This window comes from Sturnus vulgaris, chromosome 1 (genome assembly GCF_052056855.1).
Source record: "Sturnus vulgaris isolate bStuVul1 chromosome 1, bStuVul1.hap1, whole genome shotgun sequence".
NCBI lineage: Eukaryota > Metazoa > Chordata > Aves > Passeriformes > Sturnidae > Sturnus > Sturnus vulgaris.
In genome coordinates this window covers 86,401,756-86,690,113 of record NC_142243.1, presented here as the reverse complement: position 1 = coordinate 86,690,113, position 288,358 = coordinate 86,401,756, and the positions used below count along the sequence as shown (strand labels likewise).

General features: G+C 37.9%; 1 protein-coding gene across 2 annotated transcripts; it reads left to right on the top strand.

Moving 5' to 3' along the window:
* The first annotated feature begins 81,812 nt into the window (after nucleotides 1-81,812).
* On the top strand, nucleotides 81,813-283,170 carry ADCY2 (adenylate cyclase 2). Of its 2 annotated transcripts, none has more exons than XM_088171170.1 (25): nucleotides 81,813-81,887; nucleotides 102,127-102,324; nucleotides 146,728-146,889; nucleotides 181,751-181,900; nucleotides 215,009-215,157; nucleotides 216,172-216,283; nucleotides 217,329-217,456; nucleotides 222,316-222,474; nucleotides 222,855-222,987; nucleotides 223,317-223,493; nucleotides 224,806-224,849; nucleotides 226,673-226,753; nucleotides 230,842-230,911; nucleotides 233,193-233,290; nucleotides 238,912-238,996; nucleotides 249,785-249,922; nucleotides 258,646-258,765; nucleotides 262,323-262,507; nucleotides 264,067-264,151; nucleotides 269,826-269,984; nucleotides 274,285-274,431; nucleotides 275,513-275,620; nucleotides 277,667-277,781; nucleotides 281,727-281,851; nucleotides 282,378-283,170. In XM_088171170.1, the coding sequence occupies exons 1-25, from the start codon at nucleotides 81,828-81,830 to the stop codon at nucleotides 282,528-282,530; spliced, it is 3,141 nt and encodes a 1,046-aa protein (XP_088027296.1). In that variant the 5' UTR covers nucleotides 81,813-81,827; the 3' UTR covers nucleotides 282,531-283,170. The 2 variants fall into 2 exon arrangements, with proteins under 2 accessions (XP_088027296.1, XP_014727798.1); XM_014872312.2 differs by lacking the exon at nucleotides 81,813-81,887 and adding an exon at nucleotides 82,517-82,922.
* Nucleotides 283,171-288,358: the final 5,188 nt, after the last annotated feature.

The window sequence follows — 288,358 nt, the reverse complement described above, 5'->3', positions numbered from 1 at the left end:
GGTGCATGGCAGGAGATGAGCACAGGAGCTTCAACAGTGGCTGACCCATTACTGGATGCTGATTTCCTGCTGTGATGATCTTGCAAACGAGATCACTTTCAAAATGAGGCTGTAAAGACACAGGTCTTTCATTTCCACCAGCTGTGGACATGTGAGTCTCTTCATGGACATTTCCAGACCTGCAGGCCTGCTGTGGTGATCCAAGCCCCACATGTAATGCAGCTGTCCAGCATTGCTCAGGAGCAGCAGCAGCAGAACTCTGCAATATACAGTGCCCCTTATGTATTTCCTTCACCACTACAATAGTGTGCTTTGATAGTGTGATAGTGGTTGAGAATATATCCTGTATACTTGATGCTTGATTACAATTCCTGTAACTGGACACTGATTTCCATATGTGTTGATTTAAAATCTCAGTATAATTCTTTGGGCAAGGAAGTGACAAATCTTCAGCTCCTTGAAAATTTCTGTCCTCTGCACTCTTGCCTTGTGAGGAGAAATACTGACTCCTTGGAGGGAGAAGTTCTGTGCTTGTACAGGAGTCATCCCAGGGGCAACTGATTAGAGATCCCCACTCCTTGTGGGTGGCATACAGCCCAGAAACTGAAACGCAGAACTTAATCTAAACACACCCACAGCCTCTTTGCCTGCTTCTTCCTCCTCAGAGAAAGGTTTAAGGGAAAGGTAATAAATTACAAAAAGCTATAACAAATGGGGACAAGATAACCTTTTTTAAGGTGATGCTTTTCTCAGCACATCTGTTTTGATACCCTGGTTCAGGAGCAACACTCAGCACATCTCTTTGCTGCCCGCTGCATTTTTTCACAATTACAGCATTCTGCTGAAGAACTGCTGATGCATGTTTAGTTTTTCCCATTACTTCACTTCTATAAGGACAAAGTTGAAATACTCATTTGAAAGTTAGGAGGTTAAAAAAAGAGTGAATTTGCTATTTATCAATAAGCAGGATTGAAGGAAGCAGTGCCATAGCTTTTCATTCATCTTCTTCAACTGTCAGTTGTGATTCAAGATGTCATACTTAGCAACTGAAAAAAACCACTTACTTTAGAGTATAAACAATCAGAGGTTCAAAAATATGAAATAATGTGTCATACTGTAGGGGATGAAAAAGTGGATATATCTGGAAACCTAATGTTTTAAACTGCTTGACAAAATAGTGAAGAAATATTTAAAACTGAATCACGAAACTTGACACTTGAGTGCCAAATTAATTTAGTTTCTGTTTCTTCTGTTTCATGGTTTTGGATCCTTTCTTGTTTCATAAGAGATTTTTCTAATGCCTGTTCAATGGTCTGTATTACTGTGAAAGATGCTGGAACAGTCCCACTGGTTTGCTCATTGTTTAATTTATGCACACTCTGTGGTGTGTCCTACGCAACAAAAAATGTGTTTCTGTTTCAAGGCAGGAGGGTCTCTCTTTGCTGCCTTGCTCCAGGTTGAGCAGAGGCTTCCAGAGAGGAGGAGCACATGAAGCACAGGGAGGTTCCCAGCTTATTGGAAAAGGCAGGACCTTCGACACCACAGAGGTGTTGGGAGAATGGAGAAGGGAAGAGGGGAAAATTCTCTTCTCTGAAGCATAAGGTGGGCTCGGGCCAAGCTTAAGAGCTGACTGCAAAGAAGAGGTGATCTTAGAAATGCAGAAGTGGGGTGTGCTCAACTCACTAAGCTACTGGAGAGGAGCTGGGTGGCAAAACACAACAAGAAGGGCTTCCCCAGCACACAGAGTGCCAGAGGAGGAGTTGGGTTCTGCGTCAGGCAACCAAGTAGAGCGATACTTAATATTTTTGTCCTCTAATGAAATCTGACTTAAAAGTTTAGAGGAATTTGACTTGTAGGTAATATCTTTATGGGAATACTTTTGCTTCAAATTGATGCTCCATCATGGCTAATTTACTTTCTGCTCCTGGCGTGCACACTCATGAAACTGCATCTACATTATCGAGAGTACGATAATAGGAACATTTACTTGTCAGCTGAACAAAGTCAAAGGATTCAATGGATGTGAAAACTGAGCATGCTGTAAATGTAAATAAGGGCTGCAGAGGTTTGATGCACTGCTGGCATTTTGTGCCTAGCCAGATGTAGCCATAATGGGAATATTTGGGCAGAAGCACTACATTCACAATACAAAATTAAATCTGAATGCATTTGTCCTAAAAAATTAAATAGACTCCTCTTATTTTCATTGCCAGAGAATCATGAGGGACAATTCTGCCTCTGAGAAGCTGAGCTCCCTGAATGGCAGGAAGGGAAGGCAGGCTAAATGAGCTCAGAAAGTGTAAACTATTTTATCAATTGAGAGGATGGAGGGAAGGTAGCAGTTTGTAGGCAGCAGGGAAACATGGTGCTGTGAAAGAAAGGACAGATCTGATGCATGTAAACACTCACAGATAGGAAGAGGTTAGTATACATGCTCACTGTAGAGTGTCCCTCACTGGACATATTCAAGAACTCTCTGGACACTATCCTGTGCCATGTGTGTGCAATTAATTGCTCATTGCCATTGGTGATTGTTTCAATTAAGCTTTCCTTTGAGGTCAGGATAATTTAAAATAGACCCCCACAATTATGAAGTTCAGCACAAAGGATCCTGAAATGGGTTGCTCCTAGACACTGTATGAAAGAAAATCACTGCACTAGTTCATCAAAACAGAAACAGTGTAATGGAAGATCATACCTTTGCAAGTATTTCTCCAGTAGAGTACAGCCAAATATGCATTTTGCGATGTCTTCTGACAGCACTACTCTCTCTGTCACAGAATTACTAGGGGACAATGAAGTAAGGAACAAGGAACTAAGATGAAAGGCTGTGTATGACAGTACCTCCTCCTTTAAGAGTATGGAATAAATTTTGATTTGACAGGACATTAGAAAATCATCTACGGAATCTTCAGAAAGCACTAATATCTGTATTGCTGCCTAAAAGGACTCAGGGCTTAAATTCTTTGTGCTACAATATTATTTTCTTTGCTTTAACTAATTATTTCTCCCTAAGGTCAAGAACATATTTTTTCTGTTAGTCTGTACTAACGCTAAGGATACCAACAAGGCAGCTGCATATTCCAGGTTCTTCTCATTTTCTTTACAAAGATAGCAAAGGACTGAAACATGTTATTAAATATTTGGCATTAGACAACTTGTTAAGGGAAACAGGGAACTTTTGACAGATAAAACTCCATTGCTTCACAGGGACAATGAATTTTTGTTCAGAAGTGCATAGTTTTCTCATTTCTTTCTTTCTCTTCTTATTCAAAAATAGAGTTTCAGAGCCATAGAAGAATTTCATTTGAAAGGGTCTCTGGAAATGTCTAGACCCATTCTACCTTTGAGCAGAACTAAATGAAAAGCTGTGTGAGGTTGCTTAAAGCCTTGCTCAGGTGGCTTTTGAAACAGTCTAAGGATGGTGACTGCAAAACCCTTCTAGATTACCTGACAGTTACAAAGATACAGAAATTCAGTAGAATAAATACAGAAAAAGATTCCTTATTTGTATGAAATGGAATAAATAATTGCACACTAATATCACCACCAGCACCATTTTATTATTTTTCTGATTCTTATTACTTAGGTAAGCATATTACTATTATGATATCTGAAAAAAATTGCAGATTAAAACTGAAGCAATGTTTTTTCCTCTTTTAAACCAAATGAGATCTATCTGTGCCTTAGTTTTTACAAGTCTTCAGCTCTGCTTGAAAGAGAATTTTCCTCATAGCAGCATGGGTCCCAGTGAGAGAGGGGCACTTTTTGAGCAATCCCAGTTTTTCTAGATTTTTTACCCAAATAGACAGCTTCTTTTCTTGCTGATGGTCCTGACAGGCCATCATTTGTTCTTGCATGTGGTCTTAATGTTCATTTTTTTCTGAACAAAGGCCAAAGTCTTCAGTCAGTTCCTTCCACCCTAGCCTATGAATAGAACACTTGTCCAGTTACCTGGAAATCTCTGCCATTGTAACTTATTTCATTTCAATAACATATGTTACACTTTTTCTGTTTTCACTGCACCCATTTTATAGGTGTGATATTTGTCAATACAAACAGATGAAAGTATACCATACACCCATGATAGATGCCTTCACTCCTGTTTATTTGTAGACATTCAAATACAACTCTTGAAGAGAGCTTCCATTTTATGGATGATCAAGACAGGTTTTTCTCCAGTCATAAAATCCTTTGCAGCTCGAGCTCTCAGACAGCTGAAATTCTCCTTCCTGACAGAAAGACTGGTGTCTAGGATGAGAAACGCTCCTTCAGAGCCTGTCTGAGATCCCAAGGGAAGATTTCCAGGTGTATGCTGACCTGGATGATTTGAGCAGGAAGAGTTTGCATGATGTATGACTACTTTCCCAACTTAAAAAAAAGCCAATCAAGCCTCAGCTGGGCATACTCTGCTGAGTTATAAATAAACAACCTCATTTTCGTTGTGGACAGAATTACCACACAGTTATCTGTGATTTTTTTTTTTTTTTCAAGTAGGTCATTTTGAAAGTACTTAATGATCCTGACACAAAGATTGAACTGTAAATTGACACGAAATGTTACCAGACATAATTGGATACAAGATGGCTTCTGAGACCAGAAGCCTGCAGGTCATTAGGCTGCGAATTTCAGACACTTTTTGTGACATCCATCATGTGCTAAATAATGTGTTCAGCCTGGGCTGCATATGATCTGTTGAGAGGTGTTAAAAGGGCCTGAGAGCTGGCAGCTGCAGGCACCTTAGGTAACAGGGAAAATTAAGCCAATAAAGCTGACAAGGTTTTATTCCTATAAAAATTAGGTTACTAATGAAAAAAGCTTTGTGAAAATGCATGTTGTTGAAGTTAATGTTTTTTGTTGTGCTAATCTGACTCCAAAACAGATTGCTAAATCACTGAAGATTGTAGGAGTTTATAATCTGCTATCTACACACCATGTAAAAACATATTTATTCATGAAGGTCACTATGTTCTCTTTTCTCAGAATTAAGAACAAATTATTCTGTTTACGCTTGTTTGCTCCTCCTTTAGTAAAGAATGAATGCTACTGATGAATATTCTTTCTCTTCAGACAATTGATCTTCATGTGGTGTCTCTGTCTCATACATTTATCACTTTGTTCTCCATTCTTGTGAGAGATGAGTTTCCTTCCTCAGACCTTGTCAACATTTAGATTGAGAATATGCAGATTCTGTTAGTGCATCAGGTTAGAAAACTTTATTTTGACAGAACAATCAAGTTGTATAATTTTAGAAGAAGACATGAGTGCTGTCCCAACCACCTACGTTTTGGCAGAAATCCTGATGTCAAACAGGCACTCTGATTTGTGTCAAGACTGTGGTTTGCTTTGTACCATATGGAGAAAATTAAAATAATTTCACTTTGTAGTCGTTTGATAGTTCCTGCATATCTTGCAATACTTATTCAGTGCTGAAACAAATGTCCAATTTAAATTTTAAGGGGGGAAAAACGTACATAATTATTTGAGTTCCATTATTTGTTATTAACTTAGTCCCATTTTTCTTTCCTCTTTTTGAATGCTATTTAAAATATTCTATATTTATAAATCAGAATAATCTTTTTTTTTTTTGTTCTGTAAGTTAGTAGAAAGACTATGAAAAACCATTGATCAGATCTGTGGCAATTTTATTTTCAATGATATATTTTACAGATATGCACTGTAATAATTAACATCAGTTTTCAACTAGATTAAGAGAACCAAATAAAAAAGGACTGGTTCTGCAGTACTCTGTTTCACAGAATTTTAATGAGAATTTTCAATTCATGCTTTATTATACTGTTTCTAACATCCTAATCCTTCAAAAGGAAATAAAGATGCATAAGCTAGAAATACCATTGATAGAGATAGGGTTCTTTTTTCCTTAAAAACAAATATTATTTCACAATAAAATCAAGCAAGCTCTGAATGATGAAATGAATCTTCGGGCCTAAAATCAATTTCTTGGATGGTGCACAACCAAAAAGATGCATGTGTTTCTACGTACAGAATTGTAGAACTCACAGGTCCGGTGATTGGATATCTTTTTGATATCTTTCTTGAGATAACTTGATATCTCAAGTTTCAGTGTTTGAATTTTCTTATTTTAATCACCTATGAAAATCTTCCTTCTGTAATATAAATTATTTCAGAGAAGGGGTCTTCAGAATCAGGACAAATGGCCAGTTATGAGACACAAGCAGCTCGATTTTGTTCAGACCCTCTTTTGTGCTTTCTTGTTGGGAGAGTCAGGCTCAGGTCTGACACAATAAATATGTGCTTGAAGAAACCAGTCTTTGAGCTCTTCTGTTTTCCTGTGGCAAAAGTGGTTCACAGGGACTGTTCTGGCTGACAGGACCACAGTGCATGTCAGTCATCATGTATTCCCACCCCACCTTATCTGGGGAGTTCATTGAGCAAAATGAGGTCAAAAGCAGATGATACAGAGCCAACAGCCTCCTTATATGCAGCACCTGGAGGTGTTGCTTCTATAGAGGAGTCTGTTGTTGATACTTCAGGACAATTTCAATTTTTATATGCCGTTGAGCAAACAAGGTACAACTGAGGAAGAAGAGAGCCAGGTAGAAGGTTGGTTGTTAATTTAACTATTTGAAAGATTCATGCTTTGCATTACACAATGCATCTACAAAGCAGGCCTTGAGAAAATATATTCCATAAAAAGGCTTTTACTAGTACAAGCTGAAGGATGGTAAAAATAACAAAGCTGTTCCTCCAGTAAGCAAACAGCTAAATATGAACCCTTCATTCCCTGGCTTTTGTATTGCCCATTCCCCCTTATACCTCTCTCCTTGTTTCTGCTGTAGTATCCAGTGCAGTGCTATATAGCATGTCCAGCACCTTTTATCATGGCTCTCCATAAATGGAATCTTCCCAAATCAGATTTCTCAGCTCTTCCAACAGATGTCTAAATTGTTGTAGATCTAATTGTCTTAAATTTAGAGAAAGTTCTGCAGTTTAGATGACATAAATATTATTGCTAGTGTTATTAATGTCAGACAGCTGAATGACATCACACTACCTAGAAAGTCATGAAATTATCTTTATTCCCTTACCAGGAATCATAGAATATCCTTAGCTGGAAGGGAACCAAAAGGATCATCAAAGTCCAGTTCTGGCCCCGCACAGGACAGCCTCAAGAATCACATCATATCCCTGAGAGTGTTGTCCAAATGCTTCTTGAACTCTGTCAGGGTTAGTGCTGTGATCACTCCTCTGGGGAGCCTGCTCCAGTGTTTAGCTTCCGGGTGAAAAAGCTCTTCCTGATATCCAGCCTAAACTTCTCCTGACTCAGCTTCAGCCCATTCCCTGGAGTCCTGTCCCTGGTCAGCACAGAGCAGAGATCAGTGCCTGCCCCTCCTCTTCCCCTCATGAGGAAGCTGTGACTGCAGTGAGGTCTCCCCTCAGTCTCCTCCAGGCTGAACAGACCAAGTGACCTCAGCTGCTCCTCACACAGCTTCCCCTCAATGCCCTTCACCATCTTCATAGCCTTCTTTGGATAATAATGTGGTTTTTATATTGTGGCACCCAAAGCTGCCCCCAGCACTGGAGGTGAGGCTGCCCCAGCTCAGAGCAGAGCAGGACAATCCCCTCCCTTGCCTGGCTGGTGATGCTGCGCCTGATGCCCCCAGTCCTGAGTAACTGGTATGAAGCTGGTCCAGTTTAGAGTATATTTAGACTAGAAGACCTCCAGAGGTCCTTTTCTACATGAATTTTTCTGTAATTCCTTCCATACAACCTTAACATGGAAGACAGACACCGTCTCTATGTGACATTAACAACATCATGCAAAACAGCAGTGTGGAGGGGGAGGACTGTTAAAGGGCTTTGACAACTGCAGAGGAATTGTACCAGCTGTGCAGGCCTCTCTTTTTAAGGGTGTTCAGATACTATTCAGCTAATTTTGTTAATGTTATTGTGTTCCTGGTAAAGACATAACTATATTAAGGCTTGCAGTTAGGAAACTGCAAGAGACTAATGCAAATCTTTGCAGCTACAGCATTCAGAATCATTTACTGGTTTACAATTGCCAAAGTAAGCAATATGCTTTTTTTCAAATATTTTCAGTAACAATGAAAAGCGCATAAGCAAAAGGAAGGAGCTGAAGCTTTGAAGTCAGACAACTCCTATGTACAGCACTTGTTTAATGCAAAGAAACATATTGCTTCTCTAAAACAGATGCTATGGGGAAAAAAAAGAATAAAAATATTCTCAGATGAGCAATAGGAGAGCACTAGAATTGTGTGTTTGAGACAAAAATTAACCCTAAAAATACAGCAATATTCCCTTAACATTGTGATCTTGTATAATTAATTGTAAATGTGGTTGAACCCTTTTTTTTTCTTTTATATATACATAGGAACAACTAAGACAGGTTCAACCTTAGTGTCACTAATTATTGGTATTATTATTATTAGTGTCACTAATAATTAATAGGCAATCTTTTTTATATTTGAAGGCTAATTGCAGAGCACTTACTGGGCTGTAACTCTTTACCTGGAGTTTACCGGTGCTCTACGTTATCTTCCCTTAAAAGGGTGCTGGGAGGACAGTAGGGAGAAGAGTGGTTTCTTTCTTTGGATTTTCATGGAGGAGGGGGGGAGTTGGGAGTCTGCAGCACAGTGTACACTAAGAAACTGCTGGAAAATATAGGGCTGTTTCTTACAGGCCAAGAAGGTCAACAGTGTTGTCTATAACTGGGAATCCAATTAAATCTGTCTGAGCAGGACTGGAAAGGTCAGTGAAAGGAGACAGTATGTAAAGGGGAGGCAGCTTTGTAAAACTTTTTGTTTAAAAGTTATTTTGCTCTAATTGCCCTTGTAGTAGCCTAGCATCTATCTATAAGTGCTATAGGTGTTCAGAGGAAGAAAATGGTGAATGTTAGAAATCTGACCAGTTCACATGCAGGTAAGAAACAGTGTCCACTGTGTTCCACTGGATATCTCTGGAGTCCTGTATAGTGCCTTACTAGCAGGGAAATCCCATTTGTATTGCAGTCCACCATATCCATGGGAATATTTCAACATGTTGCTTTTGTGACAAGCAAGAAGGTAACAAAATGCAGGAGCAGGAATTCAGTATTTGTGTGACCTTGCCCACGTCTTCCAAGAAGCATGTTCAACCCAGCCTGCAGAATTTATCACTTTTTCTTATGTAGTAAACTTTACCTTTGAATCTGCCTCTCATATACTTGTTAGTGAAATTAATGGTGTTCGAAATATTACTTGATAAATAATATATTTCTCCATGCAACTAAGTGGAAAGAACAAAGAATCAGATTGGATCAGAGTTCCATTAGAAAGACACATCATTAAACCTAAAGCTTCTGTCCTCCCTTGTTCCTCAAAAGCAGGATAAACCTCCAAAGGACCTCACTAATATATGAGCTACATATATTGAGTATATAGTGAGCAAAGACTTCATTCTCTGAGAAACAATTTGAGCATGGAATATATAGCAAGAGATCATCTGGGTGTCCCTCCTCTGGACGCAGTCCAACAGATCTGTGCCCTTCCTGTGATGAAGACCCCAAAGAAGGATGCAGTGTTCCAGAAGGGTCTCACTGGATTGAGGAGAGGGATCTGTTGTGTGTTGATGTGCTGCAGCAAAAGAGTTACAAATGTAAATAGGAACCTTCAATTTTGTATGAAAAGTACCAAATGTGTCTGTGGCTTGATATGCTAGGAAAAAAAATTCCTAAAGAGAAAGACATTTTAAAGAATGAAATACCAATGCTTCTTATCTCAATTGGTTTACTGATACAGAAAAGAAGGATTATTGGGCAGAAATCATCTGAAATTGAAAGCAAACTGAGTTAAGATATTTTCATTCTCTGCTAGGATTGTATTTTCTCCTACAGCCTTGGGAGCAGCTATGTTTTTTATATCTATATATATCTTGCAGATGTAAATTTGTGGTGGGTTAGTTTTAGTTAGCATCCAAATTCTCACCCAGCTGCTCACTTATTCAAGCACTATGCTCCCAGTGGAGGGAGAGAGAAAATAAGAAAAAATTTAAAAATCAGGAATAAGAAAACTCATGGGTGGCGAGAAACACAGGGACATTGCTTTCCAATTATTGGCACAGGCAAAACACCTGACTTGCCAATAATTAATTTATTGCCAATCTATTTTTCTGATTGGGGAGGTAAAAATCCAAACCCCAAACACTGAAACAACCTTTCCTCTCGTCTCCTCTCTCTCAAGAAGATCTTAATTCCTTTAGACCCCTTCATTCCTTTACACTCGTCTACCCCACCCAGAGGCACAGAGGGATGTGAAGGATGCACAGGGAGATGCTATGTACAGTCAGTAAATTGCAGTACGTCTACCCTCTCCTTCCTCTTCACATTTTTCCCCTGCTCCCCTGCAGTCCTCCACAGGCTGACATGCTGATTTCTGTTCTGCTCTAGAGCTTCTCTTTCTCACCCCTGCCATGCCTGGAACTCCCCACTACCAATACCTCAACATCTACGTACAGTACAAAACATCAAGGACATGGAGAATGCTTTTCTTTTTTTTTTTTAAAGAAACCAAGACATAATAGAGGGTAATTGTGAGTTGAGCAGAAGGCGAACTTCGTGATGAACAGAAGTTGCCTGGAAATTGTTCTGGAAATTTGTATTTCAGCCCTCTGACTGTCTCCAGCAAAGAGCAATACCTTGCCAGTAAGTTCTGCATTTCTCAGAAGCTGACTGCATTTCCCATCGCTTTGCTTCAAGTTTTCAGGGGGAAAAAAAGGAGGTTTGGGGATATTTGGCACATATTTGGCCATATTAATCAGGCAAAATCTTACTACTAGGAGAGGGCTCTGTGTCCATCACTGCTGTAATTGCTGCTGCAAACACAATGACAAGTCACCGTGTCAGTGGTGATGCCATACCTGGCAGTGCTGAGCTGTGGGGCTCTGAAATGATGAAAGCATGCACCTCCACTCTATTTGGGAAATCATACCACTGCTTACAGCAATTGCCTTCCCTTCTACTGTTCTTCTGCTGAAAAACTGCATAAGATGGGATGTGCTGTGGATCAATGGCTGCAGATCTTGGCATCATCACAGGGTCCTGGGACAAGGGATTACTTCAATGTCACACAGCTGGGTGTTACTTTTACCTGTCTTGTTCTTGGAGTGGGAGCTACAGGCCTGGTTCAGTTGCCTGACACCAAGTCAGAGGCCATAAATAAGAGATTCACAAATTTAGCATGTCAGGGGATCAGTCACGTTCTCTGGGATAGGCACAGGCTGTCTCTTCAAATTTCTTCTGTAAGACTGAAAACAAGATGAAAGAGAAATAATTTATAGGTTATGACAGAGAATAAATGAGATGCAGTGACTGAGCTGCTCAGTAGTCGATAGTCCATGGGTTCTGTTAGACCCTGGAGGATTTTCCTGGTGACAATTTAGTTATTGGTGGACTTGAATTTGCAAGCAGTGGGAACAAATAAAGGGAATTCTTAAAAAGCCTTAGCATTAAAAGGTTTTTCCTAGCAAGGCAGTCAGCTGCCCAGTATCTTTCAATAATACAAAACAAATTCTGACTCCTCTCCATAGTGGGAAAAGTTAGTTCTATACTTCATAACAGTGATGTAGAGGTGTACCTTATTGTGTTTAGCATGGCCTCAAATAGTCACCGTTGGCTACTACAGTATTATGTTCAATAAGAAGCATATAATTTCTGTTTTAGAATGAAAACTGTAAGGGCTAAATGCATAGACTTACCTATTGCCCTGCTAAAACAATGTTGTGCACAGTCAACATATAAGTAGTTAAATAATGGTCTGCAAAAATAAATGTAAATTAGTAACAGCCACTTGGCAACAATGGTTCTAGTGAAATCTTGCAGAGGTATGTTTAGTAGGGCTTCTTGAGTCCTGGCCTTGCCTTATATAACCACAAAATCTGATAATCCACCTCCCAAGCACTTGAAATTATATTTGTAAAAGGAATAAATCTTGGGAACAGACAGATCTTCTTTTGGAAAAGTGGCTCAGGATTTCAGTGTCTGATAATTGCTATAGACCGTTTTCATTCAGGTACAGTTGCATATAGACTCCTTTTAGCCATTTTCTTTTATGATAGTTTTGTCATTTCGATTTTCTCTCCTTCTTGTATTAAATACTCTCCTCTATTTATAGAAGGAAATTGTTTCAGCTAAGTCTTAATTTTGCAACATTAGGAAGAAACCAGCTCTTTTAGTATCCTTTAAAGGGGTCTTTTTCCAGGTTCACTTGTGTTACTCAGTAGGATTTTATTCGATCTTCGGGTGAAATCTGGATGTACACGTGTCTGTAATCCCCCATTTCCTGAAACGAAAAAGTTCTTGACTTAGGGTAAACACTAGTCAGCAACAACCAAAGCATCATTGTGTTATCTACATTATTCTCATCCTCAATCCTAAACACAACACTGTACCAGATATTGGGAAGAAAATTAACTCTACCCCAGCTGACACCAGGACACTAGGTGAAGAAAATCAAGGCACAAAAGTGAAACAGAGCATCAATAGCCTGCAGCTGATTACTCTTTCAGTGTAGGGAGAAAATACTGTGGGGTGCCCATATCCACAGCTTAGACATGGTTTTGTTTCTCTATACATGCTTTGCATTAATGTTTTTCAGCACAGATAGTTAGGAGTTTATCTTGTCTTCCTGATGGAGATGACCACTATTTGTTATAAGACTTTAATATTTCCCACTCTTTCTTTGAAATACTTTCCTCATACATAATAGAATTGCATTTGCCTTCCTTGGTGCTTAATCTTGATAGCTTGTAATAAACCTGTAGCTAATTAGTCAAGATTATAGGTCTCACATCTTATCAGTTATTTCCAAGCAGGAACTCCCAATTTACACTGAGATCTACAGTATTTTTTCAAGTGCATTGCCTTGCATATAGCAATACTGATTTTATTCTCATTTTCATTATTTATTACTATATTCATTATCATTCAGTTATTGCAGTTCTCTTTTACGTGGACTCTCTCGTGCAGTCCTCTTTTATGCATCCCAGCCTAGCACATTCCATAGGCTTTATAGGGCATGCAATTTTGCTTTATGACGGCATCATTAATTAAAATATTGGAAAAGATTCGTTTCAGAGGAAGTACTTTAAAAACTCCACCAATCGCCATCTGCTGGCATGGTATTTATTCTTTCAGCAGTACCTGTTGTAGTCACCCCTCTAGCAGGCACCTTGCCTGCCCTGCAGCTCCTGTCCTAACTCTCTAACTCTGTTACTCGTTCAGATATTTTTGAAACAGAGTGCCTCAAATGAGACACATATCCATCTTAAATTTGTTACTTCTGGGAAAAAGAGAGGGGGAAGCATGCCATTGAACATGGAAGATAGACAGATGTCTGCCAACCATTAAGTTGAAATCAGTTGTATAAATGATTAATCTTTGAAATCCTGTTAAATTTTATCTAAATTACATTTTTTTTCTTGACAATGAATTAATTCCATAGCTTCAATTCTCTGTTATATTTAAAGATACTACTCCTTTTTAATGTTAACTGCACTATCTTTTAATATAAAATTTCATATTCAGTATATCACGAGCACATTTCTCTACATCATCGTTCATAAAACAGATTGTTTATGTACTATATAAAGTGACATCCACTTTTGCAAAATTTTCAGTCCAGAGAATCATAGATAATCCTAGGAGTCTTTCACAAATAAGGGACATACAGAAGAGAGAGATGGTAACAGCCACTATTGTCAATGTTTTTTTCAAAATATAGTCTGGAATTAGTTTTTTGATTTTTCAGAATTCTGATCTTAATGCGCATGTAAATTGATGGAAGAAAATATGTCAAAACACAGTTCATAATAAATCTGTGCAACCTGCTGCTAAAAATAAAATAAATCCTTTACTGAGATGAAGAGCTTTGTTGAATTCAAGGCTGGCACATATCTGTGAATTCATGTGTCTCCCCTCTAATTGTCACTTCATGAAGTCAAAAGTTCTTACTCCACTAATGTTTGACAGCAATCTAAGCTGCTCAGCTAAATAGAAATAATCCCCTAAGGGTTTTTCTGACTGCCCTCTCTATCTCTCAGCCATCTCTGACAGACTTGTTAGAGGGCTTTAAATTTTAAAATTGCCTCTTAAACAATGAATGAAGCAGGGATTTGGATTGTCAGCTATCTCACACTTCTTTCTCTAGTGGGTAGTCTACTTCTAAAGCAATTAACATCACACACAATAGATAGAGCATCTCGAAATAATTTCAGGACTTGTAAAAATGTTTGGGAAAAGTGAGTGCACAGAGAAATAGGCATATATTTCTTAACATGTCATGAGGCAGCACATCTCAGAATTGTAGTATATCCAGTTTGCCTTAAGGAATAGAGGAGAGCTCAGAAAAGATCATAATGTTATGCAAATGGACCTGGAAATGCTTTCTAACTGGTTTCAGTAAGTACAATTTTTTTAGCATACAGCCAAGCCACTAAACAACTTAATCTTCTACTGAAGTTATTTTACCTACCCTCAATAGTGGTTGGATTAGTAAAAACTCTATTTGTAACTGACAGATGTTCATGCCCAAAGTCATCACAGAGGTGTCCTGGGGTCCTGCCTGCCAAAGAAAAATGTGTGTTTGGTAGTATCGACTAAATACATTTCATTTAAATGGACTGGAATGCATTTAACTTCTAAGTATTGGCCTTATTTGTTCTAGTAGCATGGCTAAAGCCAATTTGAGATAATGTTCCTTCCAAAACGTAACCATTACATCCAGCATACTAAAGTTAATCTATTGTCATTGATTTTGGTTCTGTGCCACGCTGGGGAACACATTAGTCACCAGTTCAAAAAGTATGACACAATTCTTTGGGATGATTTAAAGAGCTTTTTTCAATCAAAATTTTTAACATGGTATATATCCATGTTATTTTTCTTTCCTTAACTCTCCACTGCTATTCTTGAGATTCAGTTAATTATATAAGGAAAACACATACGAATTTATTTTAGACTCATATAAATAAGGGTACAAGAAGCTGTTTCTTAAGAAAGCAAGGAAGAAGAGGAGATAGTTTATTTTCTTGCAATTGCATGCCAATACAAAATAAAACATTAATTTAACAGGTATTGAAGTAGCTCAATTTTCGTGTAGTCCTGACACAATGCCAGTTGCTTTTGTCTTCTCATTCTATCTCATGTTGATCTCAGCTGCAGTATTTTGGCTGTGTAAATCAGATACCAAAAAAAACAGAGAGTAAGATTTTTGTTCTAAGAAACCCTGAGCTGCTGCAGCAGGTAGAGCTTTAGAAATTGGTTAGAGCTTACAATATATTAGCAATCATGTACTAAGCCTACAGTGCCTTCCTTATTCTGCTAACAAACAGCACTTCAGAGTTTGGGGGGGAAAAAAAAGGAAAATGGATAGTGCTTTTCCTGCTGTGCTTTAGAAGCCTGTATTACTAAGTCTTTTACATGTTCGTGAACAGGGAAGAAGCCTGGCAGCAGAGCTGAGCATAGAGGAGAAAACTGTTGCTACTTAAAACCCAAACTAGAATTCTTGGTATTGCATGTAGCTTACTTGACGAACAGGCAGTTTCTCCTGCTTCAGAAAGACAGGTGGAATGTTTATTTTTTTGGGGGAATCAAAAAAGTCATCTCACACTGATTTTTTGACCATTCTTGTGAAATGTGTTGGAAAAAATAATTGTGTTCTGTGCTTACTAAAAATGACATTCATTCATTACCACACCCAGCAGCAGGAAAAATCCAGCCAATGAGCCCTGCACTGCAGGTGGCTCCAGGATGGCTATCAGTAGTCTGGGTTCCTTTGCCCACTTCAGCTTCTCTGTATGTCCTTCTTCATGAGCTAATACGAAGAAGAGACGACCACAGGTATGTTATTACTATAATTCCTTTGTCAGTATATTCCTGAGATGAAGAAAAAAACATTTGTAAGTGGAGGGCAAGAAATCTCAGAAGCTGTGTTCAGAACCAAGTGATGACGCTCACATGGTAGATTCCTTCCTGAGTAGAGAATTAATTTACAGGCTTGGGATTCTGAATACCTGGAGACATCTTACCAGATGAAGAACTTCGTCTTCTTCAAGTTATGGGAGAGAACCGCATCTTATTCAAGGGCTGATATCAGTAATTCAGAGCAATAAAAACACGTCTGTATTCCAAAAAGATACACTGAGAGGAACAAGAGGTTGCCAAGTGGGGCTATGAAGCATGAGAGACAAAGTTCTATCTGTATCTCTACATGAGGTGTGCCAAGAGTGGGGCAATGACTGTTATACTACCCAACTAGAAGAATTGAATTGAATGCTGTTACTTACATCAGATACAGGTTTTACCTCTGTTCATTTATATATTTGTGTAGAAATTCTTTAACCTCTTCCAGAGTGCAGCTAGGGTGCCAGCTACCTCCCAAAAATCCCCTCCTTAAGCAGACTGACTGACCAGGTGGGCAATGTGGTCCTCTGCCCTAGAAAACAGGCTGCTTCTTGCCTGGATCTTGCTTGGATGTGCAAGTGGCCTATGGAGTGTTGGTGCATTGACTGCATGGCCAGCTCATGGCAGACATCTAGATATGTGTTCAGGAGTCCAGTGACATTGACTGTCAGCACTATGGGTTTTTGTAGCAGCACCTTCTGTCCTGTCCCCAGCCTGTGCCTACCCTGGGTGTGGTTGTGTATCCTTCCAGTGATGTACAAACACTGCACAACACACTGCTCAGCAGAGCATGCTTATCTTGCTTAGTGTTGGAGTGTCAGTGGTGGTGCTGACTTGTCTCCTGTAATGCCAGCTCTGAAATTATTATCTTCCAGGTATCAGGGCTTGGTTGGGCCTTCAGCAGGATAGGAAGTTTTCAGCACTGTTGGATAAGGGAAATCCCTTAATGACTGAACTGGCTGCATTTGCAGTTTGATGGAGTTCGTGGTCATGACATCTTCAGAAGTAGGGAGTGGGAATGCTTGCAATATATTTTGCAAACTCCAAAACATGAAAGAGAATGCCAGAATAGAGAGTGTCATGATGCAATGAATCATGCATGGCCTCAAACTGTAGCACAGATGCCTAAGTATTCAACTGAGATTAAGGTTTTTTTCACATGGAATGAGGCACTGGTTGTTTAGGTTAGAGTTTGTTGGACATTTGGGGAACTTGCCACCTCTCTCAGTGCATCTTCCCTTCATCTTGCTGCAAGAAACCCTTTGCTCTTTGTGCAACACTGGAGAATGAAAGCCATAAGAATTTTGGGAGCTATGTGGGTCACCATGAAGACCCCTGTACTGCTCTTATTTTACTATTAAAATTAATATTGTGCTTTAAGCAGCAAAAGGAAGATATTTCTATGTGGAAATACTAAATATGTAGCATATATTGCTACCATCTGTCTCAGGAATCTCTCCTAGACTTTAATCTTTTATGTTTTACCTAGCTTTTAGAAAATAAGAAATCAGTGGTAACTGCAAAATTAATAAACAGGTGAATTGAGAAAGAAAAAATCCTGTTTGCTTCTACTAATAAAGATTCACTTTGATAATTTTTTAGACATTCAGAACTTCAAAGTGAAAATATAAGGGCATCTGAAGTTCTAGTGTAAGAATTCAGGTCCCATCGATACCATTATAGAGGAGATATTAACTTTTTTGAACACACCTTCAAAAATCTAAGAACAGATTTGATCAAAAGGGCCCACATATGCTCATTTCAAGACAAAACAATAAAGATGGTGAAAATTGTGCAGTGTAAATATCAGCAGGAAAATAATTTGGGGCTTTTTTGAAAATAAATAATGCTCCCCTAATGACTACTTTCTGACTTTAAATTTTCCTTTGCTCCTATAGTTGTGTCTGGTATATGAAAGATCTAGTTATTCCCAATTTACATTCAGTTCACCCCTCTTTGAATTTTAAACCCATTAAATTATGAGATTATTTCCTTGGATTTCCTACAGTGTAGTTCCTCAGCTGACTTTTAAGGAAATAGAGTTCTACATTTCTAAAGGAAGATGTCCATATTAAATTTTGATTTTCACAGTCATGAAAGGGTGTGAGGTCTTCTTCTAGACAAAATTAATAGTCTGCATTTCCAAGTCTTTACTCAGAGATAGATAGATACCTGTGAGTAGAAGATAGATGTCTGTGAATCTCTGTTCAAGCTGAGGATATGCTCTAGGTTCCTAAAAATGCCATTGGAAGTTAGCACACTTCAGATTCCCAAGGCCCTTCTTCTTCAGATCAGGGAAGCTTTTTGTCTCAAGTCATTAACCTGTGCTGCCAGAAAATTTCAGTTCACCTTTCCCTCTGTGGTTCTCCTTCTCCTCTTATTCACATATTTTGATGCACCCTGTGGATGTATTTTGGAGTGTATCAACCTTTTGCATGCAGAGCGAAACCCAGCTATGATCCTCTTACACATCTCAGCCTGCAGTAAGGATGAGCAGTGTCAAGTCTTGCAGCCACATGCAACACCTCAGCCTTATCTGTTATAAGCAATACATCAGCCTTATCTCAGAAGAGTTTGGGTCTCAGCTGCAGGATGTGTCTCCACTTTCACATTAGAAAATAACAGTTCTGGTGGGCTGCAGCACAGACTTTGCTTTGTTACTGCCAAGGTCAAAATGCAATGGGACAGCAGGCAGGCCAAGAGAGACAAGTTCCACAGAGGTCAGACACAGTCAGAGCCCTCTAGAAGGAGATCAGAATTATGGGCCCGCTTGGACAAGTGGAACTGAACCCACTGGAACTGGTGCATTTAGCACTGAGAACAGGATGGAGGCCTGTATCCTGTAGCTCTGGAGTAATCCCATCACCTGCGTCACTCCAACCTATAAATTTCTTGACGTTCATCCTTTAGGAATGGCTAAGACTTCAAGCTTCCAAGCTGTTTGCCCTCAGAAATATTAGCACTGAAACCTGAAAGAGCGACAAGGTCTCTGGTTGAATCACCTCACATACTCATTAGAGCTCACAAACTATGGATCCTGGATTCAAGAAAACATATGGGTCTTTACTCCTTTAACAGAAATAGTATTTCAGGAAAAAAGCTCTGAGGCTCTTGATATTCAATGTTACTGCAAGAATTATAAAGCTATGCTTGGACCTGAGTTCAGAAAATACTTCTGACTTACAAAAATTAACATCTAAAATATTCCCGAATATTTGTATGTGTCATGAAGGTTCCATTATATAAGTTACAGTTCTCATTGTTATAGATGGGTTAGGCTGGGCTCAGGGAGATAGGAGGTGAGTAATTGTTAAATAGATAACTCTAAGATATGTGTGCAATAACCATATTTTAATGAACATTTCACCTTGTCAATTAATAAATAAGTTATTATGTTGCTCTTGCTGATGTATCTTTGCCTTACACATATCCTTGATATCAAAGGCCACATTATGATGTTTGAAAGCAAAAAATTTAAAAGATTAGTCAGTAAATTATATTTGGCCAAGTGTTTTCATCGGAGTACCCTTGAAACGCTTTTTTTGCCTAATAACATTTCCTCTTTGTTTATTCTATTTCATCATGCATAAGTTGCTCAAGCATTGCTCACTGCATCTTTGACAAATGCCTTTTGTTTTAGAAAGGATTCTTTGAAAGTTAGGAAAAAAAATTCTGAATAGTTTCACAATTTCTTTTCATTATTTCTCGGCTTGGTTTCATAATAATTTTCATAGATGCAGCAAGAAAGGATAATGCTTATTTTACTGATAAGGGAAGGATAAAAAGTTTACATATATGTGTGATATATATGCATTAATATATACACCATGTAAAGCTACAATATTCAAGCTTTAATAACAAAAGCCAGGTATTTAAAAATCAAGTGATCTTATTTTTCAAGACACTAAACACTCACAGTTTTCTGGACTTCAGTAATACCTACTTTAATTAAAAGGAGATCTCACAAAGCAACTTTGGTCACCCCTCTCTAATATGTTCAGATAATTTCATTTGCACAAGTTTTAGCAGAGTCAATGGCAGAGAAACTTCATAACTAATGAAGCTCCTAAATCCAGTTTCAGGCACTTATTTTAGCAGTCACAGTGAAAGCTGTTAAAGATTCAGCACTTCTGAAAATCAAGTCAGGTATATATCTAATTCTTGCATGCAGCAGTGATTTTCTTGTCAGGGTAGATCCACTGGCTTAAGTGAAGTTACACTACCAGGAAATGTGTTTGCTACAAATCAAATTGTCTCAGTTGATAGTGCTGTTCCCACACACTGTTGTCATGTCACTAAACCTCAACCTGTATTTCCCAGAAGAAAAGCTTTAGTATTGATGGGGCTGTCTTGTCAAAGCAGCATTTCTCATCAATACCAGGACTTTTACATAGAAATTGCAACACTGCATAAACAAGTAATCCAGACCTAACTTCACTTCTGATTTCTTTACCTCCTCCACCTGAGTGGCACAGGGGAATAGGAATGGGGGTTGTGGTCAGTTCCTCATACATTGTCCCTTCTGGTCCTTCCTCTTCACACTCTCCCCATTCCAGCGTGGGGTCCATCCCAGCTTGGGTTCGCCCTCTTTCAGGAACAGTATGCTCCACCATGGGATCACAAGCCTGTGGGGACACAAGCCTGTAGGGTCACAGGCTCTGCCAGCAAATCTGCTCCAAGCTGGTCCTCCATGGGCTGCATAGACAGCCTTTCTCACCATGGTCTTCACCACAGGCTGCAGGGGTCTCTTTCTGCTGCAGCTCCTGGAACACCTCCTCCCTCTCCTTCTCCACTGACCCTGGTTTCTGCAGGGCTGCTTCTCTCGTGTATTCTCACTCCTTTCTCTGGATAAAGTTGTGCAGCTTTCTTTTCCCATCTTCTAAAATACATTATCTCAGAGGTGCTACCTCTGTTACTTTTGGGCTCAGCCTCAGCCAGCAGTGGGTCCACCTTGTAGTCATCTGTCATTGGCTCTGTTTGATATGGAGGAAGCTTCTGGCAGCTTCTTACATAATAATGGAGTTATTTGGAAGGAAAAAGACCCTGAAGATAATCGAGTCCAGCCTTTAACCCAGCATCATCAAGTCCACCACTAAACTATGTCCCCAGGTGCCACATTTGGACATCTTTTAATAACCTCTAGGGATGATGACTCAAGCATTCCCCAGGGCAGCCTGTTCCAGTGCTTGACATCCATTTTGGTGACGGATCTTATCCTAATATCCAATCTAAACCTCCCCTGGTGCAATTTGAGGTCATTTTTTTCTTGTCCTATTGCTTGTTACTTGAGAGAAGAGACCCCTGCCTGCCTGGCTACATCCTCCTTTCAGGTACCTGTTGAGAGCAACAAGGTCTCCCCTGAGCGTCCTCTTCTCCAATCTAAACCACCTCTCAGCCCCTGCACTACCAAAACCTTTCCACATAAACATGATATAGTCAAGAATAAGTCAGATGTGCTGTACATATTAATTGCACAGATTTACTACTGCTGAAAATCATCTTTGCCATGCTGTTTTAATTTTACTGGTTCTACTTGAACATTTAAAATCAGATTGAAAAATTACTTCCGTGCTCAAAAGCTATATCAAACCTTGTTGATACATGTTAGGAATCATAGTTTCATCTATCTTTCCAGAAATGCCAATTTGTTGACTCAAGTGTTAGTATAACATATGCTGTACTTCCAGAGGGATGAATTCTATCATCTTGGGATTTTTGCATTTCTATGTCAGAATGTTCTGTACATCCTTACTAGATGCAGAACAGTGGCAGATGCATTTTGAAAAATCAAGGGTTTCTGTGATACTTCCTGCATATTTATTCTGTACATAATTACTTAAAATTAAATAAGATTTGCTTGTGGCCTTTTTCTGTATATTAGTGATGTATGTGATTCAGCACTCCAAAATTACCATATAACTTGTGAAATTTAACATGAGTTCACATCTTTTGAAAAATACCTGTCACTGTCAAAATCCTTTTATTTGAAAACTCTAAAGGTTATAAAACTGTGTTAACTTCTTGTATTAGGGTTATTCTCTGAATTAAGGTTATTCTCTGATGCATACTAATTGTGCTTAGGAACTAGATGTATGTCAAACTAGCAAAAACTAAAATTTGTGAAATTTTACAGCTTTAGAGGCAGAGGCTAGGAAATCATTATAAGGATGAAAAGCACAGGACTGCTCTTTTTTTTCTAAAAAATCAAAGGGAGAAAGGAAGACACATAAATGACGACTGATCCTGAAAATGTGGCTGATGCTTTTATTTCAACTATAGTCAAATATTGACCAACACACAAAGGTTTCAGATGTAGACATTCTTTCATAGTTTCAGATTCTGATTTTGTCTGTCCAAATCTGACAGAAGACTTCAGGATATATAGGCAAGTATACTGCATTAAGTTGTTAGACATGAGGGAATCAAAGAGCAATTTTAGATTCTATAGGTAAAGAGAGGAAAAGTAGGTTTATTTGATACCATTTGCTCAAACCATGTGGTGAAAAAAATGTTGAGGTGGTCCAAATCCCAGGCAGTGTAAATGGGAGCAAGGGTGCAGGTAGGAAAGAAAAGTTATCAAGGATCTTTCATTCTTCCCCCTGGATTCTACAGGGCATGATGTCTTTTTGAAGGAGACATTAGCAATTTCCTTAAGAGCCTTATCTGCTGAAATAGGTTGTGTTTACTCCTTATAAGGTCTATTTTGTTTAGTTTGAGTTGCCCTCATAACTAGCAATTCAAATTATAAAAAGGAAGAGTGTCTTTCATCAACAGGTGTGGATACATACTGTCTCTTTATCACAGAGATCAAGAAGGTCTAAACACTACAGTGCATATTTTTAGCACTAAGACATGTATTTTTCCTTCAAAAATGTCTGAATTAACTCATTTTTTGTCCTTGTCTTTTTGCTAGAAAAATCTGTGGAGTTTTTTCACACCATTTATTTAAACTCTATGTAATCCACCATGTTTTATCCAGCATTGCATAAACAGACGTCCTTATTAGCAATTCTACAATGGGAGGAAAAATAAAAAGAATGCTTGGACTAGATGTCCATTTTTGTTTCATAGTTGCACAAAGAAGTTATTAAATGACCATCCAATTCAGAGACGCTTCAGGCATATTCATGTGAACAATTGTTCATTTTTTGAGATTGTTCCTGGGTTCATAGTGTCCCTGAAAATGTATTTCTTGAGAGGAAACGAGTCTTTTAAATAATACTTTTGGAGCGATCTTATCTCCCTCTTCTCTTGTTTTTAGTGGTTGTTGTTTTTCTTGGCCTGTGAAAATATCTGTCATTTCCTGATGAGCGTGGGATTCAAAGTGACAGAATAGAGCTATACAAGTCAGGTAGCAGTAAAAACCCAGAATTTTACCATATCTCTCCTAGATGTTTCTAAAGTTGGGGAAAAAGTTGTTAAAAGGAAAATCAAGTTCCTGCAACTTTGTTCTTGTGTGAACTGGGTTTATCTGCAATATTTCTCTGTAATAAGAATGTGCTTCAATGCTTACCATTTTTTAGGTTTAATTGATTTGAACTATTATAATTTTTTAATAACTCTTTGTTCACTGTGTATATTGTCTTCTAACATTTTATGAGCTTTCAAAACTTTAATCACTAAAATACAGGAGGAAAGAACCATGCTGGCATCACCTCAGATAAGGTCTGGTGATCTGTGGGTCCAGGCAAGATCAGTTCTGGCTTCAGTTGCTTTCCTGCAGGTTTCACACCCAGGGCTGCACTTAGAGACCCTCCCACCTCTTGCTCAGGGACAATTTTCACCAGCTCAGTGGCTAGCCTGACCTGACCTCTGCTAGCCACCTCTCCCACACACCCACACCCACACACCTGCATTGCCAAGCTCCATGGGCACACCCATTCTGACCCTGGCTGTGCTCACACGCCCTGCCAGACACACACACACACACACTCAGATGCTCACAGCATGCACACCTCTCACCCAGGACAGAGCTGGAGAGCTCTGCATTTAATAGCAGGACAATGAATGTTCCTCTTTTTCTCAAGAAAAGCCGTAGCCTTAATTTATATCTGAAAGAAAGTACACAGGTCAAATTAAAATGGGCCATTTGCAAAATGAGGCAATATGTGGTGTTTCAATACAGCAAGAACCATCTAAACGCTCTGCTGGATTTTATAATAATACTTCTGATATTTGAAAAATGGAGGAAAAGGGCAAAAAGCCTTTAAGCTGTGAAGTTCATTAAGTTTCATTTAAAATAACACACACCTCCAACCCTACTGCCTTTTTTTCTTGGCTCTACCATCCAATTTGTATTTTTCTAAGTGAGTGCAAATCACAGTTTGAAAAAAACAAACAGCTCATTGTTTTTAAGCTGCTCTCTCTCTTTATTTACATTATGTTTTTAACCCTGTTCCTGTTTTAAAGTGAATTATGTGATCCAAAAACCCCAGGCATGCACATAGACATCTGAGTTTCCAGAGAACAGGAGGCTGAGGTGTGGCATGGGAGACAGGAAGGGAATGCAAAAAAGAGTGGGTATCTTTATCTAAACCATACCTTATCTAAATCAGACCTTATTGGATTGGAATATGAGCCTAAACAAGAAAAAGATGAAGACATTTTTGAAGAGTGATGTTATTATTTCTATTCTTCCTGCTTTGTAGGTTAGGTCTGTTTTCCATCTTTTTGGTTTTGTACCTGTTTTTTTTTCCACAAACTTGAGTTGCATTGTAGTTTGAGCTGCATGAATGAGAGGCTCCACAACTTTACTGCTCATTCACATCTTGGAAATGAAAAATGGCTACAGACTGTATGAACAATAACAATTAAAAACCTATTATTTTATGTGCTGTGTTTATACAGTATAATGATTGTGGCACAACTATGACATAATGACTAATTTAATCAACAACATGTTCAAAGCTAATAATTTTTTGAGTCGAGAAAGTACTGGAATCATCACCTACAGAAATGACTGTGCCCCTTCACCAAGCTGCTCCAATCAGAACCCCAAAGCATTGTAAGTAATTAAAGAAACACCTTGTATACAAGAAGTGACATCAGAGTACTGTTAAGAGCCATAAGCAAAGCTTTGCCTCTCATGTTTTCCAGACTTGATATCATGACCTTCCACTGAAAGCTTTCAAAGGCTCAGAGCAGATTAGATTTGGTGGTGCCTTATGAAAAAATCTTGGAAGAGAGAGTGAATGTGCCAAATTTATGTTTGTAAAAATAACAGGCATTGACATTGTTTGACTGGTACAGTAGAGGAATGGTTTTTATCCTGAACAGCAGTTGAACAAAATGAAAATGTAACTGAAACATTTTAAAATGTAGTTGCAAGTCAAAAATACCCCTTTTCTCCTATATTTTATCTCAGTTTCTGTTTAAAACTCATTGATGTCTATGAAGGTAAATGACACATGGAAATGTCATCTTAGTGGACTAGAATAACCTACATCATTATCTGAAAAAATATAGAAGCAATTTCATCATCTGAAACATCAGTTTTTCTCCAAATATAGTTGGAAATTTAAACAGTGAATCTTCTGCAATTCTATTGATTCAGACTTAAATTTTAAAAGGTTTTAATACTCATCCTGCCTTTTATAGGGTAAGTAGAAGGCCATTGGAGGGATTTCAGTAGCAACTAAAGTTCTTTTTTTCTTTTCTTTTAGTTTTGTAAGAATTTTTTTCACTCCCTTTCAAATTTTCATTCATTTCAAGCTTTTCTAGGGACTTTATCATCATATTAAGTAACTTATTCTACATCCATTCTATCCAATCTATCTCAAATCTGAAATCCAAAGAGAATTTTTTTCTGACTGAATTGGATCATCTTGGCAGGCCTGCCAAAGCATGCAGAGCATCCAGGGGTAATGCAAAACTTGCACGAAGATGAGCTGTAGACACTCTGGTTTGACAGTCCAGCTGACACAAATTAAGAACAGGTAACATGGTACAGTGACTATTTTCCCTCTTAGAACGTGACACATACTTAGTCCTGGTACTGGCAGTGAAAGCAGACCAGTATGTCACTGGATGTGTCCTTGAAAAAGTTTTTAATGTGCAAGAAAACTCAAGTTCCAGCCTACAAAGATATGTTTTGGCACAGGAAGAATAAAAGGTGGATTTGGTTAAAGAACTGAGCAATCAGAGCCTTCTTACTCAATTTGTTACAAACCAAAATATACATCTGACCAGGCCACAATATTGTCCAAAGTATTATGTGTAGAAACAAAGAAAATAATACAATTTTGGAAGAATTGTTATACAATTTGATTATTTGTGCAAATATGTTCCCTAATACCTGAAGACCAGCGTGACAAACACTAGGGCAATTCTGAGCACGTTTTTCTTTGGAAATCGTAGTTTTCCCAAGGAATTGAGTGGCTCAGGCCATGCAGTGCTCCACTACACACAGCACAGTTTCACAAGTTACACGGCCACAGAGGTGTGTGTTTCACCCTCCTCGCAGCAGAATGACACAATGCAAACACCAAAAGCATCCCAGGGGCTCGCTTTCCCTCCTCCTGGCTGTGTTGTCAGTCAGCAGTGCTGAGCTCAGAATCCATCTCATATACTTTTAAGGAGAGGTAGTAAACACCTTTTAGTGTGAAGTTTGCTTCTTTATCATGGCTCCTGGACCAAGTCTAAAACTCTGGTAGAACCAGTTAATATTTTCATCCACATCAGTAAGAGCTTGAAGGGCTGCACAAAGAGGCTAAAAATTTTTTTACAAGGATGAAGATAGGCAGTTAATATATTGCGTTTGATATCAACTAGATACCTCTATATTGACATAATTTCATTTATTGGTGGAAATTTTTCTTCACGTACAAAAAAACCCACTCCCAACCTTTGAACCCACGGAAGAAGGAGGACTAAAAGGAGATGTATCTTGTTACCATAAAACAAAAGCGTTGATAGAGAAGAAAAGTTTCACACCATGCATTCACATTGTGCTTATACGAGCTGTAATTCTTCTGAGATCGTCCTCCATATTCTCCAGAGGAGATGCCTGAGTGCAGCTGCAATTCGTCTCCTCTGAGACAGTATCTTCTTCCCTTGTTTATACCATAAGAGGCTTTAAAGGCTTCTGAGCTTATTGAGAGAGTGATTAATCTCGCTGGCTTCCTGCAAGGCATAGAGGTCACCATACCCAAAGTAAATTCACCACACTCCTTTTGTGCCTCTGTAACTGGCACTTGTAACACTCCAAAAAAGCCCCCACACTTGTTATGAGAAGGTGATGAATTAAGCAAAACCCCAGTGACAAAAGGACTCCTGGAACAATAGGTTCACAGCTTTCCATATTAAAGAAGAGTCTGCTGAGGACAGTAGGCACAACACACTGCTTTTCTCCCCAGCACAATCCAAGAGGGTAGCAAATAAAAGAAGTCATTATCTTGGCACAGAGTCTTTACCTAGTCAGAGCACCAAGAATCTCATCCCGTTTAGTGTACTTCAGGTGAATCACAGCCTGGTATTACTATCTTATGCACTTAGTCAGATGAATAATTCCTGAAAATTTATCAACCCCAAATGAAGTTGAATTATCCCTTTTACTTATTTAGACGTTGTTCATTAAATTAATTTTAGAAAAAAGAAGTTTGTATTGCCCATTAATCTAAAATATTCTGCTCCAAGTAATTGGGATCATCTGTAGTTTTTTCTCATTTTTTTCTACAGACAAGCCTCAGTACAGACTCAGTAAGAACCTTGTGAATAAAGTACATAATGCATTTAACATTGGCTTTTGATATAAAGCAACATGGTACAATATTTTCCTCTCCCATTTTCTTTCTTTTAAGCTAACTTTTTACTAATTTTTGAACAGCATGAAACAGGTACAGTCTTTATATGGATTGTCCTGAAGATGATGTTCACATAAACAAGCAAAGATTACCCTCCTTGGGTAGAGGCTTCAGGATAATCCATATAAAAGTGACAACCAAAATTGACACATCAGATGTAAAATGGAAATTATACTCCTTCCTGGGGTTTTGCTCGTCTAAAAATCTTTCCATTCCAGGTTTCTTAAACTATGGTACACAGAGTATTTGTCATGCATTTCATTATTTCCTAACTTTTTCACTCGTTTCTTCCTGCTTTGATTATGTAAGGAAGTAAGTAGTATGTGTGGTGTCACACATCAAGGACAGAATTAAAAGCACTTCTCCTCTGGTTTTAACAAGAGGATCCTCTTTAACCAAAATGCTTGTGGCTATTGCAGTGTCTGCTTTCATCTCAGTTCTAATACAAGGCTGACGTGAATCATATTATACAAGAGGAATAAAATAAATTATTTGAGTTAAAATATGGGACTTTTACCAGAAGTATAGCTTGAAGTAAAACAATGTTCACAAGGTCTTGGAATGCACTAAATCCAAAAGAGACAAAGAAGGCAAGAAGAAAAATAACAGTGTCATCCAAATGAATACCTTTGGGGACAACAGGAGAAGTGTATGTGTGTATCCTCCAGTTTCTGAATGTATTGGAGCATGTGGACCAGTAGCATGAGCTGTCATGAGACGAGAGAGTCAAATTGCAGCTATGTCAAGCTGGTCTTCATCTCTGCTGGTAAAACAGTATTGTTACGAAGAGACCTGGAGGTATCTTAGCAGGTTCTCATCAGTATTCAGTGATGTTAAAGATTATCTGGCCCTTTGATACCAAACTGTGCACATTGTATTTCAGTGGCATTATTTTTGTAGTGTGAAGTAGTTCTGGTCAGCCAAAGGACAGATGCAGGTTTACATGCAGCCAAAACAACAATTAGGCAGATTATATCTCTAGGCCAGCCCAGCTGTGAAGCAGGAACCTGCCCTGCTCCTTCACAGCATCCCCAATGACTCTGACATAAACAGGAATTGTGCTTTTGCATGAAGAATGCATTTAATAATTACCCGTCTGTGTGCTGTGGCCACCACAGTTGCTGTTCTGGTTGGAGTGGAAGAAGAAAGCTATAAAGAAAGATATTTCCTATTCCCTTCATCTCAAGCAAAATCTGTACACAGCAAATGTTGGCCACAAGCCTCAATCTGCTTGCATGACATGCAACTTTTATACAGCTATTGTTGGTTACTTAAAATGTCAGATAATTTGATCTCCATGTGTGCTACTCTGCAGTACATGGGATACAGCTTTTCTCAGGGATATAGAGAACAGCTGGAAAAAATGTTTACTAAGGCTTACGTGTGTAAACAGAACAGGTTATGCTTAGAAAATGATTAGACTTCATATTTCTAGTTTCTCCTCCATGAAGCACAGATTTGCTGACTTCTACAGCTGTTTATTACTTAGCTGAAAATCAGACCCAAATAAAACCCCAAGATTTGAGTGCACATTTTAAAACTTTTTAGCTACACTCCCCATCTTTCTCCTTCAAAATACCACAAGTTCTGTAATGTCTAAAATACGGTCAGGAAACTCACGTGGTCACAGCCTGGGTGGGTATCACTGCTATTGTTTTATTTTGTGAAAGGTGAAGGAATTTGAGTCCTTGGGCCACTCTTACAAAAAATGCGTGCTTTCAGTTCTGGTAACTGGTGATGTATTCAGCAGCCCAGAAAGGGGAAACAGCCCAATGAACTGAACTATATTTAACTTTATTAAGTCTCCTTTCCTGTTAAGTACTGAATCACAATGCAGAAAAACATGTGGCACTTTGTGCTGTTGGTTTGCATTAAATGTTTTTTTGTACAGAGAAGTCTAGTCCCTAATTTTTTCAAGTTGTCATTGATGTAAACAATAAATCTGACACACACCAACAGAACTTATAAAATTATACCATTGTTTTTAAACAGACTGATATCTAGGTAAAATACTTTGAGAGCAAAGCCAATATGAAGATGCTGTAAAAGTGGGTTACTAAATTACATTGGTTCTATATAGAAAAAAAGTGTATTTTCTTTTAGCCTTTTCCACTACAGTAAAAAATAATCATTAGTCTTGTGTGGTATGAACTATTGCAATGCTAATGATTCAGAAGATTGTTTTTCTTATCTGTAAAGCCATTTTAGGGGCTGCTGTCTTTCCTCTGTCCTTCCACATTGCTTCTCATTTTTGCTTTCTATCTCAGTTTATGTTCCTGCAGCTCAGGGCCAATGGTGTGTTTTCATTATCGTCCTTCATGAAATGTTCATTGCATTATTGCCTTAACAAAACAGTAAAACAAGCAGCAGAACTAACCAGGGTTCTTATGATTGCAACAAAGAGAAAAAAGTAATTGGTAAGCAAGGATGTTATAAGATTAGCATGACACTGTATAAGCTCTTAAACTAAACACCATTTTATTTCAAGGTGATCTTGTTTCTTAAACACGTAAAAATTTTGACAATTCTGAAATTAGTTGTTCTATAAAGCTATAGGGTTCTTTGTAGCTAAAATTAGAGTAGAACCCTGAAGACATAAACAGCAAGCATTTTAAGAAACAGGTAAGAGATGGAGACTTTCACGTAAGTGCATCAAGCTGCCCTGCAGGGAGGCAGGGTAATGAGATTGTACTGATTTTCTGTAGCAGTGAAGAATGTCACTGTATGTTACTGCTCTGACCAAGATAGTCCCTGTAATGCTTTTCTGCAGTAATTTGCTTTGGAAGAGACAGAACTTTGATTTTTATCTTGGGATGGTGTGGCACATGCAGTTCTAATCTTTTTTGCATTGTTTAATTTTTTGCCGCACACCACACTGCCATGACAGTCTAATAAAAACTACATGTAATTAATTGTTTGTGTATGTACAACTATCTAGCATTTTATTAAACTCTTTTACATTTGTCTTCCAAATATCAAGTTCTATCTAAAATGTGTCATCTGAGATACAAAATATTGCCCTTAGCTTTTGTAGCGTTTGTCCACTCACGGTACATATCTTTGTGCAAGGAAAATACTATTTTCCTTGCACAAAGGAAGCAAAGGAAAATACTAGTTTCACTCAATTTTTAAATTAAGCGAATAAAGCAAAAGTTTTCTCCTAAGTGCTTTAGATTTCCTCAGCCATGAACTGAAGGTGCTACCAACAAGAGATTTCTAAATCATAACTGCTGATTGCAAAAGACTTCTAAAACAATTTGAACAAACGAGCTGTAGAAATATTATCATTGTTATGCATGTTAAATTCTATCAAGTGCATATTTTATATATGTAAGCCATTTTCAAATGAGCACAAGGCCCTTTCTTGTTAATTTGACAAGGTTCCTTTGTTAAATGTGTGTCTGGACATGATAAATAACCTGTTAGGTTCGGCACAGACAGAGGTTCAGGACTCTTCACAAACATTTGTAGATCAATTTGTGTTTCCAGGAAGCTCGTGACACTTTCTAGCTCTGCTGCATCCTCAGCTGTATGCCCTGTTAGCTCAGCATGCCTGCTCCCCGGAGGGTGGGGAAGAGATTTGGGGGAGTCAAGGAAAAGAAAGTGAAACACTCCCTTGGCATACAGAAGACACTGGATGGATCAGGAGAGGAATGGGAGCATCCCAAACTTCCCTGGCGTGGAGGACAAGAGCAGAGTGAAGAGCAAGAGGTCACTGGAGCTAGTGAACAAGGGAACTTATGAGGGAAGTTAATGGTGTGGAAAAAAGTCCAGGACTCTGGTGGGCTAAGCAATCTCTTCCCCAAGCTGGCCCAGTCCCAGAGCTGGGTGGAGCATCCACGTGAGTCTGCAAGTGTGCAAAATCACTGCCACCAGCTGCATCCCTCTGCCTTCAGAAGGGGATTTTCAAATGAACATGGGCAGCAAATTAATTCTAGTGCTGAGACACTCTCAGCATTTTCTCTAATAATAATCAAATTCCCAAATTGTAAGAAAGACCAAACTTTGGCCAAGGATGAAAACCTAGTTTCACAGGCACAGTCCATTCACAATTAATGGCTGACAAATCTGTCAAGCACAGTGAACAGTTTCAGTCCTAGGTCTAAGGTTCCCACTGAAGCTCATTGGATTTTAATGCTAAACTGAAGCTAGAATATGAAGCTAATTACTTGCATCCACTTAGATATGAATTCCCACACAGGATTGAAAATTCTTATTAGCAGAGGACTTGTAAGAACCTAATTTTTTAGTAAAATAATATAATATTATGCTTATTAATACAGCTCCAAGTAAAAAGAGGCAGCACTCTAATTACAGATTTTTATACTATATGTTGGTATGTGTTTGTACTAAATGCTTTAGAAATTAGTATATTAGTATATTATCTCATGTACAGGGAGGAGCAAGAAGCTTGCTCACTGTATGAATAGCACTGTATGAATAAGAACAATATTGGAGCATCGGGTCTTCCATTAATGACCATAGGATTTTGCCTTAATAATTCCCAAACTAAGACATAAAAAGAAGTTGCTAACTGAATAATATAGAATTTAAGGAGAAAAAACCTAAGATTATTAGGAGAGAGAGAAGCATTGAAGGAAATGTAACGAAACAATTTTTTAGTGAATAGTTTTAGCAGTTGCTGTGAGAAATTAATTAGATATATGAATTATGTTTTCACCTTACAAACAAGGGCTAAAATTTAAAGGCATGAAAATAGACATAGTGATATTGTTGACACTGTGGGTTGCTAGGCAAAAAAAAGAAAAAAAAAAAAGAAACTCAGTGATTTCAACTTAACATTTGTGCAAATTTCTCCAAAACCTATTAAAGGAATATTTTAAATCCTGTTACTAAATGAGATTTTCAACATGTACTGTGTATTAGAATAATCCCCATTTTATCTGTACTGAATTCTCCACTCTTCAAGACCTGCACAAAGAATTGAGGAATAACATTTCCTTAAATGTTCATGATTATCACCGTTAATAACTTCTTTTACACAACAGTAAGCCCAAGAAATCCAAATTGAGACTGTCACCAATGTGTTGGTTTTGCATGAAATATAAAATCCTAGGCTTGTTTGCCTTTGAAGAAAACTCACTGCCCAAATAGTCACACCTCTCATCACTGTTCTGTCTACTTTGTGTCTCTTATGTGGACCTCCACATTAGCTTTTAAGGGCTGTTTTGCTGTTTTTTCAGAAACAGACAATTTAAGAGACATTTTTAAAATGCCTGAGAAATGCTGAGGTTTTCCTGTACTTACTTTTGTTTGGTTTGGTTTTCTGAACTGAAATACTGGAGGCAAAAAGTCTGCATTTGGCATTGCTCTGTAGCAAAGTTAAAACCAGTTAATACCCCCAGCCATGCCTCTCCATAGTACCCTCCAGCATAAAAGATCTAGGTTTCATATGGTAACAAATTTTTTTTCCTTAAAATTAAGCCTAAGCATGCAAAAAAAGCATCACACTAAAACAAACCCAAGCATTTGTAAGAAAACAAAGAAACAATTGAGAAAAGCCAGATGCATGTTAAGAAAACCTCCATTTTTGTACAGTGTGTGAAACAAGTGTGAGTAGCCAAATGAGCTTAAGGTAATATGTCCTGATTTTTATGTCCCTTTAAAATATATTCTGCTTGAACACCAGCAGTAAGAAATGTGCTGTATCTATTTCATGATTTTTGGATGCTGCTGTGATTGATACTGCTGACACAGCCTAAAAAAGGCTCATTTTTCATTTTTGGCTATTTACCATCAGCGATTGACAGCACTTTGAGCCAGCTCCAAAATCGGTCAGAGCCATGAATAATCCATCTCCTTTCTCAGTTAATAGCTTATTCCCTTTCTCGTCTCTTGCACCAATTCATATGCAAGCCAAAGTAGTGGGGTAACTTCAGAAGCAGCAGCAACAGCTGCTGCTTTGAGGTCTAGTCACCTCCAGACAACACTTGGAAAGGTCATCCTCTAAGCCCACTCTACAGTTTGTAAGGTCACAAAGCATCTCTAAACATCAGAGCAGCTGGAAGCAGACACAATGTAAGGAAATATTCAGCTTCTTTCTATCCAAGCTGTTAATAGAAGCTGAAGAAAAGCCAAAGGGCAAGGAGAAGCAAAAATATAAAGTTCTCTCAGCAGACCAACCTGGCCAAGAAAAACAGAGAGAAGAAATGCTCCCTGATAGTCCCAGGAAGAGCTGTGAGCAGAACTTCAGATATCTGATCTGGCAAAGGGTTGTTTTATGGCTGAAAACCTGAGGATGCTTTTCAACAATTTGTTCGAAATCCTAGCCTACAGCATTTGTAGCAACTGAAATCCTGTTCCTGTGTCGGGAGCTTTTCTTTAAGATCCTTTGGAATGCACTCTTACCATCTGTTTTCTGTTGTTAACAGATCTACCAAGTTCTGTGTGGCTCCACATGGGACAGTTTCTCAAACTCATTGAAGCATGTTGCAGATTGATGTGTGCCAAGTGTTAGCCTTTAATTAACTCAACCTGCAAGTGCAGTGTTAGGGTAGGATTCAGAGCACGCCCATATGTGTGGAACAGGAAAGCTGGTAGCTGCTTTCCTTGCAGAAATGGGCAGACATATGGGGAGTAGACCAGTAGGAGGTTGGTAGCATGAGTTGCTACAGGTGTGGGATGTATCTGGCTGTGGGAGGCAATCCTTGCTAGGCTTGCATGGTAGCTGTAGGATGAAGATAACTTGGAGTAACTGGATGCTCTGGGAATGGGAAAAATCTCCTGAAGGGACTGGGTACAGCATTTGTTTGGCTTCTGGAGAACTTGGAGGTGGTGATAGGAAATGTTAGTTTTGCAGCTCAGGTAATCCTGCAACCACTACCACAAAGACTGCTCCTGCTTCATGCTGCCCCTTTGCAACTGGGAACCACAGGAAAAACATCACTTTTGAAAAAAGCAGCAGCTAGAAAGCAATTCTGCAGCCCAGCACATGAGTTAAGATGTATGGCAGGCCGTGTCTGTCACCTGAACATCACAGCAGGAACAGAGCACTGCTGCCAGTTCCTGAGCTGCAAAAAGCAAAGAGATTGAGAGTCTTGCTGGCACTGGTTCCTCTCCACAGTTATAAGAGGTTGCTTCTCTTGCTGCACAGAGACAAATGCATGCAGTGCCAGATCAAAAATTTTGGCCCTTTTCCTGAATATTTATAAAACATATCTGAATGTTAGTTTTTATTTTGTTTCAGAAAAAGTGTAGCAATTTCTCATTTTGAAACCAGTACACAATTTCCCTATTTTGTGCCAGGGTTTGTTCCTGGATAAATCAGGAACATAGTTTGATATATTACACAATTCTTTTATTTTCTTTTTTTTTTTCCCCATCCTTGAGAGCTCCAAACCAGTCAAAAACTTGAGGGACAATTTTTGCACCCACTTAGCTCCATCAAGAGTCTGCCTAACTTGTGCAGCTTGCAAGTTTAAGTCCAGCCTTTGAGTTTTTGACAGGAGTAAGGTGGAAAGTAGCATTGAATGGCATGGACACTGTGTGTCTTTAGCCCGAAATTAGTATTTGGCATAGAAAGAACTCTTACCAGTGCAAATCTCTCCAGAGTCCCTCCAGTGCTGCAGAGGTTTTTTCCAGCCAGAAGTTTCCTCTGCCAAGATCCCTATGTAGTGCTGGAAGGACTTTAAGAAAATTATTCCAAAGCCCTGAAATATGACCTGTAATGACAGTGGTAGATCTACAGATACACTATCTTTAAAGTAACAGTGATGTTTTGTTTACATGTATTTTTCTTTTGGATAGACTAATACGGAAGTTTCTGCACATTTTGGAAAGAGAAAGAAATTAACTTCAAAAAACTTCTTCTATTATCCTCCCCTAGTGGCAATGGCTTTATTAAACAAGGGGTAGAAAAGATTATTTTAAATTTATATACTTGAGACAATTTTAATGATCAGGCAAATTTTCAGAATTTAAACAAGTCACTGATATTTGAGCAAAATGAGACTGTAGTCAGTACTGCTGCAAGTGGGCACTGACTATAATAATACAGTCTTGATTTCTCTCTCATATCTCTCCAACTGGGTAGAAATGTTCTTATAGGAAAGTATTTCTTAGAACTTTAAATACTTAATGCAGACATTGTTGCTCATTATGAATGACTGTTCTGCAATTGTTTTTTTTTCTTGATGTTTCACACAGTGTAAAAGTTAGCATGTGAGTAAGGTCTCATACTGTTTTTCAGGTCTCAATTGGCTTGGTGTATTCTGATTTTAGATCAATATATTACTCTACTCACTTTAGGAAATGCCTGTTTAAATCTGCTTTTCTGGCAGAATAAGTGGCTATATTGCATAATTTTCCACTACGTTTTCTGTTGGGCTGATTTAGCAATGATTTATCTGTAGGTGTTATGTCCAGATGGGATGGCTCAGCCCAACAGATCAGGTGTAAAATGTAAAAACATAAGTTAAAAAACAAACAAAAATAATTCCTCACTCAGTTCTTCAGAAATGTTAAGATTTGCCTGAAATTAGGAAAAAAATCCAACCAAAATCAAATACTTTATGGATTTGAAATCCTTTTTATGATGAGGAAAATGCTTTTCATTTGGAAGGTCTAGCTAAGTTCCTCAAGCAAGAAAAAAAATTTAATCCTGTTGGAAGAGTTCTGATAATGCATGTAGTAATTGCACTTTCCCAGTTTCCCAAATTCTGTGCAAATAATTCCCTGTTGCCTCACCTTCTGCAATCAAGGGTTAAAAGGATTAAAAACCTTCACAGGTGTTTATATGTGCCTTCCCAGCATTTGCCAAGGGTTTTCTCCCTCTATCTCCTCGCAGACCTGATCCTATAGCAGTGGATTGGATGAGTGTCATTCACAGAAATTGGTCGGCTCTGCCTTCACCTCCACTGCTCACAGATTTCTGTATTTGTGAAAAGATGACATGTACTGCTCTCTACAGTAAAGTGTTCTAGGAAGAAAAAGAAGTTTGGAAGACAACCTTTCAGATCGGATTCTCCTTCTATAAATACAAAAAATTTTTGTGAGGGAATCTAAAGAACTCGATGGAAATTTCTGGAAAGTTTAAGGCAAGAAATGTCAGCAATTTCACTTCAAAGCATTTCAAAAATCCTTGAAATTAAACTACTCCTCCTGACTTGGTAAAATGACCTGAAGTGCTTAATTTCAAGCAATTTTAATGTTAGTGTTAATTTAAATTTAATATTCATCAGTATCTTCCCTGGTTACCCTTGAGAAGGAAGAGGATTACTGGATGAAAATAGATTCCCAAAGTGTCAGATATTGTGGCCAGACAACAGTGCTCACTATGCACCAAGAATCCCACCAGTCCTGTGATGCTCTAAAAATGTTGTAGCCTAAGCCCAAGACCAGAAGTTAAAATATCGGACTCACAAGGCAACACAGAAACTATTCTGGTTAGAATCAAATCAAGCTGAAATTAAGTATTTTGCTGTGAGCTTTCTGATGGAAAATCAGGAGTTCAAAAATTTACCAGGATGAACCATATTGGGTACAAACAGCTTGTTGCATCAGTAAAACATTTCATCAGAACATCTGAGCTGGCTCTAATTGCGTCTGCTACATACATTTTCTTTGCTTTCCTCAAACACAAATTAAACTGTTTATAAGGAGATGGATTGCTAAGTATGCATAGGAATTTTGGAGGATAACTGAAAGACATTTCTGCATTAGTAATGGCTAAAATTGTTCAAAAAATGGAGATCAAGCATTGAGCCCTTTAATCTATGTTTAGGTTTTTGCTTGGTCTGTATTTAGACATGTTAGTACAGAATCCAATTTTCTGTATATGCTGGATGAACATTAAGTTGCTTTTACTACGGCCCCATATGTGGGTTTTATTAAAATGTTGTTTATAATTTTTTTGGTTTTGGTAGGTCAGAAAGAATCCCAGCTTAAAAAACACTTTGTATTTCTCATCTGAGAACAATGGTTTATTACAATCCATTCCCAATGAAATTACGTTTCCATAATTGATAAAATAATTTGTCATAACACAATACAAAATTTATTAAACAATATAAGTGCTACTTGCTTAATTGTCACAACTCTTTCTGAAAATGGAATAGAATTTCAATGCATTTTTACTAAATTGCTGGCTTTTAAAATCTCTATAATTTTAATGAAGAAAATAGATTTTTTTTAGTACAGTTAACATTTGATAGCATTGGTGATCTAACATAGCTGCTTGAGAATTGCCTGTATGTTACCAAGAGATGTCCTAAAAAGTGGAATTACCATAATTTCAGAAGCACAAATAATCGTATTGTCCAGCAGTTCAAGTGTCATAGTAGACTGTTTGGATTCACATCCAGCACAACCAAAGCCATTTGTATGAAAATTAGAGACAAAGAAACAGTTTGTAAATTTGCCGCATTTTGTGGGGGTTTTTAAGAGAAGTGTTCTCAATATAGCAAAATAAATTGTATCCAGTTTACTTCAATGTAAGTGTACTGAGATAAAACAGCTTCAGAAATAATAACTAAATGTATCAGATGTAGAATTTAAGACTCTCACAGGGCTTCTTTCATGTCTAACTGAGCCTATATTTATCATGTCTGCTCTTTTTCGAGTAAAAAATACCTCCGATTTGAACTGTGTTTTTTTCTTATTCAGCTCTAAGAGAAGCAAAGCACAGATGTGATTCTGTGCAGTCTCTCTCCAGGGCTAGGTCATTAATATTCACAAGAAGAAAATTAGTCTTTAGAAAGAGTTTGTTTCTTCTGACAAGGCAAGCTGATAAGAAACATTCCAGTAAAGGAAAGACAAAAATAAATGAAGGAGAAAAGATTAGATGGTGACATTTCATCCTTGAAAGCAGCATATTTTTACAGGGTAGCTATTATCATTAAATTACACCCAAATAGGAACGGCTATTAACAAAAGCACTGAAAGTTTAATTAAAGGCTATGGAGAGTTTAATTTAGCTAAAGTAGTATGCAGTTTTTCTCAAGCCAAAGGAGCAGTGATCTGGGAGGGATATGATGGGAGAGAAGGGGAGAGAGCTGTGCAGAAGTACCTCACATCTCCTGCACTGTAAAAATCACAATGCATTAGCTTCTAAAACAGGGCCTTGCAATGACAGAAATAGAAGTACAAAGCAGAAGAGAGAATAAGCTGAGCATTTACTGAGCAGGAATGAGGGCTTCATTTGCAGCTGGTTTGAATGTTAGAATACAGGCTAGGAAAGAGGAGACGCTTGCATTTCAGCAGACCAGAGCTTTCCAAGACATGTCTGTTTACTACATCACTTGTGCTGCCAGTAAAGTACTCAGATGCTGACAGGAACTAATGTTTCCTGAGCAAATAGGCTCTGTTGACACAGTGAATGCATCATGGACTAGTGAGACTGGTAAACACACTGGCAGTCATAAGCTTCTTTATAACAGCATATGTGTATTTATGCCTCCAAAACAAATATATATTAATATTTCATTCTGTTGTACATTTCTTTTTTTTTTTTTTTTCATTATCCACAATGTATATTTCACAATAAAACAAAAAATTCATTTATATTAATGTCCAGGTAACACCTGGTCTGTAAATATTGGTTTACACTTCAGACGTAGTTTTACTAACGTATAAAATAATCACACCTTATAATCAGAACAGCCATGATCGTTTTCAGACAGAAATTTTCTCTTTCTGGAAAAAAAGAGACATTTCAAAGAAAATAATACACAAGGATTTTTGGCCCTTGGGTATTCTGCTCCATATGTTGTTAGCTTGAAGAATAAAATATTGTAATTAATTTTTCATTTAAAAATTGTCTATTGATACCTCCTTGCTTCATCACTGAGCTGAAGGATTTTAAACTTTTTAGTGTATTAATTGTCAACTATATAATATCTGGTATTTATCTTAATGCCTGGATTATATAATTGCCTGAGAATATCAGCTTTTGCAGTTGGGGGGGAATCTTTAAATTAGAATTCTACAGGTTTTGGAGGATGAGCTTTTATATGAAATCTTTGGAAAAAAGTATTATCAGGCAAACTAAGAAGATCTTATTGTTGTAACAAATCTATAGTTTCAATTGCATTTTAAAAAAAAATTAATTAAAATTCTTACATTTCTGGAAATACCATGGGCATAGGGGCTCCAGACAGAGATAAAAGAGCAAGGCAAAATTTATTTTGGGCCAAGTTTTCTCCAGGTGACTCCCAGAGTAAGATTTCTTCAAAGGTGACTAAGAGAAAATGGAAAACTTGACTGTTTAAATTTTTTTATCTTCTGTCTGTAGTATAAATAGAAGTGGTGACTTTGCAACACCAGCTAAGAAACATTTTATCATTCTGTGAAAGATGTTCTATGGAAATTGATAATAACAGTTCAATCAACTCAAAGATTTATTTGTGTACCACAGAGATGGCACAATCTTTCAGTTGAATTTATTTTTGACGCATTCAATTCTTATGAAGGAAGAAGTTATATAAAGAGAACAAAACATATCTAGCTGTGCACCCTGACCCTGGCCATTCCTTGGAATTTTTGTTGTTCCCAGTGGTGAGTCATTTCCTGAAAACCTGTGCGTGGCTGATAGGTCACATTGTACGTTCCTTCAGTCCAGGATCGTATGAAAACCTTTTTCATTTATTCCAGCTACTGTTACCTCACAAGTGTTGTAAATGGAAAAATTGTTCTCTGTAGCTATTTCTATGACAAAACCTCTTTCATGACCTGAGGGTAAGTTTTCAAACAGTTCTTGTTTCGGTAACTAATGTGGTATGTGACATTAGCTGTGACTCACAGGCTCAGCTGAAGAGCCAGGAACCAGTGCAGGTAATTGAGGGATCTGACCTGCAGCAGCACTATTGTATAATATAATCTGTGATTTGAAGGCAAGCCTAGCTCCCTTTTAAAGATGATCTGATAGATCAAAGCAAAAGATCTAAACTGAGTTCACAAAGTCTGTGAGTATTTATACATTCACACAGAAGCAGAGACATGCAATGTCTTGGTCACCTCAAACAGCATGCAGAAGCTAACAAGGGGCTTCAGAACTGCTGTCCTGCTTGACTTGGCTAAGTGTGGTATTCTTCTGGGTTAAACTCTTAATGAAGCTAACAGGATTTTACCACTCATTTAAAGAGAAAAATAATCTAAATATCTGAAAAGATTATTCACATTTCTTCACTTGTTTATTTTTTAAGAAATCTTACATGCTTTCCCCATGATGTAATTCTAACAGGTTTTACCAAATTTGAAGCTGTTAGATGGTCAGTTACATTCTGCTGTTCCAGGTGTTATAAGCATGTCCAGGTTTTCCTTTACATGTGTAAACCAGAGTAGTGTGAATCACAGTGTAGAGTGGATGTATATTTTGATTTGGGAAACAGCAGAGAAGAAAGAAAATTCAAAACAGATCAACAAGGAAAACCATTAAATAAATGTAGTCAATTTTTTTCACTTCATTTGGAGAACATACAGAAAATTTCAAATATTTTATGAAAGAAAACAAAACTGACAAACGGCAAATAGTACATTTGTTGAAATAAAATGATAAACTGCATCTAGAATTAAAAAAAAGTGTAACATGCTGTCAACAGTAACATGAGGCTATATCCACTTCTCCACCTGAAACAACTTATTTTTCACTTCCAGCTTATCATTTCTATGCAGTGACTGTCCACATCCTACACCAGACACAGAAATTCTGCCACCTCTTCTGCTCTGGTTGGGTTTCAGCTGGAGGAGCTGATGATTTGCTCTGGAAAAGTGCTTGTGTGTGGCAGCTCAGATCTCAATGTTGAACAAGGGGCACACAAGAAGGATATGTAAGATTTTCTGGGAGTCTCCATCCATTACTTTGGGAGCTGCAGTTAGGCTCAGGCCCCAAGCTATGTTGCAGCTGCACCTGTGTACCTTTCTATCCCTGCTTTGGTGGCATGACTTCCTGGCTTGACTTGGTCCTGTCTGATTGCTAGAGCCTCGTACTGCAGTCACAGATCGGTCAGCTGAACCTTGTCACTGCTTTTGCACGTGCTTTTCAGTGTTGGATGGCATGGGACACAGTCCTGTAGGTGAGGGGACTACATATGTCCACCTTGCTGCTTGTCACCTTCGGCTCACAGCTTGCCTTCCTCTGTGGAACAGCCCACTCCTGCTGCTTCTCAAAATGAGGTTTGTCTGTTTACATTGGGAATAATACATTTATGCATTAGCCTGTGTTTCTTGGTGTTGGAAGATGAAAGTCAGTCTACCACTTCCTCATGAGGGGAGGAGGAGGGGCAGACGCTGATCTCTTCTCTCTGGTGACAGTGACAGGACCCAAAGGAACAGCCTGAAGTTGTGTCACGGGAGGTTTGGGTTGGACATTAGAGAAAGGTTTTTCACCCAGAGGGTGGTTGGGCCCTGGAACAACTCCCCAGGGACATGGCCACAGCACCAGCCTGAGAGAGTTCAAGAAGCTTTTAGACAATGCTCTTGGGCACACGGTGTGACTCTTGGAGATGGTGCTGTGCCAGGCCAGGAGTTAGACTTGATGATCCTTGTGGATCTCTTACAACTCAGCTTATTCCATGATTCTGTGATTCTGTGAAATCAATTCTGCTCCACATCTCAAAATAGTAAAGTAGAAATGGTTAAAGGTTACACAGGTGATCAAAGGTGTGGAGTAGTTTATATACAAGGAACAACTGAAAATCCTGGAAAGGGTCCTTTATCCTGGAAAGGAAATGACTAATATGAAACTTCAAGTAGTGAATGACCTAGAGACCTTCAAATAAATGTAGTGTTGATGGATTTAAAAGACATAGAAGGACATGGGTCATGACACATCGTGTCACTGGGTTGTGGAAATACTTGACAATAGGTTGTGGAGTCTGAAAGCTTATTCAAAAGAAAACAAAGTATGAAAAAAAAGAGCTGGAAAAAACTCTACCAACACTCACTTACTTACTTACTTCCAAGACACTTTTTGCAATGATAAAAATCTCTGTGCTACAAATCACCAGATGTTTGAAGCATCATTATAAACTTCTGTTCTCTTGGACTTTCCGAGGCATCCGCTGAGGCACCGCCAGACAGGATGCTGGGCTAGACGGATGTCTGCTCCGACCCGATACAATTGTTCTGATGTTCTTAGCACCCCCCACTGACACTAAGGAGTCATCTGTACCATTCAGGACTTGCCTGTGAAAAAACGACTTACTGTTTTGAATCTCTGGGGGGAAAATAGGAAGTGTCATTTCCCATAAAGAATTCTGTCCAGCTTCTTTCAGTTCTGCAGTATCTGGGGGCTGAATGCAGAGGGCTCTTTTTTAAACTTTTACCTATCAACTTGGGGGGGTTAATATATGTTTTAAGATGGATATTTTCAACACTTCAGTTTTGGAAAATTGTTCATATTTTAGAGTCATTTATGTATATCTGAAGACATTTACAAAGTTTCCCATCAATGGCCTCAAATCTATCTGGGGTTCACACTATTTGGAGTATCTGAGGTCTGGAAAAGGAGCATAGATTTTGTACTGAGAGGTAGCACTTTCCCTTGGCCATTGCCCTGGAATTCCAGCACTTCACTGGGCAGACTGGACACAGAATGAGGGCTGAACTGGTCCAGCATATTTGTCACTTGATTCTTTCAATGTGTCCCTGCCCACACGGGAAACAAAAGAGAGGGTGCCTCTAGAGAGGTGAGAATCCATTTTCTTTTCTTTGAGTGGAGTGGAATGCAAACTCCCAGCTTCCTTGTTTTCCAACTAAACCATCCATCCCTGTGGGAGAAGACACGAGCATTTATAAGGTTGGGAGAAGCTCATTTGAAGAGATTATAAGACACCAGATGCCAGAAAAGTATTTTGCAGGAGGGGGGAGTTGTAAAAACAGAGCAAGCTATCCAGGCCACTGTGACAAATACAATGTACAGAAAGAAGCAGAAGAAGAAGGCAAGAGCAGTGTGCATGAATTTGAATGAACATTTCGACCAGCTCTTGCAGCATGACATCAACAAGATGGTATCTACAATGGTACTCCAATCCAGAATAACATTCCCACATTTAACATACAACTTTCCCGTAAATTTTCTCTGTTTGCATTCTGTAGCCCTACGAGGTCAGGTTTTCTCATACAAAATTTTATAATCACCCTGAGGCTTCTATATTCTACCCTTTGCCTTTACACCATTGCTGATAAAGAGCACAAACATTCTAAAAGGAGAATTTTAAGTTGCATTGATAAGATACATGAAAATATATCACTCCTTCAGAAAACTGAAGAGAAGCCAAAAGAAAGGTCCTTATCATGATGTTAGGACATACTTAGGAGATGATAATTGATATAAACCAAGTTGTACTGCACTAGACTAACAGTGTCCAGTTCAGAATGGTTTAAATACACTGGTTTATGTGTATTCAAAGTGTAAGAGCTCAGTTAGCTGTACTTCCCATTCACAAGTGGAGATTGCCTATCTGAACATGTAAACAGCAGGTAACCTGAACTTGCAGTTGTACTCAGAGACTTGTACTCCTTTCTATAAAGACAAAAAGAAAGATAACATATATCCTTAGGTACTATACACTCACACACACATGCACACCTCCCACACACTGTTTAAATAAAAAATCTCAACCTGATATAAATTCTGTAGTCCAGCTCCACTGGGTATATTTGGAGCTGGAAATTTCATCATCCAGAGTGTCTGCCGTCTCCATGCTATGTAGTGATGTCACATTTCTGGTTAAAAACAAATGGACAATAAAAGCACCTTGCAAGCAGAAAAGTATATAAAAAATTACTAGGTACTGTGGCAAGGAGATGTTTTATAAAAGAGCTGCATGAATCTTCATTGAGTAAATAACAGTAGGAAAAACTCTAAGTAAGAAAAAGATGCAATTAAAAGAACTTGTGTTGATGAAAAATATGAGGAAAAAAGAAGCCCTAAACAGCCAAGTGCTGAGAAAATATGTATGAAAGCATCACTCTTGAAACCCCGTGGGGCACAGCATGGCAATTCTACTATGTTTGAGAGCGTCAGTTTATTACCTGAAAATTAAGTATAAACTGAGCATGAGTCAGTTCAGTACAGCTGCCTCATCCAAATGCTGCATCTCAGTCCTCAGAGGAAGACTAAGCAGGAAATTGTTTATTTTAGAGGACACTGAACAGAGACATGGGGAAGAAAGCAGGATTCAGAAAGGCCAGGCTTATGTGCTGGTTTAGAGCCCGAATGCCAGTGCAGGAGCAGAGTGCCCGGCTCAGCCCTGACTCCAGGCCAGGAGATGTGTGTCAGTGGCACTGTGGTGTGGGTAGACGCCAGCAGCCACACTGTCACCAGGCTCGACCTGTGCTGGGACAAGGAGCCACCTTCTGCAAGGATCTGAGCCTCATCAGGCATCCTTGATTTACCCTCCTGACTGCATTACTCAGTTTATCAGGTGTTTGCTTCGAGAGGATGTGTCAGCTGGCAATACTGCAAGTTCAAACTTGAATATAGAAGGCAATTCTGTGAATGACTGTGGATTTCCCTGTAGCCAGTGGAGAATGCATGCTGGAATGGGGAAATGTGTGAAGAGGAAGGAGCAGTAGAGAGGAGTTGTTATGGGCTGACCACACCCCATCACCTGTACCACTTGGGGAGAGGAGAAAGTAGAGGAGTTGAGAGTGAAGGGCTGAAGCTGACCCTGGGAAGAAGGCAAAGGGTAGGGGCAGGTGTTTTTTTGTGTTAGCTTCTTACCATTCGGATCTATTTTTAATTGGCAACAAAGTACATTTAGTTTTGTCCCAAGTCTAGTCGGTTTTGCCAGTAACAGAGATTGGTCTTTATCTCATCCCATGAGGATTTCTGTCTCATTTTCTCCCCTGTGCTGTTCAAGAGGTGGAGTGAGAAAGTGACTGGGTGGGGTCTGGCAGCCAGACAAGGTCAACTCACTCCAGTAATAGTAAATTAAACCTTTGTGTAGAATGTCTGGGTTTATCACATGCATCTCAGATTTGGAGCCTAACTCAGAATTTGTTGAAAGGAAGCACAAGGAAGCCCATTTTTCATTGAACTCTTTCTCATTGTCACCTAAGAGGCAGTAGAACAACGTTTAGAAGACTGTTAGTTAAGAGTTTCACGGGGCTAGTGGGAGCTGCTTTGCTCACGGAATACAGGCTTTAACCTTAGTAGGTGCATAACACAGTGTCACATGGCACACAGATGTGGGTTCCCTGGCAGAGCTCTAAGTGTGTATTACCAGGCAGCTTATTCATGACAAGGCAAAGTTAGCACAGCTCTACCTGCAATCAGAACAGGAAATAGTTTATTGAGGAAACATATGTTAATTTAAATAGGCTGTTCATAGTTTCCTTTTCTGGTACAATCTCGTTGCTCACTCACCAACTGAGTGAGTCATGAAAACCAGTTAGAATCAAGAGTTAATGTCAAAATGCTTTGGCATTTTCTCCTCTATATCTCATACATTTGCAAAGGGAATGATACGTTGCTTGTCCCTTTTTCTCAAGTTACTTCAAAATCTGTCTTGACTATACTGTATGAGATCAGATTGCTCACAGGCACTGGTCTGACATGCAAGAGAACAGGCTGATGGCTGATACAGAGGAAATAAATCTTAGGGAGTAGCTTAGTTGAATTTTTTTAAGTTTAATTTGCCAGAGATGATAGAGAAATTATTTCTGCTCAGGATAATGTAAAAATAATGATAATGAGGAAAGGCCTGAGGCTTTTAAACACAGCACCTCTACTTCCCTCACTGAAATTGGTGGCAATGGTAAATTTCTGGCAAGTGGTGTCTTGCAGAAATGTCATTTACTTGTTTTACAAGGGAACATTTCCGATTCTGGAGGTGTTTTATTTTATTTTTAAGGCAGATTTAAATAATTAATAAAGACTCTTTAAATAATTAATACATAATTAAATAATTACATAATATAATTATTAAAACCAGCACTTCTATGGGCATCAGGTTCTGTTTTCAGCGCTGATTCCTGCTCCTGATCAGAAACCCACATCTTCCGGGCAAAAGCATCAGCATCATCCTGCTGAGGTCCCACTGGCAAGCTCAAAGTGTCTTTGCAAGAATCACTGACTGCAGGCAGTCCTGAGCTTGCCCTGTGGGCTATCAAAAAAGTGCCCTGTGTTGGTATAGCTCTGGGCTAGGGTACTAAATCAGGCACAGGCAATCCTGTGTAGGACTGTGTGTCATCCAGACATGAGCTGTTCCACACCTGAACTGCTTCAAGATAAGATGTGAGTGTTTTATGGCCTGCTCATAAAGATTATCCTCAAGTATCTGTCTGAGGGACTTGGAAAAATGCATCTCTTTTGAAATTCAGAGGGAAAAAAAAGGAAATGGAAAGGAAAAGGGGAAGGTAAAGAAGGAAAGGAAGGGAAAGGGAACTTATATTTTTACAAGATAATACTGGAAGATATGCCATCAAGCACACAAAAATTGTAAAAGTTGTAGAAAATCTCTATAAATAATAGAAAAAGACATAATTGTGTTTCCTTTAGGAAGAGGATTGTTGTAAAGTTTAAATGCATGTCAGATGTGGAAACACATATCCCCAAGCTTCTTTAAGTCATAAAACACACTCCATTTTATAATATATTTTCTGTATTCTCTTGAATAGATTGAAAAGTTGACATTTCAGTCAACTTTGGCTTTCAATTCTTGCTGTCAGGGAAAGAAGAGCTGTTTCAAATAAGAAACATAAGATGAAAGAAGTGAATCAGGAGTGAGGTTCTTTAGATAAATAACCTTTCAGCTTATGATAGACATGATTATTATTTAATTGGCAAAACAGGTAGATTATGAATATTTAATCAATAAAACTCCAGGGGAAACCAGAGTCTGAAACAGAGACAGGTAAATCTTTGTGATGATACTGATTTTTCTCCTATTAATTAGAACTCTACTCCATGCTCTTTTGTTGTGCTTGTACTGACTCTTAGGGTAATTGTACTTTGGCTTTTTCTATGGAAATTTAATTTACACTTTGCAATGTTTCATGCTTTAGTCATTCATCTCTTGTAGATCCCAACCCACATATTTTGAATTCATCTATAACTGGGTGTTATAAGTCTGTTGGAGTGGCTATAGCTGGAGTTATATCCCTGTATGTTTGATTACACTATCAACGTTTTCTTGATAAAACTAATAATTCAGCACAAGTTTCTTTAAAACAAAGGAAGAAGAAAGGGATTGATTTGGAAGATGGAGAACTCTTATGCATGTAACATTCCTTTGTTATCTATTCTGTTATAGTAGACTAACCTCTAACTCCACATAAAGCTTCATGCTATTCCACTATCAACAACAATTAAAACGTTTCTGGAGTTGTCTCACCAACCAAAGGCAAAACAACTGGCATTGTTGTGTAGAGTCCTTTTTCATGTAAATTAGCCAGACATGTCAACAACTAAAAATGAAACACAGCACAACAAGGAACGTAAGTTAGCATTACAAGTGGCTTCGAAATTTGTTTTCAGTTCAGAATGGATGTGCTAGGCTTCAGAAAACTGACATCTTGTTCCTTGCTGATTTACCTACCCAACAACCATCTTTAAAGGTATTGGGCTGCTTCTGCTCTCTTCTGTGATGAATATCTGTCAGCTGCTTGTAATGTTTGATCAAATAAATGGTGATGCCTTCCGACTGTTTCCCTAGGATTTTTGTATAGCGGTGTGCTGCTCCAGAAATCTCACACATGGGATGGAATCACTCTACAGCAATCCAGGCTGGGCACCAGCTGGATGTTTGCAGAAAGGGGATGGGGAATCCTGGTGTACAACAAAGGCTTTAAGTAAACAGGGACGAGCTGTCTGCTTCTGCAGGGAATGCCCAAGAGCTGTGGCAGCAAGCCAAAGGAGGTTTAGATCTCCCCTCTGTTGAGCACTAGGGTTTCACTGCTGGACTGGTGCCCCTGCCTGTGGGCTTCCCAGTGCATGAAATACATCCCTGTCCTGGTGGAAGTCCAGTGGAAGGCTATCAGGAAACTCAGAGGACTGCAGCACAGTGTGTGAGGAGAAAAAATGCAGCAATTTAGGGTAATGAAATGGGCAGGGTATGGTATTAAAATCAAAATAACAGTCCACAATGGAAAGCAGAGTTTTCAGAGGAGATCCTTTCATCTTTAACATGGTTAGAAAAGCTTTATTTTATGGCACCTAAGAACATTTATCCAATTTCAGGGGTTTTTGCTGTTATTTCGCTCAAATCTCAATTATCAATATAAGCACAGATTTTAAACAAACTTGGCTGTAGAGCTATTTAAGAACTGTCTGGATGCAATCCTGTGCCATGTACTCTAGGACGACCCTGCTTGAGCAGGGAGGCTGGATCAGATAAGTCCACTGGTGGTCCCTTTCAATCTTATCCATTCTGTGTTTCTGCATTTCTGTGAGAGGTTTTGAATAGGACCTGCCCATGAAAATATCTAGAAAGCAGAATTTCTATGCCTTTAATTATGTGGAGATAGAGGTAAACAAAAAAACCCCCATGAAAAACCAAAAAAAGCAAACACCAAGATGAGGATTTGAGTACATTATTTTATGGGCAAGCTGTATTTCAAACATTGAGATAGGCTGCTGAGGGGATCACAGAATTCCAGATTAGTTCATTGCAGTATTTAAATACCGTAATAATTACATGAGTGATCTGAAGCCACACATTTTTTAGTAAAAGACAAAATTTCCCTTGATACTTGTAATTCACAGGAAGAAAGTACAAAAAAACCCCAAAGATACAATGCTTGGCATTCTGAATGTTCTGGAATTACATATCACACCACCTTGGGTGGAAGAGATGATTTAAAGAAATCTGTTTCACAGGTTATGGGCAATTACTGTCTGTCATAGGCTTGGACAAAAATTGTTGTGACATTGAGTGGAACATTTCAGAATAGGATGACATATACAGAAGGGAGGGGTCAAAATACATATGCTTAATGGCTGCAGGAACTTTAGCAGTATGTATACTAAGATATAAAACTTGGAATCAAATAATAATATTGGAGTATTGCTGCAGAAAACCCAGGAAATATAAGCAATATTGTTGTCATAAGCATTTGTTCAATGCATCACAGTTTAATTGCTTGCATAACGAATGAAGGTGATCTCTACTATTTTTTAAACTTTAATATAATTGCTATGACTTTTATTATTATTGATATGTTGCAGCTCCAATGTTCATATATTTAAAAGTTATAATATTACTAGCACCTGGTTTACATGTATCTATGCCAATAATATTTCATACACAGTTATGCTTTCAAGTGTTTTTATTAATGGTTTGAAATGCCAGACTGGGAGACAGAGATGGCTGGGATGAAGACTGAATGACCCCTGGCAAAACATGACTCGAAGCAGTCTAAGCCACAGTGGCATGAGAAACATTCAGAGCATTTTCTAAGTGATCCAGAGTCATATTGTAAAGTACAAAGTTTATGTGCCTACAGTTATGCTAAAGTCTCAGAAAAGTGCTACTGAGGCAGAATTAGTGAATGATTAGGTAGCAAAGTGGTTAAAAAGTCCTCTGGAAAAATAAAAGTTGGAGGGAGACATTGACAACTTACTGCAAACTTTTTTGGTACATTTTCCACAGAGATTTGAACGTTTCAGAGTGAAAGCCAGACTGTGAAAAGACCAATGTAAATCATGTCTGCTTTTGCCTGAATGAGGGGACACCAGCATTGGAAAGACAGCAAAACATAAGAAAAGGCAATTAAAAGTATGGAAATATTTTACTATGTCTCAGAATAAGAGGAACAAAAGCAAGATATATTTCTCGCAGAGCAGTTGTTTCAGCATTTGAAATATATAATAGAAAAATGCAGTCAGTAATGATCTTGTGCCCAGTTTATCAACTGCTGTTGCACATTTTACAAAGAAAATTCATCCCTATGGGACGTGTAAGTTTTAGCTTATGACAACAGCATCATTTCATTTGCTGGCACTTGATCTGTGCATCTTTAACAAGAGGTGCCTGGCAGAAGAGACTGCTGGAGGCTGTCCGGAGCTGGGAATGCCTTGGTCTGCTTCCCAGGGATCCCAGGGCCGCCAGGGCTGGGAGAGAGGCAGCAGCAGCTGGGAGTTTGTAACCCACACAAGCTGCAGAGCTTGGTAGAGCCTTACAGGTGTGTGGCAGGTTTATTCAGCGCTGAAGGCTGCACAATTTTCATCAACCTGCACTGCTTTCCACTTCTACCCACCCTCACTTCACAGCTCTCCTTTGGGGTAGGTAGTCAGCCTGAACACTTGTCACTTTTGCAGCTGGCCATATAGCACATGAACTGTGTCTCTGGGAGTGTGTCATCCTCAAGAGTTTCCCATGGTTCCACCGTTTTTCTGCACAATGTTAGCAACAGTTGGAAAACGGACAGAGCATGTTTCCAGAGCTTTTTGTGAAAACAAAGGGAGCCTGAATAGTTCTATAGCATGACAATATCTGAGCCCATTTGATTATTGACTTTTTCTTAGTCTCCAACGTGCCTTGGATATAACTGTGGAAAGCTTGGGGAAGGGTATGATTCTGGAAAAATAGCAGAAGGAAATGAATGAAAATAACTGTGGATGTGAAATCCCAAGGAAGTCCCAAACCAGACATCTCCTTTCTCATGATTTGCAGACAACATGCTTTTGCTGTTCTGATTCATCAAAAGTTATAGCACTTCTCCCTGCCAGAGTGTTGTTGTAGGAAAGGAAACACGTTCACTGCTCCTTATGTTACTTGAGTTCTGCACATTTCAAATTGGTTCTAGATGAGACAGAAAATAATAAAAGAACTGAAGCTTTGGGGAAGAAGAAATGGCACTTCTCATATTATTTCCTCCACTGTCTCATGTTGTTTGCTAACTGCATAACAGGGTCTGTTAAGAATCTGACAATACTATCTATATACAGAAGTCTTTATACTATGATTTATGTGATGCTAAATGTTTTCAGCTAGAAATGGGAGAAACTTTAAAAAATATGATGTTTGAACATTCTTTGATAACTCAGCCATAAATCTACATCCCCAAATGTTGAGTAACAGAAGCAGAACTCTTAGTCAGTATGCCCTGTACACAGACCACAAGCACTGCCAGCTTTAACATATGACTGAATTCTTAACTTGCATTAAGACCTTTCTTCAAAATGCATTCATTTACAAGTAAAAAGGAAAAGGTGTAAAAAACTTTCTGAAAGATTTAATATTCTGATCTAAATATTATATGATGTTCTGTAAATTACCAGAAGTAATGAATTTGACAGCTGTTTAGCATGTGACATAGGAAAAATGTTTCCCCCTATGTCCCCAAGAATAGGAAACAGTAAAAGAAAAATTAGCCTAATTTGTCAGCCATCCTGGTAGTCTTTGAAAGGTTTTTGGAGACACCACTCCTTAAAACACTCCCACCAATGAAATATGAAACTCAAAGACTATACATAAAAATTGTTATTCTACCTTCAAATAGTTGGCAAAAATCTTTCTTTTCTCCTTGAAAGTATTCCTGTGTTCATTCAACCTCTGTGTAATAGATAGTGAATCAAAGAAATAAACTCCCGAAATTTATACAGAAAGATAAATATGACTTTCCTCCCCCTACTTTATCATGCTTCAGAGATTAAATAGACAAATACAGTGCATAATGAGCATCTTTATTTTTTTATATGTGAGTTGCAGAGAGGAAAAAACTGGGAGGGAAGGAAGGGACCAAACCACAGGATTTATTTAATCTGAATTTAAAATTCTGCTAGAATAAGAGGAAAAGACTAAAACTGTGGGTTTTTCCTATCTCCTCCAAGCCTTTCTGAAATCATGACTTCTAGCTTTCACCTTTTTTTTTCTCTTTAAGCATAAAACTTAAAAAAAAAATTGTTTATCATATCTGAAAATATGGAACTACACCTGATGAAGTTGTGGCAAACAATATGTCCGTTTAGAAACTTTTAAGAGAAAATAAAGTTTATTTTGGTCTTAGTCTTACACAGATCACCTACCCAAACCATTATTAATATTCATAAATTAGTATTCAGGTGGCTGAAACAAGAATTGATGGTGTCTAATACGTGTAAATTTTCTTCTATTTTTAGACAATATCTAAAGAAAAATAAGTGCAAAGTGGTGCTGTATCACAAAGCTAGTACACTAGGAAAAATCTAGATGCAGAACAAGGATCTTTGATTAAGAATCCGTGATACCCTGCTCCCCAGAATGTACTGCAGTCACAGGTCTGTGCCCGGAAAGAAGACAGATCTTTACTTTGCCAGTAAAAATATCTTCTTAATTAAAGATTTTTCTCTGTATTTTCCTTATGCCTCTTTTTAACTTGTATTTGAGAAAACATGTGGAATTGCTCTGTACAGTATTTTGGTATTTAATATTTGTACCTTTTCTGCATTTTTTACTTTATTTTTGTTTATATGTATGTTACAACTCACTACATTTTTTAAAGAGGCAAGTATTTTCTTATTTATTCCTAATAGAATAAAGCAATAATTTTTCTAAAAATCAGGAAAATATGTGCATTACACTTTGTTTTTCCTTCCCTGATCTCAGATCTTTTTCATTCATTGCCCCTAAACAAATCTGTCCTTTCCAAATCCATGAAAATAACCCCTTCACACTGTTGCATACATTTTAGTAATTTATTAGGCTGTTCTTATTTGTTCAGTGTTATCTCATTTGTTTGTCCTATAGGTTATCAATTATGTTTAACTGTAGCCAGTGCAGAACATTGATTTAACTTCTTGAGTGTAAAGGCTTAAGATAATTTCTTTTCACAGTGAAACAAGGCTCTGCTGCTTCCAGTGTTTGATGCCTATTTCATCTGAGGCAGATGCTTGGAGCCTGTGAGTAATGCTTCCTTTTACTTGAATACATTTAATTTAACACTCTTTCACAGTAGTTTAATTCATTCCAGCTAGTTAATGAACATTCATACCACCAGTATAGACATAGTTTTCCACTAAAAATCAGTAAAATGAATATAAGAAAAATGATTTCACCAACACTTGCCGCTAAGAGTCTTCAATGGAATTTGAAAATTGGTTTGGGAGTGAGCCCATGTTCAGAACCAATATAAAAAATAAAGTACTTTATAGCAAAACATATCAGTCAGCAAAATCTGAAACAAAAGAAGAAGGTTGCAGACTAGAAGAAACTCTAAATAGTAAACTAATATTTGTTTTTTGGTATATGCTGCTCATTCTGCATGTGACAGTCTCACTTAGCTTCTCTTCCAACAGAATTTTGAAATTCCATATCCATTATTCAGTGTTCAATGTTTCTTAACTGAGCACTGATGACTGCCATATTTTTTCCAGCAATACAGCAGAGCTCAATTTAAAACTCAATTTACTGAAGTATGGGTTATGCAAACAGCCTTTTGGAAAATAGGTTTTTTGAGCAGGGATGGAGAACGTGGTGATTCTAAGGACGGGTGTTCTACCTGAAGGACATCTGTGACACAAGCTTCCCACTGGGCAAGCACAGCTTCTGCTGGAAAACACTTGCTGAATTTCAGAAAGAAGGACTTGGCAGTGCTCATATCCTTACAATCATTCGTCCACTCTGAGGAATACCCAACTATCAAATACCTAAAATTATTCTTCAGACAGATTACTGTAAGAAAAAGAAATAAAAGTAATTTGTGATCTCCAGTGCTCTGATTTCTGCATCCACCAAAGTAAACATCATAACTGGAAACATCTCACGTTATTGTTGAAGAGAGACAAAAAGAAAAGGAACCTACTTAAAGTGAGATTATATATGAGACTTTTTCTTCTTCTGTCATGTCTACCTTTCACACCTCAGGGATTTCCAGTCTGCTCTATTATATGCTAGGAAGAAATTCTCCCTGATAAGGAAAACCATACTAGCTTTTTATAGCCAATGTCAGCTCTGCTATAGCACCCAGAAGTGTAATCTTTCTTTATGAAACTAGTTGTTCTTCCTTGTCTATGACATGGCTTAGCCTTGCTAAGGCAAGATTTTTCTGATATGGCTTCTATGTTTTATAGAAGTGCTGTGAGACAGGAACTGACAATCAAAAGAGAAAGGATGAATCTGAACCATGATACATGCTTATGCTGCCATCCTGCAGCTCATTAAATATCTTTCTGGGTTAAAATATGGTCTTAGTGGAAACATCTAACCAAGGCAACTTTGTGTTCACTATCTGCAGCTAACTACAATTAAAATCATCGTCAATTATCTGTCTTAAAATTATGGTGTGATTAAAATAAAATAGAACAGGCTATTTCAGTTGGAGGGACCTACAACAATCATCTAGTCCAACTGCCTGACTAAATCAGGGCTGACAAAAGTTTTAAAGCAGGTTATTAAGGGCACAGTCCAAATTCTTCTTAAACACTGACAGGCTTTGTGTTTCAACCACCCCAGCAGGAAGCCTGTTCCAGTGTTTGACCACCCTCTCAGTAATGAAATGCTTCCTAATGCCATCCGAACCTTTTCTTGTGCAGCTCTGAAACATTGCCAGGAGTCCTATCACTGAATCCCAGGCAGGAGCTCAGCACCTCCCTCTCCCCTTCCCTCTGCAGGGAGCTGTAGGGAGCAATATCACCACTCAGACAGGCTCCTTTTCTCCAAACTACACAAGCCCAAAGTCCTCAACCGCTCCTCACAGGACATTCCTTCCCTTCAGCCCTATCACCAGCTTTATTACCCTCCTCTGGGAACATTCAAGGACCTTTACAACCTTTAATGGTGGGGCCCAGCACTGTGTCCAGAGCTTGGGCTGAGGCTGCACCAGCACTGAATACATCAAGATAATTGCTTCTCTTGGCCAGCTGCTGATGCTGTGTGTGATGCTCCGCAGGAGGGGTTTGGTCTCTGGGCTGGCACAGAATGCACTACTGACCCACACTGAGCTGCTGACCAGCACCTTCAGATCTCCCTTCCTACAGGGCTGCTCTTCAGCCTCTCCTCTCCCAATATATAGTTGTGTCTGGTGTTACTCCATCCCAGGTGCAGGACCCGGCATTTTGACTTGTTAAATTTCAACCTAGATAGATAGATAGCCCAGTGTGTCCATCTACCTGGATCCCTCTGCAAGGCATCTTGACCATTGAGACAGCCAAGGGCATCTCCCAGTTCAGTCTCATGAGCAAACTTGCTAATGGTGCATTCAGCTCCTGCTCCCAGATTGCTCATACTCATCCTGGGCAGAACTGGCCCAAGAGTGGAACCCAGAGGGAGGAGCACTGCTGGTGACTGAGTGCCACAGATGAAGCCCCATGCACTACAACTCTGGCATCCTTGCCCTTCGACCAGTTCTTCATCCATGCACTGTCATCCTGCTCATCTCACAGCTGGATAACTTGCTCAGAAGGATGCTGTGAAGGACAAAAAACTTATTAAAATCAGAAAAACTACATCCACTGCCCTCTCTTCACCCACTAAGGCTTACCACAGAAGGATATAAAATTAGTTAAATATTATTTTCCTGTTGTGAATCCATGTTGACGTTTATTGCTAGTTGCTGACTCCACTTTCTATTTCTGAATTAGCGCTGTCTTATAAAAACAGATACTTGATTATTTCAAGACAACTGAGATTTTTTTTATTTGTGCTCTTATATGGTATACTGACTAACAGCTGTCACACACCAGCTGTTTACTTCTTGATGTTGTGTAGTGGCACAGTTATTTGGAGGATTTAGAAGTTAAAGCTGTAAGATAAATTTTTAATGTTTTCTACTTATTCAAGTTACAATTCCAAGGTATTTCTTATGTCTGCTTTATTGTATTTCTTGTGCATCTTTTGTTCAGCAGACACCCCTGTGCTGCAAAGTCATTTTGCTTATTTACATTTCCTTGATGATGTTTAAAATGTCATTTATTTTACATCATTTATTTTGCTCTCCTGTTAGAGCTCCTTGTGATAGTTCTGTCTTCTCAGGTTTAGGTTAACCTCTCACATGCAAGGTAAAAGCTGTGACTACTTCTGTGAGGTTGTTCTGATCCTGCAGCTGCTTTATAAGCAGAATGTCGGTGGAGTGGGAGAAGGGAAAGAGGAGTATAACTCTGTAGTTGTTGCTGGTATATAAAACCATTTGTTCAGTTCAACAGTTTATTACCAACAGTCCTGGCACTTGCCACATCGGATCACATGCATGGCAGCACCCTGTTTGAGTGGGAAGAGTGGCTTTCAGGCACCATTTACAAACAGTATTGGCAACTGGAAAAAGCAGCATTCAAACTCGTTCAGAGTTTACCTTCAGAACTAAAACAAGTGTTCTTGGTTTTTACACTAAATTGCTCATATAAAAGTACACGTGTTTGAAATGTGTGTTATGCAACAACGTTATACCACTATCAGGAAAATGGTCTAAGGATTTACATACAGCCAGAGTAGTGCATGGAGATCTCCCATAATCTGAAGAGCAAGCAATTACAATACTGTTAGATTCCTTTTAGAAGCATGTATCCCCCTAGTGTATTCCCAGTACAGTTTTACAGTTTTTTGCAGGTTGTCTCTTCTACAGCAATGCTGCATAAAATTCTTCTGGCTGATCTCAATCATATGTTTGGGAATAAACGATTACAAAGGAAAATGAAGCAATCTTTAAAGAGAAAGCTTAAGATGTAAAGGTCTCATTTTGCACCTATTATTTCAGGTTTCAATATTGTATTTGACTTAACTTACAGTAGTTGCTAGAGAAAGCTACAATTTAAAAAACAAACATTCTTCCCCAAAGCTTTATGAATTCGCACCCAGTATTCCTTTGGTCAATGGTATACTATCTCTGCTGCAGAGCTTTGAGGGAAGAATCTCTGCACAAAAGAAGCAAAGCACAGTTAACTTTTGCATAGGTATTGTCCTGGGGTGACTTTATGTTGCTTGTACCCCCAATCGGGGGGATGCTTGTATGCCCTAAACCAGGACGGGTATTTACAATAATTTCAGTATCTTTTTAATAGTTATTATATCACGATCAAACTCCTTAAACCAGCATTTTTTTTCCTTACAGTTACTCCTATGATATTTTTTTCTTGCCATTGTACGTTTCATATAATTGCATGAACCAGCTCTGTAAAAGGATCCTTTTTGCTGGAATAACAATAAAAAGACAAGCAGCTCTCCCCTTCCACCCAACCTGCTATAGCTGCTGCATGGTACTTACCATGTGAAGCATGAAGTTTATTTTGTTCTAGTTCCCCGGAGAATATCACTATGAATACTTATTATTGTATCACCAGGTCTGGAAAATTCTGCCACTTCTGCTCAACTGCAAATTAAGATTCTGAATCTGAAAGAGAAAAAACACAAAGAGTTGTGCAATGTCTTTCTGCAGAGGTGGAAGCAGACTTTTGAGCATCATGTAAAAGATTTTAAATAATAAATTAAAAATATTCAACAGCATAACTTGTGGAAAAAAATCACCTTTAATGAAAGATAATATATGATGCCTTCTCTTTGTATAAATATGCTTAAAATAATTTCAAACAATAGATTCTGTCGACGTACATGTTATATTTTCAAGCACCTGATACCTCATATTCTTTGGAAATCCGTATGAATTACTTTCGATGACCACATGTTAAAAAATGTGATTAAAATATAGCTTTTATTCTTTTATCGAGACTTCTTTCACTGGCCTATGGTTAATTTGCTCTGCAGCCTCAAGCAACTGCAAACAATTATTGGTTTCCTCTGTGCAGAGAATCGTTGGAAGCAGCCTCATCTATTCCATTACTGGCATAAAGTACTTTTGTACTTGTACTTATGTCACTCATGACAGATGCCTGTCGATCCTGATCTGAAAGGACTTTAGCAATGAAGATTTTTACACCCACTCTATCCCACACTTCTGCTGTTCTTGGCAGTTAAATTCTTTCCTGAATATCTAATCAGAATATCCTTTACAAAGGTCCACTACTTCTTGCTCTATTTGGATAAAGGACAAGCTAAAAAATTTGCTTACTCTGACTCCTGTGAAGCTTTTGAAGAGGAAAAAAAATTGAAGAGGAAACAAAATGACTGAAAGAAAGCTATGAAATGAAGATTGGATGGGATGAGCTGAAGTGTGTCCCTAGCAATTATGCAGAAAAACATACTAGAGACTATGGAGGATGATGAGAAGACTGTGACATAACAGTGTCAGGAGAGTGTGAAAAGAGATAAACATCACTCTTGAAAGTATAAACAGACAGGCTATAAAAAAGTATAAACAAATCCTAGACTAGCTTATTCTACTACGAAAGCTTTATTTTCAAGAAAGATGTAAAGCAATTAATGGAACTTTGATGATAAAAATGGAAAGCAGCTGAAGTGTTGTATATATAATACGAAAAGGTTAAACAGGCTGGGACTTTGTAGCTTAAAGAAGAGAAAGCTTAAGAGGAAGATGACAGCCTTCATCTCATAGATGAAACAGAAGCAGAAAAATATATGATCATTTGAAGAGGTGGCAGTTGTTCTCTTATATTTTTCTAACATATTTTGCATCAGGCTGCAATCATAAAAGTGTTTTCTGGGAATTGGTCACATGTCAGGACAGAGTTTGAGGTTGTCTTGCCCATCATGGACATGCACATTGACCTGCTTTGAGGGTGTCCTCAGAGTTGTCAAGACTTGGGTGAGTCCATCTTCACTTCCCTGCATCCATCTCCTCTAGGACACACCCAAGTTTAGCCCCCCTGTGCCCCCAGGCATTTCCTGCTATGAAAATCAGTGTCCAGCATATGTGCTGATCATTGCAACACGAGAAGCTACTAAAAAATTATACAAGATAAGTTAAAATAAATGTTTGAAGTTAATATTGATAAATTCTTTGAGACTTTCTACAATGTCAGATTGTCATGAGATTTATATCATCTCCATTGTGTTCTCTCATTAAAATGGTTTCTGTGTAGGACCTGGGAAAGGATATTCTTTCACTCTTTGTACGTGGATGGCTTGTCGCGGTTTAGGAAAGGCATGAACTAATATAGAATAACCTCAGGGTCCTGACCATGCCCCTCCTGGCTACTGCCCTGGCTGGAACCAGGACTCATGTTATAGGTGAAAAATGCCCTTTATAACAGTAAGAAATACAATTTAATACTTAGATTGTTCTTTATATTATTTCATTGTATCTAGAGCAGCTGCCACTGAAATAAGGAAAAAATCTTTAGTTTAGTAGAAGAAACATCATTACGGATTAATTTCAGCAATTAATTTTTGTACTATTACCATAATTAATGATAGCTAACTACTACCATAACTAATGATGGCTTGCTAATTGAAGATACATATCATAATAACAAAACCTCCATGTTGGTCTTCCCTCATTTTAAAGCAATGATATAATTCTCAACAAGTAAGATTTGATTCCTTTATATATTTTCCAGATGAGCAAGCTGCTGAATGAGGATACTAAAAGGGCCAGAGGTTTGAAAGAAACCTTAGATAATAGAACTGGAAGGGGTTCAGAGAGCTCATACTGTTCATCCCCATATGCATGTTTATTATCATTACTTTGAGTAATTCTGAGAAATTAAGTGGAGGAGCTCACCTGAGTAAATAAAAGGCTATGTATCTATATTTTTAATTACTAAGCTGCAATTTTAAATTTTTTTTAAGTAGGTTAAGTTGCTGATTTAAGGAACTCTGAACTGGGCAACCATTTAAAAGCAAGAAGTTCCACATATTAATCAATAAAAATAACAATAGAAAAAAACCCAAAAAACCCCCAAAGCCCAAACTGTCAAATAGTGGTTTTGTGCATTTAAATAGCAAGCATTAAGACAACCATGAGTGCAAACAAATTAATTGCAGAGCATTTTTTAGGGCAAGATTTATCTGCCTGGAAATTTTCAAATACTTCCCAATTGCTCAGCTGGATAATTATTCTCATGTTTATTGCTGGATCTAGCTCTTATGGCAAAGCCAGCTCCAAACCAAGTGAGAATTGCCATTATGGATTGCTTTGATGTTATTCTTTCATCTAATAGCTCTAAATTTGAGCTATCATTAACACAAGTGTATGTAAAAAGCTATATATATATATTTTAGAATGCTTTCAGTTTTCAGTAAGACATTTGCCTTACTAAAATGCATGAAATAGAATAGATATTCATATATACTATTTCTATTATATAGCATGTTTAATATCAGGGCAGGATTGTTAATTCTTATTCTGGTCAACAATAATCTGTGAAAGAAGATCTACTAAATGTAGTAAATTTTTTGTGACACTTTCTTAGGGGTCTGGTAAATCATGTGTCAATCTGTACAAAGACAGTGTGGCACTGGATTTCCAGCACTCTAGGTTGTCTTAATATTTGAGAAAAACATCTGACAAATAGTCAGTAAAAGTGAAACAATTAACACTCCTATACCTCCAAAATTCTAAGTTCTTATGGTGACATTGACCATCACAGAAAGAAAATAATTCCTGTTTAGAATAACAGGAGACTGCTCAGAAACAGCATTTTGGGTATATTTGGGTAAGGTCAGAATCTTCTTGATGTACAAATTTCTTACCTCTTTCAAACTACATAAAACCATTTACCAGCCATTTAATTTTAACCTTGAAATTTAAGATCTTTTTCTTCTATGAGGACATTCTCTCTCTCTTCTGTCCATCAGTAGATCTTTAACTGACTCAATGTGTAATTCTTGAAAGTTTTCTGACAGCTTGCAGTACCTGATCCAGTTGTTTATTTAGCCTGCTTTGTATGTGAGAACAATTGTTGCATATATCCAAATACTTATTTTTCTACATACATATATATATGTAGAAAATCTATATCTTCTAGAAGTAAACATACAAGAGTTCAGACAAAAGGGAGATTGTAATACATGAATCACGTCCAGTCAAAAGAGTCAAATAAATCACAGAAATTACCAATTAGGAAAAAAACCCCATATCTTAACCCTTGAAGGTAAAAATCCCATCCATTTAGAAGTCCTTAGTAATACAGCTCATATAAATTTAAAAATCTGTGAAACTCATCCCTCAGCTAAAGAATCTGTATTATTTATAGATCTGTATTATTTATATCCGACTTAAGCAGTAGTATGAGAAATTAGTTTTAAACATTAGATTGTCTTCAACCACTACAGTCACGAACCAGTCGTGACCATTTAAATATGATACATTTTATTTTACTTTCTCTGTGATAAAATATACCACCAGAAAGATATAATGCCATCATATATAATACTTTGAACATAGTTAGATATAAGTAGGGTGTGAGGAGAAGTTAATCAACAAGCACATATTAATTCATATGAAGAAAATATTAAATTTGTCCTATGGCCAAATTGTAAACAGCTGGACTTACTAGAGCAATTCAGGAATTAACAAATATATTAGGTGGAGGAAGGACACAGTTACCTCTCACTTGGAGTTTTCTTTACAGTGAAACGATAACTCTGATATTATTAATACATTTAATGGCCTACCTTTTACCTTCCAGAAATTAAGAAGCTTGTCTACACTGTTTAACTTGACAAAAGCCACAAAGCCTTTACAATTTTTACCGTATTTACTGTTTTATAACGATGCCTTCCATAATATTTTTGGCTTTTAAACTCTGAAAATTTTGGTAGAGTACTGTGCTTCTTTGCCTTCTTTTTATTTAATTTCTTTTTTAATTTCTTTTTTTCCCATTTCAGAGATCAAAGATATCAGTTTGGGTTCCCATAGGGGTTTTAGCCATTGCCATATTCATCAGTGCAATGCCAGAGTCCCAGGGTGTCTGCTACCAAAGTGGGATTTCCAACCTCCAAGTAGGTTCTAAAAGTTCCCTGAATGGCATTTGGGAGCTTGGTGCTAATGTCACAGAATGCTGCAAACTGACTTGGAAATGGTAAACTTGCTGGCATAAAATGAGGACAGGCTGAGGGAATGGGGCTCAATCAGCCTGGAGGAGAGAGGGGTTTAGGGGAACCTAACTGCAGTCTGATGGTTTCCATGAGGAAGTTACTAGGAAGATGGAGCCAAGCTGCTCATAGGGATGAGATGACGACAAAACAGCAGGCATAAGTTGAATCAAGACATGTTCAGACCACATGTCTACTATGAGGACAATTGAGCAGTGGAGCTGATTACATAAAAAAAGTTGTGTAATGTTTCCAGCCTTGGAAACTTTCAGGACCAGACTGGACTGTTACTCCAGTAACATGGTCTGACCTCACAGCTCACCCCATTCTGTGGTCAGCAGCTTTGACCCTGAAGGAGGTGACTTCCTGAGGTCTTCTCCAACATGAATTATCCTATTATCCTATGAACATTTTTATTTCAAGCTTGTACAGAGAAACAGATTGAATATTTATTGATTGTATATTTGCTGTCTGTAATTTAAAGGTTAATATGTTTTTAACAAGCAATTAAGGAAAGGGAAAAAACCCGGTTTCCATCCTAGATAGAGGTTATAAGGTTGGGAAGGCTGAGTTTAAGCTTTGTCTACATTAATCATGAGAATTTGGCTTTTAAAATCCTAACAAAACTGAGCAAAACAATAGAAATATCAGAACCATGGACTTTCAGGTGTTAGAATGCAATTTGTTCAGAGATCTGTTTAGCAAAAATTCCATGGAAAATTGATTGAAGGGCAAAGGAACCCAGGACAGCTGGTAGTTCTTCAAGAGTGTTCTCCTCAAAAAACAACACATCATTCTCTGCACATGCAGAAGCTCAACAGGAGCAAAGCCCTGATCGAGCTCAGTCATCAGAAGGAGCTCCACAACAGGCAGTGATGTGCACAGACTGCACAGCAGGAGTATAAATATTTTACCTCAAAAAGCAGTGCTGGAGTTAGGAAAACCAAAGCTCAGCTGTAGTTGAAATTAAAAGCAGATGGAAAGAATAGGAATGATAACTTCTGTATGTCCATCAACATACAAGGGAACACAGAGGGTCAAGGTACCCAATGCCTTTTAACTGTCTCAGTTTTCACCAAAAATGTCTACTATCAGGCTTCCTGGGTCACTGAGCCTACTGGCAGAGTCTCTGGGAATATAGGATTATCCACTGCTCGGGAAGTAATTAGGAATCAATCAAATCCACAGCATTAGATGGACTTTACTTGAGACTGCTAAGAGAGCTGAACACAGTCATTGTAAGGCCATGCTTTATCGTCCTTGGAAGGACATTGCAAATAAAGAACAGAAAAACCAAATATTACACCCACCTTCAGGAACATCAGAAAGGCAAACCCAGACAGCAACAGACCTTCAGTCTAATGTCAGTCCACAGAACTGCAAACAACCCTCCTGGAAGCCCTTGCCAGCCAAACGTATAGCAGGAGGGTGATAGGGAAAAGCCAGCTAGATTTAGCAAGAGGAAATCCTACCCACCTATAATAATGCCATGTCAGACTCTGTGAGAAGGGAATAGCAAGTACAAGACATTTACCTTGACATTTGTATTCTTGTAGTCCATGTGGCAAGATAAGGACTAGAAAAGATGGGGATCAATACAATGGACAGGACTGCCATTAAGAGGGTGCTCAATGAGCTGGACAGGTGAGTTGAGAGGAAGCTCATGAAGTTCAACTAATATAGATTTATGGTCCTACCATTTTATGTGGAGTAACTGTACAGCAATTCAGGCTGGGCACCAAGTGGCTAGAAAGCAGCTTTGCAGGAATGGGGTGCAAAATCCTGGTGTACAAGAAGGATGTAAAATATGAGGCAGCAATGTTGATTTTAGGTGTCCCTACAGCAAGGGTGGGCAACAACATAGCAGGAGTGTAGTCAGAAGGTCAAGGGTGGTGATACTTCCTTTGCAGGCTATTTGCAGCTGGATTGCTTGTGGGCTTCCCAGGACAAGAAGGGCATTGCTACGCTGATGTGAGTCCAGTGGAGAGTCCTCAAAATGCTTATGGGACAGCAGCACATGGTGTGTAAGGGGCACTGAGGAACAATGAGTTCTTTGACTCTCAAGGGAAGAGAAGGCTGAGGAGGCATCTTATTGTTTTGAACTATCCAATAAGCACATGTAGAAAAAGCTGTGACAGATTATTTTCATAGCTAGATGAAGATGGGAGAAGCAGCAACCACAACAGCACAAATTGCATCTTAAAATGTTGGCATACCAGAGTGAGTCCAGTGGATTAGGGCTGTCATGCATGCAGGAGAAAATAAGACAATGGGGGTTTTTTAGCCTTAGGATGATGATTCAAGAAAGTTTCTTACTTCTTTTTTAAAGTCTTAATAAAATGGCATAGAGGAAATGGAGCCAAGCTCCTCTCAAAAATGCAGAATGCATTATGTAATGAGTAATGGATCTAAGTTGCAACACAAAAGAGTCTGAGTAGATTCAAGGAAAGCAATTTCATATGAAATCTGTTAAGCCCTTGAAGAAATTGCCCAGAGAGATTGTGGAATCTCCATCCATTCACCTGCAGGAGGCCCTGGGCAACCTGACCTAGTTGGGTGTGATTCCTTTGATGAGAAGCTTGTTTGGAATAGATGACCATTGAAGTTGCTTCTAGATTAGATTTATAGATTCTATGATTTTTTTTTTCATAGTTTTAGTGAAAGCTTGTATGTATCCTATGTTTTTATTAATATATAATAATGTTCTCATTTTATAAAAGAGAACAATAAGAGGACAATATAAACGTTTTCTGTATTTAGAAAGCAGAATTATACAGTCTCTCAAAACTTGCTTGGTTTTATTTAAATAAATATAAGGCTTATCTCTGTTATCCATGCAACACAGAACAATTATGTTGTTTTGCTGTATAATAAAAATAGTCCCTAACTGAATTAATTTAAATTATGCTTTTCATAATACATTCACAGAGCATGTGTTTAGGCATTACAGCTGTATATGCACCACTCGTGGATGACAGTGTTCTGCTCAGAGGCTGTATGATCCTTTTGGTTTCATATCCAGGACTTTGAGAGGTCAGTAATATATCTATACAATGTACATACACACAAACACATTTATATACACATACAGAATTCACCATATTCTTTACACAGTCCAAAATTAAGCCTGCCAAGCAGTCTTTTAGACAATTCTGCGATATCAAAGACTAAATGTAAATCTGCCTCTAGGGACACCTTTGCTCAACCCAGAGATACTTTCCCAAGGCTGCCATGTGCCCGGGTGGGGGGAGGGTAAGGCTTGGAAGGTTACGTGTAACAGCACCACCTGGTGAAATATTTTTAGAGTCTACACAACACAGAATATATTAGTAGACAGGCCAATAGGCTGTGCAAACCAAGACTATGTTGAACCAAGCTTTTTCCAAAACAGTGTTTCTATTTATCACATATCTCAGAGTTGCTTTAAAGATTCCAGGTGTTAGAACTAACCGTGTTGTACATAACCTGCAATTACCTGGATTTCATGGTGTCTTAGGGTGACTTTAGGATGCATGTATTCCCAAATGTCTGTTGTGTTTATGCTGGATATTAAGTTCTTTAAGAGTGGTTCCAAGAGTGAAGGGGGAGAGGAGACGTGTGCAGGCTGTTTCCAGAAGCTGCATTTGCTCATCTGTATTCCTGCTCATGGACTGCCTCGTCTGCACATGGACAGTGGGAGAGAGCTCTCCTTTGCTTTTAGTTAGTTTCTTTAGGTAGCTGAGGCAGGGAAGCTCCCTGGACTACAGTTTTTCTTTTTCTTGGAACTGATCAGCCCTGCTCTGGACTGAAAACCCAGAAGAATACAGGAGCTCACACCTGTGGCCCACCGGGGCCAGGATGCAGCATTTCCCAGCACAGCAGGGACTGAGAACAGACTGAGTGAGCTGAGTTACAGCCCACGACAAGGACTCTCTGAATTTGCCATCTCTTCTGAAGAGCAAGAGGTTTTATTGTTTAATATAAATAATTTTTTAAATGTTTGTGAATGCTTTGCTTGTTAAATAAACAGTTTCTTCCACTTTTCTCCAAGAAAATATTTTCCTGAACCAGTTGGGGGAGAGCCCACTTGAATCTGCTTTCTAGAGAGACCCCTTTGGAGGTTTCTTCTCAAATTTGCCCTAAACCAGAGCACATGGTCACGCCATTGCAGCACTCATCATAGGACTGGAAGAGAAGACTGAAGAGGTCATTTAGCCCATCCCATGGTCCAGAACAGGCTCATTTACCATTGTTCACGTCCTGTCAGCTGCTCTCTAACTTGTTCCAGTGATGTAAGAATCTTTCTAGACCAAAAAAACCCACAAACCAAAACCAAAAACATACAGAGTTGTTAAAATCTAGCATTAGATTAAACCTACAATCCATTACTTCTCTCCTGTTTATCACATGAACCAGCTATTCCCTCCATTTTGAGAGGTTTTTCTTTCTCTTTCTTCCAGCTGCCTTCAACATTTTCCAGTCTTTTATTCCATCTACTTTCTGTTATAGATTATCTTTTCTCTGGTCTAGCTTCTCCTGTAACAGCAGTGCCAGGCTCTAAACAGTGCTCTAGCTCTTGCCTTCCCAGTGCTGATTGGGGCACCAACAACCTTTAGATTCCTTTTTGCATGTCTGTACCAGACCAGAAGGTTTTGTTTTGTTTTGTTTTTTCTGTGCAAAGTGTATTTCTCCCACCTATTTCACGCTCCACAGCATAATTCTACCTTTTTGTATCTTATCCCTAGCAGCTTAAGATTCATTTTCACTTCAGATATAACTTGAGTCCTCTTCTTGCTTGATCTCAGCTGCAGATTTAATAAACCATTCTCTTCTCTTATCCCCAGGCTACATATGAAAATATGAAACACTTAGGACAGACTTGCACAGGATCTTTCTAGATTGCTCCAGTCATTCAGGTACTGAGTCAGAAATAGCTGCTCCCTCAGTGGAGACTTTCTGGACATTAGCAATCCTGTAACCACTCTATAATAATTTAATCTGTGGATTTTTTTTCTCTGGTTTGCATATGAGAATGCCATCTGAGATGGATTTTAAAACCTTACTCATCTATTTTTTTTCTCTGAAGTCTGTTACGCGGTCATGGACAGAAATCAGATATCATCGACCAGTGCCTAGGATGAAATTACATCAGGTCTAGGTGAATTGAAAGCATCTTTTCTACTGAGATATTCCCTCTCTATTACAAAGTGGACTCCTAATTTTTTCTCAATTATCTTTACTTTGATAGCTATCTGATTGCAACTGACTGAAAAAAATTATGCCTAATCATTGGGCCTCTCCACAGGGCCTGTCATAGCATCCCTTCGTATTCAGTAGGTCTTTGGCTTTGATTTTACAACTCAAGTAATTAAAAGAATAATTTTTCACTACAGATTTTACTGTTATATTTCATATACAAAATTTCATGCCACATTTTTTTTACTCTTCATTCTTCCACTAATCTTTTTAAACTGGTCCAGATTTTTCTTCTGTGGTTTTTGTTTTTTTTCCCAGAGGGGAAGTACATTTTCTATGAAATCATCACAGTTGATCCTCACAAAAAATATTGTTTGCCTTTTGTTGTTGGGGGTTTTTTTCCCAGTGACATGAACTCTACTGATCCCAGGAATAATTAAATTTGCTGCCTTTTCCTGTAAGTGCCTTCCCAAACACTGGGAAGATGAATATTTACATTACCTACATGTAATATGCAATTCTCAACACTTCTGGGTCTACCTTTGTTACACAATGCATTAATGCTTTCTGCCAACATTTTCACAACAAAGCATTGAAGTTGCAGGGTTTAGTCTCCCACAGCCCAGTAGACTGCATAGCACTTGATCTATAATTCACACTGCTGTGGATTTTGATATCAACTATATTATTTTCTTCACACTTTGTACAATTATATTGCACGTCTCCTTCTTATGCAGCTATTCAGCACAAGTCTACAACTTCATTTTTGCCATTCCAAATTAGAAACCCATTCACATAATAAAACTTGCTCACTTTTTTCCCCCGGAAAAAAAGCTTCAAGTATAAGATGTTTCTTTCCTAAAATTTAAACTATTCTTCCTATATCATGCTAATCTACAATTTTTCTTACACATGGCATGTTTTCTAGATCATACAAATCTATAAAGCATAGACACTAAGGAAGAATATATGCTCCATATATAGATATGTTATACTAGATAAGATATTCCACATTGTTTTATAGTATGTTATGGTTTCCTGGGGATACAAATAAATACCTGGAGTGTGGTTAAAGCTTTCAGCCTTTGCTCTGGCATTTTCTGCACTTGATTTTTCATCTTTGTGATTGCATTAATGCTATTGTCTTGCTTATAATAACAGTAACAATGTTATGATAATCATATCCCCCTGTTTAAGCAAAGTGAAACAATATTTTAAGTAATAAAAAAAAGTGAAGCAGTTATTTATAGATGAGGGATGAAGAAAAGGCTACTCTGTCAAATATGGCATGGAATATATTATATTAGGAATTCTTGTCTTGCCAGGAGAATATATTTATCCAAATGGGACTTCAGTTAGGATAAATATTTGTTCTGAGTTAAACTTTCTGGTTTCAATCCTCGCATCACTTGGAAAATCAAAATAATTTTATTATAGTGCTGAAGACTTAATATTCTTCATTTTTGTGTCTGTGCAAAGCCAGGATTTGGTGTCAAAATTCAAAGGGTCTGCAGGTCTTCAGACTCGACCATACAAGACACGGATCCTCCCTTCCCATGTCTGATTTCCTCTGACAGATCTGAGGAGGCTCGCTGTGTTACAGCAGGACATTTAGTCCTTTTCCATTGGCACTGTACCAATGGATGTACATTCATTTAGTCTTTCTCACAGCTTTTCTGCTACTGATGCTTCACCCGAGTTTGCAAGATCAGAAAGCATGCAGTGTTAATGAAAACACGTTTCCAGGCTCACTTAGCTGCTCCTTAAGCTAATAGGTATTTAGCACATTTTCTGTTGCAATGATAGCTAAAGGATGAAGTGTAATTAATATCATCAGGATGTTCTGGGGAGGGGGTGGTGAGCTGGTGCAAATCCTCTACGATCTGTCATAGCTAAATTTTTAAAGACAAAGATGCTTTTCTTAAAACATGTCTTTATCTCAGAATATGTCCTTATCAGAGAGAGAGAGTGAGTGAGGAGTGTTAAAGTGTTATCAAGGACTGTTTATACCACTCACTGTGCTTCTGATTTATAAAATGGTGATGTCTTTTCTCCCAGAAATTTCATGCATTTTAATTTAATCTGTTTAATGACTTTTGATATAAACACAAGAAAATATTTAATTACTTCTTCCACTTTAATTTCTGAGATTCTCTACTTTATATGGCATTTGCATCTCACAAATGTACTTTTTCTGCAATTTTTTTCCTACCTGTTATTCCACCTGTTAAAAAATTATCAAACTATGTCCTTGACATTGGAAATTCAGTTTTTCACTCTGTAATGAATGGCTGTGATCACCAAGAGCATATTCTCAGATATTCAATATTTTGCAGTAATTCAAATGAACAAAGCTGTTTGCCAAGGAACACTCTAGGAGTTTATAAATTGAGTGTTACTTAATATAGATGTGACACAAGTCCATTTGTAGTGTTCCTGCAGAAGGCTTTCTACTTTTTTTTGGAAATCAGTATGGCTGAAAGAAAACATAAAGCCACAGGGACGTGACTTTTCTTTTGATTAGAGGAGTTCTATAAATCACACTCCTAGGAATGCTGAACATCCCTGAAAAAGTTTGTATCCCAGAAATTATTTGTATCAAGGTGTTTGGTGCCTTTGAGGACTGAGACTTATTTCAATGGGATTTATCAGTATTTACACAGACTCAGGAATTGGCCCAACAATAATAGAAGAATGAACTTATCTTTGAATTATGGTTTCTTGCAGTAATTGTGTAACTTAAATGGTTTCACCTCTAACTAGTTCTTCATATTTAAAAGCTGCTGGCACAATGCTAAGACTAATATTTTTTGTGCTTTTTTATCATTGTTATGGATGTCTGTCTTTTTTAGAGAAGAAAGACTGTTCCTGTTGTGATGTAACTGTGCTTGTGCTATTTCTATACAGGAATCTGGGGGGAGAAGGAGTAAAGGAATATCTGACCTAAAAAATTTCTTGTACAACATAGTTCTGTCTTCACTGACCAGAAGTCATCTGCAAATGCAGGTATTTTTTTAACTTCTGGATGCATTTTGCTTCCCTAAATATGATCTGTGTTGTTTTGGTTCATCAGTTAATTAACAGGTCCTTCTCTAAGAAAAGTAGAAGAGGGGAAGGATAGGGCTTTGCTGCTCACTTTTATGTGGTGTTTATGTAGTACTGAATTTAACTCTTGGTTTTGTACAGCTGGAGCCTTGGATGAGAGTAGAGCGTGGGTGAGAACTGAAATTGCATCCCTTGATCTGTTTGTTGAAAAGATATCTGTTTTCTATTACCAGTCTTAATGACTATCCTCTACGATTTCTGAAACACTCCAGAAACTCCAATTATAATAGCAGGAACATTACAATGCATGCAGAGTGCTGCTCTCCAAGATGAGAAAACTTCAGAATGGGTCTAGGAGAATAGTTTGGGTACTTCATTAAGATAATTTTTTGCAAAGCCTCTTCTCAATAGAGGTGCTACTCCTTGGAGTGAGATCCAAGGTTCATCCATCCCAGGAACCTGTCTCCAACACTGGCCAGTGGTACATGCTTCATACTATGCACTGAAGTTCATGATCAGTAATGAGACCACAACTTATAAGAAGATCCATAACTGGACTTCACTGCTGGTCTAATGCTGTAACAATCTAATCAAATATAGCAACCACTTATTCTTAGTCCAGTTACAAGCACTTATATTCCATATTTCTTAATTCTACTAAAGATCATTAGTAATATAATAAAATCAAAGTATTTGCCTTTAGGCTCTCACCCTTCCCATGGATTGTTGTCAGTGACCTGAGTTTTTGCTAAGAGGAAAACTGTGTTGAAGGTTCCTTCCTTGGGTTTGCTCAGAGTTCTTGTTTCATGTTTCCCAGTTTCACTGGGGTTACTTATACCATGGTTACTTAGGTTTGGTACCTTGTCATGATACCTCTAGCAGCAGAAGAACTACATAGCTGAACAAAGCTATGCAATAATTAAGCTAAAACGAGCTGGACAACTTAATATAAAAAACAGGATTAAAACTACAGGACATGCAGCAGACACCTGGAAGCTGGCTAGTTTGGCTGCTGCAGCTACAACAATCTCAATGACAGTCATCTGATCAGAGAGCAAGAGAAACTTTTTGTGTATTTTTTTTTTTTTGTAGCTATGCTTAAAACCAACTTAAAGCACCAAACCAGGTGGACTATAAGACTGCAGTAGGAAGGTGTATAAAAAATTGGACAAAATGTGTAGTAGTGTCTCCTTTGACTCCCCTTTCAGACTTTGGTAACTTGTGGCTGTGAAAAACTAATTGCTCAGGAACTTTATGAAGTGGAAGTTGTTTCTGAGCCTAATGGCCGGCATCAGATTTCCTCCACCAGCATACATCTTTTTCAAGTTGCTACATGAACCCTTGCAAATATTTAGCATTCACAGCATCCTGCAACAAAGGATGCTTATGCACAGTATAAGGAAATATCTCATTTAAATCAGGAAAATTCCTCCAATCTATATTTAATATCAATTTTATAGCTGTTGATTCAGACATGAAAACTGATATAGATAAAACATATGGCCCTGAATGGTCTTCCTCTTCTTCCTACTAAACCCCATTAGTCTAAAACAAATTAAATGAGTTTAAGATCAAATAGGGTCTGTGGAAGAATAATATGTTTAGGTCTTGATTTCTATTATACTGTATCCCCTGTCTTTTTCTATAAATGAGATCATTAGCCTTATTGGAAAAAATCAGATGCAAGTCATTTTTTCCAACCAGAGCTGTGACTTTGGTAATAAAAGGGACACATGCATGACTACTTCAGGGAGATGGTAGGAAAGCAGCTCCCAAGCTTAATTAGGCATCAATAGCAGACAAAACTAGTGCTGACCTTCCTAAACCTCATAATGTATTATTGTGACTTTTCATAACCAAAATATTTGTTCAGCTTTTAGAATTTTATTTTTTTTCCCAAACAGTCAATGACTAGAATATATTTTATTTTAAAAGATGAGCTTTTCACAGATCCAGAAAACTCCTGTATTTCTCTTTTGCTTAAAACATAAAACTACACTATAATCGCAAACCCAGGATTTTTTAGCCCGTAAGATAATAATCATAGCAAAATATATATTTTTTTATTTCTATTTTTTTTTAATTGAGCAAATTATCATTCTCTGCTCCTTTGGATATTTTCAAATTTTCAGACCAATGCAATCAGTTTATGAATTAGAGACGAGTGCATGAATTTTTTTCATCTTGCTCCAAGTATATCAGCATGGCAATTATGACATTTCATGCTTTGCTCCTGGGAATTCTGATTGTCTTTTATGATTTCTACTTGCACTTAAACTTACTCTTACAAATTCGCTCTTTTCTAAATGTCTCAGCTGCATAGGTATTGGCCAACTTTTGTTTTGGAGTTGGGGTTTTGTTGGTTTGTTTTTGTTTTTGTTTTTTTTTAATAACCTTGCTTCACTATGAAGGACCTCTTTTATAACTGGATAGTTTCTGTAACTGTATTATTTTATCTTAATTTTATTCATTGTTAGCTTGCTTTCTAATTCATATCCTTTTCCTTATATGTTGATAATTTCCAAAATACTCCTATACCACTGTCACTGTTGCCTTGATTGTTTTTTACCAAGTTATTAAAGCATTCTCTTGTATTTCTTCATCAGTTTATTGCCCTCTTTTGACTTTCCCACGCCACAGGAAACTGATCCTGGACTTAGGACAAATGTTCCAAGACATGTGTCCAACCTAAGGTCACAAAGTCAATTAAGCAATTGAAGGATTTGTCTTCAGAGGAAAGCTCAGGACTGTTTAGTTTGGAGAAGGTTCAGGGGGATGTAAAAGGGTATAATTACCTGACAGGGGGTAGAGAACAGAAGAGATGGAGACACACTCTTAGTGCTGCTCAGTGGAAGCACAAGAGGCAATGGGTACAATATGCGAAAAACTAGATGCTGCTTAGAAAAAGCTTTTCTAGTGTAAGGATGATCAAACACTGGAACAGGTTGCTCAAGGGTGTTGATGAGTCTGCATTCTTGGAGGTACCCAAAACTCAACTGGACACACTCCTGAGAAACCTGCTCTAGCTGACCCTCTTTAGAGCAGGGGAGATCAGACTAAACAATCTTTGGAGGTCCCTTGCTGCCTCAGTTGTGAATTTTATTTCAGTGCTAGGGAGTGAGAAAGCTCCTGTGAAATGGATAGGTCTCTGGTACTTTGCTTTTTGAGATCTTGATCTCAAAAAATGGAACAATTTGCACATAGACTCAGTGATAAGATGGTGCTCAAACATCTGAGAGAATGCTTTAGCACCTATTTATAAGCTTCCCCTCCAAATACACATTGAGGATATGCAGTTGTGTATCCATCACCTGGTTTGAAGAAAAATTCTAAAGCTGGGATATTTTGTTGATTAATATAAATACCTTTTCTCCAAAGCTACAAGAGAAGCTTTCCCAACACGAGGTTGGTTTCACCAGCCAGGCAAAGGGCTGGACTGGGTTTGCCAATGACATTTACTCTACAGCTCCCCACTCCTTAGTGCTAAGTAGGGTTAGGCTGTGCTGCCAACCCACAATCTCTATTTAAGGTGTGATGCTGTGCCAGGACCTGACTCAGCCCACACACCCAAAGCCTCCCTTCAGAAAATCTCTCCAACCTCCCAGCCTCCAGCACCCCGGTGTATCACTCATTCAGTACCAGGGGATTTCATGGCCAGAGTGACCTCTTATCCTCAGCAGCAGCTCAGTCTCTCCTTCATCACTCTGGAAAAAAGACTTTCTCCAAAATCCTGGGATCCATTACTCTTGGCAGAACTCTGCAGACTTGGGTCCTGGAACGTTACCAATTCTTACAACTTTCTGCTGTCAGCTGGGTGCTCTTATCAAACATGCAGCTGAAACCATTACCTCACACAGCTTCACACCATTCTGGGAGCCATCTGTGGTTAAAATGTTTTTACTAAGGTCACTGAGTGGCAGAACAGAGGTCTGAAAGCAAGCAGTGCCAGCTCCATCTCCAAAGGGAGCATGCAACATTTATTTATCAGAATATGCTGAAGCTGTGAAGAAAGAGAGGAAGAGAAGCAGGACCTCTGCAGGAGTGAGAGAGAGTATAGCCTGGGCAAGAGGAAAATTTATGGATAAAATTTACCTGTGCTCCAAATCTGGAGTGATGTTCAACTTTCCTGTAGCTTTGTGCTTAAGTCCAGTCCAATTTAAATATTAACTTGTAGAAAACATTTCTTTTCTCAGTCTAAGCAAAACTTTGGCCATTAAATAAATAATACCACAATAATTATAAAAACATGAGCTGAGATTGTCTTTCTTGGAGCCAAGAAGACTATAAAATTAAAAGCAGGAAATTTTTCATCTAGGGAAAATACTTGTCATTCCATCTTACAAAAACCTATTTCACTAATTAATTCCAAGCTTTCAAAAAGTCTCACAGAAATCCCAGAATTAACATGTATAGACTTTCGTTTGCTTTTAAGTATTTTCAGAACGCGGTTCATATCTTGAATTTTGTAGGATTGTGCCATTTATTTGCACTGCCATTTGCAGCTTCTGTTGGGAGGAAGCTTCCTTTAACATAACTATGACAGCTACTGAGGGAAAAAACTGAAGCAACACAGGGATTTTGCAAAAATGCTTTTTTAAATACACATGAAGATGGTTTTCTTGGATATGAATTTACCTATGTGCCTTTCTCTATCTCAGCTGCTCATTTTATATTTAGATTTATGTGCTTCTGTTCTGTAGTATGAGTTAACCTGATTAACCTGAATCGGTCAGTTAAGTGTCTTGTGTCTGATTTAATCATTGGCATAATTTTGAAGCATTGCATGCTTATAAGATCGCTTTAGGTGCATTATTTTTTGAAATTTCAGTGGATTGTGCAGATGGAGTAAAGATCATAATAGAATGTCTAGAACCAAAATAATTTTACTGTATATATGCCTTCCTTATTGAAGGAAGAATATGAAGACTATGTTGTGTGATTCATTGGGCTTTGAATCAATGGTCTCGCCCTTTATTCAGGAAATCAACATTTCTTTTAATCAATTAAAGTCATTGGAACACCACTGACCCCAACTGAATGACAACAAAGAATAACCCATGCTAATAACCAGTCTTTGAGAATGGAAAAAAAAAAAAACTCTGCATCATTATTCAGTAGAAGGTACAAGAAACCCATTTTACATAATCTGTCTTTTGTATTTTTTTTATCTCTGCATCTATTGCCTTGCACTGACGCTAACAGTGAAACAGCAGCATTAATATTCCTTGTAATTTTTGTTATTATTGACAATTATCAAACTTTTGACAAACATATAAAACCAAATCAGTTTTGTTACCCTGAAATTCTTGTTTTAGAATCCTCTTGTGACAGAGTTCTGTTCTGACAGATTAACTACCACTGTGAAATAACATATGCCACTTACTAAATTTGTATTTCATTCCTTTAATTTTCAGTCTAAGCTTTTTCTCAAAAACAAAATAAATAAAACGAAAATTCCAAGCAGTCTTTTCTAAAGTAATATTATGTGCATTAGTATGGTTCCTCCTATGTTTTGTTTGTGTAGATAACAGTCCTATATATTTGCTAAGTCGAAGAAACTCTTCCTTGTTTTTGATTAACTGTTCTCTGAATAATCTGTTTCTTATTGTGCAATGTTTTTTTGAGGAAGGGTAAGTAGGGTAATGCAACTCAGGATGAAGGTGCATAGTTGATCAGTATAGAGGCATTATTGTATATTATAAACTATTTATTACCTTATTCTCTATGCATTCTAAAGCTGTAAAAGTGTTCTGACTGTAGTTATATATTTCCTGAGCTGCCTATGGTACTTGTCTCTACTTTGTCCAGTCAATTCACAATTTAATAAAACCACCTGAGCAGTTCCAAATTTCCAAAGTTCTATTGCTTTCCTCCCACCTTCCCTAGATCTCCCACATGAAAGCAGGTTATCTGGAAGAGTAGGTGGTTTCCTAAGTAATACTACTAAGTGCAAACTGTCCCAGTATGAAAGGTGAGGAAGTGTATAATTGAACGCTAATGCCTTGAAACAGAAAAAGTATAATATTATATAGAATTTGGAAACTAAGTCATATTATAACAGTGAGTGTAAAGAATAGCATGATCAAAATAAGAAAGGCCAAGGTATAAGCAGAGAGGAAACTGATACAAGTCTGGATAATTTTTTGTTTGTCACATGCTTTTTGCAAGAAGGAGACTTTGGAAATAGTTGGCCCACCATTCAGCTAATAATAGGTGGTCCAAAACCTTTAAAAATCTCATCTATATTTTGCTTAATCTTTAATAGAAAGGTTTCCTATGATTAGATGACCAAAGTAGTCACCATCTGTGAGGAAATAGTGCAAGAAGAGAGGTTAGAGATACTTCCAGATTAACTGAATCCTTCAATAACTTCAGAACTTTTTAGAAAACACTCTCAAAAGTTTATGGAGGCTGAGAGAGGCCCAAAGTTAGATACTGTCTTGAAAAAGGGGGAGGGAGAAAAATTACACAAGGAATTACAGAACAGTCAGACTGTTATTTAGCACCTTAAATAACAATGTTAAACATCTCAGGCAAGTCTATATCTAAAACAAAAGTGAATTTCACCTGGTTCCAGGTGTGTGAAATCCAATATCTTTCTGTAGGAAATTGTGTCTTCATTTTTTGAAGAGCAACAGGAACACATAGCTGCAGTTATAAGATTTGAAAGAGAAAGTACTGTTAACTGAACTCAGTAAAATTAATCCAGAAAAATTCAGTAAAAAATAGCAGTCTTCAGTCTTAAACAACAACAACAAAAACAACAAAAGCTATGCATCCCTAGTGGGCAAGATAATGTTGTTAAGACCCTGGTCACATCAGATGTATTCACACATTGATCTTATGGCAGGGATGGCTCTCTGGAGCAACCCTAAGCAGGTCTGGCTGACCTGGGTTTGGCCATGCTGCCACATCCAAGCTCTGGAAGTGCCATTGAGGCACTGGCTATGTGAAATCTCACTGGTACGACATCCTGACCTGCAGTCTCAGCTCAGCGTGGGGTGCCCTGGAGGAGCTGGGCTGTGGCAGTACAGGACAAGGCTGCAGAGATGGGCAACTTCAGTGGCCAGCTGCTAAGGGGGGCAACCTGACACCAGTGGGCTTGGGGGCAGTGTTTTGCTCAGGTCAATTCCTATGGCTCTTTTGTGTGCTCGCTATCTTGCAGGATGTGGTATTCAGCATCTCTCCCTGCAATTTATTCCCTGTGGCTTGGGTTGTCCTACAGCTGAATAGAGTAGATGGGAGCAAAGGATGTGTCTCTGCTGAGAGCTAGTCTGTATCCCTGACCTGAACACTCATGCAGAAGACAACAGAGAAGGGAAAGTGAAGGAAAGAGGTGATGGAGATTGAGACAGAGTGGCAAAGAGAGCAATGTAGGGAACAAGAGGTACTCCTGTATGTCCTGTTCCTATCTATCTCCTTCCTTAAGACTTATCATAGATCCCTTGACACTGGAAATAAGCTGTCATAATACAGAATCACAGAACAGCTGAGATTTGGAAGGACCAAGTTCGCTAAGTTAATCTGCTGCTGCAATGTGTTATGCTTCTGGCTCATAGTTGCTTTGACAAGCAGCTGTGGACCTCAACCTTTTGTTCTGTGTTGTTTTGCTTCTTCAGAGGGGTACAATAGATGCTTAGACACCAGCTGGCTAAGGAACAAATTCTTTCATATTGTTGGAGTCCCAAGGGTACACAGGAGATAGATTCTGACAATCTTAAGTGCTAACTTTGCTTTTTTTTTTTTCTCATTTAGAGAAATAAGGTAGAATACATGAAGAGGTTTTATTCTGAAAGTCCTTTGCTTTTCAACCACAAATTACAGAATTCACTGTACCTTCCTTTTCCCTGAGGCATAGCAAACTTTCAGGTTGAGCCAAGTAAGGATGCTTATTTTCAGCTACCTAGGGTAATTGGTCTCTAAAAACATATGGCATTTCAACTTTGGCAATGACATAATTGTCATTCAACTGCAATAATGTTCACTTAATTAAATGCATCCTGTGGGGAGAAAAAAAATGTGTTAATATGTTTAATAAAAAGTAGAGCATTCAAATTAGAAGTTGAAATTCAGATTTGGGTACTGCACAGTTTCAATTACCTTGTCCATATATAGAAAATTGCCATTGTTATTTACATGACAGTGTGGGTTTTTTTCACTGGACCACTGTGTCTATCTAGAGATCTGCTCTAAGAACTGATGAGAGTTTTAGACATTAAGGTGTGGGATGATTCTAGCTGAAGTTTTGAAGGATGAATTGAAAGATGTAGATTTCTACTTTGGAGAGGGGAAAGGGGGAGTCCATCAGCTGGACAAGAAAACAAGAGTCCAATGGAAACATCATAGAATTGTAGAATCAGAATCATAGAACATGCTGAGTTGGACACCAACCTGATGTTACCCCATTGACTCTTTGTGCCTGATCTGTGAGCCAGTTGCCCACCCATCACATAACAGGGTGATATTTTGGATCAGCTGGATATTTTGTCCAGAAGAATACTGTGAGACAAAACACATCACAGCTTTGCTGTGATACTCGCTCATCTCCTTCATGAGATACCAAAAACTTTGCTGAAGTCCAAAAAGATTTCATATAATGGCGTTTATAGTCAGCGGGGTGGGTTACCCTGTCATAAAAGGAAATTGGGTATCACAAGCAGGATTTAAGCTGTGCTGGCTGTGACTGATTAATACATTGTCCTGTAGGTGTTTTTCAGTACTTTCCAGAATAATATGTTTCATGATTTTACTGGGCATTGAAGTGAGACTGACAGACCTGTAGTTTCTGGCGTCCTCCTTCTTGCCCTTCTTGAAAATCAGGACAACGTTCACCAGCTTCCAGTCAGATGAGACTTCTCTGGATTCCCAAGACTGCTCACAAATCATCAAGATAGTTTTTGGGATGACATCAGCTAGCTCCTTGAGGATTCCTGGATGAATCCCATCAGGCCCAGTAGATTTTTAGGGATCCAGCTGGAGCAGCAGATCCCATACAATTTCAGGGCTCATTGGGAATTGATCATTCTCTCAGTCAAGGTCCTCCAGCTCAGGGCACTGAGATCCCCTTGTTCCATCATCCGTGCTGAAGACCGAGGCACAGAATGCATTAAACACTTCTGCCTTCTTCATGTCCCTGTTTGGGAGGTGACCATCCTCATCCTCTAATGGGCCAATGTTATTTCTGCTCTGCCTATTGCGATTAATATATTTGAAAAAAACTCTTTTTAAAATTTCTTCCTAAGCTTTGGCCCCACCAATTTTCTCCCTACAGTGGCAAGCAGCATCTCGGTTTTCTTCCCATGTCACCTGACCTTGCTTCCACTGGCCATACACATTCCTTTTTCATCTTACTTCTGAAAAGATCCCTGTTGAGCCAAGTTGGTCTTCTGCCTTTCCTGTTTGACTTGCAACATCTAGGAATTGCCTGCTCCTGCGCCCTTAGGAGGTGACGTTTATAAATGATCATTTTGCTTCCTCTTGTTACCATGTTACTTTCTCTCACTCTGCTGTTGAAACACCTTATGTCTGGTCTTTCAGAAGAGTTATGCTTATCCCATTGTTTTGGAAAGGCATGAGATACCACTGGGCAACCTTTGGGTTAATTAAGTTTTTGCTGTGCAATTATAATTTTATTTCCTGAGAAATTACATGAGAGTAATATAATGAGGAATTAGCTGTTACAGGCATAAGATCTTACAGAAATAACAAACAAATGACATGATCATCATGGTAAACTCCTTGGAATGGCCTTTCCTGTTCAGGTTCAGGGAGGTGGAAAGCGGTGGAAAGCTATTAAAGAAGGATCAGCTGCGAGAAGACAACCACTCCTACTATCTGTATTAATATACTGTCCAAGTTTTGAATGCTTTTGCGAGGATGGTTGTTGTACGCATGGAACAGAAAATGTTCTTCATTTGGCCTGTCTGGATCTTTTGCACTTTTTAAAGTATATTCAGCATCATGGAATTATTCTTGAAATTTAAAGAAGTGTATACGTGATACTGGTTTTTCCACCTTTGAGAGACCAAAACATGGATGCCTTCAAATATCAAATCTGCTTTTCAAAGAGGTTTTATGTTGTAATTCTGGTTTGGCTCTTGATTTTTTTTAAACTCCCTATGCTTATCTCACTATATATGTGTGTGACAGTGAGGGTGGCCAACTCCATAATTTTTGAAGTGACTGCAAGTAAAGCCTTTTCATGTTGCAAAAATTCTCACACCCACCTCTACTAACTCCTTCCCAGCAATTAATTCTGCCAGAATGTTCTCCCCACATAGATTTGTGTTCATCCTTCAATCTTATCACTGCTGCTTTAGAGAGTTTTTCACCCTCTCTCTCCCCCAAAACAGGGGGTGTGGTTGTAACTTTCCACTTCTCCCTTATGTGCTCCTCTTGCCCCAGAAAGCGCTTCAGGGGAAGGAAGAGTGAAAAACATGGAGTTTTTCTTCCATCCAGCCAGCTGAGAGGAACAGGGGGCAAGAAAGCTCAAGTCTCATCCCTTTTAAAACCCTGAGGAATCTAAAATGTGCAAATATATGGAGAGGGCTTTGGAGCTGTACGTGCCATCGGTTTCTCTGCACTTGTGGAGAACTCATCTTTTTCTGGATAGGAAAATCAGTGGCACAGAATTTAGGCGTTAAATATAATTTAGTTCACAGTCCATATAGTTTTGGTCTATATCATCCTAGTTACCTGCCTTCTCTTCCACTTGATTAATGGTCAGCCCTCTATTCTATGTCTCTCATTTATGACAATTTACGATCACTTACGTTAGCTCCAGTTTTTCACCTTTTGTAGTAGCACAGTACTCCCAAGTCCCTCTTGTTTCTAACATTATTCCAATTACCGGGAGACACCCTTGGGACATTCAGGCCCATTAGCATCTGTGCTGCTCTGGTCTCTTCCTCTCCTGGGAGCATTCTGGCAGCCTCTATGAGTTTAAGGACGTGACAAAGCAACAACAGAGGCTGTAGGGTTAGATCAGAGAGGGCAGAGACAGACTTAACCTGTGGGGAGGGCCATTCGGGGAAGCAATGGGCTGAGGATGCAGAACTGCCTGCAAATGCTGTGCATGACAGATATGCAACTTTATTGTGTTAGATGTCCAGCATCTTTCCAGTCTCTGCTTTGACAGGAATTAACCAAATCCTTCGGAACATGGTAAGCCGGAGAAAACGTATGTTATGCTTCTTTCTAACTCGGATGCTCGTTTTCACAAAAATTGAGGTATGATTTCTAAAAAGGGGATTCCGCCTCCGGAAAAGGTACCCAGTGACACAGTCCTGCAAGAGCCGTCCGCCCGTGGGAGTAATTTCAAAGCAATCTCCAGATGTCTCTCCCTCCGGCGCCGGGAGGTGCTGCCACCCGCCCTGGGGAAGGCAGCGGCGCGCCCGCGGGAGCCGCGCAGGGCCGGGGCCGCCGGAGGCGGGCGGGGAGCGGCACTCGCCGCGCTCTCCGCCTCACGGCCGCCGTCGGGAGCCGCACCTGCGGCGGCACCGCGCCCCTCCGGCCGGAGAGGGCTCCCGGCCCCGCGCAGGCGGAGGCCGGGGCAGCTGGCCCGACCCCGTGGGCATCTCCCGCCGCCGGTGCGGAGGGGGGAGAGGCAGATGCCGCTTTCACGTTGGCCCGCGAAGGCACCTCCCGCTGCCGCTGTCGCCGCCGCCGCCCCGGGGCGCTTACTCTGGGCGGGCGCCCGCTGCCCTCCCCGGCGAGGAGGAGCGCGGCTGCCGCCCCCGCCTCCGGGGGAGCCGGGCAAGGCATGTGCGTGCGGGGTGGCGCCTTCCGGAGGCGCACCAAGCCCCGGGCGGGCTGCGCGGCGGCCGCGGCATCCCGGCGCACCGTGCCCATGCCGCCGCCGCGGCTCCTCCTCTCCGCCTCCCGCGCGGGAGCGCGCCCCGCTCCACTCCCCGGCTGCCTCCTGCAGCAGCGGCGGCGCCGGCTCTGAGGGAGTTGCGCGGGCTCTGCCCGATGTGGCAAGAAGCGATGATGATGAGGAGGAGACGCCGCTACCTGCTGGAGCGGGCAGAGCAGGCGGGCGGCGGCTGCGGGGCGAGCGGAGAACAGTCCCGCTCCCGGGACTGGCTCTACGAGTCCTACTACTGCATGAGCCAGCAGCACCCGCTCATCGTCTTCCTGCTCCTCATCGTGATGGGCGCCTGCCTAGCTCTGCTCGCCGTCTTCTTCGCCTCCGGGCTGGTAAGAGACACCCTCCCGGTGCGGGACCCGCGCTTTCCCCGGGCTCCCGGGCATCCCCGCCGCCGCCGCCCGGCATCCCCTCTCCCGCAGTACCCGGCACTCTCAGCCGAGCCGAGCCGAGCCGAGGCGGACGGGGCGGGACGGGACGGGACGGGACGGCCGAGAGCCGGTGCTGCGGCTCCTGCGGCGGAAAGTTGGTGGCGAGAGGCGCCGAGGTGGCGGCGGGGCCGGGGAACCCCCGCCCGAACTTTGCTGCCCGATATTTAGAGGCGACGCTGGAGCAGCGGCAGCGCGGCTGATGGAGCGAAAACTGAGTCAACAAGCGCATCGAGTTTAATTCACTTAATTCCTTGGCTCCCCTCTCTTCCAACTGGCGGCTTGGCCGTGCTGGCCTTTATAGTGGCAGGGTTTGAATCGCCGCACAAAATTGCAGTCAGTACCTGTATCTGAAGTAATATTTTTAGTGCAAGTAAGCAGGGGCCGTGCTCCTCCTTGTGCTAGCCCCCTCTCTCCCCCATGACATCATTTTCTAGCATTTGACCCATTTTCTCATGAAAGCTTTTGGGACAGCACAGCCTTCGTTTTTAAGGAAGGTGAAGTTTGGTTGATCGGATGTCTTTTCTGCGTGCTCAGTGTGGGGTTTCCAGGCTTTGGGAAGAAAAAATGTGTCACAGCAGCAGGTGACTGTCGGTATCAGTTTATCTCCCCTGAAATGGGTGGCGTTTTGCCCTTGCGAAGGAAAAGCTGCAGAGGGCGGTAAAATTCTTGGTCCTTTACAGAGTTTTCCTGCTGATAATGATTACAGGCAGGCTGTTGGCATTACTGTATACTTCAGAAGTGAATGGGTATTTGAGTGGTCTCAGACTCTTCTCCCCCCTCCCCCCTTTATTAAAAAAAAAAAAAAAAGGAATCTTTTTATGGTCTTCTGGAAAGCTGAATGTTTAGAGCTAGTTATCTCTAAAGGCAAGGATGAGCAGGTCGGTATAATCTAATGGATTCTCCTAGAGGCACTGCAGTTAGTGTTTGCTTATACATAGAATCCTGCTTTCTTGCCTGACCAAACTTTTGTCTTAAAACCTGCAGGAGCTGCCTGCAGGATTAACTAAGCTTTGAGTCAATTGGTGGTTTATTTCCTTTTGGTGTTTGTAGTAGTTGTATTTTAATCTTTTTGTTCAACCATTCCTATTAAATAGAAAACAGTTGTGAAAGTGAGGTCAGTAATGGTGATGCTTCATAATTCATTTGTTTAATGTCCAAGGCTTTAAATTTTGAAGCTGTGTGTGCAAAATACAGGTTTGACCGCTTATCTCATTCTAGTATGTTAATGTGGGTGCTTGTCCGTCAGGGCTGAAGGGACTGTTGGAAGGTCGAATTGGAAGTCTGTCGGGCAGAGTTAACTGTGGAGATGTACACTGTACTTGCCCACAGTCAGGGTAGCAGAATTTGAGCTTGACAGTGTTTAGCACTAAATTTTGTACATTTCAGTCTTAGTATGGTCTACAACTTGTTTACGAGTTGCATGTAATTATTTTGGTAATTTCATCTCTTGGGGTGAATCATTTGTGGTTATGAAGGTGGCAAAAAAGCTGGACCCAGATGGAAAGACTGCTGAAAGTTATGGGAACAAAACTCTGAGCCGACTGAATTTTGCCAGGCGTTAGTTCTTCAAAAAGAGTGAAGTTAATGGTTCAGTCTGCATTTGGAATTCCAGACATACCGGAAGAGAAAAAAAAAAAGCTTTTAAAACCTTTTTCCTGAGCCTTTATCTTCCTGTAGCTAGCAACTGTATGGGTGAGTGGAGAAAGAGGTGGGGTTCATCCTAGTTTCCAGTCCACAGATAAAAGTAACTTCAGGCAGAGAGAAAGCTTGCCTATATGGACTTCCAGCCACAGGATGCTGGACAAAATCCTCTGGAGCCTTGCCCAGAATTTCTCCTAAAAGTTCTTTATTATAGTTTAGTTTCTGGTTGCATGTATGATTAAAATATTCCTGAAGGTTTAGACCTGTTTCTCCCGCATCTGAATAAAGGGAGATAATAATTAATATTAATAATAAATTTTATAGAGCTGTGGAATTTTTAGTCTTTTTTTTGTGCCTGATGATATAAAAGGGACATGTAGTTAGGAGTATCTGAGCCACAAAAGCTGGTATTAATATCGTTATCTTTAATTTTGCACAACTTGTACATGTGTGATTGTTTTGACAGAAGATCTAATTTTGTAGAGAGGGCCCAGTGGAAATGAAGTGGGATAGTTCTGTGCAAATCTGTGCTATACATCTGAAGTTAAGGGAAATATTTCTTAGCAGTTATTTCCTTTAGATTTTGTAGAAAACAGTTAAGATTTCACTGAAAATTACTTAAGCCTGTTGTGGAGACAAAACTCCAAAATGACTAACTATAACACTCAATTTGGATTTCTTGCTTGTGCTTCATAGAACAGCTTAGAACATGGAATGTGGGATTGGACATTGTAAGGATGGATATTCATGAAGCGTGAGCCATTTTTATGTTCTAGGCTGTCTTAAACTTGGAAACCAATGGAAGTGAGAGGAAGTTTTCCTTCTATTTTAATGTTTTATTTCCTTGTTGAAGTATATCACTGTGATATCCAAGTTGCTCTTTCTTTGTGTTTTTTCATGTGGCAAAGTATTCTTAAGTGTTCCCAAACACAGCCAGCCACACAGGGATGCATTTTACTTACTCAGCTCTTTCAACCTGTCAGAATACAAGCTATAGCTTTCCTGATTTCAGATGAAAAATTTATGAAAGCTGTTGCAAAATTACAGTAAATGAGATTACTTACAAAGTGTGCCTGGAAATCTGATTACTTTTCTTTCAGACAATGTACTGCTATTATTACTGTGAGAGGTTTCTTGGGAGATTTAGCTTTTGTTTCAGAGAACTATTGTGATTTTGACCTTTGGAATTAAGCACTCTATCTCCTCAAACGCTACATATAAAAATTCTAGAGTCAGCTTGAATGATGACCATTCACAGCTTGTAGTTTTAAATAATGTAGTGATAGTATCAACCTTTGAACTTCCTGTGTCAGAGTAGCCTCTGTATTTCTCTACCTGGCGTGAACTGCAAACTGGCAAAATGAGATCAGTCATCCATGTTTAGCTGCGTCTTTAATCAATAGAGAGTAAATTATTTTCCCAAACCTGCGAAAGCCTTTCAGGACATAAAAATGCCAGAGGTCAGCTTCATTTTCTTTCTGATTGTTGTATTGTTCTTTCAATGTAATGTGTATGAAAAACCTCATTATTCACCCATCTCTCCTTTTTCGTACTAAAAGCTTATAGCCATTTTTAGTGGTATCTAGAACAATTTTGTCTCTGGCAGGAGCATATCTCCTATAAATACAATTTGCAGGAGATTGAAAAAAAAGCCATATTTAGATTCATAGTGTAAAATATGAGTGTACCTGAAATATCTGAAATTGTGTTTAATTTCTTACACGATTTAACAAAAACCCTGAAGACAGGAGTTATGCCCAAATTGTACAATTTATTGGAAGGCCATAACTTTCCTTTATCCATGCATTTTTCTAGACTTAAAGAATGCCTAGTCCATAGATACAGGCTTCAACAAGAACCTACGCTTCAGATATATCCAAATCTTTTAGCACTTGTGTTGTAAGTGGGAGAAGATCTAAACCTCTTGGGATCTTCTTTCTGTTCATTTTCAGAAAAGTTATGGTTCGCTAGTCTGCTACCAGACTCGTGTTTTCTTTTAGTCTGTCCTGTTCCCTTGCTCCCCTGTAAGCCTGGTGTGTGGTGTTAACATTAGTTGCAGCCCTTATCTCCCGAATTCTTGCTGCCGTGTGTGACCTTGTAAAGCTCTTAAGATGTGGTTGCTGGTGTGTAGGCTCTGGTGTGTTGGTGTGTTATTCTTGAGGGTGTCCTCGGCCAACTGGAGCTTGTGTTGAGCAAAAAGTGCTTCTGCAACGTGGCATGGTGTTGCCTTCCCCCTTCCAAACCACTCTGAGATTGTGCTGGGTCAGCCATCTAAGGACTGTCTGTGGAGCAGAGGTGTTAGATGACCCCTCAACCACTTCTTTGAAGTTCCTGAAAAGCTCAGGATCATGCTGGTAGGCTTGGTTTAGATTTCTGAACCTTTTTGTGGATTTATAAGTTCAAGAAACTAAATGTTGGCTGCACATCTATTTTACTGACATACCCAAATACCTTCTGTAGCAAAAAGCAGAGTAGTCAATGGTTCTTAAAGAGGGAGTACAATTAACTAGGTAGCTGTACCTGCAGCATGGCAGATGTACATTCTGCAGCAGTTGGTTTTCTGGCATCAGACTGACTGAACTTACTGTCAGCTGATCCTGTGTGGAAGAAGTAGCTGCCTCATTCGAAGGAGTACGTGGAAACTTTCTGGCTGCCAACCTGGTTGGCAGAGAGCTGTTTCTGTGCAAGGAGAAGATCAGGAGAATCCTATAAGCCCCTTGGGGTTTGAACTGAGGTGTGCCATTTCTTCCCTCTAATTGATGCTATTCCCGAAATAAATTCTTGCTGTTTCTGGTAAAAGCTGGACATCAGCCAAACCCTTCCAGATTTCCATGATCAGAATCTCATCCTGAAATGAAGGGAGAAAAGTCTTCCAAGTCCATGTGGAAAAAGTTTTAGCAGGCATGTTTCATCATTCCTTAAAAGTATCTGATGTGTACCTCTGGTAATGTTCTCATCTCATCAGTCTGCCTCTGAAAAATTCATCCATCCACACCAAAAAGTCACCATACTGTTGACATGATTTTGTATCTGTATTCTTGAGATGCTCTGTTATAACATAATTGCATGGAATAATACAGCCATACTATAAGACCATTTGTACTCTCAGTTTTAGGATACCTTTTTGAGATCAACCCTGTGTAATTTACAGCTTTTTTTAGTTTAAGAGCACCAACTGTTTTTCCAAAGTCCAAGAATATCCAAGGTCTGAAAACGTTCCTTGGAATCCTTGCAGACTGAAAGTAAGCCAAAGCATCTGTTATAGTGTTTTCAAACTCCGATATATTCATTCCTCCAAGAAGACAGCTAAATCACAGCAAAGGTAATGAAGTAAGAAAATCTTCACTAATTGAAGGACAAGCAGGGTTTTTTTGCATGCTTGATGCTATGGTTGTTGTGCTCGGGAGGTATCCTACCTCTCCTTGAACTCTTTCTGCCATACTATTGCTACTACCAGCATGAGCAGGAATACAGAATAAACATCGGTGTATTTATTTACAATGCTTTTTCTTTCCACAATTCCAGATATAATTGACCGTACAGTTCTACTTTCAAGTCCCCTATTAAAATGTTCCATGAGGAAACCCCGTGTTTCTTAATTCTTTTTCTTGTCTCTAGACACCATATAGCAATATATTCTTCTAGCTATAGTTGCTGGTTACTTGATACGGTGTTAGGATATTGCTGTCCCTGCCAGATGTTCCTTCTCATGTTCTCTGAGAGTGACTTTTTAAAGGCAGTATTACCTCTTTAGTCAGGCAGGAAAGGTTGCTGTATCTTCCTGTCTGAAGCAGGAATTGCCTGGATTTCTGTCTGGTTTCAGTCCTCAGTTCTACATCAGTCTGTGCTACTACTTCTTTCATTTGTTAATGACACTCGCAGTACATCTGTGGTTACTTTTATTGCTGCTGAGAGCTTGTCTCATCTGCCAGTCCCTAACAAGCCTGGACGCAGAGCCATCAAGTTAATGAGGTGCTGGTGGCAACCTCACTTTGCATGCATCTGTTTCATCTTTCGTGTTGAACAACCTAAATCCTGAATAAGAATTGGATAAAATTATGGATATGGCAGTATTGGAAAAATGCTTAGCCTTTAATTGTAATCTTAATAAATTAAAGTTTTATGAATACCTTGGCAATAGAAGACTTATTTAATGCCACGAATTGTCACTCAAAATGGTGGATTTGCAACTTCTAATGATCACTGCAGCTGACAGGAATGATAAATAACAGTGACTAGAGCTGTTGTTTATTGATGTGCAATGGGACTAAGACAGATGATGGATTGGACTCCCATTGTCTGCTGTCTTTATCAGCCTCAAGCCAGGTATATGGATTCACAAATCCTGTACTGGCAACTTCATAGTGGATCTGCCATGGACCTGTGTATACCTGCCTACTTGTGTCCCTTATATTTTTATAAATTGGTTTCAAGTTCCTTGCTGTGGGCAGATATATCCAAACTGTTTGTGGGGATCTTAAAACTCCTACAAAATGATGAATATGTTTCTTTGATCCTTCAAGAGCTCTTCTAGATTAGAGACCTTAGCCAGAGATCACAGTCCCTGTATTTACACCATGATTAAGAAAACTTCTTGTTATAACAGTAGTGGTCACTGGAGTCTTCCAGGCTGCTCCATGCATGACTTCAAACTGATGGACATTTCACACAGATAGATGTGATCTGCAAATCTCTTGAGCATAGGAACAAAGTGCAGCTGAACACCTGTAGTGTTTGACTCTGTGCCTACCTCCCCAGTCACAGCTGAGCTGTGATCCCAAATAATTATGTGCTGCCATAGTAGCTTCTGCATATTTCAAAAATAATTGAATCAGATAAGGCCATATTGATCTATGATGATGAGAAAATGCCAACAGATTAAACTTCTGTTTTGGGGATCTGGATCCAAAAATAAGTGAATTGGCACATCTCTGCCTTTTCGCCCTGAGCACCAAACCTGATTAAAAAAACCCTAAAACTCAAAACAGCTCCATGCATTTTCTTCTCCATATCTTTTCTTTTTATATCTTGAATAAGCAACCTTCAGACACTGAACCTTATTCAGGTGATGCTGAAAATTGAAGGAACTAGTGCACCATCTGTATGGAGGAGTGTGTGGCTGTGTCTACACTTACTCTCCCAGTTGTCTGTTTCACCAACCTGTATAGAAAATTTTTCATTATCTCTTCTCTAAACAGAACTCTTGTTCTTAGTGGTGCATATGTAATATAAAAACCCCTTGCTGTTTCTGGTTTGACCCTATTCCAGGCTTGTGTCTGAGAGAGGCAGAGGAAATGATCACAAAATATGATAACATATTAGTCTGAGCATTCTCTTCATTCACCATCCATGATTCTAATTCTGAAGGTTTTCTTACCTGGAAGGTGTGCTCCAGGAGCAATGGCTTCTGGTTGCATACACCAGAGAGCAGCTGAGATGAGAAGTGCTCTGGCCCACCTATCTGTTTCCCAAATAGCTTCTCAGAGCTGCTCAGTAAGGTTTGCCAAAGTAGTTAGAACTTACTTTTTTCAACTTGCGTCCTCACAGCTGAGCTGTGCTATGGCTGGCATAGTGAATCTGCTCACTGACTAGATAAATGGTGAAGAGATTTTTCCTAATATGCAATCTAAACCACCCCTGGTGCAATTTGAGGCCCTTTCTTCTTTTCCTATTGCTTCTTATTGAGTGAAAGAGACCCACCTTGCTATGCCTTTCAGGTAATTGTAGGAAGTGTTAAGGTACCCACTGAACAACTTTTTATCCAGACTAGACAACCCTAGTTCCTTCAGCTGCTCCTCATAAGTCACTTCAGTTGCTTCATGTACCTTGGCAGGCGGGTGGATTCTCTTTCCTTGATGCAAGTATTGTGGTGGTCCTTTGCAGCAGCACAGTGGACTGAGAACTATCTAGTCTGGTCAGGACCTAGTCCGTGGCAGGGGAGGTTGTCCAGACCAGTAGCTTGTCCTGTAAGCCCCACTGGGGATCCCCACCCTGCCAACTCATGCCAGAAAATGGCCATAGACTCTCACTGGGGCTTGTTTTCTGTACCAGTGAGCTCTGTGAGCTTTTAAACCTGACAGAGAGATGGTGGGATTTTATAAAATTGCTTCAAGTGATGTGACATCTGTTTAACAATAAAACAATTTACCAGATTGGTTTTGCTTTCTTTGATCTTTATTATTTTCTTACCCATGCTTTAATGAAATAGGGTAACAGTACTTAGGAAAAAGTTCTCAACTAACACAAAAATGCCTGCCTTTATTTGCAGAATCTGTTTTGCTCTATTTCCTATGATTAAGTTTGAAGTTTTACTCCCGAGATGTTATTTGGCAGTTATATTTTAAATGTAAATTAACATGTTTGTAACCTTCATTTGAAATTTCATCATAAGAGAAATAATAGCCATTGCAGAATGTGGTCCTTACCATGGAGTAAAAAATGAAATTAGCAATCTCTTAGGTTTAAAGTCAGCTGAACTGAGCGACATACGAGAGTGTGGAAAGTATCCTTAGGGGAGGAAACTTTAAGAGCGTTGTTGCAATAATAATAAAGGTGTTTAGTATATAATTGCATAACCTTAGGAAACACTTGAAAAGTAATTACAAAATGACAGTAGTGCCTTTCAATATTAAATCTATTTTTCATGCTACCCTATTATGTGTGTTCATTAAATCTCAGGAATATTCTTGCAAAATGTGTTTTTAAAAGACCCATTAGAGAGAGAAGCCTAAGTGTACCTTTTTCTTCATTAAACAGACCCTTAAAATGAGCAGTTTCCTTATGTGCTGAAGCTGATATGCTCCCTGGTTCAAATTTTGTCATTCTTACTTTTAAGTGAGTTGCATCTTGACACTTTTTCTTGATTACAGCCAGATTCTCAAGTTATTATGTCAGTAGGAAAATGGTGAGGGAAAGTCACCTTTTAGCTTTGATTTAAAAGTGACAGCCAAAATATGTAACTGTCAGTATTAAATAGCTCAAAGAGTCAAATGAATAGTTCTGACTTCTACAAATCTAAACAAGTATTTCAGACTTCCATGAATCTATATGGGTACAAGAAAGGCCATAATTTCACTTTTAATGCATGTTACAGTGCAGTTAATCTGAAAAACATGTCTTGTGAAGTCTTGTGAAGTATTGTATAATCCGTAATATTTAGCTGATGGAGCTCTTTTAAGTGACATGTTTTGAATATATTTAACTACAAAATATACGTTCTTCCTAAGTGTGTTACTCAATTTATCTTCCATGTATTGTGATTTGTATAAATAATAGTTTAATTTATTGGAGAGTTTCTTTCAAAGTGCTCTTATAATATAAGGAAGGATTTTGAGAATACCTGAAAAAGAAAATAAACGGAGTTATTAACCCACCTTTGTTTGAGATGAAGTCAGAACCAATGCATGTAGAATAAAGTACTCAAGAAAGATATTTTGATCACTATATTTACATTAAAAATTAATAAATTATGTGAGTATGTTCTAATTACCTCTGGAGCCTGAAATAATTAGTTTAATCAAAGTACAGATTTTTGCTCACTTTTCTGCTTCTATCCCCCCTCTTCTGAAGGGGACACTTCAGGAGCAGAAGTAATTAACTATCCTTGTTCTCTGGGACATATTTCATCTTTCGTGGCTGCCAACTACTGCCACTGAGCAGGACAATTTTAGAAGTTCACCCAGCTGAGTGTTGTAGCCACAAGTAATTGGGTGTGACCCTCCTGTTTTTCTTATGCTGTTACATGATTCAAAGTAAAGCTTTAGATAATGGCCAGCCTAAGAGAAGGTGGAGATGCTGCTGGATGACCGAAAGGCACGGCAGTCCTGTTCGTATTCCTAGACCCTGTTCCTGGGCCCTCTGAACCCCAGCTTATGAAATACATAGTTGTATACACTGACAGATTTTATCTGACATGTGGTTATCAAGAGGAGAGGACACAAATCGATGGAAAATAAACCAAGAGAGAGAAAAATGCTGGTATGGCAAATGAGGATGTATAAAAAAAAACATTCCCTGTTCAGGTTGAGTACATGGTATTTGCACAGGGCATACTTTTGAATATAAAATATACAGGCCCAAACATCCCAGTTCTACTAATTATGTTTTTGGCAGGGATTGTTCTCTATTCCCTCTTCCAGGTTTGTTCTCTATTCCATGGCATATGATAGAGTAGGAATGGTCAGGAGCTCATGGTCAGGGTTCTGGCTGCACCTTTGCATGCAGAGAGCTCTGGTGCAGGTTGTTCCTGTTGGCCTGAGATGGACACTACCTTTAAACCTCAAAAGAGCTGGATTAAAGGACAGCTGTGCTCACTCCATGCAGAGAAGAGAAACCTTAAAACCAAGTGTTATTCCTTCAGAATCTAGCCACCGTGTTGCAGTTTTGACTGTTCTGGAAAACTATCTTTTCTTCCTTTGCATTCATTTGGAAGTGGTGATTGAACCAGAATTACGGTGTTCATCATGCATTGAGGTGGCATTGTGATGTTCTCCTTTATACTATTTTCCTGTATTCTTCATTTTGGGTTGATTTTTGACTGCTGGTGAGCACCTAAGTGATGTTTTCATGGGTCTAGCTATGATAAACACCAAATATCTCTAAGTATTAGTAGCCAGGTAAGAGATTGTCTTGTGTGTAAAGTTAGGATTGCTCTGTCTGAGGTGCATCTCTGCACACACAATCAGAAATTCATCTGCCATTTTCTTGCTCTGTAGTGACTCTTATGAGATCCTTTTTGTGTTTATTCATAGCTGACCCTCATCTTTGCTGGATTGCTGTTCAACTCTTTTCCAAACTGTTTATGGATATTTCGAACATATACCTTAGAATTCCCGAGGACTTTGATACCTTCGTTTTCAGCAGTTTTTCCTAGGGTAGGTGCCAGATGTGCTGGTACTTCCCTTGTTTGGTTGTTTTTTTTATTTTTTTTTCACATTTCATGTTTCTTCTTTTGTAATTAATGCCTTTCACTAATGCTCCGATTTGAGATAGACTTTTTGATTTATTCCCCATGCATAGATTATTTTGGAGTGAGAATTATCCCACACTGAACACAGATAAAAAAAACAACCAAAACCCTTTCTGCTACAGTCTGTTCTTCTCTAGTTGTTCTTTTTAATACCTGCATCATCTGTTTGTTTGGAAGTCCTTTAGCAGGCTGCCAATTCCTGATTATGTTTCAAAAAGAATTTATTAGTATACTCTTAAAAATAATTTCTCAAGCAAGTTCTTTTCTTGGCATGCATTATTGAGTCTTTATATTAATTGAGTCTTTATATTAAAGCCTTTTTTATTATTCCCTTTAAGGTTTTTTTGTTTGTTTGTTTTTGTTTTTACCTCTATAGAAGATAATTTTTAGAAGCTTCCTTACTTGGTATTGAGACATTCTGCTTGTGTATTTTGGTCTTCCTCAAGTTGTTTAGGGGAATTAATTAGCTTTTGCCTCTGTGCCTCTGAATTTTATAGTGTCTTCAGGCTATCTACAAAGATTTTAATCTGTAAGTTTATAGCTCCCCCTCTCAATTTTAGAATTTAGGTTTTGTTTTGCATTTGCTTGCTTGACAAGACTTGTCATTGTTATAAAGAAGCTCCTCAATAGAAATATTTTGTGGACCAGGTTCTTTCCATTCCTTGAGATCAGACTGATCTCAAGATTATTTTCTCTTTCTTGGTATGGGTGGGTGTTTTCATCTGTGTACTTGTTTGTTTTGTTTTTCAGCAGTACATGAGACACAGACTGAGGTCTCAGCTTCCATCTGCTCTTGTGATGCTTAGCAAGTCCATCTGGGAGTCACTAAAGTATCCCTTGACCTTTTGTGCTTTCTTCTTTGACACCCTTCCTTATATCTGCATGATAACCAGTCCTCTAAGTAATTTATTTTTATGAGGCTTTACTGTTCAGTCTCTTTTTTTTGGCTCATAGCCACTTCATACTATTTGTTAATTCTCTTAGACTGTTAATACAAGCTTTTCTTCAGTCCCTGGTGAACAGTATGGCTTTCAGTCTTTTTCTACTTTTTCATTATTCTATTGATGATCTTTTTTACACCAATTTTACAGTAAGACTATTTTGTAAATGATGCTTCAACAACAGGCATTTTAGTTCTTCCATCTAGATTCCTAGGCTTGCAGAGAAGTGTATCCTTTCATATGGTGTCTTATTTCTCTGCCAGAATTTAAAAAGGGAGTCTGTTCTGCCTTTCCTCTGCTGAAACCTTCTTAGCTGAGTTTAGTCAACATCTGTCCTTTCATTTGGTTGAGACTCATTAGTCTCCTTGACATTACTGCTTCTTTTAAACCATGTGCTCTTTTTCTATAACAATCAATCTATAACATTCGATTTGAATGTTTTCCTATTATCTTGGAAGTGCTAGAAAACTCATCTTTGTTAAGCTCGGTTGCCTTCTGGAGATAAAAATCCCTATTCCCCAAATATCCTGGCTTCTCTGATTTCCCTTTTGAACACTTTTTTTTTTATCTGCTTATTGAACTTTTACTTGTTAACCAGGTTTGTTTTTTTTTTTGGAAGCATTTCTGAGAATGCTGCAATGTTCTCTGCTTCCTTCACTAGCAACAAATATTTTACCTCCAGAAGTTTTCTTCCAACTTCTTATGTTGCTGTTATTTGCACAGCAGTCATGGCACCTCCAAAGAGCCCTCTGTGAGGTCTGATGTTTCTTACATTGAACAGAGAAGTCTTTGACCTCTGATATGTCAAGACTTTGTGTTCCTGATAATCATTGCTACAACATTGAAGCAGGTGAGGTTTGCTTATGGATACCAGGCAGATTTGGAAAAATCTGGATACAATGGTTTTCTACTGACTAATTAAGAAGATAAATAATATTTATATGTAACTGGACTTACTTAAAAACCAACCCAATGGCTCAAAGTGCTTGACTTGTTAGTCAGGCATGTGTGTGGTCAGGTGGGCGCTCACAAGTCCTGCAGGGTTGGTCACTATTGTCACTGTTAGTCCTGTGTGCCCACAAGGACATTGCCTGTAACACCAAAGAACAGGCCTTGTTGGATTGCAGCAGAAGTGCTACACTATTGCAAAACTGCACATTTCTCATACAGGGAACACATTTATAGCACATATGGTTCATGGCTTTCAAGCCTGGGGAAAGGCTTCAGGTGGCCAGAATGACATCTGAAGGGTTTGGATGAAATCTTGCTGTTCCAATTATATTCCCATGTACTAATGAATACAAAATGGTGTAGAATGTGGCCATGGATGCAGAACTGCTTCTTATGTTTACATAGAACTTCACACAGCATCTGGGCAGCTGGAATGCCACATGATCCATGTGATGTGCAAATGGCTGGACTGACCATCAAGTGTGGAGTCAAAGATCTCTGTGCACTAACAGCATGTGTAGACTGCACATCAGACTCAGTAATAGACAGAACTGAATTTCTCAAGACAGCAGACATCATGAAACAATTGGATTTGGGCCTGATGCTGTTATCATTGATCTGCTAAGCTAGACAGGGAATGCTGAATCAAAGAGAAGAAAAATTCAGGCATGCACTTACATAGGGCCTTAGTGAAAATTTAAAGCTTCATTGACACAAAGTTCAGGACAGTTTGATTAAAGATACAGACTGGTTAATTTTCTGCTAACGTCCTTGAATAAGCTGCACAAAACTCAATGGAAGAGTAAAAAAAAAAAAAAAAAAATTGCACACAAGAAAGCTTCTATCCAGGCAGCTAAGCAAGAATAACAAGTAAAACTTTTATGTTATGAAAGATAAATGGTGGGCACAAAAGACAGAGGAGTCTTTCTGAGTTGTGGATCCAGAAAATATCATGTGGTATTGGAAATAGCCTGGCCTTAAAGACACTGTACAATTTCTGAAGTGGAGATGGACTAATATTAATGGAATTGATGGAAAAGAAACCTGAGACTGCTGGCAAAAACTTTTCAGCTGTTGTCCTAAATGATGAAATTCTAGACAAAACTTACAGCTACTTGGCCAGGAGCAGGGCATGGCACCTCTTAATTAAATGGAGATTTTTCCAGCCATCTAGCAGATGGCACACAATGCAGTCAGCTGTAAGCAAATTCACTAAAATATAAAACCATAGGAGAGGGGTCACAAGAAGCCAGAAGACTTTTCCAGATTTTATAGTGAATTTTTTTTGAGATATTAGAGAATTTAAATGCTGTCCAGTTTTACAAAGAGAAGGATGATTATGTCTTCTGAAAATCATTGTCTCAAGTCCTGGAAAAAGTTTTACAGGAAACATGGACAGTTTTTGCTTCAGAGACAGCTCAACAGATTCTTTCAGTCAGTCCTGTTAAAGGAAGATGTTTGATTGAGAGGTCAGCAAACTAGTAATCCTTAAGCCCTGTAACATTTCTTTTAACACTCAACATTTTTGAAAATAGCTGCATGAAATTGAAGATAGTGAAAATTGAATAGATGTATGAAATAAAAAAAGTAAATCAATGTCTGAAGAACATGAATCACTTGGTTTTATATTTACATTTAGAGCATGTTTCATCGATCTCAGCAAAAAGGGATTTTAGTAGGAGTTTAATGTAGTAAATTGTTTGAGTTAATTCAAAGCATGTGATACTTCAGATCCCAGCAGGAGTCTTCTGTATATAGACTACTGCTGAATTCCATTAAACAAAAAGAATAAAAAAAAAGTGCCAAAAGAATGAGGGACCATGTTTAAAGATTTTATGTTAAAACTGGCGTTTTAACTGTTTGTTTGTTCATGTTTATGGATTATTTCATCTGACTATGTTTTTATATATAACAGTGAAGTGCTCTACAGCAGCTTTGCTGTTTAAAATTAAACTGAGGGCATGACATCTGGGAAGAACAGGATGTAGATTGAGAGAAGGTTGTGGGTATTAGAAAAATGATTGAAAGTGACTCTTCAGATTTTACTGGTGATAACAAGATTATCACACTTTGGAAGAATTTGTGGGGGTTGGAAAATTTCTAACGTAGACTTTTTAATTTCTTCAGTAATTAAAAGACAGCAAGATAGAAAACACTCAGGGAGACAGAGCTGTCAGGTAAGATCCATCTATTGCAGGCTTAGCCATTATGTTCAGAAGTGTCATGCTGATATTTTAATTCCATTACCTCTAGTGTATTTTAATTCCTGAGGCTGGCGGGGAAAAAAAAAGCAAAGTATTTAGGTTTGGTTTTTTTCTTCTTCCCCCACCTTTTTGGGAAGTGGTTAAGGTAACAGAACAGCTAACCTTCAGGATTTTGCAACACCCAACTTGCTAAACACACTGATAACTGCAAATATTGATCAGGAAGCTGCAAGTTCTAAATGTCCTGCTCTTAAAATTACAATTTCATAAAGATTCAGTTCCTCTGAAGTAATAGGAGAATATTGTTCAAAGTAGTTTCCAAAATAAACCTCTTCCTTACAGGGCCTGCTTTTCTTGAGCTGACATTAGCATGTATTATAAAGGCAGGATTGTGAAAATCCCCCTGTACACATTAAGGCTTTCTGTAAAGGATACAAATGATAATAACATTTTTCTCATCTATTTTATAAATCGTCTAATGTGTACACTATTCTGTCTTTAAAATTCAATTTTACTTCAGAATTTTACAGAGTATGGTGTGATGCAAGCAGCTTGTGACAGCAGAGGGATGTTGTCCTGTGTCAGCTGAGGGACATCACCTGTGCTCAGGAGCTGATACTGTGTGGTCTATTTTTTTTTTCCCCTTTGCATGCATTTAAATCAAAATGTAAAATTGTGTAGTAAGCAACTGCAGAAGGAGAGAAAGCAGAAGTGAATTTTAGATTTAGTGATCAAAATAGTTCAGCTAAATGTTGAGATGAGTGTACGCATAAAAAAATGAAACTGAGTAGCTGTTAATTTGGAATAAACATTTTGATGGATTGATCTAATTATAGAATACATATAGATGTATGTGGCTGCATGAGCATACATGTGCATCTAAACAGGTGTCTAAATATTGTTGATCTGCTATGAAGCCAAATCCTCGCAGAAAGTGCAGTAGTTTTATTACTTTTTTACTGATGTGGAGAAGCATGCAGTTGAAGTACATCTGGATCTTCTTGCTAGTATGTTTGTAGCATGATCCTTATCACTGAAATGCCAATTTTCCATCATTTAAATATGTGGTTTTCCACAGTCTTGGCTTACTCCAGGGGTTTGAGGTTTCCTTTGGTGCTGTGACTTGGGCTGTGTGACAGATGGTGCAAAGAAGTTGATGTTGTCCTGTCCTGTGACACCTGTCTCTTGCAACAAGAGTTTGGCAGTCGCACCTGGCTGAAGTTAAATACTTCTGGTGTTAACTGAGCTGACCTTGGTTGTGCCACTTACTAAATCAATTAACTGAAACAAGTTTCAGAGATGGGATTGATCAAAAATCACAACATTCAGATATATCAATCAGTAGTTCTTCCTACTAGTAGGTAGGTTTTATATTTTTACTCTTACTATGCAGGATGGCACTTGTCTTACTCTATGCAGTGCTGTGCTCTTGCAGGCACTTACCCCATGCCTAAATTTAAGGCCATAATTTTGTTTTCAGTGTGACTACCCAAGTGCTTGGAAGCCTTTGTGTGTGTATTTGGTATTTGAAAGCTTAGTGTTTGCATTTCAGGGTTAGCATCACCACTTAACAATTTCCTGACACTTCCTTTGCTTATACCGTGATTGTCAGTGTTGCAATTACAATTGCTTAAATGTGTGACTTCATAAATTTAATAGGGAGTTAAAAATAAGAAGAGTTGAAGATGAGCTGGCTTTTACAAGGCAGGGCAGGTTATATTGTGGTGTTTCCCTGGGTTTGAGCCTGCCAGGGTGGTGGCTGCTCCTGAGCTGGAGCTGGGAGCAGCTGGGTGTCACAGTGTGCAGTGCACATGCTGGCAGGGCTGCAAGGAAAATGAAGAAATGGGAACAGCGAAGGGGGCCAGATTTTTGCATCAAGTGTCTCTAGATATCAAGCTGTAAAACTTAATAGATCAGGGAAAAAAACCCAAACAATATTTAAAAAAACCCCTGCTGATAGCATTTGTAAATGTTTGCAAATCTACAAATTTGTAAATTTTTAGTTTTGATTTAATTGAAGAAAATCTTTTATACATAAGAAAGGAAAAAAAGTCATATTAAGATACTTTAAAGTAAAATCTTACATATTTAAATTGAAAACCCATCAATAAACAAGATTTAACAGGGCACTAAGGAAACAACTACAAATAAGGGGAAAATAAATGTTTCTTTGAGCTTAGATGACTTACAAATCATCAAATAAGTACTTTCAGATTCTCTTTAAGATTTCACCATGAAAAATGAATCTGAGGCTTTTCTGCATGAAGTCTGTGGTTACTATTGAAGCAGTAGCATTTGAGGTCTGCTTTTGGGAATCCTGGTTGCTACAAATGAGGCTGTTAGAATTCATAACAGCTGGGAATGACTAAAGATCCTGTGACTGTACTTTGATATAGTGCTGTTGTATTTCAACCAGGCATACTTTTGAGCTTGAACAGCAATAGAAAATCAAATATTTATCTTTTTTTTAATGCGCCCATCATTAACTCATTTAAAGATGTTAGTGTAGTAGCTTCCAAGTAAGTTCTGTATATAATTTTAAATATTGAATGTTCTGAATCTTACTTAATATTATATTCTAGTCCTTGCTCTGGGCATTGTTTGTACATTTCAAAGTAAGCAGTTGCTAGGAGAAAATGTATGTATGCAATCTAGAGTCTGTACTTCCAGATATATACTTTAGGCCGAATCAAAATGTGTAGAACCTTTCAACTATCACTGTCAAAAAGACATTTATAGATCTATGGACGTAGTTGATTTGTGAAGCGTTTTGACAGCTGCAGTGTTCAGGGTGATTTACAGTTTTCTCAATCTGCTTCAAATTATATTAAATCATAGAGGGCTTTGGGTTAGAAAGTCTCCTGCCATGGGCAGGCACACCTTCCACTAAAAAAGGCTGCTCAAAGCCCAGCCCAACCTGTCCTGTATCACTTGGAGAAGGGAATCATCATCAGTGCTTTCCAGGAACCGCCTGGATTGCTTGTGCCCTGCTGTGTTGTCCCTTCAACAGGTATGGGGTGGCTGAAGTTCCTCGTGAGGACCAGGAACTTGTGAACACTGGGCTGTTCCTGTCTGTCTATAGAGGTCCTCATCTCCTCAGTCTTCCTAGTTGGATGATCTGTAGTAGACCCTCACTGTAATGTTGCCTATCTCTGTTCTGTCTTTAACCCAACCTATAAGCCCTCAGCTCCTCATCCATCACCCAGCAGGGGATGCTCCATGCATTCTTACTGGTCATTGACATAGAGGGAAACACCCCCTCCTTGTGTCCCCTCTCCTCTCCTTCCTACAGAGCCAGTATCCTTCCATTCCAACACTCCCATCACAGGAGCCATCACACCACATCTGTGTGACAAGATCCTAGGTGCCCATCTCTTATGTACTGATCTTTGTCCCCAGAGCTAACGTACTGGCTAGAGTGGCTGGAATTCCTTTTCCTGCTGACTTACAATCCCCTTTCAGACTCATCTGAAAGAGCATCTCTTTCTGGTATTGGCATCAAGCTTGTAGGAGTGGAATGAATTGAGGTTCTGTTCCCCTGGGAACTTTAATTTTGTGAGGATTGGTGAAAAAACTACTTGCATTCCAGAGTGCCTTACCATCACCCTCTGCAATCCATCTAGGTATTGCTCAGACTATTCCTGGCTGTGTCATTAGTGCCTTTGTGAAACTACAGCAGTGGGCAGCAGTGGGCTCTGTGAGGCTTGGCAGTGTCTTGGTGCCATCCCTGCCATGAGCCCCGAGTAAGCAGCACAGCTCTCAGGAGTGTGTCAGAGGCACACCTCTGTGCCTCTCACAAGAGAGTCCCTACTGCTGTCACCCGTCACGTTCTCGTGGTTGTGTTGGCTGCTACAGAGCAGATGGGGCTGCCTGGCTCAGCTCCAGCACCTCTCCTGATGCCATGGGTCTTTTCAGTCTGCAGAGCAAAGAGGTTCTGCAGGGCCATGCCAAGCTTCAGGGGAATTTTCTTTCTCCTGCAGATTCATGTTCTTGCAAGCTTCTGTTCTTCTGCATTTTGCCCCTCTCTGTTCTGTGTGTGCCAGCAGTGGAGTTGTTGGATGGTTGGCCATGGGCTCTGTGTCCACTGCAGACTGAACTTGGATCCAGCTTTTCAACTCAGCTCCCCTCATGTTGCACACGCTTCTCACAGCCTGCTGCAACTCAGAGTAGTAAAAGAAGTGTTGTGCTGTTGTGGGTAATTACAGTAGTAGTTACAAGATTGATGCTCGATGTAGCAGCTTCTTACCATGAAAGAAATCCTATTTTGATTTAACTTACTTTAGATATCCAATCGTGTCTTTCTGCCATCTCCACATACAATAAGTTGAGAGTATGTTATTGATGTCTGACCTTTAAGTACATTTGTTTTTAACTTCCTTTTCATTCTCCTTTGTTTTCAGGAAGTTGAAGACCACGTGGCATTTTTAATAACTGTTCCAACAGCCCTAGCAATTTTTTTTGCTATATTTATCCTTGTCTGCGTGGAACCTGTATTTAAGAAGCTGCTTCGTATATTTTCTCTGGTGGTCTGGGTATGTCTTGTTGCCATGGGATATCTCTTTATGTGTTTTGGAGGAATCATCTGTCCCTGGGACCAGGTAAGACTGTCCTTATTACTAATTTTGCTTCCATTGGATACCTGTCCAAGAACCATTCTATATAAAAGCATTCACATTCATTTTTGTGGGATATCTCAAAATGTTTTTATGACTAAGTGTTTGCATGCTGAGATTCCCTCTGTTTTATAAATACCAGAGATGTTCATACTTAAAATACGTTAGGAAATATTAGAAGGATTTTGCTTTTATATTTGTAAGCTCCTTTAATCATGAGTACTTGATTCCAAGAACCAGCTTCTTTGTAGAGTTAGTATTTGATTCTAGTGACCATGGTAGAAATGCTAGTTTTGTTCAACACTGCTTATGCTATCCTTTCCAGTTTAAAACGTTTGAGCTCTCCATGTAGGCTTTCTGTGGTCTACAGGGTGTTCTCTAGCAACACATGAGGAAAAGGACTGGGAGTCTCCTTACTTGTCTAGAAAAATGGATGAGTATCACATTTTAAAAATTTTGTAATGAAGGAAAAGCAAAATATAATTGCAGCCTAATAGCAACACTTTTGAAACATCAATAAATGATGTGCAATATCCAACACTGTGGCTGATCGAGTTCTCTCACATTATTGACTTTTTTGCAAACCACTCTACATGGGAATATGGCTCATATAATATTTTTGTAACTCTTCAAGGTATGGAAAAAGTCTTTTAAACATATAAATACGTCTTCTGAAGATTTCAGTCTGATTCCATGAGTTTAACCTTTAAATTGTATTACTCTCTCCAGAATGCCCTCTAGGTCCTTGAGACAGACTTGAAATAAATTCTCTGACTTATTCATATCTTGCAAAGACTTGGGCAAATACTATACTTTAAGTAGTTCCTTTAAACTCTTTAATATAAATTATTTAAATTACTGGTGCATGTTGGCAATACTTTTGAAGCCCTGACATTATATTTTCATTTTCTTGGAAGGTTCTGGGATTAACTATCTAAGAAACCTCCTACCTAGTTTGGGGTTTTTTTAGGTATTATATCTTTTCAATAGTTTAAACTACCAAACTAGGTCACACTTGCATGTAATAAAAAACAATCCAAACATGAAATATTTTTCTTTAGATATGGATTTCACTCTGGGAATGCCTGTGTAATCTAGGTAATTCACAAGGTCTTACTTTTTTATTTGTTTTCTTTGGCATTTGTATCATGTCATGATAGAATATTTCAGGCTTTCAAGCTCAGATGCAAATATTTAGTTAGCCATATTACTTACTAATGATGCTAAATTTAATTTTGGTATTTGAAAGCTAGGATAATGGTTTTCAAAAGCACATGGACTGAAAAAGGGATACTGATGTCTCAGTCCCAGAGTTGTGTTTAGTTTAGCCTGTGATGATTTGTCCCGCCCTGCTTTCCTCTTAGGAAAAATGTAGGCATTCCCACAGCATTCAAGGGATGCGTCTGGCCCTGTGATGGAGGAAGGAGTGTAGAGCTCTGGGAAATGGCATTATCTTCCTGTAGGTTGCCAGGACACAACTCGTCTGATATTCAGTCTTCTCTTTGCTTTGCGTGCAAGAGCTGCTTGGAGAGAAGGATATTTGGGATGGAGCTGCCCCTCCTGCTCTGCCAGCAGCAGCTGGCTCCGGGCAGCTGCCTTGCCGAGAGCTTTGCAGGCTCCAGCTGAGAGCAGGCAGGGCTCTTCCACGGAGCCTGGACCCAGGGCACATGGCTTTGGCATCTGGCCAGAGAGGGGCTGTGCCAGAGTAGCCCCTGGCCACAGCTGAGACCCCAAGGTCGTGTGGCTTCTTGTAGTAACCTGCTTTTATTTTTCTGCTTTGGATAGCAGTGCAGTTTTGTGGGCTGCTTTTGTAGGAGTGCTTTTGCCTAGTGTCAGTTAAGAGTAAACTGTGGAAATACAGGAATTTTTCTGGGAATTTGACACCTTACACAAGAGACTAATTGAAGGTTTGATCTTTTCAAACATTTGAAAAAGAGCTGTGAGCAGTAAAATACTGCCTTGTATTCCTGTGATGCTGGTGTTTTGTTTGCTCTGCATCGAGAATAATGTGTAGGTCAATAATTGGTGTTATCTCTTATATGTGAAACCAAGTTGGAAAAATCCTTCCCTGGTGATCATTGACAGGTTCTTCGTTGAAATTTTACATTTTGTGAATCTTTAACCATTTTGCTTAGGATATTGAAGTGGTTTTGTGATTCTCTTATGCTTTTTATGAAAGAAAGGAGACACAATATAAAATTTAAATTAGTTAGGTTTCAAATATATCTCTGTCAACATTAACTAATTAGAAACTGATAAAATGAAAGAGTCAGTTCATGCACAGTTACTTACTAAACAAGTGCTTTATTTTAATTTACTTCATGTTTATATATATTTACTTTAATTTACTTTTAATTTACTTCAAATTACAGCCTAACTTCTGGTCCAGGAGAGTTTGAAATGTCATAACTTTCATGTCCCCTGAATCTTAAGCTTGTTAAGAATATAGAATTTCTTAATTGTACTAATAATTATTGAAAGATTTTCTGCATACCACAGTTACTAGAAAGAGCATTGTGCCATTTGTGGACAGCCCTTTGAGTGACAACCCTGCATCTTTTAAATTTTGTCTTAATGATTTTTCTTATGCCTTTTGGCTGTTTTCAACTGCTCAATGTGGTTTTTCTCTGTTGTCTTAAGGAACATGAGGTGTGAACATTTGTGGCTTTTGTTTGCAATAAAAATACCATTTGAGAGAGATTATTTTGGTTCGGAGCTCAATATATATTTAATGCAGAGCAGTTCGTCCTTAGCCTGCAGGTGCATAGCTCAAGTAACCCATAATCAGTAGAGGGCTGGAAATGAAGAGGTTGGTCAGGGCGATTGTTTTGATTTTTTTTATTAGAAACCTGTAGGCTGATGTGAAATAAGCACAAATAATAATTGGTTTCAGCTATCATTTTGCTGTCCCTCTGGACTGCTTTTATCAATCTCCATTTCCTTGACTCCTCTTTGGTTGTAGGTACAGCTTTGGAGAAAAGCTCTTATCAGGTGTCCATCCGGCCTCTGTTTGAGGGGGGAGGGCAGTGTGGCTGTAGACAGTTAATTTGTCCCTTGTGCCAATCTGCCAGCTCCATGCTGGCTCCGTAATTGCCTGCTGAGCCTGGTCCAAAGGCTGTTATTGTCACTGGACTGCCTGGGCATCATCCCTAACCCATCTAGGAGAGCAGCCAACATATTTACACCACCAGCTTTAATAGCTAACTTACCCTTTTAGTTAGTCCAAATTCCCTTACTCCTCTGTGTCAACAGTGAAGAACAGTGAGTACACTAAGAGGGAGATGGAGTGTGCCTTAGGGAGACAGTGGGCGGCTTAACATGAAAAAAATTGGAACACTAATGGTAAAGTCTTTGGTACCGGACAATTTTTTTTAAAGAAGTGTGTCAACCATCCTTTATTGGTGTCTGCCCAAGATGACACCAATTTTGTGGCATTGGAGCCCCTGGTTTACCAGGAGCTTGGGTCCTTTGTTAGGACCTTCATGTGCTACACTTGGCATGAGCCAGGAGGGAGACTGGGCTGCCTGGTAGGAGTCATGAGACACCTGGGTTTGTAGGAAAGAAGCAGGGCAAAGGTAGACATGCCAAAGCTCAGAGAGAGCCACTGCCTGCTGGCAACCTTCTTCCAAGTCTTAGGTGTGAGCAGTAATGTGTGAAGATGTTTTCAGTGAGGAAGGACCCAAGGGCAATGCTTACTTAGCAAGGTCCATGTGGAAATCTGTGCATGTTGGTGGAGGGCCAGTAATGCAAGGCAGGAAAGCTGAGTAAGGAGTGCTGGTAGAAAGGAGTGCTGGATTGATTTTGTTGTGTCAGAACTCTTCCTTACTACAGTATGAAGCACTTTTCCTTTCAAAATGTAAATCCAGTACCCGTCTGTAGAATTTCATGCTGGGGAATGAATTTAAATTAGTTTTCTCTTGTTTCGCTGACAGTGTAGTTACTGTACAACAGTTGCCTTTCTGTGTCACCCTCTCTGATATGTCTAATACTTCCTCAGCCTTTTATACAGGTGTATGTAAATATGGCATAGCACATTCATACCAGTGGGTAAAAAGAGCTCTTAAAGCATGCAGTGGATTACATAAAAAAAGAGTAATTATGCAGCACTATACTAGTCTAATGAATTCTATCATTGCAGGATTTTGGTATTCAATTCTATTTAATCATAAATATGTTTGCACAGTGCAGGCACCAGATGTGTTCCACCTCCTCTATATGCAGTTACAGCACAGAAATTACTTCAAGCGGAATTTGACACTTATGGTTTTAAAAAAAAAATCCAGAGTGATGTGCTTAGAATATATATTTGATTATTTTAGCCTAAATTCTACATTTTGAGATGAATTTAACGTGCTTTTTTGTTTTGTTTTAAGCTGTTGATATAGAATGGTTCTATTTGGGCCTTGGAGCACACCTGGCTTAAGAAGTGTGGGCAAAATTTTATGCCCTAGTATTTATAATTTTCTTTTTTTTTTAACTGTGTTAGTACCTGGGGATATCTGTTCTGTGTTGAGGGGTGAGGGCCTGCACAAAGTTTCCGTAGTTGTGTTAATCAGCTCCTGTATTAGGCAGTTTAGTGAAACAATGGGTCTGCAGAAAGGGAGGACTTGACTTTGTGTGAATTACATTGGGTCTGATTTCCACACCTTGCCTTATCTAAAGTCAGCCCTGTCCTAAACTATCAATAACATATTTTGTGGTTATGCAGTATAAATATATATATATTGTTATATATTTGAGGAAAGTAAGGCAGGTGTCAGAGAAGTCCCTGCAGCATAGGAATGTGAGGATGAATTGATGCTATACAACTTCAGGATCTGGAGTGTGGGGGAGACTTGACTTTTTTTAAAATTCAAGATTACTCAGACTCTCAGGAATGAGTATCTTGAACAAGGAACAAAATCTTGTAGGAGCATGGTTCAGTACCTTGTAGGTGAATATTCACCTGAAAAAGGACATGAAGAAAACCAGGAGCATTGTAGCAAAGGGAAAGTTACTGCCAAGAAGATGATACTCTGCTTTAGGAATAGATGTGACAGAAAAACAAGAACCCCCACAGTCCATCAGTATATGTCGTATTTTCAGTGATAATCTTGGAAAGTGAATAGATGATTTTTACCTTAATACTTTTATAGATATATGAAGTCACAGGCTTAACAGCAAGACATTTAAGTGGCTTTATCAAGTCCGGTATGGTTTTATCTGTATAGAAGACAGGAAAAAGATGAACTATTAGACACACCTGCCAGTTATTAAAATCAGTAGTGCAGTACATTAATATAATGCAATAACATGCAAACCCCTGAGATACTGGCTGGCATAACCAATGAGCCATTGTTAACCTTTGCTATGTCATGGCAGTGCATTATGAGAGCAGTTAGTGTAAGATGAACTGATTACTGTTTTAAATAGAGAATGTATTTTTGAAAAAAAAAATGTTTTAGTGTCAAATGGGAGACTAGAAACCTTGCTAAAGGAGATGACCATTATTAAGGTAACTGCACATGTAGGTGAGGGGAGATGGCAAGTAGTGTGACTTCAGAGGGCATCAGGCAGGAGAAAGATTTCTGGCTGGATTTCTCAGAGAGGTCTCTGGAGAATGTTTCCCTTTATTAGTGCTTTTTACTAGTGAAGGGGTGACTGAATGTCACTGCTATAATGAAATTTGTTGATGACCCAGTTCAAGGATTCCTAATACAGCAAAAGATCACAATGTTATGGGGAAGAAAATCTTGACCTTGAGAACTGCAGTAAAAGCAGCTAGCTGAAATTTAATAATAGGAAATATGAGGTGCCTGCATTTGGGGACTAACAGCAGAAGTTGCAGCTATAGGCTGAGTTCATTAGTAGAAAAAGAAGCAAGGACAAGCAGAATGAAGAGAGGAAGCATTAGCTGATCCCTGGGTCACTTGGACATGTGTCCAGAAAAGACTTGTTTATGATGGCAGAGTATCCAGCTAAAGATGAATCTTCGCCTGGATGACTATGTAAACTTCTAGTCACCTTTATTCAAAAGATCACCAAGAAAAAGGAGAGTTTTGTGAGAGGAGGTGAGAAGAGCTTGACTTGGGTATAGATCTGCAGAGGAGAAGAATGCTGAGAGTGGTATGACTGCCATCTACAGATAGTCTGTGGTTGCAGACAACAGATTTGAGGAGAAGCTACAGAAGACAAAGAATTAGTGACACATACGCCTACCCACACAAAAGTAAAAATCATCTGGCTGGTAAGGAAAATTAAACTGGAAATTAGAATTTATCCCATTGTCATTGGGGCACTTGGTTTGTGGAGGTTAGTATCCTCAGGATAATAAAGATTAAAATATTAAATTAGTTTTACAGTGGGATGCTGTCCTTAGCTGAGAGTCAGTCAATTTCTTCATTCACAGAGAATGGACTTCAGTGGTTCAGGAGCATCCTTTTAGTTCTTTATTTCTGTGGACCACTGAACATCTGGAAACTACTGGGATATTTTAAATGACAATTTGCTTTGACATATGCCTGAAGTTCATCTAAAAACTGAAGAGATGCATTTTCTGCATTTTAAAAGTTCATGGCTTTTTCTATCTAAATATCTTTCTTCCTTCCGGTGTTCTGGAGAAGTAGTCCCAAAACTTTAAACATCTGGGGATAATAATTTTGGTCTATTTCTGATCTCTTTAGGCATTCATTATAACATTTATGAGAGAGGTTTGATGTAATATAAAGTAAAAGAGACTGGATGTGTCCTGGAACTTACCGAAAGAACCTTATGAAATTCTTTTTTCCCCTGCTAGTTTATTTTCCTTGACTCTATTTCTTGCAGTGTGTTTTTCAACTTGGAGGGGACAATTAAGTACAAAGCTGAGCTGACTGTAGTTTTTATCAAGATTATTGCATAGTTTGCATGCAGTGTGATAATTGCAGTGCAAGTCATGTGAATGAACTTTGCCAAGGCAAAGGTACATATTGATGTACAATAAAAATGTAAGACTCAGATAAATATGCACAAACTGAATATTGCAAGATTTTTCTCTCTGATGGGAAATAACATTTATCAATAAGAATATTAATGTTTCAGAGTACTGAAAATAAGCAATGCTCATTTTAAATATCATCATCATCTTCTGATGTTGCTGAAGTTCAGACCAAGTGATAAATGGAAGTGAATAATTTAAGCCCTTCATATGGCTTCTTATGTGCTTAATAATTGATTTGACATTAGGAAATAAACATTTAATAATTTCATAGTACACATAGAGTTAAAAATTACTTGTTTGATAGAGCTACAGAGAACCATTAAAGCAGCTATCCAATACTTCTTGCTAGCAGGTTTAATTTAAGGGAGACATGCAAATATAATTAATTGGAATTGTCTTTTACTCAGAAATGTAAGTTTGCCTGACTTCCAGGAGGAAAGGTTTTGGCAGGTTACTGCATTAGTCTGTTGGTTTTAGCTGTTAGACTTTACATACCTGCCTGCCATGGAAAAGCTTGTACCTTTACATGGCCATTGCACTTAATACTGCATGTTTTTATTTTTGTGAATTGGGTGCTGAAAGGGCATATCATCATAGACTCTGACCTTTGGTCATTTCTTTGCCTTTTGCATCTTGCCTCAAATCTGATTAAGTTTGCAGGTTTCCAGTGCTGTAAAAATTTAGCTAGTGAGCTGTTGAGCAGAGAAATAATAAAACAGATGTTGAAAATGTTTCCTAGAAGCTGCATAAGAAGACCTCCCTTTAGTTGTTTAAGGGTATTCCCTGTTTCTATAGATTTTATTAATTGTTAGGCACAACTGTGTTGCTAAGTAAATGAATCCGAGTATTTGGATTGTCAGAGGACCCCTCTCCTTTAGTCTAGGAAGCAGCTAACAGGATTTTTCCCCATATCCCTGCAGTTTGTCATATGCTGGCTGCAAAATCCTTTCTGTTTCCCTTGTAGATGCAAATCTACTTTATGCAGGTAGTAGGAAACATTGCTTTCCTTAAATTAACTAATATTTGAAAGCAAAGGATACACTAGTTTGTTGACAAGCAAGGTGCTATGTTTATGGAGTTTTAAAAAAGTAAAAGATAAAGAGAGAAAAAAATACATTTGATGTAGTAAGGCTCACTCAATACAAGTTATAGAAGATGTGTGTTTAAGTTTTATATATTCATAGAAAAATATAATTAGTAAAATCTTCATAAAATAATTATTAAAGATATCTTAAATATACAAGTGTAATTAGGTCATAAGATGGTGGTACTGCATGATTTCAAATATGTTGAAGCTCAGAGTTTTAGGAAAAAATGTATAATAGGATGTAAGTTATATAAATAATTATACCTCATAAATTACAAGTTCATTGAGAACTAGAAGATAGATGTGCTTTCAAGAGATTGTTCATATTCATTTAGTGACTTTTTTGGTTTATTTTACTATGTGATTTTTAATTTTTTTTTGTACAGAAACAGTGTAGCTTGTTTGTTTGTTGGGAGATAGCTTTGATGTTTATGTTTGTTTAATTCAGCAATAGATAGTCTAAAAATACTGGAAGGAGAAAAAAAAATGGACCGACATAATGGTCAATTCTCAGACAACATTTCAGTGTTAATGAAAGATGATCCCAGCGGTATTTATCATTTATGATTCTGCCTCCCCTTTATGTACCATAAGAGACTTGATTTGGAGAAGGGCTGAGAACAGGAAGGGTGAGAGGACTTTCAAAAGGCAGGTTTCAAAAGGAGCCCCTTTTCAGAAGGGAGACAGTAACTACTCGGGAGATCCATATCAGGGAGAAGGACACATCTCCCAGGTTCAGTACTGCAGAAAAGTTAAGTATCCCATGCCAGTGTCACAGGAAATGCCTTTTCAGTGTATCAGGGAAAAAACCCACCCTCTGCCTCTCCACATAAATGCATTACAGGGCTTCAAAAAATCAATTGTGTTTTCATGCAGTGCAGCATCTGCTGTTGTGCCAGTTTGGGAAAAAGTACTTTTCTGTTACTACTCCAAAGCTTCATATTGAATTTATAGCTTAAGATAATCTGTAAAATAACACATTTATCAGTAATGTCAATTTTATTTAATATCTGAAATTCTTGGATTATTTTGTTTTGGCAGATTTACTTTGAACAGTTTAGAACCTGACTATGTATTAATTATATTGAATTCTAGATTGCATTTTTCCTATTTACTTCTTGTACATAGCATTTTAGCTAAGTTATATATGTATATAAATTCTGTATGTTACTTTGCAGGGCATTATCTTAAATTGGCCAATCTGAATCTCTTCTTAAATATTCTGATTTCTGTAACACTTTACTTATATTTGTGAATATCTTCATTTCCCAAGAACCAAAATGGCAGGTGAAGTGATGACTGCAGTCACTCTGCTTCACGTGTTCATGTGGCATTACACAGTAATTTGCATTTTTTACTCTGCACAGTCTCTTTACACATTAGTGCTATCTAGATTTCTTCTTTGTTGTAGTATCCCAACTTGAGATGGCCTCTGTAATTTCTCAGTTTGCACATTTGTGATAAAAATTTCCTTAACTATTTTCTGCTTCTTTTGGTTAATTCACAATTCCTTTGTCTTCTTTTTTCAACTCTTCCTTGCATACATTTCCTCCCAAGTTTGCAGCAGCTTTTCATATTTACCACAATAGTTGCTTCCTCTCTCACCTGCTAATGAAGACAGCCTTTCTTAAATCTATTATTTGTTAGCACTCTGTATTTTTTGCCTTACATCCAGCTGTAGTCTTCATAAAAATAGTTCTTGCCTCATTCAATATGGATGAGTTTTCATAGATAACAACTTTTGCATGCCATTATGACAATGATAGTGTTGCAAGTTCAGATATCTGAAGGTTCAGTTTGAGTTTGGTTATATTCTTCTTGACTACCCCCCAAAAAAAGGAAAGAAAAAACCTTAGAGGCAAGGTTTTGTTTTTTTTTTTTTTTTTTTTTTTTTTTTTTTTTTTTTTTTTTTGGTAATATAAGCAAGAAAAGTATTATAGCTTTATCTTCCAGATTCCGTAATTTTTTAATACTTTTGTAATTTTGGATTGAATTGAGCCTAAGTAAATGTGATAGTAACTACTGTATGCATTTTTCTTTATTATGCTGTGATAAGCCTTAATCATCCACTATTTTTTTTCAAATAATGTACAGTTATGAAGGAAATGTATTCAAAAACCTGTCATGTAAAGAAGGTGAACATCTAAATAAAACATATTAAACATACATATGTCTGAAAACTACTTTCCAAAAAGAACTAAAACAAAAAGGTATTTTACTGCTATTAAATGAGGCAGAGATTTGAGTAAGTCTTTTTTTTCCATGTCACACTCGGATTATCCATTATGATTGCATATGTTATCTAGTGCCAGCTCCTAACGATGTGCACATATCACACACCTGTACAAACAGATATAAATCGGTGCCTTAAATGGCTTTCACATAGAGGAGACTGTGGCCTTTGTTAGTTAGATATGGATGCCCTTTATTTTCTTTGCACTAACCTGAATTTTATCAGCAGTTAGAAACTTATTGAAGAATATCAGTTACAATTTTGGGTCTCTGTTAGGTCTGATGTAGATAAACTTCCAGGTCTTATGGATGACCCAGGGTGTTGACAAGAGAAGGAAAGTGGTCTGAATGACATTAATTTGTATATTCCAACGTTAAAATGTTGGATTGATGTGCAAAAAAAATTGAGAAAGATCATGTTTCCTTGGTCAGATGAAGACTGGAAAGAAATCTTGATTTATGACAAATTTGAGACATTTTCTCAAATGCAGAAAAGTGCAGTAAAAAATGCAGATTATAATATATTGGTCATAATTCTTTCTATTCCATGATTTCCTCTAGATTAGCCCAAGAATTCCATGCTCATTGATGATGTGGGCAGACAGGACATATTTCTCCAGAGAGGCTAGCAAGAGAATCTGTGCTTTAGAACCCCTAAATTTCTTTTCTCCTCATCTCTCCTTGTTTATTTAGTTTTAATCACATTTCAGTAAGTACTACTTTTCTCAAGCCATGTGAGTATTGGAGGAATGGTGTTTTACAAATTTACAAATTCAGGCCACTGAAGCTACAAAAGGAAAATCTTTCTGGATCCATAGAATTTGCACAGTTTTTGTGATGCATTATTCAGCTAGTGATTTTAATCACACAGTAATGATTTCATATGATTTAGAAATGCCACTACCACTGACTGGCCTCTTCCTCCTGCTGTTCCCATGGGATGAGACCTGTGCCCATGGGCTGAGCATCAGATGCAGGAGAAATGCTGGGACAAAGCCACCTAGAAATGTGATGAAAGCTGAGCACCTCTGCTTGTGCAGTGTGGAGAGCTGGGCATGTAGACAAAGGAATGGCTCCTGTGAAAGTGATGCTTATTGTTTTTTTATGTTTTTTCACGATACTCTGACATTTTCCTTCTCTCTGGGAGCTGTGAAAGTTGGTCACACAGCCCTGGAAAAGAGATGGTTCCTGGCCAGCAGCATGGATGGAGAATGGCTGCAGGGAAAGGTGAAGAAGGATTGTGTTGAAACTGAAGGAAATAGAGTCCTTAGGTAGGGATGGGTTAGTAAGCAGATGGTAAATAAAATCTCCGGCTGAGTAGGCATGGAGCAGCGTGCATTCTGTTTGTACAGAAAATAGACTTTCAACTCTTGTCATTTGTATACTCAGTGACAGTGGATAGAAATGAGATGGCAAACAACAGGAGCTATAAAAACTGGAATGATTTTGAAGTATTGAAGGCCAACAGGACTGTGTGTTTCAGGCTGCTGTATCTTACTAAATCATACAACTCTAGTAAGCTTTCTTGCTCTTATGGAAATTGCTTCTTGAATACACCACACCATGAAGAACTTTACATAGGAAAATTTATCCTACACACATTTAAATACAATTCAACACTTGACATACTAATATTAATATAGCTCCCCAGGTGTTTGAAAAAAATAACACTAGCAAGAGGGGGTGTGTTTTGAATAGATTCATTTTAATGCAGAATATGCATAAGGATGTCATTCTTTTTAGACGTGGTCTGTAGTTGAAGTCATGCAATATGAAGTAATACATTAAACTTGTCACAATTTTGGAATATATTTTGAAGCAAAGAGATTTCTGGGCAAAAAGAATTTGTCTAAAAATGTTCTTCTTATGAAATGTGTAGCTGAAAATGTTATGGCTTCAGTCTCTTACTGGTAATAAAAGTGAAGTTTTTTGCTTTTCTTCCAGTTTACTTCTCTGCATTTTGTTATACTGAGAGATCAGAAAAACAAAAGAAAGGGAGAAAAAAAGTTTACAAATCTAACATAATTGGATTTAGTGACTTTTTCAATATCCCCTTAGGTGGCAAAGTATAATAATCATTGTTGAACTACAGAGTAGCAAAATGAACTCCCAACATTTATTGTTTAAAACTGCAGCGCTCTAACCCTTCCTTCATCCTGAGCAATTTTATCCTTGAAATCCTCCAAAAGAACCCACCACCTAAACTGTAACTGCATAGTAAAATACTCATAGCTGTATCTATGCAATTAAAATATTACTCTAGTTAGGTTTCTTCTTACAACTAAATAAATTGCTACTTTCAAATTCCATTTCTCAGTTCCCATACTTGTGATATTTTGCTTATATCATTGTTTTTTTGACTGGAGGTATTGGAGAATTTTAAAGATTGAATTAATTTTACAAAACTTTAATATTTAGGCCTATAAGTTTTTCACAACTGAAGTCCTGAATTAGGGAAGAGGCTGCACACTGCAGCTGGTGGAGGGAGAAACCACGATTGCACTGGTGCCTGAGCAATCTCATAGAAACCCAGGTCCTTTTTTATCCAAAAATGTCTCTGCTCCTGAGCTCCCACCTCCTTTCCTTGAAAGCACAAATCTCTCACTCCTCCAACACACCCCAACTCCTGTATTCCAGTTATGCAATATTAAGACATAATCGCCACTGATTTGTAAGAGCTTCTTCCTGACCTGTTGCCTAGTGATATTGTGGTGGGAAGTTCTGTTTGGTTCCAGAGGTTTGGGAATCGCTGACAGTGGACTGTGTTGACACAGCACATGAACCTGGTTATAATATCACAGTTAGTACAGGAAATTTAGATGTAGCTGAAGCATCTGCCTGTTTCAATGTGCCTCACTGTGTGCCGGACTCCCCAAAATGGGCCAAGCGTGATGTGGAGCTGTGATTTTCTCCACCAATGTATCCAGAGCAGAATCACTTCTATAACAGCATCTCTGATCCAATCTCTCTATCCAGTCTCCTAGTGAAAGGCTTTGTTCTGTCCCTGTCAAAAAAATGGGCTTAAAAGCTACAAAGAAGCCTCCTGTAAGATTGTTCTTCAGGTCTTCATTGCAGTTTAAACCCCTTGCAGTGAGGAAACAATGTTGTAAGGTTGTAATTAGACTTCTATAGCTAGAAATTCCCAGACAATGTATTGCCATTGTCCACTCTGACATTTAGTAGTTTTAATATTGACAAACTACCACAGAAGAGCTCAGTTGAGAGTATTTTGCAATCCTTGATCCATTGTGCTTGGGCAAGCATTCTGTCATGATTATCAGAAGGTATTTGCATGAATATAGGCAGAGGTTACACAGTCTCTTCACACTTGGAGTTATGGCTTTCCGGCTTGCTCTAAGGGAAGGGAGAGCAGCCGAGGTACCAGCTGCAGGAATTCCAATATTTGTCAGGGCCTGCAGTCAAATAAGGAATTTTCCCTGGAGCGTCAGGTCCTTCTTCTGAACATGCAAGACTGGCAAGAGTTCAAAGCCCTTCTGTGCAGTATCTCACACTCCTGTTTTGTCATTTTTTGATTTTTTGAATCTTAGTATGTAATTTTTTATGCAATGCAGTATCGGTTTTTGCGTTCCATGTACTTATTATTTTTTTCAGATATTTGACTTTGGTTGAATTTTGGAGGCTGCATTATGTACCCATTTATTTAATAGGTCATCATGAAAGTAATGCTAAGCAGGGATCATTAAAGGGGATATTGTGTGGGACGAGTGGAAAGCTATTTTAATCACAAGACTGAAGAGGAGTCTCTTCTATCCTAGTTCCCCAAAAGACAGGAATGACTCATTTACATTTCAAATGAGACACAGATACCGTCTGTTACCAACTTCATTCAGATTTCTGATGAAGCCTTCAACAGATTGCTTTTGCATGAATAAAAAAATGACTGGTTATTAAATATATAAACAGTAATATATGTTCGCCTTTGATTACACTGGATATCCAAGAGATAATGTATGTTGAAAAATTGCATGCTGTGTTGAAATTAAAAAAAAAAGTTATTTTTATTCATATTTTTGTTTTTGCCCTTTAAGAACAGTAAGGGGACACAAAACCCCCTTGGTCTCAGAAGCCAAGAACTCTCAAATTCTGTGCTTAGTATTTCAGCTTCTCACTTGAGATGTTTTGATGTGAGAATCAATTTACCACTTGCAGACTATGAAGCTGAAGAAAGGATTTTCTTTCTTTTCTGGAATAGTGCCCTTTTCCAGGTAACATGGAATAGGGAATTACATTATCTGGCATATTTTGTATGTTTGTGTAAAAGAAGGAGTTTTATGGCTAAAAAGTATTGTTTTGTCTATATTGATAGTCAAAAGTGAAGGTTTAACAAATTCAGGTACTTATAGTAACAGCTATAATTTTAGTGGAAATACCAAAAATTCCTTGATGGACCGTATTTGTGGATTAGTGGCCATCAGAAGCGTTTTCATCCCAGATTTTTCAGGGAATTCTTGCAAAGCAGAATTGATTGCTCGTCACAGTGGCATTTTGGCAACATCCTGCTTTATTGCAGTTCAATGGCAATATCAAACCTCCAAGGATCACTTCAAAATGGATCAAGGAGGGAGTGTTCCTGCCAGGTGTTGATTTCCTGAGAGAGTATGCGAGGTGGCAAGCCTAGAGAAAGGATGAAGAGGCAAAGATCCTGTGGAGGTGGTGTGAAACAGGCTGAGGAAGGACCCTGTGGTGCTGGAGGTGTTTGGGCAGTGCTGACAAACTGGCAGTGGTGTTGTACCATTAATATTACCACTGTTTGCCTGCCAGTCCACTGGCAGCTCCTCCAGCTGGACAAGCCTTTGCAGCTGCATCAGAGATGTGCTCCTGGTACTGTCTGAAGTCGTTAAATAGTCTAGGAGACGAGACAAGGAATTGGAGCATTCGCTTTTGGATCAGGTTATCACAGGTGTGATTGCTCACCTTCAGCATAGCTCTGCCAGTAGCAGGGTATGGCAGTCGACACACTGGCTAACACAGTGGCTTGTGTGGTGCACACCCGTGCAGGTGGCTGGCTGGAGGACAGCTGTGATCCATAGGGGTGTGAGACAAAGTGGATGGGGGGAATGCCGTGGGTTGTAGGTCAGAGGAGGTTGAAACAAGGTGGAGGTCAGCCTCTTCTTCCAAGAAACAAGTGATGGGACAAGAGAGGAAATGGCCTCGAGTTGCACCGGGGGAGTTAAACTGGATATTAGGAAAAATCTCTTCAGCAATAGGATTGTCAAACACTGGAACAGGCTTTTGAGGGATGTGATGGAATCACCATGCCTGGAGGCATTTGAAAGATATATAGGTGTGGCACTCTGAGACCACTCAGGGACATGGTTTAGTGGTGGACTTTAGCATGCTGGGCTAATGGTTTGACTTGATGATCTCTGAGATCCTTTCCAACCAAAACAACTCAGTGATAATGAGCTTCTGTGCCATCACTGCAATGAGAAAAGGAAGACCAGCAATATTCAAATTACCTGGTCTAAGAAATGGAGTACCTTTGTTGAATGAGAATATGTGGAGGTGGAGTTTGGCTGCAATCACTGCAGACAGACCTGCTTTCTGCTTTGCCCCTCTGCCCAGGCTGCACCAGCCCTGAGTGGCTGTGGTGTTTGGTTTACTCAGTGCTGGCTCATTTGGGGTGCTGAGGGCTGCCAGCTGCTCTGCATGGTGACCTGGGGGCTTTTTGGGCAAGGGCCTGCAGGGCATGGCAGAGAGGTGGAGATCCTGGTGTTTGTACTTCCTAGCAGAGGAAATCTTAAAATAGCAGCAGCTGTTCAATCTAAAGACATTACAGTGGGAGAAAAACACATGTTTCTGGGACTGTTTTCTCTGTGTCTCTCACCAGCACTGATCAATTCTCACTGCTAGTGGAGAGTTGGTGAAATGCTCAGATTGTGGACACTGACGGGTAGCGACCCATAGAATGTAATTCTACCTAGTTGGGGTTGTGTTGAAGGTTTCCCTCCAGGAATCCAGTCTATGACATTGGCACCTAAAAAAAGGCACGAAAGCTCTATTATAGTGTTGGTGAATGTAAAGATAATATCAAATCCCTGCTCAGTATGGAAGCACTCTGTTTATCTGTCATCATGTGATCATGTGGCAGTGGATAAATATGATAAAAAAAGCACAGAAGTAACCATGGAATAATGCATACAGGTTTGGAGCAGAAGGCAAACCCACTGCTCCTGTCAGATGCCTCTGAGCATCTCTCTCTCTGAAGCTTCAGAGATGTAAATACTAGTTAGAGATTTTTCTCTTCTCAAGGGCAGAGAAGGGATTCAGATGGAAGCAAAATAATGAATTGCCAGTTAATGTACAGTTTTCCTGTCAGTGCCATATAAAGATAATACTTGCTCTGCTAGAGGTGATCTCTTTTTTTGAAGTAGGAAGGATGGAGGAAATTAGCATAATATTTTGCATTTATCGTTAGAGGTGTATGATTACAAGGAACAAGTTAAAGTAACAACAGAGAGAAATGTCGTCCTTAGATATGAAGAAAATGATTATGTAAATGGTATTTGGGTAATTCAGTTTCTTCCCTCATACTGACACTTCAAAGAGCTACATGAGCACTGCAGGATAAATGGGATGAAGCAAGCACATATTCAGATCTCCCTCCACCCACTGTCCCTCACTTTACTGTTTCTAAATGTTCATTTGATTACTTCTGAATTCTCATTTTCATCACTGAACCAATCTCAATCCAGTCCAGGAGCTACTATGAAGATAGCACATCAGAAATCAATCTAGAAATATCCTAGAAGTTATTCTGTTGTGAAATCAATGTAATGTAGACTAGAATAATTAATTTCACATGTTTTTCAGTTATGTCTGGTTAGTTGATTTACCCATGTAAAATAATTGATGCTTAGGAGAGAATCTTTCTGTTGTGCTGCCTTATGTAACATTGGCTGAATTGCTACAGAAGTGACAGGGTCAGAAGGTGCAGGAGGAAAGCAGTTGATGTGTCAGATGTCAATCTGAGTGGCTATTTGTAGCTTATAGAAAAGAGTTTAAAAAGCTCTGGATCAGGGTTTAATCCAAAAATTTCTGCTTGAATGCTTCACCTGGCAACAGCAGCAGCAGCTCTAGGATCCCGGAATGTTGATGTGCCATTTGCTGTTTGGAAACCCTTGTTCTGGATTTGTCAGGAGTTCACCTGATGAAAAATTAAGAGTGAACATTCATGCTTTGGTTTCATAGCTATATTCTAGGCATACACCTGGCCTTGTTCGATTCAACTTTAAAGTCTATAGTGTCCATTTTAAAAAAATAAAAATAGTATAAGAAAAAGAAATGCATCAGAGCTTTCAGTAATTCCAAAATAGCTATCAATCTGAAACACAGGGAGTACTCTGTGTGACACAGAATTTTCTTCTGCCCATAAGCTGTGTCTCATATAGTGAAGAATATTCCTTTTCCTGTATGTTGTGTTTGCTGCTCCCTCTGTAACTACAAGCATGATGGATTAGCATCACATCTTCCCATCGTTTTGTCCAATTCCTTACAGCCTCTTTCAGGTGCAATTGCATATTGTCAAATTCAAAATATCTATCTATATAGATGTATAATGTCTAGATAGTTTCTACATATCTGGAAAGTTGTCAAAAGAGTCAAATACATCCTTTGTCTAATGCCACGTATCTTTAATATTCCTAGTCTATTTTCTTTGCCTAGGGATATTCCATTCTGCATTTTTATCTTTGGAGGTTGGAAGAATTCCTGGTTCCTGCTATCATAATAACTGTTGCTTGAGGTTGTATCAAAAGTTAAGAATTTGCAATTACCCTTTAGCTACTCAATGCTATTGGAAGCCTCATGCCAGAGAGAGCTTTCTGTTTTACAGTTTTTAAGCAAAAGCTACATCACAAAATTCATCAGAATTAAATCATACATAAGTTCTAAATTCATCACAAATGAGTCAATAGCGTTTATTGTAGGAAAAAACAAACATCAACCCACAAACAATCCAGAAATTACAACACTGAATTGAGAACCAGGTTGGTTTCTTCTTTTGCTGTTTATGGGTTTGTCCTTTGTGCTGCTCCCTTGCACAGCCCCGTTATGTGAGCAGCACATACACTTTACTGTAATGTAGCATCTTTATGGGTATAACTTTTATCTGTGCATCCACTTGCTTATTGTAGCTAATGATAAGAAGTACTAAACCCAACCATTCAAAAAACATGATTTGTATTATGTGATGTAGTGAGTTTCCTATTTTCACAGGACAGGTGACATTTTCTTGCTGATAAGTTGGTCAGTAGTGAAAATCAGGACTGCCAAGGAATGATTTATTCAATATCTGAATTTTATCTTAAAAAAATGTGAGAGAAAGCAACCAAAACCTGCCACTAAGTCTAAAGGTTAAACAATTGTTCTGTCTGACATTTCTGACTGATTTTAAATGTCGGCTTTTAGAGGAAAACAGGACTGCAGATACCATTTGAAACTGATTTTAGAATGCCAGACTTAAAATAGAGTTGTTCCTAGGCACTTCTGTGAGGTTTTTGTGCATTCAGAGACTTGATTTGTTTAGAGAAATCATATGGGTCATTGATTTACCTGGATTTATGTATGTTCTTTTATAAACTGAGAGACTAAATCTCTCTTAAGATGGTAGGCTACCCTGTCTTGCAAATCCCAACCCACTGAGGACTGAATTCCTCTGTAACAAAAACCAAAAGTTTAAAATACGACTGACTTAGAAGTAAATATTTTACCTTGTATTTAAACTAATGTTGCACGGGCACTGAAGGCCAGACACCAAATATATTTAGACTGATATATTGCTGTAGCTTTGTTAAGTGAATACCATACTGGAAAGTGCTGAACTAGAAATGAAAGTCATTAGTCTTGAAAACAGGGTCAGTGAAAGAAGTTGTGCCAATGGCAAACACTTATGGGAGACAGGCATCTTTTCATTCAGCATGGGCAGCAGCAGTCCAGACAGCAAAATAAACAGAGAGAACTGTGTTAATGCTTGGTATTTGCCTGGGTAAGACTGACTGTTGCTAGTATATATTGATTTAAATCTAGACGACACTGAGGGAAGAAGGAAACAACCAGGAGTGATAAGGAAACTATTTTAGAGCTCTTTATGAATAATTCAGTATCATAATTTATTTCCATCTCAGTGATTGATAATTCCTAATTTTTCCCCAAAACTCTCATATTGTCAGTATGCAGAAGTGTTATGCATATGGTTTTCCTCTGGACAAATACTGCCATGCCTCATCTTGTTCAAGTTTATATATAATCAGCATGGCTTTAATCCCTGTATGAAGTGTAGAAAAGGGTACATATGTCTTTCCAAACTCCAAAAAATAGGCTGAGCAGAATTTAAAATTTTAAAATATGAACTCAGTGTTATTTTCCCATATGTAATTCGGTCCTGAAGTTGCTAGGGGATGTTGCACAGTTGGGGATGAATTTGGTCTCTGCAATTGCCAATAGGTGAGTAATGGCTTTGTGAGATAAACCATCCCTATAAATATATTGCCTGTAGACTAGAGATGTCTGGGAGCACTCAGCAAAGCACTAGATCTTCCTGTTCTTCTAGGAAAGCCTATAAAAGAGGCTTCTCATTTCAAAACAATTATCTTTCAAAATTTGGCTTCTAAAGAGAATATTCCCATGAAATTTTATGTATAAATTTATAGTTTTTTCATTCATATGCAGGCTAGCATCAGGAATAAGAGAAAACCTGGTGTTCCCTGCTGTTCATAGAATAATTTCAAGATGGACTACTTGACAGAAAACAGTCCTTTTTACCTGATTGCATGAATGTGAATCAGGCAAAGCATTGAGCTTTGCTTGTCTTTTACTTAGAAGAAGACTGATTTATGTGTTACAGATTTTTCTTACTTTTTGTCACTGTTGAAAAGTGTTACATGACAGCAGTTTTCCTGAGAAATGTGATCACAACTGACATCAATAATGGAAGGGAAGCAGAAACGTAGCAGGTATCAGTACCATATTGATCTTAAGGATGTAATTTCTTTAATTGTGTTGAAAATATAACTTTTAATGTTTTCAGTGGATGTGGAGTTAATTTTTTCCAGTTTTTAGTGGAATATTACTAGTCTTGATGGACTGCTGTCTTTCATAGGTAAGGGAAGAACTGGTTTGTAACTGATGTTTTTACTGCTGATGAGCACTTAAGAGGAGGTTGCATATGATTAAGGCTGAGTGAGTTGAAGTAATATCTTCTGTTTGGTCTGCAGGGTACTTAAAAGTAATATTGCTCCACATGGCTGCTCCTGGCTAGCTGGTATGGCTGGCTGCAGGTGTGTTAGCTGCTGGATCATCTGCCTCAGAGATGAGCTATCAACTTTTTCCTTCTATGTTTCCTCAAACCTTTCCACTCCTGCGCCCTCCCATGTTTGAAACATTTCATAAACTCTTTAGTTTTGGCTTTGGGAGGTCAGAGTTTCATTCTGACAACAAGTTGAGTCTATCAGCAGGTTAGCAGTGTTGCATAGTTCAGATCGTTAAAGGCTCTTTTGAGGCTGTTTTCCCTGTTTCTGACAAATGACTGGCCATTGTGATGTTGCCTACAATTTCTTAAATGTTCTTTCTCTTTCTGTTCTTGAGCTAGAAGAAAGCCTCAGAGAAAGAGATAGAGACATTGAGAGCAAACCAGCCTTTATATTGTTGAGGTCTGAGAGACTGTATCTTATTTACTCTGTGGTATGTCTTGTAGGTCTGGCACCCACGACTGAACCCTGCCAAATGGCACGTTTTGCTGAGACCTGGGTGCATATCGTTCTTCCCACATTGCCATTTCCTATGGAATTAAGCTCAGACACACGGGGAAGGGGACAATTGCAGTGTGTTCTACCAGGAGGAATGGGTTTATCTTCCTAGGTAGGGTGGGACAGCTCCAGGGGCCCATCTTTTCAACCCAGCACAGATGTATGTCATGCATGCCCACTAGCTGTTGTTCCAGATGGGTTGCTCGAGCTCTGTCTTCACAGTTCACACTATACACTGAGAAATCACTTTCAGAAGAAGGGAGATAGTGCTTTCCTTCAGTAGGAGACAGCACCAGAAAGGGAAAAAACACTCATGATTTGGAACACTCACAATGTTGGGAAGAAAGACAAAAGACAAGTGCAAAGGAGGTACATGTTTCTTCCTGGTAAATTAGTGAAGTAAAAGACAAATTTAGAAGGAGGAGAGAATGTAAGTATTTTTAATTTTTGTGTCTTTGGATTGATTTTCAGTAAAAGACTCTAGCATCAGACAATCCTAGCTATCACCTAAGAGAAATAAATTTCTGGCCTTAATGAATGCACACAGAAGAGCTACAACAATACAGAGTATAATCTTCATGTGAGTGCTAAAGGAGAAATTGGGGGAAAGGTAGTCTCTTTCTTTCTGAAGCAAAGCCAGTCTGAAAATTTTGGTTGGTTGGTCTTTGTTTTCTGTTTTTGCTTTTTGTTTGTTCATTTTTTGTTTGGTTTTGTTTTGTTGTGACTGCTTGGCAAACAGTATAGCAATAAGAGATAAAGTGTATCTTTGGTTTGGCAGCAGAAAGTTTTTTGGGAACAAAGATGAGTCTCAAGATGCAAGGACTTCAATAATGTGCTTGGGAATGGAAAGTTTGAGAAGTAATCAGGAGGTGCAAAAAAGACCCTTCCAAAACCCAGCTGAGACCATTTTCCCTTCTAAATCAAGTTTCACCCTCTTCAAGAAGTCTTTTTTTCAGAGGACAGCCTTACTAAGCATATTAGTGGAGCTGTACTGCCACAAGAAAAAGTGCTAGTTGGATGGATGAAAGGCCCTTTTGAATTCCATACCCTGCAAAAGAACATCCTCACTGTGCCATAGTATTGTTTATCTATTTCCCACCTTTCACAAAACAGTACCAAACACAGAGAATTGCATCAAAAAGAGAAGATGGTGCCATGCAGCATGTCAAACCAAACTCCACAGTAGTTAATGATTTGACTCTGAAGTAAAGTCAAAGTCAAGTAAAGCAAATCAGCAGTTTTTTTGGTTTTTTGTTTTTTTTTTAATTGCCATAAGTTGTAGGTAAGACCTTGTCTCAGAAGTGGAATAAGAGGGGAATATTTGCACTGGAATGAATTTATTCTAATTTGTTCTTGACAGAGATGAATAGGGAACTTGCTGGCAGAATGAGCATTTCTGAATGCTGCATCTTACCTCCTTATACCTGGACGATATATATGGAAGGCAGCAATCTGAAAATGGAGGAGCAATAGAATTTTGCATTAGCAATCTTCTTTTGAGGTAAATTACAGTGGCATTTCATTAACATATAGGACTACTGCAATATCTTGATACTTTTCTTAAGCAAGCATTTTACCAGACTTGTACAACTGGATTCTTCTTGCATATCAGTCGTAGTAGGCAGCTGTGTTAGTGCCAGTAAGGTCAGCATTCACAAAGTCAGGGTAAATAAGGAGAACGATTGGATTGTCCAGGGGATCCTTTTCACTCCAGTGAGTAGTGTCTTCTTTCAGCAATACAGATTCACTAGAGTACTCTTGCAGCCCTCACAAGATGACTTCCCTGAAAGGGCAGTTTTGGGAAGTTGTCCACTAGTTTTCCTTGCATACGTTAGCTTGGGGATATGCTATGGAAGAGGAGGACTGAGGGCTCAGGGAGGTGAGTTTTATTGCTGCTGAAATGTAAATACATCACTGAACTGGCAGCACTGGGATGCTGCTGCTCTTACTCGCCCTGAAGAAAGGAAATTATAGCATTCATGGAGGTGGAGTGATGACCCTCAAACTCATTTAGCTCCCCTCCTTCTGGCTTCTCTGTTAACTCTTTAAGGCTCTTTATCTCTCCAGTCTTGCATTCAGTAGGAGGTGGTCTTTTTTTGCACAGCTTCAACCCCAGGTTTTAATAGGGCTTCTGTATTATTTAGGCTTGCTGGCTTTTTTGAACAGGGAAGTATGTCAAAGAGCAGACAAAATAGACTAGAAATGCTATAGCAGTGTCTTCTTGTCACTGTTCTCATTCTTATCTGTTTATCTGGTAAATGGTGTCCTGGAGAAAGACAAGAAAAAGATCTTTGGGTTTATTTGAGCAGTACAGCTACTCAATTCAGAGCCATGTTTAACCAATTGGACTCTATAACACCTGTCTTAAACAAGCCTTTGAAGAAGTAAGTTACTATGAAACAGTTCAAATGAGAACAGGAAAGAAACCACATTATGTGCTGCTGGTGACTAATCATCCTGCAATGTGGCTTTCTCTGGAAGTATTTTTAATTATTTCAAATGACCTGGTGTTCTGAGAACAGTCCCTTTGTTTATCCTTGCTTCACAAATCCAAAAATAAAGAAATAAATAAAGGAGAAAAGTCTTGAGAAAGGGGTAACAGAGAGAATGCTGCAGATCTGAATTTACTGTTCCTAGAGAATTTCAGCTACATTCCTAGCATTACTGCCTTACATTAATTTTTCAGAGACAAAACCAACTTTCTTTAAGATTTCAAATGTTGTAAAGTGAAAATTTATGACTCAAAGGGCAGATCTTAAGTAATTTGAAAGTTCTTGTAAAAAAAGTTAGGTTTTATGGTGGAAAATTAAAAGAAGAATCCTTTGAATAAAAGCAGAATCTGTTTGCTTGACATATGTGCTAGCATTTCAAGAATGTATTTTTATGTAGTGGAGATGGGGGTCCAGATTTACAGTGGACATTTTCAATCAAAAAGCTATTTACTATCCCCATGAAAAAAATAGCAACCATTGATTTACACATTTAATAAAAGGAAAGTAACTAAGACATCAGCAGGTAGCTAAGGAAATGGGCTGAAACCTGAGACAGTTTTCTGGCAGTACATTAATTATTATTTTTCCATAACCTCCTCAGAGGATGAAATTAATGACACATCAGGAGGTGTGAAGTGTTTTATTTCTAAGGTCAGTGGACCTACTTGTTTGTCTAAAGGAAGTGCTTAAAGCAGCATATATTAGGTTTTCTAAGGAAAGCATTAAAAAGAACAATCCCATTAAAAAAAGTTTGAAAATATTTTCTTAGTTTATTACTGATGTAATCAAATGGACTTAGTTTTGTAAACAGTGGAATTTTTATTTGGAGTTTAATTTCCTTATTTACTAAGTTCAAAAGGAAATTTTAAAAATCAGTTTGGCTTTTGCTTGTTTTAATGGCTCGTTTCAGTTTCTGGACAAAGAAGGTCACACTGATAGAGTATTTCACCTTGAAAAGTTAAAACATTTTTTAAGTTTCTACAGCATTAGTGGGTAATTGTCATAATGACAGAGCTACATGGATGAGACCTGTGGCTTTGCACTTGACTTTCCACCTGTGGATTTGACCTGTGCTTAGCTTTGCTTAGTGTTTTCTTAACACTGATGCTCTTGTACTTATTTCTCTGTAAATCTGTAATATGGGTTTTCTGATATGGAATTGCTCATCTGGCAGTGAGATTAGCTCACATGATCCAGCAGGAGGAGCTTTTTGTTATGAGCCCAGGAGCCTCAGTGGAGTACAGATGAGGTGCAGACTTTAGCCTGCCCAGACATTCAGTTTTAAGCTTGTCTGCAACTCTAATCATAAAAAAGTGGGGAAGGGAAATATTCCAAAATACTGGGGTGTAATAATTTTTCTTTAATTACGTAGCATTATGAATATGTAGCAATATTTGTTAGCTTTGTTTAGTCTTGTAATTAAATTATTATCGCTCTTTGTTTTCCATTTCTGGCCTTAAAGGAAGGTTTTGTGTCCTGTTTAGATTTCATTTCACTGCACTCTGATAGTGCATGCAGAGGTATCTGTGTTGCAGCACATTTAGAAAAGAAGGCATTTTTTGTGATAAACAGTCCTGCCTAGTACTGACAGCTGTGTAATTCTAATAGGCTTTTTTGGGGAAACGCTCAAGAACTTTTAATCAGCTTCTTAGAAATAATTTCAAACATTAGCAGAGGTATAGACTCCTGTAAATATGTATTTGCATATTTAATGATTTACAAATCAGTTACATATAAATGATGTCAGAAGACTTTTTTTTCCTCCCCACAAGCAGCAGGTTAACAATAATGACAACTTCAAAGATAATATTTTGGGGAAGTGTATGAGGATACGTGGCGTGGACTTAGAGCAGAGGCTGTGGGATTCTTTGTCCTGGTCACAGTGGGGTGCAGATAGCTCTGAAACCAGGGTGATCACCCTGCTGTGTGCCAGGCACTGAAGTGGCTGCAGGTGCTGGGGGAGAGGCAGGCAGAGAGATAACCTTGGGGACATATGGGGAGGGAGAGGCTGCTGACAACACATATGGCTGGAGGTGTCCACCTGGAAAGTGACACTCCATCAAACATGGGCATCCTTCTGAATCATAGAATCATGACAGCATGGTTTAAATTGGAAGGGACCTTAAAGAACATCTAGTTCTAGTTCCATGCCCTTTGCCATTGGCAGGGACATCTTCCACTAGGCCAAGTTGCTCAGAGCTCCATCTAACCTGTCCTTGAACACTTTCAGGGATGGGACACCCTCAGCTTCTCTGGGCATCCTGTTCCAGTGTCTCACCACCCTCACAGTAAAGAATATTTCCTAATATCTATTCTAAATCTATGCTCTGCCAGTCTAAGAAGAGACTGTCTGTGAGTGATCCGTGCTGGGGCATGGATCCCTGAGGAACAGTGGCCATGGGTGGCCTGTGCCAGGGCAGTGCTGGCTTGGCACTTGGCTGTCTTGTTTTTTGTTTCTCTGATCACCAAAGCAGTGACCACAAGCTGGTATTAGCTGGCATTAGCTATCACTGAATTAAGTAAAAAGCTCACAAGTGGAGATAATTTTGCCTGCAACAGAATTTAAAAGAGAAGAGCTTAGGAACTAGGTAGCTTAGGTCCAGTATGGTGCCATAAAAAGCATATACATTATTTTTGAATTGACTGTGTCATAGTCCATTAACGTTACAGCTATCTCCCAGTTATATACTTTCTTTCATTTTCTGCAAATTATTTCACATTCTTTGCCTGAGTCCGTGGGTTTTGCCTTTGTTTTTAAAAGTTTCTAGTACCCATCTGTGCTACTGTCAGGCAATCAAAATCCCCAATTTCTCCCCCAAGCCCCAAACCAACCAGTGAGTGGAAAAGGCAAAGGCGTGATGTAGTCATAAAGGACAGACAGCGTTTGGGAAGAGGGATGTCTCTCTGCTTTGGAGGCTTACGATCTTGTCTGTCTCTGTAATTATTTTTATGACATTAGCAGGCATTGGGGAATAGAGGATAGAGCATTTGGGATTAGAGAGGGATTTTTTTTACAATGAACATTATTGTCCTTCATACTCTTACCCTGAAAATGCAGAGACATTTTCTTTATATATAGAATAAGATACCCAAACTAAAAATAGTTATTTAGCTCTCTTTGAAAAAGTCAGAGTCCTGTTTGCTTACTACCAATTAGAACCTCTGTTTGTCCATACCAGGATTGAAAGTATTGAACCTCTGAACTGTGACTGTAGATACTGATAAACCATCTTAGGCAGCTCAATAAGAGCTATAAAACCTGTCAAGTTCTTTGCCATATAAAACTTCCACTCCTGGTAGTGTATGCAGAATAAGCTGAGTATTTAAAAGATGTTTTTCTGCACAGATTGTGAAATACTACAGTCCAGATGAAACCATTTAACATTATAAAGTTACTGGAGTAATGTAGACATTGCCTTGATTTGGGGTGGATCACTGGAAGATTTACATCTCTGTGGACTGCCTGTCAGGCTTCGTGTTAGAAATGGTACTGATGCTCTTCAGTCTTCTGGCAGATCATCAGTTATTCTTTTGTTTAGGTGAAACTTGCATGTTTGGCTCAGTAACAGTTTCCAAACTGAAATGGGAGGAAGTGTGAGGAGATAGAAAATAAAGCATGCTGAAAATGTTCAGTTCTGCAGAAATCCATGTACAGTTCATTTATTCTATTGCCTAAGTGAATAGATCAGTGGGCCTATTGTAAAAGCACAGGAGAAATATAAGTGCATTTAAGGAAAAAAATACTGCACTGTATTGTAAAATAAAAGCTTTGTTGATAAAATTACACTCAGGCTAATGCATGCTGTGATTTCTCATTCATTTTAAACATATAACTTCATTTTCTCCCAACTCATAATATTTTAATTTAAAAGTTTTGGTATCTGTTCCTCTATGTATTTGCATTCAGAAGATCTGGTGGTTGTGGCTCTTCCAGCTGCAGTTTCACTGTATTTAAGATTTCTCTGAGTTTTAAGTTTTTTAAGTTATTGGCCAGCTACTGAAATTAGTTAAATGAGAATAGTGAAGTATTCGAAGTCAATAAATTTAAAAATTGTAAAAGTTTAGAAATATGTTTTACTTCCTGAATTCAAATCAGTTCCTGACTTTTCAAACTTGATTCTGCTTTCATACTCTTGTATATCAAAATTAACTCTCTTCCTATCAATTAGCATAAGTGAGAAGTAAGCTTGTACTTCTTCCTTCCCCCAAAAGATTTGCTTTCTGTATTTTGTATAAAAGTAAAATATGGAATAAAAAGCCTTATTATTTAATGAAAAGTGGCAAGTATAGTGTGCAAAATACATGACTATCTTTTTAAGATAAGTCAGACTTGTAAAAGAGCTTGATTATGAAATTTCAAACGGCATGACAGATTTGGCTTTTCATGCATGAGGATGGAAGGAGTCTTTGAAGTCTTGCATTCTCAACATTTCCTAGTCCTAGTCAAACCCATCTAGATTAAATTCTGTCTTTTCTCCCCACATTATCTAGTATGGGAACATCTGTCAGAGTGTGGAAGCAACAGAGGAATGGTGCCTTTTTTTTCCTTATGTGTGGGATGTGTGTTGTGAGAAGAGTCAAGTTGCTGTACTCTTTTATAAAGTTTGATAGAGATAAATTGACTCTGGAGGGCATAGTTTTTGGCAAACAATCCCAAACTCTAATTTGATAACACTTGATAACTGTTGATAACACTTAAGAAGAGGAAGGAAATTACTGAGAAAGAAGTACATCGTTATAATTTTGTATGATAGCAATGGAAAAATGGTGTATTCCAGTAACATTGTCAGGAGTGAAAAGAATCAGCAAATTTAACTATTTAGGTCATGAATCTCCAGGATGCAATCTGAGGGAAAATCCGTGCACACATCTGTATCACTGGACATTGTACTGCTGGGCTTTGATGCCAGGGACTGGGAGGGGCTTCCAACTTGATGAATTTATGTGTTGGGCTATAGAAGAGAATATAGTGTCTCATGTGAAGATGTAAATGAAAATGCCTTGATCTGGAAAAGAAATTTTTGCATGGCTTTTATATACACTAAAAATGTGTTAGGAATTAAAATTACAATATATGCGGTAAAAAAGAAAATTGTAATTGCAATAACAATATTTTCACCTAAAAATAGGTGAGGAGGGTACATAAATTATCTTTTTATTCAAATTCTGCACAGTGATGATAAATACTGCCTGTCTTGTAAATGTAGTTAGCTGTCTCTTTTTAGATAACCAATGATTGTGAAAGGGGCCACTGAAAGCCCCACTTTTTATAGTGGTCTGTTTTTACATTTTATTACTGTCATCTTCAATTCATGCTTCTTTCCATTTTTATCTAAAGTAAACTATTCCTTTACAGAAAAGCTTGCAGAGATGTATTGGGTGCAGAATGAGATTTGTCCATTTGTACTTCAAAGTAGAAAAATTGCATCTCTGAGCTGTGGAGTTCTGCTTCAGATTTCTCCTGTCATATTGGCGAAGTAATTACAGTGTCTGTAAGATGTGTATAATTAGATGTTGTAATGGGAGTTCAGAAGTGCATTTATGACGGTTTAGAAGTATGAATATGGGAATGCTGGAGTCTTGTGATACCTGATGTTCTGTTTCCCTTTCTTGCTAAGGACTGTCATAGCTCTTTCTGTTACTATTAGGGTGTACTGGCATAGGCTGTTTTATTTAAAGCATAATGATATTTACCTAACCTGTCTGTGACTCCTTGGAGCTTACGATTGCTAAGTCACGTTCCTGACACAGTTATGCTGCACCTTAAAAAAGTAGCATCTGTAAAACTGGGAGATTCTTATCTATCAATGGATTTAAACATCCAGTGTATTGCAAATAATTGTTCTCTGTTTCCTGCAAGGCATTTTGGTGCACCTGTGTTGCTTTCATTGATTTCCTTAGCATGAAAAAACCAAATGTTAATTATGATTCTTGATGCAAGGGAATAGATTAAATAAACTGAATTATCTTCATAGGTACTCCAAACTTGCTGAAAGATTCTTGGAGCTAAGGTTATTGCTCACGTGTTTCTGTGCTTATCATCAGAAGATATCTCTGCCACACAAACTCCAGCTGGCCTAGTTTCCAAACATTTTATTGAGCGTGACACTTCTTTTTACAGTCTCTCGAGTTGTACTGAGTACTGTGTGATTCAGTATCTCATTTTTAAGGACTACCACTTTGGCAGGGATAGTATTTGCCAGTAACCTACCAATTGCCTATAAAATAATTGTAAAATAAGCAATTCGTTTACAAAATAAGAATACAGAAAGCTATACATAGTTGCAAATGTTTTTGAGATGGGATGCGACAAGTGAAGAAAGATCACACCTAGATTGAGTTATCCTTAGATTAGCCCTGAAGCTTCTCTCCTTCTGTCTGGCTGTTTGCAGCATCCATCTAATTGTGTGGCTGGGCATCATGTTCTTATGCAGAGGAAACCTGTTCTTACGCAAGCTCTACGTTTTTATTCATGGAACAGAAATTTGATCTGGACGTCCGTGTTTCCTTTGCATCCAATCAGGCCTACGGTTCTGTTAAGATTCACATCATCATCCTTTTGTCCTTTCTTGCCTGGATAAAGCTGTTCCTACCCGAGGGCAGAGAATTATTAAGTCCCCTCTCACTGGACCGTGCAAAGACACAGTGCTGTGTTAAACTATTAACCTACAAATTGCCAGCCTAATGTGAGGTGCAACACTCTCCTTCAGTGGTCGTGACAGTGCTCATACTCCATGTACAGTCCTTTCGGTCTTTGAATCTTACATTGTATCTTGACTTGTCAATCTTTCTGTATCCTCTCATTTAAGTGAAATTAATAGTTGTGGCTCACTAGTGTGGATTAGCCAGAGTGATTGCCAGTCTCTTTGCTGACTTTTAACCTCTCCCAATAGCTGGCATGATAATGGGTAGAAGAAAAAATAAATCCCATTGCTTTCAAATAGCTTCTCCCTTTTCTTTTTTTCCATTTGAAAAAAGTACAAAGCAGAACAGAGGGAACATTTCCCTCTGACCTTTATGAAATTTTGCTTGTGCTGGTCAGATTCTTCTCTACCACTGAGCAGAGAGCTGTGTATTCATTCAGAGAGAAGAGAGCTAAATATGAATGTATGTAAGGTTTGTTGGTGATGGTAATGTATTCATCCTATGGATGTGCTGCCTGAGGAAGAAATGCAGGGTGCAGAACTTATGTTTAGTTTAGATTTTAATTTCTTTCTCTGGCTTATTTAAATGCTCAGGGCTTTGAACTAAATCAAGAATAGCTTTGTTCACTTCAAGTGTTGAGAAAGTGATGTCAAGTCCAGCAGCTTCTCAGGTGTATGGCATGGGTTTTTGAGTTTGCTTTTTTTTTTTTTTTAATTTTATTTTATAATTTACATTGTTAGCACTAAATCAGGTTAGCAGTAACTTTGATCTGGCAGACTTACCTGGAGTTGGCCAGTCTTCTCAGAAGTATATGAGAATATCATTGTATGGCTGTATTCTTATACATGCCATGCATGATTTCCATTGGTTTCTATATTATGATCCACAGGCATTGACTGGAAGGTAGCATTTATCCATTTCTGTTACTGTGGCAGCATCTGTGTTTGCATCTATTTCTGTGGATGTGAGCAATCAGACAGCAAAATAGGGCAGAGGATTTCTACTGCATTGTTGCAATAACTGCAAGGAGTGCATTTGTATTTCACAATTCTGTTGCAGTGTCTCTGTCATTGCATTCCCAACAGTATCTGCAAATTCTTGCCTTTACTTTCCTACTAATTTCTCGTGGGCAAAGCTGTGTGGTTCCATTAAGTGAGACTGTATGATTTAGGCAGAATGTAACCATGTTTTTTTTGCCATTTTGTGACACATCTAGTCTTGGCAAGTTCTTCTTGGCAGGTTCTTCTTCTTGCACACTGAGATTGGGAACTTGACTGGATTTGGGGATTTGACTTCAGCAGTGTTTGGAGATTGGGTATTTCAATAAAGAGATTAAAGGTATTCTGCTCATTTTAGGGGAATTGCCTTGTCATGTTCACCTGCAAAATTGAATGTCATTATTGATAACACAAATGCTATTTTCTACTGTAAAGGAATTAAAGAACAGCTTAGATTTTTATGTCATATTTCTCTGTTTAGTGCCTCTTTCAATTAATTCCACACTCCATAAAAACACATACAGTTTTGGGTAGATAAAAATAAATTAATTGAAATTTGTGCCCATTATATGAAGTCATTTGACCATTATCTATCTTTGAAACCAGTCAGGAGGTTGGACAGGATGGCGTCCAGAGGCTCCTTTCAACCTAAAATTACTCTAATTCTATTAAGTGAAGAAATATGCCAAATATTTCCTTGTTTAATTCAGACAATTTTTCTGGATGTGTGTAGTATAAGCTACCTAGAGAGATTTTTACTGTAAAAAGGTGCTATTCTTATTCTTTTGGAAGTTGTGAAATGCTTTCTGGGATTTTGAGTATGCTGTTTTTGTACTTTGGGGATCCAGACTTCCATACAAATTGTTCTACTGAAAACTTCTGAGGAGAAAAAGCTTTGTACTGTGAAAGGTGTAAAATGGAAGGTATGAAACAAGGAAGTCTTTTTAGCAAGCAATGGCAGAACTTTGTGCAAAATAACATATGAATTAATTGTTGACTCATTTTAATACTTGCAATGCAGTAAGACATGAAATTCTATGCTTGTTAAAACAGATTGGAATAACTTTTTCTCTGTATTCATCCTACTGGGACTAATTTAACTAATCCTACAGCAACACAATGAATTTCTTTGCAATTAGAAGACAGCAACATTTAAGAGTTACAGATGGAATCACATCAGTAGTTCATGAGTAGCTGGGATACCTTATTCATTAAATCAATGAACACTTTATAAACATAATTGCTGTATTTCCAGTATGAAGGACCCTGAATTTTAAGTCATGATTATAAAGATTAAGATTACCCAGTTTAAGGAAATACTCCACTGTTGCTCTTTATTGCAAAATTACTTTAAATTTTACATACATTGTTTTAAATACAGATATTACATTAAAGTGATATCAATCTATATTTTTTTACTTATATACTGACATGACTAGTATTACGTTTTTCATTTCCATAATAAAGTGTGTGTGTTTGAAATTCATCTGAGAATTTCTCATTTATAAGGACATTATCTATACCATAATTTTGATTTATTTCCACATTCTTATGTTCACAATTAAAAAAAAAAAATCCACAAAAATAACTGGAGAATAAGACCCAGTATGACAACAAGGTTTGGATTCACAAGGAAAAGAAGCTCATTGTGGAAAACCTGGGCTGAGGAAAGCATTTGACCTTGAACAGGACAGAGGCAGGCAATGAAAGAAGTTTGAGATGACTTATGTCAATGGTGAATCTGCCTGCCTGTCAGGTTAAATTCAAGCCTTCATATAATTTCTGTGTAACCCTTTTCCAGTTTAATCCTCTTTCTCCTTTCAGTCTTTATGTAAAACAGGGTAAACCTCTGACAGATCTCAAGTGAAGGTTTATCTTTGTTATTAAAACAGGTCAAATTTTCCAAATTACCATGAAATTATTTACCTACTTTTTTTTCCTTTAATTTCAATTGAAATTAAATCCCTATAAGAGAATAAAGAGCTTTGATCTATACCATGCATCTAGTAGAGATTACTGTTCCCAAAAAAGATAGTTTGAAAAATGTGGCAGTGGAAAATAAATGTATGAATACCTTCTCCCTCATTCTGTATTGCTTGGGACAGTGTTATAAGTATATTAATATACTCTTATAAATACATAGATATTTACATATCAAAACTAGAGAAGTGGTGATGATGATTTTTATTGCCATTTTCATTGCTAGAGGTGGTACACATATCCATTCCTACATTGATATTCAGCCTTTGCTTCCTGCTCCTCCTGTGCCTTTTGCCCTATGGAAAGGTTTGTCTGGAGCAAAAGAGAACCTGGACTGCCTCTTTCCCTACTTCCTTCCTAAGGAAGCAGCATCCAGGCTGCCAGCTATGTTGGTCCCCAAAGTTCATGTAGAGGCTGGCACCTTAGTGGCCATCAAAATCTGACTACTTTCTGACGTAGGAAAAAAACTGATTTCTGGTGTTAGAAATCACTTTGTAGACTTCAAAAGTTGAGGGGGAAGACAATGTTGAGTAAAAGATGTTGGGACAAGTTCTCATCCACAAAGATTTATGGCAGGGTTTGTAACTGATGGCATACGTTGACTGTAATGGTGAAGAAAGAGAAACAAAATAGGGAAGAGTGAGAAAAGGCAAGAGACAAGCTCTTCCCAGTGGCCATCTGAGAGGAGAAGCATCGGGGCACTGCAGATCAACATCCTTTCCTGCGTGTCCCCTCTAGCTCAGCAGGTGGCTCTCCCTGTGACACTTAACCCTGTTGTGTCCATATGGTTCTCTTCAGGAGCTGTTTAGACTCCCAGATGATGGTTCCTGCAGGGGATGCTGGCAGTGCTGACTGGAACACGCTGATGTCAGCAGCTGCTGAGATCCCTGCATGCTTGTGCTTGGCTCCCCTCATACAAATCAAACCCCACCGCTGAAGAGAGGGAGAAGGGCAGGGGGAGAAGAGGTGATACCCACACCAGTGGCAGTCTTTTTCCATGGAATCTAGCACTGCAACACTGGTTGGGCTGGTGTAGCCCATGTTATGGCCCATGAATATAACAGCCAAGGCTGCAAGTAGGAAGCTCTGGGCAATAGGCTGAAGGCACTGTGCATGAGCCAGAGTGGCAATTTCATCCTGTATTAAAGTTTTCAGGAAAGTTTTAGCAGATGATTTGAAAGTCTTTGGGAAAGGTAGATGCCATAGGAAAATAACACAGGTTTTTGAGTAAGTGCTACAAAAACTGTTTTAGCCTCATGACAACTAAATGCTGTGATATTTTTCTTTTTTTTTTTCCCTCACAATTTAGTTTCTTTGAACATTGTTTTGTCCACTTTTTTGATGTCATACACTTCTAGGCATGTTGTTTCTATGATTAATGAAGTTTTCCAAGGAGGTGTTATGTCCTATTTTGGCAGCTCTCCTAAAGAAGAAATTTATTTCCTTCCTTTCGCATTAACATTATGCCACTACCAGTCTGTACACAGTCACAGTATTTCATGACAGTCATCAAGAGGCTCCTTTTCTTGGCAATGTCTTGTTTTTCTTTTCTGTTTTGCCTAAAAATACACGATTAGAAAAAAACATAATTTTCAAAAAACCCATCTATTCAGGTTATCAGGTTTCTGTAAGAAGTATAATATAAATTTACCACATTTTTCTTTTGCAGCAGTTTCTGACTTGAGCTGCTATATCAGACTATTGATTTGTGCAAAGGAGCTCCAAGTCTCCTTTGTTCAGGCACTTAACTCATCTAAATCTTTCTACCAGATATACCCCAACCATGACCCTTTATCACTGTCTGGTTATTTCCCCCTCATTCTGACACCTGCCACAGCAAATGTCAGCTCACCAGGGAGCGTTGCCCTTTGCTGACACTTGAATATCTCCAGGACAGGAGAGCTTCTCATCTGTAAAGGAAATGGCTCCTCAGTGTTGCCATCTGTATGCTCCTGCTTCTTTATTTTCAAGCACAGCTCTTAGTGGGTTCTCTGGCAATAATGAACTCAGATTTCCAGGGCCTCTCAATGCGTTGTTCAGGCTGCTCTGATGGCTGCAGTGTTCCCATGGGTCAGTATGTCAGAGGCACAGGTCTGTCAGGGCTTACACTTCCCCAGGGTTTTGGATGGTACTGGACATGGCTGTGTGATCATGCCCCGGGCTCCATCAGGGAGAGCTATGCACTTCCTGATGGTTGAGAGAGGTGATCCTTTGTCACTACTTGGTACTGGTGACATCAAATCTGAAGTGCTGGGTCCAGTCCTGGACTCACCATGCACAAGCAATACAGTTTGAAGGGAGTGAGTCCAGTGAAGGGCCACAAAGATGACTGAGAGGCTGGAACATCTTTCATTTGAAGACAGGATGGGAGAGGTGGGGATGTTCAGCCTAGAGAAGAGAATGCTGAGGGGGGATGTTGCCAACATGGTTTCCTTTTCCTTTGATTTTTTTTTTTAAGTTGGGGAGAGAAGTGCGTGAATCATTCAAGAAATATGCACATCATGGATGCATACAATGTCATCATGATGCTTGATTCTCTATTCTTTTCCTAATAATGGCTGTCCTTTCATTTGCCCTTTCAGCTCCTGCTATCATTCATTTTTTCAAATAGCTATTCATAGTGAGTCTTGTATCTTTTTCAGAGGATGTAATAACTAAGGTAAAGCCCATTTGTGGAAGTGTTTGGTTAAAATTCTTTTCTTCATTCCTATTTTACATTTAACATGTTGGATTTCATCTGCTATGGCCCAGTCATGGCAGTGTGAATCACTTCTGCAACTTTTCCCATGTTTTGCTGATTTTGAATACCCTGAACAATATTAAAACCCCATCAATCATTGCCACATCACTGTTCCACTCCTTTTTATTAAACATTTAGGAAGACATTGAATAAATTCTTTGAGTCCTCTGAATCAGTCCTCTCAGTGTAAAAGTTGACCATTTATTTTCTGCTCTCACTTCCTAATTTTTCCTTTTACCAATCTAATTTTACCTCAGTTCTCTGGAGCTGACCTGGTATATAGGAAATATGGAAAATAAACATACATTATCACGAACTCTTATAAGATGCTGGACCATATTTTATTGGACCTGCTGTTCCAAAATGTCTCAGCATTAGTATCTGTGGCTTTATATGCTTGTGAGCTAATATTTTGGAACATAAAACTGTACCACAATTATTTTTAGCATGATGCAAACTTATCCTTTAGTTTTTCCCTCTATAGAGAACAGGCATTTTAATTTGATTGTTCTGCTTTTCTCTTGTTGGAATTAGCAGTTTTACTTTCTCTTATAATAGTTTATAAAATTCACTTTTAGGCTTCTTTTGTGTCTAACATGTAGAAAAAACTCCTTGGATCTCCTGAAATGTGGTATATTCTTCTGTCATACTAGCTCATTTGATTTTTAAATTTAAATTAATTGCTCTCATTGCACATATTTTCTGTATACGTGTGAGCATGCATATCTTAACATGGATTTTCACATCCTTTCTAACCAGATTAGGTTTTTAGGTATTTTATGTTTCTTTCACAGTTGTATATGTCTCTTCATAGAAAATTTGAAAATGTTTTCAATGTAAGTTCTTATTTGACTCCCTTCAAATTTGAGGTATGGTGTAAAATTTGGGTATGGTTGTAAAATGATCTCCCTAATAGTCCATGTGAAATTGGAATTCATTGCTTTGGACGTGAGTCTGTTTACAGATACTGTATAATTATTTTGATCTTGCCACTTTTAAAATGTGTTAATTTAATTGCAGTTAAACTTCTAAATAGGATGAAGCAGGCTCTTAGTCAGAAGTAAATACATTTGCTTTTACTTTTATGGTAGCATAGAAAGACAAGGCTTTAGTTTTAATAACACGCTATATCTTTCTCACTGTCCTTAGATTAAACAAAAAAATAAGTTATTAAGATAGCATGAAAGAGGGTATCAATTGTCCCTTCTAGAGAAAATGCTTGCTGTGATGATCTGGAATTATTACTGCAATTCAAGGTTTCTGATCTTAATATTTAACAGAGTAAAACACAGTAGGGAAAGATAACAAGGATGAACAATCAATTCACTATCTCTGATGGTTTTTACTTGTCTCATCACTGAAAAAAACCAAAGACATGGTTTATTGTCATCGGGTCCAGTTAAGAGTGAAATCACTGCAAACGGGTGCCATTGTCTATTTGATACTTTATGAAGTTGTCTTTCTGCTCACAGGGATTTAGCAGTGGTACAGCAGAAGAAATCTGTCTTCTTGAGTGCTTAGACTATAAAGTGGCTGAAACAAGGGTGGAAGGATACAGCAGAAATATGAGAATTAAGTGAGGAAGGGAATGATAATAAAAACAGGTGTGAGGAGGTAAACTAAATTTTCTTTTCTGGGTGTGTTCAAGAATAATCTCAAATCTACTAGAGACGATGGTAGCTCAGTCTCCTTCTGTAGCAGAAAGGACCAAAAATTGTTATGAATTGGTGAGTCACTGCTGATGTTCCCTGGGTCACTCCTTCAAAATCTCTTGTCTCTTACTGATCCCATGCAGTGAAAGAAAAGGTTCTGTGACACAGAAAGCAATCACACAGTAGACAGCATGCAATCAGTTTATATCTTGATTATTTCAAATATGAATTTTCCTTCCTTTCCAGGAGTCTTTCATCTTATTGTCACATTAATATGTGACTTTAGGAGCACATTTGAAGGTCTCTTGTTGTAAAATTATTTAAAATATCCATTTTAGTGCAATCAACTTGCTTTTATTCTCTCCCAATTTGCTAATGGTTGTTGTTAATTTTTTGGCAGAGGCTGTAATGACTGTTTCCTGATGACAATTAAATTCAGACCTGTGCACAAAAGAAAGGGATTATTACTTTGAGAGTTCTCTATGATAGAGAACAAGACATGATTTACAGAGTTGTTTACTACTTCTATGACAATTATTAGAAAAGAAAACTTTATATTTCCTAAAAACAGTGAAGTAGTAATTTATTTTGGGCATGATTTTGTGGAGGATATCACAAACAAATCTTCCTTGTTGACTTTATTCTTGAGGTTTATGGCATACCAGGCACTTGGGAAACATTGGTTTAATACAAATTAATATTTAGCTTCTTGTATGTTTTATCCTATTGTTGCTCAAAGTTCAAATTTCCTCTCTCAGTCCCCTTCTGACTAGGGAATGGTTCTGCAACACTTTCTATTCATAGTCTCTCTGGGCTTTCAATTCTTTTTCTGAACTGCCTTGCTTTATTTTAAAGTCAGGGAGGGTATTGTGTCATAACTGCTTTTTCTTTTCCTCTGAAGCACTTTTGGCTCTTAGTGCCAGAGCACATGAAGGTCCTGCAGGGTAAGGCCACGGTCCATCTAGCACAGTGATGTGTCTCTGAGAATTGCAGGAGAAGCTGCTACTGAAGGCAGCATGCCAAATTGATCACTTTGTGTGCTCAGTTTCCATCATACCTTGCCCAGCCTCTATACATGTGTTAGTGACATCAGAGGGTACATTTCCCTGCCCTGTTTTTTTGTTGTTGGTTTATGGATAAGGTATCCATAAATTAGTTTAACACCTTTTTGATCCTGACAGTGTAAGTTCAAGAAGGTCATTATCCACCAGGTAAGGGATAGTGACTTCCTTTTCACCCTTTTTCAACCAACCTTCTAGTTCCATTGAGAGCCCTTTCTTCTGGTGTTTCAGGATTTGGTGAACAACATTTCCACCTTCACCTATCCAATACTTTCATAATTTTGGCCTTTTTATAGATGACTAGAACAGAAGCTGATTTTCATATTCTGAATTTTTTTGTTTTATGTGGGTAGCTTGTTTTATTCTTTGAACTTTGCCCAGGTAGAAGTTTGGGGCTGGACTTCAGAATTACAATGGCAAAGAGCTTTACATATTTGTAACCTTTGTGCTGCCAACACAGAGTTTTTAATATACAGTTTATAGCTTGTATAAATACCCTTCTGATGCCTTAAAACATACATTGTACATTGTATTTGTAACTATTTTTAAGATTAGTAGGTCATACCAAATGTTATGAAACCTAGCTGTTTCTCTAGAAAAGCTAGATCATCTTCTGTGCACTTAGGTATACAGACAACTTTTGAAATCAGTGGCTGGAATGCAAGTGTTTTTCCAAGGGAAAATTCTTTAATTAGCTGATGATTTTTGCTTCTTTTACACAGCGAGGAAGAAGCTGATCTTGAAAGACCTCTGAAAGTGATCCTGTAGTGGGCTGGCCACTTAGTTTTTGTAGACTTAACAGTTTAATTGTGGTTATACAGTGAAAAGACAGCACTGCTGCAGTTGTCCAAAAGATCTACAGATATTTTATTAACTGTAGCCTCACTACTGCTGGCTGTGTCCAAAGAAGTGCTTTTCCCTAATTCATACTGAAATGGTACATTTAGATTTGCAGGGCAGCTTCAGTGCCAAGGTATCATGCTCCTCAGGGGAAAATTCTGGTCAGAGTAACATTAGCTCGAGTGAATTTTACACATGCCAAGCCTGTTTTGATTAACCGTCTTAACACAGTGTTAGAAAAAGCTGTCTAGGTGGGAAATTGTGAGTCATTGTTGGAATATAATTTGTATAAAATGAATGATCAGTATCTTTTTTGTAGTTGTTCTCAGTGCCAAAGCAACATCCCCTGTAATACCCTGTGTGCTAGGAAAGACGATTTTAATGTGTGAAATATGTTACAATTTCTACTCCACGTACTCTTTATAGTTAAGGCAACCCCACTGAGGAGTAGAGATTGGCGATACAAGGGAGACAAGGTGTCTCAGAACAGGTTGTGTCCACAGAAACCAGCATGGATTCGTGGCTTGGGTCCACTGTAATTTGTGCCATCACAGTCCAAACTAGTGACATTTTCAATAGCAACATCTGTGAAGCACCAAATATTATCAACTTCGTACCAGTTCTCCTAGCTCACAGTCATCCGAACAGATTAAAGGCTCTAGTAGCCAATGCACATCTAGAGGTGCTGGAACAAAACTGCCAACATGAAAAATGCTCTTAATGGGTTTAATTTAAAGAAGCATCTACTTCTCTATCTTGTGCAGCCTGAATCTTTCAATTTTACATGATGATGATGATGTTTACTCATAGTTTTATGTGGTGTTCTGTGACAAGAATGAGTTTTTGTAAGGGTTTATGGTCATCATATCCCACACCATGGTGTCATTTTCCAATTTGATGTCCAGCTCTCATTACTGCAGCAATCTGTATATGAATTTTTGCTGCCCTTCTGAAAGCAGCTCCACAAAATCTGCAGAAAAATCATCTGTTACATACCCATCCAGGCAGCTACACTATGGCAGTGCACTGTCCTTTAAATCGCTGTGGGAAAGAGCTGCTTGCATAGTAGATGGCAATGTGGCCCTGCTGAGGTGTGGGAGAAGAAATACAGAGAGCAGCAAACCCACTGCTGCTAAGCTCTGACAGTCAGGAGTGATGGGCCAGAGTCCTGGATACCCCTCAATCAAAGCAGGAAGGCCACATACTTGTGTGTAAGATGTCACACCAGTGTTAACCAAAAGTGGATGCTACACGCTCTGATGCACACCATCAATGCCCAAGCATTCTCATGTCCAAGGTATAGATGGCATAAACTCATGGATAAAGCATCTGAGAATCAAATTCCTGAAGCCATGTAAGTTCAGATCAGGACAAAAGTCATGTTTCAACTAGGCAGTCCTAGTGATGACCCATACAAAGACTGCTTCCAACACAATAGTGACAAGCCTTGTGATTGTGGCACAATTTGGTAGAAGACGCTGCTTTTAATAGTGTCAAAAATAGTGCATTGTAAATTAATGCTATGTTTACTGGCCTGAGCACACACCAAGTGCAGGCATGCTGTGATCATTAGCATTAGCAAGTCTTGCAGTGAGATAGTGGGGTCTTTCAGAGCTTGGCATCACTGCTTTTTGATGTTGGTATCAGCAATATTCTGCCAGTTCTTACAAAATGATAATGGAAAGGGGCACTCATGAAAAAGATCAGTGTCAAGGGCCATTGTACATTCTGCAGACTATGACTCAGACCAAGAAGTCTGTTCCTCTTTCTACCTGCTCAAAAGCCTTTATGTGTTAACTTCTACAATATTAAACTTAAATACACTGGCATTTTGAAATATGTTGGAAGGTCTCAAGTCTTACATACTGTGTATGACAGCAATCAAGATGAAGGGTAGAAGTGTCCTATTTCAGGCTACGTGGGGAAAAGTCTTGAGCCATTGTGAAATAAAAAAGCAACGTCTGATAAAAGGAGCTCTCTTGGGTCATTAGACTACTACTAGAAATAGGAGAAAAGCAGTGTGGCAAAGAATTAAAGAGCTATTGATAGGTGCCATTTCCTACTTGTATTTTGGAGGAGAGTTTCTGCCTCAGCAGGGCTGATAGATGTCCTGCTTTGCAACAGCATTCTCATACCAAATTTCAAGACTGCAAATATATGCAAATTTAAGGACTAACGGGTAAATTTTTTTAAATCAAGTGTTCTTTAACACAGTTCATCTGCAACCCAGCCTATTTGACTATGTAATGTATGAGGGGCTGAATCGCCTAAAAGTGTTCTCTAGAGCTGTTGAATGTTGAAATTATCCATTTATTTTGACCAAGGAAAGCAGTGAGGTAATTTATAGAGCAGACAGCTGTTTACAGATATACAAGGAATTTAGAGCTTATACAGTTGATATCACTAGAAGCATTGCAAAGTGTCAAAATCTTGTCTGTGTGCTTAGTAGCCTGTTTTATGTCAAAGTTGAAAAGCAAAGCATTCTGTCTTACATCCACTAATAAGTTTTGAAATGTACTTAGCATGTACCACACAAATGGAGTGGACCCTTTAGTCTGGCTATAAAGTCAGATATCAAAAAGTATGCAAGTTATATTTTTTTGAGACAAACTAAAGCAAGAAGAATATTGTCTTAATTTTTTAATAATAAAATTCTCACAAATATTTGATTGCCATATAGGCAATTAGAGAGCTAAACTTGGAAAAAACAAAACTTTGTTTACATGAAAAATCACTGAAAATGAGGGTGTTTGAAATCCTTCTTCCAGGACTTGGACCTGAGATTCTTCTTCAAACTATTTTTTAATAATAAAATCAGAGAATGGCTTGGATTGGAGGAAACAAAGGCCATCTACTTCCAACCCCTCTGAGCTAGGCGGGGCCACCTTCCACCAGACCAGGTTGCTCAAGCACCGAATCCAGGCTGGACTTCAGATGGAAACATGTTTTAGGCAGCTAGTCTTACATGCTAGTAAGCTATTTTGCCTTTGGCATCCATTCATCTTAGGCCTGTATTGGAGGACCTTTCACATCTCTTGTTGCTGCCTAACTCATTATTTGGGTTTTCCCTTATATTGATGCCTGTTTTCATGACAGAAAATGTAATTGCTTTAACATGATTTTGTTCTCAGCAAAATCACATCGGCTGTTACCTACGCGTTTCTTAACTTTCAGGACTCTTGATTATGAATTGCTGTTAATACATTATTATTGTCTGTTACTGCTATAGGAATTAAAGTGAAGCTGATGAGTTTTACCCCCTTTCCCAGCCTTTCAAAGGCACATGCTATGTTTCTCTTTTCTAGCCTGCCAGAGCTTTCTACATCTTTCCCAAGTTTTAGGACTATCAGCTGGTTCTGTCAGTATCACAGCTGATTTTTCCTCAGCCAGGACAGTTTTAAAACATCCTGCTGGCATAACCCTTCTCTTACCTAGACCAAGTACTTCCTTTTCTTTGCTGTTGGTTTTACTGACATCTGATCACTGTGAAAACTTTTAGAGAGGACTGAAAACAACCAGGTATCAAACACTTTTGTTTTCTTATGCTATCTGTTGGTAGATTGGAAGAGTAGAGAGGCAAGAAAAAGCTTTGCCTTTCTCTTGCTGTATTTTCTTATTATACCTCATTTCCTTTGTAGTTTTCTTCCATTTCATGCCTTTAAACTATTTGACTCTTGAGTATATAGGAGATCTGGTAATATTGAAAAGGGTATGAGAGATCAGGAGGGAGCTGGATTGATCTTAATGGAGGGATTGGAGAAAGATGAATGGATAACAGAAATGGACATCCCTCTCCATCTGGTTCTGTCCCCATGATGGAAAAGAATGTCTCCACTGTCCTGCCGGTGCACATACCTTAGGCTACAGTTTTGACTATGTAGTTGTCACATAGAGATGTGAAGAATACAGACTGGCACTGAGCAGCAAATTACTCTTGCTCAGACTTGCCTGGGAGCTTTCTGTGCTCTGTACTGAGTGCATGCGACTGCTAGGTGGTGAACAGGATTGCAAATCAACTCAAACTGATGGAAAGCCTTACATGGAGATATAATTATATACAACCTGGCACATTTTCAGAATCGCCTACTTACTTATGTGTGCAATACCTGAGTCCCAAATCTAGTTACATCTTCTCAAATGTGTGGTGGGGTTTGGAATGTAAACATACCATCAAATATATATTTTCTATGTATAGTGAAGGAATCCCTTTTACTTTTATGGGTTGGGCTGTGCGTTTGTTTCATAAGGTTAGTTTGGACACTAGTACCCTTTAAAAGAAGTTGACAGGAGATTCTGCATATGGACTGTGATTTTCTGAAGCTGTTTCTCATGACTAAATAAATGTATTACCTTAAAATGTAGTGATTTTGTGGAATTTGACACAGGTCATGTAGATACTCATGAAATACAATCTTGTTAAATCAAATTTCTTGGCTGAACTTGAGCTTTTTTTTTTTTCATAATATCATGTATATTATATTCTGAATTTTTTAGTTCATCAGGATGTACAAAATCTCTCTGTTTTGAGATTAAGGCTCTGTGAGAAGTTTGGCAGGTTGTTTTGTAATGCAGGTCACAATCAGAATTGACCAGTCCTGGGATCTCTTTACTTGTACCTAGAGTATTAATAAAAATAAAAACTTAAAAGTATAAATTTGAAGTAAAATTTGAAAGGTTTGGAGCATTTTGTATGTCGTAAACCATGACTTAGTAGCTTGAAGCCACACTTCTTAAGTCTAATATGATGTAAATTTTCCAATTAATTAAAAATTAATTCTTCCTAAATCAATTTTCTTTGCTGGTTAGCAATTACTTTCCTGTGAAAAACTGGTGTGTAACTTTATGCTGAAGACAGTTTCAAAATTAAATGCTATTTTAAAAATCTTATTCCAAAGTGAACTTGACATGCTTCTTTTCCGTCTTGGTGTCTTGCACAGGTATCATTTTTCTTGTTCATCATTTTTGTGGTGTACACCATGCTGCCCTTCAACATGAGGGATGCTATAGTTGCCAGCGTCTTGACCTCTGCGTCTCACACGATCGTGCTGAGCGTCTGGCTGTCAGGTACAGCTGTTGTAAAGGAGCACTTGGTTTGGCAGGTAGGTGCTTTGTGGAGTCAATCATTAACTGTGCTTTGAATAGCCTTGCAAATGAGCCAGGAGTATCTCACTGGGTGCTTGGGAGTATAAACTTATTTCTGTCTTGATTTCTGAGTCGCTAATTCACAGGTAATTCTCTTTCTAATAATGAGGGTGTCAGTAATGTTATGTCTTCCTGAATTACACAGGGAAGTGGTGGATCTACAGCACTTACCAATGTGAAAACTTAAATTGCTTGAAAACATGTGATGCAGCTGTACTGTGGTAGGTGCCCTACCCCTCTGGTTAGCAAAGCACGTTGTTCCTCTCCTCACCTCCTTAAGGCATTGCTTCCAAGACCGAGGATTTTTTCCAAGTAGCAAAAGTTATCTTTGACACTGTGCCTTTGAATATGCTCAAATCAGCTGGGTTAAAGTTCTGCTGTGAAGACATTGCCCTCTACAAGTCTGCTGTAGTCTTGTCCTCCTTCTGTAATTCTTTGCCATTTATAGGAATTTTACAGCCTTACCCTGGCTGGTCGCAATGATTGAATGAGACTGGCTGGCTCCAGACTCCATGACATTTTGGGAACCCATCTGTGTATGCAGTTGTGCCTTGGATTGTAACTCAGGTCTGATAATCTAACACATGACATATTGCAGATTAATAGTCTGTAAAAATCTAAATATTGGGAGTTGTTTTTCCTTATTCTTTTACAGAAGATCTTTTAAATGGTGAATTATTACAGTTTTAGTTGTAGTATTGTGACAATCTCAGCTGACATTGGTAGAAATCTGTATTTTTCAAGAAAGACATAAGATTTAATTCTGAAAAACAAAGACATGGGTTTGTTTTTCTAGTATAGTTATGCCATGCTAAGGAAACAGAATTATTTTAACATTTGCATCAAAATGATATTGAAGCTTTAAAGTGAAGACATTTTTATAAACATACTGAAAGAACAAGAAAGACAGACATTGTACTATTTATTGTTAATAGCAATAAGAACAAAGCAAATAATAGTTTCTACTTACCTTTAAAGATACTTATGGCTTACTTTGAAAAACACCGTGCCTCAAAATGATTTAACAAATATACTGCCTTGTAACTCGTTGTTGAGGAAAATACACTTTATTTCCAGTTAGCACTGCAGAAATGTGTTCTATGGAATATTGAAATTGAAGTCTAGTAAACAAAATATGTTCTAAGATGTAATTTTCTGTATAAATTTTAAATTATGAACAAGGTAGTTTTGCTTTTTTCTTGCTGATTGAGATTAGTTGAGTGTTTTTTTGTGGGGATTGCAAAGTTGTGCTGTATGTTAAGCAAGAACTGTGGTCATCTGCAATTAATATAGTATTTAAACAATTCAGTAATAGAGTTATTGATATTTGTAGTGGAAAGAAATTAGGGAGAATATTACTCTTTAGTTTTTTGTTAACCTATGGCTTTTTTTCTGGGCATTGATACACTGCTAAAGCAGTATTGATGTTTGCCACTCCTCTAAAATTATTTTGGGTTAATGTTCCTGTTTGCAAAAATTATTTATTTTTCTTGCCTATCTTTCTAGACCATTAACATTTGGTATATCTAAACCAATACTTTCAGAAGATGTATTTTAAGACACATCACGTCTACAGAATCAAAAGAAATGAATCACAGTCTGTGAGGCAAAATTCTTGTCTTTCATATCTTCTGTAACTTCCTGTTTGATTCAGAAGGAGTGGCAGTCTTTCCACAGTTAGGAAACTTGTTAAGAATGTTTAGTTTCTGCACTGTTACTAGTTTTCTATTCTGTCTTTGTAAAATGTGTTACGTGTTATGAATAGCTTGGCAGTTACTGGAGGTACTGAGTGCACTGCATTCTTGCAAATTTGTGGGAAGGACTGAATGATGCTCCCTGATTTCATTTCATTTGCCCTCTGTATATTTTTAGATTACTATTGTTTATACTTTGGAGCGTAAGCAAAAAATGTTTGTTTTGTACTCTTTGCTTTTGAAAATCAAGACCATAAATAAGGGCTGAGACTAGAGATACTGATGGCACTAAAAAGAGTAATAACATTTGCCAATTATAAACCTTAAGTTCATATAGGATATTATAGTATATATATCTTGTATATGCAGCAAGCATCCTTCTGTAGAGAATACCTGTATCTCATTAATAATTACTTCCTATGTTTTGAGACTTCCATTTTATCTTCTCTGAGCTTTCTCTTGGCTGAACAACCATTCTTTCAGTCTTTCTTCTTATGTCAAGTTCTTCTGCCTTATAATGCATTTGATAGGCCGTTGCTGGACCTTCTTCAATTTTTCAGCATCTTTCAGCAACTGATAGGCATCCCATAGCATTTTAAAAGTTAATCATACCTTCAGTCTGTAAGAAGAGAAAAATCGATGTTCCAAAGCATCCACTCATTTTGAAATTTGGCAGAGCCTATCTGACTGGTTTTGTCATTCCTTTGTTATCCTTCTTTTTTGATGTAAGATTTTACATCGAAAAGGTGTCTTCTTTAAAGGTGCAACGCTTAGGATCCAGGGTCTGCTGCAATTAGAGATACTGAGGTAAAGTCTCCTGCAGGGATAAAGAATCCTTCAACAGACTCTCTGCTGGTTACATGAAGTAGTCTCTGTTTGACCTACATGTCTTTCGGGGAGAGGGAATACACCTTGGTCTAAAAATTGGCAATGATGGAGATTCCACAAGCCTTCATATTTTTTCCATGGCTGTTGAATGTCGATGTTAGAATTCTGTTCATCTTTCTTATTAGGAATTTGTCTAGCCTTGTCATCCAGCTTCTGGATCTCATTTTTTTGGCCAGTAGGCTGACAGACCCAACAGGATCCAATTTCTGTTCCTCCCATGAGAGTGCTTCTAGACTATCATGAATTTGCCTCATAACCTTTTTGTCAGTAAAATAAACGAGTTGCCAGCTTTTGCACTAGCTAAGCCTTTCATCACTTTCACAGTTGTTCTTTGAGTCCTCACTTGTGCTTCATCAACATCTTTCTTGCAGCGTGGGCATTTCCTTAGAGGAGCGTGCCAGGAGCAGCTGTGGCCGTGCCAAATGCTAATAGGGGCCAGGTCCACAAAGGGGTCAGTGTGCTGCCATGCCCAGCACAGACACAGCCTCTACAGTGAAACACCTGGCTCAGCCCAGCACAGAGACACAGCCTCTACAGTGAAACACCCAGCTCAGCCTCCCGGTGAGCTCCTGCGGGCAACCTAATGCACAGCTGTGGCACCTCTGACGGGAAGGGGGGAAAAAGGGTCCTGTGTTCCAGCCTCAGTTTATGAAAAAAATAACTGTGTATGTATGCTTTGGGGCTTTTTTCTGTTGAAAATTTTAATCCTAACCTTTACGAGGCACACGTAAAGGTCTGGAATGCGGGACTCTGCCCCCTCTTTCCAGGTGAGAATCCTACTGCCAAGCAGAGAATGTTGTTCTGTCTGCTCCAGGACTGCTCTAAGACTCTAATTCTGATGTAAAGGCATTTGGCTCAGAAGACTTTCACAACTTTAACATCCCTTTCAGTCATTCCTGGAATGGAAAATATTTAACTGCCATCTCTTGCTATAAACATATAACCTGTTATTCCCAAACCAGAGGAGATTCTAATCAAATACCTGTGTTTTTTTATTCTGTTATCAACTAGTCAACCAGTCTGATCTCATAATGACTTGATACTATCATTAGAGGCAGTTTTGTTCTTAATCTGTTAAAAAAAAGAGGTAAGTAAAATAATTAAACATCCTATAAGCTTTCATTTATCTTTTCTCCTATGATTTATATGAGGAGTCTGATTTTTTTATTTTAGATCTTTTAGTTTTACTTTCTCAGCAAGCAGTATTGTTGCTCTTGCAATCATTTTTCATGACCTTGGTGTTTTCCAAACTTTGGCTAAATCATTACAAACTTCCCTTTTACAATTTTTTTTAAAAGCAGTATTCTTTATCTTAGAGGATTTTTTTGGTGGCTTCTTGCAACTCTGTAAAAGGGGTCACTTTTAAAGGCAAAAAATTATAGCTAGGCAGAATGCATGTGTGCATACATCCAACTTTATATTGGCGTTGGAATCTGTTCAGGAATGCATACACCAAAAGGAAATAATTAGTAACAACTTTTATGAAAGTCTTTGTGTGATCTCATAGCCTGGATAATTCTTAAAATAATATTCTATTATTTTAATAGAAATAATATTGGTGGGAGAAAAACAAATACTAAATGAAAAATGTATTTTCAGGAATGTTTGAAGTGGGAAATTCCAAGCTTTCATCCACAAGATCTCGTGCATTTGCCATCAGCTAAGCTGAGGTCTCCTCTTACAAAATTAAAAATCAATGACTATGGCCTATTCAGGAAAAAAAAATAAACTAAACAACTGAGAATCGAAAAAGGAAATTGGCTTTATTAAAAAAAACCCAACAATTTCTTCATCACTACACATCTTGAAAAAAAGTTACACCAAAAGCTCATAATCAGAAGTGTAGCAGGGTTTTCAAAGATAGACAACTTTGATTTTCATCTATAATATAGGTTTAGATATTCTAATCCACATGCAACATATCATGCAAAAGGCTTTTGCTTAGAACACTGATTTAAACTCATCTGTTAACTTAGTAACTTTAAGAGGTGATGATATTTGCAAAAACTGCTTTATATACTGTTGTGGCACAGCAGAAAAATAAAAATAAAAAACACCAGTATTCATTGGCTTATAAAAGGAGAAAATGTACCGCTCTAGGGTTCAGAAATAGAGTAGAAATTGGTTTATGCTGTTATCACACTGTGCAAGAAAAAAATCATGTTTATTAAAAAAGTCTGGGAAAAAAGCCTATGTCTTTAAGTACATCCAGTGCTGTACAACCCCTGAGGCAGTAAAGCTGCACAGTAAAAGTTTAAAGCACATAGGAACTTCATTCAGTCTGAATGTCAAAAAGCTGTTACCAGGGGCTGGATTTATCCTTTTTCCTTGAATGCCTTCTTCTTTGAAGGAGATGGGGAAGGGTAATTTGTGAAGGTAATGCAGCTTAAACAACTCCTGCTTTTTGCTGCTCAGTTTCACGCAGTGAATCGCTGTTGTTCCTGTGCAGGTGTGGAGGGCAGTGACTGCTGTGAAAGGAGGGAGACTGTTCCTTGTACTCCTTGGAGCAGCAGCTGCCCCTGTCCTGTTCCTTGTGCCTTTTCCCTTTGCTGTCCCCACCCCAGCAGCAGTCTGGCTCAGCACATTGTGCAGCAGCTGGGAGCCACTTTGAGGGAGGAAGGCTCTGTCCTGCATTGCACAACGCAGCAGGCATATTTTTTTATTATTGCATCTTTTCTTTACTCTTGATTTTTTGCTTTTCTAGGCAGATATTGAAATGCCATCTGCTGTGGGTTTCAAACTAATTTTCACAATCAGCAGATGTACTTTGTGTTTCACTCATTCTTTAAGGGAATCTGTACAGTTTGGATGTGCTTACAAAGAGGCCACTTACCTACAAGAGTATAGATATGTAGGCGAATGTATAATTGCATTTCAGAGTGTTTAAACATAAATATGGAGAATACGAACGTCTTCCAAAAAGTCCCTTAGGCTGTAAAGGGAAGACGAGTAATACTTAATGTGATGGAAGATTCAGCAAAGTTCTAGAATTGTCCTGTGAAATTAAATCATGTGTGCAGGTGGCCATGCGGGTTTTCAAAAGCACCATTTACCTGCAGCCCAAAATCAGCACCTAAGAAATGTGTAGAAAAAAGTCCTGGTGAGATGTTTAGGAAATCATCAAAGTACAGAGGATGTGTAATAAATGCCTCTTTTTTTCTGAAGTAATGGAAATATCTCCATGAATTATCAAATAACTCTGGTTAGCATTGATTCTTAAGCTTTGCTGAAAGAATTAGATTGACATTTGTGTTAACTTCATTAAAGTTAATATTTTTATCAGCAGCAAATATTTGTTTATCTCTTTCATACAATTTTAGCTCACATTTCTTATTCTGCAAATAACAATTTCTTTTAGCAATTTTAATTTTCCAAAATATAAATTAATTTGTTGAACAAGCCCCCAGTCCTTCAGTATGTCCATGAAATTATAAAATGTCTGTGTCAGAAGCTCAATCTTGAGGCTACATTTCCAAAACTGTCACCTATACAGCATACCTTTTGCAAGGGAGTTGTATTCCAGATGCTTTTAAGGATAACTGTAACATAAATAACTTACCAGTAAAAGGTTAAACCCATGAATTCAGAATTTTGTAATACTGTCCATGAAGATAACTTTTCTTGGGTAAAACATCTTAGTTAATTCATCTGAGTTAGTTTTGTTGATTTCCTTCAATTTTCACAGATGTTGGTCAGCCTTTTCAGTTACTTTTAGTAACTTTTAGTACTTTTAGAGATTGTTTTTTTTTTTGTCAAATTTATTGTGAATTAGTTGTTTTCCTATTGGAGCTGGAACATTAAATTCTGTGAATGATACTCATTCTAGGCATGATGCTTTGTCATTTCATGTACTCCAAGAATTACCTTCTATCTCTACATGTTATTTGTAAGAATTCTGTAGAGTAAAAATATCTTTAACACTGTCCATATCTGAATACATTTCCCCATCCTGTCAGCCACTTTTAATGCAGCATAAAATAGGATCAGGAGCACAAACACCTGTTGTTGTGAAGAGAGGACTTTGATGAGTCAGAATCCACCTTGCAGTGGTTCAAGACCCCATCTCTTTGTAGATGTCTGTAATAGGATGTGATCTTTCTATTTCTTGTCTAAGCCCCTGCCACCAATCAGTGCTAAGCTGCTGGTCAAGTAGAAATCATTCCTCTTCCAATCATCTTCCAAAATTTGCACTCCTGTGCACTCATGGCAGTGTGTGCTCATGCAAGTCCCTGGATAGCCCTTGTTTCCCTTGGCACACTCCTGCCATGTGTTTGAGTAAAATGCTGGTGCAGAACTGCCTCAGCTGCAGCCTCCAAGGGCTCATCTTGTAAGTCCTGGGATGGGATCAGCAAATGCCTCCAAATGAGCATGTGGAGGCCAGGAGCAAAGGACATAAACTTCTGCCACATGTTTTTAGCAGCTACAGCTATGCTGCTTGTAAAAGAGAGCTGTTCTCTGGCCCTGGAGCTGGTAGCACAGCACAGCTTTTGTTCACCTGCCTCAACTCCCGCCCCCTTTCCCTTCCCCAAACACGGCGGTCAGGTGTCAGCTTCTTCCAAAACATTCCTGACATATTCTGTCCTCCAAGACATGTCAAGGCTCTGGGAAAATACTGCTTTGCCCAGATCAAAATGGTGCTACTGAGCAAGGTAACAGCTATATGGAAGCAATGATCATGGAACTCAAAACTGCCTGCAACCCTGGTTTGCCAGAAGAGACAAAGCTGGAGGACATCATCTGCAAACCTTGAAGTAAACATGGATCTGGTGCTGGGTGATATGGTGATATGGTGGATTAGGGGTTACAGTGGTAGTGATGGGTGGATGATTGGACTGGATGATCTTATAGATCTCTTCCAGCCCTGATGAATCTGTGATTCTGTGCATCCATGAATTCCTAATTCTTCGCTGGGATTGCACCTTTGGAAATTGCATTGCATATTCTTTTCCCTCTCAAGGTATATGTGTTCCTACACACCCAGTGAGTGGCATCATTATTTGTTATCTGTGGGCCTGAGAAGAAATCATGTCTCTCCTGTACCTCTCTCTAGTTGTGTGTAATAAATTATGTTTATCTGCCATCAGTTTAGAACTGGTTCTGGGTATGCTAAAGACTGTACACTGCATATTTGCTGCAAAGGTCACCTGCCTGGACTCTGCTAGCTCTTGCCTGTTTCTGAGTGGGGCGTTATTAGTTACAACTTTGGTTGCAGCAGTCTGCAAACAGCAAAGGCTGCAGTTTATCAGACATAAAGTTATGTTCATGAATCTATTTCCGGTTTTATTTCCTTTGTTCCTTTGAGGATGTATTTTCTCACAGATACACGGCAATCTATCAGCTCAGAAGCCACAAGAACACAGGTCTGAAGTAATCAAGCTGTCTCTGCTCCAGGCTAGCTCAGGTCCACAGGCTTTGGGAGTTCAGGCTGTGTGAAAACACTTAAGCTGCACTGGAAATACAAAGTTGTGCAGAGATCTGTCTGCATCTGAACCTTAGGCCAGCTTCCATGTCTTTAGATATACAATAGCAGGGTTAATCCTAAGCCCTTTAGTCTTTTAACAAAGAAATTAAGATTTACCAATGTTGAAATAGCTCAGATCTGCAGAAGATTCAAATGCTTGTGGGTGCTCAGAGCTAAGGCTGATAGGCCATCATTGACTGAAGCCTCAGCAGGACAGGAAACAAACACCTGAGCAAAATCACCCTAAATTATTCCAGCAGATGTTTTGTTCTCAATGCTGAAGAAGGGAGCTGGTGCCCTTCACACCCTTATAAATTCTTATCAATCTGACCCAGAGAATATTTTCTCTCTCCTAAGCAAGAATATTTAGTTTCATCGATCCTGTAAGTAGGAAGACTTCCATGAATGCAAAATACTAACTATTTAAGATCCCAGTGCCTGTCATTCAGTTGTGCCACTGTGCACTGCTGCAGAAGAGGATGAAAAGAAGGACTTGAAAGTTCATTGGGTCAGTTTAAAACTGGGGAAAATTATTGCAAAATTAACGAATGCAAATTAATAGGTCAGATTCTGAAGCATGAGAGTCTGTGTTCTTCGACACTGGCACACTTTTGTGTTTTAGAAGCCAAAACTGAATTTTGCTCCAAAGAGGTAAATGAGGTTTTGCTGTGAAGAAATTTGTTCATTTAAAAGATTTCTAATGGCCATTTGGACATTTTTCTTTGTCTTGAGTACTCTCTCACTCTGTATGGTCCTAGATTAGTAGCCTCTGTGTCACAGTAATATTGTTAAGGTTAACCACTGCAGGTTTATCTGTCCTATTTACTAGTTTATTTGCTACACTTTGCCCCTAGACATGTAGAGATGAGATCTGCTTAAATTATTTTTAGACAGGAAAAGCTTGTGTCCTGATGGGCATTTACTCACATATGTACTTTTAGTAAAACTCTTGGGATTATTCAAGGTGGTTTGCAGCAGCTTGTGTGAGAGAGCTTCACACTCTGAATGCAAATATGACGTGTGCAATTATCCTGTTTCCTCTAGTATGTAGGTGATGAGATGGAGTTTTAGCTTCTGATGGAAGTCAGCTGGGGTTTTGCTGATGGTCTCTGAATGCTGACTGCTGCTGACCTCCATGTACACACAGATACACACACTGCTTGGCCTGTGGAGTGAGTCATTAAAATTTGGCCTGTGGAAAGAACAGCCCACAGTGACAAGGAGCAATGCTCCCAGGTGGTCTGCCTGCTCCAGCCAACTCACCCAGGCCAGCGGGCAGGAGCAGAGAGCTCTCCCTGTGTGACACACGGAGATGCTGTTGCTGGAGTGACAGTGTCCCCAGGGTCTAGCAGGGCAGTGAAGTACTGGCATTCCAAACCCAGTTCTTTTGCCCTAACAGACTATTTAGATCCACTCATTTATCATGTTTAATTTATTTCATAACATCAAATACAGTCAGGTTGGTTAAGATCTTTAGGGCTTGTCTTGCTCTCCCTTCCTCTCCCCCCTTCTTTTTGGAATAAATAAGCATTGAATAACAATTTGAGAGTCTTGAAAATGGAGAAATGAACATAATAATAAAGAAAGTAAAGCAAAAAGGAGAGGACAGAGAAGAAACATTACATTATCTGTGTGAAAATGGAGACAAAATCATAAATGCTAATAAATAGAAGTAGAATACCAAAAAGTCGAAAGGTGGCTAATGAGGCACCTTTAATAATGTTCGCTATTATTTGCTCTAAGATTTTTCTTTATTTGCTATTCTGTCATCAACAATGACATTGTTTTTTTTCCTGCTATCCAGTTATTTAGACTGTAAATGTTTCCCTTGGGTATTTGGAACTTTCTCACCTCAGTTCAGTTTATTGATGCTGCACCAATGATCTCTGGATGTAGAGAATATTGCCATTCTACTCTTATTGGTATTGACTGTGTCAGTTCAGAATCTCTTTCATTATTTCAGCTTCTGTTGAGCTGCATTTGCTAAAAAATATTCATGAGTCAAATCCAGGGGTTGCACAGAAACAGAGTTGGCCTGCCTGGGACATTGGGGGATTGAGCAGGAACCTTTTAAAACATGTATAATCCTCTGTATCCTCCCTGGACCTACCTGTGCCTTCAGTCCTGGGCTTTGTCGGTAACCTTTAAGCTCCTGCAAGGTTAGAACAGAGTACAAATAAAGATCTCACTTTGCAACCCTCTTTTCCTCAGCAGAGTCAGTGTTAAACCCAGCTCTGCATTTGAAGGAGAGGCTGATACTGGTGGGTCTTGAGTGGCAAATTAGTGCTCCTTTTCTTCCTCTGAGAGGAGAACACAGGCAGCAGAAGGAGTGCTGGAGAGCCATTTCAGTCCTGCTGGAGTTGCCCCAGCAGTGCTTCTGATCCTTCTCATATTACTACTGGGATAATCATTGCAGCTGCAACCAGCTGGTCCTTTCTGGAAAAAAATGTGTCTCTTCACACTGGATTTGGATATTTTGGAGGTTTTCCTTGTCTCAGCCTTCAGCTGATATCCATTGTCTGTGCTTTCTAGAATCCACTGACTCTTAGATTGGATCAGCTGTTAGGTCAATGTTAATTAAAAGCTAATCTGCAAAAATATGAAAGAAGAGAGAAATAGTGATAGAGGAGCCCCAATAATGTAATCAGAGCAAACGGGACACTCAATTGACCTAGAATGGGATCTTTAGGGGAGGAACCAAAGTGAGGAAAAGGAGGGATCCTAGTGGTTTGGAAAATGAGCAAATATGGGAGAATAGATGAACAAGGCAATAAAAGCAGATGACCATGTGTTAACAGGCTGTGGTCAGTACTGCTATCTGGCTGTTTGTACTGTCTTCTTCTCAAGCTCCATTCCTAACATCTATTCTGTGTGCATGTGCCTCTGTGTGTGGGGAGAGCACAGGATGGAAACCTTGTGTTGTACTGGAGCAGCTGGGGAGGATGGAGAGGTCTAAGTACTCTCTGGTACTTAGGGGGCTGTGGGTCAGAGGGGCTCGAGGGCTGAGGCAGCTGCACAAATATTTCGTGTGTGTGTATCAGCACGTGTGATCACTGGTCAGGCCACACTAGTGGTGAGTGGGAGATGAGGCCATGAGCCTAGGCTGGATACTGGAGAGGTTCGAGGCCATGTGGTTTGACTACTGGAGGAAGCAGGGAGTCCGAGCCAGACCAGAGACAGACCTGTTTGTGCAGGTGGAGGATGATCCAGAGCTGGCCATTGAAAAGACTGGCTATCTGCAGCCAGTTCCTGGAGGGATATATAATGTATCTATGTATGTATTCTGTGCTAAATTGCTTTCATCCTGTGTGGTTGGCTGTTGGTATGTGTACAAATGCACTGTATGAATGTGTGCCTCACAACTGGATGGATGGGGGGATGTGGTGCTGCAGCAGCTTTGCCTCTGTCAGGCTCCTAGAGTCAGCAACCTCTATCATAAACTAGAGCCACATATTTTCAAATAGAATTCCATATGCTCATAAACAGCATTATGAATTTTGTCTAAGAAGTGGTTTTCTTGGTGAACTTGATGAAGATTTGACTTTAATATCTTTACAGTGTATAACACAGGGACAATTTCTCCTCTTGGCATCCCTTCCCTTCATATTCACACGTGGGATGTGGTAAGCCCTGAACCCATAAGCCATGGTCATAATGAGAAAACATTAAACTTTCATATCTCCTAGGAGTTGCAGGCATGTGTATTACTGCATGACAAGGTAGTTGATTTTTCACTATATATTTGCTGGTCAGCATCAGGGTTCCACGCAACCTCAATAGTATCAGAATTAAAGCAGAGTAAGTGTGGAAATGCTGCTCCATAATTACTGAACTGATATGATACCTGGCAGTGAAGGATTGCTGCAGGCAGTTGCTCTGGGGGTGCAGAGAGAAGGGAAAGATTTTCTGATGCAAACTGCCTAAGCAGACAATGATGTCCCTAGAGAGACATTGAGCATTCAGGTAGTGGAGCATATTTTTTTCCTCTTCAATGTCACTGAAAGAAATATAAGGATACAGAGCAGAGGTGAGCTTAGAGTGTTAGAGTCAAACCAGAAAGGTTGTTATAATTTTTTGAGAAAGATTGAATATAGCTCATGAAAAGGGATTTACAGTAATAAATGCTCTTTCCATCCCTGAAATATCTGACACAATTCCTTATGTTCTTATTAGAAATTTAACTGTTATTTGCTGTGTGAAAACAGCTCAAGGAAGGTAGTGGTGGTGAGATTCTCAGTCATGCTGGGCTCAGTTTGGATTATTTGATATGAAGCATAATGGGATATCTCAGAGAGTTGAGGAGCTAAGAGGTAGGGCAAGAGTTGGACTTAAGTGCTTCAAGGTGATGCTCCTATGTGTCTGCAATGCTCTTTTGCAGTTGAGGTGTGTGAAGTTAAATTGGCTTCTTTTGCACTATGGAAAGAAAAATAAATCTTCCCTTCCTGAAAACTAGGACTATTTGCCATCATGTTGATAGCTCTGAAAGTGGCACCCTCTGGTTAGCATTGACTATAAACTAGCAAAAGTCAGAAGTCTGAAGATATTCAAGAACCATCATGGTCTCTTTCAACTATACCCTTCAGTGATTCTGTGAAGTCTGCCATTTTATTTTAGCTTTCCAAATTCAAATTTCTCCTTGTAAACTGTTGGAAGTTTTCTCCTAAGATTTATGTCTTCTTTTTACTTCCCTCACTCCTTGGTTTAAAATCCATTTTTGCTAATTTTTTACTTATTCTTTCTTACAAACCTGTTATTTGCTTCTTTTTCTGACCTAGCTGGGCCTTTTTAAAACTTTAATTTATGTGGGTTTTTTTCAATCTTTCAGTATAGTTCATCCTGCTTAACAGCTTCCTATGATAGAGAGTTCATCAGCTTTACCTGTGTTGTAAGAAAAACCATCTCTTGCTTTTATCAAACCTGTCATCTGTTTGCATCCCCCAAATTCTTACACAGGAAAAGACTGAACAGTTGAGCTCAGTTCACCCTTTCCAGATCATTTATGATCTTATAAACCTCTGTCACACCTCCTCTATAATTTCTTTCCCAGGCTGCAGAATTGAAAATTATTTGTCTTTCCTTGTTTAGAAGCCATTCCATACCTTTGATCTTCCTTATTGCTTTTCTCTGATCTGAAAGTTTTCTCTTACACAGTATGAAAGCACAGTCTATAAGACAGAAAATCCATTAATACTTCATAACATGCTTGTTTAGTAAGCAAGTAGGTCATTGTAAATTCTGATGACCCTGAATAAAGAGAAAAAAAATGACTAGCCTGATGCTCAAGGCAAGCTCAAATTAGCTGAAATGTTACTAGTGAAGGAAATGAAAAATCTGTGACCTGACCCATGCAATCTTGAGGGGAAAACTTAGAACATTTTCTTAACAAAATGCACATGATTCTGTAATTTGTGAAGGAGGTTCAGAAGAACTGTTATGCATTAATTAGGGTGAAGTAAGAGAAATATGTTCGCTTTTCATGTCGGAAGATGAAATGTTGAGGTCTGCTTGTACTAAAAATAATTCTAAAGGAGAAAATAGGGTTCTGATTATATTGTATTATGCTAAAACCTAAGCAGCTAGGTTTGTTTCTCCAGGGCTGTTACTTATTGGATTTTTATTTTTTTTTAACGATTCCAATTTAAGAGTTGTGAAGCTGAATATGAAAAAAAAAAAAAAGTATGCTTCTATACCCATATTACTAGGGATGGGGGAAACGAAAATCTGTACTTAGAAGCAAAGAATCCTTCCTAGACCAGGAGGGAAAATTTGAATTTTTTTTTAATAAGTAACTCTAGTCTTTTTTAAGAAAACATGTATTCACCAAAAGAACATACAAATAAAAATGAATTTAAAAAAAATTAAAATTGCAGTGTATCTAAATGCTAATGCAGTTACTGTCTCATTAACTGGATGCCAAAAGAAGGCAGTGGTAATTGTGTAGCTGCTGCTAAGAAAATTTTCAGAACGTATTATGGATGTTGTGCCTTATCCTGACAAAGTCAGTTCACAAAAGAACAATAAGCACTGTCTCAAAGGAGTGTTATGTTTCAGGTATTAAAATCTCCCCTTAACAAGCATCCAAGGCATAGATCAAAGTAGAACTACAGTGTCTATGGGCTTGAAATTCATAAGTATTTTCTTGAACTCAGGATTGCAGATCTGTTGCTATTTTGGAAAATAGTTATTTCCAGTATTTTTCAGGAAAAGTTCACGGTATGTTCTGTGGTATTCAGCATTTTAGCAGTGATAAAATGCTTTGCATTATATCCTGTCTTGACAATATTAATGCCTGTATGTGTGTATATGTAATATGTAAAATTATGCATATATCTAATGTACATAGTATAGATAAATATATAATTTTTCTCCTCTTATACACAGTTTTATAATAGCAAATCAAAGTCTCTGGACTATACTGTTGTGTTTCAGATATGGCTAGTGAGGTTTTTTGATTACATTTGTGTCCAAGTACCTTCCATTTTAGTTCAGTGAGTCCAGCTGGAATTAAACACATCTGCATACCACAGGACAATTTTTTAAGTCTGAACCCAAGTATAGAAGCCTTCTTTCCACAGATTCTGTTTCTTCATCAAGTTCTTGTACTTTGCCATGATGTCAGCAATGGGCCATCAAGTTGGGCTACTCATAGCTAAAATCACAGACCGTGTGAACACAGTGCTGCCTCTGAGAGGGGCAAAATAGGCTTGGACAAGAAAGCTGTGTATATACCTCCTGGACAGGTTGAGACTGTCGAGGTTCAGTTTTCTTTTGCTGCCATTTACAGTGTTTTAGGGTGGTGGAGAAATCTGTGGTAAGGGACAGTGCTAAACCACAGTGTACATGGAAAGCTAATAATTTATTTTTTAAAACTTGGTAAGTCTCCTACACTGTTACACTTATATAAGCAAGCTCTTGGAAACAGAACAGCAAATATGATTAATACTTGGGTGGTTTTGTTTACCCCTTTCCCTATAGTGTTCTAAAGAATCAAATTCAAAGACATTTAACAGAAGTTAATTCTCCTCTACTGCTATGAAATTTGTTGAGCTGGATAGAAAAAGAAAATAAATCCAAAGCTATACTCAGTTACATAATTACTTTAAAATTCTATGTTTTCCAAAGGTAGAGCAGTGATTACATTTCATCAGTGCCAAAGTGCCACAGTACATTGCTTTGGGATTCAGAAGAGCTGACCTGTGTCTCTAGCTTCATTTCTTGAAATCCTGTTGATTTATTTGAAGTCCTTTGAAGTGTCATCTTATGCTGTATGCCTTCATTGCTTCCATTTCCTTATTGGTTAAATGCTGATTTTAATATATGGAGTCATACAGTTTGACCTCAAACACCCTATGTTACATTCGTAGCATGAGGACAATTAATGCAAAGGAAAAGCTCAGATCTGTAGTGGAAAATAACATCTTGGTTTTGGCCATATTCTTATCTATTTGGAACAGATCTGATGAATATCATTATGTATTTTAGGATCTTTCATATGATACGTAAAAAATCATCTTGCTTTCTTAAAGTTTTTAAAAATTCAATATAAATTAACGAGTTTCCTTATAGTAATATTGTTTGTTGTCTTCACCTGCACTGTGAGGAATTTAATTACTTTGCACCTGAAACATGAAGTGTGTTGTATCTTCAGCATGAGCCTGGAAATCATTATAACCTTTACTTCCAGGGCCAGAAAGTACCGGAGGGTCTAAAGTGTGCTGTTCAAGCAGAAGTAAAGACTAATGTGTAGATTACAAAGCCAGAAGGAGCTGCAAGGATCATCTGGTGCCACAGTGTTTCTGAGATCAGTATTATGTTCCTCACCTGACAATTCTCATCAAGGTTTTTGGCTCCCTCCCCATGCAGTTAGTGTTGATGGTGATTGCCTCTGACAACCTTTGAAAGCAGCACAGAAAGAAGAAAAGCAAAATCTGTTTCTGCCTGTCTATCACAGGGCTTCTAAAGAGCCTTTCTGTTTCCACTCTGACGCTGCTATACCTGCTCTTTAAAATCCAGAATGATTTGTGTCTTAACATAGAGAAATTCGATTCTAACTTGTGAATGGACTTTCCCATCATGATTAAGGCTCAGAGATGTTTGCCATGACCTAGGTCATGCTGACCTTAATTAAAGACCAAATCACCATGTCTCAGCTCACGTCACACACTATTTTCATAGTCCCTTGCTGCAGTAGTTCCTCAGAAAGCTAGCAACTGAGCACAGCACAGGCAAGTAAAACACATGCAGTTAACTTGTTTCCAAAACATCTTTATTCAAATGTGATTTAAATTTCCTCAGTTATGGAAACATTTCCCATGATATGATAGAAGTTCCTGTAAGTACCATAAACATGCTAGATGGGAGGCAAATCTGGAGTATTTAATTTGTTTGTTTATTTTTAACAGCAGTAACATGCGTGTCTCATCCAAAATGCAGCACATTAAACTTAGTCATTTTCCACCTACTCTCCCTTTTGTGTTGTTAGTTTTTATTTTTTTTTCCCCTGCAGCTCCTGTATTACATGCTCTTTTGTGCAGCCTGTAAATTTCTTCCTTGCCTGGGGACCCACTCTGGCATGGGATCAGGGCCAGGCTGCCTGGGGCTCACAGAAGAGAGGGGAATGCAGCAGAGGCAAGGGCAGTGTCCTAGAGGGGCACCACCTTCTCCTCCTCCCTTCCCCAGGGAAGGGAGTGCCAGCCAGCAGGCACCACTGCATCCCATCACATGCTTCAGGGCAAGATGGTTGGCAGCTCTGTAATCTGCTAATTTTGGTCTACTTTTCCTGTCGTGGATGTATCATGAATTTACTTTGAACAACAAGGATTGTCAAGAAGAGAGGTTGTTTAATGGACGTGGGATATAATATTTCTGATATTTCAAATATCAAGCTATTAAAACAAGCAGAATTTACAAAATGTGGGGAGCATAAAAATTATTTATGTGCCACAAAGTAATAATTTGGGAGATGTTTAGAATCCAGGATTCATCTTGCAGCTTCCTCTATAAATGTGAGGGGTTTTCTTAGAAATGCCCATGACAATGTTGGTGTTTTTACAACCACCTTGGTCAGCACCATATTTTAATCTTTTTTTAATGCAGTTGATTTGCTTTGAATATTTCTCCCAATTATGAGTAATACTTGAGAGAGAAGTTAATAGAGTGAATATAAAAATTTCTGTATTTTAAAATCTTATACATTTTCTTCTACTGCAAGATAATTTATCAATAATTCTAAGATTTATTTTGTTTGTTTTACTATCTTCTGTTACTTGCCAGAAATCTTTATATTCCCTTTGTACTTCAGTGCTTATTTATCCATCTGACTAGTTTCTAGTTGGGGTAGGAGATTAATTTTGTCCTTCATCCATAATAGAAAATTTCAGTGCATTTCCAACTATTGTGCTATACTTTGTTTATTTTTATATTTTTTAGCATATGAAATTATATTTTCTTAGGTAGTGAGGTGGTTTATTATTATTAATTTTGTTGGAATTGACTACTGGTGGTTGTTTAGTTTTATCCTTTGAGCATTTTCAAACTTACTCTAAGCATGTTGCTTGTGATGAGTTCTGTATTAAATACTAAATTAGTGTTGAAAGACTGGTAGAGAATCATTTAAATATCAGATTAATATTGTCTACAATATATAATAGCAGGCAAGCCTCTAAAGAATTTATGAAAGAATAGTTTGCTGAATAAAAGTTCGTTAAATCCAGCTAGATCTTTCTTGAGAAGCTTTTAGAGTAACTTTTAATTTGCTTTTAGTGCATAGTCATTAAATATATTAATGAACTGTTCTAATTCTGGTTTTGTATCTTATTAGTTTAATTCCTGCTTACTCTTTGATTACTCTTTGATCCTCGTGGTATTTGTTTAAAAAATCTTATTTTAAGTGCCAATAATTTAATCATTTATTGAACACATATATTGTTCAACAAGCAAGAAATGTTGAAAAGTCCTAGTAAAAGCTGCAGTATTTAAACTCATGGAAGCACTTGCTGTCTTTTCATCTATGCTTGAGTTTTGATTTTTAAAATCTGGATAGATTTGGCCCCCTCTCATCTGATATTTAGTAGGTGTGAGCCAATAACAAACACCAGATAGTGTCATTTCCATGCCCATAATCTGCTAAAACTGCTCTTGGAACCCAGCTAGTCTAATAGCACCCTGTAAAACCTGCTTAACGTCCCTTATTTTTTCCTATTGGCTCCCTGGATTATCTGTAAAGAAAGCAAAACATAAAGGTATTTCATTTAGTAGCAGTACAATTTTGATACTGTTTGTAAACAAACAGAATTTTACTCCAGACTTACTTTCCAAAGTCTAATAATTATTTGTTTAGGATGGGAAGGTGACACAAAGTTGAAGTGATCTGCATGGGAGAAGTGACTGCATGATGTCTGTGTGTACTTCAAATATGGTTTTACTGCCACAGTTCTACATCCATTAAGCAGACCATTACTCTTTTTGCCTCAAAATAAAAAGTTCTGTATTTAAACACTTAAAAGATTATGAGCTTTCAGGTATTAAAAACAAGGCAAAAGTAAGTTTGTAGTATTTTGTAGCACTTTCTATTACTCTATAAAGGATATTTTTGAGCTTTGAATACAGGAAGTCCCACAGGAAAAGCATTTTCCTGTGCAGCATTTGACTTAGTTACATTCCTAGCTTACAAGATGCTGAAGTGCTGCATCAGATTACTACTTTTGGTGGGTTAGAGGAATAAAATTTTTGAATTTCTGTCGTTGATTGGCACAGTTCTGGCAGCATGTGGCACAAATCTGATAGAAATCCAGCATGTGCAGCTGTACTTCAGTGGAAATTGGTTGATCCATTGACATGTACATTTTCATTGACTGGCGTGGCACATTATTATATCCTGACGGCTGCTGCAGCTACGTGTGTGTGTGAGGCTGCACCTGTAGCTCTGTGGCTGAAGGTAGTGCAGGTTGCCAGCAGCCTGTAGGCAGCTGGGTGACACCCTCCCTGCTCACTGCTGGGACACCTTGCTCCAGCTGAAGGGCAGCCTGCTCACCAGCCATACTGGCTGGAAGAATGTTAAGGAACAATTCTATCCTTTTTCCAGACTGTTTTCTCCACGCATTTTTTATCTTGTTCCACCCCTTTTGAAAGGAGTAGACCACTACTGTGTGTAATACTTGAGGTATGATCATGTTGCACTTTGTAAAAGCAATGGTTTTGGTTCACTGCTATGAGCTACATCAAGCCGTTCCAAGCCTGGATAGTTTCCAGTATGGCAGAAGTGGGATTCAGGATAAACTACACTCATGATCCTGAACTAATTCTTCTCTAAGAGTGTTTTGTACACCTCAGTAGTTTACCTGAAAACAGAATTTTCTGACCGTGGTGTGCAGCTACAGCTCTGTTATCCCAGAGAGGATAACAGCATCACAACATGTTTTTTGTGACATCACAAAGAACATCTGACAGAACTAAGGGTAGGCAAGTGGTAATAGGATTGAGAGTTATCTGTACTGGAGCATGTGATTTAATTTGGGAAGGGTTGCTGGGACACTTAATGCTGTAGCGTGCTGGCAGTGATAAACGACCACTGCTTTACTGTTGAGTTTGGTGTCCTTGGTCAAGGAAATTTATTCCCTGAGGCTTTAAACTTTGGGGCTTTGGGTTTTGGTCTTGCAGTTTTGTGCTTAGCTGTCTGCCACACAGATCCACCTTGAAAGGATGTGTAGTACAATTTGTAATGCACCAGTGTATCTCAGTCATGCTCATTAGTTGCAGGCTGTGTAACTGATTTGCAATGTTTGCCTTTTAGTATATGGAAGTGCAGCTCGTTATTTGCTAAAATGATGTTTTGTTTAAGCTTTTACCAAACTAATAAAACAATGCCTTTTAAGCAGGATATGTTTTGATTCAGATGAAGCAACCATTATTCATCAATTACTAGTTTATATGTGAGTTGTTTCTTAGTATTGTAGGGTTTTTTCACATCAGCGTTAACTGTTTGATCATTAAAAAATATTAAGAATTAGATAGGTATTGATATATTAGATAGGTATTTTTGGTAGTTTTAGAATTTTATCTTTTCTGATATTAAACGGGTCATTTGTTTTCCCAAACTAAATGTAGCGTTTTAAAGTCTAAATATATCTTTCTGTATAGTAGCATTATCTCCATTGTTTGCAAAAAATACCTTAAGTTATGTGGAAATTAGTGAAAGATTTGATGAGTGTATCAGTCATTTTATGTCACTTTAAACAAAAAAAGTTTCAACATATTTTTAAATTTTGCTTTCTTAGGGAAATAAGTCCAAAAGTGGAAAAAAGAAAATCAACTTTCCTAGGAGTTAGCACTGATATTAGTCAAAACTACAGTTTGCTTAAGTTCCCAATATTTTATCATCTGTGCAGTTTAAAAGATGAACTTATTAGTACTTCATGTGACACTTCATGAACTTTTGTATTTTCACCAATATATGGGTATACAATGAAAACTGTTTTGCACATATATGCTAAAGCTGATAGTTATGATTATATTTTAGTATAGTGAAATAATTTATTCTGCAAGCTGATTCACAGATATAACTTGTTATTAATAAAAGCATTTATGAAAGCAATGATTGAAGCCCGAGTTTGGAGACATTGGTGAGTTCTAGAAATGATTATATAGATGCAACTCTTCAGGATTAATCTACATGAAACATTCCTGGTGTGTAATTACAGTACCTGGAAATTATGTTTTTAAAAATTATAAATGCTTCAATGCACTTTTATTCTGTAAATAAAACATACTTTGATGAAACATGGATGAAACTTGATGTGTTAATTGACCGGAATGTTCCTATTGATGGATCTCCACTGTGGAAAGAGACTAGATAGCATTGACATTATGTCCTCTTCCTGCCTTAATGTGTTATTTTATTGTGTAGCAAATAGAAATATATCTCATGAATTCAGTCTTCCCTGTCATTGCTTGTTTATAAAGCTCTTATTATGTTTTCAGTACCTGAATCCAGTGAAATTGCTTGAAAATTTTGAAGGCAGTGAACTAAAGTTCTTGGGTGAATCATTATTTTAGTGAAAATTGACTAAATGGAATGATGGAATGTCATTTCTTTTCAGAGCTCTTTGCAAGGAAGCAAATAAGGGACAGAGCAACAGGGCCAGGGTGTCAGTGCCCTGATCCTGGCCCCACAGCACTTGAGCAGGGCAAGCCCAGAGACCACAACCAGGTTCAACCAAGAGACAAGACCTACAAAATGCAAAGTCATGGCAAGGAGACAGGTGCAAGGTCAAGCCCATGCATAGGTTCAGGATGACATCCATCAATTTATGGGCACGTTCACAGTGACAAGGCAGGGCTGAGGTCAAGTCAGTGCACAGCTCAGGGGTGTCTGTGCTCAGGCATGGCTTAACTGGAGACCAGCATTCCTCCAGACAGCACAGGCAGGAGCTCAAGGCCCCAGGCTGGGCTTGTGTAGAGACCTGGGGATGTCAGTAGAAGCCCCAGGTGAGGCTGGTGAGGGCTGCTGGGGTTTTTGAGTGTGCTCAAAGCCCTGTCACATCAACTACTCCCTCCTCAGCCACAAAGCCAGTCATTTCATCACATAAAAGTTGTGCAGATGTGTTTTCTCCTTCATAACTCTATGTTGCCTAATCCCAGTCACCTTCTTGTCCTTTGCAGGGTTGGAAATAGTTTCTAGGAGGGTTTGCACTATTATCTTCCCAGGGATCAGGTGATGTTACCTTCCTCGAAGACAGGAGTGATATTTGCTTTCTTGAAGAACTCGAGAACCTACCTTGGTCCCCATGAGCTTTTAAAGATACTCAAGGGTAGCCTTGTAATGATATCAGCAGGCTCCCTTAGCTCTCGTGGTTGCATCCCATTGTGTCCTTGATTGGATTGTCAACTGGATCTCTGCTGAGGTCTCTTAACAAACTAATGAGAAAAATAGCGTGCTCAATCTTTTGTATCTGAGGCCATCTCCAGGCATGCTGATTTAGGAAAGATGATCTGGGTTCTGTGATAGGCAAACGTGGAGAGAATACAAATCAAAAGAGAGTTTTTTATGTACAAATGGAAGATAACTTGGGAAAAAAAGCACCAGTTTTTCTTAACAGGCTGCTTAATTCCTTATAGCCAATTTCTGATTTTTGGTGGTGTTGTTGCATGTAAGACAGTGGCCCTAAATGCTTCTCCAGTTTCAGAGCTAATAAAACTCCCTTTCTATGATAAACTTTTGCTAACATGGAGTGCACTTAATTTTTAATAATTGCCTTCTCTCTTTAGGATGAATTCAGACACTATATTACAGTTTCCTATTATCTGGAACTCTAAAACTTCTCAGTGCAGGATGGGATAAAAGGAGGAGTGTTAAGATTGTGCTAGAGGGAAAAAAATTCATTTACAGGAAATAATCTCCGGGGCTCTGTAGCACTGCACTCTCTTGGTATGTTGTCTACAAACCTTTTTTGTCACTTGGCAGGCAATAAGCATGTCCATCACAGTGCTAATTAAGAAAGGTCTGTACATGCTGGTAACTGCAGTGGGGATACACCTGCCCTCAGCCATACTGGCAAATGTTGGCAGCTCCACAAAACACCAATAAAAAGTCATACAACTGTTTTCTTTGTCAATGTATGAAGTACTTTTAATGAACATTGTTTCAGAGTAGGAGCAGATCAAGAGTAAAAAATATTTATTTTCTGAAAAGCATTAATTTCTTTTCTATTTATTGCTGGTTTATTCTGCAACTGAATCTGCATTTGCCTTGATAAAATGGTGGCCTCATGCACAGCTTGTATCTCTGAACTTTTCCTTGCAGTGCTCCCCAGCTAGCTGTCTCTAATAGCCATAATATTGCTGCTCATTTCTTCTACTGAGGAGTGTCTTGCAAAGGACCACTTTGAAGCAATTCACTGTCCATTTCTGTTACTTCCTTCTGTAACACTATCTACACCACCTATTCAGTGCAAAGAAGTGGAGGTGGAGGAAGATGAAGAAATCTGTAGGAGGAGTACAGAAAATAACAATTTTGAATGTATACGCTGCAGCAAATCAAAGAATCTTCAGAGTAAGCTACTGAAAAATATAAGCAAAGTAACCAAATAAAGGAGCACTACTACAACACAAGAATTTTAAGCCTTGGCTAGAGGAAACAAAGTTCCTTACTCATTGCAATCCTGTTCTTTAAGCAATTACTCATTTTGTCCCTTACATGGCATTTTAAGCAATGAAGTGTTGGGATGTTTTTTATCTGTCCTGTGACCATTGCATGCAGCTCCCATAATTTTGGCTTGGGGCCAGTTTAAAAGAGTTCTCTGGTGAGCTGCTGATCATTTCTTTCTCATGCTTCTGCTTTAAGAAGCCCTGATGGCAGGGGCCAAACCCATCTTTGTGCTCTTGCAAAAGCCAGACCTACTGGTGCTGCCCATCTAACTGGCCATGCAGTGTGGAAGTCCCCTGTAACAGGCAGCTATTTTCCATGAAGCCTCTTGTTTGTAGACTGTCTCAGAAAACTGCTTGGAGAGGAGTTCTGTGCAGAGCGATAAACTTGTGCTGAAATGAAATGGGAGAGTTGGAACAGCTCAGGTTTGCCAGCATTGTTCTTCAGCATCCCACGGCTCATAGAAATGCCTAATGAGCAGTGGGAGTAGGGAAGGAAAGGAGTCAGTTTGTGGGCTCTCTTAGAACCATTGGATAACTGTGGGCTCCTAACTGTGATATTGTCTTTTCCTCAAAGAGAAGGGTTTTATTGAAAACGTTTCTCTGCAGAAGGTGGTGAATAACAAGGTAGCAGCATTTGTTGATTGGATTGGGATATTCAAAGCAGAGATAATGAATGCCTATTGCAGAGAACTGAGAAACACTTACAGGAATATGTTTGACTGGTTAGTAAAACAGAGCAAGGGGTGTTATACAGTCCCAGAGGTGAACATAGGTAATGTCCATACACTCAAATTCACTAACCCGAATTTGAGATGTTACATGAAGAAAAATTAACTTGGCGTGTATGTGGATTTACAGATTTGGGAAATTGTGTTTTAAACATAACATAACTGAAGAGCAAAGTAAATCTGCTATTCTCTGTGGTGCTGAGACCTGATTCCCTTAGCAGATTACTTTGCAGTATGTTGATGCTCCAGCAGCCTTCTCTGATTAAGGAGGGTTGGTACATGAGAAATACTGCTCCCAGGCCTTCTTTCATGTAGTATTTCTTCATAACTTCATGATGTATTGTCAAACCTTTCTAGTGGCAGGCTGTACTATTAAAAGGTAGGTTAGTTTACAGGGTGAAACCTACTTTGCTGTAAAGGATAACTTGTATTAGCAACCAAAACTAATTGAGTTTAAATAGGAATTTTCTTTTTGGACAGGATTATTTTTCTTGTGGAGAATAAAAAAAATAGTCATTCCATGTAATAAACCCCCCCCCCCTACAAGTCGTGCACTTTTTGCATTGTTTGTATTCCTGCTTAGGATCACCTAGGATGTTATGTTTTATTATTCTTAGAACATACCAGGTTCAAAACAGGCATTTTTTATAAAGACAGGCAGGAGACTAATTTACAAAAAGAGATTGTATTTTCATGTGGCTATTTATAATTTATCCATATGGTTCCAATAATATTCCAGTCACATTTGGGGATGAAGTCAGAAATTAATAAATACAATATAATTGCAATAATCTGGCAATTGTATTCTTCCTTCATATTATTGGTAACTTCTCTTTGTACATAGGAAAGCCTTTCAGTTTTTGCAAAGCATCATAATTTATTTCACTAACAGATTCACATCTTTTTGTTTCTAAAATACGTAGAAATGTAGTATATAAGCTTTAAAGGAATTTGTAAGAAGTGTGTTAAATGCAAAATCTGCATTTAAATCGACATGAATCTGCATAGTAAGGTGGAGGTGAAGGTGTTAGGCAAGGCTATCACGTGAATGGAATTATTGCCAGTTTAGTGATTTCAGTCTTCATGTTCAGAGTGTTAAATCCATTTGATTTTTGAAACACAATCTTTGGAAGGAAAAACTTTGTCATTTAGCATTTAATCTTACCTCTATGCAATCATAACCTAAAAGATGCTACTTGTGTGGTGCACAAAATTTGTAGGTTTTGAACAGAGGAAAGAGTAAATTAAAATATGAGCAAGAAAATGATAGTAAGGAAATAATTTTTTTTTACTTTGAGTATTACATAATCATAAGCAGTTTTAATTGTAATTCAGTTAAAATAACATTAGCCTTAAATGCACAGTAGTCTAGCTATAAAATACCTTATGGAGCTATCTCAATCCATCTTGTAATTGTGCCTGTTGTAGTTGCAATTTTTTCCTGCTATTCATTCTGCTAATTAGCATGCTTTATCAGAAATTTTGGAATCTATTTGCACCACTAAAGTTAATTAGCCAAAGTGAAAACATTTCATCAGTGCAAGTGTTTTTTAAAGTGCTGCAAAATGCCTTTGTATGCAGTTTCATTGGTCAGATAGGAGTTTGAAGAATATACACCCAGAAGTATGTAATTTGTTTTAGATAGCAACTAGAGCTATGGCACTAAACCAAACCAATCTCCCCTTCCCTGCATGCTGGGTTCTTGTTTCAGTACTTGAGTAACAAAAGGACTTTCAGAGAGTCTGAAAGGACATTTGACATCCAGGTTGCAAAAACACTCAGGGAGGACAAGGCTATCACAGAGAAACAATTTCTGTATGCCTGTTCAGTGAAGAAGAAACTGAAGAAAATCTCATATTAAATTCCTCTCAGTGGGCTGGATGAAGGAGAGCATGTATAGGTTGGTCTGAAGAGAGAAAATATGAAAATAAACATTAAAAGGTTCTAGAAAGGGACAGGGAGACTTTAGGTCTGTAAACTCAGTGTCTTCACGAGGCAAAAAATGAAGCTGTAAGAATAGAGAATGAGATAAGCATATTCTATTTTGAAAGGAGCAAAAGGTAGTCTTTCCTTAAAAGAACCTTGAGTATGACTGAAAGCACCAGTAAATTCGCAGATGAGACTGATTTCATTGATAGCTCTATGCCTTTGAAGGAATCCTTTGCCCAAACCTTTTCAATGAACTGAGAGAGAAGATCTGTGTGTGGATAAGTAGTTCTTTAAAAGACAAGGAACAGAAGGTATGAGTTAAAGAATAAGTCTGGAGGGATGGAAAATTTATCTTCCCTGGACAAGTACCTCCATTTGTTTAATCATTGCTCTCAGCTAGTTTAGTCTATTCCTAACAATGCTGTGCAGTATTTGAGGTGCCTGTAGTGTATATGCTGCTCTGTAGGGATTGTCACTAATGCTGGTATGAATAGAAAATGGTGGAGAAAAGGAGGCTCAGGGGAGACCTACTCACTTTATACAATTACCTGAAAGGAGGTTTTAAACAGATGGGAGTGGGTCTCTGCTCCCAAGCAACACACAAGAGGACAAGAGGGAATGGCACCAAGTCGTGCCAGGAGGTGATTTAAAATTGGGAAAACAGGCTTTGCTGTAGGGGTGGTCAGCACTGGAACAGGCTTCCCAGGGAAACAGTGGAATCATCATCCATGGAAGTGTTCAAAAATGTATGGCAGGGACAGAGTTTAGTGGTTAGCATGGTGGTGCTGGGTGAATGTTTTGACTTGATGATCTTAGAGGTCTTTCCCAACCATAAGGATTCTATGACTGATTCTGTTCTGTGAATTGGAGGTACTGTGCTGACTTTTAAGGTGTTACTCAGAATATATTCCCACAAACCATGTGATTTAGAGAAAAACTGTTTCAGGGTGTCCAAGATGCTTCACACTAGGGCTTTGGAATGGAAAGCCTGACCTGACAAATGACACCTTGACAGTTTTGAGGCATGAAGGAGAGAAAAATGATGTGTTTTATGTACAGATGGAATTAATTGGCACCAACAACATGAAGAGGTTTTAATATTTTCTTTATTCCTTCATGAATGTGACCCAAATTTAGTACTTTCTTTGTCCCACCTTGCTTACTCTTGGCAGCATTTGCCTGACACCAGAAAATAGAACTTTTAGGTTTCCTGAGAGCAAATTTTCCTTTAGATGACTTCCAATTAATAATTAACCCAAATACTGATTAGAGATCTCATCATATTTTAAAATGGTAACCAAGATCTTTAAAAAACTTTACAAACACTTATAAGATTGTCATAATTAATAATTCCAGCTCTGAGGACATTCTGGGATCCATTTAATCCAACTCTGTAGGTCATCGTTTTCCTCACACACCATTATCATTATCTTCCCATCTGCTCCACACCATTCTCTGTGAATTATATAGCCAAAGACCACTGATTCCTAGCACAGACTGCCAGATTATGAAAAATGTGCTTGATTAAAGTTTGTCATAGTCATCAGAAAAGCAGAAAAAATTCTTAAGTATATCAAATTAAAAATCTTATCAGATCATTGTGAACATGGATAGGCAAAAATATTACCTGTGAAAAACATGCTTATATAAACCAGAATTTCATATAGAGATCATAAAAAATACAATTTCAAAATGTTTCTCAAATAGATTAAAGCACATATTTATTGCCAACTGTTTGAAATGCAATAGAAAAATTACACTGAGTATATGTTCTTCCTACTGTAATTTATCTGTGTAATTCTACACTGTCTCAATTGATTTTAATTTCCATGTATATTGATAACTGAGAGTATGTAGCATATTAATGTGCAGTGCAGTATAAACTATAGCTATATACTATGGGGAGAAATCTGAAATCACCTTTAAGTTTTTGAGAGTTAGGCATAACAGTACATGAACAATGAGCACATATGTGATTATCAGTTCATTTATCTGTTTGTCTTTCTTTCTCCTGGTAGCTTTGAACCTGTTGATTAATTTCTGTAAAACTTGCCAGAAGGAAAGATGTTTAGAGATATATGATGAAATTTCTGGAAGTCTGGTAGATAATAATAAGAAATAAACTTCATGAAGGCTGCTAGACAGTGCAGGAGTGATAGCCGAGTAGTACTTCTGATCAGGGCCAGTAGGGACAAATCTTCTGGTACACATTAAACTTGGCAGCATATTACTGGTCCCATAAATGTACTTATATTAGAGATGTCAGTTTTGGTTTGTTTATTTTGTTTGGTTTTTTTCAAAGAATAAATCAGATTTACTCTGAAGGTATTTTAAGATCAGACATCGATTATGTCTGTAACATGCCAAAGATTGATGTATTGCTTCATATTTTTTATTTTTGAGATTTTAAATTGTTTTAATTTTATGGTATTATTTTTTTCTTACAGCGCACTAATATTCACCCCTACATGAGATCCAGAACCTAAAATTTAATCTCAGTCTTTTTGAGAGAACATTTGAAGATCAGTTTTAGTAGTAAAGAAATTAAATGATCCCAGAGATACATGTAAACACAAAAGGCCTCTCTGCAGGCAGGCAAGAGAGTGCAGTTGCTGCCTGATTCCTTCTCATTGAAGAGAGCATGAGTTTCCCTCTGGCAAAAAAAAAAAAAAATTATATTCAAATTATGAAGAGTCATTAATTAGAGTCAATGATATTGATTATATGTATTACTCAGAAGTGATCTAAAGGGACTGTAACTCTGATTCTTGTATCCAGTTTATTTTTCCTGGGTTTGATTAAAGAGCTTAGAGTTTATGGTCTGTTTTTATCTACAGTGGCATATAGATAGGGTCTGTGTATGCCTAGAGCTGAAGGAAATAAATCCAGTCATTCCACAGAACAGCTTAGAGCTATGAGAAAGTTCAATCTGTAATAGTGATAAAAAGAAAATCACATCAAATAACATAGATATTACAAAAATGAAATATCCTGCTGCTGTCCTCAATGCTCTGATTGCAAAAGCTACAAAGAGAATTACACATACCAATTAGAAGACATCACAACTTCCTGGCTTGTAAAATGACATCAATTCCCCTTCCACAAAGGGACCCTTCACCAAAGTTATTTTAGCACTAAAAATATGGAAGGTCTGGGATACTGAGTAATTCAGATCTTTAATTTTGTTGCTTCTCAGTTATTTTGAGAAGTCTTAGATTGAAGGGGGTTTTTTGGTTGGTTTGTGGTTTTTCTTTTAATTGAATTGTTTTTTGCAAAATTGCAGATTTTTTTTCTACTTACCTTGCTGTAAAACATTTGACATTCTCCTTGATACAGACAAAGGGTCTGAGAATACTGGATCTTTCTCTTTCTTCTCTTAATCTGTGGTGTGTTCTTATTGTGGCCTTCATAAGTATTTAAGGATTTAAATATCTTTGACCTTTCCAACTATTAAAATAATTTTGCAGTGATTAAAGAAATTGATTTTTTACTTCAAACTCCTGAGGAAGTATGCAGTTGCCCATAATCTCTCTGTTCTTCAGCCAGTCATGTTCTGTACCTGAATTACTTGAATTCATAAACTTTTTCCATCATCTCTAAAACAGAAATAGATATCTAAGAGATCACTACATTTCTTCATGAAACACAGGAGCTTTCATAATAAAGACCTCAACGTGGTGGTCCCACTAAGTACAAGTAGAAGCCAGGTCTTTCTTTCTTTACCAGAAGCTGGTAGACCAGGCACCACATGGTCACTAGTTTTAGGTCAGCTACAAATATTTTTGTCCTGTAATTTTGCTCCTCCCCAAAGCTCCTTGTTTTTGAAACAGAGGCTGCCATATAGAAAAACATCTCCCATCTTCAAATTTGCCATCCCATTTGTGGGCTGTGACATAGCTATAAATGGCACTGAAATGTATTCAAATGTTAGACTTCTATAGATCTGGAAATCTGAAAGAAGAAAAAAGCAACATTGTATGATTGGCCAGAGCTCCATGTGGAAGAGATTTGCATGGAATAGCTGGAGAACCTTCTGAATATTTCTACTTAAAATAATGGTATTGGGCATAGTGCATGGTGACCAAGTGAATAACTAATTTACATGGTGGGTAAGCATTTCCTTCTAAAATGCTGGTTTTCATTTCTACCCAGCATTTACCCCCCTGTTTTTAGCTGAATTATGTCTGAGTCTAAAGCTCTACAGGTTCCAAAGCAGCACAGACTTGTTCCATAACTTGGCTAGTAACACCACAAACCATCACATGAAAAATCAAACAAAAGAGAAAGACGATTCATCTTTGCAGAGCCAAAGAATTTGAACTTTGGTAATGACATAAGAATTCTTTTTTCTCACATTTATTTCCATACAGACATCATAAATGATAGCCAATTTTTCCCACCTCTCAGCTTTCATATCCTCAGTTTTCTTATCCAGAAGAAAAGTAAAATTTAACGATTGAAAAAAATTGGTAATAGTTTGTGTTTGTTTTGTTGTTGTTGTTAAAAATTCTGTTCATGCAAGTATTTGGACAGGATATTTAAAATATCCAAAAGGAAAGAAATATGGCAAAGTAACTCTCAAACTGGCAGCCTTCAACACAGGGAACATCTCTGGAGAATTCTAATTATTATACTCAATATTTGAACAGCAGTTTCTAAGATATTTAAGAAATTATTTATGCTTCAATCAGAATCAGAAGTCTGTATTATAATTCTTCTATTTTTATATACTATCGTACTTAGTATACATTTACCTTTGGGTACCTTTCATCAGTTGAGCTTCTATATGATTCACTAAATTTTTTTGAGCAACTCAGTGAACTGTAGTACTCTCTTGAGAAATTAGTCATAGCTACTTAACTTTGTCTTCATTTGCTTTTAAATACAGTCTCTTTTGCTAGTGAAGCACTAGACATCTGATTACTTGATATTCACTGATACTGAAAAATACCTGTGCTTGAATGTAAAATTACCCCATTGCCTGGAAGCACGCAGAGTTTTCTGTAGGTCAGAAGAGACTGAGGAGACATCAGCCATGATTATGTTCCTTAAGTGATTAGAGATACTTCCTGGTGGTATCTTGGTGCTCCTTGTGCTAATTTTTTGACTCGTATTTAGATTACTTGCTGTAGACATGGAATTTATTCATTGATTAAAGAGAAATTTCAGCACAGTGTACAGTTAATGGATGTATCTGAAGGGGTGCAGATGGCCCACGAGATAAATTCGCCTCCCTCTCCACTCTGACTATACAGAGAGATGGGAACTTCTGCTGTGTTGCTCAGTGTTTGCATATGGTGAATTGAGTGGGAGCTTAGTAGAATTTATGTACATTGTGGGTTTTTGGGGTTTTCATCATACCGTGCCTGTTTGTAAAGGGCGTGAACCAGGTTCATGCAGTACTGTCTTTTTCTGCTGTTGAGTTACCATCATTATTTGCACTCTTTTCCACAGTTCAGGCTTGTCCTCCTGGGAGAAATCCCTAACCATGTTGTGTCATTGATTCCTACAGAGAATTCTCTACAGAGGTTCTCAGCTACAGATTTATCTTCACAGTTATCAGAGCTTTCACAGAAAGATGGAGAATTTTTTTACCAGAAGATCTACCACTGATTTTCTTATTATCTAATACACATATAGGGTTGGGGGGAAGCAGGGATGAGGAGGGAAAGAAAAATAATGGGGGAAAAGACACTGCAGAGTTCTACCCTAGGGAAATGACAAGGTAGAAGATTGATCTAACTCAGGATTTCATTCCAAGTGCTTTGGTACAGGTACTGTTCACAGCATGGCATCTTCTCAGAGCAGGTGCCTGAACAGAAGAAACCTTTTGTATGATTGCATATTGATTAGAGCACTTGCTTAAGAAGTGGGAAGATCAGTTAGTTTTTTTGGACTAAGGAAGACTTTGAACCTGTCTTTTCTGGGAGAATGTCTATGAGACTTTGGAACAAACCTGGAATGGAGCTCGAGTCCAGCTCATATGCTGAAATTGGGCAGCAATTCAGAGGAAAATGTAGACTTGGGAGGGGAGAGATATTCAGGAAGAAGTATATAATGTTGCTTATTTTGTGTAGTAATATTACTTGCACTTGCTACTGAACCCTCTATTGGCAGGATGCATTTCACTCGATAGCAGAAATATTCTCTCAAGCCAGAATAAATACAGGCAAAAAAACCTCTGTTTAGAAACCAGTTTATCCATTTCTTGTTTTGTTTTTGTTTTTGTTTGTTTGGTTGTTGTTGGTGTTTTTTGTTTTTGTTTTTGTTTTGTTTTGGTTTGGGTTTTGTTTGTTTTGTTTGGGTTTTTGTTGTGTTTGTTTGTTTGTTTGTTTGTTGTTTTTTTTTTTTTAATTTTATCCCTTAGGGACACACTTTCAAATGAACTCCATGTTAGCCAAAAGAATTAAGGGTTTTAAACACAGTTTCTACCTGTATATTCACTTACACATATGCTTGTTAGATCTACACTAAGTATGGCAGTGGCTGAGGTATTTTGTGCTGTCTTAGAACAGCTTAATTTCAGGTACTAAAAGCCATTGCAGAGCTTCATGTGGGCTGAATTACCCCACTGAATATCTGAAAAGCCTGGTTAATTAGCTTCCTTGCCTGTCAGTCACTTGTTTCCATCTATTTTCTCACTTCAGCTAGTTCAGTCGTAAAACTGTAATTTGTTTTTCTATGACTGTGAAGATGATACTCATAATTTACTCCTCCATCTACCCATTACAGTATATTTTTAAAAAAATTTGATTGATTATATTCCTGAAGTTTTGCCTTCAATGGTCTATAACTTCATGAAGCTGGACAATTCATTTACTAAGTGTGTGTACAGCCTTTCAACAGTGACATCTACCCAGAGATTATGACAGCACACTGTTGATTTCAGCTCAGTTTAGTGATCATTTTGTTACTAAACCTTCCTACTACATATCTCAGCATTTTCTATGCCCAGCAGTCTTTATTTTCAGGCATTGCTTCCTACTTCATAATTTAATTTTAAAACCCAGCAACTATTGCCAGTTGGAAGACCTTTATCCCTGTGCTGTGATCTGTCACACAAGATCTTTGTTCCCTAATCCATGTCTGCTGACATCAAAGTAGAATCGAGCAATTGGGATTTACAAAGAAGTATAAAATATTTTAAGGTCAAATGTTTTACTGTACACCACAATCTCATATGTTCATGAGGGGGTTTTTTAGATTATTGGCTGTTGTGAAATGCTTAATTTAAACTATTTCTTATTCCTCTAGTTCATAACAGAAGTTCTTCAGAGAAAGTAAAATATGTAGATTTTTCTCATTGTTTTTAGATTTAGCTATTTTAGAAAAACTTTAAGAACTCAGATGTTGTTTTTAGAAACATTATAATGTCATGATCTTAAAGTTTTAGGGAAAGAAAGAAAAGTTCTACCAAACGGAAAACATCAATCATTTCTGCAGTAAAGGTGAATAGCTCCTGCTTTTAGCTTTGTGGAGCCATGAAAGGTGAGATGTCAGAAATGTCACAGATGGAGGAACAAGTATTGCATGTAATGATGTTAAAATTTGTGAGGAAAATAAAAGTATATATTTAAATCTTGCATTTAAAAGTTTCCATTTATGAAAGAAACATTAAAACTCCATAGGAGTTTTTTTGTGAATAAAATGTATTCCACAAGGAGATGGATTTCTGTTTATAGGGCAATATATCTTTTTTTCTCTGAAGCACTGTAGTACACTGTTGGACTTTTTTTCTAATCTTTCACAAAGATTAGAAAAGTAGCAATTCACAAAAGATTGCCTGGTACATCGGTACACCAAAACCAACCCACGAATGATCACCAGGGAAATCTATCATAAACTTCATTATTAGATTATCTGTGGAGAGTTAACAAAATTTTTGCCTCTTTTCTTCCTCCTTTTCTTCCAGACCACAAGTACTACGACATCATGTAGTGCTTGTAATCCAGGGTCTATGATACACTAGGGCCTTACAAGTAGAGGCAATAGAAACCTGCTCTGAGCAGAATGCAGCTGTATCTCAACTTCAATTTAATATTATCTTTATTATTACTTTTATTATTGAATTAGGAATTGGCTTCATTACTTTACTGTGTTTCTTTTGCTCTGACTGAGCTAGAATGGATAAATGTGTTTCTTTTATTTGCAGCAATAAGCTGGGTGCAGTTAAAATTACTAGCATCACCACACAATATTGTGTCCTTTTCAAAGGTCAAGTGCAAGAAAGGCCTTGATTTTTTAAGCAAACTTAATTCTCATGTTTGTGGTTACTGCTTGCAGACTGTATCTGATGCTGCAAATGTGATCCCCTAAATCTTAAATCTTTAAGTTCTGTGTTTTAGGCAAATGTAATTTTTTGGTAGTAAGGAAAAGTATATTCTAGTAGACAGCTGTCAGATCTTGCTCCTTAAACACTGTTTATCATCACTAAGGTTACTATTTATAGCTGACTGATGGATAGCTGTGGATCAGGCTGAGGTGAAATGCAGGTCAGGCTTTTCATGTGTGTAGATGAAATTTTTCACCCCTTAATCATATGGCACCGCAAAAGAAAACGTTGTTAAAAGAGCAAGGCAATAACACGGCTTCCAATATTGCTATTAGGAGACATAGCTGTTGTTTTACATGAGCAGGTGATGATCCTACCTAATTAATACTCAGCAGTGAGCTCTAATATGAGCTGAAATTCTTTTTTCAGAAAACCTGTACCTCATTGAGTAGGCAAACAAGTTCATTTTCATTCCTGTTTAATCCTAAATTAAAACAGTATTCAACCTAACTGATTCTGTGATTCTATTATTGCTTGGGATGTTGCCACTAATATTAAAGGCTTTTTGAAAGGTTAACCTTGGCTAGAAACAAACAAGAGCCAAGTACATAACTGCAACAATTTTTCATTGCAAGCTAGGATTAATTTCTGTTAATGCATTTACATAAATTCCCTGACACTTTTTTTTTTAAATCCTCCTAGATACTGGCAAATGTAATAATTTTTATCTGCGGGAACTTGGCAGGAGCTTACCACAAGCACCTCATGGAACTCGCGCTGCAGCAGACGTATCAGGACACGTGCAACTGCATCAAATCCCGCATCAAGCTGGAATTTGAGAAGAGGCAGCAGGTAAAGTAGCACCCATGTCTGGCTCTGCTTTTCTGTTTTCTCACTGTCCTCCTATTTATCGCTATGTAATCCAGCTTGTTAATGGGAAAACTCCTACTGAATTACTTAAACTTCATGAAATATGCGTAGTCTTTTGAACATGGTTGTGCACAGTTTCCATCTGACCATAGGAATGTGTTACAGTTACTTCTATTTTCAAATTATGTTTTTTTCTCACTTGTTCTATGAAAATATTTTATGATAAAGTTTAAAATGCTGTCTAGATCCTGTTTGCACACTGTCTATTTTGTTGTCCTCGTGGAATGAGCTGTGAGATATACATATGTGCTTCTGGGACTCTTCAGTTCTTCATGCCCAAGACCAGTGCTGAAAATCACTGCAGAAAGATATTACTGCACAGTTTTTGAAAAAATATTTGAATCCACAATACTGATGAACCATGTGATATAGTTCTAGAGGTCAGGTTTGTTAAGAGGGCTAGGGAAATTGCATAATGATACTGTCATTTATTGCAGCAGTTGAATAAAAGAATTCTCTGATTGCTTTATATAGTTCTTTTTCTCTTTGCAAGTTCTGTACAGTGCCTATCATCCTGACAGATAGATGCTTCATTTAAGAGAATTTGAAATACAAATCAGTTCATCAAGTAGTAAAGAAGATAGGTGCATTTTGCTTTGAAGATCACCAAGACTCGAACTTCTATGAAATGTTAAGAGTCTTCACTGACAGGTGTTTGTGGTCACAAAAAGAGCTGGTGTGCATCTTGTGTGTCCCAGCTGACCTTAAATGTCATGTCTATCTCACAAATGCCTATAGAATTTTAAATTAAGGTTTTCAAGTTCCATCACCAACACTTTTTTTCTTAGAAAAAGCAAATTGAAAGTCCACGCCAGGACTTCAATAGGTTATGTGTTCAGAGGGCTATCCTCATTCTGATGGGCATTTGGGTTGCATACTGGCTGAGGTTGCTGGAAAACATTTCAAGTAATCTTAAGGAGAAAAGTTTAAAGTAAAAGCAAGTTTTGATGATTAGATGCAAAATTTGCATAAGGTGCTATTTCAGGAGAGGTTTGTAAGAGCAGTCATTTGTGTTTGCAGCTCTGCCTCCACAGCTGTGTTCAGGGAATGGGTAGACTTTGAGCTCAGTTGTAAGGGCCTGGGTTTCTAGTCCTGGTTTCTTTTCCATCCAAGCATGGGAAACACACTGATTTATCTACAAGAAGCAGGAGGGTTGCGTTAACTGGACACTGAATTCAAAGGAATAAGGGACACTTTTTGTAAGAAGACAGTACTTAGGGCAGACATAGTTCTAGCTGATATGTTCTGCAAATGTGCATTATTTTGCTAAGTTACTAGTTTCTATGGAAAGACATAAATAATAATAAATAAATATAAATTTGCTGTACTGTCACTTCTGAAGGTCTTGCAGAAATGATTGAGAATCTGACAGTGAAGAGAAGCAAAACTAGCAGGGATTCTGTGACAGATACTTCCTCTTTGGCATTTGTAGTACCTCTGTTTTGAAAACACAGCAGCCTACTGGAAAGAAGCAAAAACCACCTTTCACTGATAAATGTTGTTGTTCTTTTAGTATAATCGATATCTTCCCAGGCCTAGGTAGTGTGTTGCAGGGCTGGATTAGTAACAGATGGGTCAATGTCTTATTGAACAAAAGCCAAGTATTCTGTGGAAGTTAGTGATCTTTTTGACCTCCAGTGAGCTCAAAAAAGAACTCATTACATCTTCAGATCTTCTTCTATAGATTTCTTTGGCCTTTATCCCCTCAACCCCTTAATATATATCCCTTATCTCCTGTCAAGGTTTTCCAACCAAAAAACGAAGATGTGTGCCTCCATATTATCCCACTTAGGAACATTAGATACTTAAATGTGAAAAGGTAAAATGAGGATACATTTTATAAGGTGGATTTTTTTTTCTCCAGGAATAGCACACATCTTTGTTTGCAGACATTAGTTCAGAAGTGGATGTACTTTAGTCTGTCTTTCAATGCTGCTTGTTTTGCCAAGTAGATACAAAAGATCATCCACATTGTTAGTATTCAGGAAGCAAGTCAGTCATATTGGTGACTGTTTTTAGAGAACTGGAATACAATGAAACAGTAGGAGCATGGTGCATTTTTAAAAGCATTGGTTTTGATCAAGGGCTTTATTTGCCTGTAAAAGGTTGTAGCATGACCCTTGATTCTACATCTCTGTAACAGGAAAAAATTTAATTTAGTTTAATTTACTTTACATAAGCTACTTTTGTACAAGTGCGGAGCATAGGGTGTGCTTCTAAATGATTAGGGCTCCAGGTCAAATTTGCATATTTTTCCAGATCATGGACATCATGTATTTTGTAATTGTTTTTGAAAGATGTACAATTTATGTTTCAAATTATTCTGTGAATTTCCTTTTATATTATTTGAGAGTAGGCTTATACAAATGTAGACAACTATTGTTTTTCATTTATTGGAGTTTCTTTTGTGTGTCTTTGAATAGCCTTTTTGAAAACACCATTTTGATAGATCAGTACATAAGTATATAAAAATACCACTTTAATAATTATGCCAAAGAACTCAAGAGAACCCCCAGATTCATTGTTTTCAAGTGAGACCAATGTACATTAGAATCTGGTGAAATAGAGGGGTGTGTGTATACTGGGGCACAGGTTGGACATGCTGTACCCACACCACTGTGTGTTTCTGCTCTTGGGGCATAGCAAAGGCTGGCTGCTCCCAAAGGGATGGGAAGCTGTGAGTGGTGACACCTCCCAGCAGGGCATGGGCCACATTTGAACTCCTGTGGTAAAAAGCAGTGTTTTCAAAGCCCACTTTGGTGTTTCTCACGCACCTTTTATGTCTTTTCAGTGTTTATAAAAGAGAAACGTGGAACTATTCTGACCTCTTTTTAATTTGCAGCCTTATTCCAAGATACATATTTAAAATAGCCTCTCATAATGTTGTCTCCCTGATAAAAGTCTGGCTGACAGTTTGTAGGGGTAATGACTCACTACCACTGAGTGCGAGATCTTAACACTGACAGCAGAATAATTGCTCTTCTCTCTCTCTTCTGGGGCTTTGCATCGTGAGACACGGGAATATACACTGAGAGGTTCTTACAACATTGCAGGGAGGTGTTCATGAGGTGTTGGTGTTCAGTGAGCTCTGAAATGCTGTCTTGAGAAGGAGGCAGTTTAATGATGGTTTTAGAAACAACACTCAGGTAGCAGATGAAAATGAATGAGGTTTCAAGTCATTGAGTGGGATTTTAATTTTTTCACTGAAACATGGTGAAGCAATACCATTCATTAAAGGAACCGAAATATTTCAAAATTGTTTTCAAATTAATCTAAACAGAGAAGCCTCATATATTTATGAGGCTTAGGGCTGTTAGTAAAGAACAGAAACATTGAAATACATTATTTGAAACTAATATATGAAATGTGGATTCCTGCAAGTTTAATTAATGCATTTTAAAAGGTAAGCTACTAATATTTTCATGAATATACAATAGTTTTTCTAAGAGCTTCCTCATTTTCCGTTTCCTCATATCTTCAAGGCTAGTAAGCAGGAAGAACAAAATCTAGTGTTAATCTTTTAAGTTTTAGACTCCATTTTTTACTTCAGCAGTGTTTGTGTGCCTACACTCGTGTGGTGCCCATCCTTCCTCTTAATTGATGTGTCAGTACTAGAAATAAAGCCTGTTCTGAGGAAGTGTTGAATGTTGCATGGTGGGCCATGGGAAAGATGGATAGAATATGCAAATAGGAAATGGAGAGGGCTCACTGCAGGGTTACAGGGGTACTTAGGGCTGCTGGCCATGAGAGATGAGAGCTGGGGAGAATTAGCCTGGAGAAGAAAAGACTTGGAGAGGACAACTAACATCTGCCTAGTACCAAAGGAGCTGACAAAAAAGGTGTGGTCAGATTTTTCTGAAAGGCACACAGTGAAAGGATGAGAGGCAATAGGCTTGAGCTGTGACAGGATAAATCCTGGCTGGAAGGAGATAAAAGATTGTTCCCCAAGAGAAGGGTTAAACGCTGGGAAAGGCTACCTGGTGAGATGCTGGAATCTGTGAGCAGGGAGATTTTGAAGTCCTAGCTGTATCAGATCTTAGGCTTCAATTCTTGTGGGCAAAAGAGAACACATGATAAATATAGAGTTTAGAATCTCATTAGGCTAAAGTCTTAAAAATTTAATGAAAATACAAAAAATATATTTTAGTTACAATAATAATAACAGTCACAGTCCACATTAATTTACACAAAAATGCATAAATATAGCTAAAAATGTTATGCAAAAAATATTCAAGTATATCCCCCTTTTTCCTCGATATTACCCTCAGTCTTCTGTAACCCATAGCCCCAAAGTACAGTACTGCCATTGCCATGGGCTTTGTACTGAGTTTGCAAGGTTTTACTTCCTGGGGCTTTTTTTTTACTTGAGTTAACTGTAACAGCAGTATTTCTAATGACAAAATAATTAATTTTACTTTCTTATGGCACAGCACAAGCATAGATATATGAATAATAGTAATGAACAATTACTCTGTGAAGAATGAGATATTTACAACTGTAACATAAGGTGGAAAATTGCAGACCTGACACGATAGTTCATTAAGAAATGAACACACAGAATGCAGAGGGGAGTAATACATGCATGTGATGATTGGAGATGGTACACAGGCATGGTACAGGAGACTCCAGATCCATAACTACAGAGATCTATAAGATCTATAAGTGACCAGTCACCATTGGCCATTTGAAGAAATACAGACCTGGACCTGGACACAAGTGTTTTTAGGGGGAACAAAGAACAAGAGCTTAGACTTTTAGACCACCAAAGAAAAGAGCAAGGTACAAATGTGTGTTATCAGATATCTAAAATTACAGCAAAGACATCCTACACTGAGGAAGAAGTAGGCATCAGCATCAAGTTCAGCATCATTTTCCTCCTCATAAAGGGCTTCAGATGCTGATGACTCACTGGAAGCCTTTCACCACCACTGCCAGGCTGAAACTCATCCACATTAGGACCCACAGGAACAGTTAAAGCATGAGACCTTTTTTACCAGAAAAAGGGTTGTAAACTAAGAAGTTTATGCATAACAATTTAAACCATATTATTACTACTATTCCTTTGTTAATATGGAAGGGAGTTTTTTAAATTTTTTTTATTTACTTTTTTTTTCTAACAATTAGAGCAGGAGTAATACTGATTCTTGAATTAGACTGTTAAGATTTCAGTTATGCTAAAAAGAAATGTAAACTAACAATAAATTCTTAGGTTTAGATGCATGTATCTATGTGTGTACATTATCAGGTTTGTTTACTTTTCGTCCATAAACAAGATTTTGTGTATTATGCTTCACGTGTCCCTCTGGATCCTGAAATGAATGCTATCGGTGTTACTAAAGCAGAAAGCAGGGGTTTCACAGCAAGATGTCTCAAGTTCACTAGGAAGATGAAAATATTGGTGGTTTGAACCCGCTTCCTCTTCAGTTTTATTCCAGTTAAGGCTGTACACTGCTGTTCCCCAGTCCTGTTACCCCAGAGGGATTATTTGTCCCAGTGTCAGGCCTTAGGTAGTCCCAGAGCTGAGCCAGTGTGGAGAGGCCACAGGCGTGTGGCCACCAGACAACTGCTGCCACAACTGAAAATCAGACAAAGCAAGCTCAGAGATGGATGTCTGGAGACCCAGTGTTGAAAACAGAGCTTGTGAAGTTATGGTAAAATTGTATTTTATGGGCTACAAAAGCCCTGAGCAACTTCATCTAATTTTGAAATTAGCCATGTTTGGAACAAGATACGGGATTACGGATCTCAAGAGGTCACTTCCAACCTGAATTTTTCAGTGAGTCTCTCGTTTTCTTTAATATCTTTCCTATAACAGAGTGCTATGACATACAGGAATACTATGATTTCAGACAGAAAGAAATGAAAATGTAAATTTCACTTTGAATCAAGTCCTATAATTGCAAATGAATATTTTTTGAATCAACAAAAAATCCTATCAGGTGCTACTGAATTTTTTTCCAAGTTTCTCATACTGACTCTGCTTGCAGAAATGTCAGGAATAATGTAGGTATTTTTGCTCCCAATTATTGATGAGAATAGCAGTAATTTTGAAAGAGGAATATGTGTTTGTTAAGAAAAGTTGAGAGATTTGAAAATCAAATCAAATGTAAATCAAATGAAGTAACTCATTTTTACTTCATTATGTTCAGGTTGTCCAGTCACTGAAGAATTTGGAATAGACTAAATAGTCACGATTATATTACAATAACAGGAGTCTGCAATTAATTTTCCCCGAGGCTCAATATTTAGTATGACTCTGAAACTTTGATTGCAAGTTTTATGTCATAATCAAGACCTGTAGATCAAAAAGCTGTAATTAAAGTAGGGTTGAAAGGTACAGAAGAGGCTTCATGTACGCCTGGCTTTTGTAAGTTAGAAAAGGTATTGAGTTCCTTGCCTGCACAGGGATCATGTACTACATTAGCAAATTGCATCTTGCTTATATCCCTGGAGTTATTCTGTCATAATACTTTACTACTTAAAAAGATGCTTAGGAGCTTCTGCCCTGTAGGGATGGAGCAGGGAGGAGGGTGGTTGGCAGCTTTGCAGTTTACTACTGTGGAAAACTCCAGAGGTCCAGCAAGTGTGGGATACTTCCCTTTCAGTGCTTTTTCAGGGGTCTGGGAAATTACCTTGAAATTCATAGCAAAACACTACTGACAGATGACCACTTTTCCTAACCATTATTTTTCTAGTTTTTCTCTGCTAAATTGTTTATGGGAGCTATGAGAGACTTCTTATGTAGAAATAAGGCTTTGTCATGTTTTGAAATGTTACAGAATGTGCCTTTCACCCCAGAGAATGTACGTTTCACTGTAAGGGGAAGAGATACCAATGTTGGAAGTCTACTTACCTACATGAAGACACTCATATTTTCCACAATTCTGAAATTAATGGCTTAGCAAATGCCTTGTGCCAGTATCTACTTCACAGATCAATAGAGGCACTCCAGTTCTTGCATGTAATCTTTTTTTCCTACCTCAGGACTTCATTGTGAGAAAAGGTCATTTACCATTTTGCAGTGAACTAGATGAGATTTCAGCTGCTTCTCTGTGTGTTGATCTGCAGTAATTTATTACATCTAACATACTCAGATAAACTGATGAGTCATGCTGCTTTGCTTTATGGGGAAAATGTGCAGTTTAAGCAGATACTAAGTACCACATTTTCATAGATATCCTGATAATTTGAAAGAAAGACATAGCTGGCAGGCAAATGTTAACTTTTGTCATGGCACCTGCAATTTTGTCAGCCACATTACAAAAGCTAAAATTAATAGCTGAAAAGTCATTCTTTTTAGAAAGAGAATGTCTTTTGACAATGAGTCCAAAGTTTTCAATTGCTCATTATTCTCATAATTAATTGCCTCATTTTTAAATTGCCATTTTATTTCCAAATAAAAGTTATTTAAGTCCAACTAGATCCCTTTGTCCTTCCTAACCTTGCTATGTCTTTTTCAGATCTCCACATTAAACATTATTCTCTACGGATAAGGATTGCAGGATATTGTGCCTACAGAAAATACACATAGATCACACAGATTTTGGTAATTTAGAGGCCTGGTTTTTTGTTTTTTGATTTTTTGTTTTTCTTGTTTGTTCGTTTGTTTGGTTTTTTATGTACAGAATTGCTCAGGCATGTCATAATTATTTTCATAATATTGTAAATGACTTAAACATCTTAAAGGGTTCTCTTCAATGAGGATTGTCTAGGCATTTGTTCATTTGTGTGACCTTTTAATCATTCATGATTTCTTGTATAATTTTTATAGAAAGTATATCTGAGCACACTGTTGTCATTTATGTTCAGCTAAGGAGATAAAGAACTGTAAAAAGTCTTCTTATAAGTCTCTGGGACACATTGGCCTTGTTAGCAGCAGCATCATGCTGGGAGATCCTGCTCATTGGGTTAAGTACCATGAACTCTCTATTTTTTCCAGAACTGCTGCTTTCCAACACAAATGCTTCCTATTGTAAATAGAAGTTTTAATTCTGAATTCATTTTCTCTGGGTGTTTTAAATACCTTGTGTAGTGCTGCTCACAAAACGTTATGTATTTTTCTAACCTTGTTAACAATTATATAATTTCTAAATATCTTCTTATACCCCTAATACATTTTGTTCTTTAAATGATTGTTCACATGAATATTCACACTGGCAGTTCACACACACTAAACAACTTAAGTTGGAAACATTTGAATCCTGTGTGTAACTGTGTTCTTCCCCCTTGCTTTACTGTGCTCAGGTTACAATGGAAAGTTGTGGTCACTGTCTTTAAGATCTTCTTGGGAATCTGGTTAAATTGGGACTTTTCTAGAAGTTAATGTCCTTGTCTATGGCCTAGTTAGATATTTCTTCCAGCTCTTTTCACATTGTAAATCAGTTACCTTTCTCCTTTTGTAATATTCTCTTTATTTCCTCTTCACTCCAAATCCTTACCTCCCTTTAGCGATTTCCTGGATCTGAAAGGCTTCATACTGTAGGATACATCATTAGGAGAAAATACAACTCTGCAAAATATACTATTTCCAGGTGCTTTCAACCAAAAACACGTACCAAGTAGCAGATGTCAAGTATAGTAGCCCCCTCAGCTACCTTCTAGGAGCTCAGATGGTTGTGTTCAAGACCAACTTCCTTCTAAGACCTGCTATGAAAGCTGTGAGAACTTAGAGTACAGTCTCCTGACTCCTTCCCTTAGGAGCTGCTTTTTGCTGAGGCTGTTATCCTTGTTTCCCCCCTGAGATGCATTGCAGCTGCACTGCAGTCATGTCAATGCCTTCTAACTTTTCAGTCTGGACCCCAACCCACAGATTTGAATTTTTGAAGAAAAACCCATTCCTTCCATTTGAAGTGGTCGTTGGATTGACCTGTTTGTGCTCCAAGTTAGTGTTAGAAAAATTAAACTTTTCCCATAGGTCACCAGACTTCTCTTCAGGCAATCCCATTTCTCTTTGAGGTTTTGGTAAGAATTGTACATGTGGATGCTTAAGGAAATGAGAAAGAAACACCACTTAATAATAAGCAGAGGTCCTTGAACTGTGTTGCCCTCAAAGGTGCTCACAGCCTGTGTGCCTTGCTGACTCTTAGAGCCATGTTTCATGTTTTATTATATTTTAGCTTTCTAAAGGTCTCTCAGACTGAGAGGGACTTGAATTTATATGGGGTGGAAGGGGAGGTGCTCTGGGCATGGTGCTCCTGTTAGTCTTTGAGCTGCAAGGTGCCTGTCCAGCCCCAGATGCATGGGCATAATCACACCTGCAGCTTGGCTGTGCACAGCAGCTCTCAGCCTGTGGGGATGTTGAGGCAAATAGGGTTTTTGTTAAAAGCTTTACATTTACTTGTTCTTCCAGATTATCAAGTAGCTTTCTGGAAACTTGTGATGTCTCAAGCTTGCTGCACAAAACACTCAACATAAAAATGTGTTTCTCAGTAAATTGCATTTAGAAATCTGCCAGGAAGTTCGATTGCAAGCCATTCAATCTGTGCTACTGTGCTAATTTTTAAACCAGAATGTTGTGTAACACTAAATCATATGTTTGTATAAATCTAAATTATCACATGAACATTCATTATCGTTGACAAATGTCCTCTTGTTAAAAAAAAAAAAAAAAAGAAAAAAAAAAGTCTGATTGCCGCATTTAGGGAAACAAACCCAAGAATTACAGCTGCATTGGTTCTCGAGGTAGTTCTAGTTGAAATGAAGCTTTGTGCATTATTGTAGGTGAAAGCAAATTTGACATCTTGATGTAAACTTAGCTTTTTAAAAATGCAGTAGTGGTGACAGTAAACTTCCTCTCCCTGTATTTCTTTATTTCACTGAAACCTGACACTTGCTTCCTAAATCCTTACCAGAGCCACTAATGAATTCTTTCCGGCCTCCTCCTCCAGTTTTAATGTGTTTTCAAATGGCAGAGATTCAAAAAGAAATAAAAAGGAAAAAGGGAAGTGAGAGAGAATGCAAGAGTCCACAGGCTTAACTATTTACAACTTTTACATTCACCCGTTTTGCATCTACTAAAACCTATTTTGTGAACTTAATTGGTTCCTTTTAAAATTTGTGTCTAACTGAAATGTGCAAAGAATTTTCATGAGAAGAATTGGAAGTGTAGAATAGGCCCTACTGGATCTGTTTTCAAAATACAATTCATAGAAGGCTTTATTCCTACTTCAGAATGTTTTTTGTACAATACAGAAAGATAAGTCTCAACTATGAAGAGGTGACTTCATCTTTCTCCTTGCTTGGAGACCCAGCATACTGGGTGGGACCCACAGTACTTGAAACATCCTCAGCAGGTGTCTGTCTGTCTTAGCTGTCTCTACAAAATCTGGACCTTCTATACCTTTCCTAGATTACATGTTCCTTTCTGCTTTTATCTTTGGGGAATATTTTTCCCTTTGTCCAATTTAATAAGCCACAATTCAATCTAGGTCTGTGAATTGCATTGGATAGCAATAAAGTTCATTCCTTTCCTCTTTATTAGAACCTTATGTGCACCCAAAGGCTATTGCCCCCATTTATTGCTGAAGTGATAAAGTAAGTGCTAAAGGCAGGCAAACAAGCCCAGTTTCCTCTACTGTGGCTTGTAGGACATGTTTTCTTAGCCTCTGATATTTTGTATTGTCTAACTTTCTCCAGCTGGTCCAGGTGATTTTCTGTAATGCTAAATACTTTGGCAGCATTATGTTTTTTTTCAAGTACAATTTAACATTTCAGAGGACCTTGGAATATAATGTGCTATTGTCCTTTCACCTTTGTATTTCCAAAACTTTGCTTAAAAATCAAATTACTGGATAGAATCCCTAATTAAATCAGTTCCATTGTCTACCAGTGCTGGACTGGAACTGTCTTCATGGTTTAATTTCTCTTTGGCCACTCTTTTATAGCAGTTTTCCTGCTTTTAGAGTGTAGTTGCATAAGCCACCATGCACTTAATTGAAATAGAGAAGTGATTTTTGCTTATTTGCTCTAACCAAAATCTAATATAAATATGCATTAATCTTTTTCCCTCTAAAGTGAGAAAAAGAAAATTGCCTCTGGTGCTTCGAACAACTGCAATTTAAAATGGTTTCATATTTTAAATATTATTAATATAATTCAGCTGTCTGTTGATGATATTAAACTGATCTAAGAAAAAATCAATAGGGCAATACTGGTGCCCTTTAGTCAATTACTGGGAAGCCTGCAAGATCCCTCAAATCTTGTACCCTGGAATTGCAAGAAAATATGTTTAGATTCCTCCTTAACACCATATAGTGTTTTCTTTTTGCAACTGGTTGTGTTTGAAGGCTCTTTCATAGTCTTGTTCTGTCGACTATGTAAGAGTCTTCTGCTTCCAGCTATCGTGCACTTGTGGCTGCTCTGTATTTTAATAAAGTTACTGTTGCTTTTCTCCTGTACTTTTATTTATATCCAGTGCATTGGATTTTCTATTTTACATGAAATAATGAAATCTGTTGGAGCAAAGAATTGCACCTGACTTTTTCCAAATTCATCACTTTGAGTACCCCAAACCATCCTGTAAATAACTTCATGTAGGAGCATTCCTTTTCCTGTCATAGGCATTTGTGCATCCTTAGTGGTTCTCAGATGTTCTTGTTAAAAAAATCTCAAAACGAATTTTATACTCTTAAATATAATTCAATTTCCTTCTTTCATGTCTCTCTCTGCCAGTAAATAGGTGTCTTCTTCCATGCTTCCTTTCATCTCTTGGGACAGATATTATGTTCCTCATGAATATTTCTTCTTTCAAAGTACATTTTATTTCCTGTACAATTTCACAGGGACCTTTTGCCCTATGAAAACTTTCACTGGTTTACTCTTTGAAAAAAATAGAAGTTTGACTCCTACTACTGTATTTATTTTGTGTGATTAATCAGACTAGTGCTTTTAAATACTTGTGAATCTCTGATATGCAGGTGCTGTTCAAGATGTATTCAGCATCCTTATCCCCACACACCATCTTTTTTAAATGGCCGTTCAATAAAGACCTCGAAAATGTACAATGACCTGCCTGCTACTCCTCCCTAGATATTCTGCATAAAGAAGAATAATCTATTTTGAAAACACTAAAATGCAAAAAAAAAGGTCCCAACTACTGAATATTCACAGCCTCTCCTTGAGTATGAGGAACTGCTCATGAAATATGAGAGAGAGGAGACATGAGAATATCTTTATCTATGGCAAATTTAACAACAGCAGGAGGTTCCATTCACATAGATATGGGCTGGGTAAATGTTATGGGCCATGGTGTGCTGTGGGTCATGCTACAGCAGGCATAAGCTTACTAGGGGAAAAATTTTAAGCTAAGTTTCTTCTCAGTTCTTTAAGCTAATCATAGAAGTCCTGTAAGTAAGCCTTGATTTATTGCTGAATGTTGTCTGTGAACATCCCTGCATGGTTAAAACAGGGGGAAGAAAACCAAAACAAAAGTATATGCCTATGAAAAAGTGGAATAGACAATCTTAGGCGTATGATTCCCCAGTGATGTATCTGAGTGCAAGAAAATGTGTGACCCAGTTACTTAATGAACCAAAACTGATGTTGCATTTAACCAATTTTGATATCCTCAAATCCCATGGCACACTTTTTCAACTCAACAGCATAAGGTGTGAAAAATAATTTCCATTTGGCTGTTTTAGTTATTGACTGCATAGTTTTATTTCATGACTGCTTAAGTCAGTCTCAGATAGTCTAAGGCTCAGATTACTGTGTGCCTGTTTTAAAGTTTCTTCTTTCTTGCTACTTTCATTGGATTTTTCAAGATCAGTAGTTACCAGATTTCTCATTATGGGTCATCAAATGTGACTGCTCAAGCAGTAACACAGTACTAAATTTGTGTAGCCTTTTTTAATTTTCTGCTTTCAGATAATGGAAAATTACTGTACTGATGACTTTACATAGAATAGTAAATTTTCAGGCTCTAATGGTGACTAACAATCCCAACCTTTTTTTCAACATTGAATAGGAAGTTTCCTGTCTTATTTAAGGAAAAGTGTAATATTGAGGTGGTTTAGCCACAGCCAAACATCTACTGAGCTACTCATCACTGCTCCCCAGCCCCAGCAGGAAAAGGGGAGAAAATAGGGGGAAAAAAAACAGGAATGGAAAAGCTTATAGATCCAGACAGAGAAATCATTTACCAATTACCACTAGGGAAAAAACAGATTTAATCTCCTGTCAATAACATAGTTTTGGCTAGTTGAAGCAAAAGAGACAGATAATAAAGCCACATCTTTCCTCCCACCTTTCCCAGGCTCAAATTCTCTCCTTCACTCCCAGCTCCCTTACCCTGTTCAAGCACCACGGAGGGGAATAAAGACTGGTCAGTATATAGGAGTTCCTCTCTGCTGCTGCTGCTGTTTCCTCCTCGGGGTTTTCCTCTGCTCCAGGGATGGCCCTCCACTGGCTGCACTTTCATCAGGCATATCCATGTGGTCTGGCATTGTTCTCCAAGGGCTGCAGTGTGGATGTCTGCTCCAGAATGGAGCTTTTCCTCCTCTGCTGATCTTGGTGTTCCCTCTGCTGGATCTCACTCCTTTTGTTTCCTCCTCTCTCTGCTGGCTTTTCCTGCCCTTTTTCACACACATTTCCCTGGAGGTACCACCAGCTTGGCTGATGGACTCAGCTGAGTTCTGCAGTGGCTCTGTGCCAGAGCTACTGACCTCTTTCCCCAGGGGCCACCTCTGCAGGTCCTCAGCTTGCCACCCCTGCCCGATGGGAGCAGGGGTCTCACAGAAGGGGCATGGGGACCATCACAGCTGCAGGAGGGGCTGCCTGCAAGGGAGCTGCTGGGGACAGCTGTTCGTGCATGGTATTGCCTGTCTTGTGAAACCACGGCTCTGAGACCTTTCTTCAGCTATTCACAGACCCATCTTTCTCCTGGTTATTACAAATAACTTTGTATCATCAGAAAAGAAAATGGCCCTGATAATTTTTCCTGTTAATTTTGTCACTTTGCTCTAAAACCTGTTCTACTCCAACATTAATTTGTATCAACTTCTTTGATTTGTACCCCAGAATCAATAGTTTTGGATCTTCCCAATCGCCCCTTTTTGGTAGGAATGTAAAGTTATATATCTTTTTTATGAGTCTTTCTGCAGTATATTTCAGTCTTCCTTTGGCCCTGCCAGCTCTCTGTTAAACTGCTTGAGAACAAAAATCCTTTCTGTTGCTCAGAGAAAGTTGTTTCTCCAGAACTTTGTTTTTCATGTTTTTTAATAATTTCATGCTCTTCTCTATTCCTAATATTTGAAAGGAATGTCAGGTTTGGAAGGGTGCCTTTCTCCAGTTATGTGTATTTGATCCTTTAGAAATGCTCTAGCCAGAGTAGACCCTGACACCTGCCTTCCTTCCCAATTCTGAACTATTTTGGCTACTGTGATCTTTCAAATGTGAGACGACTGAGGGAAAATAATGTTATAAATAGGCCTTGTTAAATTCCTTTTGCTTTATAGGTCACATCTGGTTTTGTTTGTGAGTCAGTCTGTCACAGATACCTTTAATAACACCCTTTACAGCATTGAAGGGAACCCTCAGGCAGCCCAGGGCTGATAATGCTGCAACAACTGAGGCTGCACGTCTTTTCTTACGTAATTAAGAAAAAGGCCTAGTGCTCACAGGGATTATGTGCAGCTGTAACACTCTCCACACTGGAGAAAAACTCTTTAAAAGCACAGCTACAGTAAAGAGGTTTACTCCAGGGGAGTAACTCCTCATCACTGGTTGTGTAGTATAGAGATTGCTGGGCAAAGTCTGTCTGTGAAGAATGGAATTTTAAATTTATATTTTCTCTCCATATTTAAAAAAAAAAATTAAAAATTGCACCAGTAGTCTTTCTGCATTTTAAGTTATTCTTCCAGATTATTTTAAAATGCATTCTTCCACAGACACCACAAAGTAAGAAGGAACAGTTGTTTTCTGGCAACATAGGGGAAAAAATATGTTCAGTTTTTTAGAGGAGTTATAAAAATAGAAGGCAGGAGTTAGTGTGCCTGATGCTGTTACTGTGACATGCAAATACTTTGCAAATCTGTCCAAGGATTTTTGAGGTTTTCATTGTTCTAACAAGATGATGTAATCAAAATCACAAGCTTTTAGTTTTCTTTTGTACCAGCTTTTTAGGTTAAACCTTTCTTTCATATGTAATTATTTGTTACTTTATTAATATATGCCTTCCTAATGAGAGTTGATTGCTTATCTTGTGTTTGTTCTGTGATAAAGTTTCTCTCCGTTTTCCTCATTTTGTGTAAGCTGTAGGCCTCATTTTTCCCATATGCACTTTCTGGAGTTCTTGTAAATTAATGTGTGCATCTTCAATGAGTTTGAGGAACAAACAGTATGTCACAACCCAATTTAGAATCAGTAGCATATGAATAACATATTGCTCTTAGCTGAAGCCCCATTGATTTTTGCATATAAAATGCAATTAAGTATTATTGTTGTTGTTATGTTTTTGTTCAACTCTGTGCAAGGATTCTTAATTATGCCAACAGACTGTCATTAAAAAGCTGTGTTATGCTATAAATAGATGTACTATAACTTACTCGCATAAATCACTGCACCACAGTTTCTTCCTAATTTTTTCCATTCAGTTAAAATTTTCATCTAGCCAGTTAAAAGACAGAAGCACATTGTTGCACAGCATGGAATACATTAGCATTTTAAAGATATGACTGTCTGAAGGTGAATTGGTTGATAAGTATGATGATGATGCACTGAAAAGGAAGTGGCAGAACTGTAGTATAATATGCCTGTAAAGCAAACATGGATGCAGTAGGTGATTCTCAGGAAACTCTGATGACAGTTAAATAGAGCCACGCATTTTTGGGATGCTGTAAAATGCAGGCAGTTGTAAAATCTGCAAAATTTATTCCATACAGTCTGGGACATACTATTAAAAAAAAAAATCAAGTCAGCTTGATGCTTGTGGAGAGTTTGATTAAAAAAAAAAATTATGTTGTACGAATATGTATAAGAAAACAATTATCCATTTTGAGAAAAAGAGAGACTTTTCTACATTATGATGAAAATGTAGAAGCCACGTGATAAATGTCTGTTAGTCATAGTGAGAATTTGTGGTGATTTCCAGAAAAAGCATCCTATTATTTTCTATGCCAGTAGGAGTAAATTAAGTACTCAGAACTGCAGTAACAAGGTAAAAAAATTCCATGCTATGGAAATAGAGAAGGATTTCAGCCCTTTTGGGATCTTACGTAATCCATGTGGCAGGACAACTAGACAGTTAAACTGTGGACTGTGGAGAGCCATGAAAAATATGGTCAACCTGTCTTGAACTTGGGATGGAGGGAGCTCAAGGACTGGCCACAATGTACACCACTACTGAGAGTACATTGCAGGTTTTCAGAGGAGATTCAATACCCTTTTAACCCCCAAAATCACAGTAAAATGTAGTCCTGCTCACTGGCATCACTGTTAAAAAGCCCTAACAGCATTCAGCATACACCAAAGAATTTTTATCCTCCTAAGGTGTCCCCAAATCTCCTGAAGATAACTGATCCTGACAGAGCATTATAGTGGATCCCTCAAACCTTGTTCCAGAAAGTTTCAGGTTAATCATTAATTGATCCAGTTCAGCGATGCTTCTCAGATTTTTAAAATGAAGATATGCAATCCACACTGAAAATAATTGAGACTTTCAGAAACCCCTCTTTAAATCTGAACTAAAAGCTGTGGTTCAGGGTCAAAGAGGAAAAGAACATAATATTTGCACTCAGCAGACTTCAAAACCTTTTTAGTCTGTGGTTTCAGATCTGGAAAGGCTGTTGCTGAGCATCTTTGCTCTGTATAGGATGGGCCAAATATTTAGTACATGAAAGGACATGACCAGAGTTCCCCCAATTACCCACTGGTACTCATTTTTACAGCATCTTTGTCCTCATGAGCCTGCTTCAAAGGGCATTCTAGCACTGCCTTTTCTGGGAAGGAGATTTACTGTGGAGTTCTTAAGAAATTTTGGGTTTTTTAATACTCATGAAAAATTCAGTACAAGATCAGTATATGGTTCAGTCACTGACTTTGTCTAGTATATTACATTTTTTAGGGAAAAGCTGTACTGCTGCTGGATTCAAAGGGAGAACCATTGCAAAACTTCTCTGTCTTTTCTTGATCATAAGTATAGACTCTACACACCATTGTTGCCATTTTACTGACTCACTTTCTCCCTTTCCAGGCATAATATCTTAAACTGTCTTTCATAAATTAAAGCTCTAAAACTCTTCACCTTAAAAATATCACAACAACTGGGAAAGTATCTGTAATGAAACACATTTTCACTCAGAGGAAAAAACATAGGGTAATGTAACTGAAAAGTTTAGCTTTAGTTGACAAGAAATGCACAAACTCACTTGCAGTACTGCAGCAGGGTGGCTTTTCTTAAATGATGCTGGAATGTCAACCTGTTTGCATGGGTAGGTAATAAGAAACGTTTTTAAGAAGCAGGGAGGGAAATAAAACTGATATGTTAAGATTGAGGTATTATATGATTGATATGATATGATATGATATATGATATGATATGATGCAAGTTTTTCATTCCATGGAAATATGTGCTTGAGTTGGTCATGTGACTGATTATCCTGACTGTACTGAATGAATTGGTTTGTTAGTCTAGAAAGCCACGTATTAAAAAAAAAATTAAAATACGCTCTAAAGAGGTTTTTATTTTGTGAGATAGGTTTGGTATTGGGAACATTCTGGCATCAGCTGCAGGGTAGGTGCAGTGAGAGCTTCTTCTGAGCCACTAACTGTGTTAACAGCGATGCAGGGTTGTTTACCCTTCAGTGAAAGATGTGCTCTTGAGCAGATTAACAAAGAGCCCTGCAGGGATGGCTGTAACCCCTCTGGACGCAGCACTTTGTGGTAATTATATCTGGTGCAGTGTTGCCATTGTATCCTCATTGCCACGTGTTCCTATCTTGTCTTGTGTCTGATATCCCTATGCGGGGCAATATCTGTGCAGGAGAATTTGCTGGCAAATTTTCTTTATTAACAAAAGAAAGATTTGAGTCTTTTAGCTGTAGAGCTGTGGTGTTAATTCCTTTTTTCAAACAATGGTTTGATTTGAAGGGACTTTAAAGATCTTATATTTCCAAGTCCCCTGACACAGGCAAGGATGCCTTCCATCAGACAAGGTTGCTCAGAGCCTCATCCAATCTGACCTTAAATGATGGAGGATAACTTATATTTTGAATATGAAACATCCATTGTTGGAATACAGTGCATTATTGAAATGAACAGATTTTTTTTCATAAATAGATACATAGATATAAAAAGAGAGTATTTTTATAATTAATTACATCAGAATGAAAAGATGACATGGTAGGAATTTTTTTTAATTTTGTGTTTTGATTTTTTGATTTAATTTTAGTTTTATTATGTGAGTCACAGCTTTAAAATTTGGAAAAATACAAATTTGAGACATTCTGTCATATCTGTGCCCTTTGAACTTGTAAGTTGGTATACACTACTTAGTTGTATATAGTACAAATAGGAGAAATAGTTAGACACTCACTCAGAAAACTGTCTGTAGTCATGCCTTAAAAACACTAAAGTTATCTACTCTTGTATGTAACTTTTGTAAGTCATCTTGGGTGCTTTCAAGTCCCCGTTGATAAGGAATACATATAAAAAGAAATAGTAAATGTTTTAAAGGATGACAGTGTTGTGTAGCATTCCTGCTTTGTTTCCTTTGAAATTTATTATAATGTTAAAAATCAATCCTAAGAAAGCTACTTTCCCTCCACCACTGAAAACAAAGTATTAATTTAGTACGTTCTAGGCCAGCTTAAAAAAAAAAAAAAAAACAACAAACAAATAATAGAAAGGCATTAATTCAATTCAATCCACTCCTAATGTCTAATACTTCGTTAACATGTGTGCAAATTGGTAATAGAGTAATTTTAAGTAAGTACAAAACATCTGAAATTTTGCTTAGTTGAAAGGAGATACTAACAATTTTTTTTTTAAATTATCTTTTTGGAAAATTAAATTAGCATTGAGAAGACAAATTTTACTGTAAGTTTAACAATTACTAGAAAGAAACACTAAGTATTTTTTTATCTGTGCAGAAATTACCTGATTTATCTTTTTCAGAGTAAGCTAATATTCAGAATTATGCCATGTGATTCCTCATAGTAAATGTACTGAATACCTTTTTTAATGCTTCCGTGCTCATTTCCTTTGTTAAGGAAAGGGATTTTCTACACTTATGGAAGACTAATTGCAACAGTTACCTCAAGGTGAAGCATGAGGAGGAGAGGTCAAGGAATAGATAGATAGATTAAATAAGTGGTAACAAATCCTCATGTCTATGTATTCAGCAGAGAGACCTAAAGAAGCTCAGGAATGAAACAACTGAAATGCTGCTGCCACCTGTAACGGGGTGGTGTTTTTGCACCACTTAGTAGTGGTTTGTCTGAAGTTTCTTCTGTCTTCACTCAGAGTCAGGATTAAAAAAAAAAAGAGACGAATTTTCTCGTGCTCGGGCTTGGTCATTTATTAAATCTTATCTAAAGTACAGAGAATTCAGCAGCACTCCTGGCCACCAGCTAGAAGTGAGTAAAATGGAGATGAATCTAGCTAGGTACAAGGTCCCTTAAAGCTGAACAGTCCAATAGAGAATTAACCTATATTATTTATATTTTTGAACTGACAACCAAATTCCCGTGACCCTTAGTGCAGCACTAATTGTCCTACCAGAAACTACTACCTGAAATCGTGAAGAAGAAGGAAGAACACCAAAAAGAGACACCACCCAAAATCCTCCATCTTGTCCCATACCTATTACCACATTATAAAATCTTCAAATTTAAAACTCTTCACCATGTGAAAGCACACACTTCTGTTTAACTACACACCCGTGACTTTAACTCCATCACTCACATTTAGAAGCCTTCTCCAAGGCCTCAGATCAAAAGCTGTGCTCTCCAGGGGGTCAGTGTCAGAAAGCTCAAAAACCTCAGGTTTCTGGGATCCAGCAGCCACCTCTCATATGGAGTCTGTCACCCAGAGTTGTGCTGGTAGCTCAGGACAAGGGGAGACAACTGTGATACCAATTTTTGAGAGCTCCACGGGAGACCAGAGAACTACTGACTTAGAAACCCAGTGTCTGTTTAGGCATATGACTAGAAGTAGAATGTAAGATTTGGGTGAGGGTGATAGATGAAATAAAAGTCAAGACAGCTTTTGTAGAGGAAAAGAAAAAAGAATTCTCTGAAGGTTTCAAGTCCTGTGGGTGAGAATAATCTATTTTAACAGGCTGCCTTGATTTCTGGAAGACAAGATGCCTCACAAAAGGGTCTTGGAGAAACTAAGCAGGCATGGTTCAGGACATATGTCTTTACATGATGAAAGGTTTAAAATTTTATTACTTATCCCCGTTGAGATTTTCTTTTAAATGTTGTGGGTTTTTTTAATCACTCATGTCCCTTCAGTTTTATTTCATGATCAGATTATTTTTAAGTAGCTTTCTGTGTTGCTCTGAAACCTAAATGTTTCAGTGAAATTTGCTTATCAACCATAAAATATGTACAAATCCCAGAAACAATAATTTGTTGTTGGAGCATGTGCCACAGTCTGCAGACTGTTATTCACAGAAGTGCTGTAGTATCACATAGTTCAGCACAATGTGAAGATCTGTCAGCTTTTACAGAGAGCTTTATGCTACCCAAAGGAAATCTGTAAATGAATTTGCTTTGTTTTATAAGGTATTTTTAGACGTCTGTTCATGTATAAAATAAAGCCTGAGAATGCAGGTATACAGGCGGTAGTTTATGTACAATTCTAGGAGATGAAAAGAATGCTCAAGGAGTAATCTTACTGGAGTTCATAAGAGGTAGATTTACAGGGCTTTCTTTTCTCACTTTAATATAACCAGATAGATTTATTTATGAAATAACATGGATACTGAGGGTAGATCCAATTGTTAGTATGAAATAAAGAGCAGGCATCTTCCTTGCTTCTTCATAAAAAGTGTTTCTGCCTAGTACATCTTGCAATGTAGCCTGGTTTCCAGCTTTTGGTGTAGCCCAACATATTCTTGTTGAGGACTTTCAAAAAAAACCAAAACCATCAGATTTAGGTAATTGAAGGTATTTTAAATCTGGGCATCTGGCACAGCTATTTTTATGTCACCTTTGTCACACTGAAGAAATATGATTTATTGCTGGTCTTTCAGTTCTTCCTGGGCCATATTTTGTTCCTTTCTGTTTACTCCCTTCTTCTGTACTGGGAGCAGAGACATGAAAATGCTGTATAGCATATACTGTTGGATTTCTGTACCACATATCACTGTACATCTGGGGAGTTGTCCTTTCAATGTGTTTCTGTTAGATACTAGAAACAAGCACCTGAATAATGCAAATATGAACTATAGATGAGGCAAGTTAGCTGAAACCAGCAGAACTTGTTATCAAAATGTCACCTTCTCCTTAGTGTTGAGAGAAAAACAAACTTTGAAGAAGTTGTGCAGGAAGATGGGAGGTGACTGGTCTAGATAGCTATTACTGCCCTGAATCCAGTGAATTTTGCCCTGCTGGGAGAGCTGTAGGTTTGTGCAAGAAAGATTGAGCTCTTGCTCTGAAACAGCTGTCAATATTTCGGCATACAGTCTCAGAACCAAAGCACTGAGCTTCCTTGGAGACTGCAGAAGGAAAACAATATGGGAGAATAGCAGAGGAACTCATATCTCACCAGACACATAGGATGCAGAACTTTATCTGTCAAATATTAAATAATGATTGCCTTCTGTATGTGTGGTGTCCTTCTTTGAATAGCAGTTAAGGGATGAGATTCTGCAATGGAAATTTCTATTCAAACCTCCAAATACATGACAACATTTTGCTACCGAATAGTTTGTAGAATTTGCTCACTGCGTTGGCTGCAGTCCATACAGGAGTAGGCACAGCTGCAAAGGCTTCACCTGCTGGATCACTGAGAGAGATTGTTCAAACTTTAAACCACACTTGGTATGACAGAGCATGACTCATAGATCCTTGGATAGAACAGCTGCCTGTCTCAAAAAAAAAAATAAAAGTTTTATTTACAGTTAAGTTACTTGGAATAAGTTAGAATAACTTTACTCTTCAGCCAAGGAAAGCTCAGAATTGCTGATGAAACAGAGAAAATACCAAACTTGAAAATAAATCTCGTATTGAGTCCTTCCAAGGCAGAGTTTCCTATGGCCTTCTTCTAGAAAGCCCTTCAGCTTTCAGTGGCTTCCATCATTGAAACAACCTCAGCAAGTCCCATCATGGTCTCTAGGAAATATTCCTGTCAAGAAGGTGGGAAATGCTGAAGTTGGGTGCACTGCAGCAGAGTGATATCTCACTTCTTCATGCTTTTTCCTGATTGCTCCATCCAGTCTTCTGAAAGGTTCTTTCTTCTGCAGCTCTAAGTGACTTTCATTTAGATGGATCCACCTGACTTACAGTGAAGAATTCCCTTCTGGTCACACTCCTTGGGAAGACAAACAAACAAACAAACAAGCAACAACAAGAAAAGCAGGTTTTTTAAAATACTGATATTGCAAACTGCAAACCAGCAAGCTCTGCAATGTCCCAAACCGAATGTGTAGGATGGCCCTGATTCATCAGAGCACATCTGTGTATTGAGCACGTGCTTTGTTGGCTTCTTGGCAGGGCTCAGTGTTTGAATGTTGCTAAGCTGAGCTGGATATGGCAGTGCCAGTGCTGCTAAAGACAGCTATGAGGCTCTGTGAGGAACAATCTGTTTTGAGGTGCACCTTGGACTCAGCATTGAAAAAGAAATTAGCTCCCTCTTGCTTATTAATACAATAACAATAGTCTGCTAACAAAAATCAATAAGAATATTTTATAGCGTTTCTTAAAATAAGTGGCTGAAAACATATAGCGGTCTCATATTTTACTACTTTCTTCAAAATTCCATAATGTAAATGGTGAGAACAGCAATACCAGTCTAAAAAGGAAGTACATAATCTGTAACTCTTGCTAATAGCATACAGAAAGAGTTTTTAAGCAGTAAAAAAATTCACCAAGAGGACTGGAGCAGGAACTAAATATGAAAATAAATGTCTTGTTACACTAAAGATATACATTTTGTGTTCTTTCTTCTTTTCCAGGAATTATGCTTCCTATAGCTTAAACAGTTGGTATTATGTGCCTGTATGCTGAGGTTTCAGTGATGAATAATAAATTATGATACTGTGTATTACATGGTAAAATTTTATCAGTTAGTATATATTACCTTCTGGTTTCTTTTAATTTTCTCTCTTTGAACAGCAACACGATACTAACTGTCAACATATTTTTTCTGATGGATATATCTGTCAATCCATGTTTAAAATGCAGCATTTCAAAATGAATAAAATTGCATAAAGGCACGGAGCATATTGATGATGTGTGCTGGAAATAGCCAAAATCAGTCTTGGGTAAAGAAGTCACAAACTACTCTCAAATTTCTAAAAATTTTGGAAGCTATTTAAGCGCAGTAATCATAAGATAGATTTCATTAATCCATAGCATATCTGCCACTACAAATAACGCTGCCAAAATCAATCAGCTGCTGCTATGGTATTGTTTTTTACAGTATGCATCTTCACATGTACAAATATGCAGGTGTCAGCATGTAAACCAGGATTCCAAAACAATAGACATGGAACATGGGATTGGTAAGAATTAGACCTATTTTAAAAACCCTTCAACATGTGAGACTGAGAATTCAGACCTAATCCCTCAAGGAGACAAAAAGATGGGCTCCCATCTTTTGGTGTGCTGAAGGACATTTGCCAAATGTCTCCACTGGATTGCACATCCCATGAGAGAGGCAGAGGAAGCAGAGCTGCCTTTGTGCAAGAGCCTGGCCATCAGGGAATTCATCTGGAGCACTGCAGAAACAGGAAATCTAGTACTTGCTTCAGTGAATTTTAAATGGTTTCATTTTGGAGCAAATTAGTTTCACCTGAAAAGGCTACTAGGGCTCTACCTCCAAAATAACCTCATGCTCACTGATAAGCATTTCTCTCTGGGGATAGGAAGAGACTTGAGGTCTTGCTTTGCCAAAGGGCTGTTTTGATGTAGGGTTGCACATGGAGAACACTGTTTAACCTGTGGATCTCCTGTTAAAGCTTGAAAACCTCTGGAGCTGACCCCTTGTTTCTGCACCACTGGCCACTGTGGCTTTGTATGGAGCCTGTGTTGGTGGCCACAGGAGGGGTCATTGTGAATCACTTCATGTCTGCCAAAGCTGCCTCCAGCCTACCATGGGGCACAGGAAACAGTCATGGAAAAAGCCTGCTTTGTGTATAAAATCTTAGCCTCTGGGCATTAGAAAGTTATCTAACCAGGGACCAAAGGTGCCCCTGCCCAAACGCAGTTCAGAAGGAAACAGGCAGCTCCTGGAGGCTGGAGACAAGCTGATCTGTGTAGAGAGCTCTGTCCACCCAAATAAGGTACCCTCACCCCTGAGGGGCTGTGGCGCATGGACAGTCCATGCTGGAGCAGGGACACACCAGAGGCCACTGCAGGCCATCAGTGTTTGAGGCTGGATCAGAGACATGGAGGAAAAGGGCAGCAGAGACCTTTAACCATAGAGCAGCAGGTGTGGTCCAGCAAACTGTGACAGAAAGAAACTATCACATATGCTGTCTCAGCTTCCTACCCTGCCCGCCACCTCAGCACAGGAATTTTGATGGACAGAGCATAATGCTCTGCAAAAATAGGGAAAACTGAGACCAGGAAGTGTGGAGGATGGATGGTTGTGTAAGTGTCTGTCTCAGTGTTTATCTTCGTTTTCTGTTGGTTTTTTTTCAAAACTGCAATCAGCAGTGAGAGGTTTGTTTTTGTTTATAGTAAATTAATTCTATTAAAATTACCTGACTGCAGACTGTTTTGCCCACAACAGAGTTCCAAGTGCATTAAGGTGTCTCCTTCCAGCCAGGAGCTAACGACCTGGTGGTCTTTGTACAGGATCCTAAACAGCATCCTCTCCTGAGCCTTTTCTACTTCTGTGACTCCCTCCTGCAGACAGAATTGTTCTCAGTTGCATTTCCAGGATTCCAGTTTTCTCAATGCGTTGCACACACAGACTTGGTGTCCCCGGAGGACAGGCTTTTCCTAGGTGACAAGGCACTGGAAGGTCGAGTAGTTACCATTCCTGTCTTTCTGTGATTAAGTCTGAGTTCCCTGTGTGCAAAGTTACATGTGGAAGTAGCTCTGGAACATACTATAAAAAACACTTCCAAAATTGTACACACAGCACCGTGGAAAATATTCAGAAAATGAAATGTATAGAATAAAATTCAGAAAATGTTTAAGAAGTTAAACCAGGCTAATTCTGACAGCTTTAACACTTGCTATTATTTATGCTAAATTTTGTTTTCTGATTAGGCCTAGTAATGAGCGTTAATGATTAGTTTAGCATGTATCTGCCCTACAGTAAGTTGTTGCTTTTTTTCCCTGATCAGATTCCTCAAAATAAAGAGAATTGGTTTTCAAAACGCTGTTTATATTAGAGTTTTGTCAGGGGGAGCAAAGTTTTTCACTGAAAATTTTCTATCTTTAGTATCTGGTGAATATAATCATTAAAGAGCAATTGGGAGACTTCTGCAAACACCTGTCATTCTTGAGATGGAAATATAATGCAAGCCATTCTTGTTTCCTTTTATTTAGACCATTGTAAGGAAACAAAAGGTCTGCTTTATGAATGCAGTAACAGCATATACCCTCCAGACATCTGCCTGTTCTTTGATTTCCACCTAGTGTGAGTCAGCCTCCTCTGTCTTCAAGGCTAGGAAGTGAGCTGTTGAATAAATAGTGGTGCTCAGAAAAGAGGTGTTAAAATATACAGCTTGCAACATTAAAATTTATCATCACTGTTTCACAAGAAGTAGGACAGCTCCTTACTGTAGGTTCACTTTTCATTAATTTATGGGTGAAATAAATTCTTATTCTACTTGAATAAACTTTTATCTCTATTTAAACTGGCGGTTGTATGGGTCAAAACTATGTTTAGCTACTTCTACTCTTGACTAATCCAAAACAGAGATTGACTCTATTGATTCATTTCTGTTCCTGTGTGGCTCTGCTTCTCACTGCTCTGTCTGACCCACTTTTAAGTGTTTATGAGTTCCTGACAAGTGCAGCTAGGTGCCTGATTCTTGATTTTGATCTTTATTCTGTGTGGTGAGTAACATCTGATCACTCAAATGTATGCTATCTGCAGACTATCCAATAAAATATTAGCAAATCACCAGTGAAATACAGAAAGAAATCCATTCTTACATGATTTACTTGGCAATCTGTAAGCAGATGCTAAAACACTGGAGGCAATGTCAAAGGTAAAAAACTATCAGCTATATACCGTCTAGAAGGCCATGGAAGAATGATGCTGTCAATGTGCTTCAGATGTGATCTTCTAAATAAAATGCAGTGTTGTGCCTTAGAAATGTTTTTTGTTTTGCTTTGGATTTGATGCTTTTAACCACAGTGTTTGGCTCCAAACTGACCAGATGAACAGGAAATTTTGGTCTTTGAAAAAGGTCTGCACAGATACCTTTCAAGAAGTACTCTTGAATATCTTTCCTGATATGTCTCATAGATGGTTTGGAAGAAGGAAAATACATAAAAAGAGAGATGAGTTTCGTTTTCTTCATTTCTATTGAAAAAAACCCAAAATTCTTCTCATCAAAATGTGAAGTGAGTTGTACCACTACTTATAGTGGTTAAAGAGTTACAGTGTAGTTAAAGAGTTTATTGTTTAAGAGAGTGATGTTGAGCAATTGCCAGCACAATAATACTTCACCATTATTAAAGACTGATATAGTAATAAACGTTACTCTCCTCAAACGGATTCTTTGCAAAATGCTGCTTCTATCTGTTCATCAGTTCTTGAAATATATAAAACTTATAGCAAGAATTAACAGGATCAGACAGAAACAAAGCTTGGAATTCTGTCAGTTAATTAAGCATCTCTGGCTGTGTATGTTGGTGTGTTCTCTTTTACTCTGTTACTGTGTTATTGTGCCATTTGATGACTCGTCGCTTGAACAGCCGCAGGATAGGCACGCTTTCTGAAGGTGTAGTGAACATCGTCTGCAAAATTAGTCATAAACAGGCTGCATATGCAAACTGTAATCTATGCATAAACATTAAACATCCCCTAGGTTCCATGAAGGAATTTGTCTTTGCCAAATACGTGGTGAGCCAGTGAATTGAAATGAGCTTTCAGTCCCCTACACTGAAACAGTGGTGATGCTTTTGCATATGTGTGTGTTGATTTTCTGGTATTGATATTATAGCTCCTGGCATTGCCAAACTTGAAATTTCACCAAAAGGGTCATGAAAACAAAAAGCCTTATGGTGCTATGCTTGGGTAAAAGCTCATTTTCCAAGGGGGAAAAAAAAATCAGAAATTAATATTGTTAACTGGAGGGGGGGGCAGCATTTAGGAGAACAGATGAGCACAGATGAGAGTTCATAGTTCTGCCATTAGGTAAGATGTTATCTGTGTCATAAAGCCTGTACTAGCCACAAGTAAAAGCAAAAGCTACAATTAGATATATAAAAAAAGTTCAAAATGATGAAAGGTGTGATATGTAGGAGATTTCTAGATGTCATTAAAAGCCCTTGATCCTTGTCTGGTTTTGTCAAGGTCAATAAAAGGGTTTTGGAAGTATTCCAGGAAAAAAAGCCATTATAACCAAGTAAGGGGCTGCCACTAGATAGGAAAGATATAAACAATCAGTATGAAATAAAAAGTTCTGCTATGATAGGATTGTATTTGGAAAGAAATAGAGTGATGTACTCAACAACTTGGTAGGAAATCAAGTAATATGAAATTTTTTTTTAGTATTTAATGCGTACAGGTTTGGGTTAAGTAATTTTCCATAATCAAAAGATTTCAGTAAGATATTTGATGCAGTGATGCTCAGCGTAAAAGTACTGACACTTCCCATCAAGAGAGCACAGTCTAATGGGTTTTGAGTGGAGTAACTGGAAGTTCTCCAAGTGGAGATGTTCAATGAACTGGCGTGTGTGTCGTGTTCTGCAAGAATCACATCTCATTGTTTATGCTATTATGTTTTTTTATTAATGATCTAGGAGATATGTGAAGTCATAGACAATAACTTTTGCACAAAATGTAAATACTGGTCTGATGATAAATATCATCATATTGAATACTTTATAAACAGTATTAATCAAGAGAGTTTTTAATAACTTTCTGAAGAGGCATAATTCTAAAAGAGTATGGGCCATAGCTAGGATATTGTAAGGCTGCAACTTTGTATGGTATTTTGGAGAAAATAGGAGACATGGAACAGCAGACAGGGAACTCTGGTGATATTACAATAGAAGGTTGCACAGCGTAAATCATGAACATACTGAGGGAAATAAATGTATATATATGTCTTTGTTTACTGGAACAAAATGTTAGGATTTGTGTCAAAAAGCCCTTAAAAATGCTTGGATGTTATTGAGGGTTTTGAGAAGAGGGTGTAGAAAATACTTAGGAGGAGATTTTTGCACCTAACTCTGTTTACCTGATCAAAAAGACAGTTATCTGTGTTTACAAGAATAAGAGTAGGGACATTAATCTTGAGCTGAGAAAGATATAATGGGGCCAAGGCTTCAAAGTAAGAAATACAGAGCACATTTTTAACAGTTTTTAACAGTTCACTTGATTAACCACTAGAAGTTGGTGAATTCTTCATCTCTTGATGTCTCTGTAGTCAAGATTGAATATCTTTCTTGTTGTGTATAAATTAAATTAATTTATTGGCTTCAGCACAAGTAATAAGGCTGATGGAGGTTATTAACATAGGCTAAATTTAAGGAGATAATAGCATGTAATTTTTAGGAATCTTCTCACCTCTCAGTTAGGAGTCCCAGTTAGCTTTAAGAAAAACAATTTACAACTCTTTATTCATGTAGGTGTATTTTAGAGCATGATCACGAGGTCTGGGTTAACAGTATGGTAATTTGACAAATACCCTCTAGATCACCATCTCTATCATCTTCTTGACTGTTCCATCATTTTGTGATCAGGAATCAGAAAATTCATTTTTTGTAGGTTATTTCTTTATACATTTCAAGGGCAGCTTAAAATTTGATGTTAGTTATGTTTATTTCCAAATTTTTGTAGTGAAGCAGAATCCATGCATAGGCTAATTGCTTCTCGAGCTCTTACTTCTGGCTTACTGACCTGGTTTGTCAAACTCACTAAATAGACAATTCAATATATGCCACAGGAACCTGAAAACAAAATCTAACCCACAGAAAAGCAGAATTTAATATTTAGTGCCCTAAATGACATTGGAAGGGACAAAAATATCCCTTTATTGAATTATAGGGACAAAAATATTCCTCTAGTGCTTTACTGATCTACAAATATATAGTTTTTCTGCACACTTCCTGAATATCAGAAAAAGCTTAACAACAAAGGTGAACATTTATTCCAGTAAGATCAAAATTTGGACCTCCCTTGACAACAGAGAGTGAGAGCATTACTACCTCAGAAATTCAGTAGTAGATTCTGTGAATTGCCTTGAAGGACAGTTTTTCTCCATTGACATCAAGGCACAAAATTGATTTTATTATGGTAAGTCCCATCAGACCACCTTTGTTGATAGTGGTACAGTCTTGTACAAATGAGTGAATCAGTATTGGTAGTTTGCATAACAAAAACGGAATGAGCAAATAAATAAAGCATTATTGCCTCAGGTTGATTTGTGAAACATGTACTCCTAAAAATAACCTGTACCTAGTATTTGAGGATAGTTTGCTTGCTAGCTGCAGAACAACAGCATGATATTTTGCAAGATACTCAAGCACAACTGGCACCTTGAATGCTATCTTTAACTGAGCTATGCCAACTTACTCTAGCTAAGAAACCAACTAGAGTTTGTCAAGCCTTAGAGGAGTGATATGTAACTAAGAATCACTGCTAAAGTCATCTGGATGATTCAGGGAGAATTCTGACAAAGAGATCAACTAGGATGTGAGAGATTGAGAGAACAGGAACTCAAATAGCAGTTTGACATATACCACAGAAAATCTTCAGCTGGAGAACTCAGGGAGGATGCCTACTTGCTGTCCTTCTAGTGGGGTCAAGGTGCAGAAGAGAGAAGTGCTTAACCCTATAGTATTAAAAGGCACTTTAATGTTGTATTTAGTATAGATAGTAGGCTCCATCTTTTAGCCCTATGACTTAAAAGGTATCAGCTGGAGGTGACTTGAATGGTTGAGAGGAAAGCATAGTCCAGGGAACATGAACAGTCAGGAAATAGTCTTGTGTGCATAAATCCCCCATATAAGATGTTAAGGTGATGTTGTTAATATTCTAGGGAAGGACATTTGTGAGGATATTTTCATTATTGTCATAGTACAGCAGTTTCACCAGAAGCAGGTATTCTTATTTTCAGTCTGAAGAGTTTTAAATGGTACCTTTTGACCTGCATTCCGAATTCTTTCAGCTTTTTTCTTACAGATTGTAGCTCTGAGAGTGGCTTCTCTGTCTACTGCAAATAAGGAAGATTTTTGCCTAAAAGTCAGTGTCTTGTATCTCAGTTCAACTAGTTTTTAGATGTGTAGATTTTCTGTCTTTTTGAGAGAATAGTACAGAATGGAATGTATTACCAAATATAAAGCCAGCATAAGCAGCAGTCGTGATTTGTGGTGTGCCTTGCATTGTTCCTGCAGTAATTTCAGTGCAGAACATGGTGCACTACGAGCACGTGGTAAGTGGTGATCAGTAAGTGGGTTTGATCCTTCCACTATGCTCTTTTGAGCCAACAGTGATGACAAAACAGGAAGGAAGAGGTGTACTTATGTGCTTTGTATTTATTAGGATCTTTAGCTGACCAGCCCAGCCGCAGTGTTCATAGTTAGTTGAGATTCACCTTCTTTCACATCTGCCTTTTAGTGAAAGAAAGGAAAATTAACAGTCCATGTTATCACACAAGTGGTAACGTCAGGACTGAAGTGTGAATGCTTGCACCCTGCAGGATGGAGAGGGTGGCTGAAGGCTGTATGTGCAGCTGGATATGGCAAAGTGTCCTACAGTGTGCTTCACCAACTGCAGTTCTCTAAAGCAACCTCTGGTTGCAACCCTCTCTTTTGTACAGTGAAAATGGAGGAAAGAAAACATTCTTTGGAGGGGATTCCGGTGTGGTGAACAGCTTTATCAGGCTGTTTAAGCAGAATGGAATAGTGGGCTGGCCTGAAGACAAAAAGAAGAGGAAATATTCCATCTCTGCTGATGTCCCCTACAAAACGAAGGCATTCTGTTTACCTTTTCCTCATATGGTTCTTTAGCTTGTAGTTGACTTTGTGTGCTTCCTATGAAAACTTTTTCTCTTGGTTTTTTGCTTGCTTCCTTGAGAACATTTGCTGCTTTATGACCTTTTACCAGCCTGAGTTTCAAAGATGTAAGCAGTTACCTGGACACTGAGTGTCTGCATCACTGTGTGTCTGGAATCATAAAAGTCATAAGAAGATAGTGAACCAGATTTACTATCCATGGTAAAAAAGGAGTACAGTGATATAAAATTGTACCCAAGAGCACTCACCTCTTAATTAACTGTGTAATTATAGTTGTTAGCAAGTCTGAACAGTCCTGTATTGTTAGATAAAGAGCAACCTGGAAGAGTAAATTTCCATTATGAAAAAAATTGATTGGTTGTACAGATATTATTTACAAGTTAGCAAAATATCTCTACCAAGGAGCAGTGGAAGTGAAACATTGCCAATAAACATAAGCAATGAAAATACACTGGTCTCTGGGATGGGAACTTGCTAAAATGCCTAAACATTTTAAATTAATCTTGCATTTAAGAAATAAATTATTGGTTCAATATTAATTAGCAGCAAAGCAAAATTCAGTCTTGATTCACTGAAATTGAAGATTTTTGCCGAATATGTGCAGGATCAGTTTCACAGGGCCTCAAGTAATTGAAGGCTATGCTTACAAGTGCACAAAGGCTATAAGGAATGTGAATTTTTCATTATACTTGACAGAGATAGATAGCCAAGGTTGCTGCAAATATTAGAAGAGTCTATAGCCCTGTTATTGCCATGCTCTACTCAAGGTCATCAGACCTGAACAGGAGTAATTATCCCAGGCAGAGGATTGGATTAATGGCTGCACTTCTCTGGTACCTTCATGAACAGAATTGCAAAGTCTGCAAAAATACTCTTGTGAACCAAAGAGAATGAATCATTCTGAGTAACACCTGAGGATCATGCACATTTTGAGGTCATCATCTTTTCTGGTGTAGCTGTTTCTCTCTCTGACTGTGTCAGGGACTTTTTCAGATGCTTTCCCCCTCTTCACAGACTTCTGGTTTTTATCCTTAGCCAGAAGGAATCTGTCTGAAAGTGTCAGAGAGCTTTAAGAGAAGAAAACCGTAATATCAAATGAAGAAGAAGACCCTAATACCAAATGAGGAGGAAAAATATATAGCTTGGGATTTTTTTAATATTCAGTATGTTTTTAGGTTAACTTTTTGAAAATTGACAAATGCCATATTAAAGGAGAGAGTACCTATCAAAACGCTCTGCAAAAGTTCAACATTTTCAGTATTTTCTGTGTCTGCATTTTATTTTCATCTAACTGATAAAATTATGGCAGGGCATTGAAAATACATGAAAAAAAAAAAAAGATGTAGCTTATTCTTTCTTGAATCAGACTGCATCTTCCTGGAAGTCCTCTGGACTGGCCTTGTGACTCGTTTCATTTGCTGCATCCTACTCAGATATTGAACAGATTCCTGTAGATAAATTCATCAAATGTTAAGCTTAGCTTAAGCTTTTTCTAATATACACAAAACCTTGAAGAAGGCAGGTATTACTTGGAAATGTGTATCTCTGTCACACTCTTCAAGAAACTGATTAACTTTGGAGCTCGTACCAGGCCTGAGTGCAAGCCTCATCAAAATCCTCTGTAGTATTGACAATAGGGTCTGCCCTGCACGGTATTGACGCCATACTAACTTTATTCTCCTTAAAGAAACTCTCGACATTTCATTTTAAATTTTAGGAGCGTCTTCTACTTTCTTTACTGCCTGCTCACATTGCCATGGAAATGAAAGCAGAGATCATTCAGAGGTTACAAGGTCCAAAGGCAGGCCAGCTGGAAAACACCAACAACTTCCACAATTTATATGTCAAAAGGCACACCAACGTAAGGTATGGTACTGTAATAAAATTTATTAAAAACATTCAGAAAAAAAAATGAAAGAAAGGGTTAAAGGGGGATCAAATGATGACAATGCTATATTCCAGAAGAGCCACAAGGGTGTTAATACAAAGAATTTGTTGAGAAAAAGCCAAACAATAATAGGTTTTTTACATAATGTCTTCATTTTTCAGGTTGAAGTATCAAATCCTGCTTCTATGTATACTAGTCAAAATTGTACTTCATGTCAGTGGTATGATTCTGATTTTGCAATTTTCTTAATTGGAACAATTTCCCAGGATTTGTATCATGTAAACAGAGGCAGCTGTATCACATATATATTTTAGAGAGTACCTGAGATAAAATATTCTGCTGATCGATCTAATTATTTATTAATTAAAAATTTCTAGTCGCTTGAAAAATAAATAACTTTCATTTCAAACATTCTTCTTTACATTTTTCGTGGGGTTTTTGTTTGCTTGTTTGTTTTGTTTTTTGTTTTAATTGGACAAGTTAGTTTGAATTATATTCTTAGAAAATGATTTATTAAAAATATTGCAGGACTTTTCAGGAAGCTTATCTTTTCTTGTGAGCACAAATACTCTTTAAAACTATTAAATTGCTATTATTATACTGCTGATTTGTGACTTGGGAAAAGATTTCTATTTTTTCAATACTGTAACAGGTAGAGGTATAGAATGTTTATAAATACCTATAAATATAGGTATGCCTATAAAGATTGTACCTGAGAAGACAATACCTATAAAGATAAATATAGGTATATATTACCTAATAAGATAAATATAGGTATATATTACCTATAAACACAACACCCATAAAAATAAATATACGTTTACCTATAAATGTAGTTATATTTATTGCTCTACATTTAGTAGTGGCTGTTTTGGGTGTGGGCATATCCCTGTGAAGTCCAGGGTGCTTTCTTTCAGGTTTTGCTGCTGGTTGATGGGTCTGAGTGCTGCAGAAGGAAGCTGTGACCAAGATTGTGTTCATTTCTGTTGCAGCATCTTGTACGCTGATATCGTGGGATTCACTCGCCTGGCCAGTGACTGCTCGCCTGGGGAGCTGGTGCACATGTTAAATGAGCTGTTTGGCAAGTTTGATCAGATTGCAAAGGTGGGTTCCCTGGGCTGCTGCTCTTAGTTTAAATAAGAAAGTCATCTTTACGGTTTTTTTTTTCTTTTCCTCTTGGGGTCTTCGTGCAGCATTTCTGAGACTTAGGCAGGAAGATTTGAAGAGAATGATCTGGCTGTGGTCTGAGTGCAACAGTGCATCTCTGCCAGAGTGACAGTCTGTGAAACCCAAGATAGCTCTCTAATAGGACCAATAAAGACAGCTCATGAAGCCCAATAAAGCTTAATTGCAGATGAACAGTTCTTTAAATAGACTTTTTGCAGTAACAAGGATTAAGAAACTCGAGATAGAAAAGTGTTAGTCAGTTTTCTGATCTCAGAAAAAGCATTAATGAGACTGAAGGAGAAGAGACAATATTGATCTAATCAATTTTAATTACTGACCACAGCCTCTTTATTACTCAAGAAAAAAATCAAATACAATCAGAAATTTTTCTTTTGCTTATTTAGGTGTAATTTTTTATAAAAATTAAATCCAACTTCATGTGTGAAGGTAAAATCAGAAACCTCAGAACATATAAACTTTTCCTGTGTTTTTATTTCTTGAAAAACGATTGTCCAGTATTTTAAAAATTAATTTAAATTAAAATTAAATTTCAGTTTTTAGAAAATAAAAATCTTTGCATGGCCTTAGAGTATAAAATATAGAAATACTTTCATGATTGCTAGCTTCTGGAAGTATTCCATTGTACATCTTCATAGCTGTAAATGTGGAAGACTACATCTTTTGATTTTTATTTGAAACAAAAAGTCTTTATTTAGATTGAAGACATGACAGTCCTTTATTCTCAGGTGTCAACATGTTTTGCAGTGAAATTACTTCTTGCTTTTGCCCATTAAGGACCACAACTGGTGAGGGGATCAACCGTACAAAACTCTCTCAGCATTTCTGTTCTAGCAAGCCCTTCTCTACTGAAACAAACTTTAGTAGAATAACTTTGCTAATGTCGTGTAAGTCAGTCTTTGCAACAGTAACCCTTCATTATGTATTTAAAATTCAATGTCTCACCTTGCTTTTTTTCCTCCAGGAAAATGAATGTATGAGAATTAAGATCTTAGGTGATTGCTATTACTGTGTTTCTGGACTACCTATATCTCTTCAAAATCATGCCAAGAATTGTGTGAAAATGGGACTGGACATGTGTGAAGCCATTAAGTAAGTACTGAACCTTTTAAAAAAGCCTTTAAAATCAGTTTTCTTCCACTAAAATTGTAGTATGTCTAAGTGAGCTACACTTGGCAAAAATGTGTATCACGTGGTGGTCTGGATATTTGGGAGTCCTCTGTGTGATTTGTTTTTTCTAATAAGCTGGACTTTGATTTTGAAACTTGGTATGCTCGTCTCTAAGTTTAAGTTCCAATTTTAAAGTTTTTGTCTAGATCACGTTAACCACTGTCCATGTAACAAAGTAAGAAATTGGCCCATCCTTGTGAGTTATATGTGTGGTGTGCACCTCATCATGAAATGGATAATTATGTTGAACTGTGTTGATCTTAATGATTAAGGAAGTAGCCATACAAAATTATTCCTAGAATTCTTAAATGCTACCCTCATATGTGTGTAATTGTGGTCACAAGAGAGTCTTGGCTTTTAGTTATCTGGTCTTCTAATTCAATCCAGGGTAGTTACTGTATGGGTAGGTTGACTAAAGCAAATTTGGTTCTTTTCCCTTTTATGTGTTCATGGAAAAGGTGTAGTATTTTTGGAAACTAGTATTTTGATCTTCTTTCTTTAGCAATCTTTTATAAAACTAACCTCAGTACAGGAATCAAGTTGCTGCATTCTCTAAAATGTTGTTTCTTCATCCAAAAATCGTTGTACCTTACTTAGTGTCCAAAGAAATCTATTTTTCAAATGGTACTTGGAAGTATTTCTCCTTGCCAAGTGAGATTAAAGTCTACAAATTTAGTTGCATTTCAGTTGCTATCACTAGATGCTTTCTCTTTTTCACTTAGATATACTAGAACACTCTTGCAATTAAGCCATTTGCTTTTTTAGCATACTAGGAAGTAAAGCTACCATCCCTTCTATAGAGTAGTTGGTAAAAGGGTGTCAGTCTCAATGTTCTGCCCCTCCCTTGTTGGTTGGCTTAAAAATGTTGGGATTTTTTTCCCCAGCCTTTGAGTGAAAATGAGAGCTTTCTGGTTTGCCTTTCAAAACATCTGTGTGCTGTGTGAGAAATGTGAATTAAAAGTATTTGCATAGAGTTTCTGATCAACCTGTTGCTTTGTTACTTAAGAGAAAAAATTATAGGAGGTTACAGGATGGTGGAAAAGCAACACGAAACTTGAGCCATAAAGTGCCCTTCACAAAGAACCAAAGTATATCACACATCATAATGCAATGTTTTACTTGAGCTCAGAGAGCAATCTGTCAGTTCTTCACACTTTAGAACTTCCAATTTCCTCTGAAATAACTTTCTCCTCAGGCTGCTATCAAGTATGTTCATTGTTAATGCAGTACGATCAGGTTCTTGGTAAGAGCAGCCTTACAGACTAGGAAATTATATGTTAGTTGTAAAGCATATTCTGATCTGACTTTATTACTGTAGTCAGAAACCACAATGCTCCCATAGACAGATGCCTGATTACCACAGCCTGTTTATAGAAGGAGTGAGGGATCTGTACCCTGTGTTTTCAAGTCCTTTCAAAGTATTATGTCAAGTGTCACAGCCTGCAGTTGAATGAAAATTGCTGATTATTAATCAACTCCATATTTTCTTGTGTGATTGCTGCATCTTTGCATGAAAGCATAGCCTGACATACTTCTGTGCCCTGTAAAATGAGAAGTAGTAATACTCTTGCTATGGGCAGTGTGTGACTCAGTGTTTGACTTGCTCTATCTATCTTTTTTGTCAGATTGAAATTATTGTTATATTCAGTCACTAAGGTGCAAACTTCCCCCTTGGTGTGTAAGCTACTGAAATAAAGTAGTCTTCTGTTTGTAGTAGTAGTTCTGTATAGATTTTACCACCTGAATATAGTTTCAGTTCCACTTCTCTTTGAAGCAAAAATGGAGGAATTCTGCCAAATTGTCAGATGATCTGTACTGTAAAGTCTTAATCAGTCTTCTTACCTAATGTTTTGTAGTTTCATTTTGAGCAATTCATCTTCCCTATGCTATGGATTGTTCCAATTAAAACATGGATTGTAGTCCCATTGATTAATTGCTTTGCTTCTCTGCTCTATATTGGAACAAATCCAATGTTTCTTATAGTCTGCAGCCTGCTTCCCCAAGAGTGGGATGCTCACTTTATCAAGCCATAAATGCCAGTGCTGCCTGGGAAGCTGAGAGCTGACCACCTTAACTGGGTGCTTTAGGACAGAGCTTATCTGTTAAGGCAAAATATGTTTATGTGTGAATATATGTGTTGTGTCCATTCAGCTCAGACTCTACCCCCTTGTCTGTCTGGCGACTTCCTTATTTGCATGTTTCTCAGTCACAAATTTCTCAAAGACTTCCTTTGATTTGGTAGCATGAAACAAATTCCATTTCAGATGAAAGTGAAAGAAACTGTTGGATATAAGATGGTGATACCATTTTGAATGCTAGACAGAAAATAAAATAATTTTTTTAGGTGTGATTTCATTTCTTCAGGTCTGATCCCAAAGGAAAGCTATGCTGTAAAACATGGCAATTTGCAGGGATTTAAATGCCTAAGGCTCACTCAATGTGTTGAAGTGTGTAAGAAAGGGCTAGGTGAGTCTTAGATACCTTGGTCCAGAATTATAATAAAGCTGAAATAAAGCATGTAGATGCTTTCCTAATGACCTGAACTCTTGCTCGTATGGAGTAAAGTTGCTACAATTACCTGCAAGATAACCATGCCTCTGAAAAATGCAGAATGCTTACAAACTCAAATTTCACATTGCAATAAAAAAAATACAGCCTTGATGAGTACTTTGACTGCTCAGCTAGGCTGGACACATAGACTGTGCTGTGCTGAAGGAAACCAGAGTGACAGGGGGAGCAGAAAATGAAATAAAGGTGGGAAGTTTCAGATATGCTTTCTGTAGGTAATGCAAACATCCTCTGGGGATGTGATAGCCTGAATTCAGTGAATGTATTCAGTGCCTGCATTGTCACAGCAATTGTTCAAGGAGTTCAGAAGAGAAGAAGTAGTAAACTCTAATTCGGTCTAGAGTTACACTGCTGATTTAATGTCTTCCATGGTTTCTTTAATTTGTGAGACAGAAGAAGACATGCAGTTCTGGTACAATTCTGCTTGCTCCCCTGCTTAACTCCTGAGAGCTTATTATAAAGCAGACTTTATTCCACTTGCTGTGCAGAATATGGAAGGGCAGTCTTTTGACAAGCACTCCTAGAGGATAAATGTTCCACTTCCATTTTGCCCAGTTTTTTAAAACACTGTTTTCCAAAGTGCTAGGCCTGTGTCATATACCTTGTGCAGAGCAAAGTGGTGATTTTGTTTTGCAAAATGCTTAAAAAGATCATTTACAGGCAGTTCATTTTCAAGTGTGTCAGCTACACAACAGCACTGTAAAATGGCAATATGAAAAGAAATGCCAATAAACACTTGAGAGAGACAGACGGAATTAAAATACTTTCAGTTATGCTCCGGTTAATTTCATTTCCCAGAAAACAAACACTTGAGAATGAGTCCTTAAATGCAGGATTTACCTTGTCAATTTAGACCTGTTGCGTTCTATGTTCCCTTTCAAAAAAACCAAAAAAAACCCAAAAACACACACACACACACACACACACACACACACACACACACACACACACATTTTAAAAAAATAAAAAAAATCCCCCAAAACTGGCACATTAATTCAATGATTCAGAAGGTACAGAGCTGATGATTATCATCACTGAGACCAAAGATGTTGCTAGAACTATACACCCAACAGGATCCATTTGGGTTTCTTATTCTGCAGTTGTTTCTTCCATTAACACCCCGAATTTCTCCATGTGCATGTTCCTTATTGCTAGCTAGGTTTAGGTCCACATCAGTTGGAGTTTAAATATGTAAATCCAGCTAACTTATGATCTTCCCATTTCTTCGAGCTGTCTAAGCCTGTAGATATCTGAATTAGTTTTATTACTCTTTACATATGTGGTTAGGTACCCATATGACATATGTTTGGAAATGTTCTGGTTGTTTGACCTCAGTCACCCAACAGTGGTTCAGAAGAGCTGCTTCTGCAAAGATAAACACCTGTCCTATGTGTAGGGCCCTTCTGAGATTTGGGATGGGGTGAAGAGATACTTAACTCTGTCACTGGAAAGGTCAGAGGTTTAGATGTGGTTTGGACAGTGAGGATAGCCTTTCATTTGCTCTATAATGTTCTAGTGGGTGCAGCATGCATTAAGCATGTGGAAGGTTGTTGAGGCTATGTTCTCCACAGCCTGAATGGCACTGAACCCATGTCCCCAAAGAGTGTACAAGCCCCAGCCTTGGAATATCCTGAGGTGCTGTGTTTTTTGTCCTTCCTCTCAGATATGGCAGATATAAGAAGGTGTCCCATGTCAACATTAGGGTCTTTAGATAGAAGGGTGCATAAAAGCAGTTCCAGACCTCCAAAAGCAATCTGTAGAACAAAAACATGAGACTAAACATTTCCACTATTCATCACAGCCCTCCCAATTAATTTCAGATGAATATAAAAGAAGGAACTTCAGACACAGAATTGAAAATTAATATTTCTACAAATTGTTGCAAATACATATAATAGGAAAAGTAATATATAGTTGTAACATTAAAAGAATGGAAGCACTGCTAAGAAGAGGTAAATGTTATTACTGCTGTTGCTGCTACTTGCATCGAATGATAGAATGTTTTGGATTGGAATGGGCCTTAAAGACCATCTAGTTCCAGCTTCCCTGCCGTGGTCAGGGACACCTCCCACTACAGCAGGTTGCATTAAGCCCCATCTAACCTGGCCTTGAGCACTTCCAGGGGTGTGCCACCCATATCATTTGACTGGTAAATTAAAAGCAAACAAAGGGCCTATTATGTATATTAACAGAGGCTTTATTCTCAACCACAGGAAAGTGAGAGATGCGACTGGAGTGGATATTAACATGCGGGTAGGAGTGCACTCTGGGAACGTGCTCTGCGGCGTTATTGGGCTGCAGAAGTGGCAGTACGATGTGTGGTCCCACGATGTCACCCTGGCCAACCACATGGAAGCTGGGGGAGTCCCGGGGTAAGAGTCTTCTCTGTTAACCTTTGGACACGTGGATTTTTCAGTCATGGACAAATGCATAGGCACCATGTCTTAAGCTATCAGCCTTCATGGAGATGCCTGAACCAAATCTTAGATGCTGTCCTGAGGAAAAAAAAAAACAAAACAAACAAACCAAACTAAGTATTTCCTGTGATTTAAGGAGCATTTTTTTTTTCTGGATGGAAACCTTTAGATTTATGCCCATTAGAACTTCTAAAACTTAGATTAGAGGGACTGCAAAAGAAGTGAGCAGCGAATAAAAGGTGCATCCAAAAGCAAGTAAAAAAGGTTGATCAGGTTTAAATTATGCTTTTGATCGGTATCTGTGACTTTGTTCCTCTTGTAAAATATAATTTCAGCCGTGTTCACATCACGTCAGTCACCTTGGCACATTTGAATGGAGCTTACAAAGTGGAAGATGGGGACGGAGATGTGAGGGACCCATATCTGAAAGAGCATAATGTTAAGACTTACTTTGTAATCAATCCTAAGGTTAGTAGTACTTTTATTTTGTGGCCAGTCATACTTTTTTTTGAGCAGGATCACTAATCTCTTTATTGAATAATTCACTACAATAAGATATTGATCCTAGCTGTTACTGATGCCTACAAATATATAATGTTTGCAGTGCAAATGTTTCCCGCTCTCCAGAAATAAGTCTCTGATACTTCCCAGCAATATCATTAAGAACTGCAGGTTCTTAGCATCTCTCCATTTACAAGTCCCTAATCACGGAGGTGTGTGGTGCCAGATGACGCACTGCTGCTTCAAAAGGTCATGAGCACGAAGGCTGATGTCACCTTTTGTCCTCTGTCAACCAGGGAGAGAAGCGAAGCCCCCAGCACCACATTCGGCCTCGGCACACTCTTGACGGAGCCAAAATGAGAGCTTCTGTGCGCATGACCCGCTACCTGGAGTCCTGGGGAGCAGCCAAGCCGTTCGCACACTTGCACCACAGGGACAGCATGACCACTGAAAACGGCAAGATAAGCACAACAGTAGGGGCCTACTTATGTCATTTCGTACAATATAGCAATATTTGAAAGGAAAAGGCTGCTCGCTGCTAAATACCTGGTTATTTCTGGTAAAAGAAGATACGTGTAGTTGTAGAGGGCATAAACCCAGTGAACTTGCTGGAAGCTTTTCCATTGGAATAGGAGTTTTGGATTAGGTTCTAAGAAGCCACAAGTGCATCCTGTAGGTGCATCTCTGAATTATAAGGAATCTAGCACAAAATTTGACCCTTGGGGCTCAGGGAGCTGACCCCCCAAATCACAGCATGTACAGTGGCTTCTCTTTTCTTGTGGAAAGATATTTTGAACATAAAGCCAGAATGTAACATCTTTAGGAAGGAAATCCTTTAATACAGAGAAATTCCTAGAGATTGATTGTTTAGCTACCTTCTCCGTTTGGAACATGGCCAAACCTGGAGCAAAGGCTGTGAAGTTAGAGTAGTCCCTGTGGTACCTTGAGTGGACTTTATTCAGACTACCCCAGGAACCAAATCCATACTCACTGTAACATCTGCTTTTTGAAGGTGCACCTACAAGTCATTAGCTGTGGTTGAAGGCCTGAGTTTTAGAGTATTATAGTTCAATGTTGCATCTTTTCCACTGAACGGATTTGTTTTTAATTTTACTAACACTCTTATACTGCTGTCAGTAAGATACTGTCAATCTACAGCTTGTACATTGCATTATCTTCTATTTCTTAAAAGAGAATGTGCAAAGGAAAATTCTGATAGTTTTCAATGTTGGCATTCAGTTTTGTTCCTGTCCTGATGAGACATATTCTTCTTTAATAAATATAGTGCTTCAGAATGTGCATTGTGACAGGTTCATTACAGGAAGTACCCAGCCATCATTATTAATCACAAAACAAATGTGGCTGTGATGGCTGCTGTTGCTATTAATTAAAAGATAATGACCATTGTCTGTATTTGGCCACTCAGGTCTGTTTTTTTCAAAACCACTTAAAATTGGTTTTTGCTGAAGCTGGCAAGAGTTTGGGCTACATCCAAACAGTGGTGGCATTGGAATATTTGTGATAAAGCAAAACACTCTTGGATTCAGACTGTTGTATTCATTTATCCTGTGTTTATACTGATAGATGAGTTTTATTCCAGGTCACTCCATCTTCACTTCTAGCTAGATTTTTCTTTTAGACAGTTTCAATCAAATGCAGAAAGTATTTACACTGGAAACTTTTCTCCTTCTCACGCTGTTTTCAACACTATTTTAAAAGAAATGTAATATTATTAAAGTCTATTTTAATTAATAGGAGTATTTTTGTTTGTTTGTTTGTTTTTAGGATGTTCCCATGGGGCAATATCATTTTCAGCGTTGCAGAGAGAGGTAAATCAATCTTTAAAATTTAATTCATAGAAAGTCCACATAAATAAATATACATTGTTATGCTTTCAAATATTGGGGGCCATTGCTCACTCAGACTGTTTTATCATGTAAGTGCTGATACCTCTTACATAAAGAAGGGCTATGGAAACAGATTTGGCAGACATGTTACTTATGAATTGCAAATTCACTCCCTGGTAACAAATAGCTTTATTCTGAATTGGCATGTTGGTGACCTATTACAAACCAGGTACTCTATCAGTGGGAAGAAAATTATATACAGGAAAATTGGGAGGAAGCCCAGAGAGGGGTAAGAACAGAGAAGATGGAAAGGGCTGTTAATATTTTTTCTTAAAACATCTAATAATATATACTAAAAGAGACATTTTGTATATTTGTTTAACTGCTTTGTATTTGTATTGTGGTTTATTATTTTAAAGTCTTTAGTATGTTTGCAGTAGTAGATATCCAAAAGGTATTTTGTGGTCTTTTATGGTGCTCCTACTACTCAAAATGTTTGCAAGATCACAATAGCTTTAAGTTTTCATGCTTCTGCTTGGTGCCTTGATGACTAGGGCAAGATGGTGATATCATAAATACCGTAAAGTCTATTTAAATAAACCTTCTAAAAATCTGAATTGTTATTGTCTGTGGTTACTATGCAATTGCCTAATATATTGCTAAGTTCCAGAAGGTGAAAAAGATTTGACTGAACATGCATGATATTAATAAAGAGAGTGTAATTCTAAAACTGCACATTTATATTTGGACAGTATGTCCAAAGAATTTCTATCAGTCATTGAAAGACCATTGGACTGTGGCATTTGGAAATAATACAGTTCTTGAAGATTCAGAAGTGTTCTTGCTTTTTTGTTTCTAAACACCACTCCAGAATAGATTCAGAAGGCGCAAAACATGTGTCTTGGTATCATATTAAGGAAGGAATTTCTTCCATTACTAATGTCCATATCTAATGTCCGTAGTGAGAGAGGCATGTAACTAGGATTCTAGATAAGCTAGTTAATCATTCTCACAGGATAGAGATGCAGTGATCATAAGCACTTTGAAAATCAGTATTTTACTAGAATATGAAAATGTAGGGTTTGAAGCCTGATGTAGGCTTCTGTTTTTGAAAGTCTTAGTTCTTATGCATTACACAATAGTTTTATGTTGTTAAGGATCTGCCAAGAGTATTAACTGTGGTTGGACAATGTCTTCTCATCTGTCTATGTATTTTTCCTAGGCTCATAGAGAAATATGACGTATGCTTGAAACTAATTTCAGAGTGCTCAGTTTTCTTAATAAAAATAATAAAGTATTTCTAAGAAAAGAGAGTTAGTAGGATTTTGGTAGGAGATATCTATTATGCCTCAGTGCACTAATACATTGTGCTCATCATACAGTTCTGACAATGTTTTTTTTTTAAAAAAAAAGCATGATACAAGAATGCTTTATGAATTTGAGCATATTCTCATTCTTTTTCATGAATTCATAACACTGTGGAAGACTTTCCTTAGACAAGAATTTGTGGAAGACTTTCCTTAGACCAGAATTTCTTGAGCTCTCTTGATTTTTTATGAAATCTTTTCTTGTGTTTGTATTTAAGTGTTCCCTGATAGCTAAGTTCTAGATTTGTGAGTGTGTGTGTTTGTGTGTGAGACTGTGGCTTATGGTGTCTTTTTTAAGGGCTTATTATGAGGGTCATTGTGCCTTATGCCTATAGTTGCTATTGCAGTTAAATGTTTAAATGTTAAAGATTTATGATAAACTCACAAGTTTATGATAGCTGTTGTTTTTGATGAAACTTCCCACATTTTTCATTCCAGAACAAAATCACAGAAAAGAAGATTTGAGGAAGAACTGAATGAGAGGATGATCCAAGCCATTGACGGAATCAATGCCCAAAAGTATGGCTTTATCCTCTATCCTTTATTGTCTTTATCCATTCCAATTTTGACATAAATCTACAACAGAGGGCAGTGTTTAATATTTTTTTGTCCACACATGCACACCAAGTCTGAAAACACTAAAGGTGTCACAAATAGTGGCATAGGGAAGCCTTGCACAGTTTGAAGTTAGGCTGTAAAGTAACATTTTCTACTATATAAGACAGTGCCTGTGAATCATGGTGTGACAGGGGTATTGACTTGTCTTGATCTTCCTGGCAAAGGGAGTTTGCTCTGTAGCTGTTTGTGTCTGTAGACTCATGGCTGCAACACCACAGATTTATCTTATCTGGGGGCACAGATGTAAGACACAAGAAATGACTGGCTCAGGAGTCAGAATGACGTGGAAACTGATGCTTCCTAATTGTAACAGAAACAATTCCTCAGTATTAGAAACTTTCCCTAAAACCATAGTTTGATGTCTCTCAATTAGTTGGTTGGTTTATTAGAAAAGGCTAATCTTGATGGCATGTTGGAATTGCTGGGTGAGACAACATGCCATGTATTTTTTTCTGTGTCCTAGGAAGAGCTGGAGGCAGTATGATGTTTTCTGTTTCCTGGTGAATACATAAGGATAGAAAGAAATCAATTCCAGTCCAAAAGAAGTGTTCAAGCTTCTTATATTTCTCTGATGAAATAAGGGAATTATCATTCAAAAATGTGGACAATAATTGTGATGAATTACATGTTTCCCCTACTTCTGTTACTCAGAATCTTAGTTAGCTGAATATTACACCTAATTTTTAAATGTTCATATGTCACATTTGGGGTTTTTTTTCATCTTTTAGTCCTCTTAAATGGAACTTGGATTTAAAAAAAATTTTCAGTAAATTTAGAAGGGTGTTGATATTTATAGGTCATAGAGAGAACACAGTGAAATAGGGTAGGTGATAGGTAAAGCCTTTTGATTATGCTAAAACAGATTTGCCTAAAACAGCTATAAATTCTGGCAGGCTTTCTATGTCTTTAGGTACACTTGCTCTAATAAAAGGATTTAAAAAATGATGTTTTGATGTCAGAAGTAAAGCATCTGTATAAATGCATTAAAATATTGGTGTGACCCTACTGTATGTTGTTTTATCTTAGACAATCCCTGTCTTATCTAATTAGTACATACAATTCAGAGAAACTTAGCAATAAAAAAGGTTTCTGAAAAAGTTTCATTGTATTTTGTGAATTACATGGGAAATTGCAGAAAGATAAGAAATTATATATCAGAAAGTCTGAATGTCACCTTCCAAAACTAGATTCTCTACCTAGCTCTGTATTGATTTGCTGAATCAATCTCTTAAAAGCTATTGTTCAATTGATTAATATTCAGGAATATGTTACAAAAAGTGCTGATTCCTCAAACATCAAGGTAATTCAATATTTTAACGCTGTAAAGGCTAAGCACACAAAAAAAAGGCAAATAAAGTACTTCCTACATTCAAGACACAAAACCAATCACATTTTTGTTTTCTTTATTATTGTACCTATTTTTGTGCCTCAGTTTTTCATCTGTAAATGAAAATAACATGATTAGCTACAGTGAACGATTAGTTCTGAAACTAAACAAAAAGGTTCGTGAATCAAGGAGAAAACTTTTAAGGAAGTCTATGAGAAAACTGGCATTTCTAAATGCTTTAAGTGTAACATTTGGATTGCATGGCAGATAGGTCTATGACTGAATGAAGAAAATTTAAAAAACATTATTGCAAGAGTGAGTCAAGAACAAAGAGCTTCTGTGCCTTAGCCATTAGGGTGTAACATCACTTTCTCCATGGGTTTCTTTTCCCTGTGTCTTGAACAAAGCACTCCTGGCTCAAAGCACCTGTCCTGCAGAGGCTGGGGATGAGCAGCCCTAGCTAAGCCATCCCAAGCCTTGGAGCTTAGGGAACTGCTGTAGGACATGAGAGGGAGGGATGGCCATCTGCTAGCTAAATATGCACCTACAAAGAGTGCTAAATTAAAGCCAGTTGGTCTTTGGCGAGTAGGTTGCTGTGTTAAAGGGACACACTCACTTTGCTCATTTTTTCCTTTGAGTCACAGTGCTGCTATATTCTGTGCATAATTCCTTGCTGTACATTGTCAAGCAGTACAAGCCCTGTGAAGCCACACACCTTTGTGGATACAGGCAGAATTCAGATATCTGTCTGTATTGTTCCTGGAATTGCAAAAGAATTTACGTCCAACTTTGGTACCTAGTTTCCCAAGAGACATGTCCTCAGGTTCTTGCAAATACTTCGGCAATTTTCAGACTCATCAGGGAGTCAGGCTGAAGGCAGAACTTTTTTAGCCCTTATGTCGGTGCCAAAGGTATGTGACTTTGTGCTCCCTCTTCTGTACTCAGTCTCCACTTCCATTTGTGTTGTACTGTTTCCCTCATCTCAGACCTCTCAGCGTCTGCTACATAAAACCAGTATAGTTTTTTTCTGAACTTTTAAGAAGAACTAAAAGCTTCTGAAAACATGAGCTTGTAATGTGGAGTATGAGGCAGCACGTGCTCTAAATGGCACTCCTGACTTCACATGCGATCACGTGTGTAACCAAATTGGGCCCTGGGGAGCAGATCTGCAGAGAGAACTTTTTAGTAGTGCTGATGGTAATTAAATCAATCCACCTGTCAGATACCATAAGAAAAATCAGGAAATTAGTTAACTATTTGGGGAAGAGGGTTACTTCTTGTTCAATTTTTGTAGCTAAATGGAAAAAAAACCTTTCCATTTTCACAGTTTATCAAAAATGTTCCTCAAAGTGAATGTTTTCTCCAGTAGATTGCAGCTGAGCCCAAACAAAATCATGCTATATGTACACCAGCTTTCCAGTTCCCTTTCTTCTCAGAATCCTAACTATGATCACACATAGATGGAAACCATTGCAGAGCAAAAAGGGAAATACATTTTTGAATTAAGCATTCTGAGAACTGAATATGTTTACAGACCCTTTTTTTAATGCAACTCGATTGCACAGGAGCAGGGACAGTCTCCTAGGCAAGGAAACAAATATTTTCCATTTCACAAATTAAAGCTAATAGCTTGCACTCCACTCTGTCCACTTCTGTTCTCCAGGACTTTAATTTAGGATATGTTCCACTGTGGTTCACTGCTGCTGCTTATTTGCATTACAGACTGTCAGTTGAGACATTCCCTTTTATTTAGAAGGCATTAGCTACAGTACTAGTTTAGAGCCTAATTTAAAGTTATTGCAGGAAATGTTGGGAAAAAATCTCAGTCCCTACTACTATTGTTCAAGCTTAAGTACTGCATGTCCACAGACCTAATCTGTTTAATTAATTTTTTGTTTTCAAATTTATGTCATGCCCTTGAGGTACAAGCAGCCAACCCTCTTGACATTTAAACATTCTATATATTTTCGAGTGTCTATTAAAATAAATGTAGACTTTCATATTAGAACATCTCATTCTGTAAAAGTTATGTCAAGCTTTTGTCAAGATCCACGTAGTTTAAAATAGATATGTCGTTTCAATGCAAGGGAAGGCTTTATAATCAGCAAAAAGATCAAAATCTACCCCTATTGTACAGGGTCAGTAGTCAAGAGACCGAAACAGCTCAAAGACAAAATCCCTCCACCTCTTTTAATACTGTTTGTTACATTTTTGTTTGCTATAGAAGTTTGTGAAATGTAACTTACCTACTCACCACTCCTGCATATCGTAACAGTGCCCTTCCCAAAGGTACCCTGTCAAGGCCTGTTTTGTCTCAGGTCCTCTTCTGTCCACTGGAGATACTCCAGTATTTTGGACATGAGTGGAATATCACTGTTAGAATTCCATCATTCCATCGATTCTCCTTAGGCATGATCAACAGAAAAATAATTGTCCATCTCAGCTTTTTTTTCACATGCACTTTAGCAATAGAAGCCAACAAGGAGAGAGGATTTTCAGTTTCCACTCTTTTTATCACTCAGTGAAATTCATCATATGCACTGCAATACACATGAACTTACTTAATTCCAACTTATTTTCTTATTTTGCTGCATTTCAGTAATAGAAAAGGACAGGACTACTTTCTTCCTATGTCAGTGATGATGTTCCTTCTCTCTTCTAGGCAGTGGCTTAAATCTGAAGACATTCAAAGGATATCACTTCTTTTCTATAATAAGACTCTGGAAAAAGAAGTAAGTTCTTTTCAATAAGTTCAATAAGTCAGGCCTTTTCACTGTTTTATAGCCCTGTAGACCTTGAGTGTATTTCTACACACTGACACAGTTTCAGCAGGAAGACTGGGGAGTTGCCTCTTTCTGTTTTCTCATGAGCATAGGGCAGCTGATAGCTGAACAGCTATGCTGTCCTTTGGGGAACTAAGAGGTAGGTTGGACCACAAGTGGCTGTATAAATTGGTGAATTTGTTGAGAAGGGGCTAGAGGAAGTATTACCATGCTGTGCTCACACTGTCCAGTAAGTATCCTCTGTGTCCCATGTGGTGGTCGAATACATACATAGTTATTTTTGTAGATATCTTTCAGTTCAAGGCATCTAAAATGATTTTCAGATTCTTTCACAGATCAGCAGAATAGTTGCTATGGCCAGCTGAAAAAGGCATGTGTTGCTTGGCAATGCACTAGGGTGGAAAAGGTTTCAAGGTTCCTTGAGCCTGTTTTGAAGACTTCCTAAGAGAGAAGCAGCAAGATCTGGTGTGGTCTCATGCTTAGTGTTTGGGGGTTCACTGACTGGATCAAAGCTGTGCCTGGCAGCACGTGAGATTTTAATGTGGGCGTTAGTAACCAATGAATTCTGAAAGAGAACTTGATAGAAAAACGTCATATGTGTACTTTGGGCATTGACTTGGGAGAAAATTTGGGAGCTTAGTTATTTGGCTGAGTCAATGCTTCCAGTAGGAGTCTAATATCCTGATGTAGAATGCTATGGAAGAGCAAAGAGCTAATTGTAATTTTTGGATCCAGCTTTTTAATATCTTTTTTCGACACCTTTTAATGACTCACCAGTCCAGTCTTGGCTTTAAAGAACTCAGTAAGGTCTGCTTTTGATTCGAACAGAAGCTTTCCTGGCCCTATGGGACTTGAAGGTACAGAAAGATAATAAAGTAAAATAATTGTTTAACCTAAGGAGTGAGCTGCCTGCCTTCATTAGGAAATGAAACAAATTTAAAAGTAGATTGGAATTCTGTGAAATTTTAATAGTAGGTCAAGGTTCGAAATTGCTGAACAGGATCCCTACAAACATATTCAACAGGTGGAAGAGCAGAACTTGCTGCAAAGGTACCCATCAAGTAAAGACATGTTTGTGCCTTGTAATTCAGTTAGATTAGTGATAAGAATTGCTTTTGTCATACAATTTCAAAGTGAAAAAAGCTGTTGTGTTGCTGAATATTTCTACATATTCATGTAAAGTTTGGTGCACTGGTTTCATAGGCAGAACTTGGCATTAAGCACAGAGACACAGCTGTGTGTTTGCAGTTGGAAGGCACAGCTCATGCACTTCCCATTTTCTGAAGTTTGCATCTCCAGAACTGTGTGAAAATAATCTTTGGGGCTTTTTTTAGTAATTAAATCTTGAACTTTTATCCTTTGGAAAAAAAAAAAAAAAGGGCTAGGATAGAGTAAGTAACTTTAATAGCTACTTAGATCATTTCCATTTGAGTACTTAATTGGTTTCAACCTAGATATATCTATCTCAAATAGCAGAGCAACTCTGATAAATATTTCATTGCTTAATTCTCATGTCTCTAGACAGACTAATTAGAGATAAATAGATTTTTCTCATGACAAAACAGATCAAATTGACTCTCTCCTAAGAATATCAAGTGTTTAGTAGTAACAGTGGACATATGAGGCCTTTTAACAAAGACATAAAATATTTTAATTGAAGTAATAATATAAGTTCAGTAAATATCAGTATGGTTGCTAGCTGTGCTCTGTAGCACAGCTTACACTTTGCTACTTTTTGTGCTCAGAAGATTCCTGTCTAAATTAATATTGTATTTTTTATAACTGTTTCAGCCCATTGAGTATTTATCAATAATTGAAAATCAGTTTGAGGAATTAATCACAAAGAATTTTGGAATCTGTGGAGAATGCTTGGCCATTCCTAAAAATATTTTAATATATGCTTTAACTTTTTCTTTTTGCTGGGGTTTCATTTTTTTTTAGGAGGGGAATTTTTTGTTAATTAAACTTTTTATGATGAGTTTGGGATAGTCTGTTCAGTGGAGGAACAAGGCAAAGCCATTTGACATCACTGTTCTTCAATAGCAGAAGTATTAATACTATCATAATCCCTAGGCCTATGTGAGTGGATGTGAAGTCACTGAAGAACAGGAAATTTACTGTCACTAAAAACTGCCGATACATCTGTGCATCTTTAAGCTGAAAATTCAGCGGAGTGCTATTTCATCTGCTTTAGAAATTGATTTTAACATTTGCTTTTATTTTCTTCTAGTACCGAGCAACTACTCTGCCTGCATTCAAGTATTATGTAACTTGTGCCTGTCTCATATTCTTCTGCATTTTTGTTGTACAGATTCTGGTACTGCCAAAGTAAGTGATATTTAATGTGTACTCGTTCCTCTGTATATTTGCTCATTAGTGTAAAAAAAAAAAGGAAATATAAGTAAAAAAATTTGGAATTGCTAGCTTACAGATGTTAATTCATAGAAACAGAATTGAACAGAAAAGACTGGGGATTTCAGCCGATTTTCAAAGTTAGGCTTGTTTCTAGTTTTAAACACTGTCAATAGTGTTATGCCAAGCATTAGTAACAATTCTTCATTCCTTTTAGTTTTTCTCTTTGTGTTTAAAAATAAGTGTGACAGTTCAACACTGGAGTGAGACAAAATGGATTGCAGATAAAGAAATGTATTTAATGTATCACTATGATAATACTAAGCATGAAAACAGCATTAATAATAATAAAATTTATATTTATAAAATTAATTTTAGAATATTAAAATCAATTGCTGGAATAAATCCTTTTATCAGAATTTATATGTTATGAGATTATATGTTATGAGATTGTGCTTATTCTAGAAAGGCTAGAAACTGGAAGACAATTCCAATATAGGATGTTTTATTAGACTTCTTAAAATTAAATTTTGCGATTGATTGTTTACACAGTGGAAAGTTGGTGTTTGCTTTATAGCAATTGTTTCTAAAGCCAACACTTCATATTCCCTGTCATACAGTAATTCTTAACTCATAGTCCTTTCTCCTGTAGAGTACTTTCAGGATTATTATTTATAATCACAGCTGAGTGATTGGTCTTGTTCTGTAGTATTTACTCACATTTTAATTCAAAGCCAGAAGGAACTGTTAGGACTTTATAAATTGACTTTCCATTCTGCAGACTTATAATGTGTATAAAGTTTTATGGACTTCTATTCAGATGTTACAGCAGCAGTTTCCTAGCAAATTTCTAAAATGGAGGCACAAATCAAGGGACACTCTTCCAAGAATTCAGTTGTATCCTGCACATGGTTGAGTGTGACTTTGGGCATTATTAAAAATAGGAAATTAAGATACGTGGCAAATGTTATTTTATGATCTTATACTGTATTTTGATAAGTAAAGGAATTTATTCAGGGAAATTAATGTTTTGCCACATCCCAAAAGCCAAAGGTAGATCTAACTATTCCTAGCCAGCAGTATGATTTCTGAATCTGTTTTTTTGGTTTTGATTTCAGTCATGAAAATCTAGATTTATCAACTGTCTTACATGTAATCACATAGTAATTTTGCTCTATTCTTACTATGTTGCTTAAACGAACTGTTTAGCTCATTAAATAATATCAGAATATCACTGAAATCTAGGGAGCTTATTCAGCCAAGGAAAATGTCTTCCAACCTGGTATTTCTGGTATTTCTAACATCAGAGCTAAAGACACTGATAAATGCTTTGTCGTTTTCATTACCAAAATGTTAAGTGTCTTATGATGCTTTCATAGGGCTGGATATTAAATTGTAAAAGCAAAAGTGTAAAATCAGGTATTACCAACATGAATGGTATTCAGCTTCAGGTGGTCTGTGGATTATTTTAATAGATGCAAAAATGGAAGAGAGAAAGGCAAAGTATTATACAGGCATCTGCATTTTTTCTGGAAAATTGGGAGCATTGCCATTTAAGAAAACAACAACAACAACAACAACATAAGCTGAAAAATCACTAGTGAATGTAGTCATCGCAAATGCAACTTAAATTGAACATACTACAATGCTGCAAATGTTATTTCCTTCTAAAATTCTAGCTACCTGCTTTGTTTTCTTCCAAAAGTTATCCAGGATTTTTAAATAGTGGTCTAATGAAGACAGGCGGATGAACTAAATCTGTCACTGGGTGTTATTGATTCACTATTCCATTAATCTGGTTTTGCAGTAGTGTAATATCATTGATTTCTCTGCAGGCACACAGCCTGCTACTTAAAAGTAGATTTGGAGATATTTGATTATGGATAACATCCAGCAAGTTCCAAGTACTAAGTAATAACTTCAAGTTCACAAGACATTTTTTTCAAGGCTGAAATAATTTATTAATGATTTAATTTTCTTGGGTCAGTAAAGTGATGTGGTGTTTTAATAATAAGCTTTACACAAAGTGGTAATTATAAATTTAATCAAGAAAACAATATCTTGGGGTGAAATGTATGATGAGTAGTAGGTTTTCATTGGCATTGAAATGAAAGCAAATCTTTATCATTACATTTCCTTGGAACAGGCCTGCAGTGGCTCTCTAGAATTCTTGCTTTACCAAGTGAGAGAAGCATCTCTATTAATTCACAGCAACCCTACACTCTTTATTTAAGCAAGCAGGATTGGTACTAACATGGAATTGGTAGTGTTGGTTTTTTGAAATGTAGACTGGTGAATTGATGAAAGTATATTTCTATTGAAGAGGAGATATTTGTAGGATTCAAGTAAGGGGTTGTATTTAGGCAACGTTTAAGATTCTTCCTAAATCTTCACTCTCTGAGGCTGTTGTGCTCAAGAAACTGTGTCCTTCTGTCCTGAGTCATGCCAAACTAACAGTCATAGTTAGGAGGACTTCACATAATATTTTTGATGAGATACAACTGAATTTCGTCCTAGGAAAGGTAGTACTTAAAAAGTTTGTCCAAAAGCAGGCATGTAAGATATAAAATGGTATAAGTGAAAGGAAACCATCATTACTAGCTATTTTCCTGCTGTATTGAAACACCAAAAATTCAAGTGGAATTGCAAAACTGAACTGATACTGATTTAGCATTGAAACTTCCATACAGTCGCCACAGTTATTGAATCTTTTGATGGCTTAGTGAAAGTATCAATTCCTTTAAGAAATAAATAGCTACTATTAGATACCAAAAATGTCTGAATTCAGTATTGTCTTGTATAATTGTCAGCTGCATTGGCTTCATTATGATTTTATCACGTCAAGAGAATTTGCAGTCCTGTCATTCAGAACATGGAAAACAATTATCTACAAGCTAAGGAAATTCTTTGCATTAAAGGAGGTGTACCAAAAGTCATATATTTTTCTAAAAGTTACAAAATTGTAGGGAAAAAAACACATTCTTTTCTGTATTTTTAAGTATCTTTATCTTCATCAATAAATTTCTGGTTTTCAGTTAAATAATTACCAATGTGATATACATAAATATAATTTTTTTCCAATCTTGCACCACTGATAAAAATTAATTGTTCAAAGCAGATGTTTCCTAATGAAACCAGAAAAATGTAAGTTTCACTAAGATCATAAGTTATTTAGACATGAAACTACCTGAAGCTTGAGAAGTTCTCATTTTGTTTCCTCACTTTTAAACTGTCCCTCTGTAGTTATGGTCAAGGGTTGTCTGGCTTGGGTTTCTGGTAGGGAACTGTAGCAGAGAGCAGAATAAGCATAGAAGAGGCAGGTAAAAACTTACCTGGCTTATGCAATTTCAGGTGCTCCTCTGACTAAATATTTTGCCCAAATCTGTCAATGCAATGCATTTGATAACTCTACACAACAAAAGCAAGGATAGTTTACTGTAAAGACCTGTACTGGTTTTGTAATGTTTCAGTGACCAAAAATAAATCATATTATGGCTTTCCTATGGTCATTGCCTCAAATGAGACTCGTTTATGGTGGCATTTAATTTTTAGCATTTTTGCTTCCCTTCATAACATTTTCAGTCCACTTCTTTCCTTCTTGGAGCAGCATTAAACTATTTTGTCTTAGCCTAAGTGAAACAGAAGTCTTTCTGTTTCCAGAAAAGAATGGGATGTGGGCAGCAAAAACACTAGGGTTTTTTTTTCTCTGTTTTCACCACTCAAATCTGGATTCTAAGATACCACTTTTTATTACCCTCAGTCTTTTTCTCTTTGTCCTGCTCACCTTGCTGTGTAATTCTTGGGCTCCCTCAATAACATCATTGATTATTTGAAACAGCTACAAAGACCTTTTGTTCTTGCCTGTTGCCCAGGAGATTAAGTACTCTTTGCATAAGCTCTCTTTATGCCATGTTAATTTTATTTCCCTTGCTCTCCAGTTTCTCTCCTAACATCTTAATTTCTTCTTCTAAAAGGGTGCACTCCAAACTTGACTGATAAGGCTCTTCTTGTGTTGAGTCATTTTTTAAGGTGTGGAGGCCCCTTTTTTGTATTCTTCATGTCAGAGAAAGCATAATTATATTTTGAAATGTAGGAAAGGTTCCTTGAATGGTAATGAAGGACATATAAGATGGGAAGTGTTTATGCATACATGAAAAATAAACCCGTTTCTTTTCTGCTTCCTAGTTGTTTGGGTTTTTTTTCTTTCATCTTTCCAGATGCATATGAGATTTTCAATTCCTAAGAGTAGAGACTAGTTTTAATACTCTGATACACAGCTTGCTGTCTCAGTCTCAATGAGAAAATATTGGAGAACATGTATTCAAATGCAATAATGATCTTCAAATGACTTTTTAAAGAAATATTATTTCATGATTAATATATGCTAGGAATTGCCAGTTGTTTATTTTTCATCAGCTGTGTGCATCAGCCCAAAATCTGATGATTCATACTTACTATATAATAAGTTCTCTGAATGATTGGCAGGGAAGCTCATCAATTACTATCCAAAATGCTTTTAATGGCATCAGAGTGGTTGGTGATGTTAATGCTTTTTTGTTCTTTCCTGAAAATATTTTATATAACACTGCTGTTTAAACAGATCAAAATGTTTCTTCATATTTCTGGCATATAATGTGTGATAGAGTAAGATGTTTGCTGAGGCTCAAAGGAGTTGAGAAGTATTTTTATTTCTGTAAAAGTGACAAATCTGGTGTTAAACCTGAAAGCAGGTACTCAGGTGAGGGACTTCAATTGCATCTAGCTCCCATGCTTAAACAACTCAGTTGATCCAGAGCTCCTGGACTTCTCTTGGCATTCATTAAACATAATTAGGTTCCACTGCATCTTTTCCTAGGCAGATGTGCTGGGAAGCTCTTACATGGTGCCTAATGGAGCAATTATGCTCTACTCTGTTATTCCTATAAAGAAATTTCCATGGTTGCAGAATGAATGAATGAAGGAATGAAGGAAGGAATGCACAAATTGTTACTGAATCCCTGTTTACTGAGTATCCAGGCATGCTACTTTGGCTAGACCTTCCTATTTATAACACACAAGAAAAGGATGAACGTAACACTGAGTAAGAGTGATCAGCATCACAGATACCACAGCTTCTGCTGTGAGACACTGAAAAGACATCACTGACCTGTGCAGTTTTCTGCCTTTTAGGGGTGAATGCACACCACCAGCCAGTTTATTTTGTATGTCTGTTAGGCTTTTATATTATTATAAAATCAACAACAAAAAAAGTAAAGCAATAAAGATCTTCTTTAATGCAGGCTTCCTAAAGTTAAAACAAAACAAAGCATTGCTTCTGTTAATGTACTCTGTTTTTATACGTGTGGAAATTATTAGCTTCTCATGGTAATAACTTTGCAAGTCAGAGGTAATTTAATTCAAGCATTCTTGGATTGAGAAAATGGCAGGGGAAAGGCTGTCACTCGGCTGAGGGTTGGAATTGGTTTTCCATGGTATAGATGTTTGGAAATTGACACTTGCACATAGTAATTTTTCATATCATCAGTATTATAAATAAAGAAATGTCATGTTACAAATGTTCAACAAAGAAATTAACACCCGTTTTCCTTTTCTTCTAGAACATCTATTCTTGGAATTTCGTTTGGGGCTGCATTTCTCTTGCTTTCCTTCATTTTGTTTATCTGTTTCGCTGGACAGCTTTTGGTAGGTATTCAAGGAAATCTAATCCATTACTTGATGGTTTCTTTGAAATAACATATTCTGATTTTGCCAAGTCACTCTGCCTTTGCAGAGTACCAGTTAAAGAAAAAAGGATTTGCATGCTCAGGCTTCTGCAGACATTGTTTTGTCCAGGTTGGTTTTCTGTAAAATGTCCTGATCTATCTGAAAAGCAGAAAACGCCAATGTAGTGGTTGTCTGTATCAGCACTAATATTCTGTTTCTCATATGAAGCTGGATCATCTGAGAGGTTTTCATTATCCTTTGATAGATTGCCTTTTCAAAAATTTTTGCTATGCAGCTTACAGGAGGTGGCTCACCTTGTAAGTTCTTTAATTTGCAGGACTGTGCATTTGTTTAAGTATTGTAAAGGACCATTTTCTGAGTTTAAAGAATATTTCACCATAACAATTTTGTTTGAAATATAAAATTGTTTCAGTAAATTTCTAGTGTTGTCACTGAGTGTTCTAGGTTTTATTATAATACCTATTAGTGTATGCAGTATTATGCTGAATTTGAGAATTTAATTCAATATTTGGGCAAACCTTTAAGTCTTTCAGCATGTCCTCCTTTCAGTTCTCAAATAGATACAACATGGAACTCCATCTGTAATAAGGATAAGGAGGTTCAGTATTTGTAAGAAAGTGAATGCAATATGAATGTGGCATCCCCACTACTCTGTCTTTGCATAAGCTCACATAGAGAAAACTGAAAGACATATTATAAAAAAAGCACGTGGGAAAGACAGTTGCTTCAGTATTCAGTAAAACAGCATGACAAGGTAGTTAAGAAAAGAAACAGAGGAAGTAGGTTTTTATAATTTCTCTCTCTTCTCTTGTGAGGCTTGTAATTAACCAGGACATGTTTTTAAGAAAATATAATTAATATACATTTCAGTTACCTTTCCAATAAGATAGGGATGCTGCCACTACTCAGGAATTAATCTGAAATGTAGTGCAATGATATTCTTAAATATTTTTAATCGTTAGAGTGAGGTCTTAGAGGTATTGCCATCACTTTACAGCAAAAATTAGTTCTCATGTAAAGTTATACTTGATTGCTGCTTGTTACTGACAGTAAATTGAAAGTAAAATGATAGAGTCAGAGTACTACTCTTGAATAAACAAATTAAAAAAAAATCTTTCAAAGAAAAGCCAGCCTTTTCCTGTAGGAAAAAGAGGTGCTAATGAAATGGTATCAAGAAGTGCTGGCACATACATTCTCCGGGGGCTTTTATTTATACTGTTACTTAGGAGGAATAAAAATACATTTTTCTGCATTTAAAGGGATGGCTAAGCTACCTCCCAAGTAAGAGTTGCAGAGTTGTGCCACTTGAGTAATATCTAACACCTATTTTCAATGCCTTTTTGCCCATGTCACACAAGTATTGTAAATTCTGTAAATAGAAATGGAGACATATAATTGCATTTCTGATGACTTGCCAGTTGTCTTGTTCTAACCTAATGAACTTGAAGAGGAGTTATTTATGTCCATGTCTTTGTGAGTTCAGTTTGTCTGCTCTAATACAGAAACTATGCTGCTAAGAAGATTTCAGAACGCTATGACCAGAGTTGATGCAGTGTTGTCTTTCCTTCATGTGCACAGATGTAGTTTTTAAGGTGACAGGTGAGAAGCAGCTAACAAAAGAAGCAGTAGGTTTTCCTTTCCCTTGTTCTCTCCTCAAGATCTCTTCCTTTGTGTCAAAATCCAAGTATTATTTTGCAGCTTTAACCACAGTGACACCCTATGTTATATTTTGGTATCATATTTATTGCACTATCTGACCCATCACTGTAAATGTTTTCTTCTTAGAAGAAAAAGTCTAAAATTTCGAAGAAACTAATATTAATATCTGAGTTATCACATAACGATGACATTGTTAACAGAAATCAGGCTTTTTCATCCTAAGACTGAATTGGTTTGGGTTTGTTTGGGGTTTTTTCACACCTCTTTTTCTAAAGAGGTACATTTTGGATTCCCTTATAGAAGGCATGTAGTAAATGTGGAGTTGCTTGTGTGTACATGCACTTGCACACAATTACAGAGTTTGAAATCACCAAATATCTCTCTTCTAAAAATGCAGTGGAAAACTCAAGAATTTTTTGTGCCTCTGTGACCCTGACAGATGAAATGTGGTGAGTTAGCTACAGGCCAGCCACTCACCCAGCTGCTCACTCACTCTGCCTCACATAGAAGGATGAGGTAGGAAAATAGGATGAGAGAGCTTAGGGCTTGAGATAAGGCAGGGTGATCACTGACCAATTACTTTCATAGAAAATGTAGACTGCACTTGGGGATAATTGATTTAATTTATTGCCAATTAGAATATATTTTTGTAGTAAGAAACAAAAACAAACACTAAAGCCACACCATTACTCCTCCCTATCCCAAATTTACCTTCACTCCTCTGCTCCAGAGTCCTCTACCTCCCATCCAGCATTAAAAATAGGGGTGGAGAGTGGTTGGTGCATAGATATTTCTCTCTGCTGCTCCTTCCTTTCACAGTTCCACCCTGCTTAATTTCAAGGACTCCACAGGCTGCAGTTCCTTCAGGAGCATCACCTACTCCAGCACAGGTGTTCCATGGGCTGCAGTGCAGTCATCTGGGGTTCCCCCTTCTCTTTCTGTCTTTGTGTTCCCTCCTCCTCTCTGTGCCCAGTGTTTTGGGCTCTTTCTTACCCTGGTGTTCCCAAGGTGCCCAGCCAGGGTCAGGCCTCATCACCAACCTGAGCACCTGAGTCTGATGCTTGCAGTAGCAGTCAAATATTTATTGGAGTGTTACAAAATTTACGGAGTGCAACCTGAAATGCCAGCAAAGGCAGCAAAATCTAAGTTCAGTTTAGGACACCTGGTTATCACTGTGTTATATGTGCTTGTTTCTGTACTTTTGATACTTGGAGCTCTCAGTCTTCACCTATTACAAATGGCTGTAACCACCACAGAGGAAGTCCCACAAAAACTAACATTGAACAAATTACTCTGTATGATTTTCATTTCACTGGCAAAACAAAAAAAACCCACCCCAATCCAGACTATAATGCTAAAATTACTAGCTCTTATGGAATTTAATTGCAATATTGTAAGAAGAGATTTATGCTCACTGTTTCTCTCTGAGTTTATTAATTGATTCTGCTGTTCAGCAGCACTGCAGCATGGCCCAGCTCAGTCTGGGGTGAAGTGATAATTCAACCATTAGAGAAGAATAGGAATTTTTCCATCAAAAGATGCAGCCCTGTAGTAGAACAAATAAGGAATTTACAGACTTCCAGATCCTGTCTTTGTGGCATCCCCTGCTGGTCTGTGGCAAGCAGGCCGAGGCTAGGGAGAGCTGGCAGTTCTCACAGAAACTGTCATTTTCCCATGGATATTAAACCTTGCTCAATCCTAGCTAAAAGGACATCTATCCTGAAATTTGAAAGGAATTTATATCTTCTATGTTCTAATTACTTTTTTTGTGCCTATTAATTTTTTTTATATGGTTTTTATTTTCTGGATAGTCACAGTGTTCAGAGATACTCATATTCTTAAAGATTATGAGTATTTTTGGTCATAAAGATCCTTTTTGTCTTATATTTTCATATTTTAAACGTAAACCCTTCTTTTTTCATTAATTTAGAATATTTTCTTTGAATTTTCCTTGAGGAGTTTCTTTCCCAGATAGAGGGATAGAGGACAGTAATTGTCCTTCAGCTCATGTATTTCTGTGTCTCTTCTCTATCTTCTTGAAGTACAGATGAGTTCATAGAATGCATGTGAAATGCCTCAGGTCTGGTAAGTGTTAGATGTGTTTTACCTCCTGCTGTGAATGCAATGAAGCAGACACCTGGTACCTAAATGATACATTGGAAAATGTAATACATTTACTAGGAAAAAAGCCACACTAAGCATGTAAAGGAAAGATCTTTGGAGTAGCTGAGGTAGCTGGAAGTAGCTGGCCAAAGAAGTGTGAATCTCAAGCAGATGTTCTTTATGCATTTACACAAGTACTCAAAAGTCTCAAAAATCTGTTTGCATTACCTGGGACATACATGCACTTAATTGATGTGGCATTCTCTTTGAGCCAGTAACTTTCCATTAATATGAAATGGTTTTTTTGTTTATACCTTACAAACTTGTTTGACTACTTAAACTAACAGAGAAGATAGAAATAATGTAATCTCCTCTCAACATGTTTATAGTCTCTCTTAAATACCCAACTGAATCATGGAATTAGCAGAACACAATGCCAACAAAACAAACAGCAGAAATAACTGGCTTCATAGGTGAGAAAGATGTTCTGATTTGAGGTTACTGAAATCTCTGACAAAGCGTAGCCAGTACATGAGCACTGTCCCTGCCAGAAGAGAGCACATTGTTTACACTACATCACTGTATAAAGAGTGATCCACAATCTTTGCCTCTTTTTGCAGGGGTTTGTATTTTACTCTAAAGCAATTGGCATTGGGACTTAGGTACAGTCAGAACGACTGTGTACTCATAAGATATTTAAAAGCTTGGTAAGGAAAGGAATACCAGCACCAGCACTACTTGGAAATTATTTTCAATCTGGAATTTTACCTCTGATATGAGTGTCATTTAATACAGATGTAGATGAAAGATCTAGGCCCCTTAGTTCCTTCAATAGAAAGGCTTTGCCTGTAAATGAAGATTAAAACAAGGATGTTTAGGCAAGGAGAACCTAAAGAGGCATTTGGCACCCACAACAGGGTCCATGAAAGAGGCTCATCAATCCTAAATGTCATTCTCATGAATCTCTAGCAGAGTCACTACAACAGCAAATCCATCACCACTTAGTTAAGTACCATGTTCAGACTTCAGGAATTGTTACAAGTATATCAATTTCAGTAAAAAAAATCCTTCTCGTTACTCAGCTTCTTGAGTTACATGTTTACAACATTAGTTGCATGATTGAAGCCAGCTGAAGAATTTCCTAACTTGGTGAAAACCACATTCTTTGTGTCTGCTTTGCCACAAATTCTCTTCTAATGACTTTTTAAATCCAGCAATGCTACCCTTCAGTGTCTTTGCCCATGATGAGATTGTAAGTTAATTTCAAATAAAGAGGTACCCAAGTATGCTTCCTAATGTGCAAACAATTTTTCCTACGGTTATTAAAAAGGCAGGAAAGCAGAGAGCATCCAGATAGTTTTCAACAATCTGTACATGCATTACCTGAGAGCTGATACCCATGATGTGCTAGTAGCAGAATATGGGCACAGATCAGAGCTTCTGTTATGTGAGACAGTTTTTGGATGGTAGAATCTCACTTGGAGATTGAGACTTGACCAATATAGAACATAGAATTCAGAAATCCTTCCTCTAGTTCAGTGCCCTGAGCGTTGGCATTAAAATGTCATTCAGGTTTGATTCTTCTCAAAACTAGTGGCTCTTTACATATTTTCTGAGAAAAAGAAAAACCTTGATGGTAGGGACTGAGAACATCTTAAAATAGCATATAACACAGTGATTGTACATTTTCTTGAGTGAGGAAAGCAGCACAGGAAGGGCCAGGACAGAACTCTGCTACCTACAGGCATAATTGTGCAGGTCACTGACATGTTCTTTCCTTTGAATGACACAGCTGCAGTGAACCACGTGGCCATTTTAACATGACCTGTTGTAAAGGATAATTAACACTGCAAAGTATGGTGAAATTAAAAATGTGATGCTGACTTTCGTTTTTGCTGTTATTTCTTCATTCGGGATTCTAGATTTTGTCCAGCCAGTTGCATGAAGTAGAAATTGAGTACACTTTTCACCTGGATGTATTTTGTATGATTCAAAATTCCTGGCTTAGATTTACAGGTCCCACTGTGGAATTCAAAAGCTCGGTGTTACAGTACTCATTTTAGAAGTACTTTGGTCCTGTGTGTCAACATTAGGAGCATTAATTAGTATGTAAAGTAAAAACTTGTGTCTGTAAAGCAAAACCCCCCTTCTCCAAGCTTAGGTCAGTGTAATTGCTGTCAGCAAGCTCCTTGGGTTTCAACTTTGGTGTGTTCTTCAACTCCGAGTGAAAATTAGCATGTAAAAAATCTGAATTTTGTTTCTCTTGATTGCATACTTTGAAGCATCAGTATTGGTGAAATATCGAATTGTATTTGAATGCAAAATGAAAAGAACAACAATAGAACTATAGAAAATGTGATTCACTGGCTTTGTGTAAATAAGAAGTTTTCAGTGAAGATGTTCCAACCTCAACTGGCATGTGAAGGAGAAGTGTGACAGCTCTTGAAACACTGTCTTTCATCTACAACATAGCTGTCACAATTAGTTCTCGCACCAGTTCCTTGATCTCACTCAGAAAGACAGCATTCATCTTATTAAATTCTGAAGTAGTTTTTTGTGTGTGGAAAGACAACACTGGATACATTTTAATGTCCTGAATATTCAAAATAAGTTATTAGTCATTATCATGCTGTGCTGTCATATCAGATTTAACATGTTCAGATGAAAAAGTAATACATTAGTCACCTCTCATACTACAAATACCTATTATTTCTAGTCAGTAAATGATAAACACTGAACCATATTCTGCAAGCTCTACTTAGAATAAACACTGTGATATTCGCTAATGCTACTGAGATCTGATGTCTTATCCGACTTGCATGCTTTCAAAAACTGATTCTTTCTTTAATCTCATTCTCCATTTTATTCAGAAAGTTGCAAAGAAGAGATAATATTTACAACAAAAATGTATAATGGAATCAGTGAAATAAACCTGCATAAGTCTTCTTTTAAGAGTGGGTTTAATGATTACTGCAACCCCTCCAGTTCTTCTTCCAGAGATTCCCCAAATTTTTAGCTGTACTGAACTGCCGCAGTTATAGTACGTATGGACTGGATCTGGACTGCTCAAAAGTGAAATGAAGTTCAGCAAATCTGTTATTCACACAGAGAATTATTATTCAACAGTGTATTCTTTCATGTTTTCCAAGGAATATCTACTCAATGGCTTAAAGATTTTTAGGGTTTTGTCACAAGTTTTCCTTTCAGGACCCTCACTGGCTTAATGAATAAGGTGGGCAGGGCAGAGTTACCAAATAAACAGGGCTCTTTCCACTCCAGAACTCAGAATGGGGCATTAAACGGCCTGGTAAGAAATGCATCACTGTTGTGCTTCTGTGTGACAAGTGGAAATAACTATTTAGAATTTAATTTTAAAAATTGCACTCTTAACATCACTCACATGGTTCTTCTGGTTACAGCCAGCAGCGTCTTGCAATTTTACCAAGAGCCATGGAAATAATAGAATCTCTTTATTGATTGATCACATTGGCTGAATGATATGTTGTTTCCTGAAATTTATGTTGTTCTCCAGACCTTTTCTAAGAGATAAAGTTGCTCTTTTTTTTTCCCCTTAATGGTAGCAGGAAAACATTTTCTAAAGAAATGTAGAAAATCAGTTCAATAAGGTCCTCTTTGCTAACATATATTAGCAAGGTCAGATGATATTGTTCAAAAATCATGTAAGCAAAGAAAAATTGGAATTATTGCAAGGAATTTTAGTACAGAAGTTACATAAGTCTGTACCAGTTTTTCAGGTACTTTGAAAGCAAAGGGAGTTCTCAGCAATACATGCTGTTCTCAGCATGGACATTGCTAAACAGTCTCAGCAATTCTGTACTGTAATTTTTTTCAATGATTACTTTCAAATCAAGAAAGTTCAAATTTAACATTTGGAAGCATTGATGTTAAAGTAGAAAAGTCTGAAAAGTCACCATCATTTGATGCTGACATTCTTGTATTTAGATACTAGGACTAAGCAGAGATTTTTCCATTTGAAAGCTAATTTTATTCTCAGAATTAGGATAGCACAAATTGCTCATATGAGTAGAGAAAACTTTATTTACATCATGTAACATTACTAGAATATGAAAGAACCTTTTTTGCAACATTGTTTTGCATTTTTTACTGAGCTGTGGTTTTTAAAGTCTTGAAATTGAAAGTAAGGACTGCTAGAGCTTGTTGAGTCCAGTGGAGTTCAGGAGCTGGGAAATGCTCCCTCCTGACCCACTGATGCAAGATCTGATGGAATTTAAAACCCAGGGAGGGAATTCTCCTGTCCCACTCCCACTGAAATTCCAGGTGCAACCTGTAGTGAGGTTGGGCATGTATTCCCAATAGGAAAATGTGCATATTCCATACACAGAGGACCAATCACACAGAACCATGGACAGAACAGCTCTCTGACAGCACCCACATAACAACAAGCAGCACCCACGTAAACATCATCAACACTGATGGTATAGTTCCTTCTTTCTGGAGGATCAGGACTAATGGAATATACACTTCCTGACTATCATCATCCACAGGCACACTTTCACTTGTGGGTCTCCTGTGTCCTATCCCCAAAATGCCATGTAATATTTCATATATTTTCCACATACTCAAATATGCCCTTAAGATACACCACAGTGTTTTACACAATTCCAAGTTTCTTTCTGTCCACTTGCAAAATTAACTGTCCTGTGCCAGCCTGCTACCCTTTTAGGCAGGGATCAGGCTTTGTCTGCAAAGGCATTCTGGAGAGGAAGATTTTTTCATTGAGGTTTCTTGGTAGATTTTGCACCAGAAATCATAACTACAGCAAGCTCTTTCAGTGATCTTAGAAGCAGCAAATTTAGTGGCTTCTGTTGATGATGTTACTCATCAACTCTCATTGCCCTTTTGATCATCACCAGGTCTTCATGTTTGCTTTGATTAGCCTTTCATCAGATAACATAAACCCTGTGAAATTCATAATAAAATATATCTCGTTTAGAATGGATAATTTATTTCCATCATTAGCTTATTCTCTTGGAATTTCTAATCCTAAAGACTTTCCTTGAACAGTATAGCTTCCTGTAATGTAATTCAGAAAGAACACAGTGTACAGCTTTATATGTATTACATATATATAATGTAATATATAACTTCTTTACATAACTTCATATATATGTAACTATATGTTTATATATATAACTTCTTAGCTATTTTATATTCCTAGTACTTTCTCAGTGTACTTGTCTAGTTTTTTGTGTCTAATGCAACTCAAACTTCTCCAGCTGCTTTTAAATTTCTAAGAAAATCACAGAACTCAGTAGGTGAAGTTGTAGTAAAGCTCCAGGTGAGCTATAGTAAAGAGTAATTAGGGCACGATTCCATGACTGTTTTAATTTGCCATAAATCCATGCTCCCTGACTCATTGGGGTTTAGGCAGACTAGACAGATTACTGAATGATTCATTTTCACACAGATCCATTCCCTGCATCCATCGGAACACTTCTCTTCTGTAGCAACAGCAGCAATCAATGCTTTGTGCTTTTTACTATATTGAAGTGGGAGGGATGACAAAACTTTTGTAAAATCTATGTGTGGATTCAAATTATCTTGAAATTTGCTTAGGGCTGAAGAACAAGGTTGGGGAGTTTAAAAAGGCTTTTGAGCAGGAATTTTTTGTTCAAAAATGCATGTCCTTTGAGTTTATGTTTTTGGGTGGGTTTTTAATAAAGGAGAAGAGTAAAGTGTGTATATATAAAAGTTGCTTGTTTTTTCCCTTTTCTTTGTCCATCTTTAAGGTTCCAGTGACCCTTCTGGAACTGAATTCAGAATTTGTCCAATTCAGTATGTGAAACTCCCTGTCATGAAAGGAAACAATATGTAAACAAAAGCTCTGCATATACAGTGAATTTCTCCAAATAATGTATAATTAGGAGCAAGATTCTTATGTGCAGTATGATAAAGACCTTCATGCAAAAGGGTAGTGTGTAGGGTAGTGGTGTAATATTAAGTAAATAGAGAAAACATGTTGAAAAACCGAATTATTTTTGTGGGATTGTCATGTTCCTTAAATTTTCTTTGCCTTTTTTACAGTGGTTTCATAAAGCTTAATTTGACATTTGGAAAGGGCACAAAATGCTTCTAGGCAACCTTATCTTCTCATTGCTAAAGTTTTGGGAAAATTAATGTTTATTGAATGTGTCACAAATCATTGTTTATTCTCTGTGAGCCTCTTGTGCCTCTAGGCACTATGCATGTATGAATGGAGACTGCAATGTCTTCTCAGAAGCAGATTAAATGAGTCAGAGTTTTTTATTGTTAATTTTTACCAAAATATAAGAAAATTTTTCTTAATTTTACTTAATACTTTTTATGTCAAATTTTATGTCCAGTTTTCTATGAAATGCTTATTTTGCCTTCTAGACAGTTTTAGGGAAGGTTGACTTGCTTTGCTGAGCTATTTTCCATTTAAAATTAATTATCAAACAAGACTCTAAAGAAATGAAAGAAAAGTCTGGAAACTCTCCTCTTTTTTGGACTGCCAGGGATACATCTAGCCTTTATTCTATGTCAAAGACTTTGCAGAGTCATTATTTACATTTTGAAGTTTCCAGAGGCTACTAAACGTGACTCTTTCAATTCAGTCAAGGCAGGTCAGTTAATTTCCAAGTGTTTTCCTGATGTTAAAGGTAATGACACTGATGTCAACTCTGTATTTTGCTATTATTAGCAATATGTATTGAATGTTTAGCAAGGTACTTGCAAATTATAATTATTTAATGGAAGTGATGTTAGTACAGATGGCAGATATTTTAAATAAATTTTTCTTTATTTTCATGTTTAATCATTATCTCCTAATTCTCATGAGACTATAATAGTTAAATAGCTCTCTACAATGTTGTAAGATTAATGCTGCCCTCAGTCTTGGGATATCTTAATTCTACCCTTGTTTATACTAATTTAATATACTAAAGATATTTTTTTTCTCTTTTCCAAACTTTTTGCACTTAGCAATGTAGCAAGAAAGCATCAGCTTCATTGTTGTGGATCCTGAAATCATCTGGAATAATTGCAAACCGTCCTTGGCCAAGGATCACTCTTACATTGACAACCACTGCTATAATATTAACCATGGCTGTATTCAACATGGTAAGGAAAAAAAGGGTATTTTTCCTGGTTTTTTTGTACACTTAAGATTAGTTGTTATTCAGTATTTGTTTAGATGTTAAATTTATGGCCTGTGGCTATGCCAGGAACATATGTGATAACAATTGCCAGAGACAGAAATGTAAAGTAGAGCAAAAGAAAACATACTCTGTAGTCAAGACCTCTGCAAACAGGATGCTCAACAAGAGGTCAGACTCTGGCTAAATTTTTTAAAGAAAAATATTATTTATAATGAACAGAAAACAATTAAATCCCAGGTTTGAATTGCACAAGTCTCGTAGTCATCTATGCATGGCTTAGAAAAGCAGCATTGCTGAAAGAATGAATTGTCTCCTCACGGGATTTGTGGAAAACTTCGTGTGAAACAATCTAAGCTTTATTCATTTTTGTGATGCTCCTCTGCTGACTCCAAAATGATCACAATGTGTACGTTATTGATTTCACATGCTTGTCTTTTTTTAAAACAAGAAAAAAATTCAAAGTTATGTCAAAACTTCAGAAGTACTGACCTATACATTAGTTAGGGCTTATGTCTACTTAAGTGATTTCAACCTGTACTTTTCTCTCCTAACAGGGAAATCCATGTAATTTTATTAGTCTTTTGCAACTATAGCAATTACAGAGTAAATCTGTCATTAGTTTGGCTAAAGCAAGAATCTTAATAGCCTGAAGGGTCTGTTGTGTAATGGGATGAGCAGTACACGGGATCAAAAGTCTTCCTTTGTCTTGTCCTGTTGGCTAAGGCAGATTCTCGTGGTAAACCTGTGAAAGTGTTCCAGTTCAGTTCTGCATCTGCAGAGTGGGAGCTCTAACATTTATTTAGGCAATGTTTTCATCATAGCATCAATGCATAGATATTATTCACGTTTCAAGTGGGTGAGATTCACGTTTCTGTGCTTTTTAAATTGCAACTCTAATGCTTCCCTGAGCTGCTGGTACTGCTGTCACTTTTGATTCATAAAGGACTTAGATATTGATAATAACTACGCTATTTTATTTTGTTTTCCCACATTTCAGGGGACCCTTAGTCAATTATTTGTTACACTAAGTACTAAAGTCGTCCAAATTATGTAATGTGGGCCTTTAAATATGAGCACTTGAAATTTCTGGCTGAGTGTTCTCTCCATATTTAGTGTTAAATTTTTCAGGTCTTGTTAATGTTGGATTTCTGTTCTTTATTTTTCCTGCTGTTTTTGAAGGAGAGGAGAGAAACACAAAACCAATTCCATTTCCAAAATCTAAAATTCACCCAACTGAATTTAGTGTGTAAGGCTGGGAGAGGAGAAACTCAAAGAAGCAGTGGCTGAAAGTGAAAATATAAACTGACTTTTCATCAATGAAAACAGTTAGCAATGGAAACTATTATTCTGAAAAGCTGTTGATTCTCAGTTAGCTGAAGACTCTATGCCTTTTTGAATTATAACCTTTAGCCATGCAAAAGTTATACAACAGCATAAACCTCAGAAATTTAGTAACTTGTAAAATGAAGAGCAGGCTAGAATTTCTCTATTTAGAACTCTGTGAATATATCAGAAGAAAAGAAAGAACCTTCTTGGTTTAAAGTGTAATTTGAGTTAGACTTCATGCATATGGTTATTTATTAAGTTAAAAAATGTAAGGGGAGATATGGTCAGCAACTGTTTTTTGCTTCAACTAAACTTCTACTAGTGTGTACAGCCCACTTCAAATTTGGCCTTCAAGTAGTAAAAGACATTCTAGCAAAAAAAAGAAGTTGCTCAGTACATAACTTTTAGAAAAAGGATTTAATTTTATTGGCTCATGTCCAATTTTATGTGGACTGAATGTTATGGTAAAACCCAATAGGCTGTATTTTAAAGTCTTAGAGCCTTATCAGCAATGTTACAGTGTTATAAATAATCATGGTCCATAATATTCATGAGATGATAATTTTAAGTACAATTCCCACCTTGAAACTAAACCTTAATAGTTTGACTAGTAAAAATTACTTTAAATGTGATTGTGAAATTTGCATTAGCAAATTGTGGGAGAGAGTCTGAAGTATCATTATTATATCTCCAAGCAACATGTACTTAATAGCATAGTCCGTTAACTGCCTTTACTTCCATGAACCATTTCAGTAGAAAAAGGCAAAATGTAGCCATTAAGATTTAATGGAGATAAAAAGTGTCTAACCATGCCACACCTAATAAATCATCATTAAGACCAAAATGTCAAGTTAAAACTCAGTCTTCATGGTCAAGGGAGACTGGAGAAGAGTGGGGGTGCAATTTCATTTGAAATTTGCTGTGACATATGTAGTCCTGATCAGCAAAGGGAAGTTAAAAATCAGCTAATGTCACATAAGTATCAAATAGCTCTGAGCTGAAGGGAGAGGGTAAACATTAGATCTGGTGCTATATAGAAAGTAGGATATCTATCAGTGGCTGAGCTGTTTTTGTCAAGCAGACCTGCCTTAAACTGGCTAGGAGAAAGTATCCTGCGTGGAGCAGTCCAGGTGGCCCAGGGAGACAGTAGGAATGCATGGCTGTGAAGGGTTAACACTTGACGACTGAATGAGTGACTGCAAGCAGTACATCAAATGACTGTGCCTCACCATCCTCTGGGATTAATTTGATCTCACGGAATAGGGCATGATAAGAGTCCTGCAACAGCTCTTGGTTTCAGTGACTTCTGCATCAAATGCATGAATGGTTCTTCACACAAGCAACAAGATCTCAGGGTTGTACTGTGCCACTAACTCTTAATTACTCTAACTGCCAGCTTTAAGATTCAGGATCATGGAATCACAGAATAGTTTGAATTGAAAAGAATCTTAAAAAGTCATGTAGTTCACCTCCCCCCATGGGCAGAGACATCTTCAACTGAATCAGATTGCTCAGAGCCCTGTCTAACCTAACTTTGAGTGTTTCCAGGAACAGGAAATCCACCACCTCCCTGGGAAACCTGTTCTAGTGCCTCACCACCCTCATCATATGTTTCCTTATATCTTGTCTGAAAATCTATCCTGTTTTAGTTTAAAACCATTACCTCTTGTCCTATCGCAACAGACTCAGCTACAAAGTTTGTCCCAAACTTTGTTAGGCCCTTCAGGTACTGGAAGGTGCTCTAAGGTTTCCCTGGAGACTTCTCCAGACTGAACAGCCCCAGCTGTCTCAGCCTGTCTTCATTGGACAGGTGTTCCAGCCCTCTGATTTCCCTTCTATAGATATTACTTGCTTTTCTGTCTTTTCATCCAGTGAATTTTAGCAACTGGACTGTTTCCTCTTAAAGAACACATGTTTAGGAATGTGAAGACTGAGAGAGGTTTGAGTATTTTTGCTTCATTGGTAAATGTACATCTGTGAGTCCAAGCTGCCTTAAATGACGCAAGTATTGGCCCCCTCTAAGTCATGAATTGTATCCTGTGTTCAAATAATGACAAATAATTAATCAAACCTGCTTTCATTCTCATAGTGGAAAGTTGGTTGCTTTAATATACCTTCCTTTTAGTGTAGCTGACTGTTGCTGAACTTTTATTTTTAATTGTTAAGCTGTTTGGCAGATACACTCTAATGATCCATCCCACTGTGCCTGGCACATTGAAGACTGTTTTGGAGGGTGCCTAATACATGTCTTTCAAGGAGAATAAACGCTGTCTAGAGGTTGGCCTGGCCAGAAGGTTGAAAGGAGAAAGCACAGCTGAAGTAAAGTCATTTAAGTGGTACTCGCAGGGCCAAGTCAAAAATCTATTCCAGGATTTAAGGAACTTTGAAAAATCAGTATCAATCTAGGTGCACTGGATTAGCAGAGATGCACAAGCAGGTGAGACACTGCTCTGAAATCATGTTTACAGCAGTTGTGATTTCTCTCAAGGGTGTGGGAAGAGATAGAGTCCTGCTGTCACAGCCGTTATAAGTGAGGATCTCTCCATATCTGTCAAATACAAAAATCAGTCTGGCTGAGTCTGTGAAGGTCCAGCAGGCTCCTCATCTTTCCTGTTGGTGGGAGCTTTGAACAAGGCAGTGACTTGCTACTACATATTCTCTCTACAGGGGGCTAGGAATTGAATACATGGTGGCACAAAGATAGTTATGCATTTTCACTTGGCACAAAAACTTCCATAAAAAAGAAATTATTCAGCAAATTTAATTTGGTCCATTTGACTGTTAACAAGAGGCATGACACAAGATACCAAATAATACAGATGTATGAGAACCGTGATGTTAAGAAACCTTGTACAAACCCAGAAGCAAAATGCTCTAAAATTTCTGCTAAATGCATTTCAGTACGTTCTGGATTTTCATTACCCTTTTACAACTTACCAATTTCTCAGCATCACTTTTATTTGTTTAAAAATTGCATAACAGTCTTGCTAGGAACTTAGCTGTCATTAAACCACTCCTTTTGAGCTTAGGAAGAGGGTGAATGAAGGGAATTTGTGATTCTTTACACTATTCTGGGGGCATTCTTGTGAGGATCTGGGAATAAAAGTTCTGACTCAACTGCCAGAACAACTGCCATTTTTCAAAGGAAGCTTTGATATGCATTCTACATCCAAGTACTTTCATACCTCAGTGAGAAAGATGGCTTCTTTTTTATGAGATCTAAACAAGTGTGTTATGTTGTTGTTTTCAGCCAACAAGAGAGATGCACGAATTTGCTTATCCCATGTTTTGGGGGGAGGGTTTGTCACCACATGGCTCCCATTGAAAGGTTATTTTCATTACGTGAGGCAGAAAACTCACAACTGAGGATTGCAGATCATGTGAACACAAGAAAAGAAAAACCTATTAGAATATATCAAGTTAAAATAAGAATGCAATGATAGCATGCTCAGACGTTCCCTGGCAAACATTGGTATTCATAAAAAAATACTGCTTTCATTTGAGTATTTGAGTAGGTGTGAGTGCTTAGTAGGACTGAACCTACTGTTAGAAAAAATACTATGTTGAAGAACAATATGTATCTTCAATGCATGATAGCAGATGTAGATAACTGAGGAGAGACAAGAAAGACAAGTGCAAACACATCATTCAGAAATAATTGTTGTTTGGCTCATGGCAGGTGACAACACTTCCATATCCTTTTTTTTCTCCTTTTTTAATGTATTAATATATACATAGATATACCATATTTCATATACTGTTCTGTGTATATAGGTAACATTTATAGGTCAGAAATGCTTTGTGCAAAGTTCAAAACCCAAATTAAATGCTTTAATAGAAATTAACATATATAAATATGCATGCCATATGTGTTTCTATAATATAATTGTGCTTGAGTTCATATTATATAATCTTTGCTCTGGGGACATGCATAAAGTGGGATTCTGAAACTAAATAATTCATGTTAACAGAAAAAGTATATGCACTGTTAGTGGGATGTGGGCTCCTTTGGCAAATGCACTTGTTAAAAGTTATTAAATAGCTGAAGGCAGGGAGGGGGAGTAAATCCTCAAAACTGTCTGAAGGGCGTTTGCCCAAAATTGTTAAAAGAGGCAGGTGAGCATAAGCTGGCTTAAAAAGTAACCAAGCAACTTCAGAAAGTCTAAGTAAAGAAGGAAATAGTGTGAAAGGAAACTCAGAATCACAGAATGGATCAGATGGGAAAGGACCACAGTGGGGTCATCTGGTCCAACTTTCCTGCTCAAGCAGGGCCAGCCTAGAGCACACGGCACAGGATTGTGTCCAGATGATTCTTGAACATCTCCAGTGAGGCAGACTCCACAACCTCTCTGGGCAATTTAGAAATGTGTAAAAGAAGACAGCTATAAGTGGAAAAAGATGACTGTTAAAACACTATTTTGACACTGTCATAAGTCACCTCTCTGGCATCACAACTCTGCCTCAGCCAGCAAGAGCAGCCTGCCTGTTGGATACTGTGAGCTGCCTGCGTGCAAATGGACCCCAGCACAGGCTGGGACAAGCAGAGACCCTTGCTCAGGTTTGTCCCTGCACACCAACTCGCAGGGCTGTCTGTCCAGCATGACCATTGACAGCTTGAAGGGAGCTGCACAGGTGCACACAAAACTAGAGTTCCTGCAACTCCTTTCAGCAGTGTGTGCCAGCAGGGGAACCTGCGTTCCCAGAAGAGGGAGTGTGTGCATTTCACCCACACATCCTCTGGGAAGAGGCAAATGTGCATGTAACTCTCTGCATGAGCACATCATTAGACCTCCTTGGGATCAATTATAGAAAGATATTTTAAAATCTGTAGGAGTTTATTAACATTTTGTAGGGTCTGTTTTTGTGGCTTATCTATTATATTTTCCTGATACTGATCCTGATTCTGACTTTGTAGTTCACTGATGGCAGGTTAATTATATGTAGTTTCACATACACAGTTATGTTAGCAAAGCAAGAGAACCCAAAAGTGCAACTGCATAAACACAGATGAGTGCCAGCTTGGTTTTGGTAGTAGGTGGCATATTGGTAACCTTTGTAAATCCACAACCTTGGGCTTCTGTTGGAGGGGAGTTAGAGAGAGAATGGCTTCAGACTCTTCTCAGCAGAGCTATAAAACATATCAAAGGGCATCAACACAGGTGGTGACATGGCAGGTTGCATAGTCTTTAGAAAGACAAAAGAAGTCACTGTGCAGGTACAGTGCTGACTGCTGCCAAGGGGGATTGTGGGTCTCTGTCCTTGGAAGTTTCCAAGACCTGGCTGTACAGAACTATGACTGACCAGATCTAACCTTAGTAAATGAACAAACCATTTTGACCCACATTTAGTTGCTCCAAGTGAAGCAGTTCAGGTTTTCTCTGTAACAGTAGTTAAAGACAGAAATGGAGGAAGAATTTAGAGGTGAGTTACACAGTGACTACCTGCAGAGAACAGCATGTGAGAGGGAGGTGACCTCTGGAGCTCTGTTCTGGTCAACCATGTGTGGATTTTCATATTTAGTGTGTAAGAGAGACTATGAAATTCATTAATAAATTAAGGTGACAGTGTCTGTGAGGTAAGGCTTGGGATTTTAGAAAGGAAGAAGTCAGGTGTGGATTTGAGTAAAAGAACTAGGATGAAATTTACTAGTAAAAAGATGAAGATTATAGTTGGTCTGGCAAATTAGTGACAAGAAATTCAGAAACATGTTGGAAACTCATCAGATGGATAGGCAATGAGTTCAGGATTTTAATTAATTATTGTGGGTTTAATGTCAACTCAGCTGATCACAATAACCATCCACGTGACTGCTTTTAACTCATAGTAAGTATAAACTGCATTTTTCTTGGTGAGTCCCAATGAAGGAAAGCTACCTCACATTTGCTGAGCGTGATGTTAATAGCTGGGGTGATGTCCATGTGCAGAATGTGTTAAGCTCCTGTAACATCAAGACCTGTCTGAGCCCCAGCTGCATGAGGTACAGTGAGCTATTAAGGTTTTGTAGCTGTGAGCATAATTCTAGATATATAAATTCAGTTTTTATATTCAATTTATTCAATACATATAAATACCTCAAAGGCAGGTGTCAAGAGGATAGTGCCAGGCTCTTTTCAGTGGTGTCCAGCAACAGAATGAGGAGCAATGGCCATAAACTAAAACATAAGTTCCACCTCAACATGAGGGAGAATTTCTTTACATTGAAGGTGAAAAATGCTGCCCCGAGAGGCTGTGGATTCTTCCTGTCTAGAGACTTCAAAACCCACCTGGACATGTTCCTGTGTAATCTGATCTAGGTAACTGTGCCATGGCAGGTGGTTGGACTGGATGGTCTCAAGAGGTCCCTTCCAACCCTAAAAATTCTGTGACTCTAGGATGTATGATAATACATTTTCTGCAGAATTAGTATTAGTGCTATTGCATGATTCACTGATAAAATCCGGGAAGTGTCTTGGCAGTTTTGGTCACTCAGAAGGTTGAATTGAAAGAAATATGTACAGAGGGTGACTAATTAGACTAATTATGGGAACGAAGAGTTTGTTTTCAGGGAAGGAACGAGAAAAAAACATAGATGGATGAGCACAATGAAGCCTGAGATGACACTACATATTAGGACTTTAAATACTAGGGAGAGGAAGAACCTAAGTGAAAGCTAAAGGATGAGATTATGACAAGAAGAAAAACAAGAGAACTGGTCATGAATAGTGGTTAAATGTAGAAACAGCTGAAATGTTGAGATTCAAACTACTGGAATAAATGTAGTCACCAAAATCTAATTTATTAAGAAAGCACTGGATCACTGCATCAAAGGGATCTGTATGATGATGGTTTCCTGTGTGATTACTGGCTGAGTTTGATGACCCAAGAGATAACTGGATCCACTTTTCAGTTTCAATTACATTAGTGCTGATATTAATGTTAGTGTTATTATGTTATTGGATCTGTGTAAACCAACTTCAGTAAAGACTTCTTATTCTTTCTTTAATTCTTCCTGTGTTTAAATAGGACATTCAGTTGAGGTAAATCCAGGAATTATTCATATGGAGTTTATTTCTTCATTGTCTCTTGGGTGTGTGAGCTTTTGATATATGAAAGCAATATAACAAAGAGCCTTTTGTCTTTTATTCAAGTGGAAAGTGTCAGATGAAGGTTAGCAAAGTTGTTTTTGTTTTAGAATGCTGGAACAAGTAATCATGGTATGTCATCTTCCTTTTCCTAGTTCAAATTAAATATAAAAATCTAGTAGGATACCAAAGTTAAATGGTTACATGCAAGGCTTTCTCTGCTTCTCCATTTCTAGTCTCTATTTTGACCTTAAACAGCTGTCATGCTAATGGATTATATGTTGATTTTTTTTTCTAGTTTTTCCTGGATAATGCTGTGATAGCTTTTCCCCCAGTTCTTAATTCATCGAATGCAAGTTTTCCTAATTCAAGTAATCAGACACGGTGGTGTATACAAAATAACTGTTTTTTCCTACCGGTAAGTTCATTTCACATTTCTTTGTTTGTTTACAACAATTACACTGAATTGACTGTTACCAGATCTGCTTGAAGTTAAACACCCACCCATTTTTGAGACTACAGTAAAAGCTTGAATTTTTTTTTAGTCAGCTGCAACTGCATTTGAAGTAAGTGGGAAGTTAAATGAAATTAGTACTTCTGAAAATAGAGGTTTTAATGAATGTCAGATTAAAAAAGCAGGAAACAGCATAATAACAAGGAAGCTTAACTCACCCATGCTAACACATTACAAGATATCAAGATAACACACAGCATCTGCAAAGCAGACTGTGCACTGGGAGCCAGGTTAGTCTGCAGGAAGGCTTCCCATGGTGGGAATATTTTCAAGTGGCTGACCTGAAAATATTCACCATTTTCATCAGGTGTGAAATTGTCACACTTCTGTCATTGCATATTTGGTAAGAGGTGGTGTGAGAGGGGTGGAAATAAAACTCTCATGTAGCACTATATAAACTGCTTAAGAGATCTGAACTCATCTGAAGAAGATGTTATAATGTGAACAAAAGCACAATGGCACATGCAGGAGGAGGGGGAAGGACATTGCTGCAGAAAAGTGGGAACTGTGTCCTGGAGAGCAATGATTCTTAAAAGGATTAGAAAAGACCTGCAGTTGAAAATAGTAATCCATATATTATGTCAAAATAGATCAGCTGGGTTTGGGTGGATAAACTGGTGGCAATGAGAGGAGAAGGGAGTTATTTCATCTCTATAGTGAAATAATGAGACCATTACCAAAATGGTGTGTCCTGATTTCAGGATTTATAGCTTTTAAAGTATTAAAACAAATTCTTTCATCTATGAAATTTTGTCTTTGATAGATTGGCACAAAAAATTATGTTAAAATTTCTCTTCTGACGTTAATAAATGAAAAATTAAAGTTAGCTAAAGATTTTTAAAACTTTAAAACCTCTCTCAAATATGCATTGTTTTCATCTCCAGACACTGCAAATATTTTAGCTTGAAAAAGCTATAAATTCCCTTTGAGTTATCACTTCTAGTTTTTTTTCTTTAATCTAGGATTAAAATTTCTCTCTCTTCAGTCTATAAGATATTGAATACTTAGACTGACAAATGTTTACTTCCTAAATTAAAAAAATTGTTATTTTGAATCTGTGCTTGTTTTAAGCTTTATTCATGTCGATAAATTTTATGATTTATGATAGTAAACCTGACATCTATTGACTATCTCATCTAAAAAGAGTATATAAGAGCTTTGAGAATTACTTTAGCCCCAGTTGAATTAAGTTAATTTTGAAGCAAAGCAATTGATTTGCCTCCTTCTCAATCCCCAAAATAACATTTTTGATTAGTATAGCTTTTTAAAAAGACTTAGCAAAGATTCCTCATTAAATTATAGCGACATTTTTGTGTTTAGTTTTGTTTTGGTTTGGTTCGCTATGATGCTTCTGTAGTTTCCATGTAATAGAAGTTGACGATCTGCTCCTGGGACAAAATACAGTCTGGTATCAGTGCTGCCACCTCCATGTGTTAAATAAATAAAAGTTATAATGCTGACATCTAAAAAATGCAGTTTTGGAATATATTTTATTTGACTAGGAAATTTTTTTACAAAATTACTTTGTAATCAAGTTTTTCTGTATAGACATGTGGGAGCAGAATTCCTTCTTACTTCAGTAAAGATCTTTATACCCACAGAACTGTAGAACTCTTAAATTTTAAAAGTAGAGATCAGATGCATTGGGCTGAATCCTAAGGGTGTACTACCCTGGTGCAAGGCACCAGACTTGTGATCCCAGTAAGAAAGACACTCAGACTCTCTAAGGTATTGGTTAAAATATCTTTATTATCTATCACAAGAAAGAAAAAGAAAACAGATGGAGCTATGCCCCTTCAGATGCTGAGAATCTTGATTCATGCAGCATGAGGTGCGGATTCTGTCTGTGGAGAGGTTACCCAGCATTTTCCTCTTTTGAGCTGTTAGAGGATTTTCTTAAAAGGAAACATTGCTATTCACTGCTTCAGCTGTCAGAGAAAAGGGACATCCATGAGAACTTGCCGTTGCACTGTTGGATAAAGCCAAGGCTGCAGAGGTGGCATCACATTGGTACCAAGTGGGAGCTGCCTGCAGGCTCCTGGGTTGTTGGAGCTGGCTGAGCTGGCTGAGGTTATGCTGGCCAGGGGATGCACTAAACAGACCAGGGGCCTGTACCTGCTCAGCTTCACTGCTCTGTGGGTCACCAGACTGTCCAGATCTTTGCATGTTGCTCACTGAAACACTGTGTTGCAATGCAAGGTCTGCATTCTTAAGTGTGTGGCTATGCCACTCTTTAATTCATCCACCCTTGTCTGAAATTTTGAATCTATTCTATGTATTCCTATGGAAGACTGTCAGAGACTGTTCCACTTGAAAATTTCTGGGTCTTTGTCAAACAGTATCCAGTTGGGGATTCAAGACCGACTTTGCTTGTTTCTCTTTGGAAAACTGATTTCAGCAGTAGAATGCCTTATTGACTCAAAAAAGGATGCTGCTATTTTTATGTAACATTGAATTTGGAGTGTGACCTCCTCTGAAATGCAGCTATGAGAGAAGTTTTCTTTTTTGGTGATTCTGAACAATAGTTCTATCTATTTCTTATTTCAGCCAGATCTTCGAGCAAATTACAGTAGCAGCAAAGATTGAGATGGCAGATAAATTCTGTCTGATGGGTGCTGTGAAAATTATCCTTCTTAGTGATCCTCCAAAATTAGTATACTCTGATTCAGGTTCTGTCAAAATGCTGCCATCAACAAGTCAACAGTAGTCTGAAAATAGCATGACTAGAAATAGAATGCTTTGTAGTTTCAGAAAAGAAACTTGCTTGCAAGGTGCAGGACTGTAATTTCCAGGAAGCATTTTTGGCAAAGGGGTTGCATATTAAAGACTAAGATAATGATTCTAGAGATGATTCCTGTTTTATCATTAATTTTGATGCCATAATCAATTTCCAAAAAGTATCAGGAGAAAATATTTTTCCTGGAATTTAACTTCAACTAGACATATTTTTGTTGATATTTATGACATAGGAAAATGCTTTTTCTTTTTTTTTTTTTCCTAGAGTTTCATAACTGTGTACTGCATCAGTTTATAACAACTGCAAATATAGGCAATGAAATTATTATTTTCAGGCCCTTAGATACTTTACCTTGACCCAAATGCTAGCAAGACATACAGGGTAATCCTGGGATTAAGCATGAATGAAAATTTTACAGTGGAACAGGAGTAAATCTTATGTCAGTATGCTGGCAGCAGACTCCTACATTAGATTTCAAAACCAGTAGTGGTATCCCACAAATTTAGATGAGTAAATCAAAAGTGTCAAAGGGTGGAAATTAGGGAGCATAAATTTATTTTTATTGACTGTCTATAAACCATAGTGTCCCAGACTGTGATAGATTGCACACTTCAGTGGTCAATCAATAATTTGTTTTCTAAAGTAGCCTGAGCATTTTATTATGCATGATTTCATACTCACGAGCCAAATTCTAAATATTTTCCATTTGATTTCTCTTTGCCAGTATTTTATATACAGCTGCATATTAGGGCTCATTTCCTGTTCTGTTTTCCTGAGGATAAATTATGAGTTGAAAATGGTAATAATGTTGATTGCATTGGTGGGCTACAATGTTATCCTTCTGCACACTCATGGGCCCATGCTGGATGACTACAGCAAATTTATGTATGCAATGGCACCTCTTAGAAGGTAGGTGGCTAACTCCAGTCTTTCTGAAGTTAAATACTACCCATGGTAGGTTTTACATCATGGAACATATATTTTTGGCTGTGTAATCTGAGTCACAGTGTAAAATCAATGTCATGCTGTAGTAAATATTTGATTTGTCACACCTCAGAGCAGTAGAATAAAGTAAGTCTGGACAAGGCATTTAAATCACATACGATAGCAAATAGTCTATGGTTTGATTTGCATTTTTGGCATAAAGGATGTTACAAAGAAGTCATTATCAAGTTTGTTAAGGCTTCAGGCTGCACATCATTGAGGCTTTTAGGGGATATTTGCTACAAGCTGAAGGAAATCAGTTTCCCCAGAACTAGTACACAGTCTGAAATGTTTACAAATGAAGTCTTAATGACTGAAAAAATTAGTAGACCAACAGTTTGGGTATTTTTTATTTTATGTTGCTGTGCCTGTGCATTTGTATCTTAAGTTTTTAGTGAGACTGCTGGTGAAAATATGTAAGACCAAAATTATTAATCCAGTTCCTGTTATTGCTGTGTAAAATAATTTTTGAAGAGCTGTAATTTCTACCTCATTTTCAAAACAAAGAGGTGATTCTCTTCTGTGTAGGCCAAGTGTATGGCATATGCCACACCAGAAAATTTGGATACTCAGAGTGTAGTTTCAATTTAATTTTTCCTGTGCTGTAACAATCATGGAAAAGGATCTCAATTAAAAAAAAAAAAGTGCAGGTTTTCTTTGCACTTAAATCTAAAGACTGAATGAACAAACCCAAGTCTTTGTTTCCATGTTGTTATTGGAAAGGGTATGTGTGTGATGGTATGGAGAACCAGGGGACAGTAGATTGAGCTTGTGCTTCTGGCAGCTTTGATTTTGTCAGTCAAGCCCTGTGTCTGTTGGTATTTTCCTTCCAAAATCTCTCACCAAGTTTCTTGTTTCAGTGGCATGTGTAGGAGTCTTCTAGTATGAACTCTTTCTCATTGCCTTTAGTGACTTTTGCCAAAGCAGAGCTTTTAATAAACTCTGTACAAGATCTAGTTTGTGCCTCCTCGGATGAAAAGGTATCTTGGGAGTTAGGTCCTTTAATTTCTGATTCTTCACATTCATTGGATATAGTCGAGCTCTCCACAATGGAAATACTGTTATTGTATTAAAAATCTATTTTTATTCTACTTGTATAGAGTAAGCCACAAATGCTCTCCATTTGCAAGTAAAAAATGGTATTATTTTTCCTAAATTCTCATCTTATTATTTGAATTCAAAATGTAAGCACATTTGCAGGGAATGTAGAAGAGTTAATTAAAGCTACATAATATAGATAATGATATTTCATCAAGTAATATATCATATCATATCTCATATCATATCTCATATCTCATATCTCATATCTCATATCTCATATCTCATATCTCATATCTCATATCTCATATATCATATACTATTTAAATGTTCTTAGTTTATGTGCTAGAAAGTAGTACATATAAATTGTGGTCTTATTTTTGTGCTCAAAGTAATATTGGTTTAACTTTTGAGCAGCCTGCTCTACTTATGTGTTTATTTTATAGGCCAGGAATACTGAAGGACCTGAAGACAATGGGCTCAATTTCCTTGTTCATATTCTTCATCACATTGCTGGTTTTGGGTAGACAGGTAAGATGCACACTTCTCTGCACCTGCACCAGAGGACACAATGCCAGCTGCCACACACAGCCTGTCACCTTCTCAAAGAAACACCCTTGTCTTTTTCTGTCCCATACCCTTACAAAGGACTGTCAGGAGGATGTATATAAATATTTTCTTTCTTGCCTTCCAACTGGCCCTTAGAACTCACCAATAACTCTCACTGACATGATGCTGATAGTGTACTGTGACTATTGCTTGTCATCCTGACCGATACTGGCTCGTAGCTTCCCAGTTTGCTCCCATCTGTCTGCATCCATCTGCTGTCTCCCTGGTTGCTTAATTGCAAGCTATTTTCTTCACAGTTATTACAATTTGGTGCAGACACAGAAACAATATAGCGTGCACACAGAAGTGTACCACATGCTGAGGCCACGGTTGCACTAAAACTGTGACCCAACAGGAAACTACTCTTTTTATTACCCAGTTGTGCTTTTCCAGAACAAATGTGATCTCAGTGGTCTTACTCTCTACTAAGCTGAGGGAAGATGCAAGGGCAGTTCTTTCTCTAAATCCTCAGGCCTGTACAGGATTCATGGCTAAAAGCTGCAATTCCAGCCCATTGTGCCGGAACAATGCAATGCACAAGACGGGGCTCTGAAATGGAAGAGGCAATCCATGTTAGATCCCATGAACAGCCTGAGCCTTCATAGACTGCAGCCTTGGCAAAGACTTTATTCCAGACTGCCCTTAAATCATTCATTTACATTACAATTCCTCAAAAGGTAATGACTGTCATTTAAATTGCCATGCGGTCCCTGCAGGTTATTACACAGAAAATTCTTGTCTGGCAGTTTCTTAAGTATTTATTGTAGTGGAACATCCTTCTTGATTTAGAAATAACATTCCTCATCTGCCTTCTCACCAGCAGCACATGAGTTTGTTCATTTGATGGTGGTGACAGAGTGGGTCTAGGGCACAGCTACTTTCCCCCAGAAAGAGGGACAAGTTCTTCACCACATCAGTGGAGACTCTTTAACCCTGTCAACCCAAGTTTCAGATGGAGGCAGAGGGTGCAATACCATGAATAAAAGAGAGAAGGAATATAATCTTCACTGAGAAAGGATTTCTTTGTAGGTTCAGTCACATCTAAAAGAAAGTTTGTTTTGCACACAACTTCACTGCCACACCAATTAAGAAATGATCGTATAATGGAAAAAGTCTTCATTTTCAGAGCTGTAGGTCCAATATCCTTGTCATGACAGCACTTATTTGTAACGTTTCAGTCTTTTGCCGTTGATTTTTCTAATTTATTCTCCCTTAAAGAAGGAGAAAAAAAACTTCTGCGTTTTCAAACACTCTCAAGCAAAGTCTAAATATTACTGGGAAATGTTTTGAATTAATTTTAATACATACCTGGCATAAGACCTGCCATTTTATGTTACTGTTGATGATATTGATTGGTAGCAAATGCATAGAAAAAGAATAGGAGAGGAAATCAACCTGCATAGAGTGACCTTTCCAGGGACATATACTTCCCACCTTTTGCCAGTTGGTGTTTCTGTGGCTGTGTTTAATAGCTATTGGCTGTTCTCCTTTCTGTTTCACTGTCTGATGCCTTTTTAACCCATTTTTTTTCCTGGTATTCCCAACACCTATAATGAATTTCACAGTTTGATAAAAATTCAAGTGACAGTGTCTGTCTTTCTGTTTTTAAACATCCTCTTTTCTACTTTCACTGAGTGTTACCTGCAGGATGCTGTTGAGCAACCTTGGCAGTGTCAGTAAAGTAAAATTCTTCATTACCCTTCTTCCACAGAGGGTAAAATACAAGTAATTTCTCTGTTAGTTATTGCAATTTTTGCCAATAATGCATATTTTTCTTCTTTTGATATCTGATTATTTTAAAAATGCTAAAGATAATAGCCACTGATGAAAACGGTGGCCTTTCCACTTCTCTTCAGCTGCCATTGATTCTCCTCTGCCCTCAGGACGAGTAAACATAAAGTTCATCCAAACAAAAAGTGGATGCTTTCCTGCAAGCCTAGCTCTGTGAACATGCTCATCACTGGTCATAGAGATTCCTCTCCCGAATCAAAAGCAGAGGCAGGGGATAAGTGCCTCTGGTTCAGTGGGGATGAAGAGAGGGAGATTTAGTATATCATTACATGGTTTATGAGCCTACTTAATTCTTTTAGCTGCACAGATAGCATCACTGCTGGAAGAAGCAGACCTTCCCTCAGCTGCTTATTCTTATCCTTTTGTCTCCTCATTTGTACTGGCATAGCTCACTGTGAAGATGTATAGTGGATCAGAATAGGGAAATGGTCAGGATTAAAAATTAACCGTGCAGAAATGGTTGGTTTTGAGCCAGATCTATTTTCAAGATTTATGGCGTGGCCACAGCAATGTTTGTGCCAGAAGAATGAGAGTGAACAGGCGAGGTAGAGAAAGCAAAACTGCTTTTTATGATGGCCCTGCCAGCATAGGTGACAACCATTTCCTGACACTGAGATGAAGTGACTCATTGCACCCTGCGTACAGATCCCCAGAGTCACTTGGTAACGGGCTGGCAACAGGCAGACAATGTGTTGAGAATGGCGACTCTTCTACCCTTCCCAGGAGAATCCAGATTGCTGTGGGCTTCACTGTATAAAGGATGTGCTCACATTTAAACACTGTTGAGTGCTAAATCTCTCTTATGATCTGCTTTGAATCCAGTATTGATATAGCCTATCAATTCCTTTCTCAACAGTACCTAAAATATTATGTGTCCTCTTGCTCTGTAGGCTGGCTGTATATTTTTTCCATGATTGATTATACTGTAGTTACCCACACTGAATTTCATTGGTAGTTTTACTGCTGAGGTGCTTGTGGCAGCTTCCCTGAGCTGTAAAAACTGTTTCTTTGTTGTCTCTGTTCTGTTTTTCAGGGAGCTTTTATTTTGTGAGGGGATTCTTCTCTTTTTGAACAAAGTAGTCTCTTCAAGAGCCTCTTCTGAAAGAATTCAATGAAAACTTATTTCAATTTTCACTGCTAGTCACATGACTATTTACTTCTTTGTAGGAGATGGAAGCATGTTTACAGAAATTATGTCAACTCTTCAATTGTATCAGCTTTAGCCAATATGCCTAAATAGCTCTTTTCCTTAGCATTCACTGTTCTTTTACGAAGTAGCTTGCTCTATTACTCCTGCTTCTTTTCCAAAGACTTGCCTTATATCTGTACCATTTGTCAGTTTTCTAACACTGTCTATTTTGACTTATCAGGATAACCACCAAAAGTTTCATATAATGCAAACAAACAAAAACACAAAAAAAAACCCAAAACAAAGCAAAAAAAACCCACAAAAAGACCACCACCACAATTCAAAATAAGTTAATAAGCTAGTGCTTTTTCTCTTTTTGAAAGATGATATGCTGACTTTTCTAATTTTAAAGCAAATTGTAGAACACATTCTGATTTTTCTTTCCTGATCTGTAAGTTCTCTTTGCACTTTTTTGGAGAAGACTCAGTTTAATTCAGTAAATTGTAAGGTAGTAAATAAATTATCTGCTTGATACTGTCTTTTAAAGAAGAAACATCTCTTTGAAAACCTCACTTAACTACCACGTTTGCTTTTCAATACAAAGTTGGTACAATGTATGAATATCTAATTTCAGCAGGCATCCATGTTACTTTTGTCAATTTATGCCAAGAATTTTGACATCCCAAAGTTTTATTGGATTTTTTCTGCATGAATACAGTTGGTGGCATTTGAATTTACCATCTATATATATTTATATTTATACAAATTGAAGTTCTTGGATGTATAAATATCTAACATATATATATAAGACTATATAAGACACTATAAAAAAATTACTTCATATATTTTGCATCATGTCGACAGTTCTGAAAAATCCCTATTCATGACCTCAAGCTTTATAGGACTTATAATTGCCATTTAATACAGGCACAATGACAAGGCAACAATAAAATCCTATTTCTGAATTCCTGCATAAATCTCTTCTCAGGTTCTCTGTACCTTTATGATTGTCTGTACAAATATTTAAATCTCTGCCCACTCTTCTTTTGCTTATAGCTTGCAAATATCCTTTAGTAACATGTAATTATTTAAAATATCCAGCGTGTGTTTATTTGACATTCAAAGTCCAGATTTCTGGGATGCAGTATGATCCATTCTAAGATGTCGAGACCCCTTTTACTTTCATAAGAATGTCACCTTTGAGTCAGAATAGCCAGAATATTTCTTTTGCAGTGCATTTGAGGTCTGCATTCTGTCCTAAGTAGTACAGGTACCAGCACAAAGAGAGTATGTTAACAATGATTTCATGGATGTTCTCTTTCAGTTTTGTAATTAAATATTTAGATAGTATCTGGCCCTTATTAACCAATTCAAAGGATACCTGAGTATATTTTTCTCCATGCGTATAAGTGGAGGAACCGTTTTCCTCTTACTGTTTTTTAATCCTGCAAGTATTTGGCAGATACAGTTTTTGCTTCATCGGTTTTTTCTTTCATTGCCTTTTAAAAGCTTGCCAAATCATTTTAATACCATCTAATTTCAACTTTGTACTCTTATCTTTGGCTGTGATCTCAGCAGAATACCTATGAATCATTTTGAGCTGTGACAGCCACTGTCCTGTCAGAAGGACTACTCTCATTTTTTATGTCAATGCTTACTGACTGCTAATAACAGCAGCTAGCACTTTTAAGTTTTTCTATTATAAGATTGCCATCATATTCATATTCTCCCGTTTAATAACATAGTCTTCACTGAGATTGTCTGGTGGCGTTAAACCATTAAGACTACGTTGAAATAGCTCTTGATTTTTATCAGGTCAAATGAGATAGGCCAGAGGAGGCTTTACGGTGCAAATAATGCCATAGAATTTATGACAATACATTGACAATATTGAAAAGAAGTCCAGTGAGCTCCACAAAAGTGCAGTTTTATTAATTTTTCACCATCTTTCTAGTGAAATTGGATCTCAAAACATACTGATACTCCAAGGATGTTACGTGTTTTCATATAGTTCCAGGTATTGTTGTTTAATAGTAGAAAGTTACTATAAAAGCTCTGGGGCCAAAAGAAAAACAGGATAAAGTATTACAGAAAAGAGTGTAAAAGCAAGCAAGCAACCAAAAAAACAAGTAACAAAACCAAACCTCAACTGAGTTGGCCCAACTGACTGGGCCATATTTGATAGTCTGATCATGATTTGATATACTGAATGTATATTATATCAATAGGCTGTTTTCTTTTCGCCAGGCTGGTTGCATGGCATAAATTCAAGTTAGTAAAAGTTAGGGTCTTCCTGAAATGCCCATTATTGTAAGTGAAATTCTGCATTTATAAAATACTATTAAGTTTCAAAACTATAAATTGTTTCCATTAGAGTGTTTGATTTCTGGAATGAATTTCTACTCAAGTCTGAGAATAGATAAATAAATCTTCCATTGTTTAAGGAACATTGCAACTTTTCTTATTTTCTCCTGGGCCTTTTTGTTGGATTTGATAAAATGCATGTCACAAAGTGTATGCTTGGGGTGTGACTTCTGTGGGACCTGGAATTATATTTGAGTAGCCAAATAATAGCTTTGTAGGGGGTGTGTACTGTGCTTATTTTGTCTCTTAAACCTGTATTCCAGCAGGACAAGATGCCTATTGTTTCTTTACTTCTGTGTCCTCTTGTAACAGAATGAATATTACTGTAGGTTAGACTTCCTGTGGAAGAACAAGTTCAAAAAGGAGCGGGAGGAGATTGAAACCATGGAGAATCTAAATCGGGTGCTTCTGGAGAATGTGCTTCCAGCCCACGTAGCTGAACACTTCTTGGCAAGAAACCTGAAGAATGAGGTCAGCTGTCTTTATATATCCTCTACTTTGTAAGAAAGCAGTGCACTCTTGAAATATCACTTAATGCTGTTTTGAACAGTAGGTCCTTATAGTGAAAATATAAATTTACAGTCACTTTCATTTCCCCTTTCCTTCCTGTAAGATTTGCTTTACAGCACTGAATGCACCATAATACCCCGACATAAAAAGGTGAGATTTTCCTAAGTGGCCATGCATTTTGCCTATTGAAGGATGGTAAAAATAGGTGAGGAGGAGGAAGAACAGAATGGTTGAATCAACATGGGTTTAATTTTAAATCACATGCATTCAGATACTTTTTACTCCATGATCAGAGTGGAGTTGCAACCAGGTTCTGAATTTTCTTCTGTTCACTGGAGAGCTTGTTTATTGGAGTGAAAATTAACCTTTTCCCTGAAACAGTGGGTATGTTAATTCTGGAAAGATGTTCTGAACACTGAATTACCTGTTTACTCACTGCTTAATGGACCTAATCCAGGCACCAGAAAAGTCACCCAAAAGATCCATCTTTACTTTGCTGGAAATTAGATCTGCTCTTAATATTCCTTTACAGTAATAATAAAGCAAAAAAAAAAAAATTATATATATATATAAATCCATTTAGAGAGAGTTACAGCTATAAAGATGTTAAGAGTTCGAATTACTTGTGCATGCCAAATAATTGTTTCAAAACTGACAAAAGAGGGCAGAGGGCAGATTTAGGGATTCATTTCTCCTGAGCTAAAAAGGACAACATCTTCCCTTTCACTGTAGTTTGTGTTAAGCAGTCCATATCAGGACTGCATTTCAATACTTTAGTATTCCCTGCAAATATTCATTTGGTAGCTAACGTCAAACAAAAATTGCTGTGGGGTTCCTTTGAATGCAGTGAAGATTTTGGCTGAAAGCCAAGTTGACTCAGCTCCAGTTCTCAGTTAAGGCATTAAACATAGAAAACCATCAGGAGATTGCTTTTTTGATTATGTGCTACTCCACCTCAGCTTCTCAGCAGAGCAACACCATCTGCTTACCTTTGTATTGGCTACTGGATTTGTCTTGCCATCCCTCAAGATTCTTAGGTTGGAATGAGTTTATTTCATTTAATGAAGCACAAAAATTGTAATGTGCTGAGCTCCTCAACTCATCATATCAGGTGGAGTAAAAATTACTTGACGTGATTTTAATGACATCCATTAAAAAAACAAAACAAAAACAAAAGCAAAACAAAAACCACAGCAAACTCAAGTTGTTCCTTGTTTTGTTTCTTTCAATAATTTTCAAAGGAAGGCCCTTTCAATTCTCTAAAAGTATTCAGGAATATAAGTATCTGTCATGTCTTTAGATTTGTTTAAATGTCAGCAAGGTATTGTATGTAGACATACCTAAAGATGTTAGGGCAGATTGGGCCTTTGTGTTCTCTGTGTGGATACCTAAGTCAACAGATACTACATTGAAATTTGTCCATATTTTCCTTAGCTGCAAACATTCAAGTTAGTATAATTTTACGTGTGTTTTTTTCTGTTTAAAACGGATTCTGAGATTAAGAAAATGGATGAATATTCTATTTCAAAATACTACTTCCCTTAGTATGTTATGCATGCAACTGTAGGAGAATGGAGAAAAGGGAAAATAAAGTGTGCTGCTGAAAAGCAGGCAGAAGAAATGAAAAGGGAAAGAGTGGATGAATGCTGAGAGCAGTGGGACTGTAGTTTCAAATGACCAACAAAGGTCTTTTTATAACAGGATATACGTTGACTAAAGCTAATACATCAAAAGCAAAGCTCTTTCAGAGCAAATCATAAAGGGTTTTTTTTGCTTTACCAGAACCTCTGGAGCTGGGTTTCTGCTTATAGTCTGCATGCTGGATACAAGACAGGTTATTTTCCAATTGAGAGAAAAGGTGAAATCTAAAATGAAAAGCAGGAAACAGGACCGGGATTAAATATATCTGCACCTGGCTTTTGCAGCTTTCTCCTTAATGATTTTATCCTTCAGATTCCCTATTAGTAAAAAGTACTTGGGAGCTCTTGTGCTGCAAGCTAACTGGCAAGCCCATCACTGAGCAAGTGGAGTTTGCTTTATTAGCTACAGGATGGAGCTAGCACCTTACTTAGAGCAAAAATTCTGCCCCAGAGAAACTGACCACCATACCCTTCCAAGAGATAGAATTGGACTGGTTTGCCTTCTCGATCTTCAGTGCCTGAAGGTGGTGAGGGGACAGTAAAAAGAACACACTTGCAGAATTTCAGATGTTATTAAAGAGGAAAAAGAACAGGATTGAATGCAAAAGATGAGATGATTTTATTTTTGTTAAAGTAAGAAAAGCTGTTGCTTCCTAGAATAGTATTGCATTTAATTTTCTGACTACACATTTTGGAGAGTACGATTCCAAGAGAAGAACTCTCAGGAAAATTAAGGCACTTGATTGTAACATCCATTATTATTATTATTATTATTATTATTATGATCAAAATAAACTATCAGGGGATGATTCTTTAAAATTCTCTGTAATGTATTGTGATAGTCACAATTAGAAAATTCATCTGGTTATAAATAGTGCTGCTTGTTGTTGTGTCCATGATGGTGCTATGTTTTTTGTGCATTAGTGCGGATGGATATTGCCCCAGTATTAGATAGGAAGGAGGACAAATGAGTTGCTATAATTGAAATGAAATTAGAGGGAAGGTGACCTGAGGAAATAGAAGTAAAGCCGAGTTAACCACACAATGTAGTCTCTGTACCTTGCTAAGGAACTACTCCCACCTGACCATCCAGGAGCCACTCTGGCAGTCGCACCTGCACCACCTGAGCTGGGACTGAATCCCCTTCACAGAGGGCAGCTCCAGTGAGCCAAAAGGTGCCCTGCTTGACTCGCCACACACCACACACTCACAGCCAGAACAGATTTCCTTACTGGCTGACCCTTGGGCTTCCCACAGCAGTCTCAGAAATCTGGATTTATCATGGTGCAACAAGAGAATAACAACTTGAGCTGTGAATCGCAACAATGTATTTCATTCCTACAGCACCCGGTCCTGGTGGAGCTTCAGCGAGGCTATGGGTATAGAATCCTTAGGAAACACAGGAGGCACAAAAATTTAGTAATAACTAAATTTAAAAATAACTTATCTCCTCCAGCTGCTTGTGTTCCTCCCTATCCATCACTATTTTCATGTTTGCTCAGAAACCTCCCTCACACCTGTGATGAGATGAAGCAGCAATTTTCCCACAGTTCTGTTATTTTTTAGTTGTACATCAGCAGTAAAGATCCACCATGTCTGTGCATATCTGTGTACAGGCACACCACATTCTTCTGAAATGACACACTGACTGTCAAATTGAAAAACCCAAACTTTGCTAAGTAAAGAGGGAAATAATATCTTATGCTTCTTGAACTCACAGAATAAATCCTTTCCATTCGAGTATTGAAATCCCTTTTTACTCAAATAACAGCTTGAAGGTTACATTAAAGTTGATAACAGCCTCTTTTATTGCTGTGTCTACCTTTGTGTATAGATACTATTTCTTTTTTAAGTATTGGTTTAATAAATTTTTTTTCTGTCTTTTTTTGGGGATGCCAATTTGTCCTGAAAGAAGAGATAGTCTAATGTTCAAGGGCAGTGGAGAGGAAACTGAAGGGGGTGGTGGCAAGTGATCCATTTTAGCACCAGAATCTTTCTGTGGAGGAGAAATGCTCTCATTTCAGTGGTCACAGAATGCAGTGCAGACTCTGCCATAAGTAAATTTTTCAGGTGACTTCTTTCTTTTTGCCCCAGCTCTTTATCGTGCAAAAGAAATGATAATTATTTTGTCCTCTTAGGCATACTGTCATTTTAGGTTAGGAACTATCAATCAGGGTCATACTGCATTTTGCATTTGTAGTACATTGAGTTTGTGATTTTGGTTCAGTTCTTTAGTTAGTACAATAACAAACAGTTAATAATAAATTAGATATTGTTTCACAAAATACATTTTCAGTCATGCAAGCCAGACTAAATTCTCTTCATAAGAAATCTCAGAGACTTAGTGCGCATTTCGTTTGCACTGAGTTTATGTTCAGGAAGAAAAAAATCATTACAATATTTTCAGCTTTAAATGTTAAGTCTCTTTTATGAAAAGGTTTATACATTGTTTAAAATTATTAAATGAAACTAAATGCAAAAAGACATCCAACCTCCATCTTCAGGCATTCCACCTATTGCAGCACATTTGGTTTTAGCTCCTGGACACTGCATGTTAATAAGGAAACTTATTTACAGCTGGATATGATTTTTTTTTCTTTATTCTGTTTTCTTTTGGACAGGATCTGTATCACCAGTCATATGACTGTGTCTGTGTCATGTTTGCCTCTGTTCCGGATTTCAAGGAATTTTACACAGAATCTGATGTAAATAAGGAAGGGTTGGAATGTCTCAGGCTGCTAAATGAGATCATTGCAGACTTCGATGATGTATGTACCTACAACAGTGATTGACATGGTTTCAATCTTACTAACTTTTATACAACAGTCAGAAAACATACTTGAAGGGGAGAGTGGAAGAGCTGTCAGAAAATACAGGGATTATTACAGGAGAGAAGATTTATGTGGGATAAATCAGATATTGGTCTGACATCATGTTCAATTGCTTTTGATTTGCTATAATGAGAATCCTATGTGTATGATTTTTTCCCTTTAGCTGAAGCTCTTGAGGCAGTTACATTACATGCCATGTATTAACCACAGGTTCTAAATACAAATGTCTAAAGTCAGGTATAACTTTATGTTATACCTGATCTGTAGGTATAATTTGATACACAAGCAAATCAAAGGATTGTAAAAGTTTTAATATTCCATTCTCTGAAGTCAGAAGCAAGTATAGAGTATGACTACAGATGGGCTGGGAAAGGGCATCTATAAAGGCCTCACTGAGAACAGTATTTCTCCATAAGGAAATAATTAGTGATGAAGATACTAGTAAAAGATATAAAAATCGTGTCATGACTCAGTCTGGATTTGTGGATCTGCAGCTATAGAGGGTATTTTAGCAACAAACCCATTTGGAGAGCACTGGGTGTCTAATGTTCAAAACAAACTGGGATATATGAAATAAAATCCTTGGATTTTAGTCCAATTGACATGGACTATTCTACTGGCATTAAATAGATCCTTACTTTCAGAAAGCTGCCTAAAGCTTAACTGTTGGCTGGCATGGTGATCCAGTTCCAATATCACATGAGTGCAAAATCTACTGACTTTTAAAAGTTGTATGTAAAATAAGATGGAATTTATTCTCACTACTATAAATTTCATCCCTTTAATAGTAAAAAGGTATTTTAGAAGACGGAAATTCTCTTGCCTTGGAGTTCTGTAACCATTGTTTTATCCATCCTTAAGTCCTTCATCCTATATATATATATATCATATATATCATATATATTTGTGAAGCCATTTGAGGTCCATACAGAAATGGTTCTAAGACTTGATTCTCTGATTGGTGTTAGAGTAACAGGACTGCTGATCTGAATAATGAATGATTGTCCTTGTTTTACAGTTATTATCAAAGCCAAAATTCAGTGGAGTTGAAAAAATAAAGACCATTGGAAGCACTTACATGGCAGCTACAGGACTGAGTGCTACACCCAACCAAGAACAGTGTCAGGTACAGGAAAACGTTTCAGCTTTATAAAAAGCATATTCAAATGAAGGCTAATTTTTTTTTTTTTTTTCATTAAGCTGCAGGTTATGTATAGTAATGTGGCCTAGTTTTTTCTTATTAGCATAGATTGTATTGTACTGGACAAGTACATACTTTAGTAGTCTCTGCGAATTTTTGTACATGTTGCAGTTTGAAGATGCCACCTCTATATTTGCTAAAACAGGCCTTCTACTCTAAATACAGTACAGCATTTTATTCCTATGTGATGCATCAGGACTGGATTTACAGAGCATGCAATAGATTGCAAGAATTAATGTTTTCTACTGTGAGCTGGGAGGGATGACTTGCCTTACTGACTACACATTTACAGAACCCTCAGACTCAGCATTGAGAATATGTTCCTTTGTTTCTAGTATACTTAATATGGTAGGATTAGGAACTGCAGTCAGTGGAAATCCAGTTCAGAGAAGCAATTCATGACTTATTCAAAAGCCTTGCTTTTGCCATGATCTTTAGAGTACTACAGGTTACAGACAGAGAGACAGCAATTAAGAATCAACACAGTCTGCTAAGGATTAATGTGCTCTTGCCAAACTCATGTTCCTTCTAAACAGAAGCAATTACCACATGAACTATAGACCCTAAGGATCCTGAGGACAAAGAATTATTTTAAATTAGCTCTGACATTTAATACAGGGAGGTGAAGGGGATGAAGAAAATGCAGAACTGCAGCCTGAAGATGTAAAGACATAAAGAGCTCTCAATCACAACTAAAACTAGTGCATGCCGAGGAAGAAATTTATCCTTTGAGTTATTTCCACAATCGAGATCTACAGTTTAGCATTCCTTTGGTGATTTAGTTCACATTCTCAAAAGAAATCCACCAGAACTCAGCAGCCTTCATTCCAGATTCCCAAAGATGAACAGATCTTGCAGTACCTAGTGTAGCAGTGACTGACTGCTAGACATACTGCTGGGTACCACCCCCAGCTTAAAACAAGCATCCAAGGAAGACTAAGTGCCTAAGGAAGGGGTCTGAATATATCAGCTGAACAGGAAACCATCTGTTTTAGCTAGGAGTGAACTCCAAAGGAAACAGGCTTCACTTATCTAAACAGCTGCTCCTGCAAGCACCACTACTGTCCCACCCTAGGCTGATGCACACACTCCATGAATCATCTCTGAAGTTGTCATCTGTCCATCTCTTCTGCCCCTTTATCCCAAGAAACACAGGAGATTCAGTAATTTCTCATAGAGATCGATGAGTCCATGTCTTATGAAATCATTCATCAGGATCCTAGCTTGGGCTGTGGGACACCAAAATCAATTTTCTCCTCAGCTTGAAAGGACTCAAAAACAGCACTTAAAATCAGGTTACTTGGTTATGTATGAGGAGAGATTAAGTCTACAGCCTTGATAAATGGTATAAGCTCTGTAAATAATAGGGAAGAGGGGGGTTGCCCTCTTCCTCTTGTGTTTCAGTCATTTTCAGGTCTGTTAAACGTTCTCAGAGGTACTTGCTTATCTGAAAGTTGAGATCAGTGGAAGAATTCTTAAAATTGTGAATCTCACTGGATCTTAAGCATTTTATAAGGGTTCTGAGCTGTGGAACAGTGAGAGGGAAGAATCTCTATGGGGCTGTCCACAAGCATTATTTATTATGAAAGGGAATACAATAGAAGCAGACACTTAAGAGAAAATTAATTAACAAATTCTAGGTACACCTAGATGTTGAGTGCCTGCGGGATTAGATAGCAACTAATCAGTCATTTGATAATCAAAATTTTAGATTAGGCATGGTTTGGATCTATCACCTCTAGACTGTCTGGTTGCACACAAGTGAATCCAGTGTCTTGGCCATTGTTTGATCTAACTGATGCTGGACAGGGTACCACCTTCTACAGTATTTCTCTGCATCTGCCTGCTGACCCTAGGACATTTCTAAGGGATTAAGTGTCTTCAAGCGTTCAGTGTATTCTGGTTGTATTGCCACAGCAACCAAGGCTCACAAGAATGATTTTACACTGTTTATTTATCTTTTGAATTCAGGAACCTGAACGACAGTATATGCACATAGGAACCATGGTGGAGTTTGCATTTGCCTTGGTGGCAAAACTGGACGTCATAAATAAGCATTCATTCAATGACTTCAAGTTACGAGTAGGTGAGTATCACAGGATTCTTAGGAGAATATCACGGACAAGAGGGAGAATTCAGTGTGAAGTACCAGCTGATTAAAGTAGTAGTAGAACTGACCAAAATGGCCACGATAGTAAACAGCACCATCTTTACCCTGCTTAAAAGCAGCCCACATGGTATTGCCCATCAAGCCCTAGAGTGTTTCAAGGCAAGACTTAGAGAAAGGCAGTATTCCTATTTAAAGAATAGTTGAAAAAAAATGGGTTCACATTGCTTTGAATGGTTTTATGGTAACTGCAAAAATTACTGCAAAGGTTATAAGCCTTAAATTTTTTTAAGTTTACAAATACCAAAAGAATACACAAGAAAACTCTAGACAGGGCTTTGCCAAACTATATAAATGGTTTTTCAGAGGACAAGAGCTCTAAGGGGCCAATGAGGCTGGAGTTTGAAATATTTTACATGTACTAAATTCAGCAAGCACACAGAAATGCACTCTTTCCTTTGCAGTGTCAGACAAGGGAGAGTATTTGTCTTTGTTATTCAGATAAGAGCAAAGATGACTAGTTATTTATCTTGGAAAGAGGTATTCCTTATGCTTCAGTTTCTGATTGCTTCTTCTTATCCATCCTGGTATTTTTTAAAAGAAATAGACAGCTGCAGTAAGCAATAGAAAGAATGATGAAATAAATGAATTCAGAGCTGGTCAAGAACCATATGTTCCAAAATGTTTATTTCCTGATAGCAGTACACAGCAGCTTCACAATGCAATATGTAACGTGGAAAGTGTGAAATGAAAACAGTAAACAAATATTGAAAACCCATAAATTCTGTAAATGTGTCAGAAGTATTTGATTTCCAACAGTTATTCCCCTGTCTTGTCTTTTTCTTGCTGTATCGCTTGCTTTTCCTTTCAGCTGCTCCTCTCAAGTCTATTTCACAGTGCCACCCACTGGCAAAACTTGCTGTCTTCTGACTGAAACGAGCTTCTTAGGGCACTCCTTTGCCAGTATGTTTTGTATTCCTTGCTAGAGCTAAAAATGACAAAGCAAATCAGAAGTATGCTTCCCTCTCAGAGTGTTACAGAACTTGATGGTTCTTGCCATAGCTGACATTGCACATACTTGCAAACACAATTTATGTCAGCAGCTTCAGTACAGACACAGAGCTGCTGGGTGCTGGGGCTACGTCTGCAAACTGCTTAAAGCAGTACTGAGTCCTTTCAAGTGAGGACCATGAAGCAAAACAAAAGGCTCACTTTGGATTTTTACTAATCTTGCTAAAGATTGCAGAGAACTCAGACTCCTTTGCTTCATGAAATGAAAAAATGTTTTAATTTTAAAAAGAAACACAGGCCCCAAGGTGGTATTTGTGCCACCATAATCCAACATAGGCACCACTGAGATCTTTGTTTTCACATCACTTCTCCATTTCCTAACACCTGATGATGAAAGCCTCTGATATCCATACTAATAATAGCCACAGAAACATTTTAACAACTTCTGACCTAGTCTCCGCTGCAAGGACTTGTACCCAAACTGCCTTTTGTAAAAGCCTCCCTTGGCCATCATCTAAGTCTGAAATCTTTGCAACTCATTAGAGTAGAGGTCTCAGCTTTTATGATCATCTGTGTGTGCCTGCAATGCTAGTGTAGGTAGTGTAGTAGGAGGTACACACTGCTCTGATCTGGTCAGGCAAGGGAGAGGAGCATCTAGATGATATTTTAGGCATTCCTCCCCTTCTGCAAGTTGAGGTGCTTGATTTACGAGACAAGCTCAGATATGTTTCTGCAGCAGGTTTTGCACAGGTATTGCTTTCTTTCAGAAGAGAGGCTGGTGTGTTGTTTTTCATATAACTTCATAATTGGAACATTTGTGTTGTAGGTGACTTAATTGGTTCCTGGTTTTGGATGAGGCTAGACCATGAGCCCAGGCTATAGGATACTTCAGAATGAGATATTCTCCGTCGTTCCTGATGGGCTGTGTTGCATTTCATGGAATTATTAAATATTACTTTGGATATGAGAGAAAGAGATAGATGATATCACCCTCTGTTAGAGCATTCACCTGTAATGAGATCCACCTGTACTCTTCCAGCCTTGCCCCAACAAACATTCATGTGTGTCATGCTAAGAAGACTCACACTCACAGCAGGAATGACATAGAGCAGCATATCCCACAATGCTTGGGGGGAAGAACACATTCCTAAATATACTGGTAGAAGTTTCCTCAAAGGAGGAGGGATCTGAAGGTGACTTCCGAGCCCCTGAGGTATTTCTCAAACTATCAACAGTGGTGGTTCAGGAAGGAGGTAAAGAATAAAAGTCCCTTCCTGCCCATTGTATTTTGTAGAGAAGTCCGACTGCACTGCCCCAGTTTCTGGACCATGGCCACACACATCTCTTCAATACTTCCTGCCGGCCAGATTGGGCTGCCCAGCAGATGGCTTTTGTGGATTCCAGTCTTAGTTCCCTAGTGTTTTCTACAAGTTGTATGTCATGAAGTTGAAGAACCCATCCATTACTCAGTTGTTAATGCAAAGTACTGCAAGGCTTTGCGATTGAACTCCAAGCACTTAGATAAATATGTATCAGGTTCCATTTGTTATCATGTACTGTTTGCATATTTTCCCAATTTAACTTCTACAGTCACGTTTTCCAGGATTTCCAAGTGGGCTGATAGTGTGGTTGCTAGTCCGCACTGCCATATTACATACTAGATGAGCCAGCTCTGAGATCCCTCTCCATCCTACAATCACACTTTCATTTTACTGCATGGATACATTCCTAATGATGGTTTCTGTAGAGGAATAAGCAGAAATCAGTTATGATTCATTTTACCTCCTGATTTCTTTCCCTACTAGCAGAGTACAACTCACTCCCTTTAGAGACATAACATAGGTTAGAAACTGACTGCAAGATAAAAAAATGCACAAGTCTAATGAGGGACTATATTGTTCTACCATATTGTTCTACTCTGTGCTTAATCAAATCCTTTGAATGCATATATTTATATTGCAGATCTTTAGGACTATTCTATGGTCAATCCAGCCTTCAGAACAAGGCTTCAAATCCTTTCAGCTCATTCGCTTTAGTTTATTCATTTAAGAAACAAAGAATACTATAAGAGTAACTTGATTAAGCCATCAGCTGTTGCAGAGGAGAGGCCCTTTTCACTAAGAAAAAATTAAAATAAATTCTTGTATATCTATTTTCTCAGAAGCTGCTGCTCACCCACAGTGTGGTTCTCATGCTATATAATAAAGGCAGCAGCAGGTTATTAGGATGCCAGTGGTTGAAAATAGCAAGTTATTCAGGATGGAAGGGAGCTGTAAAACTAAAATTAGATGAACTAACTTTTGGCATTTTTATAACTAACATTCTCCTGCCATAATGGTTGATAAAACAATGGTGAATGACTGTTTGCTGCCATACTCACTATTCAGCAAGGGCCAAATGCTGTGTTCATTGACATGCTATATCCCAGATGCACTGTGTGTACTTGTTTGGTGGACCTTCACAGAATCAGTTAAGTTGGAAAAGACCTCTGAGATCATCAAGTCTGTCCTATGATTGTATACATCTGCATGTCAACTAGACCATGGAACCAAATGCCACGTCTAGTCTTTTCTTAAACACCTCCAGGGACAATAACTCCACCACCTCCCTGGGCAGCCCATTCCAATGTCTAATCACCCCTGAATGTGAAGCAATTCCTAAATCTCTCCTGGCACAGCTTGAGACTGTCCTCTTATCCTGTCACTGTTTGGGAGAAGAGACCAAACCCCACCTGGCTACAGCCTCCTTTCAGATAGCTGTAGGGAGTGATAAAGTTTCCCCTGAGCCTCATTTTCCCAAGGCTAAACAACCTCAGCTATGTCAGAAGCTCCTCATAGGACTTGTGCTCCAGGGCCTTCATCAGGTTTGTTGCTTTACTCTTCATTGCTAACATTAACTTCTGATGCTTTCCAGGAATAAACCATGGACCTGTAATAGCTGGAGTAATTGGAGCTCAAAAACCACAATATGATATATGGGGCAATACAGTAAATGTGGCCAGCAGGATGGACAGCACTGGTGTCTTAGATAAAATACAGGTAAGCCTTGATTTTGTGCTAGTGGGCTTTCACCTAAAATGGCAGAATGGCCTAAAGTTTGGTTCACTGACAATTATGTGAGAAGCTGGCAACAGCAGCTCTGAAAGGGGATGCTAACCATCACCTTACCATCACTTTGTTTACACAGCCTTAGTAGTTATAGAAAGATGGGAAAGCTTGGTCTACTCAAGTGCAAATAAGCTCCTGAAATTGAGGAAAGTGCTATGTGAGGAAGACTATTATCCCTAGTTCCATGTATCTATCCACAAGCTCTCTGATGGCAACCCTGGGTACAGATGTGATTACACCAAATTTGATACTTGATGTAAGTGATTAGAATGGGCATCCAGCAACAGGCTGCTTGAAAGCTTAGGTGTTCAAACCTCACCTGAGACCCTTAAAGGCCTTATGAGCCTTACAGCAAACCCCTTACAAATGAACAGAACATTATGTTATCTTCACACTCTGGAGGAAGATTCTGCCCTGCTTTTTTATCAACACTGGCTGTATTACTGTATTGTTGCAGGTTACAGAGGAGACAAACAACGTCCTGCAAACACTGGGGTACATGAGCACCTGCAGAGGAATAATAAATGTAAAAGGAAAAGGAGAATTGAAGACATACTTTGTACATACAGAAATGACAAGATCCCTTTCACAAGGGAATGTGGCATCTTGAAGATACTTGTATGTGTCATCAATACCATATTTTCAGGAAAGTATCACGCACTTTTTAACTACATTTTGGCCCTTAACATGCGTGCTATTTTCTGGTATGTGGCACTTATTTTAATATGGCTGCAGAATAGTCCCATGAGCCATCATTTTGCACCTTGATATTTCTATGTTCAAGGACAGTTGTGATGTAAGCTATAGGACTGGAAGATTGTACTGCTACTTGCACTGTTATTCAAAGACAAGAAAAGAAGGAATAGGAATCAAAAGGAGGTATCGCATCCCGAAAGGACTAAAGAGAAGTGTTAGTGACAAATGCGGGGAAAAAAGGCAATAAAGCTAGGGGTGCATACTATTTTCTGATGCATGGTGTTTTCTGGAAAATACAGTCGCTCCCCAATAGCATCCACTAATCTGGTATTAAAGTATACAGTATTGTAAATAAGTTTACTCTGTCCACACAATTTGGATGTGATCACCAGTTACATCTCATAGCCAGGGACACGTTGGGTGGCTTGCTGGCATTCTTTCTGAAGAGAGAACTAACAATGCTGGAATAGTTTTGTACAAACGTGTCAAAATGTTTTGAAGCTATTGTCTTTTGTAAGGTTAATTCATTAAAAGTTTATATGTACTTTGCCTTACTGTTGCTGTCTCTTAGTTTTGCTTCCTACCTTGGCTTCTGTCACTCTAAAGCTGCGTGTTTTCTGCTGCTGCCACTGCTTTTTATTCAGTAGTTAGATGTTGAGGCAGGCTATGGCCAGCTATCTCAACAGGCTTGGTCAATAATATCTGCTAGACTTGCCATTGCCTTTCAGAAACTAAATCACCTCTACTGTCTTCAGTCATGGGTGGCATCCTAGGCACTTTGCAGTCACTTACGACCTAGGTGGTACAGAAGACTGACCTCAAATCCATAAACATATGCAAAGTGAGGGATACTGAAAACAGTAGTAATGCTGCTACTTAACTGGCCCGCAGTGCTTTAACAGTAACAAGGAGAAGCTGTACAAGAGAAGAAAAAGTTCTGTTTCGCACTTTGACAATCTCTTTTGCCCTTGCATGCCTCTCACTTAACCTTCACAACGCTGGATTTTGTGGGATATTAAAAGTAATAATCTCATTTATCATTTAAAGTAATAATCTCATTTATACTCACTGGGACATGAGTATAAGTAAAATGCTATTTTGTGGATATTTGAGATTAATTTAAATCCCTTTGAATTAAAAAGTATCACACTGCAGAGTTTCATAGATGAGCCAGGTCAAAGACAGTAAAAGTAGGTAACTTTACTATCTATGCTCCTTTGAAGCATAGATAGTAACAATTAAGTTTTGCGTTGTTGTAATAAATTCTTTTAGTCATAGCATCCCAACAAGAAAATAACACTATTTACAAAATAGCATATAATTACAAGATTTTTTCTGAGTGATATGATATGAATATGGAAGTCAACTTATGCACTATTACCTCTGACATGTTATTGAAATGTAAAAAGTATTCAGACTGCTCATTCATGAAATATACACATACCATTGGTATTCTTTCTGAAGTTCTCAAAATTGTGGGTCACAAGTACATGGCATCAGTCCAGTCTCACTGAATGTGGCACAGTTTACTCACAGCAACCATCTGCCCACCAGTGAATTGGAATGACAGTAGATTTCAAAGTGCCTAATTTGCTGTAAAACAGACAATCTGAATTTTCATCCCCTTAAGTAAGTCTAAAAGCAAAATGTAAGTTATTTCACTTATGTTTGACATAACACAGATTTTCATCCAGTCCTGGAGACTTTTAAACAGTAATTTTCAAGACAGGTGCTCAGTCTAATAAAATCTCATGAAAAAAAAATTTTGTTGTCTTTATGTTTTCTTCCTTTTAATTAATAAGTTAAAATAAATGTTTTCCAGTGGAATTAAAGACTTTCCAAATAGCTCACATGGCCGCAAAACCAATGTCCCAGTCATTGGCTATCTGTCAGTTAGTAAGGTCACTTAAGACTTCTCCGAAATCCCTCCTCACCACTTACTATAAATTTGTCCTGGGAACACTGGAATAAGTTATTGATCTCCTTCTTAGACTATGAATGTACTCTGGGCCTTTAAAATCCCTGTGGTATTACCACAGGTCAATGCGATAATTTCTTACTGCAGATGAAAACCCTTATGTAAAGTTGATTCTATTATATTGTCATGTATTGTATGTGCAGCTTTCAGGTATAACCTGTGCATTCAGGATTTTGCTTTCATTTGTATTCTTGCACATCATTAACAAACCTTGTACCTAACTCCTTAGACATATTTCTGTATTTTTATAAAAGTTAAACAATATTATTTCTGTAAGCTATGAAATGTTAAAACATCTGAATGGTGGGGAGCTGACTAGTCCAATGAAATATAAAGAAAGGTGTATATGTGTCCTCCAAGAGCATGTTGAAAATGCCCATGTTCAAAGCATTCATATTTCACCAGTGTTCTTCTCTCATTTTGTAATTGCTTTTAGATTCTTGCAGCCAAATACTGCTAAAGAACAAGAAAGTGGACAAAAGATACACATATCTTTGCCCAGACAAAGAAAGGTGCCTACCATCCTCTCTAGCCTTCAGTTGCTGAGCATTACTATCTTTCTAGTGCTGAGAAGCTATTTGTATTTAATAAATACCTCTTGTCTTCCAATGCATTTTACTTCTACTGTTTATACTGGTTTCTTTTTTTCTTTGTCTGGATTCACTTATGAAAAGAACTTTATTTCCTCCTCCTGAAGCAATTTCAGTCTCGGTAACTGGATATAACACTACTCATGTATCAGCCCTTAACCTGAAAAATTTTATGATAATGATATAAATCAGTATTTGACATTCCTTATATTCCACATCACAGAAAGAGTCATCAAGTTCTACAACTTTCATGTTGGTGACATAGTTCAGAGCTTGTTAGTGAACCACAGAGTGGGACTTCCTAAAGTACAATGCAAACGCATTTCATACTGTGAGGCAGCAGCCAAAAGATCAATGATGTGATTCACTGTGGTCTGGGAAAAAGGGAATCAAATGGGAACACCTAGTAAGCCTGCTGGAATTCTTTCTCAAAGTCAGTGCTTTGCTCCAATTTATGGAGGGCTACCAAAGGACAGGAAGAAAGATTAGACTTGCAGATGTTTTTATAAACTATGGAAATAGTTTGGATTACCTGTAAATGAATGTTATTTATTGGCTGTTTCCGAAGAGAGACATTAGTGTTGTATTTATTCTATGTGAAAAGCATTTTTCATTTTCTTATATTCATATATGCTTCTTCCATTTTGTAAAATACCAACAAATCCTCCCTTTTTCCACTGAGACACAGGTAGTTCAGTCTGCCTGTCCCTAAAGCAATGTCAGGGAATAGCTGTTGCAAGACTTTCCTGTTTTGTTTTTAGAACCTCATATTGGGACAAATAATAAGCTATGTTGTCAAGATGGTTTATATAGCAGAAGGTTTACTGTTAGAAGGTATTATTATCTTGTATTTAATACATAATTTTCCTTCTTGTTGTAGTTGTGTATGAACATACACTAATTTTTAATTTTCAGATAGCAGATTCTAGGTGTAGATAGTACTCTTCCAGACTTTTTACAGCTGAACCCCAAACATTTTTAAGTCTAGGGATTTTTTGGTTTATTCTTCATTTTTTTGTCTAAATTAGCAGAGTGATTCTGAGGAGAAAATGTAGAATGAGATGTATGTGCCTTAAATAAAATATGTAACTAAGGGATAATTTTTTGTTCTTTGAAGTAATTCAGATTTGTGTGGATTTGTCAAAAGTGTCAAAATCAACTATAACTAGTTCACCCTAAAGTTTGCTACATATTAATTTTAAGCATTTTCAAATTTAGAGGCTGGACTTATTCAGGTCAATATAATTTTTGATATGTCAAAATGCAAGATAAGGGCATTTTTTAAATGTTTGTAGTCATGAAGTTATCGCCCCCTTTATGTTATAGGATGTCCTGTTTGAAACAAAGATTCTGCCAAGAATTGTTTCAGATTTTTTGGATGGAGTATTTTTCAAATCTATTTGTAGCCATTGAGATGCTCTTCATGAAAATCTCAGTTTTGACAAGAAAAAACGCATATGAAGTATTTTGAAGGGTTGACATTCCTGGACTAGAACTTTTCATGTTTGATTCCAAAAAAGCACTACAAATAGCAATTTTCATGAAAGTTATGTCACCTCATGTATAAAAAGGTTACTTTACTTGCCAAGAGAGTTATTGAACAGAATATTGATCTGAAGTGTAGCAGTTATCAGCCAGCTATAAATGGGTTGTGTGGCAAGGTTTTGGTAGCAAGGAGAGGGAGACAGGGCTACAGGGGTGGTCTCTGTGAGAAGCTGCCAGAAACTTCCCCCATGTCCAACAGAGACAATGCCAGACAACTCCAAGACACACCTACTGCTGGCCAAATTGAGGCCATCAGCAGCAGCTCTGGAATAACATATTTAAGAAGAGAGAAAAAATGGGGCAGAAACAGCAGCTGAAGAGAGGAAACATCTCTGAAATACCAGGGGCAGCGAGGAAGGATGAGGAGGAGATGTTCCAGGCAGCAGAGCAGAGATACCCCTGCAGCCTGTGGTGCAGACCATCGTCTGGCAGCTGTGTCCATGAAGCCCTTGGAGGTCCATGGGCTCCTGCTGCCCACAGACAACCCCACACTGGACCAGGTGGATGCCCCAAAGAGGCTGTGACACCGTGGGAAACCTGTGCTGGAGGAGGCTCCTGACAGGACCTGTGGGCCCATGGAGAGAGGAGCCAGTGCTGTAGCAGGCTTGCTGACAGGACTTGTGACCCCATGGGGAACCTGCACTGGAGCAGCCTGTTCTAGAAGGACTGCACCCCATGAGAGGCACCCACACTGGAGCATTCATGAAGAACTGCACACTGTGAGAAGGATTCACAAGGCAGAAGTTGTTGGAGAACTGTCTCCTGTGGGACGGATGCAATGCTTCCAAAGAGCCTTCCCGTTTCAGGTGGACATTCAGTCAGTAATAAGGATCTGGAAGAAACAAGCATTTCTGTGAAACAATTGGCTTGACCCAAAGCTACAGTAGTAGAAAGGGGACAAGTTTTGAGCCATTTTTGCTTCAGCCTCTTTCATGGGCCATCGAATGGAACGTATTTTGCAAAGACTGTCTCTCCTTCATGGCTCAGCTGAAGGTCAGGATCACATGGCAAACTGATACATGTTGAGGTCAAAGAGCTAGGACAGGAGAGGGTTTGCTAAGTCTTAATTTGACAGCAGTCTGTCATCTCAGCTCTAAGTGACATAAGGTTAAATCAAGTACCTCAGCTTATAGTAAGAAAACAGCTACTGTTTTTTCTATGTATCAATGCCCTGTCCAGTTATATGTCATCTGTCCTCTTGTGTCCATCCTGTCTCCCTTCCCGTTATCATTGTCTCTTATTGGTGTCCCTTCCCCCTGCCTCCATTATTACTTGCTTCATATTCCTTCTAAGAAGGTTTTTCAGAGTTATTCTGCAAACCAGTTTGGCATTTCAGAAAGTGACCCTGCCTTTGAGACACGTTATGTCTATAAAAGTACATACCAACATGTTCAAAACTCTGACACCTTAGCGTGGAACCTGATGGGGTATTACTACTCTCCAAAAGGGCAGGCAATTGAACTTCCCATCCTTGAGACACCAAATTCAAAGCAACTTTTAACACTTTGGTCCCTTAGCTCAGCTATATTTGAATGCATAGTTTTCACCATATAGACTAAAATTGCTCCACTGTTTACATGTTCATATTGAAGTAACAAAGGAAACTGACTGTTGCTTTTTGTTTTAGTC

Coding starts and splice junctions, on each gene's coding strand:
- ADCY2 (XM_014872312.2), top strand. CDS start 82,695: ATGTGGCAAGAAGCGATGATGATGAGGAGGAGACGCCGCTACCTGCTG. Junction 258,766..262,322: donor ATAACTGTTTTTTCCTACCG/GTAAGTTCATTT, acceptor TCTCTTTGCCAG/TATTTTATATACAGCTGCAT. Junction 281,852..282,377: donor GTGTCTTAGATAAAATACAG/GTAAGCCTTGAT, acceptor GTATTGTTGCAG/GTTACAGAGGAGACAAACAA.